Source organism: Xiphophorus hellerii, chromosome 8 (assembly GCF_003331165.1).
Source record: "Xiphophorus hellerii strain 12219 chromosome 8, Xiphophorus_hellerii-4.1, whole genome shotgun sequence".
NCBI lineage: Eukaryota > Metazoa > Chordata > Actinopteri > Cyprinodontiformes > Poeciliidae > Xiphophorus > Xiphophorus hellerii.
Genome location: NC_045679.1, coordinates 4848039 through 5067820, shown reverse-complemented (window position 1 = coordinate 5067820; position 219782 = coordinate 4848039). Strand labels below are relative to the sequence as shown.

The following is a 219782-nucleotide window of genomic DNA, read 5'->3' as shown; positions in this document are numbered from 1 at the left end:
TAACTTTTACCCAGGAATGTGAAAAGCCTCATGATTCAGAAATAAGAAAGAGAATTCCTCAAGAAGTCAAGGCAACCGCAGCGCTACAGGAAGAGGAGCCTAATATTGATCAGAGGTAGACCAGTCCGAAGAGGTAAACATGAGAAGAACTGCCGTAAGAAGTCTGGTCAGGGAAGTTATCCAGCAGATAATTGACAAATCAGGAAAGAGACATTACCCTCTAATACAATATAATTCTATTTGTGATCGACTCTTTGAGAAACTCTGGGCGGAAACAGAAACCAGAGTTCTCAAAATGAGCCCAGAGACAATTATACTCCAGGGGAACACCATCTTCAAAGACCTGATGAAGAAGTGCAAGAAGGTAGAGAACATCCTCCTTCTCCTGGAGGCAGGAACCCCGATACTAGAGAGAAATGTCCTGGTAACAATGGCAAGCCGACTTCAGCCGCGCTGGAAGACCTTCAGTTCAATTAGAAAGGCTTTCAGGGAAGCGGTAATAAACCTTCGAGAGAACCAACACAGGCTTTACATTTGGCTCTAAATGAGTTACAGCCAAATGTAAAGCCTGAAACTCAGGAAAAATTAGTATAGTTAGTATATTTTATATTTACCATCGATCTTTCTGTTCTTTAAACTCTGCTGGTGTCCATAATGACGCTTTTATATGGCAGCATAGAGCCTATTGTGTTCATTTTTAGTAGTTAGATCATTTTATACTTGTTCATTTTTAGTAGTTTGATCATTTTATACTTGTTCATTTTTAGTAGTTTGATCATTTTATACTTGTTCATTTATTTATTTATTTATTTTTTTTACCCCTCCAGGGGGTATTTTTGTGGGCTCTAGTGTCCCTTATATGATAGTGGGCTGACAGGAAACGGGGAGGGAGAGGGGGGAAGACATGCGGCAAATGTCGTTGGGTCCGGGAGTCGAACCCGCGACGGCCGCGTCGAGGACTCAAGGCCTCCAAATACGGGTCGCACTAACCGCTACGCCACCACGGCACGCCCTACTTGTTCATATTTAGTAGTTAGATCATTTTATACTTGTTCATTTTTAGTAGTTAGATCATTTTATACTTGTTCATATTTAGTAGTTTGATCATTTTATACTTGTTCATTTTTAGTAGTTTGATCATTTTATACTTGTTCATTTTTAGTAGTTTGATCATTTTATACTTGTTCATTTTTAGTAGTTTGATCATTTTATACTTGTTCATATTTAGTAGTTTGATCATTTTATACTTGTTCATTTTTAGTAGTTTGATCATTTTATACTTGTTCATTTTTAGTAGTTTGATCATTTTATACTTGTTCATATTTAGTAGTTAGAAACCCCGAGTAAAGAGTTTGTCTTATTTGACTAAAACATCTTCCTCAACATCTGTGCTGTGAATCCTGTAGGACTGGTTTTTATTTCTGGTCCTCCAGAATCACAATCCGGCAGCTTTCGTACAGCGTAGTTCAGTTTTTCATCTTCCTTTAACTTCAGATCGTCTTCTCTCCAGGGACTCATCCCAGATGTTTCTCCCAGTTCTGCACATTCTTCCCATCTCTTCTCCGTGCAGGAACACCGTAAACGTTTCCACCTGAGACTCTTTCCAGGTTCCAAGGTGAAGCCAAGGTCGACTGGAGTCATTTCCAGGTTTTTCATGGACATCATTCGCTCTTCTAGATGTTCCGTCCTCCATTGTTGCAGGAACTGAAGTTTGTTTCTAGTCTGTTAGATTTTTCATGTTGCTTTTTGCAAACTGTAAGCCTACTTCATGCTGTCAGACAAGTTCTGACCAAGAAATTCTTTAATTCTGGGATTATTTCTAGTAATCTAGCATTTATATTTATATTTTATTAGATATTCTGGAACATTTAGGTGTGACAAAAATCCAAAAACTAGAAGAAATCTAGGAGGAGTGAATACTTTTTCACTTCACTGTTTTCTGATGTATAAAAAAATCTCAGCTACTTCCATAAAAATTATTATTTTAGTTTAGTTTGACTTTTAGATCATTTTAGTTACTTTACATGGGACTATCCGTAAATTCGTCTGTGGAACGTTGCTCCAAATTATTAGCAGACAATTTTTGTCTTCACAAATATTTTTCATGAAAAATATCAATAAAATTGAGGTTTTGAGGCTGAAATACAAAGATGCTATTAGCAAATCCAGGAGTATCATTAATTTTCATTGGTTAGCTTCTATGCTAGCGCAAAGACAAAATATATATTTGACTTTCAAACTATTAAAATAGGCAGTTATAAGCATTGCTAATTTTTTTTATGAAAAAATCCAGATTTATTAACATTAATTACTGAGATCATTATAATGTACAGCTGTGGTTTTACTTCCACTAATAGTGGAGCTAATTTTTGTTTCACGCTTTTGCTATGTTTTTGAATGTTTAGCACACTTAGTTTTCCCTAAATTAAATATTCTGGATAAACTCTATAGCGCGAATTTACTTGACTGTTTTGTAAACGTCTAGCTGAATAAAATTTGACATTTGTGTTAAAATTTCGGCTCTGAACGGTTGAGAATTTTTCAAGTAGCTAAGCGTTTATATTCATGCTCTTATTTTGAAAGGGTGAAACTGTTTACGCAGTACTTCCGTTTCCGTTCCTCACTTTTTCTCTTGATTTCAAACATAAAACGTACATGAACAAAATAAAACACAAGAAAAATATACACAATATCTAATGACATATGAATATGTAAATTATATCGAAATTAAATTGGTTTTGTAGTTTTTTACAGAGCCGACATAATATGATGTTAGCATGTTAGCATCGTGCTTTAGCTAGCTCACTATAAAGCAACAAATTGCCCTTTTTCAGTCAAAATCATCAATAAATTCATGCTTATTTTTCATTTTTTCGATATTTATTGACAAAAGCAAACATATAACATACAGCAAGCCTTACCTTTCTTTTTTAAATCATGTTGACCCAGTGGAAGGAGGTCAGGACTGAGGCCTTATCGAGTCTTTTTCACTGTTTTTCTGAAAAATGTGGCTCTAAATCACATTTTAAAAAACGAATCTGCAGCCACAGTTTTTATGTATGGGTTGTTTGTTTTGGAGCAGGCGTCGCGCACAGAAAAACAAAAATAAAACCCGGTGCTTCACACTTTTTGCCTCAGCTGTACATCTATTAATACAGATTTGATTTAAAACTCTTCACACACAAACGTAAAATCCGCTCGCAGTCGCACTAAAGCCTGAACTGGGGACTGCAGCGGGTAAAGCTACGGGCAGATGAAGTGTCGTCTTGTTGCATAGCCCTACGTTTTAATATATATGTATATTTTTCAGAGAACAGTCATCTGCAACAACACAACTCTTTATTGAACCTGTGAGTTTACATTTAGGTCAGTTTTCCAACAAACCGTCACACAGTAGTCCTTTAGATTCAAAACGAGGAGGAGGAAAGCCCAAAAAATCTGAGTTTTTATGGCAGAGACGATAAATATAACACATGCTGGAGGAGGCAGGTGGTTCTGAAATATTTTCTTTATATAGATTTTTTTTTAAATTGCACTTTTCCTCAATTGAGAAACCGATTTCTGTGGCTGACTGGCAGTATATATATGAGAATAAAGGCAAATACTTACCACAAACCCTTCAGTACAAACACTACCCTTATCATGCACTACATTACTTACTCTGAATTAATTGTACTAATTAGAATACACCCACCAGAAGAATTGTACAAAAAAAAGTATATTTCTGCATTTAAATCAGGATGTTCGTGTATATTTTTTTCTTCCCAGCCACGGTCATTCTGCGCTCTCGGTTTAAGTCCATCTGAACCGGAGCAAAGATGAAACTTTAACAATTTTGTGGTAAACGAGGCACTTGGTATTTGGCCACTTAACAAAGAGTTCCTCTGGTTCTGTGTGCACCGAAACCTTTTTACATCCTGTACAGATTACAAAAACGTGACAGTGAAAAAGCGGCAGAAAATGTGGAATCTCAAACAAACAAAACATGTATATTAGTGATTAATTGTTAATTTATTAGATTAAAATTAGTTCCAATCGATTATCTAATAATCTCCATTTAGACTTTTAGTGTTGCAGTTTGGCCGCCATCCAGCAGAGGGCACCGCTGGTCATCCATAACCGCAGCTGTTGATACAGGATTAAAGATGGCGGAGCTCTGAAATGAAACGGTCCACACGGACAGTTACGGGAGGCAAAATGCACCTTATGCGACCCCCATTTTTAAATATAAAACCTCTAAAAGCTTCTAAAGTTAATTTAACCGAGCATCAATTTCTCAACCAAAATTACTGACATGTCACGATGACGGGGGATAACGGAGGAAAAACGCAGAAAAGAAAATAAACTAAAATAAAAACACATAAAAACAGTACATCTTGAGGGCTGTCTTAGAACAATAACGTGAAAAAAAATCAGTCTATTTAGTCACAACTAACGTAAAAATGTTAAATATAACAAATTTAGCCCTTCATGTTCTAGAAAGATGGTCGGTTCTCTTGATACAAGAGAAACTGGGATCTTTAAGAAAATGGCCACTTATAAATTAATTGTTAGTCGATCGTTAAGAGCATTTTACTACATATTAGCTGAATAACTGATAACTTGCATCCTTGGTGTCAAATATGCTAACTATGCTATCACTGTGTCAATGATAGCCTGTGATTCATGTTTCTACTTTACCTGCAAGGGGAGAACTTACCCTGGAAAATGAACCAACCGTGTTCTGCTGATCTCAGAGAAATGGAGCTAAAAGTTGCAGCAAGTAGAAACAAAATGGACAATTTGCAAGGATGTGTTCACACCACGACCAGCAGGAAGCGGACTACAGCGCAGGGCATTCTGGGTAAATACAACCAAAACAAACGCGCTAGCGGCAGAAATGTCTTTTTACAAAAGAGAAATCCTACAACTGCTAAAATCTGACACCACTCCGTTTTCAGTTACATCTTGTGAAACAGGAAGTTGCGTTCACTGTCTTCTTTTAGCGTCGTTTTCCTCAGTGGTTCTTGGTGCAGCGCCCCCAGAAGGTCAGGAGGGGAAAAGCTGTTTCAATTATTTTGGTTCGTTTGACCAAAACGAACCAAATTTCTCTGTGCAGTGAGAAAGCGAACCGCTCCAACTGAATATGACACAAATGTTGCCATTTTGGTCCCCAGTTGAACCTGAGACATGTGGAGGTATTTGTTTTACAAATGTAAATTAAAGGGCAATTAATTCATTTTTTCCCAAAACAATTTAATCGTTTTAGATTTTTTCCCCCATACTTGATCTGGAAATAAAGCAGAAAAAAATGCAATGAAATAGTTTGTTTTAAAAAGTCTGAATGTTCATCTGCTAAAATAAAACAGCTTTTTGTGATTTTCTCTGCTTTAAAGTGAAATAAGAAGTAGAGATTCCACATTTTTGCTTCTATTGGTTGTTCTCCCTTTCTACTCATGATCTCTAGATATTTAACAGATGTTCTCTAAGAATCTTAATACCTGAATGAAAACATTTGAACCTTTTTTTGGCAAAATTACACCAAAGTAGCAGCTAAACAAACATAAATAAACTCAGAAATGTTGTTCTGATTGTGACAAAACAAACAAAAGAGCCATAAATATAAAGCAGCCATGATAAGGTCAGGAATGAGGCATTCTGATTGGTCTGAAACAGTTTACAGCTTCACTCTCAACATTTTGGCTTAAATCGTCTGAATTTACCAGCCAAGGCAGAAGGTTAAGGGTTTTCACATGTGCTATAATCTCAGTGCAAGTAAATGGGATAGAAAAAGTTGTTGTTGTTTTTTCCTGTAAAGAGGTTGTAATATTAGAGATTAACACAAAAAGCTGGAAAACTGCAAAAACACAAAATCTTACCAAGCATTTTTGATCTAATTTTTAGTACAAATATTTTAGTGCACCTGAAATAAGACAAAAGTAACATACAAGTAACTTTTCAGCAAAAAATAGGAACTTGTTTTAAGTCAGTGATTCCTTAAAGGTGACCTGTTTACAGGTTAGAGTACGACTATTTGCAAAACAAAACATGTTCATTACATTTTTTACACAAAATCATCCTTAGATAATCAGATTTCAGCTGCTTTAGGGTCTCTGTCACTTTAAATCCAAATAAGGTGCTGCTGGCCACGCCCCTTAAATCAATGTTTACACTTGTATGTAAAAATGGCTGCCAGCCGATGGACAATTATACAACCATATACCTTTGAAAAGCATTAGCAGAGCCTCTTGAAATTACAACAAGAGTGCTGCAAGTGGTTTCTGCACTCTTTCCACTTGTCTTTTCCAGCAGCCATTGTACAGTGCATACAGTGGTAAAACCATCTGACCAAACATACTGGAGCTCAGCTTATGTTGCTAGGTAACCGGCAGAACTCTGCTGGGGTTGCTAGGTAACCGGCGGAACTCTGCTGGGGTTGCTAGGTAACCGGCGCAGTGCCTGCTGATTTGTGATGTTACATTCTTGAGGTTTTTGAAACATCTCGTTTTCCAGAGGAAAAAAAACATGAACTTTATGTCAAAAACGGGCTGGGTGTTTTTTTTAAAGAGCTTGTTTTGCTTTTAGAAGCAGCAGAAACCCAAATGGAAATGTAAAAATGTGTATAGTGTGAATTTCGCATAATATGTCCCCTTTAATATTGATTGAAAAAAGTATTATTTGGAAGATTATGACATTTTTCCCATTCTATAAAATAATCAGACAGTGGAGTCAGTACTTTGTCCATATTAAGGGATTTTTTACCTAAAACAAGCTCTTATATCTTGCTCAAAAGTTACTTGTCAGTTAGTTTTGTCTTATTTCAAGTGTACTAAGATATTTCCAGTAGAAACTGGACCAAAAATACTCAACAGTATTTGGTGTTTTGGCAGTGAATGATCAGTGAACTCCTTCAGCAGCACAGTCCCAGTCGACCGGGCTCCAGCCGGCCGACCTCGGCGCTCAGCAGCACGTTTTTAGCGTTTCAGTTTCAGCCGTGAAGCTTAGCGCCCAGCTAGCACCAGTCCTCCTCCTCCCGCTCCCTGAGACCCGCCGCTCCCCTGCTGCTGCCCGGCGCAGACCCCAGGGTGAAGTGGTAGCCGTTCGGTACTCCCGCTGCCCGCCCCTGCGCGGCGGCGGTGGGTGGCGCAGTGGCGCTTCTGGAGGAGTGTCCCCCCCCATGGCTGCTCACAGCGTCCTGGAAGTCCTCGCCCTCCTCCAGCAGGGACGAGTCCAGCTGCTGCCGGCTCGGGTTAGAGTCCGGACCAACCGGGGCTTTGGGCTCCTCGTGAGCCGCTAGCAGGCGGTCGTGCTCCGATGCGCCGCGGACGAAGCGAGACCCGGGCGTGGAGGCGCTGGGCGTAGCAGCTGAGGAGGTGGGGGTCTTGTAGGCCACAGCGGGCCGAGGCGTGAGCGGCGTCTGGGGGAGCTGGCGGCGCCCACGGGCCTGAGCGCTGGTACCAGATGGCGGCTTTGTCACAGTGCTTCCCTGTTGGGAAAAACAACCACAATGTCACTTTAAAGCAGGCCTGGGCAATAATCAATAAGAATATAAATCGCAAAAGACACGTGATCAATATCAATAAATAATACGTCCAAACCGCACGGCATTCTGGGAGATGTAGTGAGAGCAAAGGCTTTAGCTAGCTAAGCTAGGCTGGTGGAATCAACTGACTCACTCACTCTTTGGTTGCCTAGCAACAACATGCTGGGTAAGAAGCAGTTTCAAGATCCCCCAATCCTGAAGTTGCACCATTACATAATGACAGTTGATCAACCAATCACTGCTGATCATTGACGTCATGTTTGACTGATTCCAGAAATTTCTAATTAAAGGAGTAAAATGAGTGTTAAAACAATAATAATAATAACAATAACAGTCAAAGGGCAAAAACAAAACAAGCTGTAAAGGATAAAACTAATGAAATGAATAAATAAAAGAGATTAAAACCAATATCTATGAAATGATTGAAACAACAGCTGTGCTAAAAGAAATGTCTTTTTAAAACAGTCAGTGGATTGTGGTGTCATGGAGGACATTCTTAGATGTTGGATGTAAAAGTTTAGAGTTTTTCTGCTGCATAAATAAATCTGTTTTGTAAGAATTTTCATCTGAACATGAACTAAAAAGTCATCCAATTTTTTTAAAAAAAGGACTAAATTCTAACCACTCAAATTTCTCCAACCTTAAGAGTTCAGAACAACTCGCCCAACTGGCACCACTGCCGTTCTGTTTTCAGTGCCGTTCTGCGCCAAAGCTACAGCGCCACCGCCTGGCCCGGCAGACCTACTACACCATCGTTTACTAAAACATACCCTCACCTGTTTGATGAGGCCAGAGTCCTGGCTCTCTCCCGGAGACGTGGACCGGCTCGGACCGGCCGACCGGGCCTGACCCGGCTCCCTGCTGCCGTAGCGCTCGCAGGAGTAGTAGCGCTGCTTCTCCCCGGCGGAGGAGTGGTGCCTCCTCTCATGGGGGCGGCTGCGGTCCCGCTCCCTCGCTCGCTCTCTGGACAAACCGTCGGCTGTCGGGTCTTCAAACGAACCTACAGGACGGCAACGTTCAACGTCTTACGAAACATTTAAACATTCATACGTCTGTTAGCTTCACGTTTCTGGAGCTGTGATTTCTAATGACTTATCACATGATCAAACTTAATCACAAGGGATTTTAATTGCAACATTAGCAGGATATTGACAAAGTTATGCCCATATTTGTAATGGAACCGCAGTGAATTAAACATAAACAGAAGTAATTTAATCATAATCAAACTTTCTTCTCTTTCTTTCTGCTGATGGTTTTGGTTCTCACCAGGACGTTTCTGACCTCCGTCTACTCTGGCCTTTTATCTCAGCTGTAAACCCGGCAGCGACTCTTTACTGGTCAGAAACCAGTTAGTATAACATTAGCAGATCACCAGTAACAGAAACCAACTTCTGTGACCAAAACCTGCAGCTAAAACCAGAAAAAACCTTGAGAAGAAAACATTTCTGCAGTTTGTGGCGCCTCAACACTGAAAAAACGCTGAATATTACCAAGTGTCTTTGGTCTGGTTTAAATATCTTAGTTCACTTGAAATAAGATAAAACTAAGTTACACTTTCAACAAGATATAGCAGCTTGTTTTAAGTTAATAATTCATTAATATTGATTAAAAATACTAGTTCTATTGGCAGATTGTTTTAAGGGAAAATGTCTTAATATAAGTGAAGTAATCTGCCAGTGGAAATAGAAAGAGTTAAATTATGAGTTAGTTTGTCTTATTTTAAGTGTAATAAGATATTTACAGTAGAAACTAGACAAAAATTACTTGGTAATGAAGTAAATTTTAGTGTTTTATTATTTTTCTACACCTAATTTTCCCAAATTATTTTGCAACAAATCACATTGTAAAAAGACTCTTTTTAAAATATACTTTATAAACATGTACTTAATAAATATATTTCCAAGGAGGAGAAACACATTTTTTAAATTTTTACTGTTTACTCATAAAAAGCCACTAAATCTTACCAGGTATTGTTTTCTAGTTTCTACTGCAAACATCTCAGTTCACTTGAAAACAGACAAAACAAACTTTTCAGCAAGAAATAGGAGTTTGTTTTAAGCCAATAATTTCTTAATATTGATGAAAAAGTTGTTGTTCTATTGTTAGATTATTTTACTAACATGGTAACAATGTCTTACTATAAGTTAATTATTCCCCCAATGGAAGTAGTAATTTTTCATCAATATTAAGAAACTACTGACTGAAAACAAGCTCCTATATCTTGTTGAAAAGTTACTTGGAAGTTATTTTTGTCCTACTTCAAGTAAACTAAGATATCTGCAGTAGAAACTGGACCAGAATTGTTTGGTAAAGATGTAAATTTTGCTGTTTAATTTTTTCTACGTCTGGTTTTCTGCCGGTCGGCTCACCGACTGTGCCGGACGGCGGCGCCGAGGACGTTTTATCCAGAGACTTCTGCCTCCTGTCTCTGTCCTTGTCTCTGCGGCGGTGGCAGCGGTGATGGTGGTGATGGTGGTGGGTCCGGTCCGGGTCCGGGTCCGGTTCGGCATAGAACCGGCTCTGGTCGACCCGCTCCAGGTCGTACTCCCTCAACCCGACCTGCTGGGGCGTCAGCGACGACGCCGAGCGTTTTATTGGGCTGAGGTCAACGATCGGCTGGAAGGAGGGAAGAGGAAAAGGTCAAAGGTCAAGCGGACTGCTGGGGAGTGGATTGATGAAATATTCACAACATGAAACTAGAGAGCAGCAACTTTACGTCTAAACATCAAACCCGAATGAAGAATGAACTGATTACCAGTTATTGACGGAGGAGCAGAACTGTTAGCCTTTAGCTTGTTAGCATCTCATGTTTTATTTAAAGGAAAACTAAGAATATTCAGCAGAAACAAAATTTTTTTTCTCATTAGCTGTGTTTCCATTACAAAGGTGTTTAATATTCCACTACTGTTGAAAAAACACAATTGTGTTTTTTCTAATAAATAAGAAACGCAAATAAAATCATGTGTGAATAAGTTTGTTCACAAAATAAGTCAATAAAAAACAAACATCATCCTCCCACTACTTCCTGTTTTCTTCTTTGTCGTTTCCAGCAGTAGTAACATCCTGTTGTTGATCATGTGACTCGTGTGATGCGAGAAAAGCGTTTTTGTTGAAGTTTTGATCATTTTAATACGGCCAAAAAACCTGCCTCATCTCATCACCAAAACTTTTTATGAAAAAAACAAGTTATTTCAAAACTCGCGTCTCTTAAGCAAATTTATTTCCGTAATTCTGATTTGCACAATTATATAATCAATAGAAATGAAGCTGCTGTTTGAAGTTAAATCAGACTAAACTTTTCTTGTTTTTTCTAAAAATTACCAAAAATTATTTTTATTTGCCAAAATACATCCAGAGATGAAACAGATTTAAATGAGCTCTGAAAACTTGTCAGTTAGTTTTCTTTTATTTCAAGTCTATTTGCACGAGAAACTAGATAAAATACTTGGTAAGATTTTGTGTTTTTACAGTGTAGCTTCTATGCTAATGCTAAGATTAGTTTCCACTCTGCATACTTAAACATTTTAAGGCATATTTTGTTTTTTAACTGGTAAAATAGGCAGTTAGTGGCATTTTTAGAGGGACACCTTTATATCTTTAACATTAAAATATATGTAATAGATGATATTAAGATATTCATTTTTCTCCTTAAAACCGACAGTTAATTTAATTTCCCTTTTATTTTATGACATAGTGGTTCTTACCTCGTTGGTTGCAGCAATCAGTCTGGTGAGACGAGGAACTGAACCAGCAACCAAAACTCACCTTCCCACTGAATTTATCAGCGATTTAAACCAAAATGAACCATTTTAGAGACTTAAAATGTTAAATTATTAGTCTGATTAGATACATTTTGCAGTGAATTGGTGGAGCGGTGGTTCTTGTTCCTCGCTCACAGTTTGAGACGTCGCTGCAGTCAGAATCCAAAGGCGACATCATGTTAAGAAAACAATCTTAACAGTCATTTTACTCAGTAAGCAGCCTTAAAATCTCATTATTTTAACAGAAATAAACAGAATTTTCTCTAAATCTGTTCCCATCGCAAAAATAGACAGAATTAAAAGTTTTCACATTTTAATTTAAAGCCTGAAAAACTCCTAGAATCAGATTACACTGCAAAAATGCAAAATCTGACCAAACATTTTTTTTTGTTTATAGTGAAAATATCTGATCAGACTTGAAATAATTTAAAACTAACTCACAGTAACTTTTCAGCAGGAAATATGAGTTTATTTTAAAACAATAAATCCTTAATATTGCTGAAAAAGTAGCAGATTATTTCACTTATAACAAGGGAAAATGTCAAGTTATCACTGAAATAATCTACTTTTTCATACATTTTAAGGAATTATTGTCTTAAAATAAACTCATATTTCTTGCTGAAAAGTTACTGTAAGTTAGTTTTAAATTATTTCAAGTCTGATCAGATATTTGCACTAAAAACTATGAAAAAACGTTTTGAAGCGTAAGTGCTTGTTTCAAATAAACATTTCTTGAAAAATTGATAAAAAATTGGGATGATTTCACTTAAAACATTTTCCATGTCATAAGTGAAATAAACTGCCAGTACTTTTTAAAATTAAATAAATATTTTCTTAAAACAAACTCCTGTATTTCACTGAAAAGTTATTTTCAAATTAGTTTCAATCAAAGTGTTAAACTATTTACCCTAAAAACTAGACAAAACAAAATTGGTAAAATTTTGTGTTTTTGCAGTGAAGTCCCCAAAAACACTAAGCTGCACTGCAAAAACACAAAAATTCAAAGTATTTCTATGAAATAACCTAGTACATTTTAAATAAGGAAACACTAATTTAGAGGTAACTTTTAAACAAAATATTGGAGCTTTTTGTAAGTAAATTATTCCTTAAAATCTTTGAAAAATCACTTGCAGATTATTTCACTTGTAACGTGAAAAACCTCCCAGTGAAATAAGTGATTTTATGAATATTCAAGAATTATTGACTTAAATCAAGCTCTTACACTGCAAAAACTACATTTTCCCCACATAATTAGTGAAATAATGTAAAAAACTAGACAAAATACTTGGTAAAATTTTGTGTTTTTGCAGCTTATTGTCTCCATTTAACGAGCCAAATAAGATTTTAAGACTGAAATCGGTACAAATGAGAAAACTGAAGAGGTTTTAAGTGAGAAATCTTTGAAACAGAAGAGCAGCAGAACCGTCTCTACCAAACGACACAAACACTCACAACCACAGTGTGTAGCACCGTACTGCTGAAAGCAGGAGACGAACCTGAGGACACATACAGATACCTTTCCAAGGATGTATGGCTTCAATGTGGATGTAAATCGATTTTTTAAAAATGAGATTATATGGAATGGGTGGTGCGTTGTGGAGGGCATCAACTCTGCCATGTGATGGAGGCAAAAACACAAAGAGAGAGAAGAGGGGAGGACAGAGAGGTGGCGCAACAGGTGGTACATACTGCCAGGTGGGTCCCGGGGGCGTGGCGAGGGTGGCTCCGCTAAGGACAGCACGCACAAGAGGAGGTGGGCAAAACATTAGCAGTGAGCATCAACACGGGAAAAAACGGGAAGACAGGAAGAGAAGAAGAAGAAGAATGAGGCTGTTTCTGTAGTTTCCTGCTGTCCACAGAATCCAACGGTACAATTAGCTTCTAATGTCAGCTTTATTCTAAAATATAAATGTTAAACTGGAGTTTTAGACACATTTAACTATAAATGCTGCTTTTAAGTTGCATTTTTTACATTAAATAACATAATTATGCTGCCTTGAACAGGTTCGAATAGGTCTATAGTCTATTAAAAACATGTTCATTACATTTTTTCACAAAATCATTTTCAGTTAATGAGATTTTTGTCTGCTCACTTCTGCTTTTTTTTTATTATTATTTTAGGGTTCTGTCACTTTAAACCTAAATAAACTGCAACGTTTACACTAGTTGCTAGGTAACGGGCAGAGTTCCGCTGGGGTTGCTAGGTAACGGAGTAACTCATTGTTAGAAAATGGCTGGGTGTTTGTGATTTTTAAACACTTGTACTATTTTTAGAAGAAGTATACTTTTAAAATGGAAGTATAAAAATGTTAAAAATGACAAATTTTGAATAGTCTGTTTTTTTTAAACCACTTTAAAAAAAAACTTTTTTGGGTTTCTTGGTGGAAATTTACTCCTCTTCCTGTCTATCTACATTAGCCATAAATCGCCGTTATAATGTTCTCTACTGTCCACGTTTTAGTTTGTTTTTGTTTGTTTCTTGTTTAAAATAAAGTTACTACGGAAAAATAAAGAAAGAACATGTAGAGAGGAAATGGAACTGCTCCGTGTTCATCCACTTCAAAATAAGAGCATGAACATAAAACACCTAACTATGTAAAGAATCTCTAACAGTCAATAATAAAAACTTTAACTGAAAATGTAAATTGGGGTTTTAGAAGTTATCTAAAAAATTAATTTAGGGGGAAACTAAGTGCGATAAGCTAGCAAAAATGCTAAAAGCTAACTTAAAATTAGCTATATTAGTAGCAGAAGAGTAGATTTGCATCAAGTTCTCCTAAAAAAGTAGCTTAAGGTACTTTTACAATAGAATTACCTACAACTACTGACTATAGATTAGCAACAGACTTTTTGGATGTTTATTTGTAAAATAATGTTGAGCTTCTAAATTTTACCACTTTGTCTCACATAAACAAAACCAACATGTTGAACCTGCGGTTATTAAGTGACAAACTGAATAATTAGAAAGACTTGAATTCTTTAAGGAGCTTAAAAATGCAACGTAAACAGTGGGAAAGCACGTGTTCAAGAATCATGGAGGGAAAGACGGTGACAGACAGAAACCAGACAGTGAGACAGTAAAGCTGAACAGACGGGTGGAAAAATCCAGAAACAGAGAAACAAATCCTCTAAACGTGGCGTCAACACAGCAGATTTCACAGAATGAAATTAATACACATTAAAAACGGTTTAAAGTTTATGAGAGTTACATCACTGGACATGCAGAGATGGTTTATTCAAGCCTTCGGCTTTGAAAGGAAAAAATACAAATTAAAAAGGACAGTCAACACCAATAAAATCTAAACATTTTATAATAATTCAACATATTTTCTGTTAAAAACTTTGATTAATTCATTTATATAAATACAGAACTTCTTACAAGAAAATAATGTGAATAAAAGAAGAGTTGGTTTGTTTAGAAAGTCCAGATTGTTTGGGTTCAGTGTGAATGCCAAGTGGACCGGAGACTGATCCAAAACCAGGAAGTGGACTACAACGCAGGGCATTCTGGGTAAATACAAAAACACACAAGTCTAGCGCTACAGGGAGAAATGACTCGTGGTCTTTTACCAATGATGGAAAAAAAAAATAAAATACTTATGATAAAAATGTCTTGTTATAAAGTGGAACTAGTAGTTTTTCATCAATATTAAAGGGGCTTTATTATGTATTGCCATTTTATAAGATAATCAAGTAGCTTTGTTAACTTCATATGCTATATATGTATCGTATGACTTAAAATAAATTTGACTACATAATTTAACGCCTTGAAGTTAGGCTTCTGTCTCTTTAAAATTCCTGCTCTTTCTGAAACAACATGGCTGTTCTATTAACCCTTTAACAACGTTTTTACCAGCATTGCACTGAGAAGTGGCTCACAGATTGAGCTCAGCTCCAGATGTTTGCTTATTACTGCCGGCTAGTCTGAAGGAGCTGAGAGAGGGAGGAGCTTTGTGCTCGAAGGCGGAGCTAGGTCCATCCACGTGTTCTGCACAGCTGAATGGTTGCCATGGAGATTAAAGTATTTCTCAAATGCATGAAAGAATCAACACTCCACGTTTGTTTTTGATGCGGGAATAACATTAAAACATGACATAAAGCTCAAGTCTATTTTACATAACACTGCCCCTTTAGGGAATTATTCACTTAAAAGAAGTTCCTGTATCATGCTGCAAAACTACTTTTAAGTTGGTACAATTGAATTAAACAAAACTAAGATATTGCACTATAAACTAGCACAACAACCTTTGGTGTTTCCACCAGGGAATCTTCAGGTCGGCCATTTTGAAAGCCTTCGAGTAGAGGAAGACGATGCTTACGTGGTATTCTGCGTTTAGGCGTGGCAGCGATGCGGCTCTGGCGTGGCTCTCCAGGCCGGGCCGGCCCTCTGAGTCGGACATGTTCTCCGGCTTCGGGTCGGCCTGCCGCTCCTGAAACGAAACGCCGTCAGCGGGAGTTTGGAGGAATCAGAAACAGGAAGTACATTTTCTACCTGAGCTCTGCTGCAGAAGTGGACGTCCTCTGACTGGCCTCTCTGCAGCCGCCGGCGCGGCTTCAGCCTCGCAGCCACCGGGGAGAAATCTCCAGACTGGGAATGTTTAATGGAAGTCCTCTGGTTCAGACTGGGAGAGGAAACAGAGACACTGCAAAACATTATGACCAGACAAAACCAAGGAAACTAACACTGATAGAATCAGGGATGGATGGATGGATGTTAGTTGGTTGGATGGATGTTAGATGGTTGGTTGGATGGATGTTAGATGGTTGGTTGGATGACCAGATGGATAAACAGATGAACAGTCCGTTGGGTGTCTTACATGGCGTCCATGTTGGCGTCCACATTGGTGGCGGTGCTGCTGGTGAAAGTGGGCGGGGCTTGTGTTTTGGGTTCCGGTTCTGGTGGCAGAGCCGGTTTGATCGGCGGCGCCGGCTCGTGTAGATGAGTGAAGGGCAGAACTGGGCGGAACAGAGCACCCAGTTTACTCTGCAAAGAGACCAGAACCAAAACAAACATTTCAATATGAAAACATCCCAGTAAAACCAGTGAGTCAGAACCAGTTCAGTCAGAACCAGTCCTCAATCCGTTTACCTGAGAGATCCCAGACGGGTTCTGCTGCTGGAGCTTCTTGGCTCGGTTCTGTTTGTAGTAGTCAAAGATCATGTGGGCAGCATAAACCTTCCCCACAGTCAGCTCGTTGTCTGCAGAGAGAAAACAGTCAGACGCAGTTTGTTCCTGTGGCCACCAGATGGCGCCAGAGGAGCAGCAAAGTACAGCTGACTGAGGGGAAAAAAGAAAATCTTTACTGTATAAACATATATATATATATATATATACATATATATATATATATATATGGCTAATATTGGTCGATACTGATGTTGGAGCCGATATATCTTGCATCCCTAATTTTTACTGTCAAACGTGTGTTTAATGTTTGACCTGTTAGAGTTCACAGGAAGGTTTTTATTACACTAATAGTTAATTTTTGAGGTAAACTTAAATGTTTTGCTATGAAATGTGACGTTTAAGTTGGATAAGGAAGTTGGTGCTGCAGCTGCGGCTCACACTTATGAGGCGTGACCAGCAGGTCGACGGTCTTCTGCTGCAGGTTGGGCCAAACGCGGTGGATCTCCCGCTTCATGTCGGCGTCGCACAGACGCTGCGCCAGCACGCCTTGGCACACACGCATCAGGTTAAATCAACATGAGTCGCCCGTACAGCAGCAGGGAACTCTGGGAGTTGTGGTCTGTGAGTCTCACCGGACGCCAGCTTGATCTCCAGCGCGGTGCGGATCAGAGCCATCAGCGTGGAGGTGAAATGGACCGTGTTGTCGTCGGCGATCGGCATGTTCATCCTCACCAGGCGCTGCCGATCGAAAGGTTAAAGGTCAGGGTGAGCAACTCTAAACTAAAAGAGGAAACAGTAAAAGGTTCTGCTCAGGAATCACCAGAAATCGGCGACAAACAGCAAAACAGAAAATCGTCTCACTGGAGAAGCTGTAAGCAGCTACACTGCAAAAACACTAAATCTTACACAAGTATTTGTTGGTTTAGTTTCTACCACAAAAATCACATTTGAAATGAGACAAAACTAACTTAAAAGTAACCTTTTAGTGAGGTTTAGGAGCCTGTTTTGAGTCAATAACACTTGAATATTAATAAAGAACCTCTCTAATCTAGCAGATTATTTCACTTACAACACTAAAAATGTTATTTTATAATAAAATAATCTGCCAATTGTTCTAATACTTTTTAAAATCAACGCTAAGAAATGATTTATTTAAAATCAGCTCCTGTATTTTTCTAAAAGGTTACTTTTAAGTTAGATTTGTTTCATTTCTAGTGATAAGATATTTACACTAAAGAATGAAAAGAAAATACTTGGTAAAATCTTGTGTTTTTGCAGTGCAGAGTCCAGCATCTCCTCTGTGTTTTAATCAATGAGTGATTTAGAAGCCGATCAATAATCTAACCTGGAGGGTCAGTTTGTCAATACCGTTATTCCTGGTAATTCAGTGGAAGCAAAACAAAAACAACCAGAGGAGAAGAATAACACAACATCTTCAATATTTAAAGAAAAATAAAAACTTTAGGTGCATTTTGTTTAATCCTCATCAGTTTAAATGTGTTTGGTTTCAGTGTGGTACTTTATTACACTGCAAAAACAGAATCTTCCGGTGAACAAATATCTTAGTTCAAATGTTTCACCAAGATGTAAAAAATAAAAATTGTTTAACTTTTGAAGCTCAGAAACTTTTCACGTTTTTTTCTCTAAAATTTCTGAGATTAATCTCAAAATGTCTGAGTTTGTTCTAGCATATTTTTTTTACTTTTTAAACTCAGACATTTTCAAGTTTTCTCAAAATTTCTGTTATGCTACCAAATGTTCTACTTCTCAAACTCAGACACTTTGGTTTTTATCCAGCAAATTTCTTAGATCAACCTCAACAGTTGAGTTGCTTTCTAACAATTTTAAACTTTTCAAACTCAGATATTTTCTTGTTTGTTCCTTAGATTCATCTAAACATTTCTGAGTTTCCTCCAAGCAAATTTTAAACTTTTCAGGCCTTGAAATGTCCAACTTTTTTCTACATAATTTCTTAAAATAATTAAAAAATTTCTGAATTGTTTTCCTAGCAAACGTTCAACTTTTCAAACTGAAAATTGTTTTTTGTTGGAAATTTATTTCTCTTTTGTTTTTTTATCCATAATAGTCCTATTATGCCATTGTAAAAATAAATCCCATGTGTGAGTCCTGCACACATTCATGTTTTAATGTTTCACTTTCACATTGTGGCCGTTTATTGGGTCAAAACCAAAACCAGTAAGAGATGGTTTGTTACAACTTCCAACCAGTTTGAAAGAAGTGCAACAGCCTGATGAAACTATTTGAATTTTCTTTGCAGAAACAGATGAAATGAAGGTGAACAAGGGACACATGCTTGTTGACACTTCACATGCTCAGGGTTTACTCAGATGCAAATGGGAGAAAAACGCCCAAAGCAGCCAAAATAAAAGTCATTAAAAAAGACAAAAGAGGTGGAAACTGGAGGCTAAAATTCCCAACCCAGAGAAATGCGTCGCAGGATGGCAGGAGGAAGATCAGCGGAAAGGTTTATGTGAATAAATTTCTTTGTTTGTGTCTTTCCCTGTCCATTCGCAGCAGCAGGAGTTATATTTGGAGGCGCGGCGCGGCGGCGTCAGGCCCGGCGTTTCTAACTGGGGCAAGGACAGGACCGCGTCGAGTTTGATTCAACCTGACAGCTGTGCACATGCTGGAAACAGTCGCATTACGTCTGCATGTCAGGAGGTAAGCAGCTGGAAGTCAGCATACCTGACGATCGCTGAGACTTCAACACGACTGGCAGGAAAGTACAACAGAGTATCAGGGCCAAGCTAGGAAGTTAAATAATAAAATTACAAGAAAGAAGCCTTAGAATTACAAGAATAAAGTCAATATAACACAGGAATAAAGTCATACAAGAATAAAGTCATAATATTACAGCACAAGTTATCAATTGAGTTACATTTAAAGTTAATTGATCTTATTAATAAACAGCCACTTTCTTAAATACCTGAGTTTCCTTGTATTAAAAACTGTCTTTCTGAAACATAAATGGCTAAATTTTACGTTTAATTTTTGAAAAAACGTCAAATTTTAACATTATTTTGTTACATCTGTATTTAATACTGACTGAGTGAACTAGAAATCGTGGTTCTCACATTAATAGACATATTTATAAAATGTAACAAAACAGCAACCTCTTAAGTTGCTGAACACAAAAATAAAAGGTGAAAATAATAAAATATAAACTTTATCCCCCATGAAGAGATATTCATACAGAATTACAACTCAAAAATAAACCTTGCTTATCGGAATCATGTATTTCCCCATCATGTTACCATTTTTCGTAGTTATCTCCGCTTTTTTTATGACGTACTCGCCTTTGTAGCACATCAGTTATTGGTTAATGAGAAGTTGACGCTGCTTCGTCATTAAGCCCGGCTGAATCAAGGTGAAACATAAGTTTATCGGGTGTTTATATTTCAATATAAAGTGTATTTTTCATCCCGCATCGGACTCATTTAGGACCGTTTCTCTTCCCGTTCTGTTAGCTCCGCCATGTTTGTTTCAGAATCAAAGGCTCTGCCGCTTCAAGGCAGAAGGACATCGCTGCAGCTAACAGAAAGCGGCGGGACGGACCACATGGCACTCATGTCTTATTTGGAAATGAGATCGTGGATAATATAGGAAACAGAGCCCCTTTTATTTCCGGAGTGCATTGATCCCATTTCCAAATAAAGTGTAAAACTGTCCGTCCTCGCTGCTTTCTGTTTGCTGCAGCGAGGTGTACTTCCTTCAAGGTGACCAACGGCGCCTTAGCCTGAATGGCGGATAAAATTAACTGAAACAAAGTGTAAGCGAACATTATAAGTTTATCGATAAAGCCCGGTGAATTAAGGTGAAACTAAAGGAGCGTATCGGGAGCTTATATTTCAAAACAGAACCGGGTAAAGTGTATTTTTCATCCCGTATCGAACTCAGTTTGAACCGTTTCTCTCCGCCGTTCTGCGTTAGCTCCGCCATCTTTGTTCTGTGAACTGTGAAGTTTCCTGCTTCTCTCTGATTCTGTAGTGTCACCGATCGGTTTCACGCAGCCTGACTGCAGAGGAAAAGATGAACGACAAACCCCGATACGCAGGCGGACAGAAACAACATCACAACAGGCGGCCAGGAGATGTAGAGTGCATCAAAGTGACAGAAGCCTGAAGGCGTTTGGCAGGTGGAAGCAGAGGAGCAGCAGCTTGAAAGCGGATTCTACCTTGTAGGCGACCCGGGGAGGGCATTTCTTCCCCAACCCGAGCGGAGGAGACATGTCGCGAAGCATCTCGTACATGTCACGGTAACATATGCGGCCGCTTCCACGAGGGAAGGAGGAAGATTTCCACGGAGAGGGATTGGCAGTAAATTAATAAAAATGGCAAAAAAAGAGAGAGAAAAGAAATATGACAGAAAATGGGAATGGGGGGTGGGAAGGAGGAGAACACAGAAATCTTTGTTAATAAGATTTCCGGGATTTTTCTCCGGAATGCCATTGCAGCTGAATTGATTCATCCAATAATGGATCCCGGGAGAGAAGAGGAAGGATGGGAGGAACCTGGTGGGAGAAATGAGTGGGGTGGTAACTTTTAAACCCAAGGATTTAAAGGAAAACTCCTCTGGAAACACATTCTGAGTGAAAACCATTCACACCGTCCACATTTTGTCACGTTACAACCTCAGCATATCCAACTAAGCATGAGCTATTTTAATAGAAAAAATATTCATTTATTTTTTGTAGATAATAAATTTCAAAAGGTGTCCATTCACTGTAAAAACACTAAAACAGGCTTTAGCAATAAAATCATAAAATAAATCTGAAGGTTGTGGTTGTTTAAAAACAGGTGAAACGAGAAAATTTGGTGTTTTGCTTGAAACTTTTATAAATAAATGCATCAGCTAAATTTAAACTTTTCATATTCTGGATTTATAATCAGCTCAAAACATTGATTTTCAGAGGCGTGTTCCTTTAAGACTCCCTGCTGCCCCCTGGTGGAAACATGGCAGGCATGTTTTTGTTTCCGCCGCTGGTACCGGATCGCTGAGCGTTTGTGAAACCAGTCCAGAACCAGCACAGCCTCTTCCTTTAAAACAAAGGGTCTGTGTGGGAGAGCAAACCTTGTAAGCCACCCTGTTGGGGCACTTCTTCCCCAGGCCCAGGGGAGGCGAGATTAAACGCAATAATTTGTACATGTCCCGATAGCAAATCCTCCCACTGAAAAAGATGAAACACGATCAAGAGGTTAGAAAACAGGAGAACTCACAGGAGCAGCTTGGTTTCTCTGCTAAGATGGGGTTGTGTGAGGTAGCTATGAGTAGTCAGTATCTTCAGAGTGAGTAAAAATTAGATGTGTGTGATGTGGGACATAATTGGATGAGACAATTGAAGGAAGGATTTAATAAACTGTCATCTTCCTACTGCGTCTCAAATTGGACATGAAAGTTTTGTTTTTATTTTTTTATGTTTAATTATTATTATGATAAATATATTTTTTTCATTTTCGTTTTATTTTACATTTTACATAAGATTTAATTTCATTCATCTGAGTTTGGAGAATTATTTAATTGTGCTTTTTTTGAACCGGTTAGGATTGGTCTATGGCCTATACAAAACATTTTCATTACACCTTTTGCACAGAATCATTTTTAGACATTGAGATTTTAGCTAGCAAGATAACTACCATGTTTAAACAAAATTAGTGTCAACTTATAACATGATGGCACTCAAAAAAATGTTTCTCTGTGACAGCAATGTGCTTCCATAGTTTTAGGGCTTCTTGTCACTTTATATCCAAATATACGCCTCCTCAAACTCAGCGTTTACACTCCCATCTGAAAATGGCTGCAAACAGATGCAGAGTTATACCACCCTACGTATTTGAAAAGCAGAAGTAGAGCCTCCTCCACAACCAGCAAGAAAACAGAAAGTGCTTTCTGGATGGTTGCTATGGTGATTCCCACCATTTTCGGGAAGTTGGGGACTTTTTTCGAAAAGAAGAAAATCACAAAAATAGATCTAAAAAGTAAAAACATCTTAAAGTGGAACATGCTAAATCTGCTCAGAGTTTTAGTTTTTCTAATGATCACCTCCTAGCTCAGCACTGAATTCACTGTGTTGTGTGTAAGATACTTACTGCTTATAGCTACTGCTCATGACCCCACTTTAAACACAAAAAGTCGTTAATTTGAAAATTTAATTTGATAATAAAGTATTTCGTTTCAGATCAAAAACTGTGTAATTAGTGTAATAAAAACTTACCTCAGAAATGTCCAAAATTAAAAACAGCTAAAAAAATGTTTTCTCATATATATCTAAATAAATGAATAAAAACCTTTGGGGGTTTTTTTAATGTCAAATCCAATAACTTCTGAAAACAGACATAATTTTACTATAAACACTGCAAAAACAAAATCTTACCAAGTATTTTTTTCGTTTTGTCTTTAAGACAAAACTAACTTAGAAGTAACTTTTCAGAAAAATATAGGAGCTTGTTTTACGTAAATAATTCCTTAATACTGATGAAAATATTCTAGCTGTAAGTGAAATAATCTGCTAGTGAAACTAGAAGTTTTTCATCCATATTAAGGATTTATTTACTTAAGACAAGCAACTTTATTTTTCTGAAAAGTTCTTTGTAATTTTAGTCATATTTTAAGTGTACTAACATATTTGATCTAGAAACTAGACTAAAGATACTTGGTCAGGTTTTGTGTTTTTGCAGTGCAGCAGGCTCATTCATATTGAGAGGAATAAATTATAATTCCTCCCCCATAATGTCTGTCAGGTGACGGCAAATCCTTATTTTACTTCTCTCACCTCTAACGGCGTCCTGATCAAAGAAAGGAAGCTTCATTAGAACGTAATGAAGTGAAAATAATCTGAGACAGATTAGCCTTCCTGGTGCTCAGAATTAGCATTTCCGCTCCAGTCAGAGCGAGCCGCCTGGAAACAGACAGGCCTGACATAAACCTGCAGGAGTGACAGGAAGACTCAGCAGCAGACGGCGAGGAAGCAGAGCCTGCCGGATTAGGAGCAGGACGCGGAGCAGGGAGGAGATTTTAGGTGAAGTTTTTCCTGTTTCCTTCAGCATCAGACGTCCTGTGGAACGCCGCCGCGTCGTAGCGCAGCGCTGCAGGAGGAACCTACCAGGCGGCGGGGTCGTACTCTGCCCACACGCGGATGAACTCGTCCAGGTGGTGCGGCCCGAGGATGGAGGCGTCCCGAGTTAGATACTCAAAGTTGTCCATGATGACGGCAACGAACAGATTCAACATCTGGGTGAATTAAGAAATGGACAAAATGAAGGAAATGAACATTTGACCTGATTGGATCAGGTAACTATAAACTTTCTATACATGTAAGACTGGGAGATTAATTTATTTTATCAATTAATTGAAGTTTTGTTTTTGAAAATCTGATTTTTTTCCCACCAATCCACTCCTTGGGTTTCCAAGTTCAGAGTGATGTCAGTACCTGGGCGGCCATCTTGTTTAACAGCTTCTATTTGGACCTACATATATCTATATATTGACCTACATATTATATTGTAATTTTATTTTTTACTTTTGAGAACTAAGTCATAAAATTACAAGAATAAAATTGTTATATTTGGAGACTAAAGTAGTAATTTTATGCAAACTTCAACAAAGTAAATAACAAAAAATTAAATATCCAAATTTTTTTCTCAATAAAAACGTCTTTATTGTAATAATTTTAAGACTTTCTTCTGCTAAAATTATGTCTTTATTCTGCTAATATTATGACAATATTTTCACAAATATGTCTGGATGCTACGACTGATATAAGCGTTTCATATCAGTCAATATTGATAATTATTAATTAGTTTTTTTGTTTTAAATATCTGAAATATTACCAAACTGTTGCCGTAATCTTCCTGTTTTATCCAGTTTTCTGTTCACGACATTTTTTATTTATTTTTAAGCCATTTTTTAGGCCCAGTGGAGAAACATGAAACTGTTGCTGCGTCAGTTATGCAGCAGGTCGTTGCTAGGCAACCAAAGAGCGAGTCAGTCAGTTGATTCCACCAACCCAGCTTAGCTAGCTGAAGCCTGCGTCTCCCAGAATGCTGTGCGGTTCTGGATTGTGAATATTGAACATACTTAATATTCTATCAGTCGTATTATTTATTGATGTTGATCAGATTCTTTCATTTAAAACAGGAAAAATATCTTGTTACATGTGAAAAAAATCCAGTGGAACTAAAGCCTTTTTAGTCAAAATTGAAGACTTAAAACAAGCTCATATTTCTTGCTGAAAAGTAACTTTTAAGTTGTGTCTTATTTCAAATGTACTAATATATTTAAACTACAAACTAAACCAAAAATACTCTGTACCATACTATGTAAACTCTGAGAAGAGCTTAGAAATGATGGGGAAATCATCTGATTTCCTGAGTTACTGACCAGGAAGGAGCAGAGGAAGATGAAGGACACGAAGTAGAAGTAGGCGAAATCGCTGCCGCACTCCTTCCCTGAACTTCCCGAGAGTTTATCACACGGCCGGTTACTGAGGCAGGCCAGCATGATCTCATGCCACGCCTCGCCTGTTGCACTCCTGATGACACACAGCGAGCCAGCAGTCAAGATGGACGCCGCAGATCAAAGCGTTAGCGCTGAATATCTCAGGTTACCTGAACAGGAGGGTCAGGGCCTGGAAGAAGGTCTGGAAGTTGTTGTGGTGATTTATGGAAGTCTCTTCGTTCAACTCGATGTTCCCAAACACCTGAGGACAGAAAACACAAACCAGGCTGTAGGGGAAAGCTGCAGTAGCTGCGTTTTTATTCACCATAGAACTGAGCAATATGACACACCGAGAATAAATTTGCTCAAAGGAAACGCTCCAAACCTTGTGCATTGTTCGCACCAAAGCACTTTAGATATCACTCTCATCTACAGTTCTGTGAAAGCAACAGAAAATGCATCATTTTCAGGAGTTAGTTTTTGCTCACCTGCATCCCAATGATGGCGTAGATGAAGAACAACATGGCGATCAGCAGGCAGACATACGGCAGAGCCTGAAAACAAACAGAAAAACATCTGAAATTTGTTCATCTTCCAAATAGACATCACACAAAAAAAGTTTTTATTTCCTGTCCTTTCTTTTTAATCTCTCCAGCCCTCCTTTGTCAGAGTTTCTGCTCTTATTTAGAGACGTGAATTAGACCAGCAGGGCTGATTCCTCTGACCGGCTATTTATCTCGCTGCGAGGAGGAGGAGGCGGCGAACAGTTGTAATTAAATCGCCACCTTTTAAGACTCCGCAGCCACTGTCTGTCTGTTGTTGCCGGGCTTAAAAGCTCTCAGCGCTGACATTAAACCTCCTGTAAAGTCCCTGAGCTGCTGCACATATAACTCTGCTTCTCCCAGGGGGATTTAGCGAGCGATTCGGCGCTGTGTGGAAATCCCAGCGGCTGTCCGCCGAGGCGATATTCGGCTGGAAGTTAAAGGAAACAGCGTCTATTTCCTGGGTTTGTTCAAGAGGGAAGCACACTCCATTAGAGTGGCTAATTAGTTGCACTTCCAGAGAAAATGCTTTTATCTTTTCTCTTAAACAAACATAATTATTCGCTATTTGCTCATTAGCACACTACAGTCAGTGTGCAGTGTACAGTCAACTGTGTTGTATTTTTTTTCTTTTTTACTCACCTTGAAGGACTGAACGAAGGTCCAAAGCAGGATGCGGATGGTGTAGCCCTGGCGCAGCAGCTTGATGAGGCGAGCAGCTCTGAACAGCCTCAGGAAACTCAGGTTTATCATCTTGTTCTGGAAGAAAGGAAAATATCTGTGAGGAACTGAGACAAATAAAGACGGCCTCAAACAGCCAGGAACCTTCACCGATCTACCAAAGTTACTCCAAAAGCGCATTAGCAACTCATCCAGGAGGTCAGGAAAGTTTCCAGAATAACATCTAAAACTCTGCAGACCTTAATAGACTCAATAAACATAGGAATGACTGACCAACCAAAATAACTCTAAAAGTGAATCTGCAATCCATCCAAGAGGAAATAATAAAAACATGTAAAAGCTCTGCAGGCATCATTTGTTTCAACTAACAGTGGAGAACCTTCTCAAGAGTGGTCAGCTTGCCAAAATACTCCACAAGTGCAACTCATCCAAAAGATCAGAAGAACATGCTAGGAAACACACAAAGCACTGTGGAGCTCAATAGACTCCAACAGTGGAGAACCTTCATAGGAATTGTCAACCTACCAAAAATACTCCAAAAGTGAATCAGCAATTCATCCAGGAGGTGTCAAAAAGATTCCCAGACAAAATCCTAAATTTAATGACATTTCATTGGTGTTTGTAATTTAGAACTATGGCCAAATAAAATTAGACTTGAGTTGCTTTGGCAGCCCAAAACAAACCTGCATAAATAATTATTTCATTTTAGGTGTTAAGATGCAGATGCTTGATGTTTTCTGTCTTCAGTTTTTCTTTTAAGTGACCCGGTCTTAAGCCACTTGGTCGTAAATATTTTAAAACAATCTTTTAGCAAGCTAGCACTGTGAGCTCACATCACAACAAATAAATGGTTATTTACAAGATTTGGACCACTAGAGGGCGCCTACAGTGTGAGAAACCCCGTTATAAACCAACCATCCAATAATTCATACCTGTATATGTTCAGGCCTACCTATTAATATTATGTAATTGGCTTGATTAAAAGTTTTTTAGGTTTTTTTGAGATAGGGCACCAGCAATATCTCCAGCCCTGGGGCCCTCATTCTTCTAAATTCAGCCCTGTTTTTGCCAAAATCCTTAAATTTGATCCTTCTAAAGATGGAATCAGCATATATTTTTTTATTTTCTTGCACGACATTCGGTCTGTAAGTGCTTTAGACTGACTGGTTCCAGCTGAAGCTCTCGGTTTATCATTTCTCTAACATCATGTCACATCGGAAAAACAGCCGATACTTTAAACTGAGACCGAACGGCGCACACACTGACGGCAAAACTGAAAGGAAAAAAAGAAGAAGAAGAACCAGCAGGCGACAAGAAAAGCCACTTACCGTCTAGAAGTGTCAGATGTGACAGAGTGAGGGCACAGGCACCAGCAGACACAGTAGATGATGGAAACAGCCAAACAGAAATAAGAGAGAAGCGAGAAAGGAGACAGAAAAGAAGACTGATGTCCTCAAGAGGAAAAAACACAGCGGGCGTTGACTCACAGGAAACCACATCAGCACTGTCTCAGTCCTCCAAATCAGCTACATCTAAGCATCTTTGTAATATTTGTGCTTTTTTTCATTGGAGCCATGTTCTCATTTTGAACATTTGAATGTTTCTCAATCAAATTTTTACTGATTTAAGGAACTGAGACGACGAGAATAAGACAAAGCATGGCTTCTACTGCTGCTCTGAAGGTGGAAAACAATGGAAAGCCCATTTTCATTACATCTGTGCAAAGTGTTAAACAGGAAATCAAATTTATTGTGTTGAGCAAAATTTATCAAAATAAACCACCACATAAAGGATAATTTGATAGTTTTTTTTTTACATTATTACATTGATTTAATGTGACTTTACTCCAAAGTTTGTTAATCGCCTGTTGGATGCAGAGGATATGTAACGTTGCACAAAGTGGCTGCAGGTCTTACATTTATCTCTGTGAACAAAATGTCTGTGATGCTCCCAATCACCGTCACAAAGTCAAACACATTCCAGGGTTCCTTCAGGTAGTTCTGAAACAAAGTAGAACCAAAACACAGAGATTAATATTATCATCAATTCATTCTACTCATCTTTGGAAAAAAAAATTAGATGTTGTGTGGATGAAAAACACAAAGAACTAAAGAGCAAACAAGTAACAATTCTTCTACTAATTGATTAAGCGATTATTCTGACGATTAATCAAACCAAGAATTTTTATACACTATTAGAAATATATTAAAAGATGCAAATAAACAAATAATCTAATTCCTTTTTTAAATAAGAAAATACAAATTTTATTCCTTAGAAGGCTATACTGTAGTATTAATTTAGTAAATCTGAACTGAGTGAGGATAAAACTGTGAAACTAGGAGTTTTACATTTTTAACTTAAATGCAAAATATAATATATATATATTACACTTTTGGCTTAATTGCTGCTCTGAATATTTAGTTTTATTGACCTAATGACCTCTTTTTTGGAGTCTGTTTCACATTTAACAATTAATCAATTACAAAATTAGTGGACGATTATTTCAATAATCGATTAATCACGATTAATCATTTCAGCCATAAATATAATTGAATATTTGTGGACTTTGGGTGAAATCTGAATTTTCTCCAACCAACTTAAATAAACACTACAGATTTTCTAAAGTATGGTGGTCAAATATTCTGCCAGATTGATACCAGAAACCTGCTGATGGCTACAAAAAATAGATTTAGGTACAATGCCATAGGGAACATTTAATTACATATTAGTGTATGTGTGTATTTGAGCCTCTGTGTGTAATTTTAAACATGAAGATAAATTGATTAGACTCAAAACTGCAACAGAAACTGGTCTGTATACTCCAGATAACGATTAATCGATTATTAAATTAGCTGACGATTATTTGAATAATCAGATTAATCTAATTAATTGTTTCAAGAAATAAACATTTACGCATGATAAACAAACTGAACACATACTGACAGTACCGACAGCATCTCCTGCATAAATCATGAGGTGCTGTCTGGACCCTGAACACCGTCAGACGGGCCTGAGGGCCGGGGTTTCTGCCAGGAACCCACAGCTGTTTTCTCTGAACCGCTACAGCAGCAAAGCGTTTAAAAAAGACAGATGTGAGCTTAGCAGCTAAACAGGTGGAGGTTAATGGTGTGTGAGAAAAGCTATTTAATAAATGGGCCTTGTAAATGGAATTGAGCTGCAGGTGAAACTGGCAGCCTCACGTCAAGAGAAGATTTATGCTTTGCTTCCGCAAAGTTCATTCCTGAACTAAAAATGAAAAACAATTTTAGCACCTTATACAGTATGGTTTAGATTGGATATTGACATTTTAACAGTATTGATCATTGCACACATACCTTTTATTGCACTGGCTTTAAACAGAGCCAGTACAAAGCTAGAGGTTTAACAAAGTCAAGCTAGAAGCTACAGAAGGCTAAAGCTAATTATTACCCAGAGTTGAGTCTAGAGCAAGTCAAACACAATAAAAACTAAAAGTTAGACATCAATCGATTAATTTCTCCCAGATCAAACTTGAAAATCAGATGCTATGCTGCTATGACTCAAAGACGCAAGTGAGAGAGCTGTGAAACATAAATAATCACCCGACCGGAACACGGCACGTTAAATAATAAAACACAATTTAACAAAGTTTTGAGGCAGATATTTTGTCTCAAGGAATTGTTTTCTAAGACCCTCGTGGCCTTTATTTGAAAATGCTCAGACAGGAAGGTAGGTATTGAGAGAGAGGGAAGACATGCGGCAACAGTCACCAGGCCGGGAATCGAACCTGCGACAGTCGCCTCGAGGACTAAGGCCTCCATATGTGGGTTGTATTTGTCCCCTGCGCCACCACAGCACCTCGCCTCAAGGAATTTTAATAATCAAGGTTACAGCCCTAAAACAGTTACTTGGGGTCAAGCTAACAGCTGACCATAATGAAAATAGGCTAACCAATGGTCAGAATATAGCTAACAGTTAATCAGAGTTGAGCTAACAGCTAGTTCCTTATGGTGTGTTCAACTGGAACCCCAAAAATGTTCAAACGCTAGAAAATGTCTGGGATTAATCTTTTTTTAGTGGAAATGTTCTATTTTTTTCTCAACATAAAAACCCCGGAACAGAGAGCGAGTGTTTAGTGCACAGAAGATTATCTTCAACAGCTCACCAGTGGATTGAAAGCAATAATCTTGAGGATGCACTCTAGTGTGAAGAGGCCAGTGAAGATGATGTTGAGGTATTTCAGCATAGACTCGTACACCACTGGAGCATCGTAGAACTGAGGACAAAAAGAGAAAACATGAATATTACTGACTGCATAACAATCTGAACCTGAAAGAGGAAATGTAGCTGACAGCCATTCGATTACTCACACCTGCTTACAAGCTTTATGTTTGGTGAAAATGCCTCAGTTACACTTTAACCCACTAAAATATCTGTGTGGGCTGTGTGTGATGATTATGACATGAAACTCTACCATTATACTAAATGGTTCTGTTGTGTTGGGTCGGCTGGAGCCGTTTTATAGTCACACCTTCATCTTCCTGCTAGAGGGCAAAAGCTGCTAAGTGGCTAGCATTGGTTGCCTCTGTTAAGTTGTCAACATAACGCGCTAAATCTTAAATGTACATCTGATATGTAAAAGAAAAAGTGACGTAGGGCTTTGCTACTAATTGTCAACACTACGACAACTAGATAACAAAGTCAGGAAAAAGTTTTAATTAAGAAAAAATAACAAGGGAGAGGAAGGATGTCAGTTATGCTAGCTTGACTATGACAACCGTAACATGTAGTTGTGCTGTGGAATTTGGTGTGTTGACCTAAATACCAACTCTGATAAATAATCAGTAGAGCAGCGGTTTAAATTAGCTAATCAACCACAGCAGTGTTAGCTTAGCTAATAGCAGCGGTAGCTGATCTGCCACAGTGATCACTTATTAATAATCACAAAATAAAAATCAAGCCTGCAAACATTAAACTGTGACGGACTGAATGTTTTGCTCTTTGTGTGGGAAATGTTTGTAATTGTTTTTTGGTGTTGAATCCTGAAACATAAAGTGGTGTTGTTGTCAGTTGCTATGACAACGAGTCTGCTTGTAGCATTGCAGAGAGCAATGCTACAGAGTGAGAAAAAGTGGTTTTGAGTTGTTCTTTAATGGTTTTTCTATGTTATTTCTTCCCTTTGCTGAGGCACATTAAATTAACAATCCCAACATCTCCAGGTTTCATTTATTTAACGGAGTTGTTCTACCGCCTGATCAAGGCAATATAGAAGCAGGAGAATAACAAATTCCAAAAATCTCCAACCTACTAATGATATAAAAAAATTTTTTTTGTGGTTTGTTTTGAGACAAACTGACAAACTTCCCCAAGCCTGAGGATAAAAAAAATAAGTTTTCAAGAGTGAGCTCTGACCTTCATCATCAGGACGACGGTGTTGAGGGCGATTAAAGTCATGATGGCGTACTCGAAAGGTGACGACACCACGAACTTCCACATCTTGTACTGGAAGGACTGCTTGTTCTCTGGCATGTATCGTGTAAGCGGCCTGGCGTTGATGGCGAAGTCGATACAGGCCCTCTGTGGGGAAGACAACACAACAACTGACTGGGTGGAAATATTCTCTGTTGAAGAAAAACCTTTGGATATTTTTAAAGTCAAAGTCAGTGGCGGGCACCGCTAACTAGAAAGTTAGCACTAAAGCATCAGTCATAAACATTTGTTCTGCTAACGCTAAAGCACTAAACCAACATGATGTTTAGTGGAAGCTAATGCCAAAGCATAAATCATAAACATTAGTACCGCTAATGCTAAACCAGTATTAAGCCGCTGTACTAATCAAACATTTGATATGCTGACACTAACGTGCTACAAAAACACGGTATTCAGCAGAAGTGAATGCTAATGTACTAATCATAAACATTAGTTCCTCCAATGCTAAACAAACATGGTATTTAGCAGAAGATAATGATAAAAACACTAATGATAGACATTAGTTTTGCTAATACTAAACCAACATGATGTTTAGTGGAAGCTAATGATAAAAGCCCTGATGATAAACATTAGTTCAGCTAAAGTGCTATAACAACAGTGTTCAGTAGATGCTAATGCTAAAGCTTTAGTCATAAGCATTAGTTTTGCTAATACTAAAGCACTAAACCAACATGGTGTTTAGTGGGAGCTAATGCTAAAGCGCTAATTTCATGTAGATAGTATAGACCTCAACAGGGTCAAATATGTTATTGCGCACCTAGCTGTATAGTTGCTCTTCAGATATTATAATATAGTTGTGAGTATTGCTAAATCCGTTGCTGATTTCGCTAATTGCTCATTTTAGCGTAGAACAGCAGCATTGCATTCTGGGTACAGAATAAGTGTAACTTGTGCCACCACATCACATGTGGAGAACGTAAGGAGGCAATAAAAAAAAACCATATAACCAAAACTTCAACAGACGTTGAACTTTATTCGGCTGAAAGTTTATAAAACAACCAAGTAAATTAGCAATTCAGAAAAATTAATCTGGAGGGAGCTAAGAAAGTTAGCAAAAATCCTACAGCGCTAACCAAAATACTAGCTCCACTCTTAGCATACGTGAAGAATGCAAACAGAAACCCTTCCTGTTCTCCTTTTAATGACGTATTCTGTAAGCCATTTTGGGATAAATAAACTGTAGTTTTGGCAGATAAAACCAGAAGCTTCACCTCGTTCTTCTCCAAGCTGCACTCCGACATCGCCTTATCTCCCTGCTCCTGGAAGGTGATGATGATCAAAGCTACAAAAATGTTGACGAAGAAGAACGGAAACACCACGAAGTAGACCACATAGAAGATGGACGTCTCCATGCGGAAACCCGGGCTGGGGCCCTGGTCTTCGTACGTGGCGTCCACAGAATGCTTCAGGACCCTGAAAAGAGAAACTCTCTGGAGATTATCAAACACTCAGAGATAAAACGCTTTGTTACGATGCTTTTGTAGAGATTAAAACGCTTCCTCCGCTTCCTTCAGCTTTTACTCAACTCTGCCGGATACACTCCAAGAACTTTCATCTGGTGAGACGCAAAATGAAATGCTGAAATGCAGCACTGAGATAATCATCTGCTTTTGTCACTAAATATATAACCGCCCGCCAAACAGCATATTAGTAGAAATAGATCAGAGCAAATTATTTTCTTATCTTCTAAAGTGGTTTTTCTAGCTCTGAAACTCTTTCCAAGTTTTCTTTTGGATGTTGTTTTCAAAGGTTTTGTTATGTTTTTATTTCCACGAGTCATCCACATATGTCAGGAATACAACTTAAAGAAGACTTATCTCTGTTTCCACTACAAATGTGCTCAAAGCTTTGTTGATATTCCACTACTGTTGATAAAATATAATTTTCCAGTTGTGGTGTTTCCATTAAATAAGAAATTAAATACAAATCACATGTGAGTAAGTTTGTTCATGTGATAACTCATTAAAAATATGCAGCGCCATCATCCTCCAGTTACTTCCTGTTGTCGTCTTCTTTGTCGTTTCTGCCAGTAGTAACGTCCTGTTATTGATCATGTGACTCAGTAATGTGAAAAAGTGTTCCAGTGTAGTTTTGTGAAAAAATAATTCCGATACAACTGGGGGAAAAAAGCACAGCAAAAACATGAGCTTTTTCTATATAGACGTGTTTTCATTAATCAAATTTATTTTTGTAATTTTAATTTGCGCAATTTTAAAGTTTTTGTAAACACAGCTGCTGTAAATAAAACAGCCAATAAAGGTGGAGAAACAAATCTTCAAACAAAAAACAAAATCTTACCAAGTATTTTTGTCTAGTTTCTAAAGCAAATACTTGAAATCAGAAGAAGACTAACTATTAACTTTTCAGCAAGAAACAGGAGCTTATTTTAAATTAATAATTCCTTAATATTGATGAAAAATTACTAGATTATTTCAATGATAAGACATTTTTCCATGTAATAATCTGGATAATTCGAACTTTAATTGTACTACTCCTGCTTATAATCGCAGAATTATAATTTTATTTCTCATAATTTGGACTTTAATAGCAGAAGTAAATTAAAATTTTTGGATTATTTTTCCTCAGAACTTCAGTTTTTTTCTCTGAATTCTAAATTAAATAGTAACAAAAATGTCAGAATTCTGATTTGTCTTCGTTCTGAATTTTGACATTTTTTTCTGAGAAATTTGACTTCTTTTTTCTCACAAATTCATCTTTTTTCTTTGTTTCCAAAATAAAACCCGGCCGTAGCAACCGTTCTTTGTTTTAAATTATTATCACTTTCATCAAAGCTACATAGTAAAACACTGAAAAAACACAAAATCTTCCCAAGTATTTTAGTTTCTAGGGCAAATCTCTTAGTGCACCTTAAGTCAGATAAAATTAACTTTTGAGCAAGAAACAGGAGCTTGTTTTAAGTAAATAATTTATTAATATTGATAAAAAATTTATAATTCCTCTGGCAGATTATTTCACTTACAACATGGGAAAAATGCCTTGCTACAATTGAAATAAACTGCTTCAGAACTAGAACTTTTCCATCAATATTAAGGAATTATTGATGTTAAACAAGCTCCTATTTCTTGATTAAAAGTTTTTAAGTTAGTTTTGTCTTATTTAAAGCATACTAATACATTTGCACTAGAAACTAAACCAAAATATTTGAACGATTCAACATAAAGCCACGTGGATCAGAGGTTTCTGCAGGACTTTAGCGTGTAAAACGAAATGATCTGACTCATTATTCTCAGATTACAGGTGTCTGCAGAGAGGCGGCGTGGGCTCCAATCCTCCTCCTGCGAGTATTTAGCAGCTTCTGCAGGAATCTTTTCTGTTTTTATCACGATCTGCTCGTTTCCCATAAGCTGCTGTATAATTACCTGCTGCTTGTGAAGCTCTTGTAACAAGAACAGCAGATATAAAGATGGAGAAACAGACATTTTTGTCACGTGTCTGTCAGTTTTCTGCCTCTGTTGCACTTTGCTTGTAGGTTAAACTTTAATTTAGATCTCATCTGACCAGAGTTCCTTTAATTAATTACTAGATTAGACAGATGTCATTTTGTGTTGGTCTATCACATAAAATCCCATTAAAATATATTAAAGGAGTATAAATATTTCATATTTTTTGGTAAACCCAGCTGACCAAACGTCCTGGAATTTCACTGGGGTTGCTAGGCGGCGAGCGGAACTCTGCTGGGGTTGCTAGGTAACGGGCAGTGCCTGCTGATTTCTGAGGTTACATTCCAGAGGTTTCTGAAACGGCTCATTTACCAGACACCAAAAAACATGAATTTATTGCCAAAAAACGTCTGGGAAGTTGTTTTTTTAAGCGCTTGGGTTGTTTTTAGAAGCATTGGCGACCCAAATGAAGATATAAAAACATGTAAAATGTGAATTTTTGATGAGTAGGTCACCTTTAGTAACATGTTCTAATCACTTACAGTGGCCAGCCCTCTCCAGTGGAGACAGTGAACAGCGTCAGGAAAGCCCAGAGAACATTATCATAGTGAAACTCATACTTCTTCCACTCTCTGGGCTGAGCCGTCACTTCCTTACGATCGTACTCCAGAAACTGACCTCTGCAAGGAAGTAGAGCGGATAACAGAAACTAAATAACAATCAAGAGGAGAATATGGGCGGATGTGTTCTGGTAACTGTACCTGCAGTCTTTCTCCAGACCTTTGGACTCGTCAGTGCAGTAGAAGAATTTGCCTTTGAAGAGCTGAACGGCGATAACGGCGAAGATGAACATAAAGAGGATGTAGACGATGAGGATGTTCAGGACGTTCTTCAGAGAGTTCACAACGCAGTCGAACACAGCCTGAAAATACAGACAAAAACAGACAGTCAGGAATGAGCGTGAAGCTACACAAAGCTAGCAGGAACAACATCTAGTTACAGCGAGAAACTTTCATGTTTTAACGAAATATAAAAACACCTACAGATGTTACACTGTTAAGCCATTTCCTATTTAAAGGCAGAATCTCTTTCAGTTTTAATGTTTTTGTTCATTTTTGTTGCTAATTGTTCTGTTTTCAGTGATTGTGTTCATGTTGCTTCACTGTCGCTTTAATTTGCCCTTCAGCGACAAACAACATTTTAAATTAAATTTTAACTTGAATTTAATTTATGTCAACAAAGTATTACTATATTAACCTTTTTATTTTATACACTAATGAATGTGTTAGCTCTCAACCCAGTCAGTATAGAATAAAATATACTTTTCAGATGATGCAGTTATTCTGAGACAATCCTGACAGTCATAAGATACAAGGCAGCAAAAATACATCAGCTAACTAGATAGCTAATCTAAGTTAACTGTCTAGTTATCTGATCTAGTCACTAGATAGATAGATATCTGAAATTATAGCTAGCCTTCTAAGTAGGAAGGCAATTGGTTAGTTGGTTGGTTGGATGGACAGATAAAAAGCTAGCTAGCTAGATATATCTCGCTAGCTAGCTGGCTAACTGTCACTCGAGTTCACATTGGGAACAGGAAGGTTTGTGTTCCCATGTTTTCCTTCCTTCAGATTTCTTTCTGTCTTTTCTACCACCATGTCTGTTTTCAGGATGAAGAGCTTTGTTGATCTGTCCTGACATGCAATCCAACCAATGAACCTGCTGCTGCATGACTGATGTTCATCAGGAGCATATTCTTCCTCTCCTCCACCAGCAGCGCTCCGTCCGAGCTTCCACAGAGAGACGGAGGCGGCCGGCTGCCTGCCAACACCCATCTGTCTCACTCCTTCACTTCTATCACTCCAGTCACATCACTCCTGTGAGAGGCTTTGCTTTGGGACGACCAGCAAAGGGAAGCTGTCATTTCTCCATTTGGAGACAATAAAGGCTTGCCTTGTTAAAAATCGTCTGCTGCTGTTGTTGATTTACGTTGGTCAAACTTTAACCTGATTGGTTGAGAAAAACTTAATTCATGAAATATTTGGAGAGAAATTTTCAATTAAACATTAAAGACAAAGTTTTGAGACATTTAGTGATACTACACTGCAAAAACACAAAATCATCCTCCATCTACTTCCTGTTGCCTTCTTCTTTGTTGTTTCTGCCAGTAGTAAGATACGGCTATTTAAATTGGGCAAAAGTCATAAAACTCAGCCGCAGCGAGTGTTTTTTCTTTATATATATATATATATATATATATATACAGCATATATTAAAAAAAAGAATAAAAAATAGGAATTTCTGAGAAAAAACGTCCAAATTCGGAAGAAAATCAAAATTTTGACATTTTTGACATTAAGTATAGTAAAATATTTGTACTAAAATCCAAACCCCAAATGCTTTTGTGAATGCAGTGATTGACTGTTTTACGTTTTTAGAAATTGTTAAAATGATTTTTGTTGTGGGGCGTGCCGTGGTGGCGTAGGGGTTAGCGCGACCCACATTTGGAGGCCTCAAGTCCTCGACGCAGCTGTTGTGGGTTCGACTCCCGGACCCGGCGAAGTTTACTGCATGTCTTCCCTCCTCTCCTTCCCCTTTCCTGTCAGCTTACTTTGTAAAAAGGGACTCTAGAGCCCACAAAAAGACCCCCTGGAGGGGTAAAAAAAAAAGATTTTTGTTGTATGAAACTGAAGGTTTTTATGGGTTTTGTGAAGGTCTTCCTATAGAACTGCTGAACTTTAACTTGCCTCAGATCTCCATGTGAATCTGGCCAGAAACAAATGCTGAGAGTATTTCTGTGAAAATCAGACTTTATTTCCAGACGGCGTCGCCGTACCTTCAGCTTCGGCAGCCGCTTGATGGTCTTCAGAGGTCGCAGAACTCGCAGCACTCGCAGGGATTTGATGGTGTTGATGTCTTTTCCCTTCGTTCCTCTGTGAGGAGTGAAAACGGCGTTAGTCTGGGAGAAACGCTGCAATCGACTCAAGTTTTAACTTTCTCCATTCGATCAGTTTTGCGTTAGAACAGCAGGTAAACTGATCAGAGCTGTTAGCATTCGGTTAGTGGAGAACATGCAGTTCAGTGGATTATCTAACTCTACGGAGTTACAATTGTGTCTGTTCTTTGCTCCTCTGTTATGCAACTCATCCTTCTTTTCTTTTGTTTACTTACATTGTATCTAACACAAGATTACAGAAAAGGATTATGGTCAATAACAAAAAAAGCATTTATTCTTAGAGTGTAAGATGGATTTGTAAGATTAAAGCGAGTCAGAATTCAGAAGAAAAGAAGAAGCAAAGGTTCAGAGAAAAAAAAGTCTAAATTTTGAGACTAACATCAAAATTCAAAACATTAAAAAGTTGAAATTATGAGAAAAAAGATGAATTTTTGGGAGAAAAAGTCAGAATTCTGAGTCTGAAGTCAGAATTATCAAAGAAAAAAGTACTAATTTTAATTTTGAAAAATCTGAAATCTGAGCTTAATGTAACAATTCAGAGGAAAAAACTCAAAATTCTCAGAAACAAAGTCAAAATTCTGAAGAAAAAAAGTCAAAATTCTGAAGAAAAAAAGTCAAAATTCTGAAGAAAAAAAGTCAAAATTCTGAAGAAAAAAAGTTAAAATTCTCGAATTTATATCTGAAAAGTTCAAAGGTTTGCAGTTAAAGTTGCAATTGTATGATTAAAGTCAGATTTCTGACAAAAAAAGAATTCTGAGGTTGTTGTCAAAATCATGAGATTAAATTCTTTTTTTTTATAAAAAAAAAAGAATTCTGAGATTTCAGTAAAATCTGTTTATTGTGGCACTAATCTTCTTGAAGTAAAAAGCTTGAACAATCTGGAACACAAGTCAAAAACTGTGGGAATTCTTTTCACTTAATTGATGAAACTCAAATTGTTTGTATTATAAATATGTATTAATAGGAGAAACCGAAATGCAGCATAGAAACACAGGAAACAGACTCCCATAGAAAAGGGAAATAGACACTGAGCAACTATCAAACACTGAGTGTTTATCAGTGTTTGCAAAGAAAAACATGCAGTAAAAATATAAATGTACATCTCTACGTATGATTAAATAAGGAGTTTTAGAGCAGATGTTGCCTTTATTTTATTTGCTTGACTGAATCCAGCCCTAAGGAGAGCTAAAGTGCTAGCATCTGCTCACCAGAAAACCAACAAAAATTCAGTATATTTAGATTTTCATCCTTTTTTACCATGACCTACCATTAAAAAAGAAAAAAAAAAGTTTGAGTCATTTCCATAAAACAACAACAATAAACCTGAGTTTGTTCTCCGGTAAAAAGTGATAAACTCCAAATATTATGACTTTGGGAGTTTTCTTTTACAATAAAACATCATGCAGCTCTCATGCTTCTGCACATCATGCAGTCTCTGGTTTCTGTTCCCATATTTAAAGGTCAGAACAGTGGAATAGATTTCAGAAGCTGAAGATGCTGCAGAAGGTTTTCAGGCTGGCTCCTTCTGCACTTTTGGTCCACATAAAACCAAAACATCCCATCAAAATGAACAGAAAACTACAGATTTGTTGCATTTCAGAGGATCAGAAAAATGTCTGGCTGCTTGGAGAGAAAATCAAATAAAGGTTTTCTACTACACTGTTGTGTTTTTGGGGGAAATACAAACTGAAATCAAATTGAAGCAATTTGTAACAAAAACAGGCTTTTAAAAACATTATTTCTAAAAAATAGTCATGAATTTGTGTTTTTCTAGTTAAATATAAGGCTGCCTCTGGCCTGTTTGTAGCCTAGGAGGTAAAATAAAGTAAAACATTTATTAGTTTAAATTGAAATAAGAGGCTGCAGTCCTTTACTCCGTTAAGGGAGTGAAAGGCTTTAACCTGATAAAGCTTCTTAAACTGTGATTTTAGGAGTTTAGAGTCGGATAAAGACCAGCGCTGATGGATCAGATTGATTTAAAGAAATGCTGTTTACAGCAGACCGAGCTTCTGAAATCTATTTAATGGCGTTCCCAATATTGTCTTCATAACTTTAGTTTGTCAATATTGGCTCAGGAGGATAAAAACGAGCAAAAACACAGAATATTACCAAGGATTTTTGTTTAGTTTCTATTGGAAATATCTCAGCACACTTGTATTACTCTAGGATCGGACGATAATCGTTTCATACCTGTCGATGTCAATAATTATTGATTAAGTTTTTGTTTTAATTAGCTGAAATTTATTGTTTTTTTTATTTTAAAGCAGTTATGAGGCGCAGAGGGGAAACTTGAAACTGCTGCTGAGTCAGTTACCCAGCAGGTCGTTGCTAGGCAACCAAAGTGTGAGCGAGTCAGTTGATTCCACCAACCTAGCTTAGCTAGCTGAGAGGTTGAGCAGCTTTTAAATTAAAATAAAAAAGCCAGAATTCGGCCAATAAAGTCGGAATTGTACGATTAAAAAGAATTCAGAGGAAAAATAAATAAATAAATTCTGAGGAGAAAATTGGAATTGTAAGATTAACTTTAGACTTCTGATTTTAAAGTCAAAATTATGAGAAGAAAATGAGAATTATGCAATTAAAGCAGGAATTGACTTAAGTCGGAATTTATTTTGACTTAATTCTGAGATTAAGTCAAAAATCATAAGGAAAAAATGTCAGAAATCTGAGATTATTACATGAGAACGCTGTCTTGTTATAAGTAGAATAATCTGTCAGTGGAATTAGTAATCTTTAATCAATATTAATAAATAATTGATTTAAAACAAACTACTATATCTTGCTGAAAATGTGTAGTATATTTCAAGTGCACCAAGGTATTCACACCAGAAATTAGACCAGAAATGCTCGGTAAGACTGAGGTTTTGTTTGCAGTGAAGGTTGAGGTTTGGTCACACTACAGGCACCTTCAGACTGGAGGTTTGTTAGGAGGTTGGGAATGGTTGGGAATTTCCTGGAATGTCTTCCAGGAAATGTGCTTTTAAATTGGGATTGGGTGTAAATAGGGGCAGTTCCCACCTGGCCACACTTTGTTGTGATCTGACGAGGAAAAGAAATGATAAGCAAGCAGACAGCACAGAAATATCACCAGCATAGAAAGAACTAAGCAAACACTTAAAGCACAGATTAAACAGACATGAAGACTTTATTTAACCTTACAGACTGAAAAGACGCTAAAGAAGATCGCTTGTTGCAATTAGACGAAAAAGAATTACAAAAAAAAGCAACAGACAGGTTTAATAAACTCTAAATTGAAGCGCTGCAGTGAAAGTAAATCAAATTTATAAGCCAGGGTTGAATAAAAGACACTGATGATGATCATTTGTGCGACTGCTTTCACATTGCAAGAGCATTAAATCATATTTTTTATTACTTTTATCGTCTCTCATTTCTTTTTAGGAGCTCTTTTCCAGCTTCATGCAGGTTGTGTAACTCTCTAAGGAACCAAAAACCTAAAATCACATTAGTCTTTAGTGTTGGAGGGATAACAGCTAGAAAAACAACAATAAAACACAAATTTGGATGATTTAAATAGAGAAATATTTATATAAAAAATCATATTGAGTTCGGGTTCATCCATAAGAACATTTTGCAGCGGCTCAGTCAAAGTAATGGCTTTGACTGTTAATGATTTGGGTGATGGTTTTTAATCAAATGTAAATAAAAACAGATAAATTGCTTTTCGCAAAATTGAGACGATTTATCTATAAATATTTTGGTATAATTTGAGCGACTCCAATCTCAAGTCCACTCAAAAACCAAACTGTTGGTTTGATTAAAATAACTTGGAAATTCAAATTTGCCAACAAATCCCGGCCTCTGTTAGGTTGAAGTGAATTCAAAAGCCAATGTGAACACCAAGCGGACCGAAGACCGCTCCAAAACCAGAAGTGGACTACAGCGCAGGGCATTCTGGGTAAATAAAATAAAAAGAAACACGAGAGTCTGGCACTAGCAGGACAAATGACTCGTGATTTTTTTACCAAAGACAAAAAATAAATTCTTCAACGTACATCTGATGCTACTACATTTTTGTTTACATTTTGCGGTTAGTGTCTTCTGTAGGGGTTTTCATGTTGTTTCCTACAGTAGTTCTTGGTGCAGCGCCCCCACAGGCGAGGAGACAAACAGCTTTTTCAGAAGGTTTGATTCATTTGACTCAGTTCAGTGTGAAATCGAACAGCAGCAGCTGAAAATTTAACAAATGTTTCAATTTGGTCCCAAATCAAACCAAATCTACTGAACTATCAGGTGTGAAAACAAGGTTTCTGCAGGTTTCACCAACTCAAATTTAAGACTGAAAGGCCATTATGAATAAAATTTAAGACCTGTTTCACGACAGGAATCTAGAAAATAAAATCGCATATTTTATACAATAATGGCAAATTTTTTTTGTCCAAATTCCACGTAACATTGTACAAACGCCAACCAGCCAACTGGTAATAATTTACATTTATCAATATAAACACAAAAAAGCTAGCTAGCTAGAAGCATGTACCAGCTGGTTAGCGGTAGCTTAAAGTCACAGAACGTAATGAAAACGTCCACGTGTTAAAAAAAGCTATATAGAATATACGATTAAATATTCCTGCCACAACAACATTTAAAACTTATTAACTTATTTAAGGCAAACTTGACATTTCTAAATGAATTTGAGATTTTAAGGCCTTAATTTTAGATACATAAAATTAAGACTCAATGCTTTTCAAGGACTCTTTTTCTTGTAAGAAAGTTTTTGAGACAAATTGAAATGTTTTATCATCCTAACAGACCTAAAGTGGAAATGTTGACAGGAAAAAAAGTTAAAGATCTGTTTTATATATATATATATATACACTATATATATATATATGTTTTATTTTATTGAGTTTTCCAAAAAACATCAGAAAAGAGGGAAAATAAATGAAACATTCTAGAGGATTTTGGTTCTATATTAAGGATATTATTCATTTATATTTGGGGGGAAAAGTCATTCACTCCATTGCACAGTTTATACAGTGACTTACAAAAGCTGATGAGAGCTTAGAGAAAATATTGGACCTGCTGATATATCTACTGTCAGAACTGATATAAACCATTAGACCTTGCATTGTGAATGCAGTCATATTGACTGCTTCATGTGATTGATGGTAAGAAAGACAAAACGATGAACCAAAAGTGAGCAGGAGATGAGTGGAAAACAGAAAATAATCTCACTAATTTGTGCAAAACTAGAAAAACAAGAAAAAATCTGGTAAAAATGTGTGTTTGGGTTGAACAACATTCACTCCGTTTATTATCAGTTTCAAAAAGATTTCTCCCAAATGTGTGAAAGTTGTGGATTGAAGCTGATTCAAATCATTTTCACAATATTTTGGTCGATACCAAATCTTAAAGGACCAATACGCCAGATGATTTTACAGCAGGTAATTACAGTTATGCAACCTGGATGAGCGCTTATCTAACAAAAACAGAGTAAATGCCAGTTTCTTCAATCATGACTCTGATGATAATGACAAAATGTGACATTTGCTCGAGACGTTTAGCTGCGAGACGAAGGCTGTAAAGTCGAGCGACACCGGGTTGATGGACGTGAAGGAAAGCGAGCGGACACAGACGGAGAAGAGGCAAGAAAGAGCAGGCGTTACCCCATGAGGCTCCTGAGAGCGATCCGAGCCGGGAAACAAAGACAGAAGAGGACATAAAAGTGGCAGAGGAAGACTCAGCAACAGAGAAACGACGCAGAGAAGCAGCAGCAGCGGCAATAAGACAGTAAAATCTGAGTCAGGGGAAACGTCACAAAGCAGAACCTCAGAGAAAAGCAGAAACAAACAGGTGGAGAAATTTATTCATTTATTGATACTCCTCATAATATTAAGAAATTAAGCTTTTTGTTGTTCATACACAACAATATGCCTCACTGCAAGTCAAAAAGAGAAAAAGACTTTAAGATTTAGTTTTAAAGAAAGCTGATATAACCTGGAAAAACCCAACGTTTGATTTGAGTTCATGCATTCAGCAGGGGAAACGTTTGAAAATAAACGTTTTTAAGCAAAAGAAATGACACAAAACCAAAATCTTACCAAGCATTTTTGGTGTAGTTTTTAATTTAAGTATCTTATTACTCTTCATATAAGACAAAACTGACGTATAAGTAACTTTTCAGCTTGTTTTAAGTCAACAATACCTTAATATTGATGAAAAATAACTAGTTCTACTGACAGATTATTTCACTTTTAACAAAACATTTTCTAAAGAAAATAATCTGAAAATAGGACTAGAACGTTTTCATCAATATTAAGGAATTAATTACTTTAAAAAACATTTCTTGCTGAAAACCTACTCATAATTTAGGTTTGTATTATTTCAAATGTACTAAGATATTTTCTCTAGAAACCAGACAAAAATACTTGGTAAGATTTTGTGTTTTTACAGTGAAATCTGCTGTTGATACTTTATACAATCAACAAGAGAAAAGCACTTAAGTTTATTTGTATGGCAGTTTAAATGAATTTACATCATTAAACATAAAAAAGTCACCGATTATGAAACAAGAAATAAACATTAAATTATATAATATCATCAGATATTAATTAATTCTCCAGTTATTGTTAATCAAAGGAAATTCAAAAGTATGGAATTTCAATGTTTTTTATTTCTAATTTATTCAGTGATTTATAAACTATAAGCAATTAAAAACGGTTCCATCAGTGAATTTCCCAACTGAATACATTATCTTCAATCAAAGTTCAGATTTTCCAGTTTAAGACTGAAAAACAATCTTTTCTATGGTCTACCAATAAATGTGCAAAGAAATTTACCTTTAACTTCTGCAAAATGTCTGTGCAAAAATAGGAAGCAATTACCCGACATTGTGTTGGGGATGGACTGCAAAGCTGCAATTATCTGGCAAACAAAGCCTTAAAAGAGCCAATAAAGTCCTTCTGACCTTCATCAACCACCAGTCGGTTAAAAACAAAGAGAAAGACTGAATTCAGAGCAGAAAGGAACAATCCGAGCTGGAGGTGAAAGACGAATAACCTCCAGGTTACATAAAGCCTGAAGTTCAAGAGAATTAACCACAAAACCAGGAGAAAAGTCCAGGAGAAAACAAAGCAGCTAAAAACTATTTCAGTAAAGAGCTGCGGAGAAATTTAACGCCAACGGGTCACAACAGGAAGTGATGAAAGCGACTTACGAGCAGGCAAAGGCCACCAGAGCGCCGCTGACCACGATGAAGTCCAGGATGTTCCAAAGGTCACGGAAATACGAGCCGGGGTGGAGGAGCAGGCCCAGGTCGATCATCTGGGGTCAGAGGTCAAACACCAAGAGAAAACAACCGACCAGCGAGGAGATTATATTAAAAAATAATATTAATTAGAGTAAAAATGGGAGAAAACAACAGAAAAAAAGGACATTATGTAAAAACTACAACATTTAACCTGCTGTTGGATCAATACTCCATTTAGGGCTGAACAATAAATCAATAATATATATCATATAGATAATCCGTCTGATAGGACAGGAGTTCCCTAACGTTTCCATGCCGTGGCCCCAGAGAGCATTAACCTTTGACCCCGTTAGCAAACCCACAGACAATATCTACACAATATGTAAAAAACATGAAGTTTTTTATTCACCATTCAATAATTATTACATTTGTTTACTATAAATGCTGCTTCATACCGTCTGATTTATATATATTTTTTTATATTTTATAAAAACATCATAAAATATATTATATTGAGCTTATATTTCACTAAAACTTCACAGCTAAGGCAAGTTGGTGAAATCAACTGACTCTCTCACTCTTTGGTTGCTTAGCAACGACCTGCTGGGGGAGAAGCAGATCCAAGTCCCTCCTCCCCCAACTTTGGTTACCTAGCAACGGCCTTCTGAGTAACCGACACAGCAACAGTTTCAACTTTCCCCACTGTGCCTCAAAACTGCTTACAAATAAAAATTAATGGCATGAAGAGAAAACTGGATAAAAGTTTGATAATATTTCAGATATTTAAAACAAAAAAACCTATCAATAATTATCGATATCGACTAATATGAAAGGCTTATACAGTGATATGTTTTTCATCCATAACGTCCAGCCTTATCACCATCTTAATTTTTTATTTTATCTGGATTTCATTTAAGGTTTTTAGGGTAAAAGTGCGCGGACACGTTCTACAATAAAATAAAACCCTATAAACTGAAGTTTGTGGATATAACATGGCAAAAAGTGTTTATTATGTGCTAACAATTATTATTTCTTCAGCCCTTCTCACCTTTATCACCATCTCAAACGTGAAGACTCCAGTAAAGACGTAGTCCAGGTATTTCAGAGCCTGAAAACACAGCAGAAACATTTCAGTCGACTCGTCAGAAGGTCTTCCTTGGAGGCGCGAGCGAATGGACCGCTAATGTTTATCCTGTCAGGTCTCAGGTTCTGTTTGCTTTGCACTCTTCTACTCAAACACACAAAACACGTACACACACCTTCACCTCGGTTTGCCTCTGTGCCGCTGACTGAAATGCTAATTAGCTGTGCTTGTCTGTCAAAAAGAAAAAGCTCAGGCCACTTGTCTGCATGCATCTGTTCCCAACGTGGGCTAGCATGTCACACGTGGGAATTAAGAGAAATAGTTGATTGAAGTGGATGTGTGCCACACTCTGTCATTGTTTCAACAGCACGGTCAGTCCAGGTCACACGGCTGCACCTACAATACTTTAATACAGCGTCTTAGTTTTGCTTTTTGTTCACTTGACAGTAGAGTCCGAATGAATCAACTAGAGTGGGAGATATTTATGCATTTGCGCACATTTTCAGACAAATACTCGTCGCCGCAGATGTTTATTTCTGAGTCTTGACTCACGATGTTGCGGTCAGCGTTGGCCTCCACCGGGTCCTCGGCGGCCAGCGTGATGCTGCTCATGGTGATGACAATCAGGATGCACATCTCAAAGTAGCGCAGGTTGACCACGTAGTGACACAGGCGCCGCACCCTGCAACACCAACCGCACAGAAAACTCAGAGGAGCTGCTGCTTGGCAGGTACAGACACGTTTCAGTCACATATAAATGTGTCATGTTGTTTAGGGAACAGAGCTTTCCAGACCAACCTGACCCACTGTGGACGAGCAAATAACTGACTTCAAATGTTGCGGTAACTGATGGAAAGTCTTTACTTTCTGTCCAAAGTCTTTATTTTGGTCCAATTTTCTTTACAGAATTGTTTTTAATTCACACACGCTGGATAGTTATGGATTATGAACTACGGTGGTCCAGAAGGGTCAAATAAATGAAAAAGCTACAGCAAAAATTGTGCTGAAACAAAAGTTATGATAAACGTCCAGGCTTGTCTTCCATTTTAGCAAAATTTCTGTTGTAGCTTTTTGCTGTTGTGATGTGACTTTTCCTTTTGTGTTGCTTAACGTTTCTGTTTTGTATATTTTTGTTATTGTGTTGTAGCTTTTTAAATTTCTGTTGTAGCTTTTGCTGTTGTGTTTTTTGTTCTTGTTTTGTAGCTTTTGACTGTTGTGTTTTTTGTTCTTGTTTTGTAGCTTTTGACTGTTGTGTTGTGACTTTTTGTTGCTTTGATTTTTTTTTTTGCCTAATCAAAGTTTAGACGCATTTTTATTGAAGTAATTTTGACAATAATATGGTGTCAGGTTTGTTTGGTGCAGATTAAAATATTAGACCGTTAATTATTCACCGTGACGATCCAGCCAATTCAAATACTGAACAAAATCTGAGCTTCTTCTGGCATACACAGGAGGAGAAATTATGCATTTCACTATTCAGAGTTCGCTGCTGTTAAATCGCCCTGCTAGTTTGTCCCCAACATTCCCACAGGACGGTTTTTAAAGCATAGATTTCTGCTCTCCTTCTATCTGTGTGTGAATTTGTAAAGACCACAAACAGTGAGGTCTGCAAACGGCAGATATTTCACAGACGCCTGTTCCCAGAGTCAGAGCATAATTAGGAAAAATGGTGTTGAAATAAGCAGCATCTGCTTCCAGGAATAACAGTAACAAAAAGGACAAGAATCGTCAGAACTGTACAGCTGCTCTTTGTTTTTCCCCAGGATTTTCTCTTCGGCTGTTAATGTTGTTTATTATCAGTAGCTGTTTGTTTACATGTTGTATTTTGATGCATGTTTTATTGATTTTGTGACATCTTTAATCTGTCCTTTTATCATTTTTGTACGTGTAAATATACATAAATTTATACTCTATGTTTTTCATACTGTTTAATTCTGTTTTTGCTACCTAAATGTTTGCTTTATTTTGCACAAACATAAAAATAAAAGTGTCACTAAGAAATAAATCTGATACATGAAGGATACAGAAACCAAGATCTGCCATCACAAATGTTGAGTTTTCCAAAACCATATGCAGATTTAAAAAATATATATATATCCAAAACTATTTTTTATCTTATCTCAACTATAATCTAATAATATTCACAGGCATCTTTTATGCAAAACAAAAGAAAGGATTAGTTTTTATATGTCTACTGAAACTTTTTATTTGGTTATTTGTTACTTTAGTCATATTAGAAATGTGCTGAAAGTATTTCTGCATGTTAAGTGTTGGAACCTACGGGTTTGTTTGTCCGAAGACGAACATGGAGCTGTAGGGAAGAATCTGCCGCGGCCCGTTAGCGGCCTCCTCCTCTTCCAGATCTTTCTTCTCCTCACTGAGCTGGAAGTTGCCACAATCGATGTTGTTCACTGGTGCAAAGCAACAGAAAATATAAATATCACTCATTTACAGAAACATGAAGACAAAACAACAATAAACAAATGTAAGCTGTTGGTTATTGTAGGATTTGCTTCATTTGTTCCTCATTAGAGGCTTTAAATACATGATTCACGCAGATCTGGAGGCTAAAAACCAAAGAACAATAAAAACTTTGTTATTAATTTGAGAACTCATTCACTGTTGTGTGTCTGAATTAACATAAGTTCACAAACTCCAAGGTCTTGCAGCTAACAGCTACTGAATCGAGCTAACAGTTGCTAAGAGTGAAGCTATCATATGCTCAGAGCCAAAACGTAAGAGTCAAGCTTACAGCTAGAAGAAAACCGCTACATGTGGTTAAAGCTTCTCAAAGCTAAGCTGACAGTTCTTAAGATTAAAGCTAATCAGAGTCAAACTAAGAACTTCTCAGATACTAGCTAATGGTGACTAAGTGTTTTACTAACGGCTACTGAAAACTTAGCGCCTATGTTAAGTCAAGGGAACAGCTATTTTAAGTCATCTTACAGCTAATCAATCATTTAAGAGATAATGTATCTAAAACCTCACTTGAGCACAATTTTTCTTTTGTTCAGAAAATAAACTTTATGGAAAAGGACACAGGATCATTTGCTCAAATGCTGCCCTCACTGGGAATGATGGTGGTTTCTCCGGGCGGCGCGGTGATGGTGACGGGGATGTGGACGGCGTTGCTGTTCAGGGCGGCCTGGCTGGCTCTGGTCGAGTTCTTCTGGTTGTCGGCATCTTCCTGTTTTTCACTCGGCGTCAAGCTGCTTCGCTTCAGCTGCAACGGACTCCCAGCAAGGCTGTCGTCCTCCGTTTCTGCCTGTTTGTCCCTGGGAAAAATTAATCTAAATGTAAATGACTTTAATAACGGAAACTTCAAACCTAAACTCGTCTTCTTTGGTACAATTTAATGTGTCAGAAGATCTGATTTAATTATGACATCAGTGGAGTTGGGTAGTAACTAGTTACATTTACTCAGTTCCTTTTACTTGAGTAATTTTATGATGAAGTAGTTCTACTCTTTAGTCCAGTTTTTGGGTTCTCTGCCCACCTCTAAAAATGATCAATCACTCAATATTTAAAAATTACATCATCAGACGAACCAAAATGTAAAGTTAAGTGGGAGTTTTGGTACTTTAAGGACAAAAATGACAATAATTCATATAAATAAAAAAAATAACAAAATCAGGGAAAAGAAAAGTTTTTCCAACTCAGTTTCTTTCAACGTAAAACTTATGAAACTATAACAGAAACTGCAGGTGTGGGTCTGAGTCTGATGAGTTTCTGGTTAAACATGTTTGATTTTCATTCAGTGGGTAGAAATTTTACTCAAGAGTAGAAATACTGCACAATAAAATTACTTGGGTAAAAGGAAAAAGAACAGCGTAATAAAAAGTAAATTTTTTCAAAAAGGTTACTCAAGTAAATGTAATTGGGGCCTGCCATGCAAAGCAATGGCAGGAACCTATTACTATTGTCGGAGAGAAGCGTCTCTTTAATCTTTATTTTTCTTCCGTAACCGTTAATGCGGCTCGTACCGCTGGGTGCACACCTACAAATGAGGTATCAAAACGTGCAGAAAATTCACGCCATTGGAGCTATTACTTCTGGTGGGATTTGGGCTTAACGTGGCGACATAATTCGCAAAAAACTACGAAAAAAACCCCATTATAACTCAATGGGAAAAATCCTAGAAATACCCTATTTTTGAGGATTTGCTGTGTCGTCACAAATTCACCTAGAAATGCCATTCAAATTTCATTTTGTAGATACGTCTGTGATCTCTTCGAAAGTGAAGACGGCTCGTCGATACCAGTTACGGTTTGTCCACAATTTGCCTCTAAGCGACCCAAACTTTCTCATTTTTGCTCAAATTACAGTGACAGCCGATCTCGGTTCAGATCTGGGCACAACATTTCTTTCTCTCATCGCTGTAAATGTTCTGAGTGAGGTACAGATATGAATCTCGGGACTATCGCAGAAGACACATTGACCTGTCATACGCTTAAAACGCTTTTCCAATATGTATTACGGTTCCCGAACAAGAAGGATTTGTTTCCAATGCTTTTTTTCAGTAAAGTGTGTTTGCTCAAACACACTTGTGTGTTTGAGAGCTCAGAGCTCACAGCTCACACCTGCTGAGACCATTATTTACCATAGCAACGGAACTCAAGAGGCTATTGGCTGCTGGTTAGGACTACGAATACGCATCACTGTAGTTCTATCTACCCTCAGTTGAAACAGATCAGGACTGAGAACTGGCCTTTAGAACTACCTGCTGCTATGGGCTGTATATAACTGATTTAACTCAGTAACTGTTACACATGGGATTAGTTTTAAACTTTAAAATGAAGCATACTGAAAATTTCAAAATAAAAGCCTTGAATATTTTACATGACGTAATTGCTCTTTTTGGCCGTATATGACTTTTTCATCCAAAGCAATGTTACACATGGGATTAGTTCGGAACTTTAAAATGGAGCATAATAATAATTTCAAAATAAAAGCCTTGAATATTTTTACATCAGGTAATTGCTGTTTTTGGCCGTATATGACTTTTTCATCCAAAGCACTGTTACACATGGGATTAGTTTGGAACTTTAAAATGGAGCATAATAATAATTTCAAAATAAAAGCCCTGAATATTTTTACATCATGTAATTGCTCTTTTTGGCTTTATCTGACTTTTCCATCCAAAGCACTGTTACACATGGGATTAGTTTGGAACTTTAAAATTAAGCATACTGAAAATTTCAAAATAAAAGCCTTGAATATTTTACATGACGTAATTGCTCTTTTTGGCCGTATATGACTTTTTCATCCAAAGCACTGTTACACGTGGTATTAGTTTGGCCCTCTGAAATGAAGCATACTGAAAATTTCAAAATAAAAGCCTTGAATATTTTTACATCATGTAATTGCTTTTTTTGGCCGTATATGACTTTTTCATCCAAAGCACTGTTACACATGGGATTAGTTTGGAACTTTAAAATGGAGCATAATAATAATTTCAAAATAAAAGCCTTGAATATTTTTACATCAGGTAATTGCGCTTTTTGGCTTTATGTGACTTTTTTATCCAAAGCACTGTTACACAATGGAATAGTTTGGCCCTCTGAAGTGAATCATACTGAAAATTTCAAAATAAAAGCCTTGAATATTTTTACATCATGTAATTGCTCTTTTTGGCCGTATATGACTTTTTCATCCAAAGCACTGTTACACATGGGATTAGGTCGGAACTTTAAAATGGAGCATAATAATAATTTCAAAATAAAAGCCTTGAATATTTTTACATCATGTAATTGCTCTTTTTGGCCGTATATGACTTTTTCATCCAAAGCACTGTTACACATGGTATTAGTTTGGCCCTTTGAAATGAAGCATACTGAAAATTTCAAAATAAAAGCCTTGAATATTTTTACATGACGTAATTGCTCTTTTTGGCTTTATTTGACTTTTTCATCCAAAGCACTGTTACACGTGGTATTAGTTCAGAACTTTAAAATGAAGCATACTGAAAATTTCAAAATAAAAGCCTTGAATATTTTTACATCATGTAATTGCTCTTTTTGGCTTTATTTGACTTTTTCATCCAAAGCACTGTTACACATGGTATTAGTTTGGCCCTCTGAAATGAAGCATACTGAAAATTTCAAAATAAAAGCCTTGAATATTTTTACATCATGTAATTGCTTTTTTTGGCCGTATATGACTTTTTCATCCAAAGCACTGTTACACATGGGATTAGTTTGGAACTTTAAAATGGAGCATAATAATAATTTCAAAATAAAAGCCTTGAATATTTTTACATCAGGTAATTGCGCTTTTTGGCTTTATGTGACTTTTTTATCCAAAGCACTGTTACACAATGGAATAGTTTGGCCCTCTGAAGTGAATCATACTGAAAATTTCAAAATAAAAGCCTTGAATATTTTTACATCATGTAATTGCTCTTTTTGGCCGTATATGACTTTTTCATCCAAAGCACTGTTACACATGGGATTAGGTCGGAACTTTAAAATGGAGCATAATAATAATTTCAAAATAAAAGCCTTGAATATTTTTACATCATGTAATTGCTCTTTTTGGCCGTATATGACTTTTTCATCCAAAGCACTGTTACACATGGTATTAGTTTGGCCCTTTGAAATGAAGCATACTGAAAATTTCAAAATAAAAGCCTTGAATATTTTTACATGACGTAATTGCTCTTTTTGGCTTTATTTGACTTTTTCATCCAAAGCACTGTTACACGTGGTATTAGTTCAGAACTTTAAAATGAAGCATACTGAAAATTTCAAAATAAAAGCCTTGAATATTTTTACATCATGTAATTGCTCTTTTTGGCTTTATTTGACTTTTTCATCCAAAGCACTGTTACACATGGTATTAGTTTGGCCCTTTGAAATGAAGCTTAACAAAAGTTTCAAAATAAAAGCCTTGAATATTTTTACATCATGTAATTGCTCTTTTTGGCTTTATTTGACTTTTTCATCCAAAGCACTCTTACACGTGGTATTAGTTCAGAACTTTAAAATGAAGCATACTGAAAATTTCAAAATAAAAGCCCTGAATATTTTTACATGACGTAATTGCTGTTTTTGGCTTTATGTGACTTTTTCATCCAAAGCACTGTTACACGTGGTATTAGTTTGGCCCTCTGAAATGAAGCATACTGAAAATTTCAAAATAAAAGCCTTGAATATTTTTACATCATGTAATTGCTTTTTTTGGCCGTATATGACTTTTTCATCCAAAGCACTGTTACACATGGGATTAGGTCGGAACTTTAAAATGGAGCATAATAATAATTTCAAAATAAAAGCCTTGAATATTTTTACATCATGTAATTGCTCTTTTTGGCCGTATATGACTTTTTCATCCAAAGCACTGTTACACATGGTATTAGTTTGGCCCTTTGAAATGAAGCATACTGAAAATTTCAAAATAAAAGCCTCGAATATTTTTACATGACGTAATTGCTCTTTTTGGCTTTATTTGACTTTTTCATCCAAAGCACTGTTACACGTGGTATTAGTTCAGAACTTTAAAATGAAGCATACTGAAAATTTCAAAATAAAAGCCTTGAATATTTTTACATCATGTAATTGCTCTTTTTGGCTTTATTTGACTTTTTCATCCAAAGCACTGTTACACATGGTATTAGTTTGGCCCTTTGAAATGAAGCTTAACAAAAGTTTCAAAATAAAAGCCTTGAATATTTTTACATGACGTAATTGCTCTTTTTGGCTTTATTTGACTTTTTCATCCAAAGCACTCTTACACGTGGTATTAGTTCAGAACTTTAAAATGAAGCATACTGAAAATTTCAAAATAAAAGCCTTGAATATTTTTACATCAGCTACTTGTGTTTTGAGCATTATATAACTATTTTAACCCAAGGACTATTACGCTTGGGATTAGTTTGGCCCTTTGAAATGAAGTTTAACAAAACTTCCAAAATAAAAGCCTTGACAACATTTTAAATCGTACCGAATGGTGCACGTCCGCCTCGCTTAACGTTCTTGCGGTTCTCCGCGTGCCACTGATTACGTCGCGGCGTTCTTTAGCGTCGACGCCGATTTGTAGCGTGACGACGCCGGGCCCATGCCCGACGGGCGCGCCTTGGCAGGCCCCGGCTAAATTTCTTCCGAAATTTTCTAGTTAGTTACTACCAAACTGACAAATCAATCAGTTACTAGAGTAGGATTAGTTTTTTACTCTTGGTTGAGTAATTTCTTGGACTTTTTCTTGCTGCAGTCGTTCGTCTCTTACTCCAGTAAACATCTGGATACTCTGCCCACCTCTGGATGCGTGAGGAGCGCAGCTTCTTCTCCCCGTTGCCGTTGTCTCCTCTCCCTTTCCCGTCGTCTTGCGCTCCGTTTGTCAGTCGCCCGTTTCCTTCCTTCGGCGTGCGGCGGGAGCGGTGATGACGATGGCCTCTCTCCTCCTCCGGTGACCCGGTTTGGGGGCGGAGCCTCTCTCTGTCCTGGGCAGCGTCGGCGTTGTGCTCCCTGCTGCGGCCGTGGTGGCTGTGGCGCCGGACCCCCTGGCCGTCGCCTCCGTCCCCGTTCCGGTCGCGGTGGTGGTGGCGCCTCCTGGAGTGGAAGCTGTCCCTGACGCCGGGCGCCGCCGCCTCCTCCGGCGCGCCGGCTCGGGGCTGGTCGCCGTTCTTGTCCTCCAGGACAAGCGGCCGGTCGGTGTGCGTCTTCATGTCGGGGTGCAGGTGGAGGGCGCTGGAGGCGGCGAGGAGCTCGTCCGGGTCCAGCTCGTTGAACAGCGCCTCGGTGCTGGTCTTCATGTTGTGCTTCCTCAGCTGGTTGGTCCGCTGCTCCCACACCGACATGGTCTTTGCAGAACGCTGCTGCTCCTTGCTGCAAGCATCCAACCAAAACACGGTGAGTAAATCTCAGGTTCTGATGAGTTCTGATGGGCCGGAGCCATGACATCTGTGGCTGACACATTCCCAGAAAAGCGTCTGGATGAGCAGAAACAGCAGATTTAGGTCGATGGATGGCGAGTTAAACGATCACATGAAGAGGAAAATGAAGAAACGTTTTCACTAATTAGATGTAGCTAAGAGAGCGCTAATGCTAACGCTAATGCTAACGCTAATGCTAACGCTAAGGCTATGTTCACACAGCAGGAAAATATGAATCTGGCTTTTTCACACCAGTCTGAACCGAGGATAATATACTGAACTAAAACTAATGGAATAAAGTTTAATATAGTTAACTAAGGCTAACAAAATAAAGGTTATCATCAATTTAAAAAAGATAGCTATTGTTAATTAAAACTAAGAAAATAAACTTATAGTTAACTAACACTAACAAAATAAAGGTTATCATCTTTAATTAAAATGAACAAAATGAAGTTATCATTAACTAAGGCTAACAAAATAAGTATTATTATTGTTAGTTATAGTTATTATAGTCTATGCTTTACGCTGCGTTTGGCTACCAAGATGGCGGATCACTTTCAGTTCCGACTTGTGGGAGCGATGTATTATCAGTATGAACTACCATACAAAAAAAAAATAAAAAGGGAACTGAACGCCAAGACCTGCTGTGTGAACGTAGCCTAATGGTCTGATATATGGATCCCAGTAAGTTCCAGCTGAATGATGGAAAAACAGTAAATCTGTCACCTCAGTTTATAAATCTCACTTCCAGTTTAGTAAAATGTTCTCAGGTCGGATTTTCCTGATGTTCTTAATGTAAGTGGTAAAAATCTAAGTCCATCCCATAATATTGTAGCTGATTAACTCGATGATCCTGTGTTTGGTATTATTGACCCATTGATGACCCAGTTTGAGAAAAACTTTTGCTGTTGGACAGTTTCTCTAAAATCTGACTGGAATATTTTACAGTTCCCATAAAAGACTTCACGGTCAGGGGCGCTGCCAGGAATCTTGGGCCCCATGGCAAAAAATTAAATTGCCCCCCCCCCCGCAGCTGCTGTCTTTCTAATCTTTCAAAAGCGTCAAAATTTAAAGGCTTGCTACTGCTTTGCTTTCTTTGGTCCATTACTGATAACTAGCACAATATTTACTTCTCATGAATTTTACATGGTCCACATACAGTTTGCAAGTAGGTTTCTTAATTTTTCTATTAGTTTTATATACTGAAATGTCTCTCCCCACCAGCAACAGTCATAGGCAACGTGCAAAATATTGCCTATGAAGCAAAAAATGCTATGTAGTTGTATTTTATTCAAGCTGCAGATAATAACTTTAATAAAAAAATGTTTTCTCCATATTTGTTAAAGATGTCACCATGTTGTGACAGTTTGTTATGAGACATTTAATCTGTGAAAACAATCAATCTCCTCCACCTGAGCTACTATTGCTAGCTAAAGTAATGCAACGTTTCCGACCAAAATAACCAATCAGAACCAGGAGGAGGGTCTTAGTGCTGTCAATCATCCTCATTCACTCACTGCTAAATGTTCTAATGGTGGAGAAAAATCTTATCATTAAAGGAAAATTTTTATCTGCTGTCATTGGTAGCTATGCTAACTAGACTGAGCATTCACAACAGGCTGCGTTTGCTGCAGCACAGGGATGAGCAGCCACATGAGATTGTGATTGACAGCACTGAAACTCTCCTGTCTCTGATTGGTCGTTTCTAGATAGCACTGGGAGAAGGCAGAGGAAATAAATTTTTCACAGATTATCTCTATACCATGGCCACAGTTTGGTAACATTTTAGATACTTGGCACAAAACTAATCAATAATTATCAATATTGACCGATATGAAACGTATGTATCGTGATACGTTTTTCAGCCTTACCGTGCTTCAACATATTTAAATGTGTCCATTCGCCATTGTCTGTGGCGTTTGTGACGACTTTGTGAAGACTCTTATTCACATTTTGTTCACATTTTGAATAAGACTCAGGATTTTTTATGGTCTTTTCACTGCCAGTTCTGTCCTGGTTTAGACCATATTTGTGAAGGATTTTCCTGTTTGCTGTGGTGTACCCCAGGGATCCATGTTGGTTCCCACTTTGTTTTGGAAGGAACCTCTAGGATCCATTTTCAGTAAGATGTGAAACAGGGATTACAATGTAGCCTGATAAAACTCCTGCTTATGGAGGTGATTGTATCTGCTGAGGATAAATTAATGACATGCATTCGATTCCATGTCTGCTGCTTTCGCCCCTATATGTGATGGAAGAAACAAGGTTGTACTTAAATTTGAACAACATTCATTGAAGAGTTATTTCATGTAAGTGTTCTGTTACATGATATTTGATGAAAAAAAAACAAAAAACAATTTGCATACATGCATTTTTTCCCCCAAAAAAACAAGAAGGAAGAAAATTAAAATGATTAAGACATTGAGCTATCTTAGCAGTCCAGACTGACTGTACATGTCCATTCATGGAACCGTTTTCTATGTGGTCACCTGTATTTCAAGATATGTCGAGTGGGGGAGCAGTAGACTGTATAACTCCTAAAAGACACACAGACAGAGAAAACACAGGAACCAGACAGACAGGTCAAACACACACAGACAGGGAGTTTTGGTCCGGCTGCACTGGATAATGAGAGATTAACTGACAGGACTGAACTGGTCATTTGTTAGAAATAAGACATAAAACAATAGGAGAACGTGTATAAATATTTTTATCTTATAAACAAATTTAAGCCTTTTTTTACAGATTTATTTAAGTAATTAGAATAAGGCTGGATGATAAATCAATAACAATATACAATATGTCTAATATTCAATATTCAATCTATATAATATAGAATTTTGGGAGATGTGTGCAGAGGAAAGACTTTTGCTAAACAAAGTTGCTGGAATCAACTCACTCGCTCGCTCTTTGATTGCCTAGCAACGACCTGCGGGGTGAGAAGCAGTTTCAAGTCCTCCCCCCCAAACTTTGGTTACTTAGCAACGGCCTTCTGAGTAACTGACGCAGCAACAGTTTCAAGTTTCCCCACTGCGCCGCTTAACAGCTTAAAAATAAAAAATAATGTCATGAAAAGAAAACTGGATAAAACAGGAAAGGTCACGACAACAGTTTAATTAATTTAAAATATTTTAAACAAAAAACTAATAGATAATTATCAATATCGACACTTATAGTGACATGTTTGTCAGCCATATTGTACAGAAATAATTTGGAAGATTAATAAATAGCTTCTTTCAGGAATGCAACAGTAATTAATTTTTTTACAGAGTGAGAATTAGTTCAAATAATTCTGATAATTGTGGCTTATAGTTAATAAAAACCCCAAAATTAAGTTTCTGGGTTTTTTTGGTTCTTTTGCAGTGAATGTGAAGGTCGTAACAAACCATTTCTTTAATAAAAATCCTTTCTAATTTTCTCAGAAACTGGATTTTAGGTTTTTATGAGCTATGTCATGTGCAATTTTAACTTTTTGAAATGAAGTAGTTGAGCAAATAATGGTTTTCCGACGCTCCTCTGTGACCAACAAAGAGCAGATTACTGATGTTAGAGCGGCTTCTTGGTTACTTTATCCCACCGTCATGTCCGGGGGTCTGCCATGGCAAACACACTGGAAATGTCAAACTACTTTTGCTGACAGCAACACTGGGAAATTAAGCTTTTATAAACAAATTACTGGGATCAGAGCGTACAGAGCAGAGGAATTACTGGAGACACCAACAATGATGAGCTGTAGAAACACTAGTTACTGTCACTTTACACTCCAACTCTACCGCTTTATGTAATGAACTAAACACAACATTTTGTTCCTTCTAGCAAGATAAAAAGTTAGCCTTTGAAAGCTTAAGTCTAAAACAGGAGAAAACAAGTAGGAGAGTGGGAAAGATTCGTTTTAAGAGCAGGATAAAGTGTCAATGGTAAAATGGGAGGAATTAAGCGATGGAGAGAGAATAAAGGACAAAAGGAAGGAAAGAAAGGAAGGAGCAGAAAATTGAGAGAGCGATAACTCACGGTGACTGAATGCTGGTGACGGACGACCTGCGAGAGAGTGCATCTCGATTTTGCTTTACAAAACTGTACATGCAGAACAAAAACAAAAGGAAAAGAATGAGACGAGAAATGTGGAGGGAGCAGGTGGACGGTGTGTTTACCTGTCGGTGCCGTCCACCTGTCCCTACACTCTGTGATTCACACAGTTTCTATGAAGCTGCTCTGAAAACACAACAGCAACCTGAGCCCGGAGCGATTCGACAAAAACCAAAAACCATCCAGGAGTTTCATTCCAGAGCGCGAAGATTTGAAAACAGGCAAGTTTTATTCTCATAATTAAAGAACAAACAGCTTTGAATCTTTTTGCTTTGCTACTAAAACTAAACTTTCATCTGGAGTTTCTGGTATGACAACGAATTAGGGCCATTGTAGATAGAACAAAAAAATAAATAAAAAAATCTGGAATTTATTTTGAGAGTAATCTCAGATGTTTTCTAAAAGAAAAAAAAAAGTTTGAAAACACAAAAATCTTGAGCTTTTGGAAATAGGATTAGCACCATAGTAAAGCTAACTGCTACAAAATGTTACTGACAGGACCTGAGTACAACTAGCTGCAGAAAAAGACTTGAATTAGCCATGTAGCAAAGCCAACTGCTACATTAAATTATCGTTAGCATTCTAGTACAGCTAGCTGCAGCAAGAAGCTAGGTTAAGCACTGTAGCAACACTAACTGCTACAAGATGTTACTGTTAGAAGCTAATTGTAGCTGCAGCAAAGCCAACTGCTACATGACATTATTGTTAGCACTCCAGTTGAGCTAGCTGCACCAAGAAGCTAGGATAAACACTGTAGCAACGCTAACTGCTACATGATGTTATTGATTGACTACAGAAAGACTAGGATTAGCTATGTAGCAAAGATAAATGTTACAGGAAGTTATTATTAGCACTCATGGACTGTTAGCTTGCAGCAAAATCCAGGATTAGCATCCCCGATGCCAAATTCAGAATATTTGCACCAAATTATGGTATCAACATTTCCAAAAAGTCCTGACTTAATACTTTACTGCACTGTGAGCTGGAGAAGGATTTGGGAATGAAACCCTGAGTTTTTCTCAACAGGAATCAAACAAAAACAAAACCTGTCCAGTCAAAACAAAACAAAACCACAAGCCTTTTATCATAACAGTCAACAACCAGAGGAAATCTTTCTGACATGCAGAAACCAAACGCACAACATCACACAACAACAAAGGAGAACGACTGGGAAGCAAAACACCTGGAGACGTTCAGCACTGATCAGCTGCCGGGTCTAAATGACGTCATTCTCAGTGGGGAAAATGGCAATTAAGGAGCAAATCAATTAATCAATTAGTCACATGAGTAGACGGCTGTGAAACCTGTAACAATAATATAAAAGCTGGGCAAAAATTAAAACTGAAAATTAGCAAATCCAATATTATGGAGCTCATCCTGACCTTTAACCTTTCTGCTTGTTTTTATGTGAACAGATTAGCTGACATGTTTGCTCCTATTTTTACAGTAGCTTCACTATTAGGTGTACAAATTCAATTAGTCTTTACAGTCTCTGTCTGGGGGCCATTTGGGGCCCTTAATCAAGAATATCCTGAAATTGGTTTGCCAGTTCAGTTAGTTACTGCAGCGCATCAGGATCACTATAGATGGAAAAAATTAGGAGTAAATTTCAGCCTAAAAAACTTAGAAACTTTTAGATTAATTTAAGAAATTTTCTAGAAAAACAAGAACATTTCAGAGTCATAAAAATTTAACATTTGCTATAGAACTCAGAAATTTTGAGACTATTTTCAGAAAAAAAAGAAAAAAAAAAACTCAGAAATTTTGAGAATGAGAACAAAGATTTTCGAGAAAAAGAACTTAGAAATTTCAGTTTGAAAAGTTGAAAATTTGCTAGAAAAAAATTAAAATTTGAGATTAATTTAAAAAAATTTATTGAAAAAAGATGAACATTTCTGAGTTTCAAAAGTTGAAGAACTGCCAGAAGAAAAAAAAAACTCTGAGATTTGGAGATTAGTGTCAGATTTTATTTGGAAAGAAAACTTTGAAAAATTGGAAAAAACTTTAAAAAGTAAAAAAAATTAACTTTTGAAACTATTCTTTTTGAAATTTTGAAGAACATTTCTGAGTTATTTCAAACTCAGATAATTTTAGATTTTCGTCTAGAATTTTTTTTTGGCAGAAATGTACTCCCATTTTTTAATATGCTGTTGTACAATTAAACACATCAACAAAATCCACTGATGAAACTTTGTGGAAAATTTTTCTTTGTTTCTTCAGAAGCTACATAAATCTGAACAGTTTTTATTTAGTCATTTTCATGGAAATATTAAAAGTTTGGTGTGATTTTGTCTCACAAAACTCACCATTACATTAATATATTACAGTATATTATAGTAATATACTGTAATATACATTTACAGTATGTTATAATATTATAATATTGCAAATAACATTTGCAATATTATTCATTTGCAAAGCTAATTTTATCCTGATATTTTCGTGCAGATTTGACATCTTAAATATATATCTGTATAATATCTGTAGAACAGAGAGCAACAAACAGGAGTGAATAAAATCTTCTTTCATTGTTTTTTTAGTAAAATGTTAATTAAACTCAGCAGTAAAACAAACAATTAGGTGAAAGCTGTTAGTTGAAACTCAGTGCTTCCTTAATTGCAGATAAAGTTGGAGAAGACAACAGCTAGAGGAGGGTCATTACGGGGATAAGATGAGGAGAAATGCAAACAAACAAAAACACGTTTCTGAGACGGAGAGGGGAGAACATCCAGAGAGAGAAATATAGAAAAACAAACATATTTCCCTCCTTTGTGGGAGCAAACAGAGCGAGAAGGAGGCAGAAACTTACGCAGCGATGGAAATGTTGGCGGCTGACATCGGGCTGACTTCTTTTACTTCCAGAGCTTTCTGCAGAGCGAGCTTCTTATTGGCTGCTTCCTCCTGCTCCTCTTCATCCTGCCAACCCAAAGCTCAGGTTTTATGTCTCTCAGCCGAATATCTTGAGGACACAGGAGAATATAAACTACTTTCCATTGGTCTTGGTGATTTCTGAGCCCACCTTTGTCAGCTCTTGGGCGTTGGCGAGGTTATCAACAGCGATGGCCAAGAAGACGTTTAGCAAAGTGTCTGAATCACAACTTTCAGGAAAAAAATACACATAGTGGCAAAATATATTTAAAAAATATACACCTTTTATTATCTTTATTTCCACTAAATCTGATATTGGACAACTTTAATTTTCATTTATTAGATTTGAGAGACAATAGGAGTCACAACTGAGTGACAAATTCAGAAAGTTGGTGAAAGTCAGTGATAATTTGATACAAATGCAACATAAATGTCCTGATGGCTTTTAACACGATGCTTCTGCCAGTGATGTTGAATCTGTAGTACGACATTTATTCACAATATGAGAAATAAAACAATCTGTGTGTGTTTCTACACCTCAACCGTCAGTTTCAGCCTTGCAAACAGCATCAGGACTCCAGCACTCACTGTGAGAAAAACCAGATAAGGATGGAAAGGAATGAATTATGCACACAAAATCTAAAATCTGTGCAAAATTCTGCAGTTTTTATGACAGTAGTACAACTGAATTAGAAATATTTTTTATTTTTCCTCATTCTGCATATAGCAATCCTTCTTCATCTCTCTAACACAAATCGAAAGCTTTGCTTTTTTTGTTCACTTTTTGAATTTGAACTGCTTTGTTCAGTCTAACCTTCTATGCGCAACTTGGAGGTGTGTGCACTTCTGAACTACATTCAAAATGACAACATTTCTCTTCGTCATCATGGCAGATAATGATGTTTATTCTGTACCCAGAATGCATTGCTGTAAAACAGTAAACGGTTTAAAACAGGGGTGTCCAAAGTGCGGGCCGGGGGCCATTTGTGGCCCTATGAATGATTCTGGGTGGCCCTGGATCACAGTTCAAGGATAGCCTCAATTTAGTTTGCTAGTTCAGGTTTTCTAAGGTGTTTAAGGGCCACTGCATATATATATATAAAATATAGCTATTTTTGCCTCATATTTAAGTTCTGCTGTTGCACCGAAGAGGATACAGTTTCCAAAGAGCGTGAGGACGATGAAGTAGATGGAGGAGTACATCCCACGCCGAACGCCGCCCTGAGACTCGATGCCATGGTACATGACGGCGTTCCAGTCCTCGCCGGTCAGGATCTGAGGAAAACGCAGGCTGCTTCGTAAACGGACTGTGGATTAAATCACTTCACAGAGCAAAGGGGGATGAGCACAGACTAATTGAAGGATTATCACAGAGCTCATCTGGGGACAAAAGAGATTATTTTAAGCTAATTTGAATTCAGATAAAGAGCTTTGTTTGGCCATTTTTCCATTTTCCTGTGGTTATTTTACCTGGAACACAGTGAGGATGGCTGCTGGGAAGGTATCAAAGTTTGTTGTTGGTGTCTCATCTTCAAAGTTAAACCTGGAGAATCAAAAACGCTTCATTAAAAAGAAAATCACAAAACTAAAAAAAAACTAAAAAACTTAAAAATATAATTTTCTGTGGGATTTAAAACCAGTAGTATGAAAATCAGTTGGCAGATTCAAACTTAAGGACTCTCACCAGCTGTATTTGTGTTTCATTTAAAAAATGTCTCATAAAAATATTAATATATATAAAACTTCTTCAGATCCTAACAGAAATAAAACTTAAAAATGTTTCAAAACTTATCAGTTTTAAAAGAATAATATGAAAAAGCCAATAAAATTATAATTATTGTGCTTGTTGCTTTGCACGTTTTTCTCCTTCCACTTAATTTTTTTTGCTGTCTATAGTGCAATTGGTGACTGTTCTAAACGTTGATGGCGCCCCTGAAGCAATGGCCTCCTGGGTGGAGAGCCATACTGTCCATATTAGGAAACACGAATGTTTCTGTATGAAAAATCTTAGTTTTATTTGTGTTTTGTATCATTTTATTTTCTAAGTTATTATGTTTTGACTTTTAGTTAGCTGGAATTGTCAAAGTTAGCAAAAGTAATGATGTAATTATAAATGATGTTTGGCGAAGCAAGTTTATTTGGAAAAGTAGAAAAATCTCTTCTGTTATGTATAGAAAATATATACGAAATATTTAGTTAGCAAGCTAAAGATTTCTGTCCGAGCAAAATATTTTGCTTGGAAAAAGAATATTTATTTTGAAACTAAATATTAAGTTAAACTAAATACTCAATTTAGAGTTTGAAAACAAAGTATTTAACTCAGACTTAAACATTTAGTTTAGAACTAAAAATTTTGTTTGCGTTTGTACAGATAAAGGCATAAAGAGGAAGTTTTCTGTTAGATAAATTCATGGGATTCAGAGAGCAGCTGTTAAAATGCCCTTAAAGCAGCAAACTGTTATTTGAAGCTGCTGGAGCCTCTGGAGCCTCAAGATGGAGGATCCTCCAGAGGCTTGTGGTGCATCAACCTACTATTGGGCCCCTAACCAGAGCTCACAAGCAGAACCGGAAGCAGTGGGCCCAGCCGTACATGAAGATTCATTTTCAAACAGACATATATTCCTTTATTTAATCAGGTAAACCCCGTTGAGATCTAGATCTCATTTTCAAGAGGGACCTAAATGTTCACTGATGACTGCTGTGCAACCCTGGATGGTCCAGATGGACGCAGTAGTGGATTGGTGGTGAACAGCCACCACGTCCCAACACGGCTGTGACGTCAGCAAGGAGGTGGTGGAGTCATGCTTTGTGTTTGTAGTTTGAAAAAAATAAATATCTGAGAAAATATCACTTGCATAATAATTTGGAACACGGTGTATATATTTAGTTTGTGAATTAAATATTTAGTTTTTCTTCCTGTTAAGCCAGGTTAAATAAACCCAAACATTGCAGTTCAGTTTTTACAGTGCAACTTTACAGTTTCCTGAAATTACTTCCAACAGCTTTTAAACATTATTCCACATATAGTTATTTTTTTTAAGTGCAGCAGAGGACTAAACTCATTTAAGATAAAATAAAGTGTTTAAAGTGCTGGTGGGATTTTCACAGCGATGGATTAAATATTCTCCTTCCCGGTTCCATCCCTCCATCATCTTTTCCATTTGTTCCCACTTTTCCTTCCATTCCTCCCGTTCTTCTTCTTCTTCTCTTCAGGGATTAGCAGCGCTGAGCGGCGAGCGTGTTGCTCTGTTTATCCTGATAATGGGGATTGGGAGCGCGACCACGGAGACTCCATTACCTCCACCCTGGGAACCGGAGTCACATGACGCTCAGTTTGTTCCCAGCAGTTTCATCTAATCCTGAACACAACAGCAGCAGGTTTTCATTTTTTATTGTGAACCAACCAGAGGAGGCGGCTTAATGCCGAGCCCCAACGGTTCTGGTTCTACAGGAGTGAGAGTCTGTTGGTCAGTATGATTTGGACCAGCAATGATCCTGTAGAGCAGCTGGGAGGAAAAACGGTTCTTTAGTTTCCTCTGAATGCTGAGGAAGATTAACATCATACAGATATTTGATTTATAGATATTTGATTTGTAGATATTTGATTTATAGATATTTGATTTGTAGATATTTGATTTATAGATATTTGATTTGTAGACACTTACATTTATTTATTATGAATTAATGAAATCCAGGAGACAAAATGAGAAGAAAGAATCCATCCATCCATCCATCCATCCATCCATCCAACCATCCGTCCATCCATCCATCCATCCATCCATCCATCCATCCATCCATCCATCCATCCAACCATCCGTCCGACCATCCATCCATCCATCCATCCATCCATCCATCCATCCATCCATCCATCCATCCAACCATCCGTCCATCCATCCATCCGAGACATTTCCTGTTTTCTGCTTCCAGGTTTGACATGTTGAACGTTCAGAAATCCTGTTACTGGTTTGTAACCAGTGGATGTTTCATCTGCTGCCCAGTCAACTCTGAACTCTGAAAAGCTCCAGCTTACTGGACATTCAGACCGGTCCAACCAGCAACAACATCGTCACTTAAATCTACTTTATTTTCTATTATGATCCTAAATCTAAGGGTTGCAGTCATGTGATTAGCATGAAAACAAAACATTTGGTATTTTTTCCAATGGTTTGGAAGGACTGATCACCACAGATCAACCTCTTTTCTTTTTTATCCTTTTAACTAAATGCCAAATCTTTTAGATACCAAACGCCGAAATGTCAAACTGAAAGAAATCCAACTGAAACTCAGAGTAAACAGTTTGAGCGCAGCAGAATCTGTGAATTATCTCTGGCTGTAAACATAAGAACATCGAGTCTGCTGAGAACCACAAAGTCAGAGCTAATCGACAAAGAAGCTCTGAAGCTGGAATCAGAAGAACAAATTGCTCCTTCAGACATTTTCTTTCTCTCCAAACGCAGCTCAGGTCCACAGAGTCTCAGCAGGGAAACTTCTCTCTGCTGCTCATTTTCAATTCTCACCATTTAGCCCAGCGAGAGCGTTCAGGTTTCTGCTCAGAAGAAAAAGGTTGTGTTTTCCTTTGTTACACCACAGCTGACAGAGAACAGACTATTTTTAGGTTACTCAGAAGATGACTCATGATCTTTGCTCAGGAACATTTAAAAAACAATACAAGATGCTCCTTTACACGCTGAGCAGGAGTTCAGTCTAGAGAAAGACGAGGAAATAATTGATTAGGGGAAACGTGTTCGGTCCGATACGCTCGGCTAACTACACACATCTTGTTGGTGTCAGACTCATCTCACACATGTCCATCAGCTGACAGCCAAGTAACGCTAATGATGTCGCACAATTAAGCTGGGAACCATGGCAACGGCCTGCTGTCCTAAAGCGCAACGACGCGCGGGGCCGACAGTCACTGGGAGAAAATACGACCAACAACAAGATGGCAGCTGGAGCTTCAGACTTCAGAGGCAAAAATATTATTATTATTATTATTTTGTTTCCCTTTGGGATCAATAAAGTATTATTGAATTTGAATACATAGTTCCCATGTGACATCACACTTTCCGGAACTTTATAACTGACGGCCATCTTGGTAGGCAGTTGCTATGGAGTTGCTATGACAACAATAAAAAAGAACTAGCTGTAAGAACATTACAACTATTACTAGATCACAATTATTGATTACTCTACCCAGCTCTGTAATAATATCAGTGATGTTTACTTACGGCCGACCGAGGAAAGTTAGCTTAGCTAATGTAGCTTTTATGTGCCGGCTAAGACGGACATGTAGCCTGTGTGTTTGTTAGAACATGACCTCACTCTGCCAGTCACCAGAACCTTGTTATTCACATGAAGAGTTCTCATACGGGTCGATCCAGTAGCAGCCATTTTGTTCATGTAGCTTTCTCGCCCATCGGTCAGGAATGTCCACGTTTTGTTTTTGTTGGTCTCAAAGTCATCGGCCCGCTACGCTTCCCTGCTAAGATGGCGCAGATCACTCCCAGTTCAGGGAACTACGCATTTAATTTCCCTTTCAGATCATTAAAGTATTTTTGAATTTGAAAATAAAAAACCTGGGGAGATTTTTTTCCTACAGACTTGAGACTTGACTTGGACTCCTCATCTGATCCTAGCAGCAGTTTTTACTTTATTTAATAAAGAGTAAAAAGAAGTTGCTACAGACATTTTATTGTGAAACGATGCAAATTATTTTTAGTCAGTGGTGTTGTTGGATGTTAAAGGCTACGCTAACTGTAGCTTCATAATAATGAATAACATTTGGTTGGAATGTTATTACAACCGAACCTTAAATGGATCATTTCAGAAGAAAATAAGCATAAATTACATCCGAGGTTTTCTCGATGTCGAAGCTAGCTTGCATTGCAAGCACACTTTTAACTGGAAGTATCAAAATAAAAGCACTTCCTGTCCCATTCAATCAAAAGTTACTTTTATCCAGTTTTCTCTTCATGTTGTTTTTTATTTTTAAGCAGTTTTGAGGTGGAGTGGGGAAACTTGAAACTGCTACTGCGTCAGTTACTCAGCAGATTGTTGCTAGGTAACCAAAGTTGGGGGAGGGGGGATTTGAAACTGTTTCTTACACAGCAGGCTGTTGCTAGGCAACCAAAGTGTCAGTGAGTTAGTAGTTTCCAACCTAGCTTACCTAGAAAGTCTTTCCTTTGCCTACATCTCCCAGAATGCCTTGTGGTTTTATTTATTGACCACTCAATATTCTCAGATGTATTATCTACCTATTGATATTGATTGCATGTTTATTGCGATATATATTATTAATTTACCATCCATCTCTAGACTCAAAACAACAATATTGTCGTTTATCGTCATAGATACTGGAACATTTTATCATTTAGCAAAATTTGACAGCACAGTTTGCCAGTAAAAACCAAACTGTTTCCAGGAAAAGTCAGGACGATTGTTCCTCAATCGGCTGTAAAAGTGCATAAAGTCTCACCGAGAAGCTGCTCTATGAATGACAACATTTCACCACCACAAAGTCCCAGCAGTGATGTGGGCTGCAATATAAAAGGTTTGTGTGTAAATTGATTCAGAACGTGGGCCAGATGCCAGGCCTTTGATTATGTGCAGCCAGCTCTGGGATCAGGAGGTGTTCCTGTCATTAGACGACACGACGCTCCTGCTGGGAGTGATATTCAAAGGGCTCCAGTTGGCGCTGCCTCTCAGCCAGCTACCTGCTGCGCCGACATGTTTGTCACCGCCGCCGCAGCATCAGTCCAGGGATCACAAGCAGAAGGACAGGAGAGGATCTTGGAGGAGTCGCTGGGGGTTTGTGTGTACGACGGAGCAACGGAGACGACGGCATGTTGGAAATATTACTCACTGTCCACCGAAGAGCTGCATGCCGAGCAAAGCGAAGACCACAATGAAGAGGAAGAGGAGGAAGAGCAGGCTGATGATGGACTTCATGGAGTTGAGAAGGGAAACGACGAGATTCCTCAACGAGTTCCAGTATCTGAGAGCAGAAAGAAAAGCATTGAATTAAAGGTTGGTTAAAAGGGTTATTTATGCAAAACAAATATAGTGAATCAGAAGTTTTTTTATTTAATGATTTAAATTGAAAAAAATACATCATTAAGCCGATTTTCCATTATTATTTTTAACACAATCCTTTGTGTAGCGTCGCACATTGAGCTGACGTCACGGAAGATAAATGGTGGTTTACATGCAGTACCTGGCGGACCAGTAGGGGGTGCCCATTACTGGTGCAGGGACCACAGTTTGAGAAAGACTGACTTAAAGTGACAGAGACCCTAAAACATCTCAAAACTGGCATAACTGATCAGACTAAAATCTCATTATCTTGATTTTGGGTAAAAAATGTAAATAGACCAACCCAACCTCTTCAAGGAAGCATAATAGGTCACTTTTAATGTTCCATCAATACAGATTTCTCTTTCTTTTTGAATAGAGGCAATGTAGGACACTCAGAGTTTGAAGCAAATCCAAAATGCTCTGAAGGCCTAACAGGCCATCAGCTGCCAAGTGCATAAGAAGCCAAATGTTTGTTTGCTGAACAGAAGTCGTCCTGACAGCAGCTTTCCTGAAACAAACTCACTTGGTGACTTTGAAAATCCGGAGGAGTCTCAGGGCCCTCAGCACGCTGATCCCAAACGATGCTCCTGGTTTTATCATGTCCCAGATGACCTCAAAAATACTTCCCACAATCACCTAAACACAACGGAGGAGACGGCAGCAGATGCTTTTAGATCTGATGACGACAATTAAACTGCAAGAAAACGAGTTAATTGTGTTCAGCAAACTCTGAGTGCAACGTCTTAAAGCTTAATCTGGTGTTTTTGATTGTTTTATTCCTAAACATCATTTTGTTTTGTTCAATTGGGGATCAAATTTGCAATACTTGTTACATTTTCAGCTGCTGCGGTTCTGTTTAAAACCAACCAAACTAAGTGAAAAAGATGTTCTGCTCCTGGCCTGTGGGGGCGCTGCACCAACAACCACTGAAGTAAACAACACAAAAACCTCTGAGTAAGACATCTTCCTGCTTCACAAAATGTAAACATAAATGGAGTAGTGTCAGATTTTAGTGATTGTATGTCGCCTGGTAAAAGATCAGGAGACGTTTCTCGTGCTAGCGCTAGTTAGCATCCTTGTTTTGGCTGTACTTACCCAGAATGCACTGCGCTGTAGTTCACTTGAGGTTAACAGATGCATTCGAAACGACCCAGAGTTCTCGTCAAGAGGTTTTGTAGGTTTTTTGGTTTCATATCTGCAGTTTTGCATTTAAACAGCTGATCGGATTCTTCCTGCTATTTTTCACAGCTTCATATCGAAGCATCAACCCTGATCATAAATGAGGCTTCAGATCAGCCTGGCCAGCCTAACTGGAACAAGCCATTAAAACCATCAAAAGACTGAAGGAAGCCATTTTGATTCCAGCCACTTACCCCAAAATCAAAGCAGTTGAAGGACGAGTGGAAGTAATTTCTCACTCCGAGGCCGTACATCTTCAAGGTCATCTCCGTCAGGAACAAACCCAGAAACACCAGCTCTGCTGTGTCTGGTTGTAAATGAAACTTTTAATTAACGCGATCATCGTGAACGTCTGGCTTTCGTCAGCGTGGAGTGGTGATCACTCACAGAGCGCTCTGGTCAGCCAGTCCGGCTGGTCGTAGTGGACGATGGCCACGCACAGCGTGTTGAGGCCCACCAGGCACAGAACGATCCAGTAGAAACTCTGAGCTTTCACCATCCGCCGGATGAAGAACCGGAAGCGTTTCTCTTTGCGCCGGAAGTAAGATGAGCTGTCCATCTTCCCGCCACTTTTTACACTGGCCCGACCGAACGGGGAGCCGGGGGGAACTGAATCCAAAAGCACGACAAATAAAATACATTTTTATTCCAACTTCAACTCTGCAGACTGAATTTTATTCAAGCCAAGTTCTCATCTCTGACAGTTTCCTCATAAACAGGAAACAATTGTTTATTTTAGGAGATAAAACTGCAGGAGTCGACTACTACACTGCAAAAACACAAAATCTTACCAAGTATATCTCTCTAGTTTCTAGTGCAAATATCTAATTTCAGTTGAAAAAAGACAAAACTAGCTGATAAGTAGCTTTAAAGAAAGATATAGCAGCTTGTTTTGAGCGAATAATTCCTTAATATTGATTTTAAAAATTACTAGTTCCATTGGCAGATTAGTTCACTTATAACATGGGAAAAATGTTTTGTTATAAATGAAATAATCTACCAGTGGAACTAGAACTGGGTTGCTAGGCGACGGGCTGGGCTTGGCTGGCGTTGCTAGGTAACGATTCTAAAATAATCCACCAGAGGAACTAGAACTATTTCTTCATTATTAAGGAATAACTGACTCTAAACAAACTCCTACATCTAGTTACTTATAAGTTTTCAAGTGTGCTAGGATAAAAATACTTGGTAAGATTTTGAGTTTTTACAGTGTGCAATCAAACTGGGACTAGACAAATTGGCTTAATAAAGAATTTTGATCAGTAAGGCCAATAATGAGTAAAGTTTTGAAATATCTTGCAACAGTAGAAACCAGTTTGGTCACTGAACGAATGGAGAGAGTTACGGTAGTCAGTATCTTCACCCAATAATTAAATATAAAACAATCTTTAAGACTAATGTCATTTTTTTAGCTGTTAAATGTCCAAAAACTGCAAACCAAAGCAGTGAGAACATCCAGTGTCGTTGCTACTCAACTGATCAAGCAGGATAAATCCTAAAGTTCAGGTTTTCCTGTGAGATTTTTAGCCTAATTTGATAAACAGAGGTCAAAAGGTCAGGATCTTGTAGAAAACTGCCTGCTTTTATGTAAAAGGCTGTGAACAGATGGTGTCCTTTGACCTCCAGATGACCTGTTTAAAACAGATGAGCCTTACCAACAGAGGACATGTCAGCAAAGGGATCGTCTCCCTCCTCTGCACCAATCAGATCGTTTTTACCCTTCTTGATTTTCCCTCGCTTCAGAACTGCAGAAGCAGCAAAAGACACAGAGGATGGAAACCAGGAGACAGAAACGGAAACTCAGTTTACTTCTGTTAATGAAGGAACTAATGACTGGCCAAAACAATCAACACAAAAATAACTTTTAAAACAGCTGCTGCAGAGTCTAAATGGAGAATGTTTCGAGACCAATAGAAAATATAATCTGTATTCAGGTAAAATAAATGACTATTGACAGATTTTCTAAACAAAACTGTTTGTCAGCAGCTGACATAAAAACTACTGAAATAAAAAAAACTACGGACTACTGCATCGTTAGCATTAGTACTGTGGCACTGTTAGTAGGAGCAGGAAGTTAGTAGTAGTACTTCTGGTTAGCTGTTACAAAAAATTATATTGAGCCTGCAGCATAGTTAGCTAACAGGAAGTTAGCATAAAGCCAGTTAGTAAACACAGGAAGTGAGCGTTATTCCTCAACCCTTCTGTAGTAAACCCAGACATCTCTGGAAGTCACTAAATCGCCTAATTTGCCTAATTGATCATCTGCTTGTAACTGTGACGGATGTTGTGGAAGTGATTAGCGGCTACGATTATTTATGTCAGCAGTGACTCATATGCCACCAGTATTACTGTCTTCCTAAATCCTTGAGTCTGACTGACACGTTGCTCCATTACTCACACCTGTTATTTATCTGAAAGAAACCAAACGCATATTTTCTGCACCAACAACATCACCGCCGCATTTCTACAGCTGAGGATTCAGACGTGCTAATCCTCCGTTTGTGACTAATGGAGGACACAGGAGTGCTGGCTTCTGCCGCTTTGTGTGTGTGGAGTGTGTGTCTGTTTTCTGGCAAAAGCATAACAACTGTGTGCGTGCGTGTGTGTGTGTGTGTGTGTGAGCATGGGAATGCATTTAAACACATCCAATATCTTCACATCAGGCTGTAAAATCTGAATTTATCAGCAAATTTCAAGTGAAATTTACAAAAAAGCTGAAAAACACATAAATAAATTTGTTTATGTATCATAACATATACATTGATGTTCTCCGTAGCAGAAGATTGGATTGGTAAAATTATTTTCTAATTAATTTTTTTTAATCTAAGAAAAAATATTTCTCTTATTTATCAGTTCCTCCAGGATTTTGTGAACATTATTATTGTAAAAAAAAATTTGCATTGAAAATCCTTCATTTTTGGTGTTACTTTAGAAATATTTGTGATATTTTTTCTTTATTAAGTCCCAAAAACACAAGAGATTGGACTCAAACATTTTAATCTTTAAAGAACCTGAATAGTTATATTTTTGCAAATAACCTCACAATTATGAATGAAAAAATACTGGGATCTGTTGTTTCCTTGATTGCAAATTTATAAAGAAAATTGGAAGATTAATTAATTTATAGTGCTTTGTAATAATATTCATATGATTTGAACTTCTGCCCAACTACAAACTTCAATTATTTTTTTATGATTTTAGATTATTTCAGATACCAACATAAAATGGTGGATAATTGTATAGCTGCAGGAATATTATATGTATTTTTTCATTTCTTTTAATTAATATCTTAATTTTAAGAAAGAAAGAGTGAATAAAAAGTATAAAAGCAAACATTTTTGTTAAAATATGCATATTTGAGGCTGAGAAAATATTCAAAATGACGGAAAAACACTAAAGCAGAAAATTAAAAGCACCTTCGATAAAATCTTTGAGATTTAACAGAGGAACACAGAGTTTAAATTTCAGGAAGAGTTTAAAACTCTGCGTTTAGCAGCAGAACACAGCAGAGCATCTCTGCAGAAACACATTTTCCTTTCCAATCCTGAGATGCTTGAACGACCTGCCAAGAAAACTGGGAGAAGCCCTCAAAGAAAAGGTGCTGAGGTTTCTGGATCCTTCCCAAGCAGAACCGGGTCTTCCACCACCACCCAAATCTGGTTTATTCATGCAATTAGGACGTGTTTTACTATGGTAAATGTAACATTTGGCTATTCTGTTTTCAATAAGCCAAACATGACTGGGTTTTTCTTAACAGAGAGACTAGATTTCGTGGAAAAAGTCAGCTTGGTTAATGCACATTTGAAAGCAGATGCTCGGTTTTCACCTGAAAGGTTTTGTTTCCTCTTGTACCAGGCGCCGTCCATCGGGGCCTTCTCCTCTGCAATCTCATCTTCTTCTTCAAGCAACACCTCCTCTGCACCAGAGGATCTGTTTGTCAGATTTTGTTCTTATTATTGACAGTCTGGCGTTTTGTTTCCAGTCTCTCACCCGCCTTGCAGATCCACTCCAGGTAGCCGGTGAGCTCCCGCTCGATCTGCTGCTGTCGCCGAAGCTTCAGGAACTCCTGACGCTTCTCCACTCGTTCTCTCTCCTTGGCAAATTCTCTGACAAGAATTTTAATTTTTTAAAAACAGAGACAGAACAGACTGCATTTAAGAATGAATTATTAACTGGATTGCAAATGAAGATAGGAGCGATATGGTTTATTAATCTAAAGTTTATTGATTATCTATCCACTAAGTGTCCATTTTCTTAAATACATTTAAAAAATACATAATTTTTTAACATTATGTCAAAACTGTATTGGATACTGACTCAATCAAAAGAAATTTGTGATTTCATCACATTACTGATGCAACAAACCAGGAACCTCTTAAGTTGCTGAATACAAAAATAAAAAGATAAAATAGAAAAAACACTAAATTCCTTGTTAATAGAGATTCTCAGAAATGCTGTGTGTGGTTGCTTTTAAATTAAAAATTACACTTGCTTTCTGGCACAATGGTTTTCCACCTCGTTTTTCTCTCGTGATATAATCGACCTTGTCGCACATCAGTAATTTTTTAATAAAAATTTGAAGCTGCTTCGTCATTAAGATCCGCTGAATTAAGGTCAAACCTAAGAAACGTGTTGAGTGTTTATATTTTAAAACAGAACCGAATAAATATTATTTTCCACTTCACAACGGACTCCGTTTGGAAAGATTCTCTTTTCCATTCTGACACGGCCGCCATCTTTGTTTCTGCAACCAGGGTTTCGCCGATTTAAAACGAACTGCGGCGCCCTCTGCTGGATGGTGGCCAGAGTACAACTCTAAAAGAAGGTCTCAGTAGACGTTAGCTAATCAATTAGAGCTTATTTTAATCAAGTAAACCAATAATTTTCATCTCTGGTATTTACTCACTAAAAATTTAGAACGATTAAAAAGGAGAATTCCTTATTCCAGGCGGTGTTTATGAGGTTTTATTTTTATTTTACTGCTAAAATACGACGTTTCTTGCTTTTCTTTTATTCTGCAGCATCACTGCTCCATAATCCACACGGCTTGTCTAAAGAGGAAAAGATGAACAACAAAACTCTGATTGATGGCTTCAAGTTTTCCAAATCATGTTGATTTTTCAGCGTTATCTCCTCCTCTTTTCTATGATATCATCGCTTTTGTAGCACATCTGTTAATTTTTGAATGAGAAATTGACGCTACTTCGTCCTGAAACTCGGTTAAATTAAGGTTAAACTTATGATACTTGTCAAGTGCATTTCCCATCCCAAAACTGACTCCGTTTAGACAGTTTCTCTTCCCTGTTCTCTATTAGCTCCGCCATTTTTGTTTCTGTAGCAACGTCTCCGCCGATTCAAAGTGACCAGCGGCGCCCTCTGCTGGATGGCGGCCAAACTACAACACCTAAAGACGGTCTAAGCGGACATTAGTACTTAATCAACTGGAGCTAATTTTAATCTGATAAACCATTAATCATAAATCAATTCACTTACAGAATAAGAAATATAAACATATTCTTTCTAAGTGGACTTACCCTGACAGGACGCCAAGCACCAAGTTGAGCATGAAAAAGGAGCCAATAATGATGAGAGGGATGAAGTAGAGCCAGTTCCAGTTGTTTCCCACTGCATCATTAGTCTGAAAACAATGAAAAATTTATATGTAGTCGGTTACAAATGTTATTTATAGGAGTAAAATAATTACACAGACCTATATTCAGCTTCTTGCCCTGTTTTGTCTGAAGAAAAATCTTTCCTTATTATAAAAAGATGGGCAATGTTCCCTTTTTAACAAACTATCACAGTTTTCCTCCGATCAGAAGCGTGCAACTCTAATTAAAGTTGTAACTAATAATCATGCATTTTAAAACTGCAGTGAAACACCAGCTGTCACATATGCCATGTTTTTCCTTACATTTACCAAACTAAAAGGTTTTCTGCAGAAACAGAGCTGCTATTTTCCACAAACATGTCGCTGCAGGATTTCTCTCAGCTGGAATTAAAAGTATTTTGACATTTTTTATCTAACAAAGAAAAACAATGAGTTCGAACCACATGAGTTTTAACATGTTCTGATTTTCATCAGAACATATAACAACAACAGGAGCATTTTATCTATATTTTAGCTACATTTTTTAAATGTCTCAGTTTGTTCAATAAGTAATTAAACAAGAGAATCAAATACAAATTTAAGTGAAATATAAATTGAAATCATAATTTTTTAAATGCCTTTTTGGCTCCCTCGGCTGTCCGTTGGAATAGACAGGCTAGCATTATCATTGTAAAAGCTAGCATTAGCATTAGGCTAGGTTAAAAACTATGCAGAGGTTTGTCACCCATCGGATTGTCCCCATTGTTCATGAACATAGATAAGCTAGGAATAGCATTGGACATTAGTGTTAGGCTTGGCTAGACTAACAACTAGCATGCCTAGGTCAGTCACCTAATGGATTAGTTACTTCCTCTGCTGACCATTAGCAAGGATAGGCTAGGATTACCATTGGAAATACTAGCATTAGCCTTGGTTAGGTTAAAAACTAGCATAAGTAAGCCAGGCTTGTCATCTGAATTGCCTACGTAATGCTGTGCATTAGCACAGATAATCGAGCATTAGCATTAGATTTGTTAGTGTTAGGCTTGGCTAGGCTAACAAATAGCATGCCTAGGCTGGTCACTCGTTACATTGCCTACTTCCTCTACTGTTCATTATAACAGATAAGCTGGCGTTAGCACTAGATAGGCTAACATTTAGCATACTTTGGCTAGTCACCTACAATTCGTTTTTTTTTTCTCTAAAGAAAATGCTTAGCATACAATATCTGAGTGTCATACGTTTTCACTGCAGTGTTCTTATGACAGTTTATTGTAATTCAATGTGACATCAAACATAAACATGACGAAGACCGAGTTTGAGTGGCGTAGACAAGAGTCCTGCTAAGCTACAGCAGAGATGCTAAACCAAACCTTCTTGTCCAACACCTGCGTCTGACCTCATAAATGTAAAAATTGTCAGATAGTCCCATAAATTTATAAGGTAAAAAGCTTTCCAGAGCAGTTTAAACAGTTTGGGTAGAAATGACTGGACCACAGTCCCACTGTGGATCAATGGAAACACGTCCGGTTTGTGCGTTTATACATCTGCTGTTCTACATGTAGAAATCTACAGAAAAAAGCTGCAAACAAAGCAGGTGCTTAGAGAAATGTCACAGAGACCTCCATTAAGGCTATCAAATGAATTCTGTTTTCATTTTTTTGTCTGCTTCAGTTTCATTACAATCAACATGAAGTGGCCTGAAACACTCCTCCCACTCAACGCTGGTGTGAATAACAAGCAGTTTCCATCTTTTTCAGGCAACAATCCAGAATTTCTGTCACATTTTACCCTAAAAGACATTTTCCTACAGCTTCTCTTCAATTGTCTCCAACACCCTCAGTTTGTTTCTGCGTTGCCGTTGTGCCCCAGGAAGTAAACGTCCTCCGTGCCTGAAAGCGCTTCGGTGACACTTTGCAGACGCCGATGTCAAAGTAATTGTGATGGGAGGCTCGGTCCGACCCGATCAGTGGGCTGCGGTTCTGTATTATGGACCAGAGAATCTGAGATGAGAGAATAAAAATGTGCTGCAGCGAACCCTCCGGCCCCCGCTGTCAGAGCAACAACCACCCACCCGGAAGGATGAACGCCTGGGTTCGTTTCTTTTCAAGCGTTTCATCACTTTCTCATCATCGGCTTGTTTTTTCTCCCATCTTTTAACTTAAAGTCATTGAGTTCGACACTTACATGAATGTCTTTTCTGCTTCCTTCTTCATTAAGATGAATTCAGGTTATAATTTGACAATTCGGGCAGGTGAAGGTCTTGGTTTCTGCAAAACATGATGGTGCTGAGCAGCCAATTTAAACCGGAGGCCAGAGGGGAAGTTTGTCCTTTCCTTAGACGGGATGACAGATTCAAATCGGAGATCAGGGAATCTATATCTGCCCAAATAACAGGTCTGTCACAATAAAACATCTATTAATCGTATGATTTAACATTTTCTCTCCAAAAACTGAATGACAAAAGTCTTCACTCTGGTGTTTTGGTCTCAACTAGACTTTTATTTTTTGAAGGAGATTTTTGTTTACAGAAACTTAATAATTCATTTTATTTGTTGTTTCTGTTGTTTCTTTTATTGATTTCTGAGATTTAAAATGTCTTCTAGTGCCAGTGTTAAATGTTCACTAGAATTTAAAGTCTGTTGTACTTCCATTATTTTACCACTATCACTATTTAGCCTTGGCTAGGCTTAACAATGGTCTCAAAACACCAATATTATCGTTTATCGCAATAATTTCTGGGACAATTAATAGTCCAGCAAAAATTGTTACCAAATTGGACCAATATCCAATCTTTTCACCCCCCAAAAAATTTTATTCGTGCCTCTTCCATAGGTGGAGCTACATCTAATATCCGATAGTTTTCATATCAGTCCGAATGGTCGCATTTTATCCGACTTTTACGTCGTTGCTCCCAACAAAATCAATAAGTATTTGCACCTATGGAATCACCCACTCTGTTTTCACTCATGTTTTTTGTAGTTCTGTGTAAAATGTACTTTTTTGAGATGTACATCATATTATAAAGAGAAATCATTTAATCTCCACGGCAACCATTCAACGTTACAAAACGCCTGGGTGGACTTAGCCCCGCCTTCTGGGCGCAGCTCCTCCTCGTAGCTGCCGCCTCACAGAGCAGCCGTCTCCTACTCAGTTCCTTCAGACTAGCCAGCAGCCAGCAGCAAACACCTGGTGGAATTACGCACAAACGACAAACGATCCCGTCCCATGCTAAGGCTTCTCACACAGAGATCACTAGAACACCAACTGCACTCTCCATGCACTGGAGAAACACAAACCGCCGCCTTCAGTAGCAGAAATAGTGAGGAAGAGACGACAAAGTGAGACTGTCTCTCGTGTTATTTTGCATTTTTAAACTCAGCTAGCAGGAATCGAGTGCTTTTCCTCTGACATGGCCTCAACATGGCAGCTTCAGCAGTTCAACCACTTCATCTGAGAAAGCAAAGACATTTTTCTGGGAGGTTTCCTAGAACTGTAGGACTAATAATGATGATTAAATATAATTCTACAGCCCTCATATTAACACACAGTTTCCTTGTAATATTGGACATTTTCCAAGAGCAGCTCTGGTAAATATTTGGCTGTCTGGCAGATTATTTAGGTTTACATTTGATCTCCGTAACGATCAGCACGCAGGAGTATGGAAGAAAACGTGAATATCTTGAGGACATCAGTGAAGGACACCCATCATTTCATTTCATCATATGTCACTTCATGATGGAGGTGTGATGATCAACATAACAAGCAGCCTCCGGCGCCGTCAAGAAGACACATCTGAGGTTCAAAATACAGATACAGTCAAAGATTTTGTGAATAAACCAAAATAGCAAATAAGCTGTTATTGAGGCACTAACAGATTGAGCTAGTATGTATCTAGCCTCACACTGATAGCTTAGCATTTAGCATGAAGAACTTTTCTATAATTCATGTAAGAAAAAGCAGTGAAGGATTCAGGGTAAGTATACTGTTATAATTCCCTCAGAGAGTTTTGCTACTTCTAGTAGCTTGAGAGATGTTCCCTGATTTCAAAACTTTAGTTTGTAATTCCAGTGACCAGTTTGGCTACAGAGTGTATTCAGCCTCCAGATCAAAATCAAATCCATAGGTATTTGTAAAAGTAAAAGTAAGAAATGCTGCTAACTGCAAGTGGGAATTAGCATCAATTAAAAACCTGATGTTTTTACCAATTTGGTAGAAAATTTGCAATAAACTCACAATTATGCGTTAGTACAAAAAAGTGCAGGGATCTGTTGACTCTGTGTGAATTCCATGATGTAATTTGGCAGTCCAAGATGAAATCTGCTAAAATAATATTATAATGTGTCCCGCTGGAGTGTACAGGAGCACATAAAGAGCTGCAGTGGACTGGATTTGCCCCCCGGGCCTTCTGTTTGACACCTGTACAATAGATGGAATTTCTTTTTTGCAATATTTTCAAAATTTGCATAATAATTGGGTAAAAATATGGCTACTGTGGCTTTGCTTTCCTTGCCACTCTTTCAAGTAGGGCTGGACAATATATCAATAACAATATATATCACGATCAATATCATGATATATATAATATATATATCATGATATATAGCTGATAGAATATACAATAATTTCATTGAACCGCACAGCATTCTGGGAGATGTAGGGAGAGGAAAGATGTTAGCCGCTCAACCTCTCAAGGCTAGCTAAAAGGTTGGTGTAATCAACTGACTATTATTCTTTGGTTGCCTAGCAACGGCCTGCTGGTGCGAAGCAGTTTCAAGTCCCCCACCTGCTTTGGTTACCTAGCAACCACTTGTTGAGTAACTGGCACAGCAGCAGTTTCAAGTTTCCCCACTGCGCCTCATAACTGCTCAAAAATAAAAAGCAACAGTGTGAAGAGAAAACTGGATAAAACAGGAAATGTCACGACAACAGTTTGATAATATTTAAGATATTTAAAGCAAACAACAGAAAATGATTAAATACTCAATAATTATCGATATCGACTGATGTGAAACATTTATACTGTAATAAGTTTTTCAGCCCTGTATACTTTCAAAAACGCCACATTTGTTTTCCAACGACCTCCAGCCTCCATTTGGCAGCTCCCACATCCTGGATTTAAAACAGAAACATAAAAAAGGCAAAAAGCTGCCATGAAATTTGGATTCCAGGGTGACAGTTTTTCCTCCCACTCCCTGCTTCCGGATCAACCATCATCACACAGATTCAGGAACAAGGAAAGCCTGCTGGAGGGACGACAGCTGAAGCGTTAAGTGACAGAGCTAAACAGCCGGGGCGGCACGCAGAGCTGAAGATCTTTCATTAGAAAGACGGAGAATCTATCAAAAGAGCCGCCTGAATGTGAAGCTAACGCTAATCCGCCTCCTGGGGAGACGACTATTATCTCCAGACTTTGGAAATAATTTACCGCAAAGTAATTTCAGTGAGACGTATTCAGCTTTAACCTTAACTGCGCCGGTTCTACATTGTGCAGATGATAATTATGTTATTTTTGTCTGAATTTCCTGTATTTCTACTTTTAAAAAGCAGGCAAATGGTTACATTCATGCCAGAAATTGGTCATATGAAGTTTTAAACCATGTAACAGTATGACTACCATCAGATTTCAACCGATTAAGGACAAAAAGTCGTTTTTAAATTATAATTTTATTTTTTTAGGAGGGAAACAACCCAACATCACCATGTTCCTCCTTTGGTAAATCATGAATCAGCTGCAAGTAAACATAATTATTTAAATTACCACATTTAGAATCAAATAGTCACTTAAAGCTCGTCTGTCAGGTAAAAGTGGTTTTAAAAAAATATCTTAAACATACTTCTCATAAACTACAGGTGTTATTTTATTATCTTGATGTAATATTTTAATCTGAAATGATGATATTGATTTATAAATCAAATTAAAGCAGTTTTCTCAGGAAATAAGAAGCAAACCTCATTCAGAGAACCTGGACTGTTTAACTTCTGTCAGCCTGGACAGAAAATATAAAGAAATGTTTGTTGACTAAAGACGCAGACATTTCCCACAAGATGCACTAAACCATTTTTTTCTCCAGCGTAAAGTCTGACGGAGCAGACGTAATTACCGCAGCGTCTAATTTAAAGGCGGTTGTCGGATCCTCAGGGGAGACGGAGGATATGTAATGAAATCACGGAGCATGAAATACGCATTGCTACATATCGACAGTGAAACCGCCCACAGATCTGCTGCTGCCGCTGCTGCTGCGCTCACAGCAACATTCACAGTGTGAACCGGAGCAGCACGTTTTCACGTTTTACCAGGAATCTACGGCCAGAAGAAGAAACAACCTGAGAGAAGTCGAACAGTTTCTGTCAAAATTGGTGCCAAACGTTTGTGCAGCAAAGATTTTTATTTGTGCCGCTATCATTTAAAAGATATGAATAACTAACCATCCATATTTACAAAATCAAACAAAGCTGGTGTCAACCAGCATTTGTGCTGTAAACTAGCACAAATTTCCTTATGTACTGCTTTTACTTTGAAAGTATTAATGAAAGTTTTGTGCTGCAACCATTTTTGTTTTCACTGCTTTTGCTATTAATTAAAGTTTAAAAGTCAAAATCAAACGACATTGGTGTCAAACATTAAAAATGTTCTTTTGTACGGCTATAATTTTAAAGATATCAACTCCGCTACGTTTGTGCTGCTTTTGCTTTGATGAAAAAAAATAAGTTTAAAAGTCAAAAAGTCAACCAGCCTCCCTGTATTTCCCTGATCTATCAAATTGGTTTGTGCAGCAAAATTTTTTGTTTGTGCTGCTTTTGCTTTGAAGATATTAATGAAAGTTTAAAGGTCAAAAGGTCAACAAGTCCCACGATATTGCCCAAATCTAAAAAAATTGTTGTCAAACATTTGTGCTGCAAACATTTTAATTTGTGCCGCTATCATTTTAAAGATATTAATAAAGAAAGTTTCCAGGCGTCATCAAATGCCAACCAAACCTGCTTTAGTTTCATTAATATCTTCAAATCAAAAGCAGCACAAACGGAAATTTTTGCAGCACAAAAGTAGCTTAGAGTTGTTTGACACCAATTATAGCTGGTTGACCTTTCATGACCTCTGGAAACATTTATTAATATTTTCACAAACTGAAACTTTGGTTGTACAAACATTTGACATCAATTTCATTTGATTTAAGGAAGGATGCCCTCTTGACCTTTAAACTTTTAATAAAATCTCCAAAGCAAAATGGAAATTTTATCAATTATTGTCAACGGTTGTTTGACAACAATTTTACTTGGTTTGCAGAAAGTTCACTCAGGTAGGAAAAGGTTGGATCAGGTGACAAATGGATGGAAAAATTCTGCTCTGGAGATTTTAGCATCACTTCCTGGATTTCAGCTGTTAAAAATTGCTGTCAGGTCCAAATGTTTATGTGGGTTTTTTCCACATTTTTTCTCTTAACGTTTGTTTTAAATACAGAAAAATATATGGTAAAAAAAAAGAAAGGATTTAATGATAGAAGATGGATAAATGTCGGTGCATCTAGGTTGAGTTAATAGTTAGGATCAATTTGCTTTACTGAGATAAGATGGATTCTGCATTCCTGACTTACTGCTGCACATCTTTTCACACTACATTTAAAAAAGTACTAATTTTGTTTACACACACACTACTTTGAGCCTTTCAAAGATTCCTTGGCCTCTAAATAAAAGTTAGTTTGTGACTCTGTGTTGACTAAACCAGCAGAATTCATGAAGCAGATAGAAGTGTGGGCCAGAGGGCGACTGGTCCAAACACTTTGCTGATTTTAGTTCTGCTCCAGCGGCCCGCCTCGTCCTCCGGGCGGCTTTGTTTGTCTTTTTAGAGCCGCTGAGTTTTTTCTTTTGATACTTTTGTTTGGCCTAAAAAGAATGATGTTTAGATAAGCAAACGGTTCGGTAACAGAGAGGTAAGAAGGAGAGTCAGACTGAGGAGAGCAACCCAGTGGCCCGGTTGTTAAAACAAACCGAGAAACAGCACTGACTTAACGGCAAAGTGTGAATAAATATATCAGAACGGATCAAACTAAAGACAAATAAAACAAACAAAAAGAGATAAAACTGGAAATTATAAAACAGTTCTTTGGGATTGAAAGAAAACTGAGGCAGCAGAATCATCAGTTAAAATGAGTGAATCATTTTAGCAAACAACCAGCAGGTAGCATCAAACTGTTGCTATGGCAACCAGTTAGCTCCCTAACGATGGATGGATGGATAGATGGATGGATGGATGGATGTGGAGCTGCTCAGTGTGGCACTGAAGCTGCAGCTGATTGGTCGGCTGTGCCTGCAGCTGATTGGCTGGCTGTGCCTGCAGCTGATTGGCCGGCTGCCTCTGTGACTCACGCTGTACAGGATGTCCACCCAGCCCTCCATGGTGATGCACTGGAACACGGTCAGCACGGCGAACAGGATGTTGTCGAAGTTGGTGATGCCGAAGTTGGGCCCGGTCCAGTACTCCTGGCACACGGTGCCGTTGGGACAGGTTCTGGCCGGCGACTCCGACCCGCACGGCCAGTCCACCACTCTCTCAGCTGAATGACAGAAACAAAGACAGAAACATGGGTTTGTACAGATAAAGGCAGAATGAGGAAGTTTTCTGTTAGATAAATTCATCGGATTAAGACAGCAGCTGCTAAAATGTCCTTACAAAGCAGCAAACAGTTATTTGAAGCTGCTGGAGCCTCTGGAGCCTCAAGGTGGAGGATCCTCCAGAGGCTTGCAGTGCATGAACCTACTATTGGGCCCCTAACCAGAGCTCACAAGCAGAAACGGGCCCAGTGGGCCCAGCCGTACATGAAGATTAATTTTCAAACAGACTTGTTAACTGATGACTGCTGGCCAACCCTGGATGGTCCAGATGGACGCAGTAGTGGATTGGTGGTGGACGGCCACCACGTCCCAACACGGCTGTGACGTCAGCAAGGAGGTAGTGGAGTCATGCTTTGGGCCGAAATCATGTGGAGAGAATCATTGGTCGGCCCCTACAGAGTCCCTGAAGGTGTGAAAATGACCTCAGCAAAGTATATGGACTTTATAATCCATAAAATGTTTAAAAAATCTGCTGTGCATAATAATTTGGAACAGAGCATTTTGAGTTTTTTATTTTTGAAAAAAATACTGTTCTCATGTGGAGCTTTGTTCAGTAAAATTTGATTTATACTGTAATAGTTCATGACTTGAAAATTATACTGACCATCATTTGCATTGACCATTTAAGAAAATCTGAGAAAATATCACATGCATAATAATTTGGAACACGGTGTAGAGGCTCCAGAAATATCAACAAAAATTCACCAAGTGGTTTCTGGATGGTAAGTCAACAATAAAAAGTCAACAACTTGCCTTTTCCAGCAGCCATTGTACAGCACATACAGCGGTAAAACCAGCGGACCAAATGTGCTGGAACTCTGCTTTGGTTGCTAGGTAACAGGCAGAATTCTGCTGGGGTTGCTAGGCAACGACCTCAGCCTGCTGATTTGTGACTTTACATTACAGAGGTTTTTGAAACAGTTCACCAAAACACATCAACCTATTGCCAAAAAAACATCTGGATGTTTTTTTAAAGTATTTGTGAGACCCAAATAAAAGTACAAAAATGTGAAAAAAGCTAATTTTGCATAATGGGTCCCTTTCAAAATTCCAAAATTCCCACATAACTTTATATTTTAGTTACTCAGTACTTCAGTCGTCTTTTGAAAAGACTAAAAAGACTCGTTTTTACTCAAATAAGAGTAAAAAAAAAACATTTTAACTTTCCTTTTTCTTTTCCTAGAGTAAAACCATGTAGGAGTATTTTATGTTCTGACCTACAGGATCTCCAGGCTTGAAGCAGGACTGGTGGAACTTGCCCATGTAGAACTCGACCCCGATGATGGCGAACATGACGATGGCGAAGAACAGCAGCAGGCCGATCTGCAGCAGCGGAACCATGGCCTTCATGATGGACTTCAGCACAACCTGGAGGCCTTCGCAGGAGAGCCAGCGGTTAGGGGTCAGCACCACAGGGCGCGTGGGGGTGGGGGTGTGTGGGCGTGGGCGTGTGTGGTGGACTTACTGGGAATCCCGGACACCAGTTTGAGGGGCCTCAGCACTCTGACAGCGCGGAGCGTTCGCAGGTCGAAGTCTGAACCGACGGTGGCGAGGATCCTGACGACACAAAGAACAAGATGGCCGACCTGATTCAGAACCAGCATGACCCGATATGACCTTTAACCTTCTGGACAGGACAAACAGGAAGGTCATGGTTCTTCAAAGCAATAATGCGACCTTTAACCTTCCTTCCTTCTTTCTTTCCTTCCTTCCTTCCTTCTTTCCTTCCATCCATCCATCCATCTTTTCTTCTTCCCGTTTATTTTACACCTCATTACAATAAAATTAATCTTGTTTATTCTTAACATTCTCTGTATTATAACAGTTTTTATTTAGCGTCCATCTTGTTCTGTCTCTCATTAAATTAAAGTTTTGAATCCAAAATGAAAACTTAAAACATTTCGGCAGAAAACATGTAACCTAAAGGTTCACTCATGGCAAACACAGACAAGAAGCTCATTACGCCATGTGCTGCCCACTTCTGCCTCCATGCGTGTGTGTGGATGCGTGCGTGTGGGTGCGTGTGTGGATGCATGTGTGGGTGTGTGTATGGATGCGTGCGTGGGTGTGTGTGTGCTGTGGCACAGCTGGCAGCCCTCATTACAGCCTCAACACACAGAGGGAGACTTAAGTGCTTCACTGAGACACACACAAAAAAACAGGTCCTCCAGGCTGGAGACTCAGGGAGAGAGAGAGGAGGAGGAGTAGGAGGAGGAGGAAGATGAAAATAGGAGTTGATTTAAGGAGACAGAGGGTAAGTGGATGCAGACGAAGAATTATAATAATGTGATGTGGAATCAAACACAGAAACGTTCCTGCACACTTTCTACGCTGCAAGCACAACATGATTCCTCCATAATTTTACAAGAGATTTTATTCTGCTGCTGCTAAGCTAACGCCACTTTATTTATGAAACGCACAAAGTTAACTCAGAAAAATAAGAGCCAATATTAAATAACATCTCTGGTGGGAAGCTAATATCCACTCATCCCTGATAAGAATATCACAGCAGTTTGGGTCTTTAATTGGTTTAGTCAAACTATCTTTCTGTGCAAAGTGTTTCAAGAACAATGTTTTACACATTGTATGTTGTAAATTTTCTCTAATCTGTAGACAGTTATTATAGTTAAAAAAAAAAACTTTTCTAAATTGGAATCCATGCTTGAGGATTTTAGAGCAGAGCTGTTCATTGTTTTTGTTTTTCTTTATATAGAATTAGAAAAATATAAAAATATTTTTTTTATTTTTATCTGGAAGATAAAATATGCATAATATTCTGTAGCATTAGCAGAACTTATGATTATAATTAGTGTTTTAAAGTTAGTGCAACTAATTTTTTAGCTAGCAGTAGCCACCACTAGCTTCATGCATTTACTGGTTAGTGGTTAGTTTTACAGTCCAGGTTAGGCTGTAGAAATGAATGAAAAATAAATGGAAGTCAATGCAATGTTGTTATGAAGACAGAAAGGTGTAATTTGTTTGTGTGTGTGTGTGTGTGTGTGGGCATGTGTGTGTGTGTGTGGTCTTTGTATTTGTCCATGAGACGATGATTTAGACACATTGTGGTCATAAGCTGAAGAGGAAGCCGTGACTTTTAATATCCCTTTATCGTGTCTATAACACGTCCATGTCAGAGACACAGACTGGCTCAGGAAATATGGAAGGTGATGTTATTGGATGTCACACACACAGACAGATTACTCTGGCTCCGTCTGGAAGCTAGCTGGACAACAAATCAAACCAAATACAGCAGCTGATGAGCTACATACAACTACAGAATGCAAATAAATTATTCTCAATCAGTGTAAATATATTTCTCTAAATAAAATACATTTATTGTTAATCAGAGTTAATTACGCTTCCATTAAGGATAATGGAGGGAACGTAACAGAGCTGGTAATCACCATAATCAAGACATCATTTTAGAAACAATTAAATTAAAGGCCATTTTCTAGTGAAATAAAACAAAAAAACAAACAGAAAACCAAATATGACAGTAATTTGACTCCACTGCTTCAGGGAGGAAAGGTTTTCTGATATAGCTCAAACAAAATCTTAATCTTTCCATATTTGCTCTGTCCAGGTTATTCTTGGAGAGTTTACTTTGTGTTTTGGACTAAACAAACCTTTAACTTTTCCTTCCTATGCCAAAAACATAAATCCTCCCTATTTTCACTGTTGCAGCTTCTGGGGAAGGAGTCATCACAAGAAACTGGTCAGCCAATCAGAAGCAGAAGAGACAAACATTTATTTTTTAGATTCAGGCAGTTCTTGCAGGGGAATTTATAAATAAACCAGATAAAACAATTCACATATGCAAACCTATGACACATTTTGAAGATCAATTCAGACAACACTCTCTGAGCAGGTCATAAAAAACATTCATATTCTGAGCACTTTCTGGAGGGCAAAAAGCTGTTTGCTAACAGTGATTAGCATTGGTTTTATCTGTTAAGTTGTCAACATAATGGACAAATCTTAAATGCACACCTGATGTATAAAAGAAAAAGGGACACAGTGCTTTGTTTCTAATCGTCAACACAATGGCAACTACATAAGAAGGTCAGGAAAAAATAATTTAAAAAGAATGGAGAGGGACGTAGCTTAGCTATGCTAGCTTGACTATGACACCCTTAACATGTAGATGTGCTGTGGAATTCTGTGTTTCAGTTCCGTTAGAAAAATGGCAACCTAAACACCGACTCTGACAGATTATAAGTAGATCAGCTGTTTAAATTAGTTAATCAACCGCTGCAGTGTTAGCTTAGGTAATAGCAGCAGTAGCTAATCTACCACAGAGGAAACATATTAATTGCAAAATAAACATCAAGCCTAAAAACATAAAACTGTTTTGTTCTTTGTGTGGGAAATGTTTGTTTGTTGTTTGTTGTTGAAACCTGATATGCTAGTGGAGCTGTTGTCAGTCAGTTGCTATGGTAACAGCACATAAAAGAGAAAAAAATTGTAGAAAATGTTCTTTAACACTTTTTCTGCGTTATCTTCCCTTTTGCTGTGGTTAAAATAGCTACATCTCCAGGTTTCATTTAGTTAACGGAGTTGTTCTACTGCAGCAACATTTCCAGATGTAAACAATAACCTGCAGTGTGTCTCTATGGGGTAAGAAAGTACTGCTGCTAAAGGTCTGTCACATCATAAAAGCAGTTCTTGAGGGTGAAAGGTCAGACACGCTGCTTGTATTGATCAAAGCTCAGAGGAGACATGAGTCTGATTCTCATGACCAAATAATGAATCTGCAGAAACAGACGCTGTCCTGCAGAGGTCATCACATAAATCCAGATGCTTTTATCAGACAGACATAACTGGAGCTCCTGTGATGCTGAATAACACAGAGGTAAGAGTGACTCATCAGGCTGCCTATTAAAATTTGTAGAGTCAATCCGCAGTTTATTTATTTAACCCCCATTTCTCTTTTCCACTCCTTCATGAAAAGCCTCAAATTAACATTTAAAAATAACTGCAGCTCAGGAAAATGGCAGGGAGATAGTTACGATGTAATAACAGTAAAGGAAGATGGGAAATGAATCAACGATGATTCAAAACTGCTGATACGTTTGGACACTGTACTGCACGCAAAACCTTCAGATATATGAACAATGCAGAGAATTACATAACTAAAGTTCATACATCTGCTTTCAAATGTTTATATAAAGCTGCAGAATCAACATCAACAAGGAAAGAATCCTAACTCTGTCTCAAACCAGAGAGACAGAGCTGGGAAAATGAGAAACATAATTTCCCAATTTCCATTTGGAAATTTCCCAAATTGAGATTTCAATTGAGTGGCATGTTTCACACATCACATCACATTTCTGATGTTTCTTATTTAATGGAAACACCACAAATGCGAAATTGTGTTGTTTTTTTCCGCATTAGCAGAAAACTGACACTGAATTTTTCGCATATTTGTAATGAAACGCAGCTAAAGTTGCAGTAATCAATACAACTAACGATCAACAGACGGCTGAGTTTCTCTAGATGTTGCTGAGACTTCAGTCCTTTAATCCTAGGAATGTTCTTCAGGTGATAAAAGCCCGACTTTGTAACTGTCTTTATGTGGCTCTGAAGGTTCAGATCTAAAACAAGATTCTAAGCAACTGAGCAAGAAGTTACAGTCAGTATTATTCATTTATGTTTACCTAATAAATATAAATCTGATTAAATTTTAATCGTTCCACTAAAAACAGTTGAATAAAATGAAAAGGAAGTTGAAAGTTCGACACACAGGTGGGGAAAAGGAGGCGACCCGAAGAAAGCCAGGCTTCTGAGTGATGTAGTTTAATTACTGCGACCCAGTCCAGCTGGGGGCCAGGGGCTCTGATTGAGTTTTTCACACATCTCTGTAAGACAAGACGAGCGATCTCTGAGGACAGACACGGGAACACGGCGCTGACAACCTGCCTGAACAACCGCTCCTCTTCTGTGTGATCGTTACCAGCTGGTCCCTGACTGCCTGCCTGCCCCACCGTCTGTCTCTGGCCTCACATCCAAACACAGCCTGTCTGTCCGAGACTTTTAGCATCGCTCAGAATCCCCACGTTTCTCTACCTACAACTGCTGAAAGCATATTCTTGTTTCTTTCAGGTACTAAAGGGGATTTATTATGCAAAATTCACATTTTGGGCGTGTTTTGTGCTTCCATATGAGCCTCAACTGCTTCTATAAAACAGCCCAGGTTCTTAAAAACAAACACCCAGCCGTCTTAACATAACAGGTCACCTTTAAGCTTTTATTATCAAAGGTATGTATAAAAGATTACAAAATAGTATTTTAGATTACTTTCTAAGCATAAAATAACCCAAAGGTGGCACTAAAATTGGCTTTGAAAAAAAAAAAAGAGCTGCAAAGGTCCAAAAATATCAGCTAGTCTCTGATTACAGGGCGGCCATTATTGCTCGCTTCCTCATCAGTGAGGCTGTTTCCTCTTCCAGCTTTTCTCTGTCAGCAGCTTTGAGATGATCAGATGTGCCAAATGGTGCTGAGAGGCTCTCAGCAAATCTGTAACCTCGTTCCAAGAAACTTCCCTCAGAGAGAAGGTTCAAGAAATCTGTTGGAAAGAAGCGCTTAAAAATGTTTCCCACAAGGAATATGGGTCTCTAAAGTCATAATTAATAATTGGGTTGTAGAGAATTACCTCTATTACCAAATAAAGACATTTGTTGCTTTCTCTTCTCATGTAAAAATGTTACAACAATCTCATTTAGCAGCAAGCAAGTCGCCCAATCAGTCAAATGTAGTTTCTTAATAACAGAGTGTGTGTTTGCGTGTAAATGGTGGCGGTTTGTTTCTCCTTGATGTTATCCGATGTGAGCGGACAGCGCTGACAGTCAGAGGAACAAGCATTTCCCACAATGCCATGAGGACAAAAAGGGGTTCCTCATGAGCTCAACGTGGCTGCCAGAGCCACTCGCCATCAAACATGGCCGCCGCGGTTTGAAAGTTACACGCACGCCTCAGAATGCATGCACATGTTGCAGTTTTCCTCACTAATGAACATCAACTGCAAAAAGGTTGTCGTTTTTTATAATTGAATTAATTTATAAACCTATAAATAAATATCTCATACATTAAAACTAATGGAGAGACAACAAAAAATTCATTTTGTATTAATTGCAGGGTCAGAAATTTACTGTAGATAGAAAAAAGAATTACATTTCTGCCAAAAAGATCAGAAATTTACTAGAAAAACAAGAAAACTTTCAGATTGATATCACAAAATTTCTAGAGAAAAAAAGATGTCAATTTTAGAGCTTAAAAAGTCTAAATTAAGTAGAAAAAACAAACAAATTTTTAGATTAACCTCTGAAATTTTCTAGAGAAAAAACAAGGACTTTGTTTTGCTAAAAAGTCAAAATTTTGCTAGAAAAAAACAAGGAAATTTTTTAATTAATCGCAGAAATTTTCTAGAAAAAAACTTGGAAATAGAGTAGAGTTTGAAAAGTCAAAAATTTGCTTGAAAAAAAATCCAAACTGTTTAGATTAATTGCAGAAATATTCTAGAAAAAGCTGGAAATTTCTGAGTTTTCATCTTTTCAAACATGAGTAAATTTCTAAGAGTCCAAAATTTCTGATTTTATTTACTCAGAAATTTCCCAGTTTTGTCAAGTAAATTTCTGACATTAATCTCAAAGTGTCTGATTTTGAAAAGTTGAAAATTTGCTGGAAAAAACTGAAATTTTGAGATTAATCTCAGAAATTTTCTAGAGAAAAAACAAGGAAATTTTGTTTGTTTAAAAAGTCGAAAATTTTTGAGAATTTAAAAGTGAAGAAAATTTCTTAGTTCAAAAATTTGCTAGAAGAACCTCAGAAATGTTTAGATTGGTCTCAGAGTCTTCTCAACTTATCAAAGTCAGAACATTTTTAAAAGTTTAAAACTTTTGACTTTTCAAACTCAGAAATGTCCTCGTTTGTCGTAGAAATTTCTGAGATTAATCTAAAAATGTTTACATTTTGTGGCGGAAACTTACTCCTCTTTTCTTTTTCGATCTACAACCACCTAAATACGATGTCCAATGATTAAGTCAATAGGTAATACAAATCCATAAATTTCCTCTCAAAGGAGAGTCAGGATGTGCAGGGATGTCTGGGAATTCAGTCAGCTGGAAATGCTCTTACTTTACAAGCTGACAACTAAAGCACAGATCCTGACCTGAAGAACGTCGGTGGGATTTAACCCTGAAGGAATCTCTGAACTGGACGACCCTGCAATAAAACTGCTTTCAGCCTGTCTGTGGTGTATGTCATATATAAATACAGCATGTCTGTAACCAAGTCATATATCTTTATTACGTTTTGCAAGACCAGAGAGCTTACCAAGAGCAGAAAGGAAGACAGAGGGACCGGAAAATAACATTAATAAAGAAGGATTAATATAAGCCAGACAGTAAAGATATTGCCTGAACAAAATAGACACGATTTGTTTATACCTTCTACAGGGAGGGCCTATAGGAAATTAAATTAAAATGCACTATAAGTAAAACTACAGTTTCAGACATAGAAAACATATGAAAGCTTGAGATTAAATTTGAAAAAATAAACTAAATAACCTCTGAACTTCGGTGACATTTTGGTAACTTCTGGTTCAATCTGAGAATCTGATTAGTTCTTGTTTTAGGTTAGCTTGTGCAAGAAAGTTTATAACCAGGGTCATTATGACGTTTTATTGGACCTCAACATTTGTTTATGTTTTATTTTAACTTTTTTAACCTGGAACTCAAAACCAAATTTTGAAACTCAAACCTTTTATCCTCATAAAGTTTGTGTTTATAAAGCTTAAGCTAATCAGTTTTTGCTAACTTAGCTTACTTGGTAACTTAAAATGCACTAAATTATAGAGCTAACTTAGCTTAGGCTAAATTCTTGCGCAAACTTAGCTTGTGTTGGCTTCTTTGGCTAACTAAGAGTGTGTACTCATTTTGTGGTAACTTAGCTCGAGCTATTGCTGGTGATAACTCAGCTTGAATTAATGTAGCTTAAGCTATCTAATATTTGCTATCTTACAGTGAGTTGGACTTGGGCAGGTGCTAACTTAAACTGTGCTAGCTTATTGTGCTAACTTAGCTTGAGCTAATGTCTTGTGTTAACTTTACCTTTGAAAAACCTCTTGAGCTAGCTGCGCTTGTGCTTAGCTAAGGCTTATGTCTTGTGTAAAGTTAGCTTATGTTATTGTACCTGAAGCTAACTAACCTGTGCAAACATAAACTGAGGTAACTTAGCTTGTCCTAACTTTTTGGGCAAACTAAGTTCACCTTTGGAAAACGTCTTTGATTAGCTTGTGCTAACGTGTTATGAAAACTTGCTTTGGGTAAATGTTTAGGTCAATTAACCTTGCACTAACGGTAAGCTAATATATTTGTGGTAACTTAGCTTTCATTAACTCAGCTTTTGCTAACTTGTCAGGATAATTTATCTCATAATAATCTTCTGTGATTGGACTAAATTAATGTAACTTGTACTGATTTCTTGTGTTTATTTAGCTTGTCCTTACTTCAAGTGCTAACCTTTTGAGCTAATTTAGCTAACAGCTTATTGTGGTTCTAGTTTGATATACCTGGATGTGTTTTGGTGAGCCATTGCAGATTAATGCAACCTCAGTATGTCCCCAACCATTTTATTCACAAATGCATGAAATCACTAACAAAAATGCATTTTACATTAGAAAGCCACGGCCACGAACAAACCAGTAGTTATTTTAGTTTTTTCCATTTTTTTAAATAACGGACTTTAGTTTCAAAAGCCTCTGAATGTGCCCTCATGCTAACTCCAGAGCTGTCATTCATGAAATGCCATCAGTAGGGAGACCTGTCTCTTTGTTGGAGGGAAAAACTCCCCTAAGTGCAGCCACCACTTTGTGAATTTGGATCACTGTCACACTCTGTCAGACACAGAATCTCAGGATTTTATTCTTTTCAAACCTAGAATGACATCAACAGCAACTTATCTTATCCAGAAAAACAAAACCCTTCCATTTTAGGTTTTTAGGCTTAAATCAAAGATAAATCCCACATTAAAGCTGTTTTGTTTATTAGGCAGCTGGCAAGCTGAATAATAATTTAGTCAGAATTAAAGCATGACTATATTAGACAGTCTGGCAGCTAAACCATAATAATTCTTTAGACAGAACAGCTGCGTAGAAATATATTTAAAAAACAAATGACAGTGGTGATTATTTTTAATAACAAATGCCGCAAATTAATACCACTGATGTTTATTAAGCAGAAAGTGCTTCAGGTTTAGACAATACCTCTGAAAATTAGGGTTTCTTGCAAAAATATCCGTTTCAAATTGTATATTATAGAAATAAAAGCAGCACAATATATTGCAAATGTAACATTTTTGCCCATAACTAAGTCAAATACTGCTTCAACTTACCAAAACACAAAATATTGTACTTAAAGATAGATGTCCATACTGTTGCTATCCTTTATTCTGTTGATTTTTTTCGTTTCTACACCAGGGATGGACGATTTCATATCAGCTGATATTGATAATTATTGATTATTTTTGTTTTAAATAACTGAAACACTGTCAAACTGCTCACGTTACCCTCCCTGTGTTTTTCCACGGTTTTTACTCCAACAGTGTTCTCTATTTTTAAGCAGTTATGAGGCGGAATGTTACTCGGATGGTTGTTGCTACGGTTACCGAAGAGCGAGTGAGTTGCTAGGTAACCAAAGAGTGAGTTAGTTACTTGAAGCCACCAAGTTCAGCAAATATTCTAAATATTCCACATATTGAATATTTTATTTGTACTGTTTTTGTATCATGTTTCTATCGCGATTTATATTGTTATTGATTTACTGTTCAGTTCTATTCTATACTAATAATTACTGTTTATGCTGTCTTGTTATTCTCCATGAAGCCATTTGTTCTCCAAAAAACATCTAAAACATTCATAATACATGTTTTTCTTCACTGGAAGTAAACTATGTATTGTTTTTGTTTAAATTTATTTCCTTTTTATTTGCAAAAAAGCACAAAATCAACTTTTTTTTTTACAAACTTTGTTTTGAACAAATGAATTGTATTTGTGTTCTTATGAGTAAATCTAATCTTGTGAAGCCTGTTCTTCCTTCTGAGTGTTTAATTTTAGATTTTTAACTGTGAATCTTGCAAAAATCAGAATAAATTTGCTATAGAGAGGTCGTTGTTATACTTTACATCAAATACAAAGATATTTTTTAGCATAATTTTCTGCTTTTATGTCATGGAAATAAAAAGCTGAACCAGGTTTGTACATTTCAAACCGGGTTGAGAGGTTGAATCTAAGCTAACTTAATAAATGTGTGTTTCAATTCAAAGACACGTCATGTTCATGTGCCGGTCATGAAGGATTTCAACTTTGAACATAAACAACTCAGAGGCTTTAATTGCTGATAAGCTGTGTTTACACTGTCAACGCAGGGGCTGAGAAATTCTCGTTTCCTGGTAACCAGCGACTCGATGGTCTCAGAAGAAGAAAAGAAGAAAGAAAAAGAAACAAAACAACTAACTGGAGAGAAACCAAATGAAATCAGCGGCAGCTGTCCAGGGTTCACCCGCCTGACAGGAAGCCTAATTTGTGCTAATCAATTTACCCCGCCGACAAATCCAGTTTGTAAACAGATAAAGATCGGTGCGAGTCGGCCCGCTTCTGAATCTTTCTTCTGTCACATCATGTTTGAGTGTGGAGAAACAAAAGTGCCACAATCCATTAAATAAAGTCATCATTAAATAACTGTAAAAAATAAATGCATTCTAATGCATTCAATCCAGTTTCTTACAGACAAATAAGTAAATAAAAACGAACTAACAAATAAATATTTTGAATAATAAGCATTTAAAAATGTTAAATAAATTCCTGAATTTAATTTGAACTGATCAGTAGATCAGTAGTTCACAAAGTTGGGGTCATGAATATGTTAGTCTGGGGTCAGAAATGAACCTAAATTAGTGCCAAAAGTGATGATGAGAAAGCATATGAATTTTAGAAATATAATACATACAAAAAGCTGATTTAACAGTAAATAAAACCAACACATTGGCCAACATATTGTTTGTTTATGCTAATTGTCTCATCATCGTACCAATTATTTGAAGAATTGTTGCACTTCTGGCCTTCCATACATCCTGGATAACTACACAATAGCGCCACCATATTCTGAGTTGAAGCAGCATTATGAAACTTTAGGGTTATAACAGTACTCCCTAATTAATCAGTTTAGGTAAAAATGTATTGATTTATCTATTTCAGGACTGTGGCATTGCTGGCCTTCCGTACTACCAGGGCAAATGAACAATACAAACACAACAGATCTAAAGTTTACAGTGTAATATCACACTGAAGGACTATAAAAGTGCCCTCAATTTTAAATAATTAATGGCAATTTAGGAAATCATTTATTTATCTACAGAATTGTGGCACATCTGGCTTTTCGAATGCCCAGGACAACAACACAATAAAACCATCATAAATCTGAAGTTTATGGAAATGAAGGACTAAAGCAGTACTCTCCAATTCTGAATAATTATTGACATTTTTGGTAAACATTTACTGATTTATTTATTTACAGAATTGCTGCACAAATCGGGGACTTTATGCTGCATTATGAAACTGAAGGACTACAGCAAGTCGCTGAGACTTTATTTAAACTATTTTATGAAAAAGCTAATTTTCATTCATCCATTAACAATTAAACTTGCTGCAAGATTTCACATATTTAAAAAGGTAGAAAAAAATGTCTTGTCAATAATTGATTCATATTTTTGCAACTAACTGACTTAAAAATATTCAAAGTATTGCAGTATTGTGTAAAATCTTTTAGAAAGCTGCCAAAACGTGGCAAATTTTTATTTACTTTCCTGCGATATTCACCCCTGAGTTAAACCTGTTTCAGTTTGTTAGCTGAATTTTTGCGCTAAGAACAAACAGAAAGCCATGTTTAGGCGCCGGCCATTTAAATCCCGTTTCTCCTCCTCCTTCCTCTGATCTGTTTACATGCTCTGACTTTTCATGTCTTACAGCCTTCACTGTGTTTACTCACAAACATCTATTATCCTCAGCGCGACGGCAGAGAGGAGAGAGAAAAGACCAGACTTGAAATGCAGAGCGGTTTGTTTTCCTTCATATCCGGCGCAGAAATTGTTCCAGATCAGGAACGGTTAGCGTGAGGTGTTGCTGTACTGAAGATCTGATTTCATGAGCAGGCGGTGACGTCGCAGCACACGTCCAGATTTAGATGCTTAAATTAGATGTTTATATTTAAAAATTGAGTGAATTATCAGCTTCCTGAGGGATTGGCTTTCTGCCCTGTGTCTGCTGCACATCACTCATTAACAAGCACATCTGGATGCTGGGATATAATTATTTTCCTCCATTTTATTCCCAGACAGCAGAGGAAACAGAAGTCGAACCATTATGTAACCCTTCAATTTCACCACTTTTTGTCGTATTAAAATCACAAATTTTTACGTATTTAATTTGATTTTTATGTGATGGAGCAAGAAGAAGCATTGCATAATTATAACAGGGGAGAAAATACTTTTTAAAGTTTTAACAAATAATCACACACTTCCGGTAACCTGCTGATGTGCTAACAGCAAAGCTAACTTTTCACTTAGCGCCTTGGCTAACATTCAAAATGCTAGCACACTTAGCTTCCTCTGAATTAATGTTACAGATGAAATCTAAAGAGTTAATTCATTTGGCTATTGAATAAAGTTTGACATCTGTGTTGACGTTTTGGTTATCTACTGTAAAAAATCTTCAGTTGTATTCATGCTCTTATTTTGGAGAGAAGGAAAACTGTTTACGCAGCAGTTCTGTTTCCTCTACTTATATTCTGTCTTTTTTCCCCAAATAACTTCATTTCAAACAAGAAACATACAGAACAAAAAAAGACAGGATTTGAATGTTATAACTTACAAACTCTAAGGATATTATAAAACATGTAAATTATAATGTTAGAAATGAATTGATTCCCGAGAGTTATAGTCTTCAAAGGCAGACATAACTGGAAATGAAGATAGCGGTTTAGCATTAGCTTAAACTAAGCAACATGTTGGTATAGCATTTTAGCACAAGTTTCTGCTAAATATCGTGCTGATATATCACTTTAGCATTAGCTTCTGCTAGATACGATGTTGGTATAGCATTTAGAATTAGCTTCTGCTATATACTGTGTTAATATAGCACTTTAGCATTAGCTTCCAAATATGTTGGTATAGCACTTTAACAAATAGCTTGTTGGTACAGTGTTTTAGCAGTAGCAGAGGTATCAAGATGGTTGCATTTTGAGCTTTAGCGTTAGCATCCGCTAAATACCGTGTCAAAAAAGAGCTGTAGCGTTATCACGGCTAATTTTTAGGTTTAGTGCTTTAGGGTTAGCGCAGCTAATTTTTTCTTTAGCGGTTCCCATCACTGCAATAATGTCACGAACGTTTTTCTAAATCTTTTCTGACAGATTCTGGTGGCTCAACCTCAATCTGATCACAGTAATGAACGACACGGCTAATCAAAATAAAAACCCTGCATGACCCGCTCTGTTCCCATAACTCAGCTCGTCTATGCGAGGCCATTACTGTGAGCTATTAGCTCCACAGCAATCAGCCCTCAGCTTCATTAACAGAGAGGTGATCAATCAGCGGCGTAACGAGGGCCGCCTGTCACTCCGGTCACTCTGACCGCGTCACAAACAAATGTTGCTAATCACTCCGACTGACAGCATCAGTTTCCTGGAACTGATCACAAGCAGAAAAATAATCATCAACGATTTCCTTGAGTTTTTGTAAACATTTTCCCTCAACACATAATTAATACCTAATCATGTTGTACAAATAGTAAGGAGAAATTAACACTTTGTCTTGGGTCTTGGGCCCATATGTCACTTGTGGCCCCTGGAATAATTTTGTGTGGCCCCCAACTGCAGTTCAAAAATGGTACAAAGTTGACCTTCAGATAAAGGGATGTTTTTTTGTAATTTTATTGAAAAATTAAACAATCTTAACTGGAAAATGTTTGCTTTCAGTGTATTGTTGGGTCACTATGGAGCTAATTTAAGGTCATAAAGTTAATTCAAATTTTTAAAAATGTATTTTTATTAAAAAAATAATTTTGAAGCTGAAGAATTATTCTGAAACACAAAATAAACTGAAAGCAAAAGATTTTAAAAGTTAAACTAAAAAAGACAAAAATGACTCAGTTTCAGATTTTTTTTTCTTTTGAACAAACTGCCAGGCTTTACTTACACCCCCACCAGGCTTACCATTATTTGTTCACTTATTTTAGGGGTTATTTTATGTCTGCCTGTTTGGCGTTTATTTATTGTTAATAATGTCTTCCAGTTTTCAAATTTCCTGTCAACTTTAAATATTTTTTCACTCAAAAACTGAGCTTAGCAAGTTTTCTGGGGAAAAACCCTGAACTGGATAATTCAGGTGAGTTAGTTTCATACAAAACATTACGACCACCTTTAAGTGAACTAAAAAATTTATTTTTCCCAGTTTTTCATAAAGTGTGGATGTAAAACCAAAATCTTTCATGCACTATTTTGTGCTGATTTATCCAAAAAAGTACACTGCAGTTTGTCGTTTTAATGCGATAAACATTCAGAGATTTCTAAACCGCTGTAAGTCATGGCAGTTTACTCAATGAGAGACATTTTTATAGGAGTGTCATGTAAACATGTTTGTATGAACTGGTGCCAATCCTGGCCGCTCACAGCTGCCTGCGGCTCAGATCCAGCTGAACCCGTGACAGCCCAACGCGCTCCAGAGTCATTTCACAGCTTCCTCTCTTCAACGGAGCGCAGGTGTGAGTTCGACTCACTCCTCCAGCTAAAGACACAACTGCTTCACTAGAGCGGCAGCAAAAGGGAAAGCAAACAGACACGGAGAACAAGGAAGGAAAGGCTGCGTTTGTCAAAATGTCATGAAAAAATATTAGACGAAACTCCATGTTTGCAGTTTGTTTGGGAAAATATTAGAGTGCAACCAAATGCAGAAGGAAGATTTCTGCAAATAAATCTAATAAAAATCATAAACAAATAAAGATTAGAAGGATTCTCTTTGTACAGCTGACATTAAAATAAAAATAATCAATGGAGAACTATATTAATCGTCACTAGAAATTCCAGATTACTTTTTTCAGATCCCAATTTACCTTTAAGATCCCGATTTAACTTTATGAGATCCCGATTTAACTTTATGAGATCCCAATGTACTTTAATGAAATCCCAAATTTACTTTCACAAGATCCCAATTGAACAAAATCCACTGGCAGATTACTTCACTAATAACATGTGAAAATATCTTAGTTTTGTCTTATTTTAAGTGTACTAAAATATTTGTACAATAAACTAGTCCAAAAATACTTGGTAAAAGCACTTTAAACATCTTTACAATAAAAACTCTTTTAACTTTGAACAGAATTTGAAAAACAACGTTGGTTCTACCTACAAATTGTATACAGATTTTAGAAATTAAGTCCAAAAGCAGAAACTTCCTTTCTTTTCTCTTTTTTCCTTATCTTTACTTTGCTGCTCAATTAGTGAAAAATGTAAAATAAAGCCAAAGTTTAAACTTCAAAAGTTTTCAAACTGACCCGGAGAACATTGCGTCTGTAAATCTGCGCTGACCCAGGTTGTGTGTTTAAGAAATGTCGCTACTCTGACATCACAGCTGAGCAGAAATCAGGAGGCAATTAGCCACAAATTAGCCTGAGGAGAGAGAGGTGGAAATGTTAATCACACAAATCCTAAAACAGGAAGAGGAGAGAGAGAAACAGCAGCAGGGTAGTCCTTTTTTATTTAAATGAATCTGGAAATGAAACACAAAATGGTTTATTGTGTTTGTTTTAAAGATTTAGACAAAATCTTGCAGTGTGAAGCTTTAATAAAAATATATTTTTTAATATATTTAGTGAAACTGTCACTCTGTCGTGTGTGAAGCAATCAAACTCTTCTGGCTTCTCCGAGTGCCAACTACAAACAACCAATAAGAGAGGCGGGTTATAGCGCTGTCAATCATGCCTGTGTATGCTAAGACTAGTTAGCATGATACCAGTAAGTTGCTTCTCTGCCTTTAGCATATTTATCAGCGGGTTCACAGGGTTGATTGACAGCGGTAAGCCCGCTTCCTGGCTCTGATTGGTTGTTTTTGGTGAATTTCTTCAGACAGCAATAGCAGCTCAGGGAGAAGGTGGAGGAAATTGATCTCTTCACAGATTATCTGTCTCATATTAGTATGTAAAATAATATAAATTGATTAAAGTTAAATAGTGCAGCTTTAAGTTCTACTATGTTTTACTTCATTCCATCCATTCTTTGCAAATTGCCCCTGGTAGTTTGTTTGTGGAGAGGAAAAAAGAAAAAAGCAGCAACTGAACTAATAATTAGTCCAGCAGCAGTTGAGCCAAATGAATGTTAGTGTAATTTAGGAGGAAGTGGACACGCTCCAGAGTCAGCGGTGCGAGCCGGGATGGAAGAGGCGAGAGACTCGGCGGCACATCGGCGCCCCATCGCCATGGAAACAGGAAGACGGCAAGACAATGGCTGGACTGGGTTCGTGCGGGGAGTACGAGTTGGAAACGTGGGAGAGAGGGAGCCAAGCGGGAGAGGAGGGGGCCTGTGTTTGTTTTGTTAATTTAGCTCTGCGCCCCGACGGACACGGCTAATAATGAAGATATTAAAACTGAATGATGCTCTCAGGCTCTACTGACATTCAGGCAATCTTGGTCTAAAAGTCTGATCATAAAAATTAATAGATTCTGCAAAAATATGAGGATGATTATATGCCAGCAGGCCAATCCTGCTGCTGAAAACGTTGATTAAACATGACTAAAGAAACAATCAGAACATATTTACTTTGTAAATGTGAGAATAATTTCAGAAAGCCAGAACAGCGTCATGGTGACAACTGACGATCGTTAAGAAAACAAACTGAGCGTTGTGTAAATCTCAACACTATGAGAGGATTTTCAGCCATTTCTACTTTTATTTAAATGTAACCTGGAGTACAGAGTAAGGTGACAAAAGGCACCTTAGGACTTTTCAAACATCCAATGTGACGCTAAAATCTAAATGCTAAAAATCACCTGAGGGCGATCATCACAGAAAGCACAAAACAAGAGTAAAAGTCAAGAAACACAAATGTTAAAAAGAAAAAAAAGAAACTTTAAAGATGTTTTCTGATTGGCACAAACAAAAGTTTGCTGAAAAAAACACCATAATAAATAATTAAGCAGGCGTAAAACTCAAGCTAAGCACAAATTTTGTTGATTATAGGTGGAAAATCAGAGCTTCAACTTGATACAAAATCATTCCTGAATGCTGATAAAATCTTGAACTAACGTTAGCTTAAAGAACTGTGTAAATGAAATTAGCATAAAATACTTGAAAGAGTGCTAATTAGTACAAAGCGCAACATTTTAGTTAATCACGCAGGGAATATCTGCACAATTAAAATTAACTAGAAAAATTGCTGTGACGATATGCAGAATGATTGCTGCAGAATATGCAAGAAAGAGCTAAAGATATAGCATAATTCAGCAGAAGAAGCACAAAATGTTGATTTATGAATTGCTAAAATTTATTAAAATTTGCAGAAGACTTTTGTAGACAGTAAAACCAGTAAAAGCAAAAGGCATCTGGAGAAAGGAAGACAATAAAAATGCTGAAACACAGAAATAAACAGAGCACAAGAGAGAAACACATTGAAGCAATAGGAGAAGGTGTGGCATGTTTGCTCTAGAAGAGTTTGGCAGAAAACTATAAGATCTGTAGCAATGATAGCCATAGTTCTTTAACATAGACATACGTGGCTACGTTTTGATGCATAAATTATTTCTGCACAGTAAAATATGTATGAACAGCATAATTTTGTTTGTCAAAAAGCATGAAAAATTACAATCGCGGAAAAACGACCGAGATATCAAAAAGCCGAGACATTTGAAGAGAGTTTGAAGTAAATTTAGTTTCTATGTTGAAGTAGGCAGAAGAAGTAAGCTGTGAAAAAGCAGAAGATTTTAGCAGAATTTTGTAGACAGCGAAACATAAACAGGATCTTACTAACTGAGAATGCAGTAATGCGTTGTGACTGCATTTGTTTATGTGCAACAGTCTTCAGTCTTAAATGTTATGGTTATGTCAGCGTGCAGCCGTGTTGGTGTGAGCAGATAAAACAGATAGAGAAAAGACAAGAGTTCTGCTTTTGTCCATAGCAGAGTGTTCCTTATGAATTTCTTGTAACATTTCTGGTCCATAAAGTTACAAGATTCATAGTTTCTTTTAAAAAGGACAGAAGTTTGTGAAGTCAAGTTCCTACCTGTGACACACAGAGTGAACTTGGTTTGTCCTTCCTATCTAATAGTTTTTAATAACCGACTCCAAACTAAGCACCTGATGTTTTAAGTTCTAGTCAATAGAAATTAATCACAAGCACCTGATAAAATTTACATTTGTTGCTAAAATATTATTCAAGTTTACAATGTAGGATAAAACTGCTGCCTTTCACATACTTACAGTTACACTGATGAAAATGTTTGGACTGAAACTGACTGACTGAGCAGCCAGATATAAAAACTGTTAGACGTACAGAGAGCCTGGAGGATCGTGCATCAGATGTCAGGGCCGCCTAGCTAGCCTGGCATAGATCAGTGTCTGTCCTGTGATTGGACGGACACTGGTAGACTTCCTGTCTAGCAGGAAGTTGTGAACAGAGTTTAAAGCTCCTGCAGGACCGAAGACATTCACAGGAAGCTGGACCAGCAATGGCTCTGCTGAAGGTTCTGCTGCTGCTGCTGGGGCTGGGTGAGTCGGACACACTGGACACACTTCCACTGGCTGCAAATGCTATGAATTATGTTGACCTGTGTTTTATTTTATTTTATAAAGTTGTCATGTTGATTTGCTAAAAACAGAAATGTTCTTCTCCAGGTGTTGCGGTGAGCTCAGTGTCTCTGCAGAAGAGAATCATTGGAGGTCAGAACTGCAGAGACGATGAGCGACACTATCATGTGAAGGTCTTCGCAACTGATCAAACAACAGCGAAATTATGTGGAGGATCTCTGATCAGTGATCAGTGGGTTCTGACTGCAGCTCACTGCTGGAAGTCAGATCCAGGATGGTGAGTCAGGAAAACTAAAAAATCACCAATAACTGATGGTTTCTTTATTAATTGTGTCTTTTTTGTCTAGGGCTATTGAGGCACATGTAGGACTTCATCCTAAAACTGCTCCAAAGCTGATTTATAGAATCACTCAACGTGAGATTTATATAGACAGTAACGGTCGTGAACATGACATCATGCTCCTGAAGCTGCCAGTAAAGATCACAACGATCCGACCAATCAGACTACCTGACTGTCCAGATACTCTCCTACTGTAAGTTTTATCTTCTCAAATTTCAGAACTTGGTTCTTGATCTGCCACATGAGGCAAAGTTCATCCAGGAAAATGTTTGAGCTCTGGTCTACCAGTTAGTTGTTTTTCTTAATGTGACTTATTTTTAGGCCAGAGCAGCGAAGCCCTATTGTAATTGCATGATTTCTTCTTATTATTATTATTTTTTTATTATTATTTTTCTGTCACTTCTTGGGGGCTTTGATCAAAAACTCACCAAACTTCACCCAAAATCAGCGTGGCCGTGGCGTTGCAGCGAAGTGACAAGTCACGCCGTTGCCATACGTTTGGCTCTAAACTCCACGTTTCGACCAAGCAGCACCAAACTCACTGAGATCGATCCGTGTCCAACCCCTCATAGGACTGCAGACCAATATTTGGTGGGCGTGGTCTAATTCCTCCACAGCGCCCCCTAGAATATTTTTTAAAAATCAGCCCCCAGCCATTCTTTAACCCAGAATTATGAAACTTGGTACACATGTATCTTGTCAGAACCTACAAAAAAGTCTCTTGGAGCCATGGTCCAAACCCAACAGGAAGTCGGCCATTTTGAATAAAAGCCGCCATTTTGTCTTTTTTATTGATGTTGTATCTGAGTGAACTCGTCCTACAGCTTTCAAGATCCAGGCTTCAAACTCAGTCAGCACAGTCTTGAGGCATTGAAGGTCAAAGGTTAAAGGAATTTTCGTACGTCAAAGCATGTGGGCGTGGTCAAGCCTCAAATCTGGCCATTCGCCATGAAACATCAAGGTGGAATAACTTCTCCACATAAAGTCCCAGCTGCATCAAACTTCATTTGTATCATCACAGATCAGAGCTCATCACATTCACATGGTCAACTGACATCACTTTAGCCCCGCCCCCTTCCAACAGGAAGTCACCTGTCTTTCTACTATTTTTCTTCCTTTTACTCTGTGGTTCATGCAGATTTCAACCTGTGTTTAATGAAATAAAACATGATGATAAATCCTTCTTTCAACGCTTCCTGCCGGTGGGAGCATGTGGGCGTGGCTGAGTGGCGAATTCTAATCCCTCGCAGTTTGCATATGGTTGTCTCTAAATCAGTGTTTCTCAAACGTTTTCATCCTGAGGACAATTTAACAAGCTGTCATGAACCACTTAGCCTGAAATTGCCCCCGCATGTATTTTTCTTCATTCATTCCAATGAGAAGAGTGGTGGTGTTTGGTAAATGTGACTGGCCATGACACAGAGGTCTACTTGAACATTCTGAGTTATTTACAGAATTAAATGAAAATAAAAATAGCTGTTTACTTGAAAGCGGAGCATCATTCATTACCATGCAAAGAGCAGTTCTGACTAACTGGAACGATTCCTACCACTAACCGTTCAAAGGAATCCAGTCGCTAGTGGATTCCTCAGCGGAAGCTATAATTTAGCTTCCCTCAATCATATAAGCAGTCCTGGAGTTGTTTTCTTTCCACTAGAGGGAGCCCTCGCACCACAAATGGTCCAGCGACCACAGTTTGAAAAACACTTATCTGTAAGCATCATTGCATTTGTAGTAAACTTGTTAGGATTGACCTTTGTAAACCTCTAAAGAGCCCAATACATTGAAGTTGCAATTCAACTCCGCTGCAGCTCCTGGCTTATTCCAACAGCTATGTATCCTTAGCACATCAGGTGACATGCCCCAGATTTTTTGTGCTCTGGAAAGGAGCGCTGCCGAACACATCAATGTGTATTGCCTAGCAGACGGGTGTGGGAACTGCGTGAGAGCGCCGGCAATGTCGAGTGGGTGGCGTTGCTGGAGCGGCCGCCACAAGGCCGGAGTCGTGCATAGCTGCGAGGACCTCCGACGCCGTTTACGGCTTTAATTAGTTTTGTTTTTCTTGTGTTTCAGTGGCACCAAAGTTCAGATTGCAGGTTTTGGAGCAACACAAGTTGGATTTTTTAACAAAAGAGGTGAGATGAATGTTCATGTTTCTCATTGTTTTTCTTATTTCCTCAAAATGACTCAGATGATTCAAATCAGTTTTTAGACTCTGCTGACGCTGAACTTAGCAGCTTGTTCAAGTTTTGATCATCAAAAACTCTCTGAGATAAACTGCTTAAAGCCTAAATAGGAAATTCTGAGAAAACTGTGAATTTAGCCTGAAAATTTGAACCAGCAACATTCCAGGTCCCTCCCATGTAAAGTGAGCTGGGCGTACATGAGCACTGATTGACAGCGCTAAGACCCTCCTCTTGGCTCTGATTGGTTCTTTTTGACCTGGAGTGGTGCATCTCTACAGATAGCTAAAAAGGTGGGGAGGGGGTGAGGGAAAGGGAGGCGATCAGGCTTTTCATAGATTATCTGTCTCATATTAACCATGAGGACATAGTGAGTTTTTATAAAAATGTAAAAAAATAAATGTTATACAAGTAACATACTGCACTTTAATAACCAGATAATAAGGTGATAACCTGAGCAAAATGTGTCAGCACTTAAACAGACCTTACATGTTTACGCTGTTTTTCCTCTACAGTCAAATATTTTCCAGATGATCTTCAGTGTGCAGAGCTTAAGATTGATAAACATGAAAAGTTGGAAAAGACACTGGTAAAAGAAAAGCACTTTAAGCGCACATACCAGAAGTGGTACAGTGTGAGAAGCTCTAAGAAGGACACATCTCAAGTATGTCAGTCTTTAAACAATTTCTGCACAAAATTTAGACATTGTTTCTATTTTACTGGATAAATCTCAGCAGCAAAACAACTAAAAGCTTGGTGTTTGTGACAGGGCGACTCTGGTGGAGGATTTGTGTTCAACAACAGGCTGTATGGCGTAATGGCCTTCACTGGAGATCCAGAGTATGCATTCAATGAACCAAGTGGTTTCACGGATGTCTGTGCCTACAAGCAGTGGATAGATGACACAATTAATTAACCAAAAAACCTGCTATGTGTCTTAATTGTGATTAAATGTTCACAGCATCATCAAATCACAAAGTTCAAGTTAATCTTTAAATTTCAGTTTTCAGTTGATTCATTTTCTGATTTAAAGCTGAATTATTTGGGGATTTAAGTTATTGTGTACAAGTTAATCTGTGATCATATCTTATTTCTCAATAAGTAAAGCTGCTGTTTGTAATAATCAGTAATAATATCCACTGTCAAATGACTAGAAAATAAATGGCTGTAATCTGATCAGATTGTCTCTCTTGTGCTTATTTCTGGTTGTTAGTGAAGAAAATATGGCTGAGCCTGAAGTGACCCAATTCTGATTTCTTGGCAAATTGGATTTTTTTTGCCGGGGCCGTTCACACAGCCAATAAATGTGACCTGTATGCGTTCTGCAGTCTGAACGGGCAAGCGACCTGAAAGTGTCCCGCATGCGCAGTAGAGGGCGCAACAGAGTCAGCGTTCTCAGTGTTCTGCCACCCGCCATAAAAAGAAGAAGTGCTCAGTGTTTGTGGAAGTAAACATGGATGCTAATGGTGGAGCGTAGCTTACACATTTGAAGTGGTTGTCCAACCGGAACCAGCATCTTAACAACTTAATCCTCATCATTTCTGCCATGGTTGCTGTTATTCTTCCTGCTTGCGCGTATCAGGACGCAGAATAGTGAGATTTGTCGAATATCTGTGATGTTCAATTCGGATGAATGCGACCTTGAATCGTATATGTATTTAAAAAGAATCCGACTTGTGCTGTTCAGACTCTCAAATAGATCAGATACAGGTCACATTACGTCAAAAAAAATCTAAATTGGGTCACTTTAGGCTGCAGTGTGAACGCAGCCTAACAGATTTTACAGTTATAAAAAACTACTTTTTTAAAAAAGTAGCAAGACCTGTAGCAATGATAGTCAGAGTTCCTTAACGTAGACATACGTGGCTATGTTTTGATGCATAAAGTATTTCTGTACAGTTAAATATGTATAAATAGCATCATTGTATTTGTTTGCCAGCATGAAAAGTTCAATGAACATCAGTGCACTCAACAACTGACAACAGTTAGAGAATTCCACCATAGGATTAGATTGTAAACCTGAAAACGGTCAAAAATCTGCATAAAATTTAAATTCCAATCGTGGAAAAACCGTAAGTGATATCAAAAAGCCGAGACATTTGAATGAGACATTTGAAAGTCTTGTGACTTGTTTCGAAGTTGAATGCAGCTTCTATAGAAGCTGTAAGCTGTGAAAGAGCAGACGATTCCACAGAATTTTGTGAAATTTTGTAGAATTTCAATGTTATTTATTACTTCTGCCTACTTTAATGTATAAACTCCATTTAACTTTTAAACAAATCACAAGACTTTTAACTACCTTCAGTTGTCTCGGCGTTTTGATATCTCTTACGGTTTTTTCACATTTGCGATTTAAGTTTTATGCAAATCTTTAACCGTTTTCAGGTTTTCATGTAATCCTATGGTGGAATTCACTAACTGTTATAGTTCTCACTCTAGTGACTGACTTTTATAGAACTTTTCATGCTTGCAAACAAATACAATGATGCCATTTATACATATTTAACTGTACAGAAATAATTTATGCATCAAAACGTAGCCACGTACGTCTACGTTAAGGAACTATGACTATCATTGCTACAGATTTTACAGTTTTCTATCAAACTCTTCTGCAGCATAGACATGTCACACCTTCTCCTATTTCTTCAATGTGTTTCTCTTCTGCTCTGTTTATATCTGTGTGTGAACATTCTTATTGTCTTCTTTTCGTTAGATATATCAAATATCAAGATGTCCTTCTTTTCAAACATTTTACTACAGAACTTTTTCAAAAGTTTCAGGTTTTATACAAATTTCTGCTTCTGCTGAATTTTGCTATATCTTTTGCTAAATTTTACTATTTAGCAAAAATATTTTTACAATATATGACTATAGCTTTCTTCTGCTTTTTCCCCCAACTTCTTTTGCTTTATTTTGCATATTCTGCAGCAATCATTCTGCAGATTTGCATTCTCACGGCTGTTTTGCTACAAACAGCAGTTTTTTCTAGTTACAATTTCACTTCAGTTACTTTTTGATGAGAAAACGTTCTGCTCATCACCAAGGAAATGAGAGCATGTTGGCCTCAAACTGTTTTTTAAAGGAGTATTTATAAATAAAAAAAGCAACACAAAATATTAGGTGTATTTTTAATGAGACATTGATTTCCAATATTTTGTCAGCTGCTGTTTGTCCTTCCTATCTAATAGTTTTAAATAACTGACTCTAAACTAAGCACCTGATGTTTTTTTTACGTTTTAGTCAATAGAAATTAATCACAAGTACTTTATCAAATTGACATTTACATTTATTGTCAAAATATTATTAAAGTTTACAATGTATGATAATTCAGCCTGGGATTTTCTTTTTCTCTGAAGTTAACTAGAGCTAAACATGATAGTTTTCCTTCCTCCTCTGCCTTTGCATTGATGAAACACCTGGAGATATTAATACAAACTCAGCCGAAGGATCAATGTCATTTTTTCTGGTGTTTCCTTGTTTTATCTTTACTCAGTAATGGAAATGATTTCAAATGTAACTCAGTAACTTTATGCAAAACAAATTCAAGTAAAATTAAAAGTTAAGGTTTTGTAAACAACTTAAAGGGTAAATTAGGTAAACTGTAATTACATCAATAAATGTAAATATAACTTATTGCTTTCCACCCAGTATGGCAGAACCAAAATAGATTTTTTTTTTCCACTTTGTGAAGATACAGAGTAACATTCACCGTCCAGCGCAGGGCTCCTCTCGGCTCACCTTAGGAGTGACACCAAGTGACGCAAAGATTGTAGCTCAAGTTCAGCTTTATTTTCTCAGTCAGTTTTTGCTTTTGTGCGACTGTCACTAGTCTTAAATGTTATGGTTATGTCAGCGTGCAGCCGTGTTGGTGTGAGCAGATAAAACAAATAGAGAAAAGACAAAGAGTCCTTTTGTCCATTACAGAGTGCTCCTTATGAATTTCTTGTAACATTTTTTGTCCATAAAGTTACAAGATTCATAGTTTCTTTTAAAAAGGACATTTTAGTTCCATTAGTGTTTTTATTTTTCACAACAATCAGAGTTTTTATCTCTTTTTTTATGCCGTATGTTTGAGGAGGAAGCTACACTAAGCTAGCAGGGAGTCTGAAAAACACTGGATTAACAGGAATGATGATGGCCTGTGGACTTAATAATGAACACGTTCTGAGATATTCCAGCAATAAGAATAATTGTGAATTTCAATGGAAAACTTAATAAGTAAGGGAAAACAAATAGAAGAGTTGGAAAACAGCTATTGATACAATTTAGAAATGTTTCAAAATGACTGGACACATCTTATCTGGGGGAGTTGTCGCAAAAATGTGGAAATGTTCAACATAGGAAATGATTGCAAGAATGTTACGGTTGTGTAGTTAAAGTTTGTTGTTGGTAATTACTTCAAGTGAACTTATTGCACTACACCTATGTTAAGGTATCCATGATTTGTTATGTTAAATTAGTCTGTATTCGTACATATGTATAGTAAACTTATTGTCAGTGAATCGGTTTTCATAGAATTAATGATAAATCATATATTTTATATAATTTGCTTGTACTGCTGGGGTTTGTAATCAAAAGAAAACAACAGTGGCTGGTGAAATGTCTGAGTGGTCGGTAAAAGAAATTTCTCTACCAGCCACTATGTCTGGTGGAGAACATTTTTAATTTCTACTACTGTGCAGCTGGTCAAGGACTAGCACAACATGGTCAAGATCATTTTAATATAAATGCATAAAACTGTTGAATGAAAATGTAACTATTTGATCCACTGACGTTGCATTACCCTAACTAAGCCACTGATTTAATATCAGTATTATCAGTTCACGCAAAGCTTTGATGAAGAAAGTCACGTTATTTCTGGCCTGACTGAGAAATTTGACTAACTGACCTGAAATAGTCATATAAAATATGTCTTCTGTCTAACCTCTACAGGCTGTAGAAGTCTGAAACAATCACATAACTTTATCAAAGAACAAAGTCTACTAGAGTATTGGGATCTTACTGAGTTTTAGCAATAAATTCACCAAAAACCAGCTTCATGGAAATCTGGCAGTAGATGCTTCAGTGAAGGAGAGTCAGTCTTAGGTTTTGTCAAGTTGAGCTTATTGAATATTTTCATAATCCTTAAAGACATGTATTTAAGACACTGCCATGTTATATCCTTTTAATCGGCCAAATTTAAAGGAATCCTACAAATCCTCAGATAAAATTGCTCTGTACTTTGTCATGAAAACATTTGGACTGAAACTCACTGACTGAGCAGCCAGATATAAAAACTGTTAGACGTACAGAGAGCCTAGAGAGCCATGGATCAGATGTAAGGGGCGCCTAGCTAGCCTGGCATAGATTAGTGTCTGTCCTGTGATTGGACAGATTAGTGTCTGTCCTGTGATTGGACGGACACTGCTAGACTTCCTGTCTAGCAGGAAGTTGTGAACAGAGTTTAAAGCTCCTGCAGGACCGAAGACATTCACAGGAAGCTGGACCAGCAATGGCTCTGCTGAAGGTTCTGCTGCTGCTGCTGGGGCTGGGTGAGTCAGACACACTGGACACACTTCCACTGGCTGCAAATGCTATGAATTATGTTGACCGGTGTTTTATTTTATTTTATTTTATAAAGTTGTCATGTTGATTCATTATTTGCTAAAAACAGAAATGTTCTTCTCCAGGTGTTGCGGTGAGCTCAGTGTCTCTGCAGAAGAGAATCATTGGAGGTCAGAACTGTAGAGACGATGAGCGACACTATCATGTGAAGGTCTTTGCATTTAATAAAACAAAAGAAAAATTATGTGGAGGATCTCTGATCAGTGATCAGTGGGTTCTGACTGCAGCTCACTGCTGGAAGTCAGATCCAGGATGGTGAGTCAGGAAAACTAAAAAATCACCAATAACTGATTGATTCTTTATTAATTGTGTCTTTTTTGTCTAGGGCTATTGAGGCACAGGTAGGAGTTCATCCTAAAACTGCTCTAAAGCTGATTTATAGAATCACTCAACGTGAGATTTATATAGACAGTAACGGCCGTGAACATGACATCATGCTCCTGAAGCTGCCAGTAAAGATCACAGCGATCCGACCAATCAGACTACCTGACTGTCCAGATACTCTCCTACTGTAAGTTTTATTTTCTCAAATTTCAGAACTTGGTTCTTGATCTGCCACATGAGGCAAAGTTCATCCAGGAAAATGTTTGAGCTCTGGTCTACCAGTTAGTTGTTTTTCTTAATGTGACTTATTTTCAGTTTTGTTTTTCTTGTGTTTCAGTGGCACCAAGGTTCAGATTGCAGGTTTTGGAGCAACACAAGTTGGATTTTTTAACAAAAGAGGTGAGATGAAGGTTCATGTTTCTCATTGTTTTTCTTATTTCCTCAAAATGACTCAGATGATTCAAATCAGTTTTTAGACTCTGCTGACGCTGAACTTAGCAGCTTGTTCAAGTTTTGATCATCAAAAACTCTCTGAGATAAACTGCTTAAAGCTGAAATAGGAAATTCTGAGAAAACTGTGAATTTAGCATTAAAATTTGAACCAGGAACATTCCAGGTCCCTCCCATGTAAAGTGAGTTGGGTGTACATGAGCACTGATTGACAGCGCTAAGACCCTCCTCTTGGCTCTGATTGGTTCTTTTTGACCTGGAGTGGTGCATTTCTACAGATAGCTAAAAAAAAGGAGGAGGTGGAGGAAGCCATTCTTCAGTTTTGATACAAATGTAAAAAATACATTTTATACAAGTAACATATCGCAGCTTAACCACAGATAACAAGGTGATAACCTGAGCAAAATGTGTCAACAGACCTTACATGTTTACGCTGTTTTTCCTCCACAGTCAAAGATTCTCCAGATGGTCTTCAGTGTGCAGAGTTTAAGATAGTTAAAAATGAAAAGTTGGAAAAGACAATGGCAAAACTTGAGTACTTTAAGCGCACATACCAGAAGTGGTACAGTGTGAGAAGCTCTAAGAAGGACACATCTCAAGTATGTCAGTCTTTAAACAATTTCTGCACAAAATTTAGACATTGTTTCTATTTTACTGGATAAATCTCAGCAGCAAAACAACTAAAAGCTTGGTGTTTGTGACAGGGCGACTCTGGTGGAGGATTTGTGTTCAACAACAGGCTGTATGGCGTAATGGCCTTCACTGGAGATCCATGGTATGCATTCAGTGAACCAAGTGGTTTCACGGAAGTCTGTGCCTACAAGCAGTGGATAGATGACACAATTAATTAACCAAAAACCCCGCTATGTGTCTTAATTGTGATTAAATGTTCACAGCATAATAAAATCACAAAGTTCAAGTTAATCTTTAAATTTCAGTTTTTTGTTGATTCATTTTCTGATTTACAGCTGAATTGGTTGGGGATTTAAGTTATTGTGTACAAGTTAATCTGTGATAATATCTTATTTCTCAATAAGTAAAGCTGCTGTTTGTAATAATCAGTAATAATATCCACTGTCACATGACTAGAAAATAACTTGTCAGATTGTCTCTAGAATCAATTTGGAATTGTGCTAAGCTTCAGAATCCTGCTAGCTTTAAGTGTATTTTAAATTAGCATATCATTGTTAGCATAGTCTAGCTTAGTAAGAAATTAGCACAAAGATTTTTTTGTTTATTGATGACAATGTGCAATAAACCTTCATAAACCATTGCATATCCTGAACTACTGCTAGCTTTAACATTACAGTTAGCATTAAATAATTAGCTGCTTAAATTTTTGGTGGACCATATTAGCCTTAGCAATAGTGACCGATCATATTTATTTTGACAAAATGATGCAATAAAATTTTTTGTTGCTTCGAGTTTTAAAAAGCAATGTGCTTAAAGTAAAATTTGTCAACTTAAGCTTATGGTACATAAAAAAAAAAAAAAATTAATTTAGTCATAGCTAAATTTTAAATTTAATGCTCTTTATTAAATTATTCTTTTAAACATAACTATTTTTTTTTTTTGTTAAATGCAATAATTTTGAATGAATTATTTTGTGATTATGTAACCTGCCACACCCAAGTTATCTCCATTTTAACATGGTTGGCCTAATAAAACAAAGGTGGGTAAAATCTCAACTTTATGGATGACAAAAATGAAAATAAAGACCAAAAGACAGACACTGATTCATATTCTGCTGTATAACGTTTGAGGCTTTTCGTTAGCTAGAAAACAATAACTTGGATGGGGATGACAATAAACGCTGATTCCTCATGGGAGCCATTCTGACAGCATGAACTGTGATTTTTATCAGGACTTGTAATCAAGTTGGGCCGATAAGATGCTCAGCAGAAACATTTCTGCAAGGCTACATCAAATTATGGCTACGTTTCTATGTAAGGGAGCAGAGTCTGAGTATTGATTGAACCATGACTGCTGCTGACTTGCAGAATATTTATAAAACAATTATTTTGATCAAATATACATTTTAATAGTTGAATATTAGTATTTATTCTCCATTTGGTTCTTTGGTGTCCCAATCCCTCAGGTTCTTCTTAAATAGTTGCATGGTTCTTTTTATTTTTATATTTTTATTCATTTATATATTTTTTATTGAATTATTTTTTATTATTTTAAATGTTTATTATTTTTTATTTCATAAAGATGTAGTTTCTTGATTCTTTTTTTATTGTGTATTTTATGTTATTTTTCTATTTTTCGACTTACTTATAATTTTTTTTACCGTTATTCATTTTGACTTTAAATTGTTTTTAATTTTACTTTTTTTACTAAAAAAAGAAGTACCTGTTGGAATAATTTATTTATGCATTTATTTACATATTTGTTTTTATTCATTTTTATTTAAAAAGAAATAATCTCTTTATTGTTTTATTTCTATTGAATTTTGTTTTTCTATTTTTGCATTTCTTTTTTAAATTTTCAATTTATATGTAATTACAAAAACAGAAAATTGTTTTTATTCCTTTTATTTTTCTATTATTACATATTTAAATTTTTTATTTTTGTATTCACATTTTATATATTTTTTAAAGTATTTTCAACATTTTTATTTATTTTTATTTTTTTAAAAGTAGTAGCTTTTTGATTCTACATTTAGTGGCGACTCTAACTCCCCAATTTTCCAAGGATTAAAAGTGTAAAAAGGTGGATGGTCAAACAAGCCTGGCAACCCAGCCACAGCTAATTAGCATTAGCATTTATCAGTAAATCTAGGGTTTTTTGCACCAAAGCATCCTTCATCACCATCTTTACTACGATATTTTGATCAAACTGAACAATCTACATCATCCGACTTTCATTTGTCACCATTTTGATCTTTTGATTCAGATTTAATAGACTATTAATCTCCCTGGTGAAACCTCTTTCATGATGCCTTCCTTCCTTTACGAGCTTTTATTACAACCCTCTTTAAAGTGCCACAAACACAGCAGTAAATCTCCCTCTGTGGGCGCTAAAAGGCTCACTTACGATCTCGTGTGATATCTCTGAATATCTGCGGCTCGTTCTGGCAGAAACAGGCAGATGGGAGTGGAAGTGAGAGGCAACAGGAGAAGATATCGATCAGAAGCCATGTGAGCTGTGGTCAGCCGAGTGCTGTGTCCTCCTCTGTCTTCCAGAGGAAGGGAGTGACGTTTTAACAACCACTGATTGAACGGTAATGAACAGAAACAAAAACATTTACATGCTTTTAGAAGGGAGGCTCGTTGTATGACTGGTTTAGGTTTTAATTTGGACATTTTTAAAAAAAGATTTCCAAACGTAACATTTCAGAAAAGAGATAATTTATAACTGTTTAACAGTGGCAGATAATTCTGTTAATGTGCTAACATCTGAGCTAATTTTTCATTTAGCGCATTTCCTAACTTTGAAATCATTTAGCCATTTGCGTCCTCTAAATTATTTTTTCCAGGTAAATTCTAAAGGGTTATTTTACTTGGCTTTTTTGTAAACTTTCAGTTGAATACAGTTCGACATCTGTGTGGGAGTTTAGCTTAACGATTGTTCAGAATCGTTACGTTAGCCGTTTATATTCATGGTCTTATTTTGAAGGAGGTTAAAACTTAACATAGAAGTTCAGTTTTCTCTCATCATGTAATCTCATAATCTCTATTTTTTTCCTCAACAATAAATTTATACAGAAACAAAATAAAACACACAAACAATAGAAAGTTAGCGCTTTAACATTAGCTAAATACTATGTTACTGCCTTAGCATTAGCATGATTATTATTAGTGCTTGGCATGCGCTAAATACCGTGTTGGTATACTGCTTTAGCATTACTTATGCTAAATACCATGTTTGCATAACATTTTAGAATTAGTTTAAGCTAAATACCATGTTGATATACTGCCCTGGCATTAGCATAACTAATGCTTATGATTAGGAATTTAGCATTAGCATCTGCTAAATACAACACTAGTATAGTGCTTTAGCATAACTAACTAATCACAAAATATCATGTTGGTGTACCATGTTAGCATTAGAACAACGAAAGTTTACAATTAGTGCTTTAGCATTAGAATCTGCTAAATACTCTGTTTTAGCAATAGCATAGCTAATGTTTATGATTAGTGAGCTTGGGTTAGCCAACTTACTTTTTAGTTAGTATTCCCCACCACCTTTAACCTCTTAGTCTAACCTCATGCATGTTCACAGTAGAAATATAACTAAAAATAAGAAGAAAATCTATATTTTTCTACATAACTACGAATCCTAACGCGCTCCAGATAACTGCAGATGTTTCTACAACTCCAAGATAGCTTTGAATGACGCTGAAAACAAATCTTCTGTTACCTGCTTGAAAACATGGAATCTTCAGCTGCTTTCCAGCAAATCTAAAAATAAAATGTTGGTAACTTAGCTGATCTCAGGAAGGTCATGCCTGGTGACATTTAAGCAGTTTTCTTTTTTTATTATTTATTTTTGCAGGAGCATGCAGATACGGACCGCTCGAAGCACCAAAATCCCTCTGTAACCTTTTCTTTCCTTCAAGGGAATTTTTGCAACAACAGTATGTAGAGCTGCTGGATTCATATGGTTCAGTAGTTCATTAAAAAAAAGAACTGGGTCACGGGCAAAGCTCGGTTCTAGTAGTTCACAACCTCAGGGCAAGACTTGGCTTAGAGATACTAAAGGAACAGAAATAAGGTTTGTCTTTTTGTGTGGAGTCCACCTTTGCTAAGAGAAACCAAATAAAGGGGCTGAGGAAAAACTCAAGGGTGTCCAAAGTACAGCCCGGGGGCCATTTGTGGCCCGCAGAAGAATTTTGGGCGGTCCTCGGTTACTACTCAGGATTAGTCTAAATTTGAAGTTTTCCCTGATGGCAGGCTGTTAAAAACAAAAATACAATTAAAATCTTAAAATAGAAAATTTAAGGTGAAACTCTTTCAATTTAATGCAATTTATTAATAATAGATACTAAAAACATCCAGAGTCTTAGAAAAAAATAAAACAAAACTGAACAAAATCCTCTTCTTGTTACTGAAAAGATACACAAAAAATGTACTCAAGGAAAAGTAAAAAGTATCTATCCAAGAAATTATTTAAGTAAGAGTAAAGACATATTTGGTAAAAAAAAAAAAAAAAAAAAGTCTACTCAAGTACTGAGTAACTGATCAAATGATCAATAATCTAATATTTAAAAATTACATCATCATACGGATCAAAATATAAAGTTTAGTGGAAATTTTGGTATTTTAAGAGCCAAAATTACAATAATTCATATAAGTAACAAAAAAATAACAAAATCAGGCAACATATATTTTTTTCAAGTCAGTTTGTTTAAATAAAAACTGCAGGTGTGTCTCTGGTGAATTAAATGTGAAGTAAACTGGTTTTACCAGACATGTTTTTCCTGTCCAGTTTTCTACTATCTGAGATCCTTCTGAGGCCTGAAACCTTTAAAAGAGTCGTGATGTTTTCGTGCTAAGATGGAAAACGTCCGTTGGGAAGCAGGTGCGGTTCGCCATCCGAGGTTCCCAGGTGGGTTCTGGACCCGAAGCTGGAGTGAAAATGGGAACCAACCAGACATCAGACGGATGTTTTATCCTCTGAGGAGCCACAGACTGGAGATCCTGCTGCTTCAATCACCAAAACTACAGCACCTCTACACCACACCTATTAAAAATCACATATTTTACTTTTATACTGAGTTATATTTAAGAGTATGTATTGGAACAACACTTACAGAGCCCTACCAGTGTATTTATATCACATTTTATTGGGATTTTATGGAATGAACCAACACAGCATGTGAACAGGAAGGAAAATGTGACAAAAATCAACATCTGAAAAGTGTGGAGCGCATTTATATTTGTTTCGAACTGATTTGAACCATTTATCAGCAGTTTGGGTTGGATGTTTACAGTTATTTTTCTTTAATGTTTGGTATTTTGATATTTTGTTTACATTTTGTTGTGTAAATATTCCCTGACTTTCTTTCTTTGAACTTGGACTTTAAGTGATAAAAAAACTTAGAAACAGATGAGAAAAAATTTAAACAAAACAAACACAACAATAGGTAAAAATATAAAATATTTCTTGGTGATCTTTAATATTTGTCTCATTGGCAAAGTATTTCACTAAAAAACATTTTTTCTATATTATAAGTGAATTAATCTGCTAGTGAAACTAGCAATCTTTCATCAATACTCAATAATTATCGACTTAACACAAGCTGAAAAGTTACTCGTAAGTTAGTTTTGTCTTATTTTAACAGTATTAAGATATTTTCACTCAAAACTAAATAAAAGTACTTGGTAACATTTTGTGTTTTTGCAGTGAAGTCCCCCAAAGCACACAATTTGCACTGTAAAAACACAATATCTTAAGTATTTCTGGTCTAATTTCTAATGCAAATATCTTAAAATAATAAAAAATTTACTTACAAGTAATGTTTCAGAAAGATATAGGAGCAATTTTTCAGTAAATAATTCTTGAATATTAATAAAGACTTGTAGTTCTGTGGCAAATTATTTCAATTTTAAGACATTTTTACCATAAGTGAAAAATCTTCCACAGAACCAGAACATTTTTATCAATATTCAATAATTATTTCAATAATAATCGCTCCTTTCTCTTATTGAAGAGAAAGTAATCTGCGCTAATCAAAACTAATCAAAAATGTGCACAAATTTCATGCCATTTTCATCGACAAACGCGAAAATAACATAAAAACAAATGTCAAAGGAGCCAGACTTTGATGTGAGACTTTAATATTGCTGTAATATTACAGCGATTCGTTATCTGACAGCAGGAATAACAGCAGAAAAACGGCCGACCTGAACTGAAACCAGAGCGCAGATGAAAAAGCCCTCGCTGACATAACTTCTTGATTTGGTTTGGATCTTTCCTAGAATCGACCTGAGAGAAATCGAACGAGGCCAAGACATCCGCAGTTAATGAATCGCTTCAATGTACCAGAAAGGCTTTCGTCTCTTAGACAAACGTACCTGAGGAACCCAGGGCCGGCCCAAGGCATACACGAGTTAAGCGACTGATTAGGGCCCTGACACAACCAAGTATGTCGGAGTGGTAGGACCATGCTAAGAGAATAAAAACAGAACATTATATGAGAATAAAGTCACAATATTACGAGAATACTCAGTTTTATGAGAATAAACTCAAAATTGTGATTATATTCTGATATTATTATGACTTTTTTTCTAATATTTTGACTTTATTCTAATATGATGACTTTTTTCTAATATTTTGACTATTCTCATAGTATTTTGACTTTATTCTCGTAATATTATTATTTATCCTCGCAATTCTTTGTCCTCATTCTGATATTATGACTTTATTATCATAATATTTTGACTATTCTTGTAATATTATGACTTCATTTGGATATTTTTATTACTTTATTCTTGTATTTGTTGGTTCTTTTGCACAGTCTATTGAACAGGCATATGAATACTATAACATGGTTTTAATTACAAATTTCTGATCATTATTGAGTCGGTAAGTTATATATATTTAATTAAACTGAGATAAGGAGTAGGATTAAAAAAGTGTTCTTCCTGACACTTTTCAAACAGAAAAGTAATGGTAAACAAATTATTTTATTCTTCATTATGTATGCACATGTTTTGTCTCGTCTTACTAGTTACTTGCATTTTTGTTCTGAAAAAACAGTTTGAAATAAATAAATAAAATGATGATGTGTCTGTTGTTGATATGTTGGTATGGGGGGGGGCTAAAAAATGCAAATCTGCTAAGGGCCCCAGAAATGTTTCGGTCGGCCCTGGAGGAACCGGCCACGTCTGCCAGACAGCAGCACATTGTTTGTAATTATCTGTGGGCTGAGTCACGCGTGAAGAGGGAAACCTGCCAGTCTGCCACATCAGCTGCAGCCTGCAGGAAATCACAAGCATCACGTTCAGCCACGCTTCGCTGCAGCCGAGAAGGCCACAAAGCTACGAGTCCGTGTGAGAAAAGCAGCCGCGACTCGGGATTATTTACGCCGGCGCTTCGTGTCCCTCCCCGCCCTCCGCACCCGGAGCTGCGGGCGCCCGTTCCTCAGAGGAAATCTGTGATTAATGTGAGAGATCGCCAACTTCAGTCACGATTTGTCTTCCAGAAGCTTCATGAGTCTGAGAATCTGGCCATTACAAGTCATCACGATAACCGGACTGAACAGAAAGACGGCTCGCTGGAAGACATTTTAGTCAGCGACGAACGGAGAAACTCCAGCTGGAACCGTTTCACACCAACTGAGTCACCTTTCTGAGTCTTTGTTGTTATTATAAACTAAAATTAAGTGAGTCTGTGAGATATCAGTCAGTATCTGTGTAAATCTTCGTCAATATTCTGCTAATGTGATACAAAACACTTCCGATGTTTCTGCTATGAAATTAAATGAAGCTAAAATCACACATGATTAAGTTTGTTCTCGAGCTAAGCCGTTAAAAATCATGGCAGGGATGTCAACAGTTACATGAGATATATCAGTATAATTCAGCCACAAGAGGAGACGTCAGCGTCTATTCAGGCAGAAATTGTAGTCTGTGATTTTACAAAAGAGTTACGGATTCAATACGTTCAAATGAGACCATTTTTTACGACTGTGAGCCAGTCTGAAAAACAAAAATCTAAACAAAAACAAATCATCATCCTCCTACTACTTCCTGCTGTCTTCTTTGTCGTTTTCGCCAGTAGTAACATCCAGTTGTTGATCACGTGACTGGTATGACTCAAATAAAGTGTTTCCATTGCAGCTATACGGCTGGAAAACAGATTCATCCTAATGCAAAAGCGTGAGTTTATTTTCCCAAAATAGTAAAAAGGTATTTGGTAAAGTGTTTACTCGAGTACTGAGTAACTGATCAAATTAACAATCATTTAAATTACATCATCAGATGGACCAAAATATAAAGTGTAGTGGAAATTTTGGTATTTTAGGGGCCAACATGACAATAATTTATATAAGTAACAAAAAATGACAAAATCAGGTAAAATAATTGTTTCTAAATCAGTTTCTTTCAATAAAAAAACGTCGGAAACTTTGACAAAAACTGCAGGTGTGTGTCTGTGTTTGGTGAATTTTTAGTTAAAACATGTTTGTTTCTCATTCAGTGGAGAGAAAATCCAGAACTTTTACTCAAGTAAGAGTAAAAATACTTCATAATAAAATTACTCAAAAGTAAAAAGTACAATATACTCCAAAAAGTAATTTTAAAAAAGTTACTTAAGTAAATGTAACTAGTTACTACCAAACTCTGTCATTGATTAATTCTGGTCTTCATCCCAATATTTGATGACAGCATTAGAGAAAGTTTAATGTCTGTTGCTTGTTTGATGTTCCCATGGCCTTCTATACTTCCTAACTACATAATTAGTCAGTTTAGACATTTAATTCGCAATAAAAGCCCCTCTGGTTGCTGCTCTGCCTCTCTTTATATTCCCGACAGCGCTGGTGTGTAAGCGAGCTGTGTGTTTTTCTCAGCTGCGGCCCAGACGGCGGAGCGGCACCGGCGGAGCGGAGCTGGTATCAGGCTGCTGGAACGTGGCATCAGCTGCCGCCGGCCGGCCGGTCGGCCTCTCACAGCGAACGCTGTTCACCAGAGCGCTCGCTGAACGGAGATCACTGACTGGCTGGAGGCCACAGTAGAGGACAGACTGCAGACCAGGCAGCACCGACTGCTGCTGCACTCACAAGTTTACATACTGATATGATGGACGGACGGACGATGAATATCTTTGTTCACTTGGAATAAAAAAATTTACTTACAAGAAACTTTTTAGTAAGTTATAACAGCTTCCTTTGTCAATAATACCTTACCATTAATCCAATTTATTAGTGCCGGATTATTTCTTTTTTTTTTTTTTCTTTTTTTTTTTTTTTTTTGTAACCCCTCCAGGGGGTCTTTTTGTGGGCTCTAGTGTCCCTTTTTCATGAAGTAGGCTGACAGGAAAGGGGGAGGGAGAGGGGGGAAGACATGCGGTAAATGTCGCCGGGTCCGGGAGTCGAACCCGCGACAGCCGCGTCGAGGACTTGAGGCCTCCAAATGTGGGTCGCGCTAACCCCTACGCCACCACGGCACGCCCAGTGCCGGATTATTTCAGTTATAAGACATTTTTTTCATGTTTTCAATTAAATAATCCGCCAGTCAAACTAATTTCACCAATATTAAGATATTACTGATTTTAAACCAGCTGCTATAACTTACCGAAAAGTTACTTTTGTCTTATTATATTTGCACTAAAAACCAGACCAAAAATACTTGGTGAGATTTTATGTTTTTGCCGAGAGCCAGAGTAATGTCCAGAGTATTAAAGCACATGAATGGAAAGTTGAGTGGAAGGAAAAAGTGTGGTTGACAAAATGTGGGAAATGAAGAATATTGTGGATGACACTGATCCAGGACTGATCGGTTTCAGCTGCTGCAGGAATATGACTAAATGTTACAAAGAGTAATGCATCCATTCTGTTTTATTTATCCATTTAGTAACATTTCATAATCATCTACTGAAGATTAAGGAGAAACACTTCCTTGTTTTGTTGTTCACCTTAAAAACTGATAATAAATCAATTCGATGAACGACATTTCTCCTGATCCAGCAACTAAAAACAGAAACATGACGCAGCTAAGACCTTCAGCTCTGATGAGTCAACAGTGAAGTCAGGTAAGCGTTTAACCCCGAGTCCAACCTCACCTTCATCACACACCAGCCAATCAGAAGCACAAAAACTAAACCAGACGACCCTCTTCTGGCAAATGTTCAAAAGCAAAATAAAATCTTATTTATGTTGCAATGCATAAGGTAGAATGACCCCCACTCTGTGGTCTCTGCAACGGCACTTTGAAGCCTCCCATTGTGTTAAACCCGTCGCCTCGGAGACACATGAAAGGACGCCACAACTTTGAAGTCGCCACAAGCACCGGCTCTCACCCGGACCACTTATGGCCCGGCGCACAAATCAGACCTACAGATAAATAAATAACAGCCAGTCGTCTTTGTTTCCCGGAACTGAAAGAAGGATTATTGTCCTCCTGTTGGACGTTTGAGAACCAACGTATGAGGTTTAAGCACAGTTAAAATAAGCAAAAAGTCAATTCATCACATGATAAATGAAAACAGAATCAATCATTTCTTTGCATGATTTATTATTTTTCTTCTAAAAACATCTGAAGCGTTTAAAAAAAACACCCAGGCATTTTTTGGCAATAAGTTAAAAGTGTTTCTGTGTCTGTAAAATGAGCCGTTTCAAACATTTCGAAATATGGAGTCACAAGTTAGCAGGCACTGACCCTTCACCTAGTAACCCCAGAGAAACCCAGGCCGTTACCTAGCAACCCCAGTGGAATTCTGCCCGTTACCTAGCAACCCCAGTGGAATTCCACCCGTTCCATAGCAACCCAAGCAGAGTTCCAGCAAATTTAGCAGAAAAAAATTCCAGTTCCTAGTCCTGAATATTCTGAATCAATTCAAAAGGCTCAAAAATTGATTTTAATGTGATTAATTTGTGCATCTTTGGATATTTTATTAAGCATTCAATCGGCCACTTGAATAATTCTTTGATATTTTTTTTATTTAAGAAAAAGCCAGGCAGCTAAATCTAAGCTAACCTAATACTGGTAAGTTACAGAATTTTGTGCGCAAACCTATTCTTGTCAAGTATGAACACTGTTTTAAATAAATGTTCTCTTTGTTTACACTTTTTCTCTCGTCAGTCACATAATTTAAACAGAATCTTTAGACCTTCTGATTAGGAGAATAGATTTCTGAAATAAAAATTGTTAAAGTTCAATCGTGACCCTAAAAATTGAAATCGAATCGCATCTCTACGGTTTAGTCCGCTTTAATCCAACTCCAGTATTTTTGCCTAGAAAGTCCGGTTCGTTTGTGGAGATGTGAATCAGTACTCAAACTCTAAATAAGTGAACTCTGGTCCGTCTACAAATCTCTGTCTTGGTTCGGTTGAAGTGAACTCTGGTACGGTTCAAATGCATATGTGAACACCAAGTGGACTGGAAGCCGCTCCAAAATTAGCAAGGTATTCTGGGTAAATACAACCAAATGTGAGAGTGTAATGCTAACTGGATAAATGGCCAATGGTCTTTTACCAAAAACAAAATAGAAATCCCACAACCGCTAAAATCTGTACTACAATTTCTTTACATTTTGTGAAGAAGGAAGTTGAGCTCAGTGTCTTCAGAGGTTTTCATGTCATTTCCAGCAGTGGTTCTTGATGCAGCGCCACCACAGGTGAGGAGGGAAACATTGGATTGTTTGACACAATTGAAAGTGTGAAAATGAACAGCAGCAGCTGAAAATGTAGCAAATGGTGCTATTTTAATCCCCAATTAAACCAAATCTACCGGACTATCAGGGGTAAAAACAGTCTCAATTCCGACAAACCAAAACAAGATGCTTTCCATTTGAGATTGCTTGATTTATACTAGAAAGTAGCTGGTTAGAGGTGTAGCCCTCGTATTATGACCGGTCGTGTCCTCATCACGGCTTAATGTTCTATCGATTAAGCCTGAAGACTCACAGGCAGATTTATTCTCTTATTAGGGGCTCGTAATGCCTGATCAGGGCAGATTAAAGGTCTGCCACTGCCTCCAGCTACACTATCATTTAGACCCTTTCATTAGGACCTGATGGCTGTATCAACATAATTAGCCTAAGGATGGAGTGCTGGAAAAACACAGCTGCTGGAGCGATAACAGATTTAAAGCTAAATTGGAATACTGTAAGAAGCATTATTGATTTCTGGTTTATGGGATCTCTGGTAATCTAAATAAATTAGCTGGATTGTTTCTGTTGTTTTGTAGCAGAGCCACAGTTGCTCCATCTTCTGTCCAATGCTATATTACATCAATTTATTAAGAAGAATTTCTTCTCAATAATTAATGCAATGACAACATCCATCCACGGCTCCACTGTTAGTGGATATTGATTAAACTAAACCTCATAAAATCTATACTTAAACACATTTATCTCTGTAATATTTGTGTAAAGGTTAGTCAGAGTTAAAGGATTTATTATCTTCAAGATCAAGCAACAAATATTATGTTAAAAGAGTCATATTTTCTTTTCCAAATAGCTAAATGTCGCATTAGCTCAGCAGCTGATTAGCATTAACTACAGAGCACATAATCCCATTTGTTGCTGAGAAATTACACATTAAAATTAGATGTTGGTGATAGTTAGAAAGTGGGAGTGGTGCATAAGTTGAGAAATTAATTAAAAGAGGAAAAGTAAAAGATTACCAAGTGGGGAAAAACACTCAGATTAACTAGCATAAAAGCTAATGTTTACTTTACAGCCTGATGTTATTTGCGGTGCTTTATTAGGGCTGCATAGTTGTAAAATGGAAGTAAATGAATCAAAAATCTGAAAAAGTGTTTTTATACATATATGTAGGCAAACATTTAGCCACGTATATGTTGGATTGTTTACTAAAACTGCTTACATTTTTAACTTAAACTAAAACTTTTTTTTGCTATTTAATAGGTTAATATATATTTTTTATTTGGATGTTAACATTTTTCAAACCTATTGATAAAAAAATAAAATAAAATAAAAATGAATCTTCCTGAAACTATTATTGTCATCCGTTAAGCATATTTTACATAAAAACGCCAAGGAAAAAAAACACACAAAGCTAACATTTTTAACATTTTTAGTATAATAGCTTCACATTTTAAAATATTGCTCAGTTCCTGATAATTTTTTACCTAAAATAAATAATGTGCCACAGTGAAAGGTCTAAAGTGTGGCCCGATTTCAGATTAGGGCTGAAACAATTAATCAGATTAGTTGTGATTAATCAATTGATGAAAAAATCGTCAACTAATTTTGTCAACTAGTTGATTTTCGTTAACTGGAGTATATAGAGTCAAAAAAAGTCAATTTGGTGAAAAAAATAATAGAGCAGTAAATAAGACAAAACTGTACAAAAATATATACATTTTCTCAGGTATTATAGTTGTAGCTTCAGCGGGTTGAGATTTACTAAAGGAATGATGTTTTACTGCATTTTAGGCAACAAAATGTAAAAAGGAATTGAAGTATTTATTTATTTCCATTGTTTAAAGTACTTCTAATTTTCTACAGGCTAATTTTGTATGCGATTAATTGAATAATCGTCACAATAGTTGATTAATCGACTCTATTTCAGATGCTTGCAGGCTCCGAGGAGACACCTTGATTCCTCAGGACCATGTCAGGCGTAAATAAGATAAAAAGCAAATAGTGTGTCAAACGTATCCGCAAACAGAGAGACAGAAACCCGTTTTACATCAAGGCACATTATCTGCTCCGGTTGCCTGGAAACCGGAGGGAGATACACTCACATGCACAGAATAATGGTTAATTTGTCCCCAGCTGTGTCAGCAACGGGTGGTCAGAGCTGAAGAGCTGCTTCTACGGTTTTAGTTTACAGAGGAGAAAGAAAAATAAAATAAGAAAAGTCTGAAACAAAAGCTGATTTTTTTATCTGCAGAGTTATGCAAGAAATGTTCAACCACCTCTAATATATTTAAAGATTGGCCCTTATTTGGACTTTTCCTGATTTTTTTATTTTTCTTGTACAAACCAGTGAAACCCAAATGCTAAGCTCCGATGCTCCTCAGCAGTCTGACACATAAAAACACTGACATGATTTCTCCCACTGCACGGTTACTGCACAGGAATGTTAAATCCGATTACCTCAGATCCAAAAAAACTCGCCTCTGCTCGCATGCTGAATATAAAAAGAGAAAAATATGCCTAAAGAACTGCAAAACCCCAGTTACAGCCATGCAACTTCAAAAGGAAATAACAATTTGAATACATTGTCTGCTGGATAAAGTATTTGTTTACCACCCTGCAGCTACACATGGAAATCAGGCGTTGGATAAATCTGGTAAAATGTATTTTGTGTTCGTTTTATTTTTCCCTGACGAATCAACGCAACGTGACTCATTTTACATAAATCTGCACAAAGTCTCTATAAATGGTTTTATTTTATATTTTATAAAATATTTCTGCATGTTTCCTTCCTGTTGTTTAGCTCCATCCATCACAAAAACTTCAACCAGCTATCCTGAGCCTGGTGAAGAAAAGAATCCCACAGCCTGATGCTGCCACCGCCATGTTTCACCATAGAGACGGTGTGATGGTGTTAAAGACTAAAAATCTGGTGAAGGCAAACTGTAAACAGGGCGTCTAATATATTTTTCTTATAACTGGGACTCTATTAAATTTTTCTATTGAGTTAATTGCAGGCTCTCTAATTAATTAATCGCCATTAATCTCAACAAAACATTTTCAATTCAAAACCATTTTTGGTGCTAAATTATTGAATAAATAGACATATGACATCAATGACAAATATATTTATTATTTCATTCGTGAGACTTCTTTACAAATGTGACATTAGCATTAGCTTACTGCCACATGTTTAGCACTGAGATACTATTTTAGGCTAGCTTACTTCGCTTGTAGGCTAACTTTTGTTAGCACAACTTGAACACAATAGTCTTTCCCAGCATCCAATTAGATAGTTTTTTGAAGCAGAAATGAACTCCAAGTGGGCTAAAAGAAGCTGCTTTATTGCTGTTGTTAGCAGAAGTCGCTTGTGTGTCAGATTTACGGTCGTACCAGAAACATGAATACAAAGCTCCGGCTCAGGACTATTATGTTTGAAGAAAGAAAAAAAAGATGTGTGATCAATTCCGTAAAAAATGTTGACATGTTAAAATCTATGTAATTAATTCATCGAAATTAACGCATTAAAGTCCCGGCCCCAATAAAAACACATTTACAGGGTTTTAAGACTTTTTAAGACCAGTATGAGTTAAATTTAAGACCAGCCTTAAAGGCAGAAATACACAAAAGAAAATAGCCAACATAAATATTTTCTAATGAATTTCAGACATTTTAAGGCCTTAATTTTACAAATATGAACCTCAGATTTTTTTAGGGGTGTGCAGACTCCCTGATGTAAATATGTAATTTGATGTTATTTTCTATTAAGGTTTTCCTAATTAATGAAAAAAATTAATGATTTTGATTTTATTGCCATTTGCCACAATGGCCAAAGTGGTGAAAGTCACGACTGAAACTCTGATCCTACAGTCAGATCAAGCAGAGAAAATACAACTTTTGGAAATAAAAGCATCTGCTACAACACTCTGATGCCCAGCTGACCAATATTTTCTTACAACTCATCTGTGGACATTTCTGAAGCAGATATATAGCTACAGTACTACAGATAGGAACATTTCACTCGCTAACCACCAGGTAACACAAAAAAAATATCCACAATGTAGAGAAACAAGTTGGCTGTGCAAGATCAAACCCGCAACCTTACAGCTGGGCAGAGCAGAGCTTAAGAACAACACATCATAAGCTGAGAGAGCGAAACCTGAAGAATTATCCAACCAACCATTTAAAAGACAAAGATCATTATGATCAGATCCAACCGAAAATCTTCACATCAAACCTTGAAAACCACATTATTGTAACGGAAAACAATCAGCAATCAACAATCTGCTCCTTCACTCCTTAGCGTCACATTTAAATGTTTCTGATCTTCAAAACAAATGTAAATATCAGCAGAAGGCAGGCCGAGTAAAATCAAAAAGCAGATTTCAAACAAAACTGGCCTTTTGTGTGTTTCAGTTTGATTTCATCAGCCAGACCCAATGCTAGCAAACAATTAGCTGCACTAATCATTAAGTGCTAATCTTAAACATTAGTTAAAGAACCCTCACCCTGTGCTCACTTCAAAATAAGAGCATGAGTATAAACGTCTAACTACTAACAATCGATAAAACTTCAACATAGATGTCAAACTTTATTCAAATGAAAGCTTACAAAATAGCTAAGCAAATTAGGGCAAATTAATTTAAGGGGAGTTAAGTGGATTCAACATTTTTAAAGATAGCAGAAGAACTAAGCAAAAAATTAGCTCTGCTACTAGCGTATTAACAAAATAGAAAGACCCAAGTCTTCTAAACACAAAGTGGAAAAACTAGCTCTGCAATTAGCAAAATTAGAGGAAACTAAGTGTGCTAAATATTTTCAAAGTTAGCAAAAGCAGTAAGTAAAAAACAAATTATGCCTTTAGGGGATTAGCGGAATTATGGAAAGCTAAGTGTGCTAAATGTTTCCAATATTGGGAAAAGTGTTAAAGGAAAAACTAGCTCTGCAAAATGTAAACGTTTCTAAGACAGCAAAGTGGCTAAACAATAAATTAGCTGTGCTGTTAGCGCGTTAGCAGAAGTGAGCCCCCCATCAGAACCAAATCACCTAATTAGAACCTGACTGACAACTTGAAGCAAGCTAAAATATCGTGTTACGATTGCCATATTTAAGAACTAATGAGAAACAATTTCATTGACATCAATCAGTGTGGAACAATAATATGAAGCATTTTCTCAAAATCTAAACAAAAAGTGAAGAATTTTGAATGGCCTAGTCAAAGTAGCTGTGGTATGACCCTAAAAAGGCTGATTTAAGGCCAAATCCTCCACTAAAACCTCATTTGGTTAACTTACTTTATGCTTTCCCTTTAAATTTATGAAATCATCATTTGAAAACCGCTTTTTGCGTTTACTCGGCGTATTTTTGCACTTTTTCCCCATCGTAATGGTGATGTAATCTCCGAAACCATCGAGGAATGGGTCACTTGTCGAGCAACATTCACGCTTGAAATCAGCCGCTGTAAAGGCACCGAGCCCGGACCCAGAGAGGCGGAGGAGGGAGGCGGACTCACCCTGTGAGGACGACCACGAAGTCCATTACATTCCAGCCGTTGCGGAGGTACGAGCCTTTGTGAAACGCGAAGCCCAGGGCGATGATCTTAATGGCCGCCTCGAAACAGAATATTCCAATAAAGTACGGCTCCGTGTCGTCCTGGAGGCAAACGGGGAGGAGGAGAAGGTTGGAGAGCGTTCAACGGAGCGTTAAGACAAGCAGATGTATTCAGACTCTTTCAACCTTTTCACATTTTGTCACTTTAAAGCCACAAACTTCAACGGAGTGTCAAATTTATTTTCATTTTGGGCCAAACTGAGATTGTGGATGTTCTTAAAGGGCCGGTACTGCCAGAATGTTTTGATAAAACCCACAAGCAAATTGTTAAAATACTAATAATTAACTCTGCATTCAATAAGTGGTTCTTAAAAGGAAATAATATCACGTCCTTCCAGTCTTTTGTTTTGTTATCTTGATATTTTGCAATTAAAATCAGTGATTTAGAAATATTTGTAAGACATTTTTCAATATTTATGCTTATGTGTGACAGTAAATGTGACTTCTTGTGACTCGCCACAAAGATCCCAGACTATAACTTGAAGTAAAACATACTGCCACCTACAGGCGGGAGTTAGCGTCACGTTCACGATTTCTGCGATTAATTAAAAAATTTCAGACTTTTTTTTCTAGGAAATGTTTCACTTTTGGAGCTCCAAAGTCTCCACGTTTTCTCAATAAAATTTCCAAAATTAATCTCAGCATTTCCTACTTTTTTCAAGAAAACGTTTGACTCTTGGAGACCAGACATTTCCTTGTGTTTTTGTAGAAACTCTCTGAAATTCTGAATTTTTTTGGCGGAAATTTGCTAACTTTTTTTCTACGTACACTATTGCGCCACCAAAATGTAGAGTTTTAAATAAGAACAAAAACAAATCTGTAGTGACTAATAAAATTCAACAAATTGATTATTTTTGACATGTAAAAACTGCATGTTTTCTTAAGCAAACCGCATCAACAAAAGCCTCACTAGTTGCGTAAACATCTATTAAAGATAAATGAAGGGACTCTGAAAACAGCTGAGGAATCCTTCCAGGACCTACAGGCCGGGATGAATCTGAAGCCCACTTAGTGAGCGTTTCACTCACCACCTCCACTTGCAGCTCTGTTGACAGAGCTGCAGCTATAATAGCTGATCCCTAGCTCTAATTAAAAGCCATCTTGTCATGTTACATCCTCGAGGTGGAGGAGGCAAAGAGAGGATACTTGTTTTTCCTCTTTGTGTAACCTCGCTAATCACTTTTTTTTTTTTTCCTGAACGCCGCTTTTTGCAGCCGTAATCTCCTCTGAGCCAAGTCAACCCGCAGCCTCCACATCAGGCAACATGTTGCTCACTTTTGTGAAGCGTGTAGCGTTGCAACCCCCTGAAGCGGCAACAATCTTCAATAACAAGAGGCAGGAAAGTGTTGGACGCGCAGCTGCATGTTTGGCTCTGAGGCTGAACAAATTTACATTTAAGATGAGCAACAAGAGAAGCTGAATCTGCAAATATGTGCCAGATCTACAGTAGAAGTTGAATAAAAGTAATGTAACCAAACATAACTCACCTTTATCTTTCAGGTTACCTTTAGAGGAGCTTCCGGTCCTACGCTAAAGCTAGCGTATACTTTCACAGAGGTTTAAGCTAAGAGATGAAAACACTACTGGACACAATAATCACTAGCATACACCAAAATGATCACTGCTTGCCAAAAACTTAGCTGCTCTAACCGTAATGCGCTAATCATAAACATTAGCTTAGCTAACTATAACCGTCACACCAACTGTGTTTTCCAGAAGCTAATGCTAGCGCGCTAGCTCCAATTCCAATCCCGAAAGATTACAAACCCTCAAACTGTCAGGGTCTGCATTTTGTTTCCGTTTTATTTTGGGTTTTTTTTGGTTTGAGTTTTTTTTTTCCTGCCGTTGGAACTGGCATTCCTCATGACATCCACCAGAGGTCGCCAACAGACAGAGCCCCTGGAAGGCTGCTGAGTTCAACCCGTCTACACACCTGCAGCTTGTTTTGGAGGGCGTGGATTATGGATTTAAGCAGCAGCTCCTCTCCGTCTCATCGCCTGAGTGTTTGCTTACTTCGGTAACAACTCGTTCCAGAACTAGGCTCTCTGTGATCTGTTCCGCTCTAACCCTTTGTTGTCTTCCTCGTCAGATATCCTGCTGTTCCCTCGCGGTTCTGGCGAAGAGCAGTCCTCCCCGAGTTCAGTGCGCGCCTGTGCTCCCCTCGTTGTGGATTCCCTACCTCCTGTGTCCTCCCTCGACGCTGTCGGTGCTACCGGTCAGAAGCCACCCCTCGTGTGTCCACCCTTTCCTCTCGTCGATCCCTCTCTGGTGGAACCCCCCTCATTCCAAGTAAGACAGACTCTGGAATATTCCCGAAGGATTTTCTCCTCACTGCTCTGACCCTGCTTCTCCTGTTGGTAGCAAGACGACCCGGTCATCGCACCAGGAGTCGCGTCCTGACCCCTCCCCTGACTTCAATAAACTGATTATTGTGCACTTGATCGTTCTCTCTGATTGTGTTCTTGCATGTGGGTTCGTAAAGTAAAACTCAACATGACAGAACACTCAGGCCAAGCTACGACCTCCGCAGACGCGATCAGAGGAGCGTTATCAGACCAACAAGCCCTCATTCAGCTCCACGATTCAGCTCTGAGAGAGCTGGGAAATCGCCAAGCTGAAACTAACCGACGATTAACTGAACTCTCAAATTTCCTACAGAATTCATTACCTCAGGACGCAAATCAACCTTCTGTTTCCCCATCCGCGCCGTCATTAGCCCCGGATCCGCTCGTCCGCTCCGGCTTCTCTGAGGTCCGCCCGGCAACTCCAGATAAGTTTTCTGGTGACATCAAGAAGGTAACAGGATTTATCCTCCAATGCACCATTGTCTTCAACCATTCGCCACAGAGTTTTCCCAATGATGACCGTAAGATTTCTTATGTCTTATCCTTGTTGACAGGCCGAGCCTTAGAGTGGGCCGAAGCCCGGTTTACCACCGCAGTTAATTATGGATGTACCTACCCCGAGTTCCTAACTGAGTTAAAACAGGTCTTTTGCCAGGGGACGGAAGGAACATCCTCTTCCAGAGATTTGCACGGGTTAAAGCAGGGGCAGAGGAGTGTTTCTGATTTCGCCATAGACTTTAGGATCAAGGCGGCCGCATCTGGCTGGAACATGGTAGCTCTCAAGAGCGCCTTTTTCCATGGGCTAAACGAGCAGATAAAGGACGAATTAGCCACATTGGATGAGCCAGAATCCCTGAACGATTTCATAAACTTATCCATAAGATTGGACAACCGAATCCGTACTAGAGCCAGGGAACGCACCCGTCGAGTTTCTTCTCCATGCACCTCTCTAACCAGTAGTCGTCTTTCTGCTCAGCACTCACCTCCTTCCCCAGCCCCATGTATGGAACCCATGCAAATAGGAAGCACGAGGCTCACACCCGAGGAGCGTCAACGGAGGTTACGCTCCCAGCTCTGTATTTACTGCGGTGAGCCGAACCATGTGATTGCTAATTGTCCTGTACGTTTAAACCCGCAGGTCCGGCAGTGAAGGCGGGGAAACTGCCGGCACCGTCCACTCCTAAACCCCGTCTCACCTTCCCTGTCACCCTATTCGCCAACAATGACTCACTTTCTGTGTCAGTTCTCATTGATTCCGGTTGCGAACAAAATCTCATCAGTTCCGACATAATTCACCAGCTCTCCGTGCCTACTGAACCGTTACCAGTTCCTCTCCGTGTCGCTGCCCTGGACGGGAGGGGTCTACCCCAGATAACCCACCGGACCAAGCCACTACGCCTGCTAATTTCTGGTAACCACACTGAAGAGATCATTTTCTATGTGTTTCCCACTATCAGTTCCCCCATAGTTCTAGGATTCAACTGGCTATTCAAGCATAACCCCCAGATAGATTGGGTTGAGGGACGGATTACTTCCTGGTCTTCCAAGTGCCACACCACCTGTCTCCGTTCCGCTGTTCCTTCGCAGCCCACACGTTCCACGATGGATGAGGTGGATCCATCCGACGTCACCGCCGTCCCTAGTGAGTACCATGAACTCATCACTGTTTTCAGTAGGGACAAAGCCCTCTCTCTACCACCTCACAGACCATATGACTGTGCCATCGACCTCCTGCCTGGGGCCCCTCTACCTAACAGTAGACTGTATAACATCTCCAGGGCCGAACGCCAGGCCATGGAGGACTACATAAATAAATCCCTCGCTGCAGGTATTATCCGTACCTCGTCTTCCCCTTTGGGTGCTGGGTTTTTCTTTGTGGGGAAGAAGGATGGTTCTCTGAGGCCCTGCATCGACTATAGAGGCCTAAATCAAATCACCATCAAAAACAAGTATCCTTTACCCCTGCTCTCCTCTGCCTTCGAACCTGTTCAAGGGGCAACCGTCTTTTCGAAACTGGACCTTAGAAACGCTTACCATCTACTACGCATCAGGGAGGGCGACGAATGGAAGACCGCTTTTAAGACCCCTATGGGGCACTACGAGTATCTGGTCATGCCTTTTGGTTTGTCTAACGCCCCCTCCTTCTTCCAGGCCCTTGTGAACGACGTCCTCCGAGATTTCATTAATGTGTTTGTCTTTGTCTACTTAGATGACATCCTTATCTACTCAAGGACCCTGGTGGAGCACCAAGAACACGTCCGTCTAGTTCTCCAGAGGTTACTAGAAAATAAATTGTATGTGAAAGCCGAAAAATGCGAGTTCCACCGCCCGTCAGTAACTTTCCTGGGGTACGTCCTTGAGAGCGGACAGATCAGAGCAGCAGAGGACAAGATCGCAGCAGTTCTGGACTGGCCTCAGCCTGAAACGCGTAAACAACTCCAACGTTTCCTAGGCTTTGCCAACTTTTACAGAAGGTTTATCCGGAACTATAGCCAGATAGCTTCCCCCCTCACAGCTCTCACCTCCACAAAGAGGGTGTTTAGTTGGACTCCACAAGCCGAGGCCGCCTTCACTGAACTCAAGTCGCGGTTCTCCAAGGCCCCTGTCCTGGTTCAACCCGACCCAAGTAAGCAGTTTGTAGTGGAGGTTGATGCATCCGATATTGGGGTGGGGGCCGTTCTGTCCCAGATCACTGAGCAGGATCAGAGATTACACCCGTGCGCTTTTTTTTCCCGCAGACTCTCTCCAGCTGAGAGAAATTATAATGTGGGAGACAGAGAATTGCTGGCCATAAAACTGGCTTTGGAGGAGTGGCGTCACTGGCTGGAGGGAGCAGAACACCCCGTTCTAGTCTGGACCGATCACAAAAACCTGGCCTATCTCCAGTCAGCTAAAAGATCCAACCCACGCCAGTCTCGCTGGTCTCTGTTCTTCGCACGCTTTAACCTTTCCATTTCCTATCGTCCAGGTTCAAAGAACGTAAAGCCAGATGCCCTGTCCAGGATACACTCCCCTGACGATTCGGAGGAAAGCCTGGCTCCCATTCTCCCGCCTAGTTGCACGGTCGGAGTAGTAACGTGGGAGATGGAGGACATCATCCGCCAAGCGCACCAAACCGAGCCTCCTCCTGAAGCCTGCCCTCCAGGTAAACTGTACGTTCCCTCCGCTGTCCGTGCCCGCTTCCTACAATGGATTCATGCCTCCAAGTTCTCTGCTCACCCTGGAGTCAGTCGCACCATAGGGTTGGTCAATCGCAGGTTTTGGTGGGGATCGATACACAAGGACGTTAAGGAGTACGTCTCCGCCTGCGCAGTCTGTGCACGCAACAAGTCGTCCAACCGACCCCCTGCGGGCCTCCTACAGCCGCTACCCATACCAAGACGACCATGGTCCCACATCGCTGTCGACTTCGTCACCGGACTCCCAAGGTCCAAAGGTATGACCACTATTCTCACAATCATCGACCGTTTTTCCAAAGCCTGTCATCTTGTCCCCCTACGCAAACTACCCACCGCTGCTCAGACAGCTAAACTACTCATCAAGCATGTTTTCAAGCTGCATGGGATACCCCAGGAGATCCTCTCCGACCGCGGGCCCCAGTTTATCTCGCAGGTCTGGCGTCAGTTCTGCTCCGCCCTGGGAGCCAGGGTGTCTCTCAGCTCCGGGTATCATCCCCAAACCAATGGGCAGACTGAACGTATGAACCAGGAGCTGGAGGCCGCCCTGCGATGTCTCACCTCTACCAACCCTGATGATTGGGCTCCGCACCTTCCGTGGGTAGAGTATGCACATAACTGCCACACGTCTGCAGCTACTGGTCTCTCTCCCTTTGAAGTAGTCCTGGGATACCAACCTCCTCTCCTCCCGGGTGACGAACGTAACATCTCTGTCACATCGGTCCAGCACCACATTCGCAGGAGTCACAAGATCTGGAAGGACACCATCTCCGCCCTCAACGACTCATCCGCCAGTAATAAACGACTCGCTGACCGACGTAGGATCCCTGCCCCGACATACTCCGTGGGGCAGAAGGTATGGTTGTCTACACGTGACATTCCCCTTAAATCTATGTCCAGGAAGTTGTCCCCTAGATTCATCGGTCCTTTCGAGATACTGGCGCTCGTGGGTCCCGCGGCTGTGCGACTCCGACTCCCTTCATCCATGCGTATCCACCCGACCTTCCACGTGTCCCACATTAAACCTGTTCTCTCCAGTGACCTTTGCCCTCCGGCCGAACCCCCTCCTCCCTCCCTGGACGGGCGGGGCGACGCCGTTTTTGCCGTCCGTCGGCTAGTGGCCTCCCGGCGGCGGGGTCGGGGCTACCAGTACCTCGTCGACTGGGAGGGCTACGGCCCTGAGGAACGTTCCTGGGTCCCAGGATCGTTCATTGTGGATAACACCCTCATTAGGGAGTATTGGGACTCTCAGCCCTCATCCTCTGCTCGGCCGCCAGGTGGCGTCCGTTGAGGGGGGGGTACTGTCAGGGTCTGCATTTTGTTTCCGTTTTATTTTGGGTTTTTTTTGGTTTGAGTTTTTTTTTTCCTGCCGTTGGAACTGGCATTCCTCATGACATCCACCAGAGGTCGCCAACAGACAGAGCCCCTGGAAGGCTGCTGAGTTCAACCCGTCTACACACCTGCAGCTTGTTTTGGAGGGCGTGGATTATGGATTTAAGCAGCAGCTCCTCTCCGTCTCATCGCCTGAGTGTTTGCTTACTTCGGTAACAACTCGTTCCAGAACTAGGCTCTCTGTGATCTGTTCCGCTCTAACCCTTTGTTGTCTTCCTCGTCAGATATCCTGCTGTTCCCTCGCGGTTCTGGCGAAGAGCAGTCCTCCCCGAGTTCAGTGCGCGCCTGTGCTCCCCTCGTTGTGGATTCCCTACCTCCTGTGTCCTCCCTCGACGCTGTCGGTGCTACCGGTCAGAAGCCACCCCTCGTGTGTCCACCCTTTCCTCTCGTCGATCCCTCTCTGGTGGAACCCCCCTCATTCCAAGTAAGACAGACTCTGGAATATTCCCGAAGGATTTTCTCCTCACTGCTCTGACCCTGCTTCTCCTGTTGGTAGCAAGACGACCCGGTCATCGCACCAGGAGTCGCGTCCTGACCCCTCCCCTGACTTCAATAAACTGATTATTGTGCACTTGATCGTTCTCTCTGATTGTGTTCTTGCATGTGGGTTCGTAAAGTAAAACTCAACATGACACAAACACCAGCTTAATTTCGACAACATTATTTATATTTATTACCTCAATGTTGTATTTTTTGTTTATATCTTGTTCTCTACTGTCCTCGTTTTGTTTTAATATTGTGTTTTTGTTGATTGAAGTAAAGTTATGGGGGGAACGAGAGGAAATAGAACTGTCGCTTCTACATCAACTTCAAAATAAGAGCACGAACATAAACTGCGAACTACTTGACAAGTCTTAAAAGTTGACAAAACAAAACTTCAGCACAGATGTCAAAGTTTGTTCAGATGAAAGTTTACAAAACACCCAAGTAAATTAGTGCTTTACATTTATCTGGAAACAGTAATTAAGGGAAAGCTAACCGTTTTTCAAGGTTAGCAAAACGCTAAGTAAAAAATAGCTCAGCTATTAGGCTATTAGCCAAAGAGTTTCCAAGAGTGATGTTTGCAAAATAGCCAATCCAGGAGCAGCTTTCATTTTCGTTGACCCTGATTGGCTGTGTCTTCAAAATTGGAAATAAAGAAGACGGTGAAAGTTAGCATCTGTAATCTTGCTAACACTATTTCTACTGTATGTGTTCATCAACATTAAAGTATTTTTGGTTGTTTTAACTGTTAAAATTCTCACCTAAAAGATTCTTTTTGGGGTTTTATAGAAAACTGCAAGAGATTCAGCAAATAACAGGAAAATATGAGTTTGGGTTTCCATTGTACTCACCAGGCGTTCCGACATCGGAGTCTTGTCGTTAGCGGGTAGATGTTGCTCCAGTGCCAAGACGATGCAGTTGGCGATAATCGTTGCCAGGATCATGTATTCAAACGGAGTGTGAGGGTTAAGGGTTACTCAGGGCATCTCAAAGTACAAATTAGCATCACCATCGTCACATATATGGATGAAAAACAGTAAACAAGACGGCTTTGGAAACAAAACAAGGTAGCAAAATAGCTGTTAGCATTATGCTAGCATAAGTTAAATATCACACAGAAACTGTGTAGCTTTCTGTTCACGCAGTAGGATTGTTACTAGTGGCTCTTTTTACGAATTACCCTTTTTATTAATGGTGTTGTTCACTGTCAGCTGGATTACTGTCCAGATTTTTCTTCCACTAAACTTTTCTTTTAAATCATGACTGCAGCACTTTCAATCGCCAGGTTTAAAAGCAGCGACTTTTTCTAGCTTACCCTCCTTGTAAGAGGGTGTTGAGTGTCTGTTCGATTATTCCCCAGTGTTTCCTTCCACTAAACTTTGTTTTTGCCCTTGATGCAGCTCTTTCAACCACCAGCTTTTTACCCCATAACTGTAAAAAATTATAATAAATAAATGCTTGAAATATATCAATCTGGCACATTTATTAAACTGAGATTATTTGAGTTTTTTTAAAATCTGATTTAATCTTTTATTTTACATCTGAAAGAGCAACATGAGGAGGTGTTTTTAAAACTATTTTTTACAGTGCTGAAGAGCAGCGTGGGCGAGTTCAGCACCACGGAGAGCGACTCCAGCTAAAACAACAAGGCGGTGCTGAAGTCACGGACATGCAGCTTCTTGCCATCATGTCTTCAGATAAGAGTGGATCAGATAGACGCTGCGTAATCAGGAGGAATATCTGATTAGTGTGGAGGAAATCTGCCAGGTGACATTTTGAAAAAGGAACCTATCAGGGAAACACAATGAAGTCTTTTCAGCGGCTCGGCAAAAACGTTGTTGTGTCAGTTAAACAGAGATAAGGCGCGACAGGTGCAGCAGCGGGAGACGAACAAAAACACGAGGCAGGAGCGCAAACTCCAAACTACGGTGGCCCAGTGGGGTCATTATACAGAGGGAAAACAAAAGAGGGAAACATTTCTGAGAAAAATTCAGAAATTCTGAGATGAAGCTCAGAGATTTTCTAGAAAAAACGTGGAAATTTCTGTTTTGTTTTTTTTTTTCTAGAAAAATTCTGAGATTAATCTCAGAATTTCTGAGTTTTTCTCTGAGATGTTTAACTTTCAGGGTTTTTTCTTGGAATTTACTTTTCAAACTTCAAAATTTCCGAGATTAATCTCAGAATTTCTAACTCCTTTTATTTAAAAAAGAAAATGTAGTTTTCAAACTTCTAAATGTCAGATTTTGTTTTTATAGCTGAGCTTAATCTGAGAATGTTTTTATCTTTTTTTTCTAAGAAAATTTGACAATTGAAACTCAGAAATTTTAGAGTACTTTCCCAGAAAACTTCAAGGTTGTTTGTTGTTTTTTTACAGATGTTTTGAGTTTTCAAACTGAGAAATTTCCGTGTTTTTCTAGGAAATTGCTGAGATTGATCTCAGCATTTTTGAGTGTTTTCTTGGAAATATTCTTCTAAAACTCAGAAATTTCTCCTTTTTCTAGAAAACTGCTGAAATTAATCTCAGAATTTGTAAACAAACAAAATAATTCTCAGAAATATTTGACTTTTCTAACTCGGACATCTCTGAGTTTTTTACTTGAACATTTCTGAGCTGAATCTAATAATTTCTGAGGGTTTTATTTGCTCCTTTTTTCTATCTGCCATGACACAAACCCGCCTTGGTAAAACTCATAAATAAGCCTGTAAACACGCTGGACGCTGAAGGATATGGCCACTCTGTTATTCGCTTTGCGTACTTCCTGATGAGGTTGTCCTCACGGAAGATGAACAGGGAGCGGTTGACCGTGAGGCAGTTCTGTTTGACGGGGTTCGGGTTGTAAATGGCCATGGTTCTGGCTCTCTGGGCCATGGACTGCTTGTACATCCTCTGCCCGCCGCCACCGCCGCCCCGGGCGCCCCCTCTCCCGGCGCCCGGGGCGCCTCTCCCTCCGCCGCCCGCGCTCCCTCCATAGCGGGTGGGTAGATCGTCTGCGAAGCGAGCCATTCTGGAAACGCACAAGAGGGGAAATCCGAGCTGGTGTCAGTGGGAGTGAAGGAGAGACGCTTCATCCAAAAACCGGAGACAGAAACGGGGAAAATGGGCGGCTTCACTGCGAACCACCTGATCCCGATCCTTTCCATTTACTCATCCTCTGGGAAACCTGCGGGGGGGAAAAAATCCAACTTTCATTGAGGCTGTGGAGGAAAACCCGCTGAGCCTGCCTCAGCCCAGGATCCAGGCAGCATCGCCTCCGGAACACCAGTTGAAGCGTCCAGCATCGGCGCCAAGCGGGAAACTCCGTCCTGCTCCCGGAAAAGGTGAGGAGGAAACGGAAAGAGGAATAAAAATCCCAGCAGCGGCAGCAGCAGCAGCAGCAGCAGCGGCAGCAGCAGCGGAGGTCCGGCGGTTCCTGCTTGATTCGCTCTGGATGAAAAAGCGACTCCTCCGAGGAGCGTCAGGACGCGCGCATGTGGCCAGGCGGGAGCGCGCACACGCTGAAACATAATGAAGTTTGGAGCAAAACAAACGCGATGGAGGATTAGAGTTAAACTACGGGAGTAAAAATGAATAAAAATACGGGAAGAAATTCAGAAAATTAAGAGGATGACAGAATAAAGACAATAAAATAAAATACTGACTTTATTCTCCTATTATTTCAACTTTATTCTCTCGTGTTATTTCGACATTATTCTAGAATCATTTCGACTTTAATCTCGTCATAGATTAAAAATAACCAGGAAACAATTTTGATGTTTAACCAAAGAAAATCTCCCATCATTAGTTTTAAACCAAAAACCTTTTTTCTTAAAAATAAATGTACAGTTTAGAGCGGAAAGGTTCAAACCCAGAACCTTCCCGCTTTGAGTTTTAATTACTACTTCACTGCTTTACTTCAATCAAAGTAGCTTTGAATAAACAAAAAAAATCTTAAAATTTGGTTTGAAATAAATTGCAATGATTTTATCTTTTAATATAAAGTGAGTTCACTTTAATTAATGGTAAAATAATTAAAATTGTTTATTTTTTTCCTATTACAACAATGCAGATGCGTCATGAATTTGTTCAACTCACAATACAAACCTGAAAAAGCAAAGTAAACTCCACAAATATGAAATGATTCCTCTTTAGCTGGAGATAAATAATATATTCCTTCACTTTTCTATTAATAAATATCTATATCAGGGGTTCTGCTGATGACCAGGGTGACATCTGGTGGTTTGGTTGCAGTACTGCAATGCAAAAACTTCATCAATCTCTTGGACAAGCTCCTTTTTATTAGGGTTGAAACGATTAATCGGATTTGTCATGATTAATCGATTATCAAAATATCAAATAATAATAATGTATCAAATTAGTACATTTTTCTAAGTGAATCTGAAAATTATTACTCTTTATTTTATATAATTGAGTAATTTTCAAGGCAAATTTTCTGATTTCACTAAAAAATTGCTTAAACAATCTTAGATGAGAGAATTTCAAATTTTTTCTTAATTAGCTTTTTCCACAAAACAACATATTCCGAGCAGTAATTAAGTCAACACTGTACAAAAAATATAAACATTTTGCACTTAAGATAATAAAAAAAAACACCTTTGTATGTAAATATGTTTTAGCCAAAACTCCTGAAGTCATGTTGTTTAATCTTCACCTGGTTCAGGAATGTTGTTGCTACTATTGTATGAAAAAAGTGTTAAGTGGTTAGATGAAAAATCTGCAGAATGTGCAAATTCTTTGAACCGATTAATCAATTAATCGATTAATCGTTAGAATAATTGTTAGAATAATCAATTAATCTGTCCCTAAATGTTCCGGTTAGTCAGGAAAGCTTTAATAATCCCAGTTCGTGTTATTTTGAAGGTTTGGGACGTGATTTCCACACCTTTGTGTGAGCGGGGAGTCGTTCAGGGTGTCGTGCCTCCACACCGCCCAGCGGACACCGTCACCTGCCGCCCCGCCGCTCACTCCATCCCAGGTAAAAGTTGTGTCGCATTCATGGACGGATTCTTCACGGACGGCTCTCCATGACGGCTCCAGAGGCTCCACAGTGGAAGTGTCTGGGTCCTCAGTGGGGGCCGGGTCCTCTGCGACCCGTTTGGGAGTTTTCCTGTCAGGTGACTGGACCCAGGTGTCCTCGTACTCCGCCCCCAGCGTCAACATCCGCCACGACCCCAACGTGGCTGCGCGGACCGCTGGGGGTCAAATTTAACATTTTAAGAAGACATTTTTTATGGCAAGCCATTAGTGTCAAAAAGTGAGAAAGGGCTGCAACTAACAATTATTTTAGTAACGAATTAATCCATCAATTATTCTGATGATTAATCAGATAAAAAATGGCACAGATTCTACAAATGTTTAATTTAACCACATAAATGAAGCTATAAAATCTCATATAGTTGTTTTTATGCAATATTATAAATACATTAAAAGATTAAATTAGACAAATAATTTGATTATTTTGCATTAACCACCCAAAGATAAAGCTGGACGACTTGAGGACTTTTGTCTAAAACGTCATTTACAGACAAATTTTCTTTTCTTTTCTTAAATGCAAAATATTAATATTTTTTACAGTTTTGGCTTAATTACAGTTATGAATATGTTTTTTTTCACCAAATTACCTTTTTTTAGTCTGTATAACAATTAATCAATAGCTAAATTAGTTAACAATTATTTCAATAATTGATTTTCAAGGTAAGTTTCCAAACTTTGGACATAAAAACAACACAACTGTAAAAAGAACACAGTTTCAATTTATTATTGTAAGATATCATTTATTAATATTACTAATAAAGTTTATTACTTTATTCATAAAATAAACTAAACTGTTACAAAATGTTATCTTTTGAAACGTCTTTCTTTCAAACCCCCCAATCTCAATAACTTTAATGTATAAAATACAAACCATATTTCAAAAACACAATCAGTCATTAGGAATAATAAATATTCCAAAATAAAATAAAATAATGTTTTGGTATTTTCTTTGGGTGGAATTGGGCAAATAGAAATAATTTTAGTAATTCTAACTGAGAGAAAAGTTTAGTTTGATTAAACTTCAAAGTGAGAAAAATAAAGTTTGTCTTTTTTTTTTTATCTCTTTACCTGTAAATAATGTTTCCCAAGTTTAGTTTTAATCAGATGTTAGATTGGACTTTATTACAAAACCCTGCAGTTTGAATATCAAGCACTTTCAAGAACTTCCCAAACCTTGAAAACACCAAACAGAAATTCCAGGACTTTAAAGGATTAATGTTGATTTTTGCTGTAATAAGTAGAAACATTTAAAGAGTTTCCCCCAAATAAGAATCTTAAAGAACAAAAAACAAGATGGCGGACTTTTATAAGAAAATTTCCTTCTGACTTGTTAAAGTTTTGGCAGGAATCTGCCGCGGACGTACCGTAAACCAGCGTGGATCGCCGCTCGGCCCATCTGGACGTGTGGGGAACCGACCTCCGCATCTCTGCGGCGCAGCGGGGAGCCTCGGCTGTTTTATCCTGAACGAAAAGCGGAGAAACTTTCAGTCTTTCCCCGCCTCGGAATGCGGAAAGCCGGCTTCCTGTCCTCCCAGTCCAGGCGCTGATTATCGGACTCGCCATCTTTTCTGCTGAGGGAAACTTTCCTCTGGTTCGGGCCGCGGTTCGGTCCGGAAGGGAGCAATCAGCGCGCCGTTTATAAACCCGAAAAGCCCCGCGGATTCCCGCTTCCTGCACTTTCCTCCTCTCGGCTGTTTCAGACAACAGATATTTGATCAAACTGGAACTGAAATAGATGAAAAAAAGAGAAAAGTTGATCTATTCTTGGGCGCCACTAGAGAGAGGGCGCCACAATAAAGGAGACAATAATTATTTCTTCTAATTTTCTGTTTTAACAGCTGGTTTTGTACGTTAACTAGATTCTTCCCACTGATTCTCAATTTATGAGGAAGGTGAAGCTGCTCTCCTCAGCATGATGCTGCCACCACCATGTTTCACCATGACTCTGTAGTTTTCTAAGGTTTTAATTTTCATCAACGTAAAAATTAAATTCTGCAACCAGAATTTTTGTTGATTTTTTTAAAACGGTTTTTCCATAAAGTAAATATTTTGAGTCCATAATAATCAACTGATTTTTCCACCTGAGCCGGAAGCTCTGCAGCTCCTCCAGAGATACAGCAGGATGTTGGGTGACAGATCAGCTGAGCGAGGAAGGAAGGAAGGAAGGAAGGAAGGAAGGAAGGAAGGAAGGAAGGAAGGAAGGAAGGAAGGAAAGGAAACACACATGGGAGGAGAGAAAAGGACAGTTTGCCAAAAAAAGGAAAGAAAAGAAAATGCAGAAAACAAGGAAGGTAGAAAAGAAACTAGAAAATGAAAGAATGAAGGAAGGAATGATTGATGGAAATAAAGAAAGAAGGAAGAAAAAGGAAGGAATGAAACAAGAGAATGAAGAAAAAGGAAACAAGAAAGAAAAGATAGAAAAAAGAAAAGTAAGAAGGAAGGATGGAAGGAAGAAATAACAGAAGAAAGAAGGAAGGAAAAAGTGAGAAATAAACAGGAAGAAAAGGAGACAAGAGAAGAAGGAATTAAGGAAAGAATGAAGAATAGCAAGAAGGAAAGAAACAATGAAGGAAGAAAGGAGTGAATGAAAGACAAGAAATAAGGAAGATAGAAAGAAAGGACATGAGAAAAGAAGGAAGGCAAAAATGATGGAAAGAAGGAAAGAACAGAAGGGACAAAAGGAAAAGAATAAGGAAGAAAAACAAAGGAATGAGAAAATAAGGAAAAGAAGGAAGAAAGGAAAGAGGGAGTAACCGATAGTAGCTGATTAAAAAAGGAAGAAAAGAAGTGATGATGGAAAGAGCAAAGAAAAGCAAAAGGAAGAAAGGAAATGAGAAAGGAAGGAAGAAGGAAACATGTTTACATCGAGGGAGAAGGAGGGATGAGAAAAAGGAACGAGAGACCTGAAAGATCCTGGAATCCGATTCCAAACTTTTCCAGGCTGCATGGAATCAACCTCAACTTCCTGCAAACTAAACCTTCAAAATAAATGAAAATTTTAACCAACATGGAGACTTTTGTTGTTTTGTTTCCATGCAGTGAAGAATCCCCACAATCAATCAATCAATCATTGATAATAAATTTATTGAAAAAGATACAACCAATCAGACGGATGGTTCACAGTCCAGAAATATGTAACAGGTTAATGGAAGTGCAATTTATCCGACATTTTCCCAATTTATTCAACTTTGCACAAAAGACGTCTGTTAAGAAAAAAAAAAAAGAAAAAGAAAATCATGACCAGAAATTAAAATCTGACTATGATTAGAAAACGGGATAAAATTAAACATAAAAAAAAGTAAAAACATTCTCTTATTTTACAAACTATGTTCACTTGGATCATAAAAATGAGAACGAACGTAAAAACATGTCAGCACCAGTTTCCTGTGTTCTGCGCTTTCTTTCTTTAAAATTACTAAATATATTCCTAAACCGCTCCAGAAAATATCAGTTTAAAAATAAAAAAAAGTCAAATGTGTTTGAAAACTAATCTGACCTCATGGAGTAGCTTCGAGTTTTCAGCTTTTTGACGAGACGAGAACGAGGAAACGGGAATCAATAATCGCTGGAATGATTGGATACGGCGGAGAACGAAGGCGACAAGAAGAAAATGAAGAAAACGGCGTCGTTTTATCAGAATAAACCGAAATATTGAGAGAATGAAGTCAGTTTTACCATAAAATTACAAATACAGTCGTAATATTACGAGAGTAAAGTCGTAGTTTTACGAGAATAATCATAACCTTATGAGATTTATGTCGTAATATTACAGGAATAAAGTCGTAGTTTTACGATAAAATAACATTTAAAGACTAAAGTCGCAATATTACAAGAATAAAGTTGCAGGTTTACAAGAAGAAGATAAAGTTATGAGAAAAAAGTCAAAACAATACGAGAATAAAAGTTTGGTGTTACAAGATAAAGTCAAAGTATTTCCACTTTATTCTCATAAAACTATGTCTTCTCTTGTATTATTTTTTCTTTATTCTTGAAATATTGTCACTTAATTCTTTTAAGACTTTATTTTTGTAATTTTATACATTTATTTATTTTCTTTTCGTGGCCTTAATACTCCGTCATATTTCATGGTTGTCGCACCTTAAAAAAAACAGAACAAAACAGAAAGAGTTCCCAGATTTCTCATTCACAATAATTCTGCTTATTAAAACAAAAAAAACAAAAGTACAGTTTTTCCTTCCAGCAAACGTTCTGTTGCAACACAGAGTGTTTCTTTTTTTTGTCCCTCTTCGTTTCCACACGACACATGATGAAGTCGAGAATCGGGTCCAGGGTTCGGTTTGTGCATCTGGAGCTCAAAGTTTTTCAGTTTGTAGAAGAACGGTCCCTGGTAACGGCGGGAGGCGGAGGTACAGTACGATTCGCTCAGAGACGCCCGGAGCGGCCTCTAGGAGGCGCCGCTGGAAGAGCTGGTGTCGGGCAGCGCGCTGGGCTGCTGCTGGTCCTCGGGCGTCGTCGCCATGGCGACAGACGAGTACTTACACTTGGAGGAGCCGCATTCGCAGCTGAACAGCTTCCCCTTGACTTCCCAGAAGTGGTCGCCGTAGTTAAACCTGGAGAACACCAGAAGAAGAAAACGGATCAGGAGAAAGGAAACGGAGCAACGGAGCAACGGAGCAGGACCCGTCAGGCGGCAGGAAGTAGGACGACAAGATGGCGGACGACGGCAGAGCAAACACAGGAAGGACGCAAACTCCAAAATAAAATGGAAACAAATGTAACCGTGAAAAAAAGAAGAAACTAAAAACAAACAAAAAATGCTGCAGAAAATAAACAAATAAAATAAATACATGCCAAGAGAATTTAAAATTGATTTATTATTTGCTTAATTTCTCCTAAATGTTACAGAAAGAATCCTGCAAGCAGAAAATAAAGGAGTAGAAAAAATAGGTTTATAAAAACTGATTCAAGCTTTAATTTATCTCACCAGACAAAATGCTGCAAATGAAAAATGTTACAGCAGCAGAAAAAATGCTGCAAAATTCATTTATTTTTAATTAATATTGCTTAAAAATTAACTCAAAATTAACCAATAGTTTGGATAATTAAAAAAATAAATAAAAACTGCAACCAGAAATAAAATGTTGAAAAACAAAATTGTGGCAAATTTGGAAAAAATGAAAATTTATTTTTTAAGTAATTATTGTTCAACTTTTTAAATTTATTTCTATTTTATTGTTTTAAATTATTTAATTGATTTATTTTGAATTCGTTATTGCTGAACTTTTTTAAATTTCTTTATTTTTAAATAATGGTACTGGATATTTGTTTGTCTTTCATTTATTCATCCATTTATTTTTCAATGATTAATAAATTTTTTACCTCTTCATTTTCCTAAATTTTTGTATTTATTTATTTGCATTATTTACTTATTTTACTTTTAAATTTCTGACAGTTTCAACAGAAATAATCCTGGTTTGTATCTTCGGCTGCTTCTGCATCAGAACCCGACGGTTTTATGGATTAAAGGTTCCGTTGGTTCCGTCATTCGGACCCGACAGGCAGCAGATTTACCCGAGCTCCTCCCCGGCCTTCACGTTCTCGCTGGCGAAGAAGGCGATGTGCGGGAACCGGAGGTCCTGGTGTGTGGTGAAAACCCGACAGGCGAACAGGTTGGGCTCACACATGTGGTTCAGGAAGCGGCTGATGTTGCCATAGAAACGGGCGTCGATGCAGTACTGATCTTCAGGCTGGGACAAAAAAAACACAACAAGGAGATAAACACAGCGGCTTTTAGAAGCACTCAGGTTTTATTCAGGTTTAATGTAATTGAACTGGATTTAATGTGATAAATGGAGAATAATTATGAATTTAAAATAGATTTTATTGTGAAATTCACCTTATCGTCCAGGCTGAACAGGTAAGCGTCGTTTTGTCTGGTATCTGCTTCACCTTCAGAGATGATCTCACCAACGTACCTGTTGGAAATCAGGCAGAGGAAGAAATGTTCTGCAGTTAAATAAAGAAAAATAACATTATGAACTATTATTATTATTATTATTATTATTATTATTATTATTATGGAGAAAGGAAGGAAACAAAAACTACAGAAGTTCAGGGTCGTTCATTAACCATGTGAACTCATTGTGTTTTATCTTCTCTGCAGAAGATAAAAAAACACAAAATCATTCATAATCCATATATTTGAATTACAGATGAAACGATTAATCAATTATTAAAATAATCGTCAAATAGTTTACTAATAGATTAATGGCTACCTGGATATAATGACGAAAAAAAGGCGATTTGGTGGAAAAAAACATTTTCAAAGCAACAGTTAAACGAAAACTGTACAAAATATACAGATTTTGCATTTAAGATAAAAACAGATTTGTTTGTAAATATTTTTAGCCAAAACTCGTCAAGTTGTTTCGTTTTAGCTTCACCTGCTCCGGATTTACAAACAAAATGCAAAAGTTTTGCATTTTATTCAATAAAAATGTTTATTTTCTTATATATTACATAAAAGGGCTCAAGTGGTTAAATGAAAATCTGTAGAATATGCCACTTCTTTTACTCGATTAATCGATTAATCGTCAGAATAATTGCTCAATTACTAAACTGATTGTTCGTTGTATCACTAAAAAGTGAAGCTAGTGTTTATAAGAAGTTAAGAAGCTCCCAGTGTTCCCAGTTTCTGTAAATTATTCAGTCAAAATGAAACAAAATCACACAAAGTGATCTGATGCCAGAGAGACGTAACGTCATCTCCACCTAGTGGCCTGCTTGTGTCACTGCAGCTGTAAGTTTTTACCACATCCAACATTTTTGTGCTGCTGTGTTGCGTTAAACTCACTCGCAAACGAAGCTCCCCTGTGGAATATCCTGCAGGGTTCGGACTCCCCAGCCTTTGTTACCGGTTCTGAAAACCTGGAGTCTGACCCTAAAGGGTTAAAAACATTTAAATCACAACAGTTTCTCTCTTCCTGAAAGTCAAAACAACTTTACGAGGATTTTATCCGAGCACGCTGAGACTCTCTGGAGTCACCTGAGTCCGTTTTGAACGACGCGGTTCTTGCAGGTCCTCCAGCAGGAACACGCGTGGTTGCACTCAAAGATCAGCGGCGGCTCCTCACGACAAAACTCAGGCAGCAGGCAGCCGCTCTGCTCGCCCAGAGACACAGGAGAGGAAGAAATGAAGCCGGTAATGTACATCACTGTAAAAAACACTTTAAAAACTCAACAAATTTAATGTTTTTCTGCCTGTTTCTGTCTGTTAAGATGGTCTAAATCAGAAGTTTGTCAAGTTTTCTGGAGATTACTTAGGGCATTAATGGGAGGAATTAGCATAGATAAGTTATTACCATTGGCTAGGCTAGCATTAGCCCTGAATAGGTTAACAACTAGCAGGCCTAGGCTGGTGGCCTCTTCTGTCCATTAGCATAGATAGGCTGGTTTTAGCATTGACTAGCCAACATCAGCCTTGGATAGGCTAACAGTTAGCATGCCGAGTCTGATGATGAACTGGATTGCCACCGCATCTTCTGCCCATTAGAACAAATATCTTGGTATTAGCATTGCATGGTTAGCATTAGCCTTCGATAGGGAAGACTCCTCATTGGCTAAAGCTAACAGCTAGCATGCCTAGCCGTGCCATCCACTGTATTGTCTACTTTCTGTGCTCTGCTGTCCATTAGCACGTTAGCATTTAATAGGCTAGCTCTAATCTTTATCAAGTAAGCAACTTGTGCTTTTTAGATAAAGACACCACATCTGTCAGTGACATACTTTAGATTCAAAGTCCCTAAGTTGTGGCTGAGTGAAGAACTTTACTGGTCCGGTCCGATAGAACACCTTTGGGATGAATTAGTCCTGAGACTGCAAGCAGCCAAAGTCCAATCAGAGAATTTAAAAGCCTGGATGCCCCGATGAGAACCACTTTAGGGTTCTGGCTGCTTGAAGGAAACCTAACAGAAATGTGAGTTTTTCCAGAACATGCTCGTCCTCACCTTGTCGTACCAGCGGCGCAGACTCAGCTGTCCACACATGCAAATGCTAGTAGAACAATCTTCTTTACAAACACAGTACTGTGAGGAAACATAAACATCAGTTAGTGACTCTGCTGAACTCTTTATTTCCTCTAAAACACCAGAAGACCTCAGACCCACCTGCAGGTGTGTGATGTTCCGGTCGATGTTCATGGGCGACGTGACGCAGTTTTCTGTGATGTATTTGTAGTCGTCTGGGATCGGCTCGCTGTCCACAGAGTTCACACAAGGAATGGAAACTTGCTCCTGGCCTAAAGATATGTCACTGCCAACAGAAACACACCATGTTTCTCTCTTAAAGCTCATTCTTTGTCTTACCGCTGAGCAAACCGCATCAAAGTCCCAACCTGTGAAGCAGTTTCTCTTCGGTCCGCCTGAGCCGTCCATTTTTGGCGTCCCTCTCCCTCTTGTGTGCATGCAAGGCGCCCCAGGCCTTGGAGTTGTGGCTGCAGCAGTCCGGAGGAGTCTCTCCCTCGCGGTTCTTCAGAAACACATTAGCTCCTCGAGACAAGAACAGCCTGAGGAGACAAAACCCGATTTCACACAACCGCCCTGCTCTGCAGCAGCTTTTAGAACTACAGACACGCATTTTTGCTTTAGGTTTGAAATGATTAATCGGATTAATTGTCAGTAAACATCATTGTCTTTGGTTTTAAACTAAAAGGAACTCCACATTTTATCTTTGTTTGAGGCAACTGAGGTCCTGTGGAATATGGAAAATTATTTGCCAGCAGGGCTGAAACGATTAATCGCGATTAATCGTGATTAATCAATTATTGAAATAATGGTCTACTAATTTAGTAAGTAATCAATCACTAATTGGAATAAAAAGACTCAAAAAAGACAGTTTAATGAAAAAAACATATTCAGGACAGTAATTCAGTCAAAACTGTACAAAAAATAAATACATTTTGTAATTAAGATAAGAACAGCTTCTCCTGTAAATATATTTTAGTCAAAACTCCTCAAGAGGCACCACCATTAATTTATTAAACATTAGAGCTGCTTCTCCTAAACTTTCCACAATCATGTGATTCAAACTGCGTCCAGAGAAAACGGTGATTTCAGACTAGAGTTGAAACAATTAATCGGATTAATCGATTGAAATAATCGCCAACTAATTTAGTAATCAATTAAACGTTAATTTGAGTGTACAGATAAAAAAACCCATTTGGTGTAAATAATAACACATTCAGAGCAACATTTAAGCCAAAAATATACAAAAACATTTACATTCTCTATTTAAGATGAAGAAAAACCTTTTTTTGTAAAAACGTTTTTGCCAAAACAAACTCGGCTCAAATTCACTAAAGGAATGATTTTCATTCAATAATATCTTTCTTTTCTTATTTTAAAAAAAGAATTCAATTATTTGTTTATTTGTATTTTTTTATGTATTAAATGATTAAATGAAAAATCTGTAGAATGCACCGAGTTTTCATTTGATTAATCGTCAGAATAACTGATCGATTAGTAATCATTAGTTGTAGATTCACTATAGGAATCCCTAGGCTTGCATTTTAGGAAATAAAATATTTATTACTTATTTGAATCTTTTAATACTTTTCTAATATTGTACAAAAAGGTCTTAAGTGGTTAAATGAAAAAAATGAGAATATTGTGCCTTTTTTTAAATCTGATTAATCGATTAATCGTGAGAATAACTAGTAGGTAGGATTAGTAGGATAATCGTTATTTGCAGCGTTATTTTGTGCCGTTTGGAGCTGGAGTTGTTTACTTGACACAGTCCAGGCGGTTTTCCCGCGCGGCGATGTGCAGAGGAGAGTCTCCGTGGACGTTGACGGCTTGCAGGTCACACTGGGCGTTCAGGAGAACCTCGGAGATTTCCACGCTGCCGGAAAACGCCGCCCAGTGAAGGCAGATGTTTTTCTCCTGGAAAAAAAGAGCAAAGAAAATGTTTGTTTAGTTTCCATGTAAACCCAAAGCAAAACCAAAACCCGCCCGGACCGACCTTATCCCTGATGCTGATGTCGGCTCCTTTGGACAAAAGCAGCTTCACCTGGTCCACATGTTTGTACTCGGTGGCCCAGATCATGGCTGTCCAACCGCCATCATCCTGCAGAAACAGGAAATGACCCCAGATTAGATCTGTTTCTGGAAGGAAAATCTTATTTCTTTATCTTTATCCATCAGTCAGACAATGAAAAACAACAACAACAAGAAACCCGGCTCAGTTGAAGGAGGAGAGATGGAAGAGTTTACAAAATTCTGCGAACAAAAACATGTTTTAATATTCCTGCTGATCCAGAATCCAGTTTTCAAGGTTATTTGTTTCTCAGATTATTTTTAAAGCAAATAAAAACATCAGTATAGATTTATGGGTTGAGTTTCTGCAGCTTCACGGATATAAAAGAGGAAACCTGTAAAAACGACAGACTGGAAGAAAAGACAGAAGGATGGATGGAGGGATGGAGAAACGATCTGAATACTAGAAAGACAAAGATAAACGACTGAAAGATGGACAAATAGGAAAAAAATAGATAAGTGAATGGATGAATGAACAGGTGGATGATGGATAGTTAGAAAAGTCAGTAGATGGATGAACGACAGAACAAACAGATGGATGGATGGACAAATGAATTGAGGATTAAAAGACAGACGGATGGATAAACGGACAGACCTTTGAAATAGTGACCTGTCTCTTTAAATAGTGACCTGTCTCTTTAATAGTGACTTGTCTCTTTAATAGTGACCTGTCTCTTTAAATGTCTTCCCCTGGTTTGCAGACTGAAGCTGCTCTCACCTGACAGTTGACGTCCACCAGCCCGGTGGACAGAAGGTGCTCCACCACGCTGTAATGACCAGACTTGGCCGCTAGGTGGAGACATGTGAACCCTTCAACATCCTGTGAGGAGCAGAAACCCGGTTCAGACCCAAATGTTTCCCTGAAGTCCCGGATGTTCTGATGGCGGACGCACCTTGTGCATGGCGCTGGCTCCGGCCCGCAGCAGGTACAGCACCACCTCCATGTGGTTGTTCTCGCACGCCTCCATCAGCGGCGTCCGCTGGTCTTCGTCGCACATGTCCAGGTTCGCTCCGGCCTGAACACGAGCCGCACCGGGACACAATCAGAACCAGAACCGGGGTTTGGATCGACCACCGAGAGCCGAGAGTTTACCCCACCTGAACCAGCATGTGGCAGATGTCGGCGTAGCCTCCCTCAGCGGCGGCGTGGAGCGGCGTGCGTTTGTTCTGGGAGTCCATCTTGAAGTTCGGGTCGGTACCGTCCACTAAAAACCAACAACACGCCACGTCAAATTCCTGACAGAACATGGAGCTACACAGAACAATCCTGAATAAAACGACATTTCTGTTGACTTTTTAAAGCATTTCTTTCCTTATGTTTTCATGAATCATTCAGGCTTGAAAGGTGGCAAATTTAAAGAAACTAAAGAACTATTAAAAAATTATTTTTTAAATTTCTGTCAAACCTGCTAAGATTTTTTTCACATTTCGTCTTTCACAGCCACAAACTTTACTGCATTTATTGAGAATCTATGAGGCAGAGCAACAAAAATCCCCAGAACAAAAAACACAACGTCGCTAATTTAATGTCAAGATTCTACAATTAAAATCAAAATTCTGAGAAAAAGTTCAAGAGAAGTAGAATTCTAAAATTAAAATGAGAATTCTGAGGGAAAAAGGTCAGAAAAAAAGTCACACTTCTGACAAGCCAAATTTCTGAGATTAAAACTAAGATTCTAAAATGAAAATCACAATTCTGAGAAAAAAAAAGAGAAAATTCTGAGAAAAGGTTTGGATTGCTGAGGTTAATATCAGAATTCTTAGAAAATATAATTTTGAGGAAAAAATTAAGAAACAAAGTCAGAATTCTGAGAAACAAGTAAAATCTCAGAATCTCAGGATTCTAAAATTAAAATCACAATTCTGAGATCAATAAGTAAATAATAAATAATCAGACAAAAACAAAACCAGATTCGTTCGGAGCGCTGAGGCGAAGCTCCACCCACCCAGCATGAGCACCACCTTCTTCAGCTCTCCCTGTTTGGCCGACAGGAACAGCTGCTTGGGGTGAAATCGCAGCTTCTTGGGTCTGACAAGAGAAGAAGAAACGGGTCTCAGGTCATGGCGTCTCTGCGGCGTCGATAGAAGAAGAGCGGCTTACTTCTCCGTATCCAGGGCGACCAGGACACTCTCCAGAGTTTCTTTAGTTGTTCCTAAGGGCAGCGTAGGTGGCGCTATCGTTCCGATTCCAGACTGCAAAGACGGCTGGCGGGACGACCCTGGGATGGCTGGGTCATCCGGGTCCGGAGCGGGATGGGCGGACAGCGAGCTGTCGGCTCGGCCGCTGACTTCAGCCACAGGAGACAAACAGGAAGAGCTGCAGGAGGAAACAATCCTCACTGATTAGCTTAGCTTCATTAGCTTAGCTTTGTTAACTTTGTTAGCTAATCTTTGATAGGTTAGATTTGTTAGCTTGGTTTTGTTATCTTAGCTTCGTTAACTTACCTTTGTTAGCTTAACTTCATTAGCTTAGCTTTGCAAGCCAAACATCATTAGCTTAGCTGCTAGTTTAGCTCTGTTAGCTTAGGTTTTTTAGCTTAACTTTATTAGCTTAGCTTTATTAACCTAGCTTTTTTGGCTTAACTGTGATAGCATAGCTTTGCTAGCTTAGCTTCAATAACATAGCTTTGTAAGTATAACTGTTAGATTAGTTAACTTAACTTTATTAGCTCATCTTCTTTAGCTTGGGCCTGTTAGTTTAGCTTTGCAAGCCAAACCTGGTTAGCTTAGGTTGGTTAACTTCATATTGTCAGCTCATCCTCTGTAGCTTAACTTCATTAGCTTAGCTTTGCAAGCCTAACTTCGTTAGCTTAGCCTAGTTAACTTTGTTAGCTTAACTTCATTAGCTTATATCTCTGTCATCTTATCTGTGTTAGCTTAGCTTTAGCCCCTAGAGGGATGGTGTTCCAGCTGGACTCTGACCTGTCGGTCGTTGTGTCTGCTCGGCCCTCAGGAGCCCCTGGTGTCGCCGGGCCCTTGGCCTGCGCCGGAGGAACGGTGGATGTGGTGTCGGCCTTGGCGATGGTGACCTCCTTGGCCTTGGCGGCCTCCTCCCCGCAGTGCGGACAGAAACTCTGACCCTTCAGCATCGAGGCGCACGCCTGGTGGAAGCGGTGGGAGATGCTGACGTCCGGCTGGCACTCCATGAACGTCCCCTACAAAAAACCCCCACAAATAATGAATGATCCCAGTCCTCCCAGTCCTCCCAGTCTCTCCCAGTTCCCCTGAACTCACGGCTCTGCAGAAGAACCCACAGCCGGGGCAGCACTGGTGCTTCACCATGCCGCTGCGGTGATCCTCGCACAGAACCAGCAGCTGGACCGAGTTGGACGGACGCATCATCTCGTGCTTCAGGACGGCGCCCTGGCAGCGCGTCAGCTGGCCGTCCACGCTCTCCGTCGCCATGCACTTCCTGTCCGCCAGGATCAGAATCTCGCGGCTTTTCGGCGTCTCCATGCGGCAGCTGCAGAGCGGCAGCTCCTGCGCCTCCTCGATGGCCGACCCGGAAGGTTCTGGACACGATCAGAACATAAAGTATTAAAAAAACATACAACTTCTACATCTGCCACATAACTGCTTCCTGCACAAAAAACACAGAATCCTTCAGAGAAACGGCTAATTCTCATTTCTGTCAGTTTGTGTGTTAAATCAGTGGCTGATGGGGAACAGTGCGCCCTCTGCTGGCTGAGAGAGGGATGACAGGGAGGATGACAAGGGAGGAAGGAAAGATGAAAAGGAAGAATGGAAGGGGGCTAAAAAGGGAAAGAAGGATTACAAGGGAGAAAAAAAGGAAAGGATGATAGAAGAAATGAAAGAAGGAACATAAAGAGAAAGGGGGAAGGAGGAAAGGAAAGAGGCTAAAAAGGAACAAAAGAAGGATGAATAGGAAGGGAAAAAGGGAGGAAGGAAGACAAAATGGAAAAAGATAAAGAAAAAAGGTCAAATGAAAGGAAAAATAAAACAGAAGGAAGGAAGAAAGGAAGGAGAGAAAGAAGGAAGGAAGGATGAAAATTAAGGAAGGGAAAATGAAAGGAAGGAGATGAAGTAGGACACAAATGAAGAAGAAAAGTATGTAGGAAACGACAAACGAAGAGAAGAAGGAAGAATAGGAGAAATGATGGTGGATAAAGTACATAAAAAACAACAAGGGAGGAACAAAGGAGGGGCAATTCAGACGGGACAAAAGAAAGACAAGAAACGGAAAATGTAAGAATAAAGAAGGAAGGTAGGATGCAAGCAGGAAAAGAAGTGCACAAGAATAAAAGGGAAAAAGAAGGAAATAGAAAGGGAGGGATGAAGAATGAAAGAAAAGGGTTGAAGGAAGGATGGACATAAAAGACGGTAGGAAGGGAAGGACACATGAGGAAATGAAGGAGACAAAGAAGGAAGCATCTTTAGTTCTATTCAGCGACTGGAACCGGACTCCTGCGGGTTCCAGATTGGTTCTGAGCTCACCGCTGCTGTGCGACGACTTGCTGAGGTCGACGCACTCGGACGGGAGGATCTCTGTGAACTCCTGACCCGACGTCTGGGGCAGAACGTCCGTCTCCGGTTCTAAGCAAAACAGTCGGCAGTAAGACACAGAACCGGCGACCGAGTTTCAACAAACGAGTGGCGTGTGTGTCGACCAATCACCTTTGGCTGTCATCCTTCGTTTCCTCTTCCTGGACGGTCTGAGCCAGGCGCCGTCTGCTTTTGACTTCTTCTTGAGTTTCTTCTTCAGGCTGGACTCGAAGCTCTGAGACGGGCAGGTCGGACTCGGTCAAGAGATCATTCCAGAAACACAGAACCCGACAGAGTATTATCTGTTATCCTGAGGAATCAGAGGAACGCCCTACCAAATCCGACTCCGTGCCTTCCTCCTCCTCCTCTCCCTCGTCTTCTTCGGAGTCTTCGGACTCGTGCTCATCCTTCACCTCCAACAAGAAAAGGTAAAACATGTTTCCTGATCATCAACTGAAGATTCAACTACATCTGATCCAAACTTCATCCAAACTCCCCAATACAGCAGAAAGCCGTCTCATCCAACTGGCTGATCGGAAGTAGAGACAAATCTTCCTCTCCCACCTGATCGGCAGATTCAGGGGTTTCTTGAGAAGCTGCTGTTTGCGTCTTGTACTTGTCGCAAGCAGTGACGTTTTTCCATCCCCCAAAAAATGGATTGTGTTTTCTGACACTAGTAGTTCCACCCTAACTGTATCATTGTCCTATGGATCTACAACTGAAGGGGACCAGGAATGTCATGGCGAGTGTTTGCATTCCCTATGGGACTCTCACGAGGCAGGAGTGGTTAAACCCAAACACCTAACATGGTGTCATAGTAGTTTGCCAACAAACATGATGCAAGCAGTGATGGTTTTCTGTCTACCAACCAATTTATTGTGTTGTGAGACAGCAGTAGCTCCGGATCAGTACGGTGCGGTGCAAAACTTCACAGCCGCATTCAGGAGAGCATTTCCACCACCAGTTGGACTCTCACTTATCGCAGCGACGACAAAGTCCAAAGTAGGCCCTGCCCACACTAGTCTCCATTTGTAGAAACTTCACAGTTCTTTCCTGTTTTTCATAATCTCTTCATGTGTCATGGAAGTGGAACGACAAATATGACGCACTAGTTTGTCTTGTACTTGTTGCAACTATTAGTGACGTATTTCTGTCCTCCAATCAGTGGACTGTGTTGTATGATGCACAGTAAATGTTCTGTACCATCAGCCAAACAATTGTCAATTGTATGAGCCGCTTTATCAATTAAAGCAGACCAAACCTTCTACATGTGCCTGGCTTTAACTGGTTCATTCATACTCGTACGATGACAAATGTGATGCACGTAGTGACGTTTTCCTGTCCACCAATCAATGGACAGTGTTGTGTGACGCCATTAGCTCTGCCCTAACCGTACCATTGTCCATTGGACCTACAACTGGATGGACGTGTTCCTCTCCCACCTGAGCAGCAGATTCAGAGGTTTCTTGAACAGCTGGAAGGGTTTGCTCTGCAGGCTGCCTTCTCGTCTCCTCTTCAGACTCCATGTCCTCCGACTCGTCTTCCTCGGACGCGTTCACCACCTTCTCCCCGTTCACGTTGGCCGCCTCCCTCTTCTGGAAGCCAGGAGATTTATTCAGCGGTGTTTAAAACTTGGTAAAGAATATGTAACAGCAATATTGGAAACACATTAAAAGACAAATAAACCAATAATTAAATGTATTTTTTGAATGAGAAAATAAACATTTTATTTGCCTGAGATCCAATGACAAAATGTGAAGAGCTCAACTCTTTTTGCTTGACTTAGCATCAAGGTGCTCAATAAGAGATTTTTTGAACCAGGTAAAGTTAAAATAGGCACTTATTTATAGAGTTTGGGGTAGAGGATATTTACAGACAAAGATTTATTTTTATTTTAAATGCATAATGTATTAGTTTTTGTAAATTTTTAGCTGAACTGCTGCTCTGACCGTGTGTTTTTCTTTCAGCAACTGGTCCTTTTAGACCATTAACGATTAATCAATTACTAAATTAGTTCATTATTTTAATAACCGATTAATAATTAATACAACTGACCATTCCAGTCCTCATGTGAAATCTTTGATGTCTTCTCTGGACGAAGTTTGAATTACAGGATTAGGAAAATTCTGGGAAAAGCAGTTCTGATTTGGTGTAATTGGGGATTAAACTGAATGGAAGGAGCTAAAACTATATTTACAGACAGGTATTTTTATCTTAAATGCAAAATGTAAATATATATTTTTTGCAAAGTTTAGTTTAATTACTGCTCTGATTCTGCTTTTTAGTCACCAATGGGCCTTTTTGAGTCTGATTACTGTGATTAATCGGTTAATAAATTAGTTGACAACTATTTCAATTACCGATTAATCACAATTAATCATTTCAGCCCCATTTTTATGTAATCTTAACAAGCAGAAATCACTTCAATAGAACCTGTAGACTGTTAAAGCTCCTTAAACATTTCCAGAATGGTTCTCAGCTACAGTTTTGACTTCATTACTGCTCTCAGTATGTTTTATTTTAATCATCGATTAATGAATTAGTTGACGGTTATTTCATCCATCCATTTTTTAACACCCTTCTCCCTAGTGGGGTCGGGAGACGGTTATTTCAGTTACTGATTAATCACGATTAATCGTTTCAGCCCTATGTTCATGTTATCTGGACCTGTTGGGTCTTTGCGGACTGCTGCAGCTCCTTAAACATTTCCAGCATGGTTCTCTGCTTCAGCACTTTGGTTTTCTTCTTGGGAACCAAGCTGTACGTCCCCATCCTCCTCTTCTTCTTCCGGGATGAAAACACCGTTGAGTACGGCCCTGGGTGAGAGAAGAGGAAACCATCACAGTGCATGCAAGCTGTGAGTCTGAACATGGGTCATTGGGGCGAGTCGTACCTAGGCGAAGCTTGGCAGGAGCTGGAGAATCTGCAGGAGCTGCCGGCTCTGTGGGAGCTGCTGGTGAAGCAGTGTGTGCTGAAGCTGGCGTTTCTGGTGGACTCTGAGGTAGATGGTTCGGCGCAGGAGCCGGCGGCGGCGGAGACAACTTCTGCACATCCGGTGCGACTGGAGAATCCGATTTGACACTGTTTGCTTGTCTCAGCTCCTTGTTGATGAGCTGCAGGCGACAGAAACAATAAAATGTGAGGAGCTGCTCTGTGGCGCCGTGAGGGTTACAGTCATGGCTGATTGGTTTGGGTTTTATCACTACACTCTTTATGTCAAAATGTTACGTTCCAGGGTCAAATGCTTCCTTTTTTGTGCTTTTGCTGCTTCTTTAAACATAAATACAAAGATTCAAGGAGGAAGTTTCCCCTGAGATCAGACTTAAATATCCCAACAACCAAAAAAGTAAGAAGATGGATGGATGTGTCCTCCCTCCTTCAGTTCTTGTGGCTTCCTTTCCTTCTTTATTCCTTTCCTTCCTTCCTTCTCATCTCTATTGGCTGATAAAAAAGTGGATCGGTTCATCCCTACTAAAGATTATTCAAGACTTTTCAGCTGTTTTGTACATTTATGTTAGATAAAAGTTGAACTTGTGTGTGGCAATGATCAATAAATCGATTAATAATGATAAATTAAAAGGAGTTTAATCATTTCCATTTGCACGATTAAACATCTTTCTCTGGATGATGAAACTCTTCAGTCTGGTGTTTTGGTCTCAACTGTGAAGGATATTTTTATTTACACAAACTTTATAATTCATTTTATTTGTTGTTTTCTTTATTTATTTTGGATCTTTAAAATGTTTTTCAGTTCCAGTGTTAAATGTTAATTGAAATTTAAGGTTTATTATTATTATTATGCCATTACAGTTGTAATAATTGAAAAATGGTCTAAAAACAATAATATAATTGTTCATCATGATAATTTCCGGGATGATTTATCGTCCAGGATCATTTGTTGGGCCCGTTTGTGGTTCAGACTTCAGAGGTGAAGGAGGTGATCGTACCTTCTGCGCCGGGCTGACCGCCGGTCTCGACATGGTCTTCCTCGCTCTGTGAACAGTAACAGGCGGCGGAATCGTGACGGGACTTGAAGCAAAGCCGTTTTTAGCGTCCAACATATTCCCCGTGCCGGGGTCGGTCCTTAAAGCGCCTGAACTCTGGGCGCATCCCGCCACCGCCGCCGTGGCGTTGAGGGGTTTGGCTGTCTGCCCCCCTGACGGCGAGCCGCCCGAAGGCAGCCTGTTAGTCCTGAGAGGGGAAGAAACCCCCGAAGCGGGCGCCGCGTCGCCGTCCTGCTGCTGCTCCTTAGCCAGGATGAACCCATTGCTTCCAGTTACGGATCCGTGCGGCGTCTCCGTCTCTGCCGTGCCGTTTTCATTCACCGCCGTCTTGATGCCGCTAACCGCCAGGTCCGCGTGTCTGCTGCCGTCGTCGCTTTCCGCGCCGTTAAGCATGATGGCCTCCGCCGCGGCCGGAGAGGCGCGTCCCGCTGCTGATGCTACGTCTTTGTCCTCGTCTGAGGCAGGAAGCAGAAAAATAACGTCAAACCAATCGGAACCAAACCGAAACCATTCAGGGTTTGATCTGGAGTCTGACCTGACTTCTCCTCTCCATGTTTCGGTGGATCCAGTCCCTCTTTCTTTGGAGGTGCAACGTTTTCCACGGCTAAACCAGCGGGCTGCAGACAAAGAAGAAGAAGAAAGTCCATCAACCATTAGTAGTCACTTAATTTACCTTGAAAAAAGCAACAAAAACGAACCTACAACACCTTTAAAATATAATTATCTTTATCGTGAAAGATGTCAAGATATTAAACAGAAAATATGGTCTTGAAAATAGAGATTTTTTTGTTTTTTACAAACCCAACACTATTTAGAAAAAACAAAGAAAGATGAACCAACAGGACAAGTCAAATCAATCAACCTCCATTAACAAATTAATAACCAAAATGTACAAGAAGCTACAAAACCTGGAGGGAGAGGAAATGTTATATATCAAGGTAACCATCAAATTCACACTGAAGACTGGTCAGGAATATTAAATAACTGTTGATGAAGGGAAGAAAGTTACATGTATCTTCAAAACACCGACCCAGAGGGGCAGAAATGCAGAAAGGTCACGCTGGAGGTCAACTGGGTCGAAACAAGCGGGTCATTTTCACATCTTTCTGAGCCGAACTAAGTTACAAAGGCTGGAGATTATTATTATTGGGGCCAATTTTGATTTAAACGTTGAGAAAATGTTCCTGGGCAAATGGCCAAAGTGAGTAAAGGGGATTGAGACCACTTAAAATGATCAGTTTCTCTGATTTTACTCTTTATAGTTATATAAAATGAACATTGTTCTTTTATTCTGTGAGCTGCTCCAAGCAAAAATGTAGTATTTATTTGCAGAAAATGAGAAACGGTCAAAATAAGGAAAAAGATGCAAAGAAAACAAGTTCATGTTCATCTAGAAACAACAACACGAATGTTTTAACTCAGGAAGAGGTCAGAGGTCAATATTCAGAGGAATAACCAGGAGGTTTTCATTGGGGTTCAGTGCAGTGGTAGCTTCATATTTTATGTTTAATACAATGATAATTGCCGGTAAAAAAGCAATCATTCGGAGAAGGATGAATGTCATTCAGGACGTTGTCCGGATGGAGGAACTGAGATTTGAGCTACAACTGAATCTAATGAAAACGAGGTCGGGTCCGTTGTTCCTGTTTAGTATTGAAAAGTTGCTTCAAAATGTTTTTCTTTCCCACTTTTCAGGAAAAGACAAAAAAATAATACAGGATACGAGATATTTAATAATAACATGAACTGAGAAGAAAATTGTAAAAGATTGTAAACTACATTTTCTTCACTTTCCTAATTAAAGTAAAGTTTAACTGAACAATATGAAACTAAAACAAAATGTTAGCACCAAAAAAGATCATTTCTATTTTTTGTACATTTTTTTCAACTTACTCGTATTCTCTCCCATAAACTAAACCAGAGGTACAAGAAAAAATACCAGCTATCATTTAAGAACCTAAACAATAAAAAAATACAATTTCTTCCAGTTTTTTTAGTGACGCCATCATGAGGAGTGTAGAGTAAAGAGAGACCAGATCTGTCAGCAGCTCGAAAGCATTTCTCACAAATCCATCAATCGTCTCCAACGTTTGCTAAAAGTCCAAAACTCTTTCACTTCAGGAAGAAACAAAGAACGTTGAGATTATTGGGTGAAACCATTTCAGCACAAACATGAGAGGAAAGCAGCTTCAGGTCAGCCTGACCTTTAACAGCAGCCCAGCCAGCGTTAATGACAAGAGTTAGAGCTCTCGTCTATCTCACGGAGGCCGAACAAAGCCGATTCTGAGTCAGACTTTCCCTGACATGGAGGAGCAAATTGTTTCCTTTCAAACCGGCCCAATCAGAGGACTGGTTTGTCAATGTCTGCACATTGACAAACCAGTCCAGACTGTTTCTCGTCAAGGATTTCTCTCCTTTACCTGCAACTCAGACCCAAACTGGAACCGTCAGAGCAGACCACCACAGACCCTACACCCAAGGCAGACCAGCACCTTGTCAATCAGCAACAAGCTTTGCTCAACATCTGCCCTGCAGCACAAAAACTGAGGCTGTTTCCCAAAGACCGTCCAGTCTGAGTGGAGCTTGACCTGCCGCAGGAACACCTGGGAGCAGCAAGACCGGAGGAACACTGCTGCTTCCTCTTTTTACTCAAAGGAAAACACAAAACCCGGCCTCTTCCCTCCCCCTAGTGGTGGAAAGTGGAAGTGGCGTTGGATTCAGTAGGCAGAGAGAGACGGAGGGGGGAAGGGAGGCAGAGAAAGCTGTCTGCAGAGCTCCGCCATTTCACAACCAGACTGTTTACTGACATGGCTCGGCCATTGCAGCGGTTTTCCACTAGATGGAGGACTGAAGGGGTTGGGAAGCTGGTGGATTGGAAACCTGAGGAATCTCCAAACCTGAGGGAGGAGATCAGCAGTCCTGAAGGCCTCAGTTAACAAGAAAACATGGTAGATTAGACCAAAGCTGCAGCTGGAGCTTAAAGTCATTAAAGGCCTGGAGGTTGACAACAACCAGGTTCCATGTTTTGTAGAGAAAATGGGAATTTTACAGAGCTTCAATCATTCAGTATCTCTCCAACGTGAGTCTGGTATGTGAAGGCCTGTGACCTATCTTTAGATCTGTTCCAAGAGGCCTGAAAACGCGTCACAAAGTATGAACGCTTTTCTCAAGGACAGTTTACTCTGAAGGAAACGCCTCAACATTCAGGCACCAACTGGTGATTTGAAACTTTTCAGACGTTCACATTGCTCTGATAATGTGTTCATTTCTTTGTGACCTCTTTGTGATGTCACACCAACAAACCTTAATGTGTTATAGAGAAAGTATAAAGATCTTTTCCTTTTTTAGGTGCATTCTGTTTCTATTTCATAATAGAAACAAAACAGTTCTAACTCTGTTTCTATTTGGTAAATTGATGGAGATATGAATGTGTTTTGGTGCCAAATGTGGGAATGAACCCCAGAACAAAAGGTAAATGTTCCATACAAAATGGACATTTACCAACATATTTGATTTGTATTGTTGGTTTTTGATGATGTCATACTGATAAAATGTAATGTTTGTTTCTGATTTTCCAATTAGCAGGTCTGAACATCTTAGAAGTTCGCTGCTCAGTTCCTGCTGTCCTCCAACCATAAAACTATAAAATTGTTGAAAATAAGTGAAAGAGACATTGACACGTTTGACCAATGTGCGAGATAATACATGAACAAAATGGCTGCTGTCGGGATCGAACTGTTTGAGATGGAGAAGAAAAATGGGGCCGATCTCATACTAAGACATAGTTAACTACCTAATGAACATGAGGAATGTGTACAACATGTTGGAGCTTCAGGACCTGACCGCAGGGCCGCATACAAGTAGCGTTTCAACGGATTTGTAAAGGAAGTATGACCTCTTCGTGTGAATAATAAGGTTCTGGTGACTGGCTGAATAAGTCCATGTAGTAACAAACACGTAGGTCTACATGTCTATCTTAGCTAGCAGATAAAAGCTACGTTAGCTAAGCTAATTTTGCTAGTTCGGCAGTAAGTACTACAGTAAATACCTACCTTAGTAGTACACAGGGGTGGGTAGAGAACGCAAAAATTGTAGTCAAGTGTCAGTTGTAATCTACTGATGTTGTTTATCAGTTAGATCGGAAGGAATGCTGTGGGAGCTAGCTAAGCTTGTGGCTTGTTTATCGTTGTCATAGCAACTGCCTACCAAGATGGCTGTCAGTTACAAAGTTAACGGAAGAGTCGGAACCATGTATTGGCGACTGTATGTTGTCTGTGACTTTTTATTTTTGTGTTTTTATGACGTAAGACACTTTGTACTGCATTGTTGCTGAAATGTGGTGAACAAATAAACCTGAATGATTGATACAATAAAACAATTCTTGTATAGACATGGACTTTGCACACATACTTAACAACAAAGACATTCATTTTTAAAGATATGCCAGCTAGAGCAGTAAAACTGAATCTGAGGTGTTTCGTCGTAATAATCGTTTTTGCATTTACACGGAAAAGCAGAAATCTGTAAGTCGGATCTTTCTGTGCTCGCTATGAGGTACAGAGGTGGTAGTATCATGTTGGGTTACGCTTCGTAAAACCAGTGGCATCATGAGGAAAAACTATTTAATGAACATAATGAAGCATCATCTCAAGACATCAGCCAGGAAGGTAAAGTTTGGTCGTCTTCCAGATGGAGGGTGACCCAAAGCAAACAGCCAGATTAGCTACAAAGTGGCTTAAGAACAACAAAGTCAATATTTTAGAGTCCATCACAAAGACCTAATCTAAACCTCTTAGGACAGGGGGGTCAAACTCCAGTCCTCAAGGGCCGATGTCCTGCAGTTTTTAGATGTGTCTCAGAAACACTGGAATGAAATAGTTTATTACCTCCTTGTGTAGATCAGTTCTCCGGAGCCTTAATGACCTAATTATTATATTCAGGTGCTGCAGCAGAGGCACATCTAAAAGTTGCAGGACAACTCCAGGCCTTGGAGGACTGGAGTTTGACACCTGTGTCTTAGTAGATTTATGGGCAGAGCTGATGAGGTGTGTGGGAAAGTTAGCCTGCAAATCTGACCCAGTTCTACCGGTTCTGTTGGGAGGAATGGGCCAGAACTCCAGAAAACTACAGTGAGACGCCTGTGGAAGGACATTTTGATGCCAGTTTTAGAGTTTAAAATGTAATTCTACCAAAGAATGAAGAAATGTGAACATCTCCATCAATCTGGAATTATACCAAAAAGAAATAATGCTAACAATGACCTAAAAAAGAAAAAGATCTGTCTGGAAAAGATCTGCATAGTTTCTCTACAACACATTAATGTTGGTGTGACATCACAGAGAGGTCACAAAGAAATGAACACATTATCAGAGCAATGTGAACGTCTGAAAAGTTTCAAATCACCAGTTGGTGCCTGAATGTTCCTTCAGAGTAAACTGTCCTTGAGAAAAGCGTTCATACTTTGTGACGCGTTTTCAGGCCTCTTGGAACAGATCTAAAGATAGGTCACAGGCCTTCACATACCAGACTCACGTTGGAGAGATACTGAATGATTGAAGCTCTGTAATATTCCCATTTTCTCTACAAAACATGGAACCTGGTTGTTGTCAACCTCCAAGCCTTTAATGACTTTAAGCTCCAGCTGCAGCTTTGGTCTAATCTACCATGTTTTCTTGTTAACTGAGGCCTTCAGGACTGCTGATCTCCTCCCTCAGGTTTGGAGATTCCTCAGGTTTCCAATCCACCAGCTTCCCAACCCCTTCAGTCCTCCATCTAGTGGAAAACCGCTGCAATGGCCGAGCCATGTCAGTAAACAGTCTGGTTGTGAAATGGCGGAGCTCTGCAGACAGCTTTCTCTGCCTCCCTTCCCCCCTCCGTCTCTCTCTGCCTACTGAATCCAACGCCACTTCCACTTTCCACCACTAGGGGGAGGGAAGAGGCCGGGTTTTGTGTTTTCCTTTGAGTAAAAAGAGGAAGCAGCAGTGTTCCTCCGGTCTTGCTGCTCCCAGGTGTTCCTGCGGCAGGTCAAGCTCCACTCAGACTGGACGGTCTTTGGGAAACAGCCTCAGTTTTTGTGCTGCAGGGCAGATGTTGAGCAAAGCTTGTTGCTGATTGACAAGGTGCTGGTCTGCCTTGGGTGTAGGGTCTGTGGTGGTCTGCTCTGACGGTTCCAGTTTGGGTCTGAGTTGTAGAAAAGACTCAGACTGTCTGGTAACGGAGAGAAAACGTTGACAAGAAACTGTCTGGCCTGGTGTGTTTCCAGTTGTTTCTGCCTCCTTTAGGTCGTCTGATTGGGCCGGTGTGAAAGGAAACAGTTTGCTCCTCCGTCTAGAGGAAAATCGAACCGAGTGCCTGCTTTGTGCGTCTCTTCAATTGTGAGCCCTGCTACCATTCAGATTAAAGACTTTGTTGCCAGCAAGCAGGAAAGCAATAAGTGCATTCATGCCTCAACTTTGTGAAGCTACAGTTCTTGTGTGGCAGCTATTCTTAATCCCATCACATTTGTTTGTCAAACGGTCCCTGAATGTCTCCTCGGAACAGGAGTCAAATCTCCTGAACAACGGCCTCTAAACTGTTTTTTTCTTGAATGTTGCCTCATTGATTGACTGTAAGGAAGTGACTTTTGAGCAGCTGAAGCTGTGAGCATTGAAACAGTTGAAACCAGTTGTTTGCATACACCGTGTAAAAAGAAGGTGAATCTGTTTCCCTCGTTTCTTACTTTACACCAGTTGGGATAATCAAAAAGCCAAGATGATGATGGTTGATTAGGGAACGTAAGAAAACTCCTCACACACTTTGCATCCTTATCTGAACTAATGAAGAAACCAAAACAAATCAGCAAAACTATCCGGAAACGAATGAACAGCTCCACGAGTCTCGTTCTTTCTTGGGTAAAACTTCAGGATCTGATTTAATTTTTTTATGCACAGCAACAATTTTTGAAGGTTCTTTGAAAGCATATGATTAATTACAACATGACTATAGATTTACTTCCTCATATCAAAATTATACAAATTAAAATGTGTTTATCCTAGGGCTGCAAGTAAAGACTATTTTAGTAATCGATTAATCTATCAATTATTCTGATGATTAATCAGATTTTTTTATGACGTTCTACAGGTGTTTTAACAACGTAAGATTGTTTAATACAAAATTAGAAATACATTAAAAGATTCAACTAGAAAAATAATTCGATTACTTTTTTAAATAAGAAAAACATTTTACTGCCTAAAATGCAACACTTGAGTATTTCTGTAGTAAATCAGGTGAAGCTAAAACATTTATTATTTGCAGACTAAAGTGTTTTTTATCTTAAATGAAAAATGTATATATTTTTACTATGTTTTTTGCTCTCAGTTTTTCACCAGATTAAGTTTTTTGACTCTGTTCACTAACGATTAATCAATTACTAAATCAACTGATGATTTACTCTGACTAATGGTTTATTTAAGCCCGGCTTTCTTCCGTTTATCAAAACAGTAGAGAAAGTAACACTGAGAATACGTGTTAATGTTAAATAACGGTAACTGTACAGTATTAATTTTCTTATGTTGTAAATTTCCCCCTTACTTTAACGTCTTCATCTATTTTTAGACATAATTTTGCTTCCGCTGACCTTAAATTTGCTGACGGTACACCTGGATTTCCCCACTGTGGGACATAAAATCAAATTTCTCCTCTGATATCGTTTATAGAAGGGTGTACCTCTGAGCTGCTATTTTAAATAATTTGTTTTACAACTGCTTATTTTGGTGTGAGCTTCCATTTCTTTGTCAATTTGCTGTTGATAAAATAACATTATACAGCAAATTAACGATAATTCTATACTAAATAAAGATGAATCTGGAGCATTAAAAACATTTTTTGTGTAAACAGCAGGGCTGCAGCTAAGAATTATTTTATAAATTGATTATTCTGATGATTAATCGATTAATCGAATGAAGAAATTAGCACATTCTGGAGCGTTTTCAATGAACCACTGAACCATTTTTTATGCAACATTAGAAATACATTAAAAGATGCAAATAAACATAATTCATTTCATTGTTTAGATAAGAAAATAAACATCTTATTGCCTAAAATGCATCAATATAACATTTGTTTAATGAATACTTGATCACTTAGAGCAAAGGATGCACCTGCAGCTAAAAATATTTCTCACATCAACATTTACAAAGTTCAGCTCTTTCTGTTAGACTTAACGTCAATGCAATTTATGGCTGATCAGTGATTAATCTTTTGAATAAACCGATTAAAAATTGGTTAAGTTGAGATTTTATTTGCAGAATTTGACCCAGATGATGAAGCTTAAACTGAAACTTGAGGAGTTCTGGGTGGAATATATTAACAGACAAAGGTTTTTCTCATCTTCAATGCAAAATGTCTTCATCTTTTCTGCAATTTTGGTGAAATTACTGCTCTGAATATGTTGTTCTTTCAGCAAATGGCCTTTATTTTAATCTTTATACTCCAGATAACAATTAATCGATTACTATAAATTAGTTCATGATTATTTTAATAATTGATTCACCAAGATTAAGATGATTAATCATTCTAACCCTAATCAAATATTTAAAATATTTGATGTGCATCAACGTATTCTGTTAGTTTTCTCTTTTCCTGTCAACAGAAGGAAAAACAAACAAAACTGGAGGAGAAATTGGACTAAATTATACAGGAAAATGATTCTCAGATCCAGATTTACATTGACAGCTTCCCTGCTGTGGCGTCAACCTTGAAAATGAACAAACCAGGCAGGGATGTCTGTAGGAATCCAGAAATACCCAACAGAACCTGTGTGTTAACACATACAGACCAAAACGAAGGCCAGTGTTTCCGGCTGCGCAGGCAGCAAATGTTCGCCTGTTTTTCATTTTCACTTCCCTGCACAAAAGATGCAGGTTGGCATGAAAGGAGTCGCTGCCTCTTTGTTGCAAAGTCTTCAATCTTTGGCTGCATTTCAGTGCAAACATGAGAGGAAAGCAGCTTCAGGTCAGCCTGACCTTTAACAGCAGCCCAGCCAGCGTTAATGACAAGAGTCAGAGCTCTCGTCTATCTGACGGAGGCCGAACAAAGCCGATTCTGAGTCAGACTTTCCCTGACATGGAGGAGCAAATTGTTTCCTTTCAAACCGGCCCAATCAGAGGACTGGTTTGTCAATGTCTGCACATTGACAAACCAGTCCAGACTGTTTCTCGTCAAGGATTTCTCTCCTTTACCTGCAACTCAGACCCAAACTGGAACCGTCAGAGCAGACCACCACAGACCCTACACCCAAGGCAGACCAGCACCTTGTCAATCAGCAACAAGCTTTGCTCAACATCTGCCCTGCAGCACAAAAACTGAGGCTGTTTCCCAAAGACCGTCCAGTCTGAGTGGAGCTTGACCTGCCGCAGGAACACCTGGGGGCAGCAAGACCGGAGGAACACTGCTGCTTCCTCTTTTTACTCAAAGGAAAACACAAAACCCGGCCTCTTCCCTCCCCCTAGTGGTGGAAAGTGGAAGTGGCGTTGGATTCAGTAGGCAGAGAGAGACGGAGGGGGGAAGGGAGGCAGAGAAAGCTGTCTGCAGAGCTCCGCCATTTCACAACCAGACTGTTTACTGACATGGCTCGGCCATTGCAGCGGTTTTCCACTAGATGGAGGACTGAAGGGGTTGGGAAGCTGGTGGATTGGAAACCTGAGGAATCTCCAAACCTGAGGGAGGAGATCAGCAGTCCTGAAGGCCTCAGTTAACAAGAAAACATGGTAGATTAGACCAAAGCTGCAGCTGGAGCTTAAAGTCATTAAAGGCCTGGAGGTTGACAACAACCAGGTTCCATGTTTTGTAGAGAAAATGGGAATTTTACAGAGCTTCAATCATTCAGTATCTCTCCAACGTGAGTCTGGTATGTGAAGGCCTGTGACCTATCTTTAGATCTGTTCCAAGAGGCCTGAAAACGCGTCACAAAGTATGAACGCTTTTCTCAAGGACAGTTTACTCTGAAGGAAACGGAGGAAACGTCGCCACTGGTTCTTTGTTGTCTTTATCTTCATTTTCAGAAAATATTTTTCCAGCTCTCTGCAGCCTCTGATTCGAAAACAGGACACAGAACCAATGCAAGAACAACATTAAAGCAATAAAAGCCACAAATTGGGAGAAATTTTAACAACTTTGTCAAGTCTGAATTTTGTTTCCCTTTGAGGAAAGACATGCTGTAAATCAGAGTACGTTCGTTTTGAGATCCGTCCACATACAGGATCCAACATGTAAACTCTCTGATGCCTTGTGGATAACTCGACACCGCCGCCAAACAACAATTATGGCTTCAATACATTAAGACTTTCAATTTGAGAATCGTCTTAAAACAGAAGAGGAACTCAAACCAATTGTTTTTATTTTAGAAACAATGAAGCAAGACTACATGTCCTCAAAGCACCTAAGGCCAACCGAGAAAGAGCACAGCATGTCTCTCCTCTTCTGTCTCAAGGAAGCATCATACCTGCTTTCTTCTCATGGCCTCCACTGAGAAGAAGAAGGCGTCAGAAAGGGAGAGGGGGAGGAGGAGGAGGAGTGCGTGGGGTAAGAGAGGAAGAGGAATGGTGGGGAGGACAGAGAGAGAGAGAGAGCGAAAACCTGCTGAAGAGACTGCTCCCGATTTTCTTTCTTTCCCCGCATGTGCATTCACCTCGCCGGTCATGTGACCTGTTGGCTCCCTCTGTCGGTTCTCCTCCTCCTCCTCAAAAGGGTCTCCACTGAGCATGCTCAGTCAGTTCAAACTGTAACACCACTCCCTTTCTCTCCACTGGTTGACCTCTGAAGATATCCTTTGGAGCCAAGTCACCATGGAAGAGCTTAGACGTCCAAGCCAATCAAAATAACTGGAGATGGATGTTGTTTTCCCCAGTCTTAACACACATTTACTCATAACACCCAAAATATCTGAGTCATTTCTGAAGATAAACACTTTTCATTCAATCAGCTTGTATAAGAACAAAAACAGTTTTACTGGAGTGTAGGGCTGCTGTAAACTAATATTTTAGTAATCGATTATTCTTACAATTAATCGAGTAATCGGATAAAGTAAAAAGATAAAATAAATAAATAAATCTAACATAACAGCAGAGTTAACATCGGATATCAACATCAATCCAGTTTTTCACAGTTGAGCTTCCCTAACAATAACTTTTCTCTAGTTTAGAAAATCAACCTGTAACAATAAAAGCTCACTTTCCAAGTTAACCTGAAGAAAAGTTATACAAAAATCTGAAATTATATTCAATTCAATAATAAAGAGGCAGGATCACAAATCCACTTATGAAAAATGTCAATACTAAAGCTTTTGGTTTATGTATTCATCTTCAGTCCGTTTAATAGATGAACTCTCACCGTGCCCAGACATTTATAGCTTTTGTGTTTATATTAGCGACGGGATTTAACACCTTCGTTCGTCACACAGAAACTCATCTACCAGCTACGTGCTGCCACCACCATGAGCTCCGCCTCACATCACTGAGACCGGGATGATATGAAATTAATTTTCTGGTTCGTCCGTAAAGTTACACTTGGGTTAATCATCTAATCTGCAGTGTTAATATCAGCCTCACCTGTATAAACACACTTTCAGCGCTCGTCCCCACCGTTCGCTCTGAACGCCACCAGGCAGGCAGCAGCTCCAGGAGGAGAAAAGCTGCCGTACTCCAGGCATCGCGCCAGTCATTTTAAGGATGCTTAAAAACGACAAAGATCCGGACATTATCATGAATCAATAAAATCCTCCCAGGCCGAACTTGAAAACTGGACGTTATGCTGCTAACACTTAGCTTTCTTCACCAACTCAGGCGGAAGTGAGACCTCAGCGCCATGCAAGCAATAACCCGGCCGGAACACGGTGGGTTAAATGATAAAATATAATTTAATGAGGCTTCGAGGCAGATAAATTTTCCTCTAGGAATTTTAATAATCGAGGCACTCAAATCACTAAGAATCGTTTCAGCCCAACTCGAGTGTTTGGAGTTTGCAACGTGGACTCTGCTGTCTTTAATTTGTCTTAAGGAAAGAAGCAGCATGACTTGGCCGACCAAACGCACTATAAACCCAAACAGCTACAATCTGATCTGGCTTGAAAACACTTAGAATAGAACAACAGCAAGAAGAGAAAAAGAGGTTGTTCAATAAGGTTCAGTCAGAAATGTCTGGATGAATTAAAACCATCGAGTTTCCCAGTTAAAGAAGCAAAACCAACTCTGATGATGGTTCGTGTTGCTGGGTGAGCACAAGAAAAACATACAAGAATTTCCTTAGTTCTAAATAATAATAATAATAATAATAATAATAAACAACCCGTCAATCACAGAGGGAAATTCAATTAGCAGATATCAGAACTTTCTGCTCTTTAAATCATTCTTTAACATGGGTGGAAACTATTCCTTGCCACTGATTAATATGTGTAAAATTATTAAATGTTGTAATATATAATAAAAAATCATATTTTAATCATGTTCAACGGTTCCCCCAGAAAACTTGCTAAGCCCGGTGGTTGGTCAGTCATTCATCCAGCGGCCCGTCGTGTTTTTGAGTTAATAAATATTTAAAGTTGACAGGAAATTTTAAAATGTTACTTGATAATTATGTGTTATTGAAAGATTGGAGGATTAATACCTGAACAACAACAACTATAAAGACTTTAAAAGATGCAAACATTTTAAAAAGACTTAAATAAATAAGCAATGCTTTGCCTGGTGGGGGCTCCAGTAAACACTGGAGGCCCGCCAGGCTTATAATACACTGGGGGAAACCCTGATGTATAACAAGTACTTTTCTCAAAAAATACCAGAAAGGTACTGGTTGTGTGTACTAGGGCTGGGTAATATGGCTGAAAAACAAATCATGACATAAACATTTCATATCAGTCAAAATAGATAATTATGGATGAGTTTTTTGTTTTGTTTTAAATATCAGAAATACTAGCAAACTGGTGATGTTTCCTGTTTTATCCATGGTTTTCACTAAACAGCGTTGTTGTCTTATTTTTACGTAGTTATGAGGCACGGTGGCAAAACCTTAAATTGCTACTGTGCAAGTTACTCAACAGGTTGTTGCTAGGTAACCAAAGAGAAAGTGAGTTGCTAGGTAACCAAAGAGTGAGCGAGTTAGTTGATGTCGCCAGGATTGATTAGGTGGCCATGAGAGGTTGAGTGGCTAAAACTTTTCCTCTGCCTACATCCCCCAGAATGCTGTGCGGTTCTGGATCGACGTTCAGTGAAATTATTGAACATTCTGTTGGACATATTTTTTATCATGTCTACCGTAACATATATTGTTACTGATTTCTTGCCCTGCCCTGATGTCTTCTCTGCACACAAGGCGTGGAGGAGCCATAACCTTCTTCAGCTGAACAGAAACAAAACTAAAGTAATTATTCTTGGACCTAAATAGGAACAATCAAGAGTCAGCTTCAGCTAGAAACTAGTAATCAGGTCCGAAATCTGGGTGCAGTGATGAACTCTGACCTGAACTTTCAGAGACACATAAAGGCAGTTACAAAGTCGGCCTTCTATCACCTGAGGAATATTTCTAGGATTAAAGGACTAATGTCCAAGGAAGATCTGCAACATTGTCTTTGCAGGTTTGCCAAACAGTCACTAAATATTTGCAGTAATCAGACTTTTCTTTTGACTGTACTTTATCAAAATATTTCCTTTTTAAATAGTTTAACTTCAAGAGTGAAGACATCAGAGAAAAAACCTTGTTGGAAGAGCATAAACCAGGCAAGATGGCGCCACAACAGCACAACTTCATCTTCCCCAAACAAACCACTGGGCCAAACAACAGTAACCATGTAACTGCATGATGATATCCTACTTTCTGGTTAAACCCAGAGATTACTCTGTTAGGTCTAGAAAAGCCCTGACATGACGGTCATGACGAGAAGATTGTTTCCATCGCCGTTCCTCCTCCTTTTATTTGCTGCTCTAATTTGAAGTTCCAGGAGTTTCCATTGATAACATATTGGCTTGTGAAGCAGCCTGTTAGCCATTTCTAAAATATTTTAAAGAAAAAGTGGCCTGGGAAGCTAAAATACATAGGAGCAATACCACTGGACATGCTGTTGGTTGGTGTTTTAGCCCATCCAGAATTGGCCAAAAATGGCAACAAGGAAAACCATGGATGTTAGCTGCTGTGGTAGAGCTGAGACGGTTTCCACTGTGTGTATAAAGTATATTTGGTGTTTGAATGATAAGAATAGTATACATTTATTTGTGAATTTGAGCTGTTAGCAGGTGGTTGTGGTCCCTCATCTCTGTAAATTGATTTGTTTAAAATGTGCAAAATTAAAGCAGAAAGGGACAAAATGTATGTAAGTGTACAGGTATGTAATACTTGTACACGATTAAGAACATTTAATCCAAAGATAGTTTAATTAACAATAATTTTCTAGGTTTTAATTTTAAAACCATTACAAATAACGCCCAAGTATCTTTGACACAAACAGGAGATTAGTGAACGTCTGAATGGTTGCCAGAAAGTTTCTTCCTCCAGCCACGAAGTATCAAGTGTTTATAAAGTAACATAACAGGTTTCATACAAACGAAGCAGGAAGCTTTTTTACAGTAAAGGACATGTGACACACACTAACAATAAAAACTCAATATTAGACCTGCAAGCTTTGCTACACCTAGAAATGTGATACATTCTGCACAGCAGACTAAACCCAGCCTTTAGACAGAAACACCTTACAGGTGGAAACTTCCTGTAAGGTGAATGACAGAAGTCACATTCGGTGTAGCCCAAGGGTCAATCCCTGGACCCCTCCTATTTAATATCTATATGCTACCACTAGCTCAGGTTATAACAGGAAGTAAGAATAGCTACCATAACTACGCAGATGATACACAGCTCTACATCACGATGTCAGCAGTGACTCTGAAACAATCCAGTCTCTGAACAGATCAATGTGTGGATGTGCCATAACTTTCTCCAAATGAACAGAAAAAAAACTCTTGAGTTGTTATCTTTGGACCACAAAAGGAACGAGTCACCGAAACAGATTCAGTTATTACAGCTACAAACTAGAGATCAGATCAGCTGAACATTCAGAGCCACATAAAGACGGTTACAAAATCGGCCTTCTGTCACCTGAAGAACATTTCCAGGATTAAATGACTAATGTCCCAGCTAGCTGGAGAAGCTCATCCATGCGTTTATCTTCAGTCGCATCGATTTGTGCAACAGCGTCTTCACAGGTCTGCCTTAAAAAGAAAATCAATCCTCCAGCTGCACCTGATCCAGAACACAAATCTGGAACAAACTTCCAGAAAACTGCAAAACAGCCGAAACACTGAGTTCCTTTAAATCTAGACCAGGGGTGTCAAACTCATTTTCATTTTGGGCCAAATCAAAAATCTGAATGTTCTTAAAGGGGCGGTTATGCCAGAATGTACTGATAAAACCCATTAAACTATTAAAAATGGCCGTTCCTCCAGGATTATGAGATTGTTTGTGTTTTTTTGCAATAAAAATCAGATTTTGTGGTGCTACTTTAGAAATATTAAGACATCTTTTCAATATTTGCGCAAATGTATGAAGTTAAATGTGACTTTTTATTAATCGCCGTATCGGTCACAGACTATAACCTGACATCAAGTACTGCTGAGGCAGCAGTCATTTAAACTCAAAGTGTTTGGCCAATTTTGAGAAAAAAATTCAGTAAAATCAGAAAAAAGGTGAGGATCTGATGATTTTGTGTGAATTTTGCAGATTTATAAAACACTGGAGGGAGTTACTCATGTAATTTAGAAACTAGAGGGCCACATAAAAAGCTACGGCGGGCCAGATTTGGCCCCCGGGCCTCGAGTTTGATCTAGACTAAATAGTCACCTGTTTAGTTTCTTTTGACTCATAATAAATGAAATATTAATCAACATATCTGACGTGTACTGATGATTTTAAAGATGGCACTTGACAAAATACAGAGTCTTTTACTGTGTGTGATGTGTTTATGTTTTTATGATGTAAAGCACTTTGTTGCTGAAATGTGCTATTCTAATAAAATGACTGACTAAGCAAACATAAAACAGTCTTTTTTACCTAAAACTTTAAATGCAACTTTAATATGCAACAATAGAACAGTTCCAAGACTGCAAAAGATTATAAACCACACATCTTATTCCAGACAGTTTCTTCCACAAAATATTTTTCTTAAAGTGGGCCTAACATGTAATCCTCAATCTTTAATTGGAAAAAAAGAACAGAAAGGAACGTTAAAGCAGAACCACCACTTTCTCAGTAGGATGGAGTTGCAAAGCTGTGATAATCAAACGCCAAAAACACCAAAACAAAACAGATCTGCAGCGACTCCTAAAGTCAGCAATTAGAGTTTGAATGTTTCTTATTCAGCTGCAATGATGAATAAACCACAGCTTCATGTCAGCGCTCGCCAACAACTATAAAAACTCTACTTACTCACCTGCAACGAAGACAAACAGAAATTAAACATTGCAGGCAGAGAGACAGATGGACTAAAGTCCAAACCCAAATGCCTGTTGGATTCAACCGGCCCCAAATGCAACACGAGTTTTTCTAATGGCTGACATGGAGACCAGGAGTTCAACACTGAGGGTTTTCCCAATAGTTGCCTTTCAGGTGCAACTGGCAACATCACCAGTCAGTCTATTTTCTAAAATCCTACAAAAAAAGCGATAAAATAAAAGTTATTTTAAGAGTATTTCTAATTCCTTAGTTTATTGTGAACATTATTGGAACATGAGAGTATAAAGAAAGAGAAAAATAGAATAAGGTCAACAATCGACAGAGATTTCAACTTAAATCCCACTCCAAAAACTCAAAATCCTTTTCCTTTTAACCTTTTTGTTTCAACGTTGAGTTAAAAAAATATTATTTTTAGGCAGTAACGATAAAAGTGACAAAAAGAACTATTTATTCCCTCTTTTTCAGGTGACATACGGGGTTCCTCTGGGATCCAGTATTGGACCTTATTTATTTTTTATAGTCTTTTAGGCCCAAGTAACAAAAGCACCTTGAATAACCCTGTCGCAATAAGCAATTAATCAATTAGTGGCATGTTAGAAAATAATAAGCTCAATAATTTCCATTCTGAAGATTAATTTTTTTGAAGGGCAATTTTGCTCCAGGTGAAAAAGTCAAAAGAAAAAACTGTTATTGCTGCTACTTCAGAGTCCTGATAAGGTTTGCTTTGCATATCTTATCACTAAACTTCCCTCCAACATCTTGAAGCCAGGAAACCAGCGAGAGCAAGAAAAATGTGCGTTACACGACTGGAGCTGCACAGATGACCAAAACTTCTCCTTTTTCATCTCAGCTGGGATTGACAGGTGACCGGCTGGTTGGGAAATCTAAGATCTGACCTTATTTCCAAACAGTAAACACACCATGTCTCAATTCTGTGTATTTTCAGAGCAGATCAGGTGAGAAAACGTTAAGTCAGGTGAAGCACTAAAGCTGTAACTAACTACTCAATCATCTTAGCAAGACATGTCTGGTTAATTCAGGCTGTCAGGAAGCAAAACAGAGCAAAGCTTCAGCAGATAACATGAAGGCTGGGAACATTAGGAAAAAAATCGGGCTACATTTTGAAGTGCGCAAAAGAAAAATGAAATGAGATGTGATTATTGATTATTTCAGTTTGGTTATAAATGCCTCTATCCACAAAATCTGTAGGATTTTTTTGCATTTTATGACCAACTTTCAGCTGTTTTCAAGAAAGTATTGTTTTATAAACACCGTTAAATTTTCAATGTATCTGAAAGGTAACTAATTATTTTATTTATAAATCAGCAAGTTGCAGATTTACAAAATTGTTAATTGGACATATTCCACAAACTTCTCTAACTTTGATATGAACATAATTAGCTATCTTTTTATAATAAAATAAAAAATATACCATAACACCAAACAGTTACTTTGACAATAGTCCAGCTTAAAAACAATTAGGATTTTACACTGAAACCAGAGTGCTGTCTGAGCGCCCCCTGCCGTCTGACATCATGCATTACCTCTTAAATATGTATAAAATATAACAGAAAACAAAAACTGAAGCCCAAAACAGATGCTGTGAACATTAAGGCTTCTTTTAGTTTGTTTGTTTTTAATCTGGAGCTGTCTCTTTAGTTATTTCTCCTCATAATCATTTACTTTAAATGAAAATAAGGAAAATCAGAAACAGCATTGCCTTCTTTTAAACCATAAAGCAGCACAAGGAAATGATCAAATCCGCTTTCACCTTATAAAAACAAGCAATCACAAGCAGAAAAACTGCAAATATCAGGTTTAAGAGGTGAAAAAGTGCAGAATAAACCCGGTTTCAGAGCTGGCGCCTTGCTACAGTTGCATTCATTAGTCGGTTAGCTTTCATGCTGTAAACCACAGCAAAGACAACACTCTCAAACCAGCTGCAGCTACAAATATTTCTAAGACTGCGTCGCGTTTTCCAAAGCAAACAGCCTCCAATAAAAAACTCTCTCTGGTTTTATATTTGATAGAGAGAAGCAGTCTGCTAACTAGCATCGCTGCTAGCTAGCTGACCAGCGCTCGTAATTAGCCACCGGTTAGCCGGGAAAAATGAAAAACAGCTAAAAACTATGAATTATATCGCCTCGTGATGCTCGGCTAAACATCTGTATGTTTTTATGAGCGGCTAAAGGTGGACACAGCTTCAGGGGTAGTGACAAGGACCGGGAACGTGTATAACTAAGCCCCGCTGGTTAGCCCAGCAACACGCCAGCGGTGGTCATTCATGTTCCGGGGCACAGCATCTTCCTGCACATTCAGTTGTCCTCCGGGTCCAGCACAAAAGCACAAGACTGCGAGCTGGCAGCGAGCAGCTCACGGTGAAACTACAACCAGACACCGGCCGTCTGCTCGCCTACAGACCGAGTCCCCGGCCGTAGGGAGGGAGTTCGGTCCTCCGGCCGCAGGAAAAGAGCAGCGAAGTGGGACGAGTTTAGCGTAGAAAGAGCTCTGATACTCACCTCGGTTTCTACCGAAGCCATGGTGCCTGGACGTTGGCTCCGCCCACACCGATTACGTCACGTTTATTGATTCGCAATCAGCGACACCACACCTTAGATGAGACACATCAAACAGCAGTGATGTCTTTCATTAGTCAGAAATAAACAGTAACTTGTTACCTGTACTCAGGTACATTTACTAGAGTAATGGAGTATTTTTACTACGCTGTACTTTTTGCTTTTACTTGAGTAATTTCATTGTGAAGTATTTTTACTCTTACTTGAGTTAATTTTATGGAGTTTTTCACCCACTGAATGAAAATCAAACATGTTTTGACCAAAAATTCACACATTTTCAGTTTTTGTTGAAGTTCCATAAGTTCTTTTATTGAGAGAAACTGATTTGGAAACTTTGTTTTTCTCTGCTTTTGCTATTTTTTGTTACTTATTTGAATTATTGTCATTTTGATCCTTAAAATACCAAAATTTCCACCTATATATTTTGGTCTGTCCGATTATGTAACTTTTAAATATTAAATGATTGATAATTTGAGTCACTTCTTTGATGGCTACGTTTTACTTTTACTTGAATAAAAATATGTTGAAGTAGTGCTACTCTTTCTCCAGTATACTTTTTGCCTATTATGCCTCTCAACATCAGAAAGAGGAAAACATAAACTGCGAATTCTGATATTTCAAATGCTAAAATGAAGTGTCAAAACTTAGTAGCAACAGCCATCAAAAAGTTTATTTTGCTTTCGACATATGGGAATTAGTAGCCAATGGAAAACAGTAAAACTAGAAACTAAGAACAAATTAAAATTGTTAAAAAACTAAAGTCTATGAAACTAACATTTAAAGTTGATATTGGGATACATCCGTTAACAATATTCAGGTTTTTATTGTATTTATTATGATTTATTTGACTTTTCAAACGCTTCTGATAGAAGAACATAGCTTGTCTATAAACAAGAGGTCTCACTTTAACATAAATTGTAGGTGTGTCCGTATTTCATTCGATTGTGTTGAAAAGATTGTCGTTCATTCAATGAAGTTACTCGTAGTATCCAGAAATTTTTCTTAAGTAAGAGCAGCGACACCTCATAATAATAATAATAGTTAAGGTAATCGGTATGGAGGGGTAAAACTCCTCCTAAAAGTTATTTTCAAATAATTACCCTAGTAAATGTAACTAAGTAAATACAGTTGGTTACCGTTCACCTCTGCTCATTTTATTAACTAGGAATATTGTAGGAGGAATCTTGTTTATAATAGTAAATATATATATCAAGTTAAACATTTCATTCCAGATGGTGGCGCTAATGCACCAGAACGTTCCTTGCTAACCGCCATTACCAGAGAAGAAGAAGTAGTACAGGATCACCCGCCATGCAGGAGCGCTTCAGTTGAGTTTTCACGTTTAAACCGCCTCTGTTTGCTGTTTTACATGCAGTCAGCTGCAGTTAAACGTTAAAAACAATCAGTTTAACTGAACGTAGCGGCGGGAATCTCGCTAAAAGCCACCATGGCCCAACAAGCCGCGGCTCTTCAGACCTACAACAACGAGCTTGTGAAATGTAAGTCGCTGCTTTCACACGTTAACCGCCTGAATGGACGTTTTCTGGTTTTAAAGCGGGTCGTCATGTTGTTTCGGTTCAAAATCTGCTCCCCGTAAACCGCGTAACAGCAAAATGATCAGTTTTAACAGGGCGTACTTTTATAAAATAACTCTTTAACGACTTTAGTTGTAAAAACAAAGATTTAAATTGGGTGTAAACCTGTTAACAGCACAGTGCAATCTGATTAACGCTCACAGGTTGGGATATAAAGTTAAAACCAGCTTCTAACTCTCTGCACTGCACGTTGATGTAGATTTAATTTAACTGTAACTTTTATTCACTTTTCTGAAACATCCATCCTCATCTGTGAGGTAGAAAAGCCAGGATGAAATCCTCCGTGCCTCACATAATCTGTTTAAAGTCTTGCAGTCTGAGGACAGTTCGTCTGAGATTATTTTTAGGCTGAAGTTTTAAATATAGCTCCTTTTTCATGTTAAAGGTTGTGGTGAACAAAGCCTGTGTCATAAAAACGTGAAAGGAAGTTTAAATTTTATTTGCAGTAATGATAAAACCATCAATCTTTCGCGACAACCTAGAGTTGCACCGATCAGTTGGATCGGAATCGGCCGATTTTTGTTCTTGATCAGCTCTCATTGCTACGATGGAGTATTATTATTAAAAAATGTTTCTTATATTGTTATGATTTTATCCTTATTATTAAAACTCTTTTGCTCGTATTGTGACAAGTTGCTGTCGTACAACTGTACGTTTTTGTAACTTCTCCTTATTATCACTTTTTTCTCAAAATATTCTGACTTTTGTCATACAACTTTATTCTCGTTTTATCTTGACTTTATTCTGGAATTGTTGCAACTTTTTTCTTGTATTTTTACGACTTTATTCTGATATTATTTTGAGTTACTGTCAAACATTTTTTTCTCTTATTATTACGAGATGATTATTTTTCTTGCTTTATGACTTTATTCTGGTAATATGAGTTTGTTCTCATGTTATCACACCTTTTTTTTCTTGTATCAATACAACTTTATTTTCATGTAATTTTGTTTTAAACCAATATGCTAGCAGCAAACCTTTAAAACACCTCCTCTCATCAAAGTATCCTAGCAGGTCATTTTTTGACGGTTCTTTTAAGAACGGCCTTCTCTTCTGTCTCGTCAGGTATCGAGGACCTGTGCTCGAAGCGGGACGAGCTGAACCGCCAGATCCGGCTGGAGGAAGACGAGAAGGAGCGACTCCAGCACGACATCCGGGTTCTCTCCGAGAAGCTAAGCCGGGTCAACGAGAGCATGGCGCATAGACTGACCACCAGGGCCAACCTGGACCGCACCATCGCAGAGACGGAGGCTGCATACGCCAAGGTATTCATGTTAGCTTAGCATCATGACGCCACTGTATTCATGTTAGCTTAGCATCATGACGCCATGGTATTCATGTTAGCTTAGCATCATGACACCAAGGTATTCATGTTAGCTTAATAATATAATGCCAAGGTATTCATGTTAGCTTAGCATCATGACGCCAAGGTATTCATGTTAGCTTAGCATCAGAACGCCAAGGTATTCATGTTAGCTTAGCATCATTGAGGGTCTTATTGCAGGTAGTTGTTACAAACAGTACGGGAGAGTTTTTGTTTCAAAAACTGCAAATTCGTGTAGGGCTACGGATATCACAATTCAAGAATTTTATGTCAGTTGGCATCGATACTTGATTTCAATAATTATTGATTAGTTTTTTGTTTTAAATATCTGGAATATTACCAAACTGCCGGCTGCTTTATCCAGTTTCCTCCCCAAGCTGTTTTTTTTTTTTTTTGTTGCATTTGTTTAAGCAGTTTTCAGGTGCAGTGAGGAAACTTGAAACTGCGTCAGTTGCTTAGCAGGTTGTTGCTAGGCAACCACAATTGGGGGGCGGTGGGGGGACTTGAAACTGCTTCTTACCCAGAAGGTTGTTGCTAGGCAACCAGAGAGTGAGTGAGTAGTTGATTCCACCAACTTTAATATTGAATATTCCAAATATTGAATATTAAATATTTTATCAGATGTATTATCTATTGATATTGATTACATGTCTGTTGGTTTTTTATTTTAATTGCAAAATTGTGTTTTGTTTTGTTTACAAATTTTTGCGTACATTTGCAATGGAAACATGACCAAACTAATACCAGTGGGGAAAATAAGTTTTTAAGTTTTTTCTCTTTTTATGAAAACTTTCTATGAGAAAAACCTCAACCAGAGTTTCCACAACCTTATAAAGCCTTAAATTAATTCTTATCCGACTTGTTATTGCTGAACTCCCTTTGTCCTCTGGCTAATTTCTGAAAACAGAAACTCCTGAACTGGTCTGACTGGGAAAACATCAGGAAGACCAGGAAGCCATGAGGCTCTGGTTAATGATCTCCTTCTAGCAAAAACAAGCAACACAATAAATATTTAAGATTAGACACTGAGTTTTATCGCCCTGGCAACAGATGATGAATGCCACTCAGCTCCTGGTGCGTTAAAGGGAAGTTAGATGATCCAGGAAGAAAAGATGGCTGAATTTTGTCTAAAGAAGTTTTTTTTTCTTAAAAAGCTTTTAAAATAAATGCCAAAACAGTAAATATAAAATGAAAATTTATTAAGAATATATGCAGTAAATGAACTTAGTTATTGAGGAAACTATCATAAATTAAGTATAAATCTGAATGATTTCTTTCTACTCATATGCTTAAATATTTTTTGATAATGAAGCTGACTGCACAAGATGTAAAATTTAAATTATAATTCTCTATAATAAATATTGTATTAACGCTTCTTCTTCCACTAAACTTTTCTTTTAAACACCCAAACACATGGTGTAGGATTCAAAATGGGTATTACAACAGACAGAAAATGTATTTTCAAAATAATTAGAAAATGCCAGTATGAATCAAAATTACCCTTTAATTCTTACAGTTTTCCTTCCTCTTAACTTTCCACTTACATGCTTGGATATAGAACTCTGCGCAGCTTCTTTAGCAGCGACCTTTTTTTAACAGAAACATAAATTGAGTTTTCTTCATTTTTCTACCAAAAATCCCTGAAATGAACAGAAACATTGGAATAAATGATGTGAGGAAATGTTCTGGTTTTATTTAACCTGCTTTCGTTGTTTCTCCTGTGCAGATCCTGGAGAGTTCCCAGTCTCTACTGAGTGTCCTGAAACAGGAAGCAGGAAACCTCAACAAATCCCCAGAGCAGTGGAAAAACTAGCACCAAGAAAAACGCTCTGTACTCTGCTGGACTCTGATTTTGCACTTTTAAACCCACTTTTCTGTGTTCATTTTAATAATATATTTGTGTTTTTTTCTCCTTTTAAAGCAATAAATGTTTGACTTTTAGTCGTACATCTTCAGTCAGTCATTCACAGCACATCTTTTAGTTCAGGTTGTTTATTTATTCAGCTTTTATTATACAAGTACAACATCTTTTTGTTGTTTTTTCAGCTTACAGTAAGCAAATGGAGAGTTACAGACAGGAAGTGAATAAAGGATGAACCAGGAAGTGAGGCGTTTGGTTTCAGACGGAGAGCAGGAAGATCTGGATGGATCATCAACATGAGCCACGCCTCCACAGCAGCCAAATAAAAAAACAAAATCATGACCCTTGAACTTTCACACCTTTACAACCTGGATTTTAGCAAAAGTGAGAACACGTCCGCTAAGGCTCTAACAGGAAAGCAAATTTTTGGTTTAGCTTCTCTATGCTAACCTCTAGCGCTCTTAGCTCCTCCTAATATTTATTCAGGTAAATAAATACTAAAGTGCTGCTTTGTAAACTTTCAGTTGAATAAAATTAGACATTTCAGTCCTGAACACACTTGAGCTAATTTTTGGGTTTTGCTAACATCTTATCTTCCCTTTATTAATATTCATGCAGATGAATTCCAAATCGCTAATTTCCATGAACGTTTTGTAAACTTTTGCTTGAATAAAGCTTGACATCTGCAGTGCCAGAGACACTTGAGCTAATCTGCTAACAGCAGAGCTAACTTTGTTTTCTGGTTTAAGTGTTTTTGCTAACCTTTAGCGCTTTTAGTTTCTCCTAAATAAATTTGGATGAATCCTGAAGTGCTAATGTTGTAAACTTTCAGTTGAATAAAGTCTGACATCTGGACACACTTAAGCTAATATGCTAGTAGCAAAGGTAATTTTTCCTATGTTGTTTTTGCAACATGAAAACCTTTAGCACACTTAGCTTCCCTAACATGTTGTGCAACTAACACACGTTTGGTAACAACATGGCTGAATTCAGTTCTTTAGCATTAGTGGAACTAATGTTTATTATTGGTGCTTTACTTTTAGTGCAAATAACATTTCATTTTGAGGTAAGAGAGTAAGTTGGATTTACTGCAAATGCACACCACACTTATCAGATTTAACTTCACAACTATACACTCACTATCTGTGTTGGTTTGTCACATAAAATCTTACTGAAATACACTGGCATTCAGCGAACTTTACTCCGATGCCTCTAAATAAAATCGACCACAACCAATTATCTTATTAAAAATTTAAATCATCCCAAATGATTAGAAGGATTAATTTACTGTGATTTGCCAAATAATTTCACAGTTTTGATGCTAAAACTACTAGAATTGTGGATTTTAATAATTAAATGACTTCTGAAGGTTTAAAACATAAATATCACCGCTTTTACTCGAAGTTCAGTTTAACTGCATAGAGTAGTACATTATGAAACAGAAGAAAAATATATCTGAAAAGTGTGGTGTGCATTTGTATTCACCCTACTTTTACTCAAATATCCCTAAATAAACCAATGTACCTTCAAGGTAACTTAATATTCAGAATTATTTAGAATTTAAATTTATAAAGCCATTCTGCAGAGATTTGTACCTCATAATTATAAACCCTATTGAATTCGTTTTAAAGTTGAAAAGACTTTAAATTTTAACATTTCTATTCTACATAATCAGCTTCCAATAATCATTTTAAAAAGGTCTTAATCTGAAGTTTTGCAGGCCTTCTGAAAAATCTTGAAGGATTTTTCATTTGATCTTCAGTCCAGTGAAATAAGTTAAATAAGGCAACAAATGAAGGACAAAAGTAGAAATTTGAGGAAATGATTGAATTCCCTGTAAATAAACTGCATCACTTTAAAACCATCCAAGCAAAAGCTTTTTGTCCCTTCCTTCTTTCCTTTCAAACCCACAAACCTAAACCATTGATTTCCAGTTTGTCTTTATTTTCATGACTTATGGAGATAAATGTCTATAAAAAGGCCCAATATTTTCTTTGGTTCTGATTTCCATTTGGACCAGCTGACCCTGATTACAATAAGGAGACGTGCTAATGGATATTTATTGGCAGTGGTGGGCACACTAAATGCTAATGTGCTAGTAGCAGAGCTAACTTTGAAAACATTTAGCATACTTAGCTTCCTCTGATTTAAATTCTAAAGCGCTAATTTATCTCACTGTTTTATAAACTTTCAAATGAATAAAGTTTGATATCGCCATAATATCGACTTAGATTTCCAGCTTTTGCTAAACATGTTGGTGTAGCGCATTAGCATTAGCCTCTGGTAAATGTTTTGTGGGTGTAGTGCTGTAGCACTAGCTTCTACTAAGCATTATGTTATTGTAGCACTTTAGCATTACCTTATGCTAAACTCCTTGTTGGTACAGCGCTTTAGCGTTAGCTTATGCTAATTTCTTCTTGGTGTAGTGCAAGTTTTTGCTACATTTTATATTAGTGTGGTGCTTTGATATTGGCTTCTACTAAACATGCTGTTGTAGCACTTTAGCACTAGCTTCTGCTGAATCTTTTGTTGGTGTAGCAATTTAGCATTAGCTTCTGCTAAATTCCATGTTAATAAAGCGCTTTAGCATCAGCAGAAGCAATGTTTACCACCAGTGCTTTGGGATTAGCGCAACTTTTGGGTTAGTTGTGTCCACCGCTGTGTCTGGGGTCATACAGAAGCCGATATTTAGTGGGTAAGAAGCATCGTGTTCCTTGCCAATCATGGCGGGTTGCTGCTTTTCTGTACCAGAAACATCTGGTTACAAAACATCCAGAACCAGAAAACTCCAAAACAACCATCAGTACAAATAAACTTGGGGCTAATTTGGGCCTGCTGCGGAGCCGTGGATGTGTAGTCACAGTGACGAGGCCGACAATCATGAGACTTTAATACAAGGCTGCGACAAACATTTAAAAACAGAAGCAAGCATGGCAAAAATCGGCAGTGCATTCCTCCGGTTCGGCTGGACAGTTTCACTTCAAAACGGCGTCCTTCTGCTTTTTACCGGTACAAAAGTACCGCTTGACTTTCACAGGTTTAGCGGTTCAACCCTCCGGTTCGGCTTGGTGCTCTGCGAATTTCCTCCATCGCTTGTTTTTATGACTCATCAGGTGCAAAATGCAGCGCAAGAACAAAAGAATGACAGTGCAAAGACATTCAGCATCAAAGACCCCAGGAATTAAAAAAAAACGATAATCCAGCTTCCAGGACTGAAAATGTTCAGTGATTGTGGAGGAAAAGTTCGGGAATACTGGTGGAGGGACGAGTGTGAGGCCAGCACAGCAACACTTTAATCAGTTGGCGCAATAATGAGGTCAAGAAAAACATAATCATCTCGTATAAAAACAAAATCTTAAAAACAAAATTCAGGCATAAACAAAGCCGATATCTCAATCCATTTGTTCCCACTAGGCATGGGCTGGCTAATAAAAAAGTTTAAAGAGTTAAACTGTTTACTGTGTTTTGATGCCTCGTTAGATCAGCCTGTTCTTCTTGCTCAGAACATCAATTATAGAAATTCTCTCTTTTTTTTCCCCTTATTAAAGACATAATTTTCTATCGACTTTGGGATTCCTCAGGGTTCCATTCTTGGCCCATCAGTTTTTTTAAGCTACTCATACTTCTACGGATTAACAGAAACAATAGGAAAAAATAAATCAGACATTTTAACCACTGGTTGGTTAAAGTAACTTTAAATTAAAAACTTAACCATTTTTGGTCTTACGTGCGGGGTTCCTCAGGGGTCGACCCTCAGTCCCATTAGTTTTTTTTACCTACTTTTAATTAAATATCAAAATGAGATGCAAGAGAAAAAGTTCTTGCCTGGATTCTGGTTGGTGCAAAACAAAGATGCACCAATTAATGGTTTAGAAATCAAAATAAGAATAAATATAAGACATTTTCACCTCCAGCTGGTTTTCAAACTAAAAACTGCCAATATTTTTAGATCCGTTTCTCCCTTTACATGTGGGGTTCCTCTGAGCTCCATTTTTGGCCCATAAGTTGTTTTTTTTATCTACTTATACATGTTTCAACTCTTAAATACCAAAATGAGAAGAGAAAGAAAAAGTTCTTGCCTCAATTCTGGTGACACTAAAAAAAATGTATCAATAAATTAGCTGGATATCAAAGTTATTCAACTTTTCCTTGATTGGCAGGTTAATATTTAAAAATAAGACATTTTAACCCCCAACCAGAAATCAATGGGAAACTAAAATCTCCCATTGATTTCTGGTATAAATCTCCATTACATGTGGAGTTCCTCTGGGCTCCGTCCTCAGTCCCATTTCTTTCATTCTCTCATTTTGTTTGATCCACAATTACTACAAAGCAGTGATTCTTATCTTCTGTACATCATTCAAAAGTGGGTGATCCAAATTGCATAATTATTCCTTAAATTTGTCATAAAATTCTCTGAGACTAAACCAGTAAGTCATTTCATTCAGGTGTGTTGGCCCAACAAAAAAATTATATATATTCTATATTTATGTGATTAGTTTTGAAAAATATCACAGACTGAAAACGCTCTCGTTTCCCAAAGTTCCAGAATGCAACAGCTGGGAATATTTTTTCCAGTCGTGATTCCATATCTGAGGCTCCACCCACATGCCAAACCTGACCAGAAGTTTGAAAAAAAAAAAATAATCAGCTAAATTATTATTTATTGTTTCCCATTTCAAATCATTTGTTTAGTTTCAAAATGTATTCCAATTTTTTTAAAACAAATGTTATGGCCCCAATGTAGCTCCATAGGGAACAGAACTTTGATCCAGACGACAGCTGAAGGTAAAACTCAAACATTTTTATTTTTAATTTATTGTTAAATTGTGAAGGGAAGAAATTAAATTGGTCCAAAGATCAATTAGTTACAGTTTCTATGTCATTATAAGAAACTGATTATCTATTATTTATTCAGTACAGGGGCCACGGCCCCTGGTGACCCCCATTTAGAACTGCCCATGGCTGTAATACTCAATATGTGACAATTAGATCATATTTTACATTTTAGCTTTAAATTTGCAAATACCAACCCATGCCTAGTTCCCACTAACGTTTCATTTTTATGATTTATCCTTCAAACAACCGGAATGTCAAAGTATTCGAGGTCTGACTTTTAAAAAAATCAAGTAAGAAGTTTTTCCTCCTGGTTTCCTTCACACATGCAAACGAAAACCTCACAGAAAAAAACGTCGAATCGCAACATTTATAGGTAGAAGAGTTCACATAGACACATTCTGCAGAGCCATGATTTGTTTGGACCGTTTGGACATACAAACATTATTATTATTAATATTATAATTGGCGAAGGTCACTTTTTTTCCAGAGCATTCGATATGGAATAAAAGCTGCTACTGATCGACAGGTGTCTGCTTTACGGTGGCAAATCAGGGCCGATGTAAAGAAAAGAAAATTAATTCCACTAAAAAATTCTGATAATTTCAGATGAAGTTCAAAAGTTTTCAAGAAAAAAACAGGAAATTCTTTTTTAAAAAGTTGAAAATGTTCAACTTTTGAAACTCAGTTTTAAGTTTTTTCAAGTATTTATTTAGTTATTTATTTATTTTTGTACTTTTTGAGCTTCAAAATTTTCAAGTTTTCTTCTAGAAAATTTATGAAATTAATTTCAAAATTTAGACGTTTTTCTAGCATTTTTCTTCACATTTGAAGCTCAGAAATTTCTAATGTTTTTTTTCAAAAGAAATTATGACATTAATCTCAAAATATAGAAGTTATCTCTAACAAATTGTCAACTTTAGAAACGCAGAAATTTCCAAGTGTTTGTTTGTAAATCTTTAAGATTAAAATCAAAATTTTTTTTTTTTCTAGCAAATTTTCTACTTTTCAAAAGTCAGAAAATTCAACGTTTTTTTTCTAGAAAATTTTATTCATTTATCCCAAAATTTATCTGGTTTATTCTGGCAAATTTATGACTTTTCAAGCTCAGAAATTTGCAATGTTTTTTTCTAGACAATTTCTGAGATTAATCTCAAAATATAGGAATTTTGTCAAGCAGATTTTCAACTTTAGAAACAGTTTTTATAAAAAAATTATGAGATTAACTCAAAATTTCTCAGTTTTTTTCAACAATTTTTCTAAGTTTTGATAGTCAGAAATTTCCACGGTTTTTCCCCAAAAGATTTCTTAGATTAATATCTAAATTTCTAATTTTTTCTATAAATTTTCAACAGAAATTCCCAGGTTTTTCTAGAAAATTTCAGAGTTTTGGTGTAAATTTTTCTTTCTGTCTACAGCGGCCCCAACACGCCGTTGTTCATCTTCACCTCCTTCCAAAAGACGGAGGGAAGTTTTTTTTTTAAGCACCTCAGAAAAACATCCAGAAAGTTTAAATACAGCATGAAAACCTGAAACTAAAGGAAGGCAAAGAGAAGCTTTACAGTAAAACGGAAGCTGAAACCAAACATGCACGTACAAAAGCTGGAAAAGAAAATAGTTGTGGCACCCTTTAACCTTCATGTTTGTTGTTTTTCTGTCTGCTATTTATAATCTGTACAGAAGCAGAGAAAGTCCTAACACTGAACTCCGTCACCAACGAGCGAAAGTGTCGGACAGATCAACTGTCCTCCATCAGAGGGGGAAACACAGCCCAGCTGCTTCTTTGTTTTTGTTTATTCCTTTTTTTATTCCCATTTGTGGCTTTGGGGAGCCTCTGCAGCAGGAGCCTCTGCAGCAGGAGCCTCTGCAGCAGCAGCAGGACGGTCAGGGCGCCGTGTGCTGCAGCCGGGTTCTCCGGAGATGCTGCCGCCTGGCCGCAGCCATCAGAAGTAAAGCGCCGGCTCGCTGCTGTAGTCGGACAGGGAGGAGCTGTCTGCCGGAGTCAGCTGGACACAAAACCACGTTAAACACCGTTACATGAGGTCAAAGGTCACAGCTGGGCTCAACTTCTTGGAGAGAACCAGAGACTTTAGGTCAGAACTCACTAGAATTTGCTCAAAATTTCATTTAGAGTAGGAAATTAATTGTGATCAATCGATACTTTAAATAATTATCTATTAATTTATTAATCGATTAATCACTAACTTCAATCGATTAATCGTTAACTGGAGTATACAGACTCAAAAATGATCATTTGGTGAAAAAACAACATATTCAAAGCAGTAATTAAGCCAAAACCAAACAAATATGTAAACATTTTATTCAAATTTACTACCTGAATGTATTTTAGGAAATAAAATGTTTATTTTCTTATTTCAAAAAGGAACTGAATTGTTCAATTCTCATGTATTTTTAAAATTATACAACAAATATTTAAGCAGTTAAATGAAAATGTGTAGCATTTTTAAAAAATCTAATTAATCGATTAATCGTTTATTTCTTATTTTGATAACTTGGGTAAAATATTTTGCATCATAAATGCAAAATATATATATTTTATTAAAGCTTTACTTTAATCACTGCTCCCAATATGTTGTTTTGTTTAAAAAAAATGGACTTTTTTGGGTCTGTATACTCCAGTTAACGGTTAATCGATTACTAAATTAGTGGACAGTTACTTCAATAATTGGTTAATCAAGATTAATTTGATTAATCAGTTCAATCCTACATCAGAATCAATGCTATACAAGCATCTAGTTTCAAAATTGTGTTGCATTGTGTTTATATTTTAAACTTATTCACCATCATTATTAATAAGAAAAAAAACAATATGTGAGGCTGGAAAACATCTCAAATCCAAACATGGAGCTTTAAGTTTGTGTTGAAGTGTTTTTTCACTCTCACCATGACCTCCTCTGTGATCTGCGGTGAAGTGGGTTCTTCCAGGTAAACTTTGTCTTCTTGTTTGTTTTCCTGCCAGGTGTTGAAGTCCACAGAGTGTTTGGGAATGTAGCTGGAAAGGTCTGAAGACAATTAGAAAAACACATTATTGCTTAATTTATTCAACAAATTCGGAAAAATACATTTTTGTAGAGCTTTTATGCACATAATAATGTAAAGAAAATCGCTTGTAATGAAACCAAGTGCAGTTACAGGTTTTCTCCAGTAGGGGGCTCTGAGGTTCCACTAATAAATCAGATCTGGTTTGATTTCAGAGGTTTTACTGTATATTTTCTTTAACTTTTCTACATAAAATACTACCTAACATCTCTCTATATAACTTAAGATAGTTTTTAGCTCAGAATTGTTCATATTATTTCACATTCTTAACACTTTGTATGAAAAATTCCCATTTTACCAAACAACAAAAGGTTTCCTTTTTATAAGAAAATTAGTAAATAGGAGAAAAATTCCACCTCGTGGAGATAAAACTATTAAAAGTGTATTTTATTAACTGTCACCACTTCAAATAATAAAGTGTATAGAGCTGATCCCACTGTTACCGCACACCTCACTGTTTTCATTCGATTACTTGCAGAAGTTTTGATGAAAATAAATATTTTTAAGCAACTAAAGACTTAAATATATCTTATAGGAACTGTATGTGACAGACAAACACAAAGTAATTCTGAATTGTCCAGTGGAAGGAGGAGGATGCCTGATTTTTTATGTTTTCGTACAATTGGTAATCTGAAAAGTGTGGAGTGCTTATTCTATTTTAGCTTCTGTTCAGTCAGAATGGACAGAACGTGTTTGTGAGCATCTATTTTCAAATCTAGCTGCAGAAAGTAAGTCTGGACTTTGACTAGGCCTGAATTGTTCTGTTAGTTTGGTTTCGCTCTGACGTCGGGTCTCACCGTTTCCGTTTTCGGAGTGGACCGGCGATCCGACCAGGCTGGGTCGAGGGATGTGGAAACGTCCCACCATGCTGGGCTGCTCGTCCGCCGGCGTCCCGTCCCGCTTGTCGTCCTCGTCCTCCTCGCCGCTGTCCCACACGCTGCTCTCTGACGGATACTCGTAGGTGCTCTGGAGGCTCGACTCGTTGAACGAGATCGTCAGCTGCGAAGAGACGCAGGAAAATATAAACTTTATTTCTTTATATCCGTCATAAACCTCGAAACGTAAAACATATTCTGTGTCAAGTGCTGACAGCTGTGGAGGCACAGATCAACAACAACTGCTATAAATCAAATGTAACTAAAGCATTTTCTTTAATTTTTACATTTTATCTTTATTACTGTTGCATCATTATTACTATATTTTTATTATTTGTGACTGAATCATCTTTTTGAATTTTATTTTTTACTATATTTTAGATTTTTTTACTGTTGCATTTATTTTTACTACCATACTTTTTATGACTGAACCATTTTTATATCTTTATACATTTATCTTAGTCTATTTTTACTTCCATATTTTTATAGTTATTGTTTTTATTATTATTTATCCCATTATGACTTTACCTGCATATTTCTAAGCTGACAGTCTAGGAACTATTAGTAATTCATGACCTTCTGTTCCCCTGAGTGTAAACATGATGCGACACAGAGGCCCATCTCTTCTCAGCCACTCTTCAAAATGGGAAAGATAAGAACCTGCTATTTAATTAAGCCATATCGACAATAACTACTAACTTAAACTTATTTACAGTCAAAGCAATAATTAAAAAATTTAAAGCAAATAAAATTCTGGATGTGGGAACCAAGTTAGATGATTAAGATGGAAAACGGCACATTTTTAAAGAAATAAACTGTAAAATAAAACACTTTTCAGTGAGAGATTATGCATTTTGACTCTGAAAGAGTCGAAGGTGTTGATGTTATTGTTGGATTGTTGGCGTGTGATGCAGATTAGGACAGATTTAGATTAAGGATGGTGTTGGGCAGCCCCGGTTTAACCCACTACTCTTTATGTTTGCATTGTTGTTTTTTTCTGGTTGCCATGGCAGAACGAGAGCAGGAAGTGGAACAGTTTAGCCCGCATGTATCAATAGCACCTTTTATTTTGAACCAGTTGTGGTCATTATGGGACTCTACAAAAATAAAGTCTTAAATTAGCAAATTTTTTGCTTTTTCCACCAACAAGCTGGTTTATGCTTCTGAAATTAGCTTCCATTTTTTAGCCCACTTCCTGCTCATGAATTCCAATTTTTAAATTCAACAATACTTTGTTTATCCTAAAGTGAAGTTAAATGTTTCATAGCTCAATAACCAGGCAGCAGAGACATTAGCAATTATCCATGAGTTGCTAGCATAGCGATGCTAATCCACTTCCTTTGCTTTTGTTGTTTCTCTTTGAATCTCTGTCTGGCCGAACTGTTAGACTCTGAAGTAGGGGATACGGTCTCTACATCCATGAAGCACGCTTTTCAACTCCTCTGCGATTTGGAGTTGTGGTTCAAATATTATTCCAACTTTTGAGATGCTAACTAGATGCTACCAGTTGTAAAAACACAGTTGCCACGGTTACTCGTCTTACTAACAGTCATAAAGTATGAAAAAGTAAGACCAAAAATCCTTCCAGCGGTACAGTATTCAGAACCAGAGTGAATAATAGAGAATCACACTCAAGTTGAGTACTTTTAAGTAATATTCCACTTATTTTAAATAAATAAATAAAAATTTAATTTAAAAGAATCAGCTTTATTTTAGCTTCAGTCAATAAAACAAGGTCAGTAACGGCAATTTAAGTTAATATTAAGCTGCTTTTTAGCCTTTTCCTGTTCCGCTGCTAACCGTCGCGGTTAGCTTCTCAGGGCTAGCATTCCGTTACCATAGCTACCTTAACAAGAACATTCCCAAAATAAAATCTCAGGACCTTAACCAGCCGAGACAATACCAACTTTACTCGGTTGGTTGGCCTTTACGGTTCTCGTTGGGATTTTAAATAGGTGAAAAGGCAGCGAACGTCTTAAACAAAATCCTTAATATCACTTTAAAAACGTCTGAGCGCCTCGACGCCATTTAATAAATGGATGGCCAACTCAAGACTTTCCCAGAGACAACAGACGGCGTGTTTAACCCACTGAGATCTCTGTCTGGTGGAGCCGTTGTTCAGGCCGGATTACACGGCTCGGCTCGCCTGAATCAGCGGCCGAGAGCCGCCAAACAGACGCTCCTTACAGCGCCAGTCTGGAGACTAGCGGGCCAAAACACGGAGCTCCCGCAAAGAAGCCACCTGGGCCGCTGAAGCGACGCCAACCTGCGGATACCGAGGCAGAGAGCGCCAGTGGAAGGGGACCGAGCGGTGGCTCTGCAGCGTCAGCAGATGATAAACACTGAGTAAACATGCAGTAATAAGGAAGTGACAGCCTGTCAACTCATAAAGTGGAAAGACTCAAAGTATCAAGCTCTGCTTTGGGGGGAAAAAAAGTTGTACATTTCCGCCAAACAAAATGTTCAGATTCACCTCAGATTCACCATTCATGTAGAAATTTCAGTTTCAAAGTCGAGAATTTGCTTAAAAAAACTCCAAGAATAAAGAAAATATTATTTTTTATTAATTTACAAGCTCAAAATGTGAATCACATTTTTAGCTGTAAAATGTAAATTACATTTACATTTGGATGGATGGATGGATGGATCCATCCATCCATCCATCCATCCATCCATCCATCCATCCATCCATCCATCCATCCATCCATCCATCCATCCATCCATCCATCCATCCATCCATCCATCCATCCATCCATCTAACTTCTTATCATAAAGTTGTTTGCAGCCATTTTGTTTCCTTCCTCGTCTTTACCGTCTATCACTGACTCGGGTCTCTGAAATCAGAACGGTCTGGTCAAAGCTCGACCAGGAAATTGCAGATAGGAAATCAGAAAACGTTTTATAACGACTATAAAACAAAAACAGGTCTGAGCCTGAATGTCTTTTTAAGTGAGAATTAAAAGTTTTTATGCTTCTTCATCACAACCACAAAAAAAAACTAAAAAAAAAATTACACCAAGATCCATTTTTAACCAGTGAAGAGCGCAGTTCCTCTTTAGCGGGCGGTTATAGCTCAAGATGACTCAAAAAGCCACTCATAGTTTATAAAAAAGCCACTTTCAACATGTTCTGACCGCTTGTAGGCGTCACAAACGCAAAATGCTTTTATTTCTTCCTCTGCTGTTGCCATGGAGATCGAACCTTTGCTCTGCAGTGTCCACAGTTACGATTCCCGTTCTAAAAACACAAGGGAATTAGCTCAGGTGTTAAGATTATCTGGTCAGAACGCTGACCAATCGGAGGAGCCGCTCCACATATTTATAATCCTGTAAAGCCTGTGCAGGCGTGCCGCAGTGCAAAGGTCATTCAGGAGAAGATGAGGCCTCATCACCTGCAGCCTGACCTACATTTGATACCGACGGAGCTAAATGTTCAAATTAGCTTCACATATCATGGTTAACATGGTTAATAACTTTGTTATTTTTCACGTCCTGGGAGGAATTGTAAGGTGGAAGAAAAATGCTGAGAGGAATCAAATAAAAATTTGAAAAGTGTGGCGTGCATTTGTACTCAACCCTATTTCCTAGGACACTCCTTAATAAAATCTAGTGCAAAACAAAACTGGACTTTCTGGCTGAACTGAACTGAACTCTTGTGAACACTGGCGATAATGCTATGTGTTAACAAGAGTTAGCAATTATCTGAGTAATTGTTAACCAAATGAGTAATTGTTGATTGGAGTATATATATGGATGATGTCACATGCAAAATCCCGTCCCGTCTCCCACTGGAGGGCAAGAAGCTGCCAACAGACCACGACCAGCATTGGTTTTAGCTGTTAAGTTGTCAAAATAACACGCTAAGTCTTAAATGTACGCCTGATATAAGAAAGAAAAAGAGACGCAGTGCTCTGCTACCATTATAACTAGATAACAAGGTCAGGAAAAAGTTTAAATTAAGAAAAAAATAACACGGCAGAGGGAAGTAGGTCAGCTATGCTAGCTTGACCATGACAACCATAACATGTAGATATGCTGTGGAATTCATTGCCTCTGGGTTCAGTTAAAACATTTTTAAAAAGCTTTAAAAAATAATCGTCCTTTCGCCCTCCAGCGTTGAGCACATGAGCAAAATTTCCGGATGTAAACAATAACATCCAACGGCTCCATGTGGCGCCATATTTAATCATTCAATGAAACTGATGTGAGCAAAGAATGATGTGTGGCGTGTTAGCAACTGGTGGCAATATAATTATAGACTTTTTCCATGCAATTAGAGAATATTCCATCATTTTACATGCCACATTGAGTTGGTCTATCAATTAAAATGTCAATAAAATCCACTAATATTTATATTCTATGTGCTCAAAGTGACAAAAGTCACAAATTACTCAAAGTCCCCATTGAAATAACTTTGTAAAATGTGTCGGGTTCCAGGATATTGACTCATTTCAGCTGCTAAAAGTCTTGAGGAAACAAAGACTTTCTCTGCTAGAGCGGCATTGTTTCTCCGTCTCTGGCTGCCAAAGCCGAGGCCCCATCAATAAATCAGGCTGAGCCGCTGGGCTCGCTTCCTCTTTCACAGTCTTTCACTTTTCCTTTGGTCTGCCCTCGCTGCTCTGCCCTCGCTCTGCATCCAAGTCAGTGCGCCAAAACAAAGATGGGATTTTTAACTCTTTACGAGGTCCGCTGCTGACCCGGACCAGATATTTGTTTTGATGCTGAAAGCCGCCACCACCAAGGCAGGAGTGGTTTGTCCTCTTTCCTGAGGGAGAATGAAGCGGAGGGGGAAGAAAAAGAAGGTCCACCAGCAGATTTAGGAACGCCGTCATTCTGGTTCACCACACGGCGCAGAAACAGGAAGCCGCGGCATCAGGGACGGCCTTCGTTTTATATTTACCAGAAAACCCACAATGCACTGCAGGGTGAAGCTTTAATGCACAACTTTAGGCTGAACTACTGCAAAGATTTGGTAGTGAACAACAATCTGACACACAGAAATACAGAGAACAGCCCCAAAAATCTGCTGTTACTCCTCCAGGCCTGTAGGTGGCACTAAACGGAAACCCTTCACATGAGGCTAACGGTAAAGAAAGCAAGAATGGCAAACAACAAACTGCAAAACAAGTCTTTGATACTGACGTTCTGCAGCAGAAATGCCAAAATTATTCTGTCCCTTCAGGATTTTGTGATTGTTTTACTAATAAAATTAAGAAATTTTGCGATATTTGCGCTCATGTCTAACAGTAAACGTCACTTTTTGCTATCAATCACAGGCTACAACTTGTTGCTAAGTAAAACTGAGGCAGCATTGTAGTAGATGTAAGAAATACTGTCCCCTGCAGGTGGGAGGTAGAATCATTCAAACCAGATGTTTTTGCCAATTTTTGTGAAAATTTAAAAATAAATTTACAACTATTCGCTAACGTGAAAAAATGTGGGGATCTATTGAAGGCTGAATTTTGGGGGGCAAATAAGTCAGCATATTGCGAAAAAGAAAACAAAACTGAGATTATAGTCAGAAATCTGAAAAAAGTCAAAATTCAGTGGTAAAAAAATTCTGAATACTGAAAAAAAAAGTTCAAAATTCAGTGAAAAAAAAGTCAAAATTCTAAGATTAAAGCCAGAATCTTGAGAAAAAAATGGGAATTTTGCAAAAAATAGTAAAAATTCTGCGAGAAAAATAATCCTCTTTTTCCCCTAGTGGCACTAATCTTCTTCCATAGATAATGTATTTTTGTATGATTGCACCAATAAATAGGCTCCGAATTTCTTAATTATAAGAAATTAATCGATATTTACTTGAAAACATTCTCTTATCTACCTCTGGATTATATTTAGCAGCTAGTCAGACAAAGAAAATGGCATCAGGCATTTTGGAGAAACTGCAATCAGTTCACCTCTAGTTTTCCTAAAATATCTTTTCATCTTTATCAGAGTTTGCATTTTATGGAATCTTCTTCACACTAGAACTCGACATTACCTAAAAATCTTCAACTTTCTTTAATTTTCCCCAGCTGAAATGAAAAAGCGCAGTCAGAGGACAGAAAGCTGCGGAGGAGATTATGTCTCCATCAGTGTCCTGATGAGCGGCTGCCAGGAATTTCTTTCCAGGCCAAGCAACATGCCATGTCCCCGATTGGTGAAGCGTGGTTCCTGCACAGAGCTCTGCCTGCGCCTCAAGTTTAACAACCTCACTGAAGCTGCGCCACAGTGAAACCGCCGCGGCGCATTTAAGGCGCTGCAGCTGCAGATTTCTCAGAGTTAAACTGAGTCTCTGGATCCGTTTCCACCATCAGACCAGCAGACCGTCCAGGCTGAGCAGGTGCCTGATTAGAGCTAATCTCCAGCAGGCAGATAATATTAGACCACGATGATCAGGCTGCAGAGCGTCAGCTGCATCACTGCCTCAAAGCAAACCTGCACGCTGCAGCGGCAACGTCCAACTGAGCAACAGGCAATGCGCTGCAGCAACAGGCAACGCGCTGCAGCCACAGGCAACTAGAGAACAAATAAAAGTCCGTTTTGATCACTTCTCCTCATTTAAACACATTTCAAAGAGTAATAATGAGAGTGAATTAATTTTAATAACATGAGATTAAAGTCTCATTTCCAAAGTCGTAATATTACAACTAAAGAATAAAGTTGCTTTTTGTTTTGTGCACATTTCTTACTTTTGGATCTTAAAAATGTAATAAATAAATGAATAAATTCTAGAAAATTTGTGGTATTTCTGAGGTTTATAATTTTTGGAGCTAAACTTTTACCAATTTTTTTATAAATATTTCATTGTTTTCATTTTTAAAGAAATTTTCTGAGATCAACCTAAATATTTCAGGGTTTTCTTTCTTGAAAATCGTTTCAACATTTTGGAGCTCAAAAATGTTTGAGTTTTTTTATAGAAAATTTCTGATATTCATCTAGAAATTTCTAATTTCTTCCTCATAAATTTTCGACTTTGGAAGCTCAAAAATATTAATTTCTGAAATTAATCAAAAAAATCTCTGAGTTTTTTATTTTTATTTTTGGAGCTCAAAAATGTCCTTCATCTCAAAATCCATCATAAACTCAAAACACACACCCAGTTTTTGTTTATTTTGTTTATAAAGCTACTGGTTACTGAACGGCTCCACCCTGGTGAAAGAACGGATCAAACAAATGGAGTCATTATTCCAGTTCAGGGTAAATGTTCCTGCTTCGTGTGATTTTAAATCTCAGATAGAATTGTTTCTGTCAAACCAACGTAGGCGGACGCTGCTGGAAAGCGTGTTTACTCTGTCGGTGTGAGTCACGGAGATAATAGTTCGCCTTTAGCCTCCTGTGAGTGAATATCTGATTGGCTCCAGGGTTGGATTATCCCTGATAAGAGCCAGAATAAAAAAGCAGGTGGATTTCTGAAAGCGTTCCTGCCGGTGAACCAGGTGCGTAAGGCGACACCGGCAGGGTGGAGATCCAAACCCATCGGACGGTCCACTCCCAACACACACAACCACCCACCGTTCATTGTTGGTGCGTTTAATGGCCGACTGAAAAAGTTGGAGGTTTAGGTGTGTCTGGAAAAGCCTCAATGGAGACAAAAGGAAGGTCAGAATGACAGGATGAACGGTGGGAAAATCATTCTGAGGAGAGAAACCAACTGGATGTCAGTCCTGATGGGAAACACTGGAGAGGAATCAGGAAGCGCTTAAAGACAGACTGGTTACGGTTTTATCTGCAACATCAACAAGCCACAGAGAAATACAACAAGTTACAGTTTTATTAGTCATTTTAATTCATTTAGAAACATAACAAAGGTTTCCTATGTGTTTATTACAATATGATATTAATACGGAAAGCAGACATTAAATATGGATGGATGGATAAACAGACAGATGGATGAACAGATGGATGGATGATGGATGAACAGATGGATGGATGATGGATGAACAGAAGGATGATGGATGGATGAACAGATGGATGGATGAACAGATGGATGATGGATGGATGAACAGATGGATTTTCTTTTTTATATAATTGTATTGCATACTATAATTTTAAGTGGTTAAATAAAAAAATGTGCAGAACATGCCAAATTTCATTAATTTTTTTAATTAATATTAATCTTAATCAATAGAATACTCAATCACTAAAATAACCGTTAGCAGTCGTTTTGTTTTGGGGCAATAAATAATATTTCTAAGCCTTCTATAACATTATAAAAGCTTCTCGTTTTAAAATTATAAATCACAGAAACCTGCAGCAACCGCACTGACGTCAAAACCCGTCTAGTAAAGAGAGGGAGAGAGAAAGAGAGAGTCGTTCTTATGCTGGAATCCTAATGACGGGATAGAATGGCCGCTGCTGGCGTTGTCATGGCGACAGGCGCCATGGATATGAGACGGAGGGAAACGAGGAAGAAGAAGAAGAGAGATGAAGCAGACGAGCAGAGGTTTATGTGAAGCAAACGGGGAAGAAAAACAAAACGACCCCGAACCGTAGAAGACAAAAACCGGAGGAAGACAGCCACGCTCTGTGACGTGCTGCTGACGTCACGCCGGGAGCGTGGGACAGCGACACGCGCGCCCGAGGTTTCAGGTGGACTCTGCTTCTGCCAGGAGATTATTTGAATGAAATTTGCATCAGAGGTACAAAACGTACCACATCAAACACGCAGCGGAGAAACAGCTGAGTTTGTACTATTTTTAAAACATTAAAGGTAAAAAAGAAACAATCCGGGGTAGATGGGTTGAAAAGAACAGGAGAGGTCTCACTCTGATTCTTTTTAAAAAATAAAACCCGTCCCGTCTTCTGCTAAACACACACACTCTGAATTAAACATGACGATGATAGTGGGGCTTTACTGGCTGAATCCTAATTACACCGACTCTGCTGGCTGCAGCCCGAGGGCCGTGTGGGAAAACTAGCATTCATACACACACACACACACATTTACAAGTTTCAGTGTGAGCCACAGAGTGTCATAGTTAAAGAGAACGACACGTCTCTCTTATTTGGAAGCCAAATCTACATCGCAGTCTGAGAAAAAATAGAAACAGAAGTAGCACTTCTCAGATGCGAGAGTCATTTATTGTAAATATAGCAGCTCATTTATGACCGCGAATATGACAGATAGAAAAAGTACATTTCCTAAAAAAAACTCAAGAAATGTTGAGATTAAAGCTGCAGCATATAACTTTTCTTTATGTGTTGAAAATGTCACACAATGATGGCAGTATATTATGTGAGACAAATAATCTGTGAAAGGATCCTGAGCTACTATTGATATGTGAAGAAATAGCAATAGCGATATGGTCACTGCTCCAACCAAAAACAACCAATCAGAGCCAAGAGGAGGGTCTTAGCGCTGTCAGTCACTTTATGTACTAGCTGCTAAATGTGCTACTAGCAGTGAAACAACTTACTTACAATAAAACCGTTTATCTGCCGTCATCAATAGCCACGCTAACTAGCCTTAACATTCACAAAATGCTATGCTAGATGCAGCGTAGCCACGGTGGGGAGGATGAGCTAACATCCGCCTTCTGGCTCTGACTGGTTGTTCCTAGTGAGCACTGGGAGCACTGGGAGAAGGCAGAAGAGGTAAATTTATCACAGATTCTCTCTCATACCATTCTGTCACAACGAAACAGTTTCAACAAATATGTGATAATATTATAAAAGTTACGTACTGCAGCGTTATCTCAGAAAACTCGGAAATGTCTGACCTCAAAACGTTGAGAAAACAAAATCTTTAATCTCACAAAACAACTTGGGAATTTTTGAGTTTTAAAAGTGAAAATTTAACTTTTGAAACTCAGAAATGGTGAAAAAATTTAAAAATTTGGACTATGCACTCATTTCCATGTTTTTTGACTTACAAAATTTCTGAGCTTAATCTCAAAGTTTCCAAGTTCCTCCTCAGATGTTTAAGTTGGAATCTCAAACATCGGATCTTTTACCAATCCGTGAACGCACCACACCAACAACAATGCTTCCTGAGACAAAAATCAAAGTTTCCATTGTTTGATATCAAGTCAAAATGAAAAAACAGAAATGTAAGAATCCATTTCTTCAGAGGTTTTTCTGTTGTTTCCTTCAGCTGCACCTGATGCAGCGCCACCAGAGGTGAGGAGGGGAACTGGTTGTTCAAAGTGTTTGGTTGGTTTTCCTCAGTGCAGTGTGAACAGCAGCAGCTGAAAATGTAACTAATGTTGAAATTTTGGTCTCAATCGACCCCGGTTTGCCAAACTATTAAAATATTATTGTTTGCACACCAGAAGAGAGAATATATTTGGCATAAACAACCTTACACCAGTTGTGAAGCGTCATGGTTTGGAGAAAAATCCACCATGAATTCAACCGTTTATCAGATAATGTTGGATCCTGAACTGATAAACTAGAAACCTTACAGTCTTAGAAGGTTAAACTATAACTCAAATACACCAATAAATCCGTTATCTCAATAAACTTTACCGGAAGGTGGGATCGCTAAGGGATTTAAATACCAGTCCATCAGATCAATAATGACACACATCGTCATAATCCGTTTATGCGACTCTGGTTCTGTCTCTGAGAGGACAAGGAGGCGCGGTGGCAGGTTTTAGGAAGCGTAAGGGAGGAGAGAGCAGAGATGGGGAATGTCTGCCGGGCGGTAAATAATTAAACACAATGGACTTTCTCACCTGTAGCCCAGACACACAATGTAAATGTAGGAGCGTGCCCTTTCATTGGCCTTCCTGTGTTACAGGGAGCTTTTAACCATGTGGGGTATATTTAACCCTCCAGGGTGGAAGAAGAGGAAAGCAAAAATCCATAAACTGCATCTAAAATTCAGGAAAATGCAAGTCAGACTGATAAAACAGGAAGAGGAATGTTCCGAATGCAGTCTGGCCTGTTTTACACCAACACATTACAGATTTGGTGGTAACTGAAGCTGCACATCTGCACTCAAAGCCATGTTTTAAAAACAAACCACATCGAGGTTCTCTTGGAACCACGCCGACGTGGATTCCTCAATTCCCTGTAGAACAAATTTGACTAATCAGCAACCCTGAAACCACATTTCCCAGGATCCCACAGTGTCTTGTGGTCGGTCACTTCACTTCCCAATCAATGACCGGACCATGCTAGCAAAATTGTGCTAACAACAACTCTCTGTGTGGAAGTTGTAACTACAGAGAGAAGAATCAAAAAGTTTGAAATCAAGTAAAAAAAAAAAAAAAAAAAACGTAAATGCAAAAAACCATATTCTATGACATTGCGCTGCCAGAGAGCGAGAGAGAGCAATTTATCAGCTGATAACAGGAAGGTTCAACATATTCCAAAAGCATATAAATATTTTAATTTCAACCACCAGTTACGTCTAGCTAATTGGAAACTCAAAAGTCTGATCTTTTCACCATCAGTGAGCGCACCATGCTAGCAAAGTCATGCTAATAATGTTTGGTGGCATGGAAGTTGTAGCTTCAGGAATTACAATCAGAAATGTTTCCATTGTTTGTGAGTTGTTTAAAATCAAGTCAGAAGAAATAAAAAAGAAAACAAAATGTAAAAAGCCATTTACTATGATACTGCGCTGCCACAGAGAGAGATCAAGACTTTCAGCTGGTAACAGGAAGGATTAGCAAATTTCAGAAGCATAGAAAAATCAACCAGTGACCAGCAAAGTCATGCTAACAACACAGTTTGTTGTGTGGAAGTTTTAGCTATAAGGAGAAGAATCTAAGTGAGATATTTCTATTACTTTAAATCAAGTCTGGAGGAAAAAAAACTTAAATGTAAAAAGCAATTTCCTGTGACACTGCACTGCCAGAGCAAGACTTTCAGCTGATAACAGGAAGGTTCAACAAATTCTAGAAGCAGAGACTTGATTTGAATTGTTTTAATTTTGATCAGTCCTGATTGGTTGATTACCTAAGCTGGAAACTCAAAATGTCTGATCTTTACCCAAGACATCACATTAGCAAAGTCATGCTAACAACAGTCTGTGTGGAAGTTTTAGCTACTACCAGAATAATCAAAGTCAGACGTTTCCAGCGGAACCAGAATTAGATTATTTTAATTTCAAGATGAATGAAAAGCAAAATAAAAATCCATAAACAGAATCTAAAATTCAGGAAAATGCAGGAAAAACACACCAGCTTTGGTGGCAGCTGAAGCACATCTACACTCAAAGCTGTGCTTTAGTGACGGTTTAAAAACAAACCGCATCAAGGTTCTCTTGGAACCACGCCGAGGTGGTGGGAAGTCTGGATTCCTCGATTCCCTGGAGAACACATTCGACTAAAGCAAACCTGAAACCACATTTCCAAGGATCCCAAAGTGTCTTGTGGTTGGTCACTCCTTGATGGCTGGAGTTTTCAGTCCAACTCAAACAGCCTTCCTGTACCGAGAACATGTGGACTGGCCTTTCTGCTCACCAAAATTAATCCTTACTTCACATCTAATGCCATAAATCATTGGGAAACTCAGTACAACACAACTTTCTACTGCTAGAGAAACAACCAGAGGTTAACTAATGACTTGTGAAGCCATTTCAATGTGTAGTAAAAGACAATTGGCCTGTTGAACAATCAACAATAAGCCAATTTGCTCTACAGAAGGTTTGAAAAACTGGACAGTGTTGAAGTCAACAATCCAAGGCCGAGTTGAGACCAAAGAAACCAAGAGAGAAGAAAAACCAAGACAGGGCGATAAACAGTTTATCAATTAATCAAATAATTGGTTTTTTAAGATTCAATTTTTGGAAAATCTGGATTTTTCTTCACCAATGGGCTCATTGGGTTCCCATTGTTCAGTCATGTCATCACCCAGAGCCGCCATCTTGTTTTACAGCTTCTATATATTTGGACTTTGGATTCAGGTCGACTCTGTGATGGAGTTTTAGACCCAAGCTAAGATTTTATTTTTAATTACAAGAAGAAAATCAGAATATTAGTAGAATGAAGTAGTAATTTTATGTGATCAGCATGAAAAATAAAAAATTAGGAATGTTAAAAATCTTTTGAACTTGGTATAATATTAAAAATACCTACTTTTAATACATCAGCATCAAATTATTATCAGTAGCAGGAATTTGAAACTATCATATAAACTACTGTATCTGTTTTGAAGAAAGGACCAAAACTTTCTGTTTTGTTAAAATGACAAACTGTTTTTGCCATTTTAAGATGATTTTCTGGTAAAATTGCATCTTTTTAATTTAAATTTTTTGTTTTTACCAATATTATGACTATATTCTTGGCTCTAACACCCAATCATATACGTAACAGAAGAGATGATTGGAATAAAAAACACGTTTCCTTTTATTTCTATTTCAGAAAAGAAAGTGAGCAAAATTTAATAATTGATAAAAATTGGATCTCGTAGGAAAAAAAATTTATTTTAAGGAAGCGAAATGACAATTTATGTTCTGCAGAACAATTACAGCTCAACAATGAACAGTATCTGCAGTTATAATAATTATCTATCAAAAATAATGACTTTATGTCAAACAAATCTACATATTTCCTCCAAATCTCGGTTTAATACGACTATATTGAGTATTTTTGCACCATCAGAATGTCATGACTAAAAAAGAACAAAGTGACCTGCAGTAAAAGTAGCTTCCCACAAAGTCACATTTATATGTAGCCCTGTTGTTCGGAGCGTTTACATATCCAAATGCTGCTTTTTGTGTTATGAGGCTGTGCAGCTGAGAGTCAAATGAAAGAACAACGCTTTGGTTTTCCAGCCGGTTCAGCAGAAACATGGACGCCTCGTCAGACACGCTAATCCCAGCGTCTGCATCCAAATGATGATGTAAACGAACCGCAGAGTTTGGAAGTTTTGGTGGGAGGTTAGAAGACGAGTTTCGGATCCGTGTGAAGAACAGCGGCTGCATTTGTTTAACGCCTGAGTCACGTTGAGGTGAATTGGAACAAAAAGGAGAAGAAGAACGGGCAAAAAACTAAAAACACCAGGGCTGAAATGATTAATCAAATTAATTATGATTAATCGGATTAATCAATTATTTAATAATTGTTAACTAATTCAGGAATAAATTAGTTGTTAACTGACTATAGACTCAAAAAAGGATTATTGAAATAATCATCAACTAATTTAGTAATCAATTAATCGTTAGCTAAAGCATACACCCTCTAAAAAACCCCCATATACAAATAACCTATTAAAGCAGTAATTAAGGCAAAGTTACACTAAAAATGCATACATTTTGGATTTAAGGTAAAAACACCTTCATCTGTAAATATGTTTTAGCCAGAACTCCTAATGTGGTATAGCGTTAGCTTCATTCGGTTCACAATCACTAAAGGAATTATACAGTTTTACATTTTTGGGACATAAAATGTTGTTCTTATTTAAAATAAAAACCTTAATTATTTGCATATTTTAATGCACTTCTAATATTGTCTAAAATGGCTTAAGTAGTTAAATAAAAAATCTGTAGAATGTCTCATTTTTTATATTCGATTAATTGATTAATCGTTAACTGAAGTACAGACTCATAAAAGAATATATGGTGAAAAAAGAATGTAATTATTTGTTTATTTGTGCCTTTCAATGTATTTCTAAAATAATGTAAAAGGACTTGCATGGTTAAATGAAAAATCTGCAGAATCACATTTTTTAAATCTGATTAATCGATTAATCGATGCCACACTTATCAGATTTTTTATTGCAAAACACTTGATGAGTGAAACAAATTGGCCATAACTCCAAAAACAGTAATGTAAATGAATCAACAGAGCAAAACTCTGGAAAAAGTGACAAAAATCTGGTTCCATCTTCCTTCTGCTGTTATAACCAGCAGTTAGAGGGAAGAGAAACTTCAAAAACAAACTCTGCCGCCTCCACGACTCTCTGCAGCCACATCTATCACTTCCAAGAGGCTCTGCCGTCTTCCATTAAACCGGCAGGAAATCCAGGCACTCTGCTAAGCGGAAGTCAATCCCAGTCTGTGTTTAACCCAAAAACTCTGAGCGATTTTATGCAAATGGAGGAGTGACGCGGAACAAGAAGCTGCTCTTGACCTACATACAGAAGCTCCAACTCCAACAGAGGCTTTTCCTCCAAACGGTCCAATGGAAACACCAGGAATCAGGCTGGGAGGAAGGAGAGGAGTCAAGTTTCTGATGGGAATGGGGTTTAAGCCAAGCTCCTCGTTTAAAAAAGTTTTATATGTTCAGGGGGGAAAAAATCCTCAATACCGGGCCAGAACTCTGAGGTGCGGTCGCTCTGGTTTTACACAGAGAGAGAGAAAAACCTCAGAAATGATCCGGGCCGGGCCCAAACCTCCAGCCTGCTCCGAAACGAGCAAAAACACGACGAGCAGAAAGATGCTGCTGCTGCTTCACAGCTTCTGAAGCATCTTCAGCAGCAACGATGAAACCAGACAGAAGGTCAAAGTGTGAGAGACTGAAACAGAATCTCAGGTTCAGAGAAACTCTGAGGCTGATGGATTCCCAGGACAGAGACATTCATCAAAATATTAAATAAAAATAACATTTAGCTAAGAAAACCTGTTTGTCTGACGTCCTAATACATTAAAACAGTAAATAAAAATAATATTTAAAAATATAGTTTTTATTTTTTAAACGTTTTGTTGATATAATAATTTTAAAAAATTTACTTAATATAAAAAGACACTTAAATTAAGAAACAAAAGTTTTGTTGCATAAAACACATAATAAATAAAAATGATATTTAAAAATTTTATTTAAAAAAGTTATGTTGATTTAAAAAATATTAAAAACATTGAATGTAAAAGTTACACTAAAAACAAAAATTAAAAGCATAACAAATAAAAATTATGTAAAAATTTTTTTCATATTAAAAAGTTATGTTCACGTCTTGACTTAAAAAATAAAAGAATTTCATAAAATTCATATTAAAATTTTATTCTTGATGAGTTTTAAAATTAATAAAAATAAATATAATAAATAAAAATAATCTAGAAAATATATTAAATTAATTTTAGTAAAAATAATTTGTTGATCTGTTGGTTAAAAATGAATAAAATTTTAATAAATAAATATAAATGCTAAAAATAAAACAATATATTTTTAGTTACATTTTTTGTGTATCTGTTGATTAAAAAAAATAAAATCTAAAAATATTTTTAAAAAGGTTTTGTTAATTGAAGACATTCACATCTTTTAGACTTTAACAACTTTAACACCTAATCCAACCAAAAACTGAAATGAATTTCAAAGGTTTAAAGGTTTATAGAAACATGGTGGTGGCAGCATCATGCTGTGGTTGTTGAGCAGGAACAGGGAAGATTAGGTTAAAGGGAAAATGGATGGAGGAAAATAAAGGAGAAGCTTCCGTCCAGCAGCATTTATGTGACTTTAAACTTCTCACAGTTTGAATGTGAAAACATTCTGCGTGTCCACGGGAGAGGACGAGGTTTATGGTGCAACCGCAGCGTCAAATAGAAGCACAGACAGGAAACAAAGCTTCACATGCAGTCCTCAATCTGACATCAGCCCTGCAGCGGCTCGCAAAATTAATTAGCAACACTCCCTGATATTTAATTAATCCCAAAAGCACGTGAGTCAGAAACGATTAGCCTGGAGCAGGGAGGAATCAGAGCTGTGATTTTTAAAGAAAAACCTAAATATGATTCATGATTTAATTTAAAAAATAGATAGAAATGCCTCAGGAGTAAACACACTGCTCTTTAGGAAGCAGGAAATGTAGATGGGATTGGTCAGTTAACAGAGCCACCTGAAACAGTAACACACACACACACCCACACACCCCTACACACACGCCCACCCCCCCACACACACACACAAAGCAAACAAAACAAACAAAAAGAGTAGAAAAGCACAGCGAGTTGCTTCAAACGGCTGTGTAAACACACACTGCTAATCCACTTAGACACAAAGAGCCGCAGCAAACCCAGAGATTGGACGCAAGAGATTTAGATCCACACACACACGCGCCAACACACCCCCACACACACACTGTACAGCTTGGCTGGACAGACAGGTGCAACACTCCTGTGTGACGTCAGACTTCCTAGTTTAGATCAGAGGAAGATCCAGACTCGGGGAATAGAAATACTTTTTCATTCTGCAAAAAGTTACAAAATCCACTGATTTCCTGTGTTTTCTTCAAGGTTTGATCTATACGGAAGACCATTAGTGCCACTGAGGAAAAAAAATGGAATTCTGACTTTAATATCTGTGAGATTAAAGTCAGGATTCATTTTTTTCTTTGTAGTTTGGACTTTTTTCTCAGAATTCTTAAAATATAAGTCAGAATTCTTTACATTTCAGAAAAAGTCTGAATTCTGAGGAAAAAATGTCCAAATTCTTTATTTGACTTGAAAAAGTCAAAATAGTCAGAAAAAAGTTGGGTTCTTTTTCCAGAAAGTCCTGAAATATTTTTTGTAGAAAAATAATATGTGTTTATTTTTAAAAGGTTACACCTGACAAGTCAAAAATTTACAAGAAACAAAATGCAGAACGTTTTTGATTTTTTTGGAAGATTTACAAATGTCCAAACGTTTTGATTTTACTCAAAAATTCTTATGTTTTTGTTTCATCCTCAAAAATTTCTGAGATTAATCTAAACATTTCTGAGCTTATTGGAAGAAGTTTACTCCTCTTTTTTCTATCCACAACAGCCCTAATGTAAATATTGATGATGTTTCTGTTTTGGTAATATTTTGCTTCCCTACATCAGAAAACCAGCGGAGTTCCTCTCACCTTCTTGCCCACTGAGCCGGTCTTGGACAGGCAGGACTTGGCCAGGCTCTGGTACCCTCCGATGACCTGGATCTCCTCCACAGCAGGGTAGCGTTTCTTCAGCAGGCTGCCCAGCTGGGCGTACTGGGGCTGCGGGGGCGTGGACCCCGGCGGGGCCTCAGCCGGAGCCTCCTGCTGGGGTTCCGGTGGGCTCTTCTGGGGGTCCGCCGATCTCTTAGGCACCACGGTGAAGGTGTTGCCCTTTTTCCTCTGCACCATGGGGCTGGGGACCGGGACACGCTGCGGGGGCTCCACCTCAATGTCGTCGATGTTTGTGACTGGCAGTTTGTCCACTGGGGGTTGCTTCGGAGTTGGAGAGACTGGTGAGACTGGTGAGGTCGGGACCGGTGGAGAGGAAGGAGAAGGAGTTATTTCCGGTTCCTTCTTCTCCTGTACTTTCTCTTCTTTCTTCTTTGTTGGGGAGAGGGGGGGTGTTGGCACTCCTGGCAAGGGCGAGGACTTGGTCGGACTTGGTGGTCCAGGGCTGGTGGCCGCAGTCGAGGCTTGCAAGTTTCGCTTGGGGACCACCGTGAAGGAGTTCTTGGACTGCAGACGGAGGTTTGCGAGGGCCCGAGCCTGGGTGTCCCCGTCTGGGATCTGGTCGATGTCCGGCTTCGGGGAAGGACGGATCTCAAACTCAGACGTCGCACGCAAGACCTTCGAAGAGACGGGCAGTGAGGAGGACTCGGCACGGGCACGGCGGGTCTCCGGAGAACATGGCACCTTGGGTTTGGGGGGCACCTCCGCGGCCTCCCAGTCGCGCTCCCTGGTGGGCTTGCTTTGCCCTCTGTCTGGCTCGTCTTTGGGGACGACGCCCCCTTCAAACCTCTGTCGGAAGGACGACACAGGCTGGGGTGAACCCGGGTGGTGCTCCGGCTGTGGCTTTGCTTTGGAAGTCCAAGGAGTCTGGAAGACGGGTGATGTTGGCTGGCTGCTGACACTCGGACTTGGCCTGGGCTTTGGCACCAGATCTGGCTGTGGCTTGGCCCAATGTCTTGGCCTGGCACTGGCACTACAATCCAGGTCTAGAAGGTTCTCTGTGCTGTGCGACTTCTTCTGAAGCTTCCCATAGTTGCAGTCGAACTTCTGGAGGATCCGGCTGACCCTGCCTTGGCCCTCCCCGGCGTCTCTGGGGCCATCGGGGTCAGGGCGGCCCAGGGTGCTGAGGTTCTCCTCACTCCGGCTTAGCGTGGTGTCGTAGATGACCACCTCCTTGGCTCTGATCTCCGTCACGGCGCTGCCTCTCCGGTCCAGAAGGTCGTTCAGTGAGCTGTAGGTGTCCACCCCGTTCTGCTGCCAGCTTTTACTCTCTCCGGCCTCCTGGAAGTAGTCCTGATCCGACTCTATGATGATGATGTTCTCGGCCCGGATGGTCCGGATCCCGGGGACGCTTCCGTACAGCTCCAGGATGTGCTGGACCGGGCGGGCGGCGTTCTCCCGGTCCTGCCGCTTCCGGCGCTCCTTCTCCAGCTTGATGAACGGGTTCTCCTCCAGCGGACCCAGACTCTCCTGGAGCACCAGGCTCTCCCTCGGTGCCGTCCTCTCCGCCGCCGCTCGGGGCTCTTTGTTGTTGGCGAAATGTTGGCTGGCCGTGGTGATGGTGTAGTTCCGCCCGGACACGCCGCTCGCCCCCCCGTCTCTCCTCGCACTACCACCGCCGTTACCGTTCACATTCCCCGTTACATCCCCGTTGATGTGATGCGACCCCGCGGCGCCGCCGGGGCTCGTCTCCGGGGCCGGGCTCCCCGCGGAAACGCCGCCCTTTGCCTTCCGTCTCTCCAGGATTTCTCGCTTCCAGGCCGGCATCCTCGGACTCTCTTGGCCGGCGTCTTGGCGGAGGACGTGGATGTCTCCCCCGCCGGACATTGTGCGCGTTTGGTGGTGAAGAAAACGGGGGAACTCCGAGGCGGACTCGCCGCGGTCCGCTGCGGCGCTATGAGGGCTGTTATCCGGCTGTGACCGTACCTGCAGCACCGACCAGCGGACACACAAACATCCCTTCCTCCGCCGCTTTTCTCGCTCTCTGCCTGCTCACTGTTTAGCTCCCTTTCTCCTCACATCCCTTGAAAGAGGCCACGCCTCCTCCAGACGCTGATTGGTTAACGACACGCCCACTTCCTGACTGTAACCACGCCCCTTTCTATTGTTACCCCCGCAAGGAAGAACTGTCAATCAAAACGGTTGGCATTAAATTCTATATATATTTTTAAATAAATGCGTTTATCGAGCAAACGGTAAACAAATATTAATATTTTTTAAAATAAATTTTATGTAGAAACCATATAAAATAATTTCATAACAAATATTTATACTAGACAAAAATGTTATTAATGTCTAAAAAAAAGCTTAAAATTGAAAGACGTGTATAATATAGAATTGCTACATAAAGATGAATGAATTTCACAAATTTAATTTCTATAATGCTATATTATGGCCACAATCATAGAAGACAGCACTAACACTCATTTTATTAAGGTAAAGTTGAGTGGAAGGAAAAACTCACAAACGTTTAATGAACTTCTAAAATGCATAATTTGTTAAATCTATTCATTATATGTCAAAGGGCATTTATTTTATTTTATTATTTCATGACTGTTTGTTGACACTTTTCTTTAAACATCAAAGTCAGTGGGCGGGGCTAAAACTGCTACAGACAAACTGATTGGTCTGATTTTTTAAAAAGTTATAAATATATTCAATGAATAAAAACATAAATTATATTTTGTGGTAATAACATGCAATATTATTTTTTATTTCTTGATATTAATACATATTGAAGAAAAATGATGGAAACATAAAAATAAATATGAACAAATAAATTTATTAATGTAGTATTTATGTTTGTAGGTGTTAGGAAGTGTGTGTGTGTGTAGGTGTGTGTGTGTGATCCAGTCCAGTGAACAGCTGAGCTGCTCAGTCTGCTGCACATGAATCAGCACTAAGTGGCCATTCCCGGCGCTACAGCAGATTACTGCTGCTCATCAAATATTGATGGCAAAGCCGTAATTAAACGCAGTCCGACCAAAGAGCGCGACGCAAAAATGATTCGGACCCAACCGGGTTATTTCCTCAATCATGGCGGCTTCAAGGACATTAAACCAAAACAAGGAAGTCAACAAACAAAAACACAAATATTTCTGGGAAACATTCAGAGGGACTTTCACTGCGTCACACATGAACTGTTGTTTCAAACATCGACTTATGCAAAAGCTTTGAGCCAGAAAAGCTGGAATACAGGCAGAAATGAAGGATTTAAAGGAGCTCAGGGTTTCGGCAGGTTTGCAGTTTTCTGGAAGTTTGTTCTAAATTAGAGGAGCAGAACTGCATGCCGTCTTTTAGGACATTTTTAGTCAAGATTTATTGACACGTATATAAAGTATCTGTTCTTCCTTCCATATCACAATCAGGCACTAATGTGCAGCATTTTTGAGTTTCTTATAAAAACTTTGATGTATTATTTATTATTAATTTTTGTTGATTTGATGCAGAAAACCACAACAAAACACAAAGTTTGTGGTTCGAACAGGAAAACGTAGAAAAAAATTATAAATTATTTTCTTTTGTTTTTAAACTGACATTTAACTTTTGTTTTTTAAAATTAAATGATTTTAGTAAAGCTTTAACGGGATAAATTCACTAATTTTAGAAGTAAATATAAATAATCACTGTCATATTAAAGCACATGTGAAATAAAAAGTATGTGGAGAATAGAGTTTAAAAAGAATAAAAGAAACAAAATAATTTGAAAACATGATCAAAAGCTGTTTTTGGGTGAGCGGCGCCTCCTTGTGGCCAGCTCCTGTCTGTACACCATCACATCAACTTGTTTCTCTTTTTAAATGTTTGTTTTATTTACAGATTTTATACAAATAACCAATGTATACTGCAGCAAAAACCAGAGGAACATAAATATAAACGTGGATTTTTCCTTAAAAATTCAACATATATATATATATTATTTTACACAGAATTTTACATCAAGTTTTAAATTAAAGGATCCCATAAATACATGCAGAACATTTACAGAGAAACGTCGGGCTGGGCGAGGAGCACAGCGTGGAGGAAACAGAGAGTTTGGTGATTTATGAACCGTTGGCTGCAGAACGGCGACTTCCTGTGGAGAAAATAAAGTTCCTGTTGATTAACTTTACTTATTCCTTACAGATTTAAAGAGACAGTGTCGTGCAAGTCTTGAATTGTTCACATTTCTTTAAATTTAACTTTAAAATGAGCCAAACTTTGTTCAAATGCTCTAATTTGTCATATTTCTGAGTTATTTTCTATTTTAATTCTGCTGCATTATGTATGTTTTTAATATTTTAGATTTCTATTTTGTTTTTAAAAATGTTAACGCAAACTTTATCAATCAGATTTCAACAGTCGGTGCCCTGCTTAAAGCTTCGACAGTTTTTTGTTTATTTCTTGAGGATGTGACATTCTGATATGCAGATTTTTAAAAATCAGCTGGTTTAACATTTCAATAAGACATAAAAGCAGATAAAAGAAATTAATATCAGTGTATTGAACACAGATGTTTGGCTGCATGGAAGAGAAATGTAAAGAAATGAGGAATGACTCAAGACTTTTGCACAGAGTTGAGTTGGAGTATCTGTCCTCGAACACAAACAACAACCTGATTGATCGTTTTCTTCTTCTCTGACCCCAAACATGAAGAACTCCTTCACAAAATGTCAAAAAATAAAACATCAATTATATCCATGAATCTCTACGCCGGCGCAGTGGAGCCATCGCAAAAAAAAAAAGAGATAAAGAGCAGAAAACTTCAGAGAAAAACTCACTTTGTAGAACATTTCTCTGATTAATCTGATATTTTTGTTATTTTTCTTAATTTTTTTTTTTAGATTAATCTCAATTTCTGAGTTCTTTCTCAAATGTTCAAACTGAGATTTTTGGGTTTTTTTCTTGAAATTTCTGAATAATTAAATTTTTATTTAAATTTTTTTACTTAACTAAATCAGAAATTTCTGGAAATTTTTTGTACAATTTTTTTGAGAATTGTAGATTTTCTGATATTTCTTTCTAGATTAATCTCAATTTCTGAGTTTTTTCACGAAAATTTTCAGATTCATTGTATAAAATGTTTGAAATTGAATTTTTCTTGGAAATTTTCAACTTCTCAAACTCAGAAATGTCAGAGTTCTTTTTTTTCTGAAAATTTCAGAGAATCTCAGAATTTGAATTCTTTTCTCTGGAATTTTCAACTTTTCAAACTCAGATTAATCTCAGAATATCTGATTTTTTGTTTTTCTCTGAAACATCTTCCTTCTCTTTCCTTCTTCCCTCCGTCGGCAGTTAATCTCTCGCGGCGCCGCTCTGCCCTCAGTTGACCCGGCAGGCCCGGATCATCAGCAGCTGCAACAGGATGAAGAGCGGCGACACGATGAGGCCGAACCACAGGTCTCGGGCCCGGTCCTGCTCGGCCAGCTTCTGGCACAGCAGAACCTCGCAGACCAGCTTCAGGCTCAGCACCGTCAGCACCCAGAGCAGCCGCAGCACCGCCAGCCGCTTCTCGTTCTCCTGGTACAGCCGGATCGACACGATGGCCGTGAAGTAGGTGCTGAGGCCGTCGGCGGCGAACAGCGGCACGAACACCAGCCACCAGCTGAGCCGGTCGCTCAGCAGGTCCACCCGCAGAGCCACCAGCATGCTGAAGAGCAGCAGCGCCAGCAGGTGGAGGAAGAGTTCGAAGGTAGCGAAGCCCAGCCACTGGACCAGCTCCCTCAGAGAAAACAACATGGCTGACGGACGGACAGAGAACTCCGGGTCAGAGGGGAAGGAGCTCCAGGATGAAGATCTGGAAACTGAAGGCTTCTGGTGCTGCAGAGATCTCCCACCTGATTGGCTACATCTTCTCACCCAGCCTGAGGGGAAAGGAGAGCGAGTCCTTAAAGCGACAGTGCGTAAATTTTATAAAAATTTAATTTATTTTTTATATATTTGTTAAAGTATGTTGTGACAGTTTGTTATGAGACAGATAATCTGAGCTTCTATGTCCATCTGAAGAAATGCATAGGGAAAAACAACCAATCAGAACCATGAGGCGGGTCTTGGCGCTGTCAATCATCCATGTGAATTCGCTGCTAAATGAGCTAATAGCAAACAAACAACTTATAGTTACAGCAAAACCATTTATCTGCTATTATTAGTAATTATTCTAGCTTCAGCTTTCACGACAAGCTATTCTATCAGGAAGAAGCTGCAGCTTGAGAAGCGTCACACAGAGGATGATTGACAGCCTTAAGACCCGCCTCTTGGCTCTGATTGGTTGTTTTTAGTTTGCACTAGGAGAAGGCAGAAAAGCTTGATTTTTTTTCAGATCATCTGTCTTGACATAGCGAAAGTTTCAACAAATATGTAAAAAAAACATGTATATATTTTACAAAAGTTACATTCATACCCCGTTTCACCAGGTTAGAAAAGCATCAGCAGCAGATATAAAACCTGTTCTCTGTTTCTAACCACACAGGCCAATGAAGTCAGCAACTTTTCCCTCCGTCAGTTCACTTCTACCAGCCACAAAGCAGATATCATGTCCAGATAATACAGTTTAACTCGAATTAGCTACGACACAGCATCACATTTACGTTTCAACCACCAAACAGCTCGAGGATTCAGAAAAAACAGCCGAATGCTACAGAATGCTAACCACAGTCATGATTAAGGACTTTATAACAGAAACACAACACGCAAACACGCGTATTCTCAAATATATTCACGGTTATATGGAGTTAATTTACCTCAGAAACTAAGAGCGGCTCTTCTTCTCCATGGAATTACAGATGAAACCGGCAGAACACAACGATGCTAACAAGCTGCTATCATGGTAGCTTCTGCTTCTTCTTCTTCTGCTTCTTCTTCGGCCCTAAACGGCGCCGTTCATCACAGCACTGCTGCCACCTACCGGAGCTTCAGGATAACGCAAGAATCTGTCCACGAAACGGTTATCAATCCTCTACTGCTATTTTTATTTATTTATTTGTTTGTTTATTTATTTATTCTAAAAAAATTCGGTTTCAATTTAGTTTTATTTGTGCTGACTTTATTTTTATATTTTACCCAAATGTAAAATATAATTACAAGGTGATAAAAACACTTCCATTTACATATTTAATATTATTTTAATGTTTATTTTATTTAGTTTTTCTACTTATTTTATTTAGATGTTTAGGAATTATTTTTTTTATATCTTTTCATATTACATATGTATATTTTCTTGCCTGCTTGCTATTTTTTTTATTTAGTTTGAACTAAAATTAGTATCATATATTTTAATCATTTCCCTTTTTTTGCAGAATTAGTAGAAACTAAAATTTAATATAAAAAAATACCAC

General features: G+C 38.3%; 7 protein-coding genes across 27 annotated transcripts; 3 read left to right on the top strand and 4 right to left on the bottom strand.

The window, feature by feature from the left end:
* Positions 1-6542: 6542 nt before the first annotated feature.
* LOC116724430 (voltage-dependent N-type calcium channel subunit alpha-1B-like) lies at positions 6543-142113 on the bottom strand. Of its 18 annotated transcripts, none has more exons than XM_032570113.1 (51): positions 141238-142113; positions 139360-139465; positions 131015-131154; positions 85953-86044; positions 85705-85863; positions 84242-84429; positions 75819-75922; positions 74275-74390; positions 74111-74200; positions 71940-72029; positions 70672-70893; positions 70479-70591; positions 69629-69741; positions 68894-69025; positions 63502-63574; positions 63189-63306; positions 62183-62250; positions 61973-62079; positions 59089-59151; positions 54461-55030; positions 49278-49483; positions 48490-48619; positions 46761-46890; positions 46173-46232; positions 45092-45198; positions 43542-43553; positions 40933-40953; positions 37795-37891; positions 35720-35880; positions 35501-35638; positions 32769-32970; positions 31480-31644; positions 30233-30343; positions 28005-28088; positions 27417-27419; positions 26050-26166; positions 25354-25419; positions 25036-25127; positions 24809-24959; positions 23532-23659; positions 21503-21599; positions 17044-17149; positions 16850-16957; positions 16373-16482; positions 16101-16267; positions 15776-15905; positions 15603-15713; positions 12973-13011; positions 9892-10138; positions 8299-8522; positions 6543-7468 (listed from the first exon to the last, which is right to left on the bottom strand). In XM_032570113.1, the coding sequence occupies exons 1-51, from the start codon at positions 141510-141512 to the stop codon at positions 6992-6994; spliced, it is 6936 nt and encodes a 2311-aa protein (XP_032426004.1). In that variant the 5' UTR covers positions 141513-142113; the 3' UTR covers positions 6543-6991. The 18 variants fall into 18 exon arrangements, with proteins under 18 accessions (XP_032426004.1, XP_032426006.1, XP_032426005.1 ...); XM_032570115.1 differs by having other exon boundaries at positions 6543-7465; XM_032570114.1 differs by lacking the exon at positions 21503-21599 and adding an exon at positions 20607-20703.
* Positions 104233-108027, top strand: LOC116724586 (thrombin-like enzyme elegaxobin-2). Its single transcript, XM_032570359.1, has 6 exons — positions 104233-104289; positions 104416-104605; positions 104676-104861; positions 106742-106803; positions 107367-107515; positions 107621-108027. Exons 1-6 carry the CDS (start codon positions 104250-104252, stop codon positions 107765-107767), a joined length of 774 nt encoding a protein of 257 aa, XP_032426250.1. The 5' UTR covers positions 104233-104249; the 3' UTR covers positions 107768-108027.
* LOC116724584 (trypsin-1-like) lies at positions 112327-114148 on the top strand. Its single transcript, XM_032570356.1, has 6 exons — positions 112327-112445; positions 112521-112710; positions 112781-112966; positions 113117-113178; positions 113680-113828; positions 113934-114148. The coding sequence occupies exons 1-6, from the start codon at positions 112343-112345 to the stop codon at positions 114078-114080; spliced, it is 837 nt and encodes a 278-aa protein (XP_032426247.1). The 5' UTR covers positions 112327-112342; the 3' UTR covers positions 114081-114148.
* Positions 142114-147542: 5429 nt separating the features above from the next.
* On the bottom strand, positions 147543-181141 carry LOC116724435 (histone-lysine N-methyltransferase EHMT1). 4 transcript variants are annotated; one of them, XM_032570142.1, is made up of 26 exons: positions 181089-181141; positions 162635-162716; positions 162043-162554; positions 160989-161208; positions 160763-160911; positions 159538-159690; positions 158431-158508; positions 158228-158330; positions 158048-158146; positions 156827-157104; positions 156515-156747; positions 155694-155909; positions 155539-155621; positions 154691-154797; positions 154486-154608; positions 154311-154412; positions 153519-153623; positions 153285-153439; positions 151894-152064; positions 151667-151811; positions 151508-151585; positions 150547-150662; positions 150355-150441; positions 149398-149476; positions 149073-149248; positions 147543-148111 (listed from the first exon to the last, which is right to left on the bottom strand). In XM_032570142.1, the coding sequence occupies exons 1-26, from the start codon at positions 181107-181109 to the stop codon at positions 147946-147948; spliced, it is 3837 nt and encodes a 1278-aa protein (XP_032426033.1). In that variant the 5' UTR covers positions 181110-181141; the 3' UTR covers positions 147543-147945. The 4 variants fall into 4 exon arrangements, with proteins under 4 accessions (XP_032426033.1, XP_032426029.1, XP_032426031.1 ...); XM_032570138.1 differs by lacking the exon at positions 181089-181141 and adding an exon at positions 172580-172855; XM_032570140.1 differs by lacking the exon at positions 181089-181141 and adding an exon at positions 172714-172776.
* Positions 181142-182411: 1270 nt separating this feature from the next.
* ssna1 (Sjogren syndrome nuclear autoantigen 1) lies at positions 182412-186737 on the top strand. Its single transcript, XM_032570381.1, has 3 exons — positions 182412-182644; positions 183806-184005; positions 185791-186737. Exons 1-3 carry the CDS (start codon positions 182593-182595, stop codon positions 185875-185877), a joined length of 339 nt encoding a protein of 112 aa, XP_032426272.1. The 5' UTR covers positions 182412-182592; the 3' UTR covers positions 185878-186737.
* Positions 186738-191570: 4833 nt separating this feature from the next.
* tprn (taperin) lies at positions 191571-214579 on the bottom strand. The gene is made up of 4 exons (XM_032570234.1): positions 212392-214579; positions 194619-194820; positions 193666-193784; positions 191571-192767 (listed from the first exon to the last, which is right to left on the bottom strand). The coding sequence occupies exons 1-4, from the start codon at positions 214294-214296 to the stop codon at positions 192705-192707; spliced, it is 2289 nt and encodes a 762-aa protein (XP_032426125.1). The 5' UTR covers positions 214297-214579; the 3' UTR covers positions 191571-192704.
* Positions 214580-216262: 1683 nt separating this feature from the next.
* Positions 216263-219325, bottom strand: tmem203 (transmembrane protein 203). Its single transcript, XM_032570373.1, has 2 exons — positions 219189-219325; positions 216263-218312 (listed from the first exon to the last, which is right to left on the bottom strand). The coding sequence occupies exon 2, from the start codon at positions 218185-218187 to the stop codon at positions 217771-217773; it is 417 nt and encodes a 138-aa protein (XP_032426264.1). The 5' UTR covers positions 218188-218312; positions 219189-219325; the 3' UTR covers positions 216263-217770.
* Positions 219326-219782: the final 457 nt, after the last annotated feature.

Bases quoted from the DNA above. Each gene is read 5' to 3' on its own strand.
- LOC116724435 (XM_032570138.1), bottom strand. From the start codon at position 172,840: ATGCTCAGTGGAGACCCTTTTGAGGAGGAGGAGGAGAACCGACAGAGG. The intron at 155,910-156,514 runs GTCAGAGTCCAG...TTCCTCCTGCAG, and splicing joins GCAGACACAACGACCGACAG to CTCTTCCTGTTTGTCTCCTG. The intron at 152,065-153,284 runs GTAAACAACTCC...TTGTCTCCTCAG, and splicing joins AACCGCCTGGACTGTGTCAA to GCTGTTCTTGTCTCGAGGAG.
- ssna1 (XM_032570381.1), top strand. From the start codon at position 182,593: ATGGCCCAACAAGCCGCGGCTCTTCAGACCTACAACAACGAGCTTGTG. The intron at 182,645-183,805 runs GTAAGTCGCTGC...CTGTCTCGTCAG, and splicing joins CAACAACGAGCTTGTGAAAT to GTATCGAGGACCTGTGCTCG. The intron at 184,006-185,790 runs GTATTCATGTTA...TCTCCTGTGCAG, and splicing joins CGGAGGCTGCATACGCCAAG to ATCCTGGAGAGTTCCCAGTC.
- LOC116724584 (XM_032570356.1), top strand. From the start codon at position 112,343: ATGGCTCTGCTGAAGGTTCTGCTGCTGCTGCTGGGGCTGGGTGAGTCA. The intron at 113,179-113,679 runs GTGAGATGAAGG...TTTCCTCCACAG, and splicing joins TGGATTTTTTAACAAAAGAG to TCAAAGATTCTCCAGATGGT. The intron at 113,829-113,933 runs GTATGTCAGTCT...TGTTTGTGACAG, and splicing joins CTAAGAAGGACACATCTCAA to GGCGACTCTGGTGGAGGATT.
- tprn (XM_032570234.1), bottom strand. From the start codon at position 214,296: ATGTCCGGCGGGGGAGACATCCACGTCCTCCGCCAAGACGCCGGCCAA. The intron at 194,821-212,391 runs GTGAGAGGAACT...GTCTCTTCGCAG, and splicing joins CCGGCTCAGTGGGCAAGAAG to CTGACGATCTCGTTCAACGA. The intron at 192,768-193,665 runs GTGAGAGTGAAA...TTTTGTGTCCAG, and splicing joins AGATCACAGAGGAGGTCATG to CTGACTCCGGCAGACAGCTC.
- LOC116724430 (XM_032570113.1), bottom strand. From the start codon at position 141,512: ATGGCTCGCTTCGCAGACGATCTACCCACCCGCTATGGAGGGAGCGCG. The intron at 70,894-71,939 runs GTAAGGCTCATC...TTTTGGATTCAG, and splicing joins TGCTGACATGTCCTCTGTTG to TTCCCCCCGGCTCCCCGTTC. The intron at 10,139-12,972 runs GTATGTACCACC...CCCTCCTTCCAG, and splicing joins CCCCCGGGACCCACCTGGCA to CCGATCGTTGACCTCAGCCC.
- tmem203 (XM_032570373.1), bottom strand. From the start codon at position 218,187: ATGTTGTTTTCTCTGAGGGAGCTGGTCCAGTGGCTGGGCTTCGCTACC.
- LOC116724586 (XM_032570359.1), top strand. From the start codon at position 104,250: ATGGCTCTGCTGAAGGTTCTGCTGCTGCTGCTGGGGCTGG. The intron at 104,862-106,741 runs GTAAGTTTTATC...CTTGTGTTTCAG, and splicing joins TGTCCAGATACTCTCCTACT to TGGCACCAAAGTTCAGATTG. The intron at 107,516-107,620 runs GTATGTCAGTCT...TGTTTGTGACAG, and splicing joins CTAAGAAGGACACATCTCAA to GGCGACTCTGGTGGAGGATT.